Source organism: Cinclus cinclus, chromosome 16 (genome assembly GCF_963662255.1).
Source record: "Cinclus cinclus chromosome 16, bCinCin1.1, whole genome shotgun sequence".
NCBI lineage: Eukaryota > Metazoa > Chordata > Aves > Passeriformes > Cinclidae > Cinclus > Cinclus cinclus.
Genome location: NC_085061.1, coordinates 10,972,475 through 11,232,195, shown reverse-complemented (window position 1 = coordinate 11,232,195; position 259,721 = coordinate 10,972,475). Strand labels below are relative to the sequence as shown.

The 259,721-nt window shown below is 51.9% G+C and overlaps 9 protein-coding genes and 1 non-coding gene across 26 annotated transcripts in view; 5 read left to right on the top strand and 5 right to left on the bottom strand.

Annotated features, from left to right (window-relative positions):
- Nucleotides 1-55,996: 55,996 nt before the first annotated feature.
- On the top strand, nucleotides 55,997-90,001 carry PIGQ (phosphatidylinositol glycan anchor biosynthesis class Q). 4 transcript variants are annotated; one of them, XM_062503234.1, is made up of 12 exons: nucleotides 55,997-56,173; nucleotides 59,252-59,942; nucleotides 65,471-65,602; nucleotides 67,157-67,277; nucleotides 73,361-73,487; nucleotides 74,647-74,800; nucleotides 77,388-77,499; nucleotides 79,500-79,580; nucleotides 80,544-80,658; nucleotides 84,693-84,754; nucleotides 88,077-88,156; nucleotides 89,025-89,147. In XM_062503234.1, exons 2-11 carry the CDS (start codon nucleotides 59,278-59,280, stop codon nucleotides 88,143-88,145), a joined length of 1,638 nt encoding a protein of 545 aa, XP_062359218.1. In that variant the 5' UTR covers nucleotides 55,997-56,173; nucleotides 59,252-59,277; the 3' UTR covers nucleotides 88,146-88,156; nucleotides 89,025-89,147. The 4 variants fall into 4 exon arrangements, with proteins under 4 accessions (XP_062359218.1, XP_062359217.1, XP_062359219.1 ...); XM_062503233.1 differs by lacking the exon at nucleotides 88,077-88,156 and adding an exon at nucleotides 85,074-85,267 and having other exon boundaries at nucleotides 89,025-89,057; XM_062503235.1 differs by lacking the exons at nucleotides 55,997-56,173; nucleotides 88,077-88,156 and adding exons at nucleotides 59,000-59,089; nucleotides 85,074-85,267 and having other exon boundaries at nucleotides 89,025-89,057.
- Nucleotides 90,002-95,401: 5,400 nt separating this feature from the next.
- RAB40C (RAB40C, member RAS oncogene family) lies at nucleotides 95,402-132,358 on the top strand. Of its 3 annotated transcripts, XM_062503237.1 has the most exons (7): nucleotides 95,402-95,419; nucleotides 95,635-95,898; nucleotides 113,803-113,863; nucleotides 116,749-116,809; nucleotides 126,928-127,005; nucleotides 127,401-127,623; nucleotides 129,437-132,358. In XM_062503237.1, exons 2-7 carry the CDS (start codon nucleotides 95,745-95,747, stop codon nucleotides 129,715-129,717), a joined length of 858 nt encoding a protein of 285 aa, XP_062359221.1. In that variant the 5' UTR covers nucleotides 95,402-95,419; nucleotides 95,635-95,744; the 3' UTR covers nucleotides 129,718-132,358. The 3 variants fall into 3 exon arrangements, with proteins under 3 accessions (XP_062359221.1, XP_062359222.1, XP_062359220.1); XM_062503238.1 differs by lacking the exon at nucleotides 95,402-95,419 and having other exon boundaries at nucleotides 95,538-95,898; nucleotides 127,458-127,623; XM_062503236.1 differs by lacking the exon at nucleotides 95,402-95,419 and having other exon boundaries at nucleotides 95,538-95,898.
- Nucleotides 132,359-136,232: 3,874 nt separating this feature from the next.
- Nucleotides 136,233-138,773, top strand: WFIKKN1 (WAP, follistatin/kazal, immunoglobulin, kunitz and netrin domain containing 1). The gene is made up of 2 exons (XM_062503761.1): nucleotides 136,233-136,460; nucleotides 137,289-138,773. Exons 1-2 carry the CDS (start codon nucleotides 136,233-136,235, stop codon nucleotides 138,771-138,773), a joined length of 1,713 nt encoding a protein of 570 aa, XP_062359745.1.
- Nucleotides 138,774-139,209: 436 nt separating this feature from the next.
- Nucleotides 139,210-142,412, bottom strand: METTL26 (methyltransferase like 26). Of its 7 annotated transcripts, XM_062503458.1 has the most exons (6): nucleotides 141,954-142,412; nucleotides 140,602-140,764; nucleotides 140,446-140,505; nucleotides 139,981-140,048; nucleotides 139,697-139,775; nucleotides 139,210-139,627 (listed from the first exon to the last, which is right to left on the bottom strand). In XM_062503458.1, the coding sequence occupies exons 1-6, from the start codon at nucleotides 142,142-142,144 to the stop codon at nucleotides 139,580-139,582; spliced, it is 609 nt and encodes a 202-aa protein (XP_062359442.1). In that variant the 5' UTR covers nucleotides 142,145-142,412; the 3' UTR covers nucleotides 139,210-139,579. The 7 variants fall into 7 exon arrangements, with proteins under 7 accessions (XP_062359442.1, XP_062359439.1, XP_062359444.1 ...); XM_062503455.1 differs by having other exon boundaries at nucleotides 140,446-140,764; XM_062503460.1 differs by lacking the exon at nucleotides 140,446-140,505.
- Nucleotides 142,268-142,338, bottom strand: TRNAG-CCC (transfer RNA glycine (anticodon CCC)). Its single transcript has one exon. It is a non-coding gene; the product is annotated as a tRNA-Gly (tRNA).
- A 1,662-nt stretch (nucleotides 142,413-144,074) lies between the features above and the next one.
- On the top strand, nucleotides 144,075-147,648 carry MCRIP2 (MAPK regulated corepressor interacting protein 2). Of its 3 annotated transcripts, XM_062503777.1 has the most exons (5): nucleotides 144,075-144,207; nucleotides 144,298-144,379; nucleotides 145,951-146,078; nucleotides 146,297-146,398; nucleotides 147,200-147,648. In XM_062503777.1, the coding sequence occupies exons 1-5, from the start codon at nucleotides 144,156-144,158 to the stop codon at nucleotides 147,268-147,270; spliced, it is 435 nt and encodes a 144-aa protein (XP_062359761.1). In that variant the 5' UTR covers nucleotides 144,075-144,155; the 3' UTR covers nucleotides 147,271-147,648. The 3 variants fall into 3 exon arrangements, with proteins under 3 accessions (XP_062359761.1, XP_062359762.1, XP_062359763.1); XM_062503778.1 differs by lacking the exon at nucleotides 146,297-146,398; XM_062503779.1 differs by lacking the exons at nucleotides 144,298-144,379; nucleotides 145,951-146,078 and having other exon boundaries at nucleotides 144,156-144,207.
- A 2,708-nt stretch (nucleotides 147,649-150,356) lies between these two features.
- On the bottom strand, nucleotides 150,357-178,264 carry ABCA3 (ATP binding cassette subfamily A member 3). Of its 3 annotated transcripts, XM_062503309.1 has the most exons (31): nucleotides 178,218-178,264; nucleotides 173,218-173,319; nucleotides 170,197-170,461; nucleotides 169,466-169,593; nucleotides 169,198-169,363; nucleotides 167,785-168,044; nucleotides 166,987-167,103; nucleotides 166,358-166,478; nucleotides 165,358-165,531; nucleotides 164,572-164,753; nucleotides 163,304-163,450; nucleotides 162,854-162,983; nucleotides 161,945-162,099; nucleotides 161,037-161,192; nucleotides 160,537-160,747; nucleotides 160,112-160,262; nucleotides 159,766-159,864; nucleotides 159,411-159,603; nucleotides 158,282-158,585; nucleotides 157,518-157,791; nucleotides 156,409-156,613; nucleotides 155,728-155,947; nucleotides 155,337-155,495; nucleotides 154,693-154,865; nucleotides 154,282-154,416; nucleotides 153,965-154,159; nucleotides 152,887-153,074; nucleotides 152,560-152,730; nucleotides 151,968-152,155; nucleotides 151,788-151,861; nucleotides 150,357-150,557 (listed from the first exon to the last, which is right to left on the bottom strand). In XM_062503309.1, exons 2-31 carry the CDS (start codon nucleotides 173,269-173,271, stop codon nucleotides 150,426-150,428), a joined length of 5,127 nt encoding a protein of 1,708 aa, XP_062359293.1. In that variant the 5' UTR covers nucleotides 173,272-173,319; nucleotides 178,218-178,264; the 3' UTR covers nucleotides 150,357-150,425. The 3 variants fall into 3 exon arrangements, 2 of the variants coding, with proteins under 2 accessions (XP_062359293.1, XP_062359295.1); XR_009933688.1 differs by lacking the exons at nucleotides 150,357-150,557; nucleotides 151,788-151,861 and having other exon boundaries at nucleotides 152,023-152,155; nucleotides 152,560-152,770; XM_062503311.1 differs by lacking the exons at nucleotides 169,466-169,593; nucleotides 170,197-170,461; nucleotides 173,218-173,319; nucleotides 178,218-178,264 and having other exon boundaries at nucleotides 167,785-168,063; nucleotides 169,198-169,289.
- A 7,158-nt stretch (nucleotides 178,265-185,422) lies between these two features.
- VRK3 (VRK serine/threonine kinase 3) lies at nucleotides 185,423-193,968 on the top strand. Its single transcript, XM_062503292.1, has 12 exons — nucleotides 185,423-185,535; nucleotides 185,610-185,935; nucleotides 187,381-187,433; nucleotides 189,109-189,175; nucleotides 189,847-189,931; nucleotides 190,356-190,458; nucleotides 190,815-190,907; nucleotides 191,094-191,226; nucleotides 191,980-192,100; nucleotides 192,364-192,422; nucleotides 192,988-193,137; nucleotides 193,661-193,968. Exons 1-11 carry the CDS (start codon nucleotides 185,423-185,425, stop codon nucleotides 193,134-193,136), a joined length of 1,302 nt encoding a protein of 433 aa, XP_062359276.1. The 3' UTR covers nucleotide 193,137; nucleotides 193,661-193,968.
- A 231-nt stretch (nucleotides 193,969-194,199) lies between these two features.
- CCNF (cyclin F) lies at nucleotides 194,200-206,436 on the bottom strand. 2 transcript variants are annotated; one of them, XM_062503291.1, is made up of 17 exons: nucleotides 206,346-206,436; nucleotides 204,777-204,931; nucleotides 204,250-204,356; nucleotides 203,467-203,534; nucleotides 202,784-202,977; nucleotides 202,387-202,440; nucleotides 201,742-201,846; nucleotides 201,117-201,194; nucleotides 200,580-200,731; nucleotides 199,666-199,830; nucleotides 198,713-198,836; nucleotides 198,178-198,358; nucleotides 197,167-197,254; nucleotides 196,673-196,772; nucleotides 196,272-196,402; nucleotides 195,921-196,090; nucleotides 194,200-195,376 (listed from the first exon to the last, which is right to left on the bottom strand). In XM_062503291.1, exons 1-17 carry the CDS (start codon nucleotides 206,356-206,358, stop codon nucleotides 194,979-194,981), a joined length of 2,283 nt encoding a protein of 760 aa, XP_062359275.1. In that variant the 5' UTR covers nucleotides 206,359-206,436; the 3' UTR covers nucleotides 194,200-194,978. The 2 variants fall into 2 exon arrangements, with proteins under 2 accessions (XP_062359275.1, XP_062359274.1); XM_062503290.1 differs by lacking the exon at nucleotides 206,346-206,436 and adding an exon at nucleotides 205,401-205,441 and having other exon boundaries at nucleotides 204,777-204,933.
- Nucleotides 206,437-257,480: 51,044 nt separating this feature from the next.
- Nucleotides 257,481-259,721, bottom strand: part of TEDC2 (tubulin epsilon and delta complex 2) — a 4,095-nt gene continuing 1,854 nt past the window's right edge. Inside the window, exon 5 of the mRNA XM_062503570.1 lies at nucleotides 257,481-257,903. Within this exon, the coding sequence (XP_062359554.1) occupies nucleotides 257,760-257,903 (144 nt within the window). The 3' untranslated portion in view covers nucleotides 257,481-257,759. The remainder of the gene's footprint in view (nucleotides 257,904-259,721) is intronic.

Genomic DNA, 259,721 nt, shown 5'->3' with positions numbered 1-259,721 from the left:
AATCCATGCTCTGGCAGCTTCCCCGGGATCCCCTAGGAGGCTGCGATGGAGAGCAGAATGAATCTGGCCTCTGGCTGAGCAGTCCTTTCCCAAATTCCCTAGGGCTCAGCTTTGTCGGGAATGCACACAGTAAAGCAAAATTTAGGACATCTGAGGAGCCGCGGGCTTTTCTGGACAGGTTACATGGAAGATGAACTTTCCCACACACCGAGCACGGTTCTCACTCCCCTTCAGATGAGGATCTGGAAAGGAAAAATCCTCAAACCCCATCTCCCCGCCCTGCCCCATCGCTGGGAGGTTCCCGTGCCCGGCAGTGCCCGGCCACCCCTGGCACTGCCCAGCCGGTTGAGTGAATCTCTGACTCTTTAACCGGTTCTGCGGCAAAGGACCTTAACCGAGTCACCGCGCCGGGGCTGGGAGCTGATGCGATGTGACAGCCGCCCGCACACCTCCCGAACGCGGCGCTCGGGGCCACGGCCAGCGCGGCACCCGGTGCCGGGGCTCCCGGCGGTGCCGGGGCGGGGGGCACCCACCCGCGGAGGGCTGGGGGGCTCGGGGCCGAGGGGGGCTGGGGAATCCTTCGCCATCACCCGAGCGACCCCTGACGTCACTGGAAGGAGGTTTAATATCCGTCAATCGCACGGAAAATCGCATGTTTGGCCCCAGAGCCCTCCTCCCCACGCTCCCCCCAGCCGCCTGTCCTATTTTGAAGGGCTCATTTTCCCGGCGCTAATGAAAGCGACAGCCGTGCACGGCTGGTATTTGGGGTTATCAGTGAGAATATTAATGGTACTGCTCGGCGTTAACTCTTTGAGAGGTCAGAGCTGGGCAGCCGCTGCCACTGAGCCCGGCCACAGCACCACATCCCGCACTGGGGGATGGGATGGGATGGGATGGGATGGGATGGGATGGGATGGGATGGGATGGGATGGGATGGGATGGGATGGGATGGGATGGGATGGGATGGGATGGGATGCAGTGGGAACCCTACTTCCATGAACATTTAATTGATTTAATAATTTTTGAGCCTTGGGGAGGGGATTAACCCAGCTACCTCCTGCTTAAGAAGGTGAGGGAGCCAAGGTGAAGGCTGAAGGGATGGTGGTGGGTGCTGTTATCTGGAGCAGCAGCGAGGCTTGGGGCAGGAGGGGAGGGTGGGGACACCAAGGGACCTCCCTGGGGGAAAGGCAGGTGCCAGAGGTGTCCTGTCAGAGCCAGGATGTGGGCAGGGAGAAGGGATGAACTCACCTTGCACAGGAAGACTCTGGCAGTCTGAGCATGTTCGTGTTTGGCTGGAGATGTTCATGGTTGACTGGAATGCAGAGTTTCCCATGAGGGCTTTGCAAACAGCTGTGTGCAGCTGTTAAAGAACAAACATCTCAGAAAACATCTTATAACACTCATGGTGCAGAAATGGGCCTTTCAGCAGGCCTGTTGTGATAGGATGAAGGGTGATGGTTTTAAAATGAAAGAGGGGAGATTTAGGTAGGATATAAATAAGTTTTTTACAATGAGGGTTGGGAGGTCTGGCGCAGGTTGCCCAGAGAAACTCTGGCTGCTCCATTCCTGAAAGTGTTCAAGGCCATGTTGGAAGGCTTGAAGGAGCCTGGTCTAGTAGAAGGTGCAGGGAGGGTTGGAACTGGATGGGCTTTACAGACCCTTTCCAACCCAAACTTTTCTGTGGTTCTGTGATTCACATCCTTACTCCATTGGCCTGCCTTTGGTTTCAAGGTAACTCAGGTCACTGCCATGCCAGTGGAGGTTCCCTGTGAAGTCCCCAAGTCACTGCCTCTCAGTGGCACCTCAGGGTGGCTTCTCCTGGTGGATCCTGTTGGGCATGAGCTCGTTAGAGTGGTGAGGGTTTGCTTGTGGTGGCACCCCTCAGTCACAACCTGCACAGGAATTCCTGTGTCCATGAAGGGCATGAATGTCCCTCCTTAGACTCCCTAAGGAGCCTCCTCAGAATTCCTAAGCATGTCCTTAGGAATCAGGGATCTCCTTGGGCTGGATCTCAGCAACAGATTATCAAACAAAATATCCTGAGCTGGGAGGGATCAATTCAGTGCAAGGATCATTAAGTCCAGCTCCTTCATTGTGATCATGGTGAGAATTGGCACATCAGCCTGCCATACACAGCAGAACCTGACAGTGGGGAAGGGACAGGGGAGTTGTGCTGTGTCCAAAGACACCGGGCAGCAGTTCCCTTAGAGAGCTAGGGCTACTGAAAACTGAAGCAAACACTGACTGATTTTATCCCAGCATCTACCCAAGCTTTGAGTACGACAGGATTCACTGGCAGGTTTCTTGGAGAACAACCGGGCAGGATGCTGTGAATGCCACCAGGGCCACAGCAGTGACAGGTCCCACCGAGGAGAGGCTGGTGTTTGCCAGGAGGAGAAAACTCACCTCCAGCCTCCAGTGAGGACATGAGGTCTCACAGCAGCCCCTGCACTCAGGAGCTGCTGGCTCGTCTCTGAAGCCCCCTCTAATTGGATGCATTTAAAGATGCCTCCTGAGCTCTCCGTGTCTCCAGCAGGACACACATCCCTAAAATGACACCAGCTAATTAAGGTTGTGGAAGCCCAAGGACTCTTCTGTGCCTTGTTTGTTATCCAGGAGCCTGAGGCAATGCTGAGGCCAGTAGGACCCTGACAGGCAGCTGGAGAAACCTGGTAATGACAGGGCCACCAAACCAGTCAGGGAGAAAGAGGCAGGAGAGCACAGAAATCAGCAATGACAATTGCAACCGGCCACGCTGACGGTGCTGAGACGCCTCCTGGGCCTTGGAGAGGTGGGATCAATGAACCAGAGAGCTTCTCACCCTCTTCTAAGCACCTCCAGGCCAAATGGGGTGGAGGGTGAGGGTGGCAGTGGTGGGGCACTGGGGATGGAGTCTGCTGTTTGAAGGTCAAGAGACAAGTCTCTTATCAGACTGTTCTCATGATTTCTGGGAAAACAGAGCAGCACCCTCTAGTCTGTCTGCAGAACTGTCTGACTGCCCAGCTGCCCAGGATGATAACCTGGAAACCCCCTCCTGCTGGCCTTCAGGATCCAGAAAGCAGGGCAGAAGGTTTAACACGCACAAGTGCAAGGCTGGACCAGGGAGAGCCATTCATGGGAGAGCATCACGTGCCTCCCTTGCTTTCAGTATCTCCTCCTGCTGTTCTTCACCCTCTGCTTCTACACTCTGTTACAAAACCCCTCCTGCAGCATCCTGGAGCCCATTCCCACCTCCCTCACCCTGCACTGTCCACAAAATGTTGGACCTAGCTTCCCAGGGCAGCAGTGAGTCCCCATTGCTGGAGGGATTAAAGAGCCACATAGATGTGACACTTGGGGACAGTGCTGGGTTAATGGTGGTACTCAATGAGCTCAGAGGGCTTTTCCAGCCTAAATGATTCTATGAGATCTCCTTTACAGGGTGTGTGTCCACTCCACTGCTCCCTTTCCTCTGGCATCATCGGAGAGAAAAAGAGATGATTCACATGTCTGCCATGGCTGCAGCACCTGAGCAGACTCCAGGAGTGCAGCACCGTGCCATGGTTAATGCTGAAGGGTCTGTTTGTCCTTCTGCCCATGTTCTGGTGCCAGAGGAGCTGCTGAGAGGGTTCCAGATGTTGTTTTGAATTATTCTGCAACAAAACCAGGGAGAGGTGTCTGGAGAGGGATTTCAGCCTTTCGAACAAGGTTTCCCCAGCAGCATCTCATGGTCAGGAGAAGCCCATACAATTCCATTATTTTTATGATAGTCCTCCATCTTTTGAGCCTCTCAGGTCTCTGTTACACAGGTGATGGATGTAGTGGTGGGTGAGAACAGTGACCTACCTGCAGCAAAGGTACCTGGTAAGCACTTTGGGAGGACAAGACAAGATAGCTTCAGAGCAAGAGCAAAATTCATTTTAATGGATTTCAGATGCTTAGATGGTGCTCACAGTGCCATGGTTGAGTTCTGGGTGGTACTGCAAGGAGCAGGGAGTTGCACTTGATGATCTTTATGGCTCCCTTCCAGCTGGAGATACTGTACAGTTCTGTGTCTGAAGGTGGGAGGTGGTGCAGAGCTCCAGGTGAATCCAGCATTTCAGCATTTTCCCTGTGTGGTCAGGGCAAGGAGCAGCCTCATGCTTGGTATTGCTGTCAAGAGCTGTTTCCAGTGAGGTTTGTCTGTCCCAGTTTCTCTGGTGTGAATGATTATTTCTGTCCATTGATGGACCATCAAATTCAGCACTGACCAATTACAGAAATACCCACCTGAGTGGGGTGACCTTGAAATAAAGGAGACAAACAAGGACCAAAGAATACCAAGGGTCAGAGCCAGCAGACAACTCTTTTGCCGTGAAATCCACCAATTTGTTATAATTTTAAAAAAATAAATAATTCAATTTTTGTCTGTTAATGGTGACTTTTTTCCCCTGGCAATAAGCAAGTGGGAGGAAATGGGTGTGCTGAGCTGAAGGGGGGTCAGTGGTTGTCTCAGCTCTGCGTGTGAATGCCACGTTCCTGCAGAAGCTCTGGGGAGCCTGCAGCTCTCTGAGGGACCATGTTACATTTTGCCTTCCTTCTTCCAGTTACTTATGATTCTCTGAACATCCAAAGCCTGCAGTTTACATTATATGACAGAGCAAAAATGTCTTATGGGCAAGGGTCTAGGGAATCACACAAATAGCAATTTAATAATTTCATGCTGCCCATAGAAATCCTAAAGGCCTGGGGGCCTGGGGATGGGTTGTGAAGCTTTTCTCTTTTGGGGCAATTAGCTTCAGTCCAGCCTTTCTAATGACTGAAGGTTCTTGCTTGCCTGAAGGGACTTCAGAGGCCTGAAGGAAAAGGGTCAGGGTCTCTGTGTAGCTCAGGTCCCCAGATCATCAGACCCACCTCTACACAATTGTGATGTTTCACCCTTTAGGATGGTGAAAAGATTCATAATAAAGATGGACCAGGTAGACAAAGGTGTGGAGAAGTCTCATCTTCCCCCATGTCCATGGAAATTGTGGTCCCAACTGAGATTGTACAGAAAGCTCCTGGCTTGCCTGCAGGGTCTCTACGAGTAATTTTTGCCCAGTCTTGGCCAGACACAACCAGACTCCACATCCCATTCCACAACCACAGCAACAGTGATTCAATAAACACAGGAGCAGCTTCTGCTCTCAGTTGGTGCCCCAGGATGCTGAGCTCCCCTGGCCAGACCCTGGGAGCTCAAAGCTCATGGAGCAGGACCTTGTCACTCCCCAGGATTTTGCTGAGGAAGGTGAGCAGCAGGTCCCAGCCTGCTGGTTTTTTGTTCTTATGGAGGTGACATTCATGGGACATTATTTGGAGCCTTTATTTTATCCCGTGCCAGTGATGGATGAATGTTTGCCTGAGTAAAGACATGGTAAGGACTCCAGGATCCTCGGAGAAGGTTTGGAGTGTTTTGGGGGTTGTCTGACATGGGTGTGACCTGGGAATTTTGGCCAGGGAACCGTTCCCATGTGAAGCTGAGAGAAGACCCTTGGGAAAGGCAGTTGGAACCAGAAGACCTTTAAGGTCCCTTCCAACCCAAACTATTCTATGATTTTGTGAATCTCTTACACAGGAGATCTGAAATGGGACAGAAGGACCTTATTTCCCTTGTGTCAACATCTCCCAGAGCAGCAGCTCTTGCTCCTCACCACAAGTTCCAGCAGAAAAGACCATTTTCTGAGGATCACTCCAACCAACAGTGCCCCAGCACAGGACGTCTCCCTCAGGGCGCAGGAGTGAACACATTCCTGTGCCAGTTACAGGACAATCCCACAGGACAATCCCACAGCCCATCACTCCCAGCTCCATGGCTGCACTTCCACTGCGTTGGCTCCTGAAGGAATTTTTCCTGTGGCCTTTCCAAGGGCTGTGGATGCTACAGGGGTGCTCTGAGCAGTCCAGCTCAGCTCCTGCAGAGAGCTGCTCCCATGTGTTGCTGTCCCCAGATGCTGGCTGCCTTCCCCTGTGCTGGCACAGCGCTGACACTGAGCTGAGGGCAAGAGGGAGGATCTCACCCACTGAGACAGGATTTTAGCTTCTCTTCCTTGCTGGGGTTGCTGGGAGGCTGAACCTTGCCTTTTAGCGAATTTGCTGACCAGCGTGCTTGGCTCCTTACAGCTGGAAGCTTCTTTTCTTCTGGAGCCTTTGGCCCAGACAAAGCAGGTGGTTGGAATGAGAAGCAAAGAGGAATGATCTGACTGTGGGACACCGGGAGGGCTCTGAGCCTGACCTGCAAGGAGCCCAGCTGTCCAGGAGACACAGACTTAGGGGTCCTGTGGTTAGCACCAGGAGAGAAGCATCCATCCAAGCCAAGCTGCTGCCCATCCCACACTCCCAGGGACACAAACCCTGCTGGCTTTGCCTCACCTCCTTCTCCTCCAAGCCGCTCTTGGCTCGCCTCTTATCCAACCACAGAGGAGGCATCTCTGCGGGAAAACACAAACCCGGGGCATGTCCCCTGCCCTCAGGGGCCCTGTCTCAGACCCACGCGTGACGAGGAGCCACGACCCTCCCTTACAGCCCTGTCTCCTCACCCCGCCGCCGCTCCCCAGGCTCCCCCGTGCCCATCAGCGCTGATGGGCCCTGACAGAGCTGCTCTTTTTCTCACGCCCCGCCGGGTGCTGCGAGCGGGGGACTCGGCCCGGGGGAGGTCGCGTTGCACCGAGCAGATGTTCCCCATCACATCGCAGAGCGCTGCCCGCGCCGATGGGACACGGCTGCCGCAGCGCCCGCGCCTCGCCGGGAGCCGGGACCTGCGGCGGGCTGGGATCGCTCCTCCGTCCGGGGAGCAGGGACACGGGGGATGGATCTGACTGCCGGGATCTGCAGGGATCATACTGGGGAGCAGGGACACGGGGGATGGATCTGACTGCCAGGATCTGCAGGGATCGTTCTGGGGAGCAGGGACACGCAGGGATGGATCTGACTGCTGGGTACCTGCAGGGATCATACTGGGGAGCAGGGACACGGGGGATGGATCTGACTGCTGGGTACCTGCAGGGATCGTTCTGGGGAGCAGGGACACGGGGGATGGATCTGACTGCCGGGACCTGCAGGGATCGTTCTGGGGAGCAGGGACACGGGGGATGGATCTGACTGCTGGGTACCTGCAGGGATCGTTCTGGGGAGCAGGGACACGGGGGATGGATCTGACTGCCGGGACCTGCAGGGATCATTCTGGGGAGCAGGGACACGGGGGATGGATCTGACTGCCGGGATCTGCAGGGATCATTCTGGGAAGCAGGGACACGGGGGATGGATCTGACTGCTGGGTACCTGCAGGGATCGTTCTGGGAAGCAGGGACACGCAGGGATGGATCTGACTGCTGGGTACCTGCAGGGATCGTTCTGGGAAGCAGGGACACGCAGGGATGGATCTGACTGCTGGGTACCTGCAGGGATCATTCTGGGAAGCAGGGACACGCGGGATGGATCTGACTGCTGGGTACCTGCAGGGATCGTTCTGGGGAGCAGGGACACGGGGGATGGATCTGACTGCTGGGTACCTGCAGGGATCATTCTGGGAAGCAGGGACACGCAGGGATGGATCTGACTGCCGGGACCTGCAGGGATCGTTCTGGGGAGCAGGGACACGGGGGATGGATCTGACTGCCGGGACCTGCAGGGATCGTTCTGGGGAGCAGGGACACGGGGGATGGATCTGACTGCTGGGTACCTGCAGGGATCATTCTGGGAAGCAGGGACACGCAGGGATGGATCTGACTGCCAGGACCCGCGGTGTGCAGGTGCAGGAGTGGGCCGGTCTCCCCGCAGCACCGCAGGGTTCACCCTCGCTGAGCTCACCCAGCACACCGGTCCCACCTGCCTGCGACCCATATCCACGCCTTGCAAAACTCTCTTCCCTTCTCAGCTGCCGCCTCCAGAGCTGCATCCAAGCAGGCTGTACCTTTTCTTTGCTATTCCCGGCTCATCCAACCTATGGTCAGTTCTGGTCGGGAGCATTTTGCTACTGAAGATGGAGGGTGCTCTGTGCTCCTTCACTTTGCATCCAAGCCTACTCCTTTTCTCTGTGGAGAGCAACTAGCTTTGCAAAGCTGCTGGTGGGTTCAGCCTGGATGCAGTAGCCCCTAAAATGTGTGGGGCACAAGCCAGGTGAGAGGAGCTACTCCAGCTCCTGCAGAAAGGAGGTAGAAGATAAGGGGTAGAGATCCCTTTCAATCCAGACCCTGAACACAAATAAAGCAGAGCAGTGGGACATGTGCAGGTCCTGCAACCCAGTGTGGCTGCACAGCAGTGAGGTCCATGATGCTTCCCTGAGTTCAGGCTCGCTCCTCCTGGCCTTCCTTAGGCAGCAGAAGTTCCCGTTCCTGGTGCTTGTAGGAGTTCTGCAGCCTGACTGCACAGCTTATCCATTTTTAAAGAGCACACCTCATAAATACTTTGTAAAGCACCTTCTAGCCAAAGTGCTTTTTTCGATTATTTTTTCTTCCCTGGCTGCTTGAAAGAGCTGCTCACCGTCCCATTTCTCTCTGGTCTGTGGCTCCTGCTGTTGTCTTGCACACATTTGCTACTCTGAAGTTACAAGGTTCTGCCTCCAACACCTGTGGTGGGTCACAGTGAAGGATCGCAGTGCTCGCCTTTGCTCCCCACACCCTTCCAAGCACCCTGCAGACATCCTGGTGCCTCCATCAACCCTACTGAGCACTGGGAGCAGCCCAGGTGGGCTCCTTCGGACCATGACCCAGACCTTCCTCACAATTTCTGTCCTGCTGGGCCTCCTTCCCTGCTGTCCACCTTGGGCTCTGTGCAGGGCTACAGAGCAGGACCTGCTCTGTGGCTCTCACATCTTCCCAGTTGCTTCCCTCTCTGCTATTTTTCCATGAATTTCCATGTTAGGTTAAGAAGCAGGGGGGTGGTGGAGCAGGACAAATGACAACCCAAACACAACTTGCCAGAGCTGACTCTCTGCCTGGGAGATGTTCCCCCGCCAGGGCCTGGCTTGTTCAACGTGCAGCAGGTTATTTTTATCTTTCCTTCTTTTCTGAATCAATGTGCTGCATGGTGTCAGACCAGCACTTCCATGGCAGCTGGCCACAGAGCTGTCCTGTCACTGGCCAAGCTTCATCCTCTCCAAAAACACGTCAGAGCAGCTGAAGGAAGCCAGTTTGTGTCAAGTGACATGGACTTGTCTCCAATTCCTCATTATATGGTTCTTGCAACCCTTGACTTTGCCAGGTGCTGGTGTCCAGTGAGCAGTCCAGAAGCACCAGTTCATCCCTGCTCCCTGCTCCCAGCTCCTGCCTATCCTGGTCCCTCTTACAGTTTAAACATAGTGCTGTGAGTGCACCTTGCTAGATGAGGTTCACGTGGTCATGCTGGTTGTCACAGCCTTCACCCTAAGTATTTGGCCTCATTTCAGCTGAATTGGACAAAACAGTCAAAATCTAAAAAGTGGTAAGGATTTTTGTGAAGCTTGGTTCAGTGAAAGACCCAAATTTCCGAGGAAATGCCATGTGAATTCACCAGAACCTCCTAGGAGCACCACCAGGCCAACCAGTGTGTGTATGGTTACCCAACCAGCACCAGGGCTCCAGAAGACTGTGCCTCAGGATTTCACTGGACAGACAGTGCAAAAGTGAGGTAGGAAGAGATTGGGATGTAAACCCGGGAAAGCAATTGCTCTCACTGTGGCTTTTTTCATCCTTTAGAACCTCTTTGACTGGCCTCTGAACCTGATTTCCTTTTTCCCTGGGTGGTAAAAGCATCCCAGACAGGTTGCCGGAGTTTTTGCCATTTTTCTCCTGCTAATTTTTAATTTTGTTCTTATTTTTCAGCGGGGAGAGCCTCACTCTTGTCCAACACCTATCTTCCACAGGTTTTGTCACTCCCAGCCCGGTGAGGACTTTGCCAGGCAGGAAAGCGACAACTTCAGAGCCTTTTGTTGCTGTTCTCTCCCTGCCTCGGTGTTAATGGCTCTTGAAGGCAGCCGGAGCCCATCAGGCAGCGCAGAGTAACCCGAGCATGGAGCGGACACGGCCGCCCCCGGGCGGGACCCGCCTGAGCGGGGTCAGCTCTGCTCCTGTCACTACCAGGCATCGCAGGGACAGGAGCAGGGCAGAGGCAGGAGGGGCTGTGCTGCCTGCACTGGACTCGGATGTGTTTCTGCCTCGCTGCTGGCCAGGGACCCGTTTGTGGAGCCGCCGGTTGGGTGGCGGAGTTTTGGACGGAGATCCTGCAGCTGGCAGGTGCCAGACACCGCCAGGACACTGGTACTGGGGAAGAGGAGCAGGGGACACCGGCTGGAGTCTGCAGCTGGCAGGTGACACAGATCTTCTCGACTCGGTTAGATGCAAGGGGTGACAGAGGTGCAAGCCCTCATTTGGCTTCTCTTGTGGCTTTGAGATTGACGAGCCCCTGGACGGGGTGGAAATCAGCACATGGAATAATCCCCGCGTGTGACTTCGGGATCCAGCAAGGCCACTGTTTGCAAGGAAGGGAGATGACACCCCTGCTGGTACCTTGTTAGAAAACCAAGCTGTGAGGTCCGAACATGGAGGGAGACGGCAGGGTGAAGGAGATCAGTTTTCAAAGAAGTCTGGGTATTTACTAGGCTGGTGAAAAACACTTTTTTCCAAAAGAGCAAGTGTGGTGAGATCCATAAGGCAGGAGTGTGCCCATGGCAGCTGTTCTTCAGAGCAAAGAGTGAGAATATCCCAGCAGGAAAACAGCAGGGTCAGCTCTGTCTGCAGCCAGAGTCCTGCAGACTGGTGGCTCCACTGAATTGTTTGGGCTGGAAAGGACCTTACAGATCATCTCATTCCACCCCCTGCCATGGGCAGGGACACCCGCCACTATCCCAGGCTGCTCCAAGCCTTGTCCAGCCGGGCCTTGGACACTTCCAGGGATCCAGGGGCAGCCACAGCTTCTCTGGGCACCCTGTGCCAGGGCCTGCCCACCCTCAGAGGGAAAAATTTCTCCCTACTGACTAATCTAATCCTTCCCTCTGTCCATTTAAATCTCCTAGCTGCCAAGAAAATGGCCAGGCCACCAAGCACAGACCACAGCCCAGTCCTGGGAGAGTTTTGAGAGCAAAGGATCAGCAAGCAGTGGAAGGACCTGCCAAGGGGAGCATTATTGGTATGCAAGTCACGTGTCCCCATGAAATGCTGCCAGCCAAAGACCTGTGGCAACCAGGACATCTGTGAAAGCATCTTACAGTGATGAAACAGAAGATCACATGGGTAAAACAATTCCCAATCTCTCTGTCCAGCATAATCTTTTGGAAGACATGGCACAAGCGATGATGTACCAGGTGAGCTGGATAGGGAAGGTGCTGACTGGGTCCTGTGCAAAGCATCTCACAGCTCCTGTACTCCTGGAGGGGTTTAGAGATCGAACCCTGAAAATAAATGCAAAGCCAGTTCCTCTCTCTGAGTCACTGAGCATTTCTTTACCCATGCTGTTACTGCATTTTCTGGGCAAGTGCACATTCTCTGGTGGTCTCAGTTACCCAGATTTAATATGAAATACCTCTGGGCACATGTTTGATACAGGCAGAAGATAGAGGAGCTTCGCACTAACAGAATGGAGACTTAAGCTTTCCATTTTGTCTCACTCAGATCATTGTTTCAGCCATCTGCCCAATTTGGAATTGAGGACACCTTGATCAGAGCAGTTCTTGCTTTTTGGAATTACTGGAATTACTTTCCCCTTGAATGCTGCTATGCTCATTCTTCCCCGCCATTCTTCAGGGTTCCACACCCAAATTAAGATGCCACTTGCTGCTGTTTTGGAAGCCCCTCACAGATCTGCACATCTGTTCTTTGGACCACCTTTGGAAGCTGTCTGAAGGGCAGGAGCCTCCCACTGCTCTGAGCCAGCTTCCCTGTGCTTTGTCCCTCTTGTGATCATTTATACATGTTCAAAACAAACACGGGCTGGAGATGAGGGATTTGGCATCCCATTGCCAGCAAGGCAGTCAGAGAAGCTGAAAGTTTAATGATATGGAAGAAGTCACTCCTTTAGAGCCTGATTCATGAGGTTCTATTACCTGTGACAGCTGATGCTGTGACTAGATTTGCTTCTGCTCTCACCTTCCCACATTTCTGGGATAATTTTTATTCCACAGATGACTTTAACTCATCTGCCCTGATTCCCAATGGTCCTTAGTTGGTTAAGAAATACAGAATGAATCCTTCTATAAATTGTTTTACATTTTCAACACTTTCATCCCCTCTTTTCATAGCAGAGAACTCCCCTCTGCCAGACCAGTGTGGCTTTTGGCAACTCAGTCACTGAACTTTCTGATTTACATCTTTGTGCAACTCTCCCTCCCACCACCCTGGGTGTTGGAAACCAGCTGGGAACTACATGCATGTCTTTTCCATGTTTTCCCTGTGGACACACCTTTCACTGGCTTTGTTGGCTGACAGGTTCCTGTCTCCCAGACAGGTTTTAGCTGTGTTCTCTGCTCAGTGTGGTGCTAAGTGTTGTTATAAATAAGCACTACTAGAGGGATTATCATTCAAATCCAACGGGAGGAGGAATATGTTGCCTATTCTGGGATTTAAACTGTAATTAACTCTGATTGCATAGAGTTTTTGGCATGAAAAATGATTGAGATCACTGATGTTCTGCACGACGCTCCCTTTTCCCAGCTGGTGGACTCCTCTCCCAGCCCTCTCCTCCCTGCCCCACTGGCTCTACTCCTCTGCTCCCATGAGTATTCCCAGCCCCAGCATGGGGCTGCCAACATGGAAATGTCACTGCCTGTGCTTTGGGGACTTCTCAGCAGCACTGTGGCTGTGAGGGAGATGTCCAGCTTGCCCTAGCCAGTGCCAGGGATTTCATGCCTCCTTTGTTGGAAAGTTTTCCTTGCAACTCCAGTGAATTCAGAGGAAATGAGAGCTTTGTCTTGCTATACTTCTCATCTCCAGATGCTAAATGTTTGAAAGGACTGCAGTTGGACTAGATGGCCACTGTTGGTCTCTTCCTACTGAACTATCCCATCCCATCCCATCCCATCCCATCCCATCCCATCCCATCCCATCCCATCCCATCCCATCCCATCCCATCCCATCCCACCCTTTTCCTTCTTTACTGAAGAATGGACAAAGCTCTTCATAGTCATTGAAGCAGCACTCTGAGCCAGGAAGTGGCCCCAGGTTTGGGGAGATGTCTGGTCCAAGTTTGGGAACTGGGGCAGGAGACTGGTATTTTATCACTACAGAGCCCATACATGGGTGTTGGTTGAGTTTCCTCTCTGCAATAGGTGTGTCCTGCTGGAAAACTTCAGGCTGGAAGTTATATTGCTCCTGATGGCCCCACCTGTGACCAGAAAAACCCAGTTTAGCATTGTCAGCTGGAATCTGGAGTTTAGCTGAGACCATAGAGCAGAAATATCTACAGAGAAAGAACCAGATCTTGACCTCCTATGCACTTTCTTTTTATTCTGTCCTCTACAGGAACAAGGGAAGGCTCTCCCCCTCCAAAGAACCCTGAAGGTGCCTACACAGGGCTTTTGTCCAAGAATGAAGACTGGGCTTTCAGCTGCTGAAAGACTCAGGTTGTTGTTCACTTGTCAGGCTTGAGCTGGTGACGAGGTGTGTGTGTCACCGATGGCTGGTGGCCTGGAGCTTCCAGTTCCTTGGTCTCTGGGAATACATGGATAACACTCCAAGCAGCTTTCCATTGGAAAGACTCCAGTACATGCATCGTTTATTAGGTAGCTCCCCAGAGTTGGGACAACAATTCCAAGTTTTTTTGTGCCAATGGTAAATTTGTGGTAGAGGATTTCTAAAGGTACTGTTGGAAAAGCATCAAAAACACAGGCCAGGTGAGGAGACTGAACTTCTTGGGGATCACCTGAAGGAGTGAGTGGTTTGTAAGTACCAAGTGGTTTTCAGTCCAGTAAATCTCCTCTTCAAGCCCATTTGAACAGGATGAGTAAAGAAATTCAAGTAAAGAGAGTCTCCATCACCTTTTCTCTGTTAACCATACAGACCCACTTCAGAAGTATGGTAAAACAAATGCACTTCCTGTAGTTGTGATATCCCACAGCACCAAATTCATCCAGGATGAAGAATTCCGTGTGGTGGAAAGAACAGGAGGGAAGAAGAGGAAATGGGGAGGTGATACCCATCAGAGGAGGAGAGACAGGTTGTCCCACCATGGCCCCAGTGCCCAACCCATTCGCTGCTCCTGAGCAGCATCAGCAGCTGGGGTGGTGCTGGGACTGCTGCATCCTCTCCCAGGTCTGTCCAGCCATGGCCTTGGACAAGCCCAGCTGTCCTCCTTCCTCCACTGTAGCACCAGTGACACCACCCTGTGTGACAGCTTTATGACACCATTTATGTTTGTGGTTTGGAGGTTCTTGGGTTGGGAGAGTGAAGGGCTGTTGTTTAATGGGCATCTCCACCGAGCTCTGGAGGTGCCACCACACAACAGCCCTTTGTTCTCTCTTCCAAGGCTTTGCAGGACCCTTGGTTAACGTGTTGCTGGTCGTGGCCCCTGTTGCAGCTGCGTTTTCCCCCCTCTCCCTCGCACTCACTCCCCCTCTCTCTCTCCTCCTCCTCTCCCGGCTCCATAGCAGTTTCCTCGGGAGTGTTCAGCTAGCTGACACATTTGCCACAGATGGATGGTGCACACGGAGACAGCTGTCACTCCCGATTTGTGGTCCACTGCGTGACAGCAGGACTGATGCCTTCTGAAAGGCCGTCTCGTGGAGCACATGCACTCTGACATTCTTCGGGATGAGCCCTACAGACACCTCTCAGTGGACCTCAGGAGAAGCTGGCAAGCGAACCCTTCCCGCTCCCCCTCCCCGGAGCAGCCTGCAGGCTGGAAGAAAGCAGCACACACACACAGGCACGGCCAACCTCCTTGGGTAGTTCTGTGCCACTACTGGTCTGCCAGGTCCCAGCCCGGCTGTTTGCTCCTGATGCTGGTGTATGAAGTGAGGCAGGCTGAGATTTACAGGAGGGAAAGGTCACCAGCCAAGCTGCTCTTTTCCCCTTTTCCGCCTTTTTAATTGCAGGAGGGAGGGATATGTGCTCCAGATTCATTCTGTCACAGCAGCTGCCTCCAGCCTCTTGAGCTCCTCTGTCACAGCAGAAGCTGAAGGACTTTGCAGCCACAGCCCCTTCAGGCTTCTCTGTCTTCCATCACCTATGATGGTATCCATCACCTATGATGGTATCCATCACCTCTGAACCACACAGTAAAATGGAAATCCCCCCTCTTGGCAGGGGTTTCCTACCACCCTCCCACCTCAGCATTGCACAGGGCAATGGGGCAGCTGCCCCAACAGCTCCCAGGGAGTTCCTCTGACCAGCTCCAGAGCTGCAAAGGCAAGGCTGATTTAGGCAAGCCTGGGTCCTAAGAGGACAAGGCTCTCCCCCCTTAAACAGGTTCAGGCCCATAATTTCAGCCTCCAACCATAGATACTTGTCCTAGGCACTGACGTGTAACCACCTGAGTTTTCAATTCTGAGGCCTTCAGCAAACCCTTCTGGCAGAACCTTCAGCTGAATAGACAAAGCAAAACAGGAAAGTGTTCTGGGCAGAACAAAACCCTCCAGATCCACGACTCTATGGGAATGGGAACTGGTCCTTCCTTTGGTCCTCAGGGAAACAAATTCTTTCCAGAAAACTGCTGTTAATTGTCCATTTGATTTGCCAAAGATTATGATCAAGGGAGTAGGTCTTCCTAAAAGGGAAAACTTGAGCTAATTCTAGAGAATATAATCTGTGTCCCTCTGGAACTGGCCTGAGACTTCCCCATCTTCTTCAGTGTCTGAAACTACCACAGAGGACACAGGAAGCTGGTGGGTGCACAAGGTAATGAAAAAAGTCCTTCTGCAAGGTCTGGTGGTGCTCAACCACTGGTGCTGGTGGAAAGGGGAGTGGACAAGGCAGAGCAAACTCACAGGAGACTTCTCCTGGGCACTCTCCAAGTTTCCTACTGGTCAAAGCTGGGGGACTTTATGAAGCAGGTGTGATTTCTCCATATTCAGTGACTCCTGCTGGAGCTCCCACCTCTGCAGTGCCTGGCTAAGTCTGCCCATCCCTCCCATTCCAAAGTCCTTGTGAGCCATCCAGCTCCTGAACATTCCCAAGTACAGAACCACAAGGACATCAAGTTATCCTGGTTGCTTCCATCCCTTGGCTCCTGTTCCCATCCCCTGGGAGCAGGCTGAGTCTGTAGCAGGAGCCTGTTGAGCAAGAGAAAGTGTGATTCGCACCAGGACTCAAATTCCCTGGATCCTGCAGCAACAGGAACAGTGTCTCCCACCAAGGTCTGAACTGTGTTGCCTTTGAGCTGTCCAGATGGATGCAGCTCTGCTGTCTGAGCAAGGACACCTCCAGCCTGGTGGGAAGTCATGTCAAAGTGGCATCAGCATGAGAGGAAGGTGGTTCTGGCAGGGGGGATGGGGCCCTTACACAGCCCCAAAGCTGGGAAAGGGTGTTTGTGCATGTCAAAATACTAGGATAAGCATGGATCCAGTAAGAAATTCCACAATCAGAACCAAGAATTTAAGACTGCTGAAAGTCACTGAGAACCTCAGGAAGAGACTGAATTGGAACCCAAGTGAAGTTCAAACTGAAGAGAAAGGAGCAGTGCCATTTCCCTCCTGATGAGAGCCTCCATTCCTGTCTCCGGAATGATTTCCCTGGACTGTTCCATCAGGCCATCCCTAGAGAAGGTGGGACTGTCCTGCTCTGAAGATCACAGCTGTGGCTGAGAGGAAGAGTCCCAACAGGGAACAGTGCTTCTCAGCTGGAAAGAACTGTGAGCTCTCACAAAGCCTCAGCAGGTTCTGGTCTGACACACAGCAGCATATCCCTGGAGATGGAGGTCCACGGAAACATCCTTTGCTCTGGCACATCTATTTTAATGCAGGCTGGGAAGATCAGACCTCCTGGCATTGCCATAGACCCCTCTGCAGCAACATCACAAATCTCCGAAACACACAGAGACACCAGAAGCAGTTCTGCTGTGAGAATGTGGCACTCTGAGGAAATACTGATCTGTGTGGACAAGGTATGCTCAGACCAGGCATTTGCCTCTGATGTCCTCAGAATGATGAGAACTGGTGAGGCTGAGTTTTAGCAGGATGGAGGGTGAGCTCTAAGGGAGGAGAGCTCAGCTCAGACCAGCTCTGATGAACCAAAGGCAGGAGACACAACCCCAGCTGGAGTTCCAGGTGAAGTTTTGGGGACCACAACATTAAAAAGATCTAAACCTATTTAAAGCCCACCAGGACAGGGCCAGGAGGATGGTTTAGAGGGGAATAAAGCCAGGTGAGGAGTGGCTGAAGTCACTTGGCTTGAAAAGAGGAGACTGAGGGGAAACTCACTGGGGGCTGCAGCTTCTCCTGAGGGGCAGCTCTGATCTCTGCTCTGTGTGACAGAGACAGGGCCTGAGGGAATGGCTGGACCTGTGCCAGGGCAGGGTTGGGCTGCAAAGGTTCTACCCCAGAGGGTGCTGGGCACTGCCCAGGCTCTCCAGGGAATGGGCACGGCCCCGAGGCTGCCAGAGCTCCAGGAGTGTTTGGACAGCACTGCCAGGGATGCCCAGGGTGGGATTGTTGGGGTGTCTGTGCAGGGACAGGAGCTGGACTCATGATTCTTTTGGGTTCCTTCCAGTTCAGGATATTCCATGGTTCTATGATTCCAGATGTTTTCTGCCCAGAAAGACCCTTGAATGCACACACATCACCAGCCTGACCCTTGGCCCTTCAGCTCCTGAGGTGTTATAAGAAAATCTTTGCTCATGACCTCATGGGGCTCAGCTCCAGATGCCCTGAATTTAGATGGTCCTGCCAGATGCCACCTCAAATTCCCCATGTCTGTGCCACCTGAAGATGAGAATCTCTCACCCAGGTTCAGCTGTGAGTATACCCAAGGTTCCAGAATTGCTTCAATTAAGTGGTGTAACACAAAATTACATTTCCCCAATATTTCTGGAGAAGGTAGAAATGCAGTTCAGAAGAAGATGCAGGTTTGTGGGCAGGGTCTGGGACCTTGGGAGCACATTGTCAGCTCAGCCAAGGTTGGGATGTTTGGGAAGGGAACAAATGAAAATTTTGATGAAGAATTCTTAGGTTTTGAACCTTAAAAAAAAATACATAAAAAACCCCAAAAAACTGAAACCCCCACCATATTCATAATTAAACCAGCAACCCATCACTACAGACAGAGAAATGACCCATCTGTGCTGTGTGGGACCAAGAGCACCAGAAGGCATCAGGCTCCGAGGATGACTCTGGGCTTGGCAGGGGCATCATCACCTGGTGTCCCCTTTCTGAGGACAGGGAAGCTAAGGCTTTCCCAGAGAAGCTCCAGCCAGGAATGCCTTACCCAAAACAAGAGAGTGATGTGCCCTGCTTGGCTCCCAGCCAAGAGACACAGGAGGTGAGCTGCTGGGGTGGTGGCAGTGGTACCAAGCACTAAGAACCACCAGGTAAAATTTGGTACAGAAGGTGGTGAAACTGGGATTTCTGCAGCCTCTGCTCTTCACAACCTGTGCACCCCTGCTGGGGAGGAGAGATAGGGGAAAGGAAGGAAACTCCTGCTTCTTCTGGAGAAATGTACTCAAACCATTAGGACACCTGGCAGGACAGTAGGTGCAGCAGCCTCCTGCCTGTCCTTCCTGTCCCCACCACGGTAGTGGCCAGGACACCCATGCCTGACTGTGCTGGAAGCTCCCCATCAACCCCTTTCCCTTGGATGGACGTGGGGAGCGGTCCCCATGCCAAGCACCACGCGGAGCTTTCCTGGCCAGCACCCACTCCAGGAGGTGCCATCTCAGTAACTTTGAACCCGTGTGATGGCCCTGATACCCCAGGATATTGGCTGTGTTTGGGGCAGGATGGTAGGGAAGCCCTGGGAGTGCTCCATCCCTGCCCTGCCTGGCAGCACCGGGGGCATCGCTGGGGAGGGATAAATATTTAGTGCTGGAGAGCTGCAGGTGGACAGCAGCACTCCGCAGAAGCTGCAGCCCCTCACCTGCTCGGGGGCGAGGCAGGAGAGTGATCAGGGTGAGGACGCTTTCACATCTCCCCAGCCTTGAACAACAGATGAGAGAGGCACTGGGAGCCAGGTATAACAAAAAGAGAGTGGGGAAAGTTCGGGTCAGGCAGGGATTTCTGCCTGGTGGGTTTTCCACCGAGAAATTTTCCCTGCCTCTTTCATGGTGATGAAGATCCTTTTAATTTTTTTTTCTTCCCCCTTTCTCCTCTCCTTCTTTTCCTCTTTTGCCAGGCGGATAGCTGGGAGCCGCGGAGCATGTGATGCATCTTCCATATAGGGGCAGGAGCAAAGCAAGACCAACTGATGGACGCCCTAGGGCCAGACTTGCAGACAATATATAACCTACTGCATGATCTAAAACGCTTCCCACTTCCACAGAGCGAACATCAGGCAGAGCGGAGCCGCAGCGAGGGCAGAGGAGTCCTGCGTGCAGGTAAGTCCCCCTCATCTCCTTCTCCCGGAGGCTGTCCCAGGGAGGGGGAAGGTGCGAGGGACCTGTTCCGTGCCTGGCTGCCGTGCAGGCAGGTGGGATGGGGCAGCTATTGCTGTTATCAGTGGGGATTTTTAAAGCCTTATTGGTGCCAGCGGAGTTCAGGACAGCGGTGGAGAGAGTGGAGAGATCTGGCAGAGCCCAGCATCGGCCTCTGTCCCTGCAAACACGGGCACCATGAGTGGGAGAGCGTCCCGGGCCAGCCGACGTTCTTTTGCTCGCATTAATCGCTGTCGAGGTCCGCCTGGGCTCTTGGAAGCGCCTGGCTCCTGCCCGGCTGCCCTCCGTCATCTCCCGCCCGCCACCGTCCCATCCCACCCGGCCCTGATGTGGGTCCCTTTGCCTTTGACAAAACAGCAAAAGGAATCATCAAACAACTTTAAAAACCACTTTTGCTCAGCCCGCCGCCTCCAGCGCCTGCCAGCTTTCACCTTCCTGCACTGGAATTTCCTTTGCAAGGGAAACTGTTCCCAGCTGGGACCGAAGGGGGGACGTGGGCTGGAGGCAAACCGAAGTGTGCAGGCGAGGTTTGTGGGGGTGTGGGGGGGATCTGTGCAGCCCAGCAGCTGCGGCGTCCCTGTAGCACACACCCGGCCCCACGGAGGGGGACCAGGCTCCGTGCCGGGGATAGTTCGTGTCCTGCTGAATGGAAAATCATCCTAGCAACAGCTCCGCGCTCCGCGGGGCCTCGCCGAGCTCATTCATGGCAGGGAGGGGTTTCTTGGCTTTGGGGTATCGCCTGCGTCTGGCGGTGATGTGGGGGTTGAGGAGTCCTGGCTGTGTTTGGGGCTGGGGAATCTCCACGAATTGCCAGAGTCTTGGACAAGCCCTGGCAGTCCCAGGCAAAAGGGGCTCAGTAATTGTAATAGGGATAAAGATGGACAAAATCATTAAAATGACTGTTTTGGGGTATTTGGGCTTATACACCTGCAGAAAGTGCAGAGATGATAAAACTGCTCTGTTGGTGCAAGGCTGAGGATGTTCCCTTGCTCTGTGCCTCAGTTTCCCCATCTGTGCTCTTCACTTCCCTGGGTCAACCCCGTGCAGGGGCAGCGCTCGATGCAGAGCCCCAGTACACGGAGGATGGGTCAACCCAGGGGATCATCAGAACTCAGCCACAGAGTGTAATTAAGATTGTATTTAGATAAGGGGACTCAGAGAACCTGCAACAGTCAGAGGCACCTCTGTGAGCACAGCCAGCCCTGCTGCTGCCACCGGCGGGAGGGGACGGCCGTGTCCCCGCCACCCAGACTGGCACAGGGGTCACCCCGCAGCACCCTGCACCCTGCTGTGGGCACCGGGGCTGCGGGCACGGCTGGAGATGCCCATCCGGAGGCAATCAGGTGTGATCAGGTTGGGTTATGGACCCAGGGTCTGCCACGCAGGACCAGGGATGTGCTGGATTGGCAGGGAGTTCGAGGGGCTGTGCCGGGCATCCTGCGTCGGGTCGGTGATTCTGGCCAAGCTCTCTCTCTGCTGCCATGAGCTTTTCCTGCGTGAGGGGTGGAAATCTGAGGGCTCTCAGTAGCTCAGCATGGCCGGGATCAGGCAGCACAGGAAGAGGTGGCAGAGGCTTGGAGAGTCCCCTGCCCTTGGCTCGGACCACAGCGGATGAGAGGAGAGAACACATCATCCCCTTAGCTCCGGACCTTTGAAAAATCCTTCCTGGTGGCAAATGATCTCAGATTTCTGTACTAAAATGGGGACAGTTCAACCCCTCTCCAGCTTTTTTGAGCCCCCTTGGTTGTGTTCACACCCCAAAATCCCATCTCTGAACAGGGCACTGAGCCGGTCCCCCCCTGGGTGCACAGGAACCGAGCGTGGCAGGAACTGAGCAAAATCTCAGCTAAATCAGGCCGAGCTGAAAGTGATGGGTGCCGCATTCTGGTGCCACTGGTAAAGCAGGAGGTCCCCAATGCCATACACTAGTGCCCAGCCAGAGGGAGAAGCAAAGATATCAGGGATATTTTCCCCCTCATGGGATAAGATAATCCCTTTCTCCCACTGCTTTTCCCTTCACTGTTTTTCTTCTCTCCCAGATCTCAAATTTGGGACAAATTTCAGGACAATTTCAGCCAAGGTGATGCCTAAAATCAGCTCTTCTGGTTCTCCCAGGCTTCAGACTTGTTTTGGCTAGCAGTTCTGGGTTTGTTGGGGGAGCATGAAGCGTCCACTCCAGCGCCATTTATTGATGTTCCCATCTCGATGAACACCATCTAGAGAAGGTTTTATCCCTACAGTGACTTACCCTGATCCAGGGATTGTACCCTGGGCTTCTCAGTGACACAGCTGCCAGGGCACTGACTGTAGGAAGCACCAACCCTGCCAGGAGCACCAGCTCTGCCGGGACCAGATAAAGCACAACTCCTAAGCTGAGAGCAGGACTTGTGTTGCTGATCTCCTGCCAGCACCAGCTCTTGCTGGACCTGGAGATGCCTCAGCTTGCTGTTCTTGGTCTGGGAGGTGGGCTGGGTTACCCATCTTCATGCTTGGTTGCCTGTCTTGGAGCCCATCCTCGAACGTGGGCTGTTGTCTGTGTTAGCATCAGGCTCAGGATCATTATTATTTGCAATTACTATAATTATTTCTGATTGGAGTGGTACAGAGGTGTGGGGAGGGCAGGAGGATTGATAAGCACAGAGGGCAGAGCAGTTGCTTTTCCACAGATCCTCCTTATGGTCCTGTGGAGCTTGGGAGAATCCTTCGGATCTGGGGGAAAGGGACATGCCGTAAGCGGGGAGCGAGCTGCGAGCCTGGATGGAGGGAGCCGCACACAGGGCAGGGATTGTGGAGGATCCGATCTCTCTGCGGGATCCAGGGCTGTTTCCTGATACTGAGTCCCAAACCTGGGGTGGGCACCGAGCCTGGCACTGGCGCTGCTGGAAAGGGCTGGCAGAGGCATCTGTTCAGTGCAGCACGGGCTCCTCTCCGGGATCCGGGGGTGTTTCCTGGACACAGCATCCGGCACCCCATCCCAAACCCAGGGCAGGCACCGAGCCCTGCCCCGGGAGCGCCGGGAAGGGCTGGCAGAGGCAGCGGGGCTGGCACAGCTGTGTGGCTTTCAAAGATATTTGATCGATAGCTCCTTCCTCCCACTCCCCCCGCTCCCCCCAATCCCCACATGCATTTTTCATGCTAACCCCTCCTGGGCAAAGACTGTCTGCGTAGGAAAAGAAACAGAAAAAAACACAAAACACAACAAACCACAACCAAAATCTACGTTTGTTTCTTTGCTCCCCGGAGATTGCTGTAGTTTAAGGGCCAATCTATAGATTCAGGGCTGGGAATATCTTTACTCCATGAACAAAGAGGGATGAAGAAGCTCCCCGGGGCTTTTCTCAACCATGTTCAGGTTGGCCCAGAGCTGGAAAAGGCTGTGTACTGTGAGGGGTTCATCTCTGCCTGTGCAAACTGGGGAGGCTGGAAAGGGGAGCTGGGCTGCTCTGCAGCCCCTCCAGGGTTTCCAGCCCTCCCAGGATATGCTGTGATGCTGTGAGTGCTAACGGGGGTCCCTCGCTGAGGTACAAAGGGTCTCCAGGGCTCCTTGTGTGGCTGAAAGTCAACCTACGCATGCAGAGCTGAGTCCAGGGTGATCCCAGGCCACAGAGGCTGGCAAGGCTGGTGGATCGCTGGGCTGATCCTGCCTGCTCCTCAAGAAGAGCTCAGATGAAGGTTTGGGTATTTCTCAGAGTTAGGAAAAAACCTGCAGGGTTTGAACAGAGGGCAGTTTTCAGCGTGAATCCCCTTTTTCGTTCTCCTGTTGTCAGTGAGGGGTGTTCCCTTTTGCTCCCCGCTTTTGGGTGGCAGCAGTAAGAGCCGGGAGCATTGCACCGCCCATGTTTCCACCGTGCTGGGATGCTCCCGTGACTCTCCTTCCCTTCACCGGTGCCTGCCCAGACTGCTCAGGGAAGCGGAGAGCTGCCCGTGTGTCTGTGCTGCAGGACCGGCCCCGGGCGAGGTTCCCGGGATCTCTCCAGACCCACGCTCCCTGCTGCATCACTGGCACCCCGCTCCAGGCACAGAACAGCCCCGCTGCCTTGGGAGCGCATCAGTGCCTGTGACACCCGGGGCCAGACCCACCTCTGTGCACAATGTAGCACCCTGATTCCTGCAGCATCCCCAAATTTCCATTATTTCCCCTTGAAGCCAATGGCACAGGGCTCTACCCGCCCTCCAGCGGTTTATCTGGTCCGTGAAGAGCCCGGACGGCGTGGGCAGGCACTGAGCATCCTCCCCGTAGCGCTCCCACCGCCCCCGGGACCCGGCGCCGGGGACGTGGCCGCAGCTAGACGGCGTGTCCGGGGTCCAGAGCACGGGAGCGCTTCCCGTCTGACGGCGAAAGGGCACGGGCCAGAAATAGAAGGGGGAGGAGGACGCCGTGACCTTTCCAGCAGCCGGTGACGAAAAAAACTTTCCGGTTACCTGCAGGAAGGCGCAGGGCAGGCTCCGTTATCGGCTCATCAAAGGACGACGTCCCCAGTGAGCAGGACAGCCACTGCCACGGCGCCCGGGGCGATTCCTGGGATGAGCCTGCCGGTGCCAGGCTCCAGCCGGTGTAGGGCACCAGACACGCGGTGGGGTCCGGCCGGGAGCTCTCAGGATGCTCCTGGAGCTGGGCAGGGAGGGAGGAGAGGATGGTGGCTGTCACCAGAGCGAGCGGGAAGGCACAGACATCTCTCTGGGTCCTTTGGCTGCTCCCCTTGGGACACCCTTAGACAGGAGAGGATGGGATATCCCCATGCTCAGCCATGCGCTCAGTGCAAGGGAGTCCGGGTTCAAGACACCTCCAAAGACCCACCCGGGATCCACCTCCGCATCTCTGCACCAGGGGACATCCAGAGGCAGCAGGGGGTGGATGCTGAAGCTAACCGAGGCGGCCGGAGTGCACAGTGTCCCCACTAAAGGGCTCAGAAATGTCCCTGCAAGTCCCACGGCAGAAGATCCCAGGAGGAACCTGTAGGGGGGCTGCCCCCATCCCCACCCGGGCGGAGCCAGGCAGCCGCTCTGCCCCCATCACAGTTGTCCCCCTGCTCGCTGACCCGGGCGGGGGGATGGCAGCCGCCCCCCCGGCCCGCCCCTCGCAGATGGCGTGGGCAGCCAGCACAGGTGGCCCTGTGCCACGGCAGATTGGGGCCGGCTGCCTGCGGAGTGCCCGGGAAGGGCTGTGTCCCTGCCACGCTTTGGAGCCCAGAGCAGAGCCAGGGCTCCCTCATGGCACGGGGGGTGCAGAGCCGAGGAGGGCCCCACAGTGCTGTGCCCAGTGCTGGATCCAGCACTTCAGCACCAACAAGAGAGCCCTGTAAAATAATAAACCGAGGACATGGGTGGGTGACAGGGAGCCGGTGAGTCAAGTGTGAGGGCAGACTCAAGGTGCTCAGGCCCCCAGAGCATCAGGAGGTTTTGGAAGGGTCCGATTTTAAGGAATTGCATTAAACAACGCCGTGCAGGGACGACCCAATGCAGATGTCTGGACTGGATCCAACATCTTGTGAGGAGATTCTCAGGATACAGCTTCCCACAGTCCTTCCAACAAGAGTAAAGGCCCTGGTGGGTGCCAGACACAACAACTGGATGGTCTGGGACTCACTTCTAGGAGAAAAGGACCTGCAAGGGTCCAAGAAGAGAAGCACCTGAGTTCTGAATCATCCCAAATCTGTCCCTCTCCATGGGTGATGGTGCTCAGAGCACAAGCGCCAGGGTGGGCAAGACACGGCAGTGATGGTATCAGCTCCAGGGTGGGCACAGGGTGGGGATGATGGTGGGACTGTCCCAGATCGAGGGGACACATCTCGTGGCATAGAGGGGGATCTTTGAGCCGGAGATGTGGTGTAGGAGCTGTCAGGGCAAGGGTGGTGGCTGGAGCAGGTAAATCATTAATGCCGGAGAAAGCCAGGCTGGCGTCCTGCCCATCACTCGTCGATAGGAAAAGTTGATGTTGGAAGGGAAAATTTCACGTGTAACCTTCCCCTCCCTTCTCTGCCTTCCCTCCGGGGGCAGAGGGCTGGAGCAAGGAGTCAGCCCGAAGCCACGCACGCACCCAGCCCCAAACCAGCCTCTTGCCGAGCACGTTCTCTTCCAGCCCAGCTGGTTTTGCTCCCAGCCTGCTCCGTCTGTGCACATTAAAGCTTTTTCTAGGTCTGAACTGCTTTTGGCAAGCCAGGCTCCTGTTGGTCCCCACCACCCTCCCCATGGCTGCTCCCCCCGATCCGCTCCCCGTCTGGCTCCCGCTCCCCCTCCCCGGTCGAAGCCCTGCCAGGGACATGGCAAATCAGCGCGAAGCCTGCGGGGCAAATCGGTACAAATGAGACCAAGCAAGAGGGTGGGGAGGGACGGCGATGGGGGGGGCGATGACTCCTGGGTTGGCGCTTCTGTTCCCGAGTTTGATGTTTCCTGCAAACAACCCTGTAAATGCTCAGGGAGTAGCTTCGGACATCACCTGCCCCCCGCTTCGGCGGGGTTTGGGGACGCTGGGTCCCAGACTGGGGGGGACAGCTCCCCCCCCCCGCGTTCCCGCAGCCTCCCGCAGCCTCCCGGCCCTGAGCAGGGACCCAGCCGGGACGGGGGCCGAGCTGTAAGTCCTGACATTTCAATCTGTTTTGGGGAGGGATGATGTGGGCGGAGGGCGGAAGGTGCTGGAGGCAGCAGAGAGACTCACTGCGGGTCTGGGCAGGGAACAAAACCCACCAAGGACCTGGAGCGGAAAAAAACCAACCCTGTTAAAATCTGCCTGCTCCTGCCAGTTTTGCACTCTTCCAAATAGACTTCTAGGCGTCTGGCGGTGCCCAGGGAACCCTGTGCCACGCCACAGGCAGGGGCTCCGCCGGGAGCAGGAGCCGGTACCCGGAGCGGGGATGTGCAAACCCGCTGGGAGCCGGGAGCCGACTGTTCCCAAGTGATGCTCTTTGATCCCGCGCTCCGGTGTCTTTGCAAACCTTGTAACTCCTGATTATTAAAGGCGCTCGGCACCGGGGAGGTCATATGGGGCCTTTCTGCTTGGGTTGCTCTCCTAATGACACGTTCGACTGCCTTCACCGGGGATCTGCTCACGCGAGTCCCTGACAATAGAAAGTTTGGGGAGGATTTTGGATGCTTTCCCCGTGACCGTGTGGTGGTTTCAGATATCTGACTGGTTTCCCCACTGAAAAATGAAAGGATACATTGGGAAAGGGGGACCAGCCTGGGAGGACACAGGGCAGGTTCATTTTAACGTATTTACCTCTCCACGTTTGGGTAATAATCAAAAAGATCAATGGTTTTCTGCAGGTTTGGAGATGTGATGAGTATTTGCAATTGTGAAAAAACGCAAACCAGGGGAAGGGGGAAATTTAACAGTAAAACAGTATTATCCTTGTTATCCATATTTTTTTTCCTCTTAATCCTTCTTAAAGGAAGTGAAAACTAAACAGAGTTGTTGAATTGCCAGAGGAGGTGAGTTACTGAGATGCTTAATGGTATCAACTAGGAATATACTTCCTTACGCCAGGGAATGCGTGTTTGTAGGAATTTTGGCAATTAAATCAAAAGGTCACATAACAAGTAACAGTTCACAGCAGTCAGGGGCTTCTTAAAAAAAGATAAGGAAATCAGGTCACCGAGGGCCAGCTGTGCATCAAGGTGGTGGCAAATCCTGGGACTGGCACGGGGAGCAGTTTCTGGCACCCACTGGGTACAGCTTCCCTGCTCTCACTCCTCCTCCTCGGTAAGGATTTGGGTTCCCCTCTGCGAAAATCTGGGACAGGAGGCTGTGGATGTGTCACCCCTCATTCCCTTAGGTTTTCTCACTCTTTCCTGGAGATCCCAAGGGATTTCGGAGCGCTGCCGCACCCGGGGGTAGTGGGGGGACCCCGGTTTGGAAGGGGGATGCAGACAGACCCCCTTCCTGCACAGGCTTTCCGGGCACTGTCACAGCGGCTGCTCCCGGCACCGTGCGGACACCCGGGAGCCGCAGGGATGCGGCTGCACGGCCATTCCACCTCGTCCTGCGGCACAGCGCAGGTTAACGAGCTGCATTCCTCTTCCTGCGCCAGCTAATAACGTCCCTGCCTCCTCCCGGTGGCTTTGCCTCGGGCCCTTGTTACTCCTCCTGGTCATCCCTTGGCCAGTACAGACCTCGCTGGGCAATTTGGTGGCCAAGCGCTACCTGCCCACTCGGCGTCCCTGCCTCCAGTTACAGCAACATCCCTCGGTTCCCGTCCCTGTGCTGCAGCCCGGGCACTGCCCACGGTGCGGGGCCAGCGGCTCAGCAGCTCGGCCCATTTTTGGGGTGCAATGGAACTGGAGACAAAGGGAGGATCCCAGCAGGCAGCACGACTCTTGATCTTCATTAAAAGCCCAACCAAATACCATCACCGAGTACCAGGCTGAAGGTAGAGAGGTGCCTGGTGCCCACGGGTCAGCCCACAGCACTGCAGAGATTCCTGCCCAAGAATAAATTGCAAATAATAATAATAATAATAATAATAATAATAATAATAATAATAACAACAAATACTAATAAAAAACGTGTTTTGGAGAAATATCTGCCTGCAGAGAGGTGTGATGTGCTCAGCCTGTGATGTGCTGCCTGATGTGCTCTGTGTCCCTGTGGAACAGCCTCCTTTCTGCTGGGAGCAGGGTATCCCCCAGGAACAATCTGAGTTCCTCTACTGAAGGGTTTATTGGGTGTCCCATCCCTGTGAGAGGGCTTCTGCCTAGCAGACCTCCTCCACATTCCCTGGAGTCCATCCTAGCCAGTTTTTCTGCTCTGCAATTTCCCTGCTGTTCCCAAGCTCTCCCAAATAGTGTTTGAGCATTTCCCATTTAGATATTTATTTATCAGGTGGCATTATTAATGCCCCCCTAAGGATGGGGAGGGAGAAGCAGGGGATGTTCCTACCTAGGACCATTTAGAAATGGGTTTTACAGCTGGCTGGATTTCATGGATGCAGTCACGAAACTGCACCGTTGTTGCTGGTGGATCAGCATATCAAGGCCCTCCTCCCCAGTTTATTTTATTTGCTTTAACCTCAAACATACTGAGTCCTTCGCAGATGGCAGTTCCTTGGTGGCTGGATAGACCTTGTCATGGCTCCATCCCAAAACTGCTGTCTGGAGCCAGTGCTGGGAGCTGGCAGGCAGGAGCAGGGATAAGCCCATGTCCTCCTGGGTGGGGCCTCAGCATTGCAACAGCCCCCCTTTTCTAGAAGTGGTTGAAATCCTGGCCCCATCTGGGCCATGTTTTGGCTGAAAAGAGACCTGTCCTGTAACTTAGGGGAGGGTGAATCTTTGGTGATTACCTTGGAAGAACAACATCCCAGTCAAGAAAATGAAAGGGTGTACTGTGTGCAAAGCAAGGTTTGTTCCCTGTGATCTGTGGTCCCCTTTCCCACCCTCCCCTGACCACCTGAGCTGGCAGGAGAATCTCCATCAGGAGGCAGGCAGTGTGTGTGTCCCCTGGCAGATCTGTATCCTGAGGGTGTAGTGAGCAAAGTTCTTTGGCTGCGTGGGGTGATCCCAAATGAGGGCTGGATGGCTGCCACCAGCAATGCTCTGCTTTGCAAGCCCCTGGGGACACTGACCCAAGTGAGAAGGCCCCAAGAGGGCCAGATGTGGGCACTGCTAGCTCCATTCCAGTCTCTGCTGAGATGTGCAGAGGTTCCTGCAGGGAGGGACACAATGGCCCCTGGTCCTTCAGCACACATGGCTCAGAGCCATCAGGGAGCACCCAGAGTACCAGACATAATCTGGGTCTCTGGGACAGCTGTGAGCTCTCCTTGAAGTCCTTTCCATTCTAAAGGATGGCAAGAAGGGGCCAGGGTGAATTTACTGGGGGCAAATCTTGCCAGAGCAGCACAACTGCCCACTTTGAGGAGAGGACTGGCTGCCTGAACAGGGGAGGGAGGGAAAGGGATCCTGTTTAAGTGACCTTACCATGGCTCCTGACATGCTCTCCTGCAGTGTCCTCATGGTCAAACTGGAAATGTAAAGACAAGGTGGGTCAAAAACTGTCTGGGACTGCCAGGCTCAATTGGCTGTGCAAGGTGCAGTTCCCAGCTGGACAAAGGGAATGGCAAAGTCCTGCATTTGGGATGCAGTAAGCCCCTGCAGCAGGGCATGTCCTGGCAAATGGGCTAAAAAGCAGCTTTGCAGGAAAGAAGCCACATCCAAGACATGAGCAGAGCCAGAATCTTGATTTCCAGGAGCTGGACCAAGAGAGGAAAGGATGGGAAAGACTCTGAAAATAGCAGGAAGAATGGAAACACAGAAGGGTGAGGGAAATGTTTGGGATGTCCTTATGTGAGGCTCTTCCTGTAGCAAAGGGTAAGTGAGGACACAGCAATGGACAAACCCAGGTGCAAGAGAGGGTTGGGCTGCAAGGCAGGAGAGGGGCAGGCAGAGAAGGGATGAAGACTCCCTGTTCCTATCCCCAGAGGATATTGGGTGGATTTGAACTGCATGAAGGTACATCTTCTGGTGGGAAAATGGAGAGTGATTTGGTGGAGCAGGACATCCGAGCAGCAAATACAAGAATAGCAGGTGGCACAGAGCTTGGGATGCGAGCAAGGTTGTGTCAATATGGGAACCTTCGGCCATCTTCGGTGTGTCTTAGGACACGCCTGCCAAACCAGGAAAAGCAAAGAGGAGATCTCCTTCCTTTCTTATCATTCCCATCCCCAGGGCATGTATGAAATGTGAACTATCCAAGGATAAATGTAAGGTGGAGGAGAACATTTCTACCATGAGGAACTGGGCTGTAGAAGTTTGGGGAGCCTCAGGGAGCCTTTGAATTGCTCAAGGGGTGACTAAATGCACCTCAGTGTCTGACAGAGCTCATTGCTTTGCAGGGCAAGCCACAGAGGGGGTGGAATCTTGTCCATACCCAGACTGGGGATCCGTGCTTGTGTGGGCAGAGAGATGTTCTGACCTCTGTGTCCACACTGAGGGCACTCATGTGGCTTGTTCTGTGGGGGGATGGGAGAAGTGGATTTTGGTAATCAGAGCAGAGTTGAGCCCCACACTGCTCATCTAGGACTGCTGCTGGTGTACCACAGCATACAGAGGGGACAGGTGCCAGTGACCAGGAAGAGCTTCTGTAGATTGCCACCATCCCCAGAGGCCCTCCAGGAGGAAGGCTGAAAGGGAACCTCCCAATGCAGGTGGTCACAGGCAGTGGGATCAATCATCGGCTGTCACACCGGAGAAGGAGAAATTTGTAAGTAGGGAAAGGAATTTCAGAGGTCACAGAAACTGGAAGAAACTATGGAACTCTTTTCTGGGAACAGGAAAGCCCTGTACATTACAGGCATGACACAGACTTTAGCACAAAGGATGGCTATACCTACATCTCTCTTCCAGCTGCACATACTTTTTAAGCCCCCAAGTTCTCTCCAGCTGTTCATCATCTCCCCATGCTCACCATGCCAGCCTGGACACCACCTCCTCTGCACATCCCTGCGTGCCAACCACACTCTTGATCCTCCTGAGTTGCACACACACCTTCCCCTCTATCCAGCTGCACATTGTCATTTGGACACTGATGATGTCTTCACAAATTTGGAGATCATTTTGCCAACGAGCTGCTGACTCCATGGCTGGGAGCCTGTGGTCTCCTGAGGCTCCATTAGCAGGTAGAGTGGAAGTGGAGGAAGATGTAGGAAGCTCCCACAGTAGGGCTGAGGCAGAAGCTCTGTGGGTGGTTGATATAATGTGGAGAGACAGTCTTACATCTCTTCACCAGGACCTGCCTCTTCCCCTGAAGGGTTCTCAGTAAGAAAGGCTGTGGGAGGAAAGCCTTTTGCGGTGGAGGACCCTCATATCTCTGGAGAGTAGCCTGGAGGCTGTGACGGCCTGATCTCATCTCTCAAGGAGCCTGTGAGTTGTACTGTGAGTGTCACAGGCAGACGATGATGACTCCAGCCCATTGCTGCTTGGTTGAATGCTTTTCACGGGGTGTTGGGGTTGCCACAGGGAGCCTTCAGGCCAACTTTTTGTGGGTGGAGGCTAGACAAGAGGTCAGAGACATAGAAACACTTCTTGAGCAAGTGCACAAATGGGAGAAGATTTGACCCAAAATGAAGGAAAACTTTACATGTGGAGTTGCTGTAACTACAGGGAGTATGTTTGTCATCTGGCTGAGGGATGCTCCAAGGCCAGGCAGGAGATGACAGACAACCTGCACATCCAAAGGCAGCAATGCTCACAAAGATGGACTCACCCCATGTCTAGGCTGAGGTTTGGGTCTCACCAAAATCCATCTGTGAAGAGAGCTAAACTTCCCCAACCAGAAACTCCAGATCCCTCCAAACGCTGGAAACCCAAAGGCTGGGAATCCCAATTCTGTCAGATTTGTAGACCGTGACTCTGACTGTCTTGACCCTGGGATGTGAAGCACATGGTTTGGTGAACCCACATATGGAGACACAGAAGTGGTGATGAAGAGCCCTCCGAGCAGCAGAGCCATGCTGAGCTACAGGGTGTGGGCCACAGCCTCTGGCCTTGCACACGAAGATTTCGTGGGTAGGCAGACATGGAAAGATTGACTGTTTGGAGGAGACAGGAAACCCCAGCTCTTCTGAAGTTGCAGTTTTGGGAAGAGAAGAGATTTTAGTACAACAATTGAGATCAAGCTGGAGGAAGGCACAGCTCGAGGTGGGAATAGCTTCAAAACTGCTGATGTAGGGAGCCAGAGGCAGAGGCGGTGGGATGGCCTCAACAGTCACTCACACTGCGGCTGTACAGCGTGGGGCTGGAGAGGTGCAGAGCTCTCAGCCCCACCAGCCATGCTCCCCTCCGCTTGCCGAATGCTTGCTGCTTTGCCATGGCCAATTGCATTCATCCCAGCTCCGATAAACGCTTAAAAGCTCAAATCGCACAACTCCAGGCTATGAAAACGAAAAGGGACCCGATAGCCGCTAATAGCCGAGCAGCCCCTGCGGCAAAAGCTTGTAGTGTAGGGAAAGTGGTTTGCATCGATCAGTGGCTCCCGCCCCATCCGCTCCCCTCCCGCGGCGCTGCCCGCCTGCTCCAGCCACGGCGCCGCGGAAAACGGGATAAAACCCCACGGGAATTTCCAGAAAGGCAGAGTCCGGGTAATGGTAGCAGCAGGAAGTTTTGTGGGGTTGGTGTGAGATCCCACCAAAAGGCCATCCTTCTGCTCCACACTGTCCTGTCCTGGCATAGTCACCAAGGCAACGCATCCCTGGATGACAAACAGCAATGCCAGGGCCACACAGACTGGAGTGATGCTGAGCCCTGGGAAATGAGTGGCCTGGACAACCTGGAAGGAAGCAACTGGTGGATGTAGGAGCAGAAAAGAGTTGCCCTGTGGTTGGTGCTGGGTGTGCAAGGCACCACCAGTGAAATCCCACCTGTGGAGGGTAGGAGCAGCTTCTAGGAGACCACAGGAATCCTCAGCTGCAGGGCAAGGTGCAAGGCAGGAGATTCATCACAAGAACACTGAATGGAGAAGAACTTCAGTGCCTTTCTTGAGTCCATTCCTCTATGCCATGTCCTACAGCCATCTGGGAAAGGTTCAGGGCAGCCAATTTCCACGGGAGCGTTGCAGCTCCCTGGCAGCCTCCCAGTCAGCACTGGAGCACTTGGAGGTCAGCAGCAAAGAAAGGACATCAGTGTGAGAGATGGGGTCTTTGTTCCAGTCAGAAAAGCTCTTGGGAGTCTGCAAAAGCAATCAGGGCAAGTTCCCATGCCCACCTACTGGTGGAGAGGGTTTGTATTGGTACAGGAAATCCACTGGGCTGAGCTCCTTCCTGCAAGTGGCTGCCACACACTAGGAGCAGGGAAGGGGATGGCATCTGGAAGGGTTTGGCCCTGTGTCCAGCTTCAGCCTGGAAAGGAGATGGCGAAGTATGGGTGTGGTGGTGAGCCATGTGTTTGGAGAGTGGGCAGGGACTGTGGTTGTTGATTCTACCAGTCAAAGAATTGGGGGGCACCAAATGAGACTTGTGGGGACAAGCTGGAGGAGGAAGCTCTGGGTAATGTTCCAAGAACTCTCTGCTGCAGCATGCTTCATTGCTAAACATTTCCACAGCTTCCAGAGAAACTCCTGCAGCTTCAGAGTGGGGATGTGCATTCTTTGTGCTGCATCCAGTGGCACCCAGTCCACTGGGGTGGCTGATGGGTTAGGAACATTGGAGCAGTACCATAGATGCTTGTCCTGCACCCTGGAAATAGAATTTGGCCGTTATTTGAGACATGAGCCAGATGGACAACTGAGGTGCTGTGGCTCAGCTGCCCCAATGGCTGTGTGCCCTTCCCTGCATGCCTGTGCCTGGAGACCAGGCTGGGATTTTTTTTTTTTAAGTACTGAAGCATCAGGGACTGCAGATCTCTTTCGTGGGCAACTCTATCTTCTTCCTTCCCTTTGTCTCTCCTTCTCTTTCTTCTCCCCTTGCCGCTCGGCTCCCTCCATCGGAGCGTGCCCCTCTCCCCTCGGCAGTCCCGGGGAGGAGAGCGGGGATGCTGCAATTCCCAGGCACAGGTGCGCGGTGCCCGCTGCGCGCTGCCCCCAGGCACGGCCCCCACCGCCGCAGCTGACAGCCCACTGGAAATAATGTGTTGTGGCAGAGAGAGACTCAGCAGACCACGAAGATCTGCTGGTGCGGGAACTGATCAGCAACCAGGAGCCACAACGCCTGTCTCCCGGCTCCGCAGGGCCTGAGCCGACTCTGGGGATGCCTCCGCTCTGCCGGAGCCTGCCTGTCTCACACGCAGGGCACTGCTCCGCTCTCTCCCATTCTTTCTCTTTGCTCTTTCCCCTTTTCATCCCTTGCTGTTCCTCTCTGCAGCGTTAAGGATGTGGAAGCAGCCAAGCTGCCTGTCCCTACACGGGGCAGGTCTCTGCCATCCTCTGCACCACCGGGCACAGGAGGGGAGCAAACGGCTCTCGCAGCCGCCTTGGAGGAGGAGGATCAGGTGTGCAGGAATGGAACAACCAGTTCCAGTCTTCCAGCAAAGATTTAATCTGCCTCTGGCATATCAACAGCGAATGTTTGTTCAACTGACATGCAAACAGGCGACGTGCATTACAGCGGGGCCGAGGCGCCCAGCTCCCCGCTCTGCCACTCTTGGTTTCTTGCCCTCTAGCAGGGTGACACGGGGCAGGGAACCAGGGACTAGCAGGTCCGGGATGCTCAGGGCACCCCAGATTCAGCGGCTGGAGCCAGGGAGTGATGCTCGGAGGGGCCTCATCCTGCCCAGCTGCTGCTGCATCCCTTCTGCTCCCCTGGGCAGTGCAGCATGTGTGGAGCTCTCACAGCTCCCTGGCGTGACGCACACACAGCGTGGCTGAGGGCTGAAGGACAAGAGTGTCCCTGCGGGCAGATTGTGAGTGCTGAGATGAACCTGCAGGTAGCAGGCCCCAAGCTCTGCCCGCACATCCCACTGTGATGGGAGAAATCAGCCTGGGTTGCTGCAAGTAAGGGCTGCACCCCCGGGGCTCCCCTCCACATCCCAGTGGATGTGGGTTCATTACAAGGGGATTTTTTTGCCTATTTTATCTGTGAGCAGATCTCTGTGGCATGATCAACTACCAGCTCAGACCACAACATGGGCATGCAGGGGGTTGTCCCTCAGCCCTGCCTGCAGCTCAGCCTGCCCCTGGGAAAGCCATAGTATGGCTCATTCCCTGTCCCCATGGCAGGTGGGAGATACTCCGTTTGATGGCAAATATCAGAAAGAAATTTGAAAGTGTTCTATGCAGGTAATTCTATCACACAAATACTCTCACGATGCTCCCAGGGGAAGGGGATGACCCCTAGGTGCCTGTGAGGAGAGAGGGTACCAGAGCTTTGTGACCCCTAGGTGCCTGTGAGGAGAGAGGGTACCAGAGCTTTGGAGCATCCTTCAGCTCAGCACAGCAACTGCCTTGGCATGGGGCTGGTGGGACTGTCCCCAGGGCCATTGGTTTTGCAGGCTGCAGCCAGTGTATCCCTGTGTACCTGGAACAAGATAATCAGGGAAAAAAGCATGGGGCCATAGGGCTGCTGGGAGAGAGGCCAGCCCCAAGGTGTGGGCTCCCCAAGGGGAGCAGCAGGAATGTCATCCAGCCCTGGGAGGTGGGCACTGTCATGGGGTCATGTGGCAATCCATCCTCTGGTGTGCTGCTGCTGCATGAGCCCCTTCCGTGCCCATCCCACTCTGATCCCAGTCCCTTGGCACTGCTGTGCTGATCCCCCTGCCCTGGAAGCTCCAATGGTGTCCCCCAGCCCCACAGGGAAGCCCCCCAGACCATGTGCAGAACGATATAGGCACTCTCCAGGCTGCCTGGGAGCAGTGCCCATTGCAGGGGCTGTCAGGTTCTTGAGCCTGGCCCCAGGCAACTCTCTGTCCCAGCTGCCCAACGTTGCAGAGACACGTGCTGTTTCCCTTCTGATCCTCCAAATCTTGTCTCCTTCCCAGAAGCCAGGGAGCAGATTTTTTCCCCAAATGGCTCCAGCTGCCACATCATTGCCAATCTGGAGCTGCTTCTGGCCTTCTCGTTTCTGGGCTCTGCATTCCCACACCAGCCTGGCTGCAGGGTCTCTGGGGCAGAGCCCTGCCCTGGCACCTGATACGTGGGAGAAGGGTTTGACCTCTGAGAAATGAACCCCAGGCACACAGAATGAGTCCTCAAATTCACTGCTCTCCCCAGGAGAAGATGACAAGTCTCTCCAGAGCAAAGCAGCGTCTGGAGGGGTGGCACAGGAATTTGCATCAGTGTTGGGTTCCCCGTGACTGCTTGGCCATCTGTGAAGGAGCTCAATTTCATGACTGTGGTGCCTGTGTAGGTCTGGCTCCTCTGTGAGATGAGGAGTGGGGGGACTGTGCCCCCTGCTCATCTCAAAGCTGGTGGGGGCCAGGCTGTGGGACAAGCATGACACTGCTGTAGCCAGGGAGGTTGTGGTAGGAAGCTCTGAGGGGTCAGCCCAGTGTCAGTGCCCTGTGGGGGATATTGCCTGCACATTCCGGTCTTGGCACCACCTGGAAGTGAGGGAGGTGTAGCTTAGTCTGGATTGGTTTTCCAGGTCCGATTATCCCTGTTCTATCACAGGACAGTGTCAGTCCCACTGGGTCAGGGGGGTTGGACTGCTTTTCTAGCAGTAACACCAGGTTACAGGCAGTCAGTCCATCCATCCATCCATCCATCCATCCATCCATCCATCCATCCATCCATCCCACTGCCCTCTTTATACCTGGATCACACACTCATGTGCAGGGTTTCAGGTATCAGATTTAGCCCAGATCTCCAGTTCTGGTGCCAGAGCTTTGGAACACCGTGATACCCCAGGACATGGCAGAGCCAAATGAATCCGTGCCCAGCACAGTGTTGGGGCTGCTGACTCTTTTATCTTTTATTCCCTGCCCTCAGCAGGGAAATGGTCCCGGAGCTGGGTTGGGGCTGCCCCAGAGAGGCTCTGGCTGGCCAGGCAGGTCACCTGGGCATCTCAATGTCAGTTTGAGGTGGTTTAGCTCCAACGCCTTTAATAGTGTTTGTTTTCCTTTTCCTCTGGGGTGGTTTGAGAGAAGAGGGTTGGTAAGGGGATCAGTGTATATGGGCATACCTGCAGGCTTTGGGTAGAAATTCCATCACTGGCCTGGGTTTAAATCTCAAAGCTGGGAGCTCCATACTGAGGTCCCAGAAGCTTCAGTCTCTGGAGCTTCACTCTCTGGGGCCAGGAGGTGCCCACAGAGCAGAGCCATCTCCCTGGGAGCTTCAGGCACAGCTCACCACCTCCATGTTGTCCCTCTTCCAGGGCACACTGTGCTTCCCAGAGAGGTGTGGGAAGATTCACCTACTGTGCCCCTCCATTCCCACCAGGAGCCGTCTCCAGGCAGCCTCCACCATGTCCAAGGACGACGGGGGCTGCAAGCTGACCTCAGTCTACAAGCACAAGGAGAGGAAGCCAAAGAAGCCTCACTATATCCCGAGGCCATGGGGCAAACCCTACAATTACAAATGCTTCCAGTGCCCTTTCACCTGCATGGAGAAGTCACACCTCTACAACCACATGAAGTACAGCCTGTGCAAGAACTCCCTGTCCCTCCTCATTGAGTCTGACTGGCCCTACAAGAAGGGCAACCTGCTACACCCAGAACTGCGGCTGCTGCACACGGAGAGCTCCCGCCTGCGCGGGCGGCGTGATGAGCAGGACGCCTGCGACTCCTCGGCCACCCCAGGAGGCTCCATCCAGGCCAAGCAGGTTCCCACCAGGGATAGCCATGAGGAAAAGCCGATGAGAGGGGTGGAGATCCTGCCCGCTGAAGGGGCTGGTGAGGAAGGTGGCCAGTTCCAGGAGGAGGAGGAGGATGTTGCTGGTCTGCTGAGGGAGATGGATGCGGGGGAGAAGAAAGAAAGAATTGAAGAGCCATGTTGCCAAGGTGACCCAGCTGAACCAGAAGTGAACACTTTGGTCTTTGGCTTCAAGAACAAAAGGGACAATAAGGCTTGCAAGGAGGTGGAGCCCGACTTCATCATCACAGATGTCTTCTCCCTCAAGAACCATGTCATGAAGAGCAGGGAACTGGCCTCCCCTGACCTAGATGCAAAGCCAAAGCATTGCAAAGTTCCAAAGAAATGCCTGGCCAGCAGTGGGATCTTGATGGAGCAGTGGAAACTGGTGGCAAATGGGCAAAGGAGGAGCACACCTGAGGTCTCCCCACCTTGTACCGACAGCAACATCATCCCGTGCTACCCCCCTCCAGCCTACAGTGACTACCACGAACCTCAGAGTCTGAACCTCTCACTACTGGGTATTAACTATCCTTTGAACCCCAGTCTCTTCTCCTACCTGAGCCCCACCATGGCCAACAGCACGACAACACACCCTCACTTGGCTCAGCTGCCCTTCCTGGCCTCCACAGCGCAGCTGATGCACCCCCATGCCTCCCACTTCCAGCCTCTGCAAAGCCCTGAGCGCTCAGCCTTCCTTCCCCGCTTCTACTACCCCCTGCTCTTCGAGCACACCTTCGGCTCCATGGAGAGCAAGATGTCCTCCAGCAAGCCAGACCCCCAGCAGCTGGTGGGCTCAGTCATGCCCACACCACCCCAAACCAAACCTTCCAGTGAGCCAAACAAACCTGGGCTGCTGAAAGTTCCCATGCTGAAGACAGGTTTTCCTTGGTCCAAAGTTGTCCAGGAGGAGCCAGGCTCTGAGCTTGGCCACTCTGCTATGCTGGGGCAGGAAGAAGAGGAAAAATGGCTGTCCCAGGAGAAGGACAGCAGCCCAGCTTTGGGCCTCAACAACCTACACAAGAAGTCAGCCACTGACATCTACCAAACCACCGTGGGGATGAAGGATGGCACTTTCACTCACAGCAGTGTCAGGAAGACAGAGTTGCCACTGGTGACCTGTCTGGAGACCAACAGCCCTCCAGGAAACCCATTGAAGAGGAAGTTCCCTGCCAATGGGCTGGATTTGATAGGACCCGAAAGGATGATGCCTGGGAAGCTCAGCTACCAGAGCAGGTAAGGTGCCTGAGATCTCTCTGCCTCTTCCTCACTTCAGGTTGACATTGTTTATCCCCACATCCTGTTGTTTCTCTATTCCCCCCACTAATCCTGGGATGAGCCCCATGGAGTTGGGCACTCGTCAGACTGGTGGTCCACACCAGTGCCCACCCAAGCAGAGCTCCCTGCCCTCCAGGGCCTCAAAAACCCCCAACTGCATCCAAGCACCTGGGCTATGTCACACTTGCTGTCCTTTGATTTCCTCTCCTCTATATGGAGCCAGAGGTGATGAGGTGTCTGTGTGAGGTGGACCTGTGCTCCCCAGGCACCAGGAAAGCACCTCTTGTGTCCCCAGATATCCCAGGTTTGCTGAAACAATTACTGTCTATTTTTAAACATGCACATTTGCATTCCTTGGATTCAGCTTCTGGTTTAAAAGCCCAGAAGGAGGGTCATGTTCCCAAACATTTCCGTTTACCTGGGGCTAGAAATGTGCACAGCTCCTTTAAACAGAATTTCAGTTCCTCCCCTGGTTGTGCAAGTCCAGCTGTGGCTCCAAGAAAAATGTCACAGTAAACCCACTGCTTTGACACCCAGAGGAGATTTCTCTGGAGTAGATCTCTGGGGTTTTCTATCTTCACCTGCCCTTTCCATGCTCCCATGATGGCTGGACAGATTCCTTTCAGAACTGTGGGATGGCCATTTCCATCAATATTCTCCAGTGCTCCAGGAAGAGTGGGAATCCAGGCTGGGCTGGCTGAGGTGGGATCAGCACCACCTCCCTTTGTCAGTGCCATGAACATGTTGTGTCAGGATCCACCCTCCTCTCCTGAGCAAGGAGCAGGTCCAGCCAGGGCTCTGCCTGCTGTGACCAAAGCCTTTCCAGGAAGGGTCTCATGCTGGCATCAGCCAGTGGGGAAACCTGGTTAATGTGGTAATGCTGGCGCTGGACATAAGCACGAGGATTTTCCTGTATTTTTCCCTACTGATTGTATCCATCTCTCCTCTGCAGTAGTTCGAGGGCCAACCCTGGCCACATCCCCAAGGCCCTGGACCACTGGGACTTGGATGTCCTCACAGGCCAGCCTGAGGAACCAGAGAGGGGCAATGACACCGAAGTCCTTCCCTCTGTGGGTGGACCTGCCCTGGACCACAGCCTCTGCAAGCAGAGCAGACCCCAAGAGACTTCTGCCATGACAGGCTCTGAGGCCACAACCGTGCTTATTGGGGACCTGTCCAAAACCTTGGAGGAATACCAAGAGGTGGAGAAGAAGCTGTCAGATCTGGCAAAGGAGGACACCCCTGGGCAAAAAGAGCTGAGGGACCAGCTGGTCAAAATCCGAAGGGAGCTCTACCACATCCACCAGGCACTGGAGAAAGCCACAAAACCCCACGAGGGGCCGCTGGACCTGTCAGTGAAGAGATCCTCAGAAGGTCTAGAGAAGGTCCAGCAGGCCAAGAAGGAGCCCTGCAACATGAACCTGGTAAGTGAGAAGCTTCATGGCAAAGACCAAGGGCCACTCAGCAAATGTCCAGCGACTGGGGAGGCTGGAGATGGGGAGGGGCTGCCCACCTGCCTCCTGGAGGCTGAGAACAAAACCATCGACCTGCTGATCAAGATGAGCCGTTCCGAGAGCCTGCGGTCGGCCTCCTCCGAGGCCCCTCTGGGGGCCGTGATCAAGGCCGAGGTGCTGCCCCTCACCGTGCCCCTGGAGCTGCGCCACGTCATGGAGCCCTACTACAGCCGGACCACCAAGTGTGAGGCAGACTCCAGCGTCCTCCTCTGCTCCGACGGCAGGTCCAGCAGCTCGCAGGGCCCGCAGCTCCCGCTCAGCGCTGAGGACGGGCCCCTGGGCTGCAGGGCCATGCAGCGCTCCCTGTCCTGCAGCCTCCCCAGCGACACCGACACCGTGTGCGTCCACAGCCCTCTGCATGCTGACCCCTAAGTCCACCTTGCTCAAAAGCTCCTGGATCTCACTGACCACCTCATGCTTCATCTTCCCAGCATCCCGCCTCTCCGCTGCTCCTCTTCGCCATGGATGAAAACCGCACCATTGCCTGGCTGGGACGGTTACTGTTCCAGCAGCTCCCCCAGCTGAATCCACCAGGTGTAAAAATCCAGTCCCTGTTCTCCCCAGTGTGTCATGGACAGTGCTGCTGGGCTCTGCATGCTCCCAGCCTCAGCACCTCAGTCCTGGAAATCTCTTTGATAGGGGAGTCACCAGCAGGCACCAAGAGAAAACTGATAAAGCACTAAGAGAAAACTGCCTAAAGCACCAAGCTTTCATCAAAAGTCTCACCCAGCCCTCTCACCAGGGACACTAATGGACATTTGTAACCCAGTTCCTATAATCTGTGAACAGAGGAGGGACTACAGAGGTCCAGGTTGTGCTGAAACAGACTGTCACCTTATACAGAGCAAATACACAGTGGCTTTATCCCACGGAGGCTGGAGGGTCACAGTCAGGAACCAGATGCCCAGCTGGACTGACCCAGAGGCCAAGAGTTTTCTGCACTGTGGAGACAAGAATATCCTGCCAGTCACAATGACAAGTGCAACACAGGAGCCACCTTGCCAGCTCCACACCTGGGTCCTGAGCTCTCTTGCCCAGACCATTTGCCATGTATAGGGAATGCTGGGCTGTGGGGACTTGTTCCTATCCCATGAGCATCCAGTCTCCTAGTCCTCCTTTTACCTTCACACAGAAAGGACCTTCCCTACCTCTCTCCCCATGCAGACATGATGCATGTTCTTCACCAAGGCCCTGATCCTGCAGACTTCAGCTCCCAGGAGCTCCTGACCACTAATCCTAATCCCCCAAATGCTGGCACATGGGACAGCAAAATGGGTGAGAGGATGCTGCTGTGAACCACAGAGCTCAAGGGACACAAACCCCCAAAACAACAGTGAAGGGACAAACTCAGCCTGTCCTAAGGTGGAACAATGCCGAGCAACCACCGCTGAGCCAGAGCACTGGAGATCAAACCACCCAGGCAGGTGCCTGATGCTTGTGGGATCAGCACTGGCCTTCCCAAAAGGCCACATTCTCCCTGTGTTCACTGGGGGCTCCTGAATATTGGGCAGACTGAGACCCACTGCAGGGCAGTCACACGGTCCTGTCCCCACAACCCTTCTGACAAACATCTGTTCTGGCTCAGGATGTCCTCATGCTAGACTCAGGAGCTTTTGGAGATCCTCCCTTTAGTGCTCTCCTGGAAAAGCATTTCCTCTCCCATCCACACTCTGTATTCAGGACATGGTAGGGTGTGGGACCTGGGACTACAAGGTGCTTTGATGGACCCAGACAATATGAAGAGTTGGCTTTTCTCACCTGATTGCTCTCTGGACAAAGCTTCCATGTCATCAAAGGGGTTTATTTCTCACTACAAGAATTTGCTTGGGGCACAGGGCCCTGTGGGGTTATTGGCCTCTTCTCTCTGGAGGAAAGTGTAGGGTGGGGAGGAGGGGGACATCCAGAAGGAGAGATGCTCAGCTCAGCAGTACAGCCCTTTTGAGCCAGCTCCAGACCTTCCTGATGAGCCATGACCTGCTGCTTCCCAGCATGGCCTTGGTCCCACAAGGGAAGATGGGAAGACCCCAGCAGAACAGAGACCAGAGCCTTGGTGGAAGTTCCTCGGCCCCAGGAGGGGGTGAGGAAGGCATTGGGAGGTGGCATTGCCCAGTCTTTCTAGGTGTGAATTCTGCTGTCATCTCTGGATGCCAGAACACCATAAGCACAGCAGACCCTCCACATTAAGCACCTTGCTCACATCACCCTCCCCCAACAGCCACCCAGTCTCCCTCCAGACTCTTCTGCCATCCTGTGCCCCTCTGTCACCCCATGCCCTGCTGTCACCTCCTCTTCCCCAGCTCCCTCACTGCCTTGGCAGCCCATACTCCCCCTGCCAGCACCTCCTTGTTCCCATATCTCAGGGCTCCCTATTCTCTCCCCTCACCATCTCTTCTTCTATGCCTGGACCTTCACACCAGTCATAGCAGGAAACCCAGGTACAGCCAGGAAGTCGGAGTCCCATTTTCCCATTACATCCTACCCTGCCCACCCAGCCTTTACCTCCTCTGAGGAACAACAAGGTTGTTGTAGGTCATGTAAGTCTCTGCCCACCTGGAAACCACATCTCCTCCCAGTTCCAAGCACCATCCCATATTTTTTAGCATATCCCCATCTGAATGTGGGCACCTTAGACATCTAGGACACCAGAGGGGTAGCTGAGCTCTGGGACCATCAGCCTTGAGCTTCAGCAGGAGATCCATGCCCAGACCAGCAGGCAGTGCTGCCCTTCACCCCTTTTTAGCTGCAATGTTACCTGCACACTGTCATCTCTCTGGCCCCAGACCCTGACTCCATCCTGCTGCCAGAGCTGGGATGCTGCCTTGCTCTGTAGTGCCCATGCTGTGAGCTGGGCACCTCCCATGAATTGAGCAGCCCTCACTGTGTCACTAACTGTCCCTCACCTCTGCAGAAAGCTGGGGGGGCAAGTGGAAGCTGGGGGCTGATCACACAGCATTTATTGTTCACAGTTTTACGAATGTACAAAACAAAAACCAAACCATTAAAGGGAAAACCTTCAAGTGGGAGCTGCTGCTGGCTGCTTTCTTCTTTCCTGAGAGTTCTGCCTGCTCTGGCTGCATCCTGCAGCAGTCTCCCAGCTCCTATCACAGAGCCTCTGTTTCTGAGGTGCCAGGTGAGACACCAGCAGGATATGGCACAGGCTGAGTGCAGTCTGTACAAACCCCTTTTACATGGGTGGGCTTTGACTCTTTCATTCTGCTGGATCAACACCAGGACCCCACTGGCTTGTCCTGTGCCGGGGAGAGGGGCTATCCACTATGTCTGACAGCAGAAGTCAGGATGAGGTATGTCCTCACAGAAGCCATGAGTGTCCTAATTCATAGAATCTCAGAATTCCAGAACGGTTTGAGTTGGAAGAAACCTTAAACTGCATCTCCTTCCACACCCTGCCAGGAAGAGGGATATCTTCCACTACCCCAGGCTGCACCAAGCCCCATCCAACCTGGCCTTGGATGGTTCCAGGGATGGGGCAACCTGTGCCCAGCTTCTCTGTGCAACCTGTGCCAGGGCTTCACCACCCTCACAGGGAAGAATTTCTTTCTAACCAGTAATCTAAACCTGCTGTCTTTCAGTTCGAAGTCATTCCTCTTGCCCTGCCATCACACAACGTGCTCCTGCAGAAGTCCCTGCACAAACACATGGCCTTTTCCTTCCATCTCTTTTACAATCTGCCATGGATGGACTTTGGGACCACCACAACAGCCCCTGAGTTACGGTAGAGGGAAGAGCAGAGAGAGGGTGCAGGGCCATATCCCGTGTCCCCAGTTCCATCCTGTCCATCAGCCTTTGCACCTTGTCCCCAGGGGTGCAGGTAGCACCCCCACAGAGGGGATGGCTCCACTCTCTGCCCTGCCATGGCTGTCCAAGGCATCCCCTCGCCAGGGACTCCTGCCTGCAGGCCACCAGGGAAGTGGCTGAGCTGCTGGCACCATTCCAGTTGAAAAGAGGAAAGCATTTACCCTTACATTTAAATAATGGATGGGAGTTGAACTACCCGGGTGGCTTATCCAGGCTGCAATCTGCACCCCTAGGGCCCTCAGCCCTCTCCAGCCCAGGACCCATTACATGGCTATTTGGTCACCCTAAAGGCATCTGGTATCGGGCCATTACCCACCTTTTACACAAAGGCCAGCCAGATAGCCATCATAGCCATCGTTCTTGGCCATGGTTGACCACACTCCCCCTACTTGCATGTCCCCCCCTATTTTCCTGCCATCCAAGCCCACTCCCAATCAACAGATGGAGAATCCAGACAAATCCCTCCCCTGCCCTAATGAGGCAGTAGCCCCCCTGCTCTTTGGGCTGGGGAGATATGAGGTCACAGCAGGTCCTTGGCACAGCTCAGAGCCCAACAGCTCCTGGTCAACGGAGCTGCACAACTTTTATGGGTTTCTAACCTCAGGTGGGTACAGCTGCTCCTGCTCAAGCATTCCTTCTCCTCCAGCTTCAAGAGCAATGGAGAGCTCAGGGATTGGGAGGGAGGGAAGTTTCCTAATAAACAAACCCTGAGGGAAGACTTATCTCAGGTGAAGCAGTGGAAGGAACCAGATTCCAAGGTTCCTTGTAAAAGAGGAGGTTGTTGCACTTCCTGTCCCATTGGCACAAGGACATGGCCCCAGGGAAGCTGGTAGTGGAGGACACGGAGAGTGGGTTTGCTGCATCCCCAACCAGTTTTCCAGCCACTGGTGTGAATGTGAGCTCTGTCTGGATGCCCTGCCAGGGTCAACAACAAGGGGAGAGAGTGTGGGGACAAACCAGACACCCTGGACACAGGGATGGGACCAGAGCTCCTGGGGAAGGGTGGCAGGATGTCAGTCTGCTCATTATGAGCAGGATAGCCCCGAGCATAAGATGGGAACATCCCAGAGACCCCTGAAAATGCTGCATCCCCAGATTTCCCCGGCTTGGTGGCAAAGGGCCGGTGACAAAATTTGTGTGTGGATCCTATGCTGGAAGAGGACATTTGCTGCAGATGTACAGTCAGCAGGAGTCCCAGGAGTCATCCACCTGCATGGAGGATGGCTGGGGCTGTGGTGGGCATCACCTCTTCCCACTCCACTCCAGCCTGGCAGGGAAACCATGGTCCAAGGGATGGAGCTGCAAATCCCTTTGGGTTTGCTGATGTGGTAGAGCCAATGCCACGTCCAGAGTTGGATGCTGCCAAGCATCAGCAGGGTGCTGGGTGTGACACCAAGAAATGGGGACACATTTGTTGCCAGTCATATGTAGCTGGGTGGGGGAGATACAAGTGATTTGGGACCACACAAATCCAGAGGCTGTGGCTGAGATGACCAGGAGGGTGAGTGCTGAGGTGCCCCACCCCACTGTGCCAGGGCACCCCAGGCCCCACCTGCGGCAGGCTGGGGAGCTGGGCACTCACTCGGAACTGTGGGTTACCAGGTGGAACCAGCTGGGGACAAGAAGTGGTTCCTGCCCAGCACAACCAGTTTTCTCTTACCCCAACGTGGGCTGGCCAGAGCTTGGAGCAGTGGAAAGTTACCAAACATGGGCTCAAGAAGGGCCAAGGTCGGCCAGGAGATTTCTGAGCAGACATGTGAAGCTGCAAAGACAACCTGGAGCAGAATTGCTCCATCTCGTGCAGGAGGGAGGAAATGACCCAGCCTTGCAGCGATGACAGGACAACTTTAACTGTGAGCCAAGGGCAGGGAAAGATACCAGGCTGAGAGGACTCTGGAGCTGGGAAGACAAAACAGGAATTGACCCTAAAGGGGGTCTCATCACTCCAGAGGGCCTGTCCCAACCCAACTTGCACTTCCCACCTGGGGAAAGGATGGGAAGGTTTTCTTTCTGCCAAATGACTGCACACTGGGGGGTAGTTTCCCCATGAACTTCAGTAAGGACTGGTGTTGTTCTTGGCAGCTCCAAGTAAAGTGTCCTGGAAGGCACTAACAGTGCCAGGAGAACACCATTCCCAGGAGAACACCATTCTGTTTGCTGCTTCCTCAAGCCTCTTCTCAGCATTGTTCCTCCCTTTGCTTGGAAGCTTTAGCACAGTAGGAGCAAGCAGGGGAGGCTGTGACTCCCCTCGAGGCACAAATGTTGCCCCCAGGGCTGGTAGTACACCAGGGAAGCAGCACAGATGTGCTGAGACCTGGCAGGAGCTGATCTGCCAGGGCAATGCTGATCAGAGGGACAGCCCAGCCCAGGTCTCCACCTGCTCTCACCCAGACTTCAGCTCCTGGGGAGGAGCAGCAAGTCCTCCTGATCTTCCTGGGAGCTTCTCTGTGGGAGGAAGAGGAGCAAAGGCAGTCAGAAGCATCACTCCACACATTGCCTGTGGCTTATCTTGGATCCTCTGCTCCCAGCTGTTTGTGGAAGCAGCACTACTGCTCCTCACCTCTCTCCCCACCATAACCACTGTGGTGACACCTCTGCCCCGAGCCATCTCGCTGTGCCCTGGTGACTGTCCCCTGGCTCTGATGGGAACGCTGCTGCACTGCTGGTGTATTTCAAGTCCGACATGAACTCTTCAACCCCCATCAGCCACAAACACTGAATTGCAGAGCAGTCCCTGAGACTGCAGCTCCAGACCTGCTCTGGCAGCAGCCGTGTTCGCCATCCCCCCACAGTGTGTAACCAGTGTGGAGGAGTAGCTATCCCATCTCCTCAGCTTTAAATGAGGAAAAACAGTACAAAAGGCTACAAAATTTCCCTGCTGTGTTTTCCCATCTGTTATTGCAATTGGAGGTTTCCTTTCCCTGATCCTAGATAGCTCTGGATAGATCGTTTCCCTGGGTATTCGCCCAGGGCAGAACCTTTCTAGATTTGGAGCTGGATCAAAGGCCCATGGAGGGAAGCAGTGAGGGTTTGAGTACTTAAAGGAGCTGGGGCTGGTGAGAGCAGTGCTCTGGCTCTCACCAGGGCTGATGATTTCAGAGGCAGCCAAGGTGAGCAGAGAGAAGGTTTCCCCTGGGCTTTGCAGGCTAAGGCAGGGTGAGATCCTGGCTGCTGCTGCTGTTTGATCAGCTCCTGCTTTCCTGCCCACTTCCCTGCTTGGAAGGGGCCCATGCCTGCTGGGACTGGGGCAACACAGGAGATGCCAAGTGATACCAAGGCACCATGGCTGCATGTTCCCCACTGCTGCCCTGGGGTGCAGGAGAAGATGCTGAGAGTCAAATGGTTGAGAGAGAAAGAGCAAACATTCCTGCCAAGCAGAAGCTTCCTGAAGACCCAGGAGCACCTGCACAGATGTGTGCAGTGCCTGGGCACCTCTGGCTCTCCCACCCCAGGCAGCAACTACTGCAAAACCAAAACACCCACATCATTTTCCCAGATTCAGGGCTCAGGATGTCAAAGGACCCAGCCACTGTTACTTCCTCCCTGATTTTAGGTGCAGGGTACCCAAGGATGTTGACAGTTTGTGGTTTGGGTGGGAAATGGGAACAGAAAGTGCAGGTGCAGGTTCTTCCTTGCCCACCTGTAGCCAATGCCTACAAGCCTGAGGCACACCAGTACTGCCAGCCTCCACCCTTTCTCTCCAGAGGAAGAGCCGGAGCAATCCCTCGTGGAAGACCAATTGGCTCAGTACTATCCATAAGGGAATGTATCCAGCAGATCACTTTGCTCCAGTAATAGCCATGCCCCTGGGATTCTACAGAGCTTCTGGACCTCCAGAGCCTCCTCAGTGGGCTGAGCATGGAGCTGTGTTTGCAGAAAGCTTCTGCTTGTTTCCCACTTCCTGCACAGCCTTGGAATGCTGTTCCCTGCCAGGACAGGAGGATGCTTCTCTTTCATCCCACCACCCTTCCAGACCAGAGGGAGAGGCCAAGATGGGGTGGGGAGACAGCCTGGTGGGACCATTACCCAACTCCCATGGCCCTGGGGACAGGCTTGTGCCCTGGCTGGGTGGAGAAGGGGGTAGAATGGGGATGCTGCCACCAGGACAGGGATTCATCCACAGAGCTGTTCCTGGCATGAAAGGGGCTTTGTGGCAGTGCCCCACTGTGATTCACAGCTTCTGGTCCTTCCCAGCAGGCTCAACAGGGAGCTTGATGTCCCAAAGAGGATTACCTCCCTAATCCTCTTGTGAGCCCTGTGAGCAAGGGGGGCTGCGGAAGAGGAGAGAGAAAGGGAGAAGCTGAGGCGTCAGCTGAGCCCTTATCAGACCCTGGAGAATCTTTACTATTGGTTAGCTAACCAGCAGCAGGGATTCCGGGGTGTCCATGCCGGCCAGGTCAGTTTTAGGGACCAGAGTAGTTACAGCTTTCCTTTCTGGAGGGATTTCTGTGATGCCTCAAGAGGAGCTGAGTTCTTGCTCTTACCTCCATGGAACCAAGCTTAGGAAGTCCCAGCCCAGTCTCAGTCTGCATGGGGGATCAGCCTCCAAGACGTGTGTCCCCCAGTGTCCCCAAGTCCCTGCATGTCCCCAGCCGACACTGCAAGCATTCCATGGACAGTGGGGGAGCGCAGCCAGGACAGAGGCTCTGCTCAGGCTGGGGATCGTGTTTTCTGTGCGTAGATGTGCAGGGGATGCAACTTTCCTTTGCACACACACATAGACACAGACACGGTGCATTCCAGCGGTTTGATGATCACTTCCAATCATTGCCGGTTGTTCGGACAGACGAGGCCGCCTGGTGTACGCGCAAAGCAATGACCAGCCCGCGTCCAGCCTGACATCCACTGCCATCTCGCCCCGTTCCCTCATTTCCTTGGTCCTAGCAAACCACCACAGCCCTTGGCCGCAACCTTCTTGCACTGACAGTGGTATGGAGCAGGCTGGGCACTGCTGGGATCCTCGGGGCTGGAGAGCTCTGTTGTCCAGCAGGGACCAGACCCACTGGAGGGTTTTGCAGCCCCAACTGACACTGGATTGACACTGTGGATTTTTGTGGTCCCCTCACACTCTCCCCAGGCACAGAGCTGTGCTCTAGGTGGGGAAATATTCTCAGTGGATGGGTTTGGGCTGTTTTCCCACAAGTCTGTGACCTGGTAGCAATGACCTTTACTCCTCCTGTGAGCTCTCCCACTGGCTTCCTGCACACTTGTAGTGTGCCAGGCAGGCACTGTGCCTGTATCCCTGGGCACAGGGACTGACAGAGACCCAGGGCTTGTGTGTTCCTTGTGGACACACAACCAAGAGCTGTTGACCCTGTGCCAAGGGAGGAAAAGCCACAGGGCTGAAGTTTGCTGCTTGTACCTACAAGGAATGTGCTCCAGGAAAGCCTGAACTGAGCCCAACCTCTCTTTCCCTTGGTTCATCTCTGGCAGCAGCAGCAGGCTGACCATGCCCACGTCCTAGAACCCTGCAGCTCCCAGTGCTGACGTGGGCATGGGCCGTGCCAGGGCTTTGCCATGACACAGGCCTCTCCTGGGGTCCAGGATGGCTTCTGAACAGGTTGTGACAGAGCTACAGTCCTGGAAAGGTGAACGGGAGCCCCAGGGCCAGGCTGTGTTTGTTTATCCTGGTGATGGAGCACACAACAGCAAAACAAAAGGTCAGACCCTGTTGCCCTGGGAGATGGTTTTTGAAGCTGCCTCCCGTCCTGCTGGGGCTCAGATGGAGTGGCCCCAGCACTTGTCATGTCAAGATATTTTTGTGATTTTGGCTAGTAATAGGTCTGAGGCAGGCAGCGTGAGGTTCAGGGATACATTGATCCAGGACCAGAACACCTAAACACCTGGTGAGAAGAGTACCCAGCCCTGGGGCTTTGGAGGCAGATCCCCATCCCACAGCTCCTGCAGCCAGATGGGCCCCAACCTGCTTCCTTAGTCCTAAGGGAGGCACATGCAGTCCCTCCAAGCATCCCAAAAGGTGGCCGAGTCTGACCAAAACTTCACTCATATTTGGCCCATCTGAATAATGAAAAGACACAAACTTCTTCATGACTTGGCCAGGTTTAAGGTGGGTGGTTTGAGCTCACTGAAGGCAAAGGTGGAGAGGGCACTCTCAGGAAGCATTGTCAGGAATCACAGCCAGGCAGGGAAGGCTGGCTGTGAGCAGTCCCTTGCAGGCTGCTCTTGCTCATTCTGCTTTTACTCCTGACCCTCTTTGTTGAGGCAGAATTAATAAATGCCACCATCAACTCCAAGCACGGTTTTGTTCCGTTGTGGGGAGCCTGGGTTGAACAGTATGGAGATGAAAAGGGGGGCTGTTCCAGCAGTCCTGACTGATCTGCCACTTCTAGAGATGCTTCTCCATCCCTGCACCTCAAAGCCTGACGTGACAAAATTCACTAGTCTCCTTTTTGTAAATGGGGAGACTGAGGCACACACCTGCACCATGCCCAGGCTAGGGCACATGGGGAAGCAGAGGTGAAGCTGTGAGGAGCCCTGATTCACCGTGTGAGCATCCCTGCCCCACCTCAGCAGCTGCCAAGGGTTAGGAGCAGCAAATCAGCCCTTTTGCCTCTGTATACAATCCTCAAATCTCCCGTGCAGCTGGGTACCTCCTTCTGGCAAGAGCTGACAGGTGGGACACAGATTGATCCTGGGGGAAAGGCACCTTGTCTCTGGGCAGGAGACCAGCAGGGAGTAAAAACTGTGTGGATCAGCCCTTGTCTTGCTGCTTCTGGTTGTCAGCACAAGGAGTTCTTGTGTTTACCCAGACTTCAGGGCAATTGCCCGTCACTAACAACACAACATCCCTTGGTCCCGCTGCCCTGAGCCCGGCGAGGGAGCAGGACAGAGCTGGTGGGAGGCCAGAGCTGCCAGGGAAGGACAGGCAGCCCCCAGGACAGCAGGACTAAGGTACAGGAGATGTGCTGTAAAGCACAAAGCTTGGCTTGTATCCCACAAGTGGTTGGCCTGAGCTGCGTGGGGGACAGTGTCAGAGCTCTCTTCTTGGGTTTGGACCCCAAGCAGCTCAAGCTAGGCTCAGATCAAACTATCAAGGGTTTGATGGCAACTTTGAGTATCCAGTGCCCAGGAAGTGAGGTGGATGCTCCTGATGAGGGGTTTGGGGCAGATGGCACATTTTATCCCTGCCAGTGACTCAGTTTCTCCATCTGCAAAATTGAGTTTATTGGATTGAGGACTCCGTCCATCTCTGAAGGAGGACCTTGACAAGCAGTCCTGGGATATGAAGGGTTTATTTCCACCAAGCAGATCTCTGCTGCTGGATACACAAGGCATAACCACCATGTCAAAGAAAAAGCTGTTCCCAAAACAGCAGAAATCGGATTTCCACCTGTATTCTCTCATTCCCACCATTGCATATTTGCATTTGGTAACTCTGCAGTTATTCAGGGATGGCTTTTAGATAGCTGTAGTATTTGCACAAGAGAAGGACCATCTGGCACTGTATTCTTTAGCTTTCTTCAGCTGTGGTCTGGGGAAATGTCACTTTTGTGAGCAGCATAGGGCATATGATCCAGGTAATCATGGCACATGGGGCAATAAAAGTGGAGTGATGGCTTGCAAACAACTCAAAACAGCCAAGTGTAGCCATTATAATATTAATTACAATCACATTTAAAGCAAAGTAAAGCTGTGCCTCTCCAGGAGCTTTAATGAGGTCATATTTCTCTTAACATTTCCTTTGCCAGCTCCTGGCTGTGTTTTATAAGCTCCAGCCAGGCCTCAGGAGAACATAGCAAATCTGGGCTTCCATTGCTGCCTGGTTTTAAAACAGAAGAAGAGTGTACAAAAGAGAAATTTGGATTCCCTTGGTGGCTCTCTTGCTTGAAAAAAATGGTGAAGATTGAATGTATCTTTCAGAGCAGAACCTCCCTTTTCTTCCTGAAAAGTTGCTGGCTACTTCAGAAATAACTTGATCAGCACATGCTGATCTCTGCTCCCTTTGACAGGACCCCAGGGAGTGGCTGGACCTATGCCAGGGGAGGTTTAGGCTGGATATCAGGGAAAGGTTTTTCCCCCAGAGGGTGCTGGCACTGCCCAGGCTCCCCCGGGAATGGGCACGGCCCCGAGGCTGCCAGAGCTCCAGGAGTGTTTGGACAGCGCTGCCAAGGATGCACAGGGTGGGATTGTTGGGGTGTCTGTGCAGGGACAGGAGTTGGACTCAGAGATTCTTGTGGGCCCCTTCCAACTCAGGATATTCTATGATTCTATGAAACTATTTGGATGGGAAAGGGCCTGCCCTGAGCAAAGACATGCACTGGTCACATTGGACATCTGACATGTGGGAGCTGAGGAATGGTCACCCTGAGTGACTCAAGTGTTCTTATGGATTGAGCTTGGTTTGGAGACATGACGCTCACAGAAAATAGAGGTAACAAGTGTTAAAGACCTGAAAGAAGCCACTCTCTCAAGAACTGGAGAGTCTGAGGTCCCATTCAATATGTTCACACACAGGATTCACCTTTACATCTAAATCTAACACCAGTTGAGCTGTTGGAGCTGTTGGACCTTTTTGGCTTGTTCATCCAGATGCAGATCCAGCTTGCTGACCCTTTTATTTCTGTGCCATGGTCCTTGCTTGTCTTTATTTCATAATTAGCTGGCAATAAAGTGACGTGGTGTTACTGGCATGAAGTGAATCCAGACTAGAAACAACACCTTTACCCTGGGTAGATAGCAAGTACCATAGCATGGCCCTAGAGGTGGCAGCAGGCAGGGACAGTCACAGTCCTAACTGCTTCCCCCAAACAGGGACAAGAGATTTGTCATGGACTACACACTGGAGACCAGCCAGCTAAAGCAGAAGCTTCTGAAAACCATCTACAGCCTCCAGCTGAAGTCATTTAGCACACTGCAGTTAGCCAGCCCACTGCTGCACAACCAGCGTGGCATGGGCATGGTGACCCAGCACCAGGTCCACCAGCTGGCAGATAAAGCCAAAAGCCTTTGTGGAGATCTGGACAACATCAAGAACCTCCTCCACTATTGCCAGGATGACTTGGTCCAGCAGATTCCCAACCCCACTGGCAGCCGCTATGGGGGTGTCAGTGGAATCCATTGCTCCCTGGATGGCTCCATCTATGTGACAGCTGAGAGTGCTCCCTGGGTCCACATCCTCAGCAGCTCAGGCCACATACTGCAGTCCCTGCCCTGTCAGCAAACGGGCAAGGGAGGCAGCATTTTCTTGCCAGAAGATGTGACTGTGACTAGGATGGGAATGGTGGCTGTAGCTGACATGGTGAACGAAGCCATCTGGGTCTTCAACCCTCACACCAGCTTCTCCAAGGGGGAATGGATAAAGATCAGGAAGGTTGGTTCCCCCAGGGGTATTGGAGTAGACTCCATGGGCAAGATCCTGGTAGCAGACTATGCACAAGGCCAAGTGCACAGCTTTGCTCTGGACCATGCCTTCAGGACATTCAATGTCCACTCTGTCCCCAGTCTGCAGGGACCTCGTTATGTCAGTCCGGTGCCCAGTGGAGGCTTTGTGGTGAGCGAGGAGTGTGGAGATGTCAAGGTCTTCATGAGCAGCAGTAAGTTCCTCTGCTCCCTCAGCAGCAAATATGGACACCAGTTTGGCAACCCTGCTGGGGTCTGCGTGGACAGGGATGGCAGCATCCTGGTGGCAGACGAGCAGCACCGTACAGTCCACTTGTTCCCAGAGCATGGAGCTCCCATCTGCCTGGTGTCCACAGGGCTGCGGAGGCCTGCTGGCATGGCTTGCTCCTCCTCTGGGCACCTCTTTGTGGCAGACACGGTGGAGAACTGTGTCAAAGTCTTTAAGTACTGTGTGAGGACCCCATACAGACTCACCAATGCTGGGGCATCATGTGCTGACCCCAACAAAACACGCAGGTGGAGAGGGGGGGTGGTTCCCCTGCAGCCACACTGAGCTGTGCATCTGTTGGCAGGCTGAGAGCTCCACTGCTCTCACAGATTCATGGAATAGAACCATGGAATGGGTTGGGTTGGGAGAGAACATAAAGACCATCTTGTGGCAGGGACACCTTCCACTATCCCAGGTTGTTTCAAGCCCTGTCCAACCTCGCCTTGGACATTTCAAAGGGGATGGGACATTGCTCCAGACCTGACTGTCTGATTGCCCCCAGCTTCTCCAGGACTAGACCAGCTGTGAACCTACCAGAGTATGTAAAGGATGACTGGCCTTGCATTGGTGCCTTGGCAAACTTGTTATCACCGCACCCTCGATTCATTGTGTGTTTTCCAAAGCTAATATAAATATTTCTCTTCTATCCATGTGATTTTGATGTCCCATAGTCCCATCTTTCTGATGCCAGAGCATGACCAGAGGGGTAAGGTCATGCCAGAAGTCCATACTCTATCACAGAATCATGGAATCACACAATGGTTTGGATTGGATCCTTAAAGATCACGTCGATCTACACCCTGCCATGAGCAGGGACACCTTCCACTAGATCAGGTTGCTCCAAGCCCTGTCCAGCCTGGCATGATTGAACCAACTGGTCTGTCCTAATTAATTCCCAGGGTATTAGGGAGGGTTTTGCAATCAGAGAGCAGCGCACTGGGTAACTCCTTCTGTGCTGCATTCCTGACCTCTACAGGGAAGCAACAACTACTGCACGGAGTAAATTCCATATGGAAACGTGGAACTCTGCTCAGACTGCCGGGGCTGCCCTGTTGTCCTCTGGAGAGGAGGGCTCAGAGATCTTGCTGCCTTTATCGGCAGGGGCCGGGGAAGGCGGGCAGGGTGTGCCGGCTCAGGGACGGGCGTTTTCGTCTCCCCGCTCCAGCCCTCGGTGTGGGCGCAGAGCTCAACGACTCCTCTGTCTCTGCTGATGTCCCAGACCCAAGTCACTGCCTCTCATCCCAAATGATCTTTAGAGAGGGACTTGCTCCCTCCTGGCCCTGGAACAGGCACTGAACACAACAGACACGCCGTGGTGCCGCCCAGGACCCCTCTCCCTGCAGAGTGAGGCAGCAGCAGGGAGCACGGCTGCACGGTCTGCAGGAACAGGGGGATCAGCCTGTCCCATCCCAGGAAGCTGAGCTCCCTCCCAGAAGACCAAATCTTCCCTATCTTATTTCCAATTCACTGGCATCCAACAACAAAAATAAAACCCCAGACTTTTTTCTCTTCTGCACCTGCTCTCCCTTTCCACGTGGGACCTTCTCATGCTGCCCAGCATCTTCCCCAGCTCACTGGCCCAAGCCTACTGCCAGATCACAGGACAAAGCTCTTGGGCACCTGTTGGCCCCGGTGGGCCTCTGCTGGGCCAGGCATCCTCTGAGGCGGTCAGGATGGGGGTCAAGAGGGTCCCACCAGCACAGCCGAGCCCTTCGCAGTGGGACTGGGGACAACAGGGTTCCCCGAGGAAAGGCGAGTCCTTGGAATATGGGGATAAAGGACAATGGGGTCCCACATGGAAAAGAGAGTGCCTGGCCTGTGGGATGGGCGACAGCAGGGTCCCACGAGAACAGCGGAGCCCCTCGATTTTGGGAACAGAGTACAGCGGGGTCCCGTGAGGACGGGCGAACCCCTGGCTGTGGAGACGGAGCCAAGAGCGCCCCGTGAGCACGGCCGAGCCCCTGGCCCCCCTCCAGCCCGGGCGGTGGCACGGCAGGCGGGCGGCACTGCCGCTCTTTATCGCGCGGCTCAGGCGGCTCCGCCGCTCCCAGGGTCCGCTCGAAGGTGCCGGAACGAGCCTGGGAAGCAGCGCTGCCGGGAGCGGGGCCCGACAGGCCGGGAGCGGGGAGCCGGGGCACCGCGGAACGCGGGCGGCGGGTGTCGGCGCCGGCCGGGCCCGTCCCGCTGCACGGCCCGGCGGCAGCGGCGTCTCCGAGCAACCGCGGGCGGAAGCGGCGGAGCGAGCGGGCGGTAGGAGCGGGGCGGGCCGGGCCGGGCCGGGGTCTGCGCGGGCACCGGAGAGGCCCCGCCGGGCTGGAGACAGCGCCGGGCCCCTCGCGATACTGAGAGGCTGGAGCGTGTCCAGGGAAGGGAACAGAGCTGGGGAAGGGGCTGGAGCACCAGGAGAGGCTGAGGGAGCTGGGAAAGGGGCTCAGCCTGGAGAAAAGGAGGCTCGGGGGGAACCTTCTGGCTCTGCACAACTCCCTGACAGGAGGGGACAGCCAGGGGGGTCGGGCTCTGCTCCCAGGGAACAGGGACAGGATGAGAGGAAATAGCTTTAAGTTGCACCAGGAGAGGTTTAATTTGTATCTAGATAGGACAGATGAGTAAATTTCTTCACGCGGGGCATGGTCAGGCATTGTCACAGGCTGTCCGGGGCAGTGGTGGAATGCCAGCCCTGGAAGTGGTAAAAAAGCCGTGTGCATGTGGCACTTGAGGGCATGGTTGGTGGTGCTGCTGCTGCTGGGGGAATGACTGGACTTGATGCTCTTAGGGGGCTTTCCCAACCTTTTCAATTCCACAGTTCTATGATTCTTTATTTCCTGGCCCTAATGCCCCTGCAAGGAACATGCGATGCTGAGGTGTGGGTCCGCTGTGGGGTCAGATCTGTCCGTTTTGGCACCCTGTGGCCACAGGACAGCCTCTGGGGTGAGACCATGGTCACATCCCACCATTCACCTTTGCTTTTCTAACAAAAATTCTGTAGCTAATCAGTCCTGGGGTCCTGTATTCACTTGTTGGTTGCATTAACACATTTTAGGTGTTGTTTGTTTTGTTTGTTTTTGGTGACCTGAGATCATTGCATTGGTGCTGTCAGGGAAGGGTGGATGTATTCAGCAGAAATAGGCAGATCTCAAAGATTTTAGGCACTTGATGAACAGGATCTGCATGAGCATTAGTAAGATTTTTCTGTTAAAATTAGCAGCAGTGAAGTAGTTGACTGTGATGACATTTGATATTTCAGTCTATTGAAATGCATGAGGTGGATGCATGACAAGTCATGGATTTGGGAATATGAGACACATTAACAGAACAATAGTTGATCAGCCAGGTTTTCAACTATCAAGATATTTTGTACAGCCTGAAAATCATGTCAGAATCTTTGCCATGTCTCCAGCAGCCAAAGGGCAGATCATTTGACCTGAGCTATAGCCAGAGTAGTTGGGTGCATAAAGCTATGTTAACTTTAAAAGTTGGGGAAGGTGTAGGAGGAAAAACTCACAAACTAGAGAAGATAAGGATGAGAAGTGTTTCTGCCCCATGAGAATTCCCAGAGGGTTGTGGCTATCTTTAAAAACAATCTCGGTGAAAAATAAATGTGTGTATGAAGAGTCAGTTGACAATTCTCTGAAATGTCCAGTGGATGGACAGACTTTTAAGGACAGCTATACACAGACACTGAGAGTCTCCTGTAGCAATACTCACAACAACTTTCCCTCCTTCGATAGGAAAAACATTATGGGGCTGTCTTTGATGTTTTTCCTTGGACTGAATTTTCCTTTTTACTGCAGAACTATAAAGTACATCCTGAGGCTTCCTTCTCCTGAGAGATTTTGTTGGCAGTGTGGCACTGGAAGCACAGTGTTTGCAGGTGCTGAAAGCACCCAGCACTGCCCCTTGCTGCTCCAGAGGTCCTCCAACCCCCAGCAAGATCTGGAGGCCACAGAGAGACTTTATTTCTCCCTCTTTGACCAGAGGGATAACCTCAGAGACCTGGAGGCTGTGGGGAAACAGGATCTCAGAAGAATCATCACAGATCATGGGATGGTTTGGCATGGAAAGGACCTTACAGATCATCCTGTTCCACCCCCCGTCATTGGCAGGGACACCTTTGACTATCCCAGGTTCCTCCAAACCCCATCCAACCTGGTCTTGGACTCTTCCAGGGATGGGGAGTCCGCTGCTCCCCAGATTACCCCACTGTGAGTAATTAACCCCAGAGGTTAATCACTCCGCATAGCTACTCCTCAATGCTGTAGGAAATTCCCAGGTGCTGAGCTTTACTGGCTCAGCTCTCCTCTACTAAGGGAGAGGAAAACAAAGCCACCAGGCCCTTCCCGCTGTGCATCCTCTCTCCGTGTTGTAAATACCCTCTGTGTTCCCTTTCCAACTGACTGGGTCCCTCGCAGAGGAGCAGCCTCAGGGGCCTGCGGAGTTTTCACATCCCTAACAAAGCACTGAAGGACAGGAAAGGACAACGGGGCACGGATGCCGCCTGTTCTGCGCCAGCGCCCTCCTTACTGCAATTACATTCCTGTTAGGAACCTCCACCTTATTTAAAGAGACACTGTCAACTGCCTCAAAGCTCCTTTCTGGAAAAGTCTCCCAGGGCCATCGAGATGTGTTCTTAATGATGGGGAGAAAGGCACAAAGATAAAGAGCACTGATAAAGCAGAGATGATTCTCCTTTTTTAGGCTGTTGAATCTAATGAATTAAAACTACTTCAGTTAATCACTATAGTTCTTTCTGACAAAATGATCGTCTCAGTTTCCAGATGAGAGGAGTGGGGCAGGAGGAGCTGAGTGATGGGATCAAGGTTGCTCTGTGAGTTTGCTGCAGAGCTGAGCTCTGGGTTGTAAGGTGATAAAGGAGACAGAATGGCATGAATCAGTGTTTGATAGTTGGTAGCAGCAGGAAATACTCCCCAGAGGCACACGGTGCGCTGTGATGTAGTCCCTTCTCTAGGAAGTGCTCCAGTACATCCAGTGTGGGATCCAAGAGCTAAGGCTGGGTGAATTCCAGATCTTGACTGGTCTGATGGGCTGTGCTTATCTGTGTACCACCATGAAAGACCTTTCCAGGACTGGGTGAGGGGCTTTACTGGGAAACTTCATGCTCACCTTTCCTCACTTCAAAGACTGCAGATCATCAGGAACTTCCTGAATGTGTGTATGGCTGTTGGCTGTCACTAATATCAACACTCAAGTGGTTGGGCTTAGTGTTTTTGAAAATGCTTAGTTCTCTCTGGTGGTTTTGGCCAGCTCAGATTTTCCTCAGATTTCCTTCTACTCACCATCCTCAGGTTTAATTTTTGTGTTTATTGGCAGGTGTACGTCCCTCCAGGGTCGCTGCCATGGTACTGAAGGTTTTCTTTCCATCGTGCTGCTCCTCAGCAGACAGTGGCATTTTGATAGGCCGCTGGATCTCCGAGCAGAGCTCTGCTGTCATCCTTGCTGTGGTGCACTTCCCCTTTATTCCTGTCCAGGTGAAGCAGTACCTTGGGGAAGTTCAGCGCGTGACTAAAGTCAGTGTTTCTGTGCTTGGCTCATGGAGCAACAGCAAACAAGAGAAAGAAGAGAGTCTCAGTGAGTTCTTGGAAGACCTTGGGACCATATTTTGCCATGAGCCATGGATCCAGATAAGCAAAGAGGGAGACAGCAAATTCTGGAGCTGTTCTACCCTTCAGAAACACTCTAAGAACCCTCAGGAGGAAGAAATCATCTTGGTGTACTATGACCAGCGCAAGGTCATGCTTTCCCATCTGCACCCCCCTTTGGACACAGCTGGCCAGGGGGCAGAAGATGCCTCAAAGCTCTCGGCCATCTTTGACACAGTGGCCAGGAGCCAGGTGCTGTTCATGACAGACAGGTACGATGAGGGGCCCATCAAGCTGACCCACTGGCAGTCAGATGGGGTGGAGGCCAGTATCATCGTGGAGCTGCTGAAGCAGGCCTCCGTGCCTGCCTGCATGCTGCTGACATTCCTGCTCTCACTGCTCTCTGGGATCTGCAGGAGCAGGTAGGTGACGTGACATCACCCAGCTTGTTTTGTCTGGAAATGTAATTCGTGTTTAGGCATTGCAGGACTACTGCTCAACCCCCAGTGAGAAATGTGGTACAAAATTGTTCTGTTGGAAGCAGACTGCTGCAAGAGGTCCTGTTGGAGCTCCACTGAAAACACAAGGCCAAAGACTCCCTCAGAGCTCTTTGTGGAGCTGGGAGGTTTTTTGGGGAGGTATTCATGTCCTCGCCATTTGCAGCAGGGATAGTTCAGCCCTGCTTCAGTTTCATCACAGCTGAAACAGTGGATTTCCAGCTATTCTGTGGCTGACAGTATGACATCAGGCTCTCCTTAATGGCTCAATAGCTGGGGACTCCCTCCTCTCTGTTTGCTGTGAATCCCTCTGCAGCTGTGAAACATCAGCAAATACCATTTCTAAATCCATCCTCTGTCTGAAAGACTGTGGTGCTGCAGCCTTGGCACTTTATATAAGTTCAGAGGGGTTGCTGCTCATCCTGAATCCTTGGTGAAATCCTGTTCTCTCAACCATGAGCCTGAATAGAATGCTCCAAATGTAACTTGTGGCAAGTGCTTGGACTGAAAACTAATTCTGAGCAGTTTTGAAGGGAAGAATCTTAGAATCGTGGAATCATTTACTTTGGAAAGCCACTCTTAAGATCATTGAGTCCAACCATTCACCCAGCATTTCCAAGGCTACCACTAACCCATGTTTCCAAGTGCCACATGTTTTTTGAATACTTGCAGGGATGGTGAGTCCACCACTGCAGCTGTCTGGAGGGGTTATGACAGAGAGGGTTCTAAGCTGTGAGGGGACACTATAATTGATTAAATTTTGATAACAGCTTCTACTGTATTAATGGGTAAATCTTTTTAAGTACAGCCTAAGGAAATGGAGGTTTTTAACAGGTTCCCAGTTGTGTGATATGGTTGTAAAAGAATTACAGTGAAACTCATCCCATGCAAAGATTTTCTGAGCAGCTGGGTCACACAATTCGGTGCACAAAGGGAAAACTGTCCAGTTTTGGATTATTGGAAGAGATGGTGGTTCAAACCTGGTATCATTGAGGACCCCCGTGTCCTGGGGCTGCTCTGTAGATACTGTGTGTTATGGGTTCTTAATGGTGATTAAGTCACAGCTTTGTGGTTGGGCAGAAGATTTGGAGTCTGCTCCAAAGGTCCTTTTTCTGTCTGTGTGCCACCACCAACAGACAGGATGATTCTTTTCTGCACAGGCACTTGGTCTCACTTGGTCCCACCTCGACTGGTGCCAGGACTAAGGCCAGGCTTGGAGTCAGCCCAAGCCCAAGCCCAAGCCTTGCTGGCTTCCAGGAGGCTGCAGTCTAAACAAAAGTTGGGAGCTCAAGCTCAGCTGGCAGGTTGGGCCCAGGTATCTGCTACCCAGCTTCTCAGGAATTCTGACTTCAGCTTTACCTAGGGCCAGGATGGATGTTTTGAGGTAGAGCAGCAGCCAGCTGTACCTTGCAGCATGCAGAATGCAAGGCTTGCTGTGCATCAGCCTTCACTGAACCTGTCCTTAGCCTGGGGAGGCAGAGCTTTCTTTCTCCTTTGTTTTATTCACCCACAGTATCAGCTTTATATTTACTTATCTCATATTGTGTTTTAAACCATCAATCCTGGAGAACAGAGATTAGTACCTGGCTTTTTAACAAGTCTCCTGCTTGTCCTTTTCTAAGTCATTTAAAGGAATTTGGTTCCATTTTGCACATGGTGTGTGGTACAGTGTTCTTCATGCCAACATACTTGAGGCAGGGAGAGTTTAAGATGTCATGTGCAAGTGTCCTTCCAGTCCCCTCCTCCCCATGCTTGGACACGACATCCCATAAAATAAGATCTACAGGATTTTTTCTCCTTCAGGTCTCAAGACTTCTTTCTTTCAGTTTTTTTTTCTGACGTTAAGGGATAGTCAGCTTTGAAAAGCTAAAGAAAGAGACCAGCAACATCCTCTCAGGCTGGGGAGACTTGGGGATTTTTGGATATGCCCCTGTGGTGTATTTGCACAGGAGAAGCAGTGCAACAGTGTTGGAAATCTCAGGGAATGAGTCACTGCCATCCCTCCAAGCTCACCCAGCACTCCCAAGTCCTTCACATCCCGAATTAAGGCATTTCTTCAGCACCACCGTGTGCTAAGGGGTTGCCATTGCGATTCTGCTTCAGAGGAACTTGGGGGCAGCATTCTCATTATCCCTGAAGGTCTCTTGGGGACATTAGGAAGTTTTAGTTTTGAGACAATAAATTCCACGGGCTTCTTTTAAAAAAGTATGTTTATAAGCACCTCCAATTCCTCATCCAAAGGGAGCCACCGCTCCTGCGGTTTCAAGCAAGGAGCAAGAAAACATTCAGGAGCTCTGGTTGATGGAGCTTAATATTTGCATGTGATCCAGATTCAGAAAGATTGCTTTTCAACTGATATCTTAAAATTCCCCTCTCACTCTTGGGAAAAAACTGAATTGGAAAATCAAGACTTACTCATGGAGGCTATGTTAATTTTGTGCTAAAATTCCATGTATTCGGAAATACCCCAAAGATCTCCTGCTGGTTAAATAATGCAATGACACAACGTCACTGGATTTTTCTTGGGTTTTTTTTATCTGGCTGGTTTTCCATTTAAGCTCTGAAAATTGTTCTGTATACTGTGTGGTAAACAAGTGGGAGTATTTCTGGCAATGCACAGTCGATGTGCAAAGGGGTAGGAGACCACACAAGGAATATTTTTTTGCTTCTTTCCTCAGTCCTCACAGAGAGTTCCCATAGCACATCTTGCAGCTGCTCTATTGAGCTTTTTGCACTATGTTTGTATTTTTATTTCTATATGTGTATGTATTTCCTTTCCAAAGAGAGTATGTGAGTGGAATAGAGGTTTTGCTTGTGGTAGTGAGTGAAAATGGAGTCAGTTGTGGCAAGATAAGGACATCCCTCTGATGTGTTTTTGGCCCACAGTGTCCAGATGAGGAGCTGAACCACTGCAGGCTGCAAAATGTTGTGGTGCTCTGGGAATGAGACTGCTTTGGGAATCATTCCCACTTGTGCAAGACATTCCCCAACAGCAGCCTGTCCTTCCCCTTGTTTAGGGGTGTCAGACTGGGGGTGACCCAGGGGATGGCTGCCTCCAGCTTGAGGAGCAGCCACGGATGGTCAGAGGCACCCACTGCTGAGAGAAGATGGGACTATCCTATCACCCTGTGAGTGTGTAGTGTAGCACAGGGCCCCAGAGCTGCTGCTTTCTGCCTGAGCTGACAGGGTCTGGCAGCTGGTGTTTGACCCATAATTCTTCACCTTCAGCCATCTGTACATAATCCCACAGGTAGAGCATTCTCCTTCCCCTTCTTTACATATCATGTGTTCTAGTCAAGTTTTGCCACACTACAGTTTGCAACCACTGAGCTGAAGCATAATTGGAAGGGAAAACTCCTCTTCTCTTGTGTCTTGGTGAATCTGTGATCCCAGGTGTGTGTGATCAGTGGCCAGAGCAGTTACCCCCCTGTCCCTCCCCTGCATGGTGCTCTTTTCTCCACCGCCTCAGCTCCCTCCTGCCAAGTCAGCTGAGGAACAGTGCATTCATTTGTCTCCAAGGTGGGAGGCTGTAGCGCAGAGCTGAGTAACTTGGAGACCTCAAATTAAGAATGATTCACAGTACACTGCGTGTGTTTCAAACCCAATGTGTCTGAAATTTGAATGGGGAGGGAAGGGGAAGGGGGGCGGACTTCAACACTCGGGTCCTTAAGCTGACAAATTGTGCACGAAGTGGGGTTCAAAGGGCTCAGGAGGATGCAGGCAGGAAGGGGACAGCAGCCCCAGGGAACTGAGCAGGGTTTGGAGGAACCATGCCCTTGTGATTGGTGTGAATTGTATAAATAGCAGTGGGCACCCTAGTGTGCCCATCCTGGCCAGTCCTGAAGGCATCTGCTGCTGGGCACGGGCTGGCATGCTCTGGGTGAAATCTGTGGAAGGCACGCAGTTTGCAGGGACATCCATCTGCAGGCCATGCTCAGTAATGATCCAAGCAGCTGTGCAATTTCCAAGGTGAAGCAGGGTATAAGGAATAATGGGAGTGTGTGAAATGAATGTAACCTGAAAGACCGTACCAAAGCAGCGCAGGAGGGTAGGTGAAGTGACTAAAAGTGACCGTGGGTTCCTTGACCTGTAGTAAAAACCAGTGAAACACTGTGAAAACAGTGCAACAACTGCACTGGCTGTGTACAGGAGAGAAGTGATCCAAATTATGTCCACATCAGAATTTATCTCCCAAACCAAACCTGATGCCATGTATTGCTGTGGTTTCTGTGACCAGCCTGCACCCAGTACTGTGTCACTTCAGCCTGCACAAATCACCAACTATTCTTGCTTTATAGGTTGTGTGGTAATAAAAGTAACTCCCCAAAATAATTAAGCATCATTTAGTGCTTTTCTTCTGAGTCATAAGAACATTGTGACCATTTCCTCCCCTACAAGCCTAATGTGGATGTTAACTTTGAAACCTAATTAAATGCTAAATGTTGTGTTGTCTACATAATGCTGGTCACTGCAAGGCGGTGGAGAGGAGGTAGAAGTGAAGACCCTGAAAAAGGAATTTGGAAGTAATAAAGGAAAAAAAAAAAGAAGAGGATCAAATGAAAGGAAAAAGAAAAGGGGAGTGGGGGAAGGGACTGCATGGAGGGCACAGCTGTTTGTTATACCAGGCTCACATCACACAAAGGCTTGTGATGACCTTGGCTCTGGAGCCAGGCTGGGAGAGCTGAGTGTGTTTACCTGGAGAGGCGAAGGCTCTGGGGGAACTTCAAAGCCCCTTCCAGGGCCTAAAGGGGCTCCAGGAGAGCTGGAGAGAGAGCTGGGACAAGACATGGAGGGAAAGGACAAGGGGGAATGGCTTCCCACTGGCAGAGGGCAGGGATGGATGGGATACTGGGAAGGAATTGTTCCCTGGGAGGATGGGGAGGCCCTGGCACAGGATGCCCAGAGAAGCTGTGGCTGCCCCTGGATCGCTGGCAATGTCCAAGGCCAGGTTGGACAGGACTTGGAGCAGCCTGGGACAGTGGAAGGTGTCCCTGGACATGGCAGAGGATGGAATGAGATGAGCTTGAGGGTCCCTTCCAACCCAAACCATTGCATGATCTTTGATGAGTAACACTGGGGTTTGTGTAGCAGTTACACTGTGTTGTATTGTTGCACTGAACACAACTTGAGTCTTCTCTCCTGGAGATGGGAGCATTTTGCAAGCCCAGTGATGTATCCAAAAGCAGAAGTTGGAATAAGGATTGCCTTGTGGCTTCCTTGGACGAGTGAGATGTGGTTTGACAGTGTGCAAATGAGAGCTTGGGTTGACTACATGTCTGGGTCTGGCAAGGCTGCCTTAATTCTGTTAACCTTTCGGAGAGTCATTACCATCTAATCACCAGCTCTGGTTGCACAACATTAACTTAACACTGACTGTTTTGAATGGATGTTGGATGTTGGCCTGCCTGCTGCATGGCAAAGGCAAGAGGAGACATTCCCATGTGTTTCTGCAGGATGCTGAAGTTTTGGCCTTTGTCTTTCTTGTGGAGCAAACTCTCAACTTGTGAGCAGCTGAGACATCGCCTGCAGCACCTCCAGGTCATCAGCAGCAGTAAGAAGGCTCAAAACCAAAATCAGCTGATGAGGTATGGAGTACATGTAAAGTTAGGTGTGTCTTGGCTCTATTCCTGTCTCCTCTGGGGGAACCCAAACCATGGATCCCATGCCTGGACAGCACTGGGTCCTCACTGCACCCTATCATATTCCACTACTCCCTGCTACTTTGCACATCTTTACTCTGCATTGTATTCATATGCATATATATTTGTGTCTTTATATGTTAATTATACCTTTTTGCCAGATACCTGACTTTTTCCCTGGCTCAGGAAAGGCAGCTGGGATATTGCACCCCAAAAACTTGTACTGCACCCATGTGTGAGGGCTCTGTTTTCACTGCTTCTGCAGGCTCATTGCTTTCACGTGCTGCTGTCTACCATGACCCTCCATCAGTGTTGAGTGGCACTTTCCATAAGAGCAGAAAGGTTTAAATGCTCCTCTCTTTCACTCTTTTGGGGAAGCTTTTTGTGGGAAACTGCAGACTAGAGACTCCACTTGCACTGTTAGAACAATAACAAAGTGTAAGAGAAAAAGCAAATATGCAGCACAGTGAGAGGAACAGAGCAGAGATCTGAGACAGATATTGGATGCCCTACGGCTCTTCCACAGCCAGTCTTGTTCTGTGGTTCTCTGATCCTGCAGTAATAGACTCCCAGGGAGCACTTAAAATAGATTAGCAGATTTGAAGACCAAAAGTAACTGATTGTTGAGTCTGATTTCCTGAAGAACTCACATCATGGAATTCCGTTCAGAAACTGTAGCAGGAAAGGGCAGCTCAGTAGCCCTTCTGTGTTTGTGTATGAACCCAAAACTATTATTTATTGCCTTGTCTGGGAAAGCCACCTGATCTCAGTGTGCATGCACCAAGTGCTCGTGCCCTTGGTACTGGTAAGTGGTAAATCCCCCCCTGAGCATGTATAAACCTTCCTGTCTAACATTCCTCTTTGGAGCTTCAATCCCCTCTTTGCTCCTCACTGAGAAAGGTTTTGTGGTGTGGCAGGCTCTGAGTGGCTCTGAGTTTAGAATCATGGAATCACAGAATATCCTGAGTGGGAAGGGACCCACAAGAATCATGAGTCCAGCTCCTGGCCCTGCACAGGCCCCCTGCACCCCAACAATCCCATCCCTGGCAGTGCTGTCCAAACATTCCTGGAGTTCTGGCAGCCTTGGGGCCATGTCCTTTCCCTGGGGAGCCTGGGCAGTGCCCAGCACCCTCTGGGGGCAGAGCCTTTCCCTGATATCCCACCTAAACCTCCCCTGGCACGGCTCCAGTCGTTCCTTTGGGTCCTGTCCCTGGTTGCAGATCAGAGCTACTGCTCAGGAGGAAGCTGTAAACAGCTGTGGGGTGTCCCCTCAGTCTTCCCTTCACCAGGCTGAACAAACCTGTCCTGTGCTTGTCTACAGAAGGAGCAGCACACCAGTGGAAGTGAAAAGATTGCAAAATTGTTCCTCTTCAGTGTGTTGTCCTGGTGTCCCTGGGACATTAAAGGTGCTACATAAGCAAAGCCAACAACTGTCATTGAAACATTAAACGCTGTCCTTTCTTTTTTTTCTAACTCTGTTTCTCTCTACCCTGTCTGCAGGAAAGCCAACATCTTTGTGTCTCTGCTGATTGATGTGGCCCTGGGGATACTTCTGATGTCGTGGCTGTACAGGAAGAACCGCATTGGTCACCTTGCTGACACTCTCATCCCTGTGGCTGACGTAAGTCTGGCCAGATCTGATCCCCTTTTACCTGCTCTGGGCACTGCCCAGCTCCTGCCTGCGTTGGTTATAAGGAGGCAATGCCTCACACTCAAGGGTTTCAGAGAGATCTGTCTGAAGTCATGCAAATTAAGTCTCCTCAAGGACACTGAAATCTTCAAATCAAGCCTGTTGGGGCTGCTCAAAAGAAACTCTGCTCTGCTTTGCATGTGCTGTGAATAGTAATTAGGTGTTTATGGGAGGGCTCCTCCAGCTTCTAAAGGAACAATTATGGCTTGGACAGAGCTCTGCAGCTGCAGGTTGGGTGGTTATGGAGCCACAGTGCTTTTATTTTTTTCTGGAGTTAACAGCAAGTGTTCTCAAGTTTTGCTATATGGGTTGTTTGTGGTGAAAAAAAAAGCTGTAACCTGGGTTGAATCTGATAAATTGCTGGAAAGTCAAACATGATAAACAGTGCATCTGTGCTTGTAAAGGAGTTTTGTGGGGAAGTCCAAAGGCTTTGCTGGTCAGGGTACAAACACCTGAAATCCTGCCGAAGAGCTCTGGGGTATGGATGCTAAACTAGGAGAACTTGCTGTGTCTTGTGATTTTCTTAAATATAGCTCCTCTTGCCCACTGAGATCCCTCAACATCAGCAGAAATTCACGGATAGCGAGTATGACTCACACTGTCCTGCTCTTCTGGTGGTTCATTTTAGGTGCAGAGCTCCAGTATATCTGTTTAGTGGCAGTAAGGAACATATAATGTACTTCAGAGGCTGAAGACCAGACCACTAATCTGAGGTCAGCTCTGTTTTAAAAGCTTCTGTGTCTTGGGAATACATGTGCAGCCAATTTTGGGCCCTGCCATGCAGCTGCAGAGCCTAATCCTTTCTCTGCCCACTTTTCTTTAATTTCTTTCCATTGGTTTCTTTCTAGCAGCTGGAGAATGTAGTCTCTCCTCTCTTTCTCCAGCTTCTTGGTTGGGAAGAATTTGATTTTGATCAGAGAATTCCAGCAGTGGTTTATTTTTCCTACTTAGGCTGCATTTCCTGGGAAGAGCTCACATTTCCCTTGACGATGATCTTCTTGGTCCATCTCTAACTCCTTAATTATTGCAAGGTCTCTGATCATTCTTGTACATGCTGGACTTTTCAGAAAGCATGTATGGAGTGTCCAGCATAGCTGTGGATCAGGATTATTGCTGGTTTTCTTATCTTTCATAGTCAAACTTTTAAGGACAGCATGTTTGTTGTAGACACTGCTCAGCAGCGGTGGTGGGTAGGAAGAACCACATTTGTTGCAGGACACTTGCTCCTGTGTTTGAGCTATACACTGCAAGTATTCTTCTAAGTCTTATTCCTGCATCTTTTCCCTTACAGCTATTTCAGCTGGAGAAGTTTAAGTTCTCTACAGCTTTCCCTTGGGATTAGCAGAAGTGCCCAGCTCTCAGAAATCTGCTTTTCTAACAAGTGTGCAGGGAAGTAGCTTTGGCTGCATTCCTGGTTGCACAGGTGGCTTTGGGAGGGATTCCATCTGCCCAGTGTCTTTGGCAGATGGACGCTCTCTATGCTCAAGGTGTGTCCACCCCCAGCACCTGTCCTGGACAGGCTTTCTTGTGAGGGTTGCTTGTTTGTTCCCCTTTCAGTAGTTTAGCTCATCTGTCACTCAGCTTTTGCACCACAGTGACAGCTATCTTCTTCACCATATCTCCTCCATGTGTGGACTCTGTTCCCTGGCTATTACCAGGAGCTGTTTGCTTTCCTTCCTGGAAGTGCTGACTCCTCCATGTCTGGAGGGGCTGATAGCCAGTCAGTGCCTTTCTTCCCTGTTTTTCCAGGCTTATCAGTTCAGGACACTCAAAACTCTTCTTTTTTTCCACCCTTACTTTATTCTTTCAGGCATATGAGATTGTGGACATAAAATTATTTGGAGTCTTTTTTTACTCCCTTTGCTGGGCATTGATTTATATGCATTATGTGCAGGCCTTAAAAAATGCAGATCTGAGTGATCCCAAAATATACCAATGACTTCAGCATGTGGTGTGCAAGCCAGCACCACTTCTTTTCCAGTATGACAGCAAAATCTCCCCTCAGCCATTCAGCAGTAGGTTTCCTCTCTGTTGCTGAGTGTCCATCTGGTCTGCATTATTCCCATCACTGGGCTTTCTCAAGTGCTTGTGTGTTGCCAAGTTGAGTAACTCAGCATTCCCTGTGTGCAGAGAGTTCCTGTTCCTTCCCTAACACTCTTCTGCTTTGAGCTGTGCCCAGATATGCTGATAGCATTGACCCTACACCTCTGTGTCTGTTGGTAAACAGAGTATTGGATATCTCATTTGCCCCAGAGGGTGCTGGCACTGTCCAGGCTCCCCAGGGAATGGGCACGGCCCCGAGGCTGCCAGAGCTCCAGGAGTGTTTGGACAGCGCTGCCAGGGATGCACAGGGTGGGATTGTTGGGGTGTCTGTGCAGGGACAGGGGCTGGACTGGATGATCCTGATGGGTCCCTTCCAGCTCTACATTGCTATTATAATAAGATTATTATGTATAATAAGGCTATATACATAACCTCACTTTAACCTTATTGATTTTCATATTGACAGGCTACCCTTATATAACACATAACCTTATTGGTTTGATTGATTGATTTTAACATTGACAAAATCCCAGCTGTGTGCCTAGATACAGTGCTCGGGTTTTTTCCAACCAAATCTCTCTGGAAGGAAGGTGGGTTATTTTGTCTCTCAGCATTACCAGAGTCACAAGCTCAGCCTGCTGCCAGGAGTGCAGGCTGTGTCCCCTGGCCATCCCTTGTCATCCTCTGATAAAATGGATCTCAAATCAGCACTTGGGTGGCAATTGTTGATGCTGCACAAGACATCACTGAGTGCAGCTCCCACTTTACCAGCGTGGTGAACTGTGCTGTGCTGGCTGTAATAACAAGTTGCCTTTGTCACTCAGTGAAGCAGATGTGATTCACAGACACCCAGGGAGTAACTGGCAAGGAGCTGTTAGGAAGAACTGATTTTTTGAAGCAGGCTTTCAAATCCAAAAATGGAAAACTTGAATAATCTTCTCTCTGTAGGTGCCCTCACAACTCCTACCTTCCTCCTCCTCTTGATCCCACCAGGCTTCCCAATTGTTGTCCTTGCTTTTGCCTTCCACAAATCAGCCTTCTTTCAGAAATACCTGACTCAAAGCTCTGCACTAGCTTTAAACAGAACTGCTTATAAACCATCTCCTTTTTTTCCTTCATCTCTTTTATCCTTGCCCTGTCTCTTTTTCCTGAGTTGCAATGTATTTGAAACAGTTACATATTTATCATAGATTGTGCCTGCGAAAAGCTTTACTGGGACTTGGAGATAATTGGACGTATGTTCCTACTCAGTCTTGTTCCACTGATCCATAAACAAAGCAAGCAGAGAGAACACTTCCTGAAAAATATTTTTAGTTGTTAATTTATTAAAAAGTGTATCTTAGAGCCCCAGACACCTGCAATAAGACACCTGCAACAGGGCAGGTGTGTCTGACAGGGAGAGCTTTGGCTCTGCATGCTCTGACATGCTCCAGATAGAACCCTTAAAGCTGGAAAAGACCTTTAGGGTCACCAAGTCCAACCATGAGCCCAGCACTGCTGTGTTCACCACTAAGCCCTGTCCCCAAGTTCCCCCAAGGACAGTGACTCCACCTCTGCCTCAGGCACTGTGCACAGTGCACTGTGCCAGTGCCTGACCACCCTTTCAGTGAGGGAATCTTCCCAGCATCCAACCTAAACCTCTGCTGGTGCAGCTTGAGGCTGTTTCTCCTTGTCGTGTCCCTGTTCCCTGGGAGCAGAGCCCGACCCCACCCGGCTGTCCCCTCCTGTCAGGGAGTTGTGCAGAGCCAGAAGGTTCCCCCTGAGCCTCCTTTTCTCCAGGCTGAGCCCTTTTCCCAGCTCCCTCAGCCTCTCCTGGTGCTCCAAAATCCTTCCCCAGCTCTGTTCCCTTCCCTGGAGCATCACGGTGCCCTGTGTGTTCTCCATCCATTTCACATCAGCATTAGTCCTCTGCACATGGAAACTGGGAAGAAGAGCATGACAGTGAAGAGAATATTTCCATAGTGAGCTCATCTAATCCTTGTTAGCTCCAGTCTCTCTTCAGTTTGGTCATGTCCCAGCACCCTGTTATGAAACACTTCCAAGCCACTGTATCTGATTTATTAATATGCCCACATTCAGTATTCATGACTGCAGGAGGAGAATCAGACTCACAGTCACCTTTCCTGATTCTACTTGCTATTGATCAGTCCTAAAATATCTGCCTGGAAAACAACCTGCAAGGTTATGCTTCAGTACTCTGTTTTGAGATGCCTTGCCCAGCTAAATAACAGCAAGGTAGGGCCCCTTCCCAGGGCTACGTGCCCCTGCCAGGGTTTAGCAGCACCTCTGGGACTGGCAGCCTCCAGAAATACTGCTAAAACCCAGCCTTGCTGAAGGACTGCTTTCAAACATTTAAATATTTCATTGAAATCCCCAAATGCTTTTTCTAAGTTACTAATCCAATGCTTTAAATATTAAAACCAGTCTATTTATAAAACAGCAAACACTTCTCAGCCAAAGAGGTGAGCTCCATGGGATCCAATCAGTCCTGACTTACAGTGAGACAGAGGAAAAAGGCAGGAGATAGAAAGGCAAGCCTTTTGGAGAAGTTGGAAATGGAACCATTATTTTTTGCCATGGCACTAAAAGTAAATGTTTACAAACTCATTTTGCCAGGATCTGTTGGTTAATAAAGAAAATTGAATCATTCTTTGGAAATATTTTTTCCTTAGGGAAATTATACATGTGAATGATAAAGCAAGTAGGCTACAGTGCATTAGCTGTATGGGAATGGGGCTTGGTGGTTCTACATGTGGGCAGTTTTCAGTGCCCTTTCACTTCCATGGGCTGTAAGTGGAATTTTTTTGAAAATGAGAGCTTTTTCTCACAGTCTCTGTCCATGTGGGACAGTGTAAGAGGTCTCTTCTTCCAGGTATTTTCCCCACCTGTTTGCTGAAGGTTATCAGCTCCCTCAGTTCAGAGCTTGGTAACTGGAGCTCAGTAATGGTTTCAGTTCAGAGGAGCAGGGCAGGTGGATGTTCTGAGGAGAAAAATCACCCAGCTGCAAGAGGAGTGTGGAGTAGTGGATTGTAGAGAGGACAAGACAAGAGAAAGCAGCTTCAAGTTGCAGCAGGGGAGGTTTAAATTGGCTGTTGGGAAAATTCCTTTGTAAAGAACGTGGTCAGGCATTGGAACAGGGTGCCCAGGGCACTGGTGGAGTCACAGGAAGTGTTCAAAAGCCATGTGGATGAGGCACTTGGGGATGTAAGTTAGGGTGCACCTGGCAGTATAAGGTTCGTAAGACTTGATGATGTTAGAGGGCTTTTCTAACCATAATGATTTTCTGATTCAGTGATGGGGGAGGGGCTCCATTAGTGTTTTCCCTTAGTTCCAAGGCTGCTTTGTTGCTGGGATGCCATGAGTACCTGTCCATGGAGCCTGCAGAGAGTGATAGACAGCATCAGGGCTATTGCCTAGCACACCATGAAATATCAAGAGAGATTTGCTCGAAATACATTTATATAACTGTGTTTTGTACCTTGCTCTAAACAAATACAGATTGTTTATAAAAATTCGCTCTTTTTTTGCCATTAGTGCACTGCCGTCTTCCCCCCTTTTAAAATCCTGACAGCCTTCCCCAAACTCAGCTCTGACTTTTTACCTGACTGTCCCCAGAAGTGAATTTGTGCACCAGCATTTGCCATCTATTTCCATAACCCACATTACCCCACGAAATCCCACTGTGCAAGCCTTCCAGAGGTGGTCAGAAGTGGCACAGTTCCATATTCCCAGCACAGAGACCACCGAAGCAGTTCAGGTTCCTCTCAGCTGTTGTTTTTGAATCAGTAAGGAGTTAATAAAAGTTCATTTCTGATTTAGGTAGTTGTCTGTAAAGCAATTGTTTGGATTTTTTCCCATTGGTTTGAAGGCTGTGGTAGAATACTTGAGGGGGCAGGAGTTACAGTGTACTGGCCCTGTTCAATGTGATTGCAGTCTTTTCTCTCCATGGTCTGGCTTCCTTGTGTTTGCAGCATGTGGCTGAAGAGCTGCAGGACCTGCTCCAGTGGCTGATGGGAGCACCAGCTGGACTGAAAATGAACAGAGCCTTGGATCAAGTTTTGGGCCGCTTCTTCCTTTATCACATCCATCTTTGGATCAGTAAGTGAAATTGTTTAACTTTCCAGCCTCCCTTTTTTCATCTCTTCCCTCTGAGTGTTTAATGTTTGCCTAGAGGTGAGTAATGAATCAAAATGCACTTCTGCAAGTAGAGACTTGTCTGGGAGTCTTCCTGCTGTGGGAACTGAAGCCAAAGTTGGATTCCCACATAAGGAATTCATGCATATTAAATGAAGTGCTGGTATTGATGCTCTGCAAGGAGTGCAGATCCTGCTGAGGCTTAGTTCCTTGGTATCACTGGTGGTGAGTGTCCAAGGGAAGGCACTGCTGTAAGATCTTTTGTAGGGTTTCATTGTCTTTGCCATGTGAGAGGCAGCTCTTGGGATAAGGATGAGAAATGTGCAGGGATACAAATGCCAGCTCTGTCCTATCACCAACTTCAGCTTAGTGCAGTTTTGTTATTTCAGGTTCTGCATTGAAATAACACACTCCTGTTATCCTTGATGGAGGAGTAGTCATGATGAACATGAACTCCACAGTTACTTTACTGATTTACTTTGCTCACCAGTCAAGTATGGTCTTGTTTCTGTGACTTTGCCCCACTTTGGTGATGGAAGAGACTGTTTGTCCACACTGCTTTATTTTACAAAAGCTATATGAGGTGGCTTTTGTGGTAAGAGCAGAAAAACAGGAATGGTTGCAGTAAAGGTTGATGTGTGCAGTTAAAAATGTACTTAAGAACCTGGACATAAATGAAGAAAATCAAATGTTACATCCCTGGAAGTGTTCAAGGCCAGATTGGATAGGGATTGGAACAACCTGATCTGGTAGAAGGTGTCCTGCCTGTGGCAGGGGGTTGGCACTAAATGATCTTTAAGGTTCCTTGCAACCCGAACCATGCCAAGCTAATTCCATGAAATCCCATGTGGAGAAAGGTGACTGCTGTGTTCAAGCTATGCACACTCCTCCCCATCCTCCCAGTGCTGCTCCACCTTGGGGCAGAAACTTGGGCAGAAAGAGAGTTTTTGTCAGCCCTCCTAAAGAGAGAAGATGGCATCTAAAGGAGTTTTCCAGCTTCACTTCCATGTTTTCATGGCTCTGATTTCTGGAGCAGTATTGTAGGGTGAGGGGAATCAGCCTTTTGAGAGGGTCAAGAGGGAGATGACCCAGACGAGCACTCACCCTCTGCCATGTCCACCAGGCTACATCCACCTGCTGTCCCCCTTCATTGAGATGATCCTGTGGTACGTGGGGCTCTCAGCCTGTCTGGGCCTGACCGTGGCTCTCTGCATCCTTTCCGACATCATCGCGCTCCTGACCTTCCACATCTACTGCTTCTATGTCTACGGGGCCAGGTGAGTCCCCCTCCCTCTCTGGGCTTTGTTTGGAAACCCCTCAGGCTGCGATGAAGCATTTAGTCCTGGTGTAGCTCTCCTAAATTCACAGTTTAACCTTCAATTAATTTCTTGCAGTCGTTTAAGCCTGTAGAAATGATGGCCACAGTAGTACAAACAACCCATCTTTCATTTCTCCTGCATTTACATATTTATCTGTCATGGTAGTGACCTGGAAAAATGAAACTACATGACAGGCAGAGGACAAGAAAGCAGCTTACCCCATCCCTTTGATTCAACCCCACAGTACTCTCCTCCATCGCACCCTGCTAGAGATTTGGAGGGGAACTTGGAGAAGAGTAGGAGGAGAGGGGAGCCCCTGTAGTTTTTAAGAAGCCCCCAAACCCCTGTGTCCGCCCTGCTTCAGAGGTACTTGCCTGCACTGTGGAGCACAGGTTTGGGGTTTTTTGCACAGGGGGTCTGTGACACTATCCTGGTGTCATTGTCTGGAGGGTCCCATGGCCTGAGAGCTGGGCAGAGGCTCAGAATGAGTAGAGGGAGTGCAGGGGGCTTTGGGGCACAACTGGGGCATGCTGGGGCTCCTGCACAACAGGTGCCCATCACTGTGCTCTGTTCCTGCTCTCCTCTAACTTGTGCTGCACCAAGGAGTCCCACAGGCCACAGGATGTGCTTGTCAGGGAGATGGGATACAAGAGATAAAGAACCTTTTGCCTTATAAAGTACAGAATGGCCATCATCTCTCCTCAGACTTTACATAGCAAACAACACAAGAAACAGTAAATCTTTAGATATGGGTAGTTTAGGGAATGGTTTGAAATACTGAGACCTGATTTATGAGCTGGGTCTGTAGTGAGCATAGGTCTTACACCCAGGATCAGTAATGTCAGGAGTGGAAGGTCTCTTCCCAACATCTCTAATCACTGGAATTTCTGTGTTGGTCTGTGAGGAATGGCCTTGCTCATCCCAGTTGTGCAGAGTGGTAGTAGGAGGCAGGAAAAGTATTTTGTCAGCTGATAGCTCTTCCCCAGAGCTGCAAGGAACCAGCCTACCTGTCTCGTATTTGTCAGAAGTACAAAGAGCTGTGTGCTGTTCCCATGGAGAGCCAGGAAGAGTCAGCAGTCACCCACAGCTACCACAGCCCCTTGAATTCCTGCAGCTGGCAGGAGAAACAATTTGCTGTTTCAGGTGCTGGTGAAGCCTGAGATCTCCTTCTGGAGCAAACCACAGAGTGAAATGAGGGCAGGCATGTGTGTGCAGGCAGAAGGGCAGGTGGGGCAGGTGCCACTCCAGCAACACCCACTGGGTGTCATGTCAGGAGGTGCAGGGAGAGCGTGACCTTAGTCAGAGCTATGGGCGTGTGTGTGTCAGAACCTGGAGGAGTTGTCCTGGGCTGCCTCCTGCCTAGGAATTAGTGCACCAAGCTGTGCCTGCCAGTCTGGAGGCACACTGCCAATTCCTTGAAGCAGCTGGTGTTCCTCAAACCAGATTCTTCTCTTGGATGAGACTCCTTGCCTCTGCTTTCACATTGCTGCTGTGAAATCTGAGCAGCCTCAACACCTTAGCTAGCCTGGTTTGCCAGACTGAGTTTTTTATCTCAGGCTTTCTCAGACTCTGTTGTGCCCCACTCATTGACCATGTATCCTTCCTTTATATCCCTGTATGTTGGCACTGCTGCCCAGGGCACTTTATGCCTCCTCTCTGTCCCAAGAGCTCTTTCTTCCTTGATGTTATTCCATGAAGAGGTGTCTGTTTTCTACCCCTTGTCACCCCAAATTTCCCTCACTGTTGTCATAAGCTCCAAGTCTCATAGCACCAGGTTCTGAAAGCCTAAGGAAGGGGTGCAGTAGGGGCCACCAGGCATTTTGCTGGTCTCTTCCCATTCTTAAGGATTTTTGGAGCTGTGGGTTACTAGAGAAACTGCAAGGGCTCCACTCCTCTCCTTTGTGTCTCTGCTGCAGAGGCTCAATTGCAGTTCATTGGCTCAGATGTGGGGTAAGACCTTGGCCAGCCCTGTCTGGAAGGGTGTGAAGGAAGGGGAAGGGACAGATCTGAACTGAGGAGACACAGGTGAGCTTGAGGAAATAGGATTGCTGGTTCTTTCTGTAGAATCATGGAAGAGTTTGGGTTGGAAGGGGCCTTCAAGCTCATCTCATTCCAGCCCCTGCCAGGGGCAGGGACACCTCCCACTATCCCAGGTTGCTCCAAGCCCTGTCCAGCCTGGCCTTGGACACTTCCAGGGATCCAGGGGCAGCCACAGCTTCTCTGGGCACCCTGTGCCAGGGCCTCCCCACCCTTTTGCTTCAGGGAAGGTGTTGCCATGAGGCTGGTGAGTGCTGCATCTCCAGGGCACGGCCTGGCCATTGCCCTCCAGTGGCCCAGAGCTGGCTGCAGTAGCCCCCATGCCAGGGGCCAGCCCAGATAGGGTTGACTGAGCTATGAGTCTTTATCTGCATCATTCCCAGTGGATTTCTTTTGGCAGCCCTAGTTCTGCAGGTGGTCGAGTGGGTGTGTGGCTGTGCTGGTGACAGCTGGGTGGTGCTGGAGCTGGGAGCTGCCAGCTGTGCTGCAGAGTCTTCTTTTTGCTCAGGCTCTACTGCCTGAAGATCTACGGCCTGTCCTCTCTGTGGCGCCTGTTCCGGGGGAAGAAGTGGAATGTGCTGCGGCAGCGGGTGGATTCCTGCTCCTATGACCTGGACCAGGTAGAGCCACAGCCCTGGGGACACCCCAGGGCACTGTCCTTGGCGATGCCCTCCTGTCCTGCTCTGATACTGGGAACACACACACAGGAGCCTTTGTGGTTCCCAGAACAAGGACATACCTTGACACTGAGCCCATGGCTCTTCTGCTGCCTCACAACACTGCTTGACTGTTCTGCAGCACCCCTTCATTGCCCTGCACTCCTTCCCTGCCCTCCAACACCCCTTCCTTACCTGCAGCAGCCCTTCTCTTCCCTATACCACTTCCATTCCCTGCACCCTATCCCTGCTCTCCAGCATCCCTTCTCTTCCCCTTCCTTTTGCCCTTGCCCTTGTCCTGCCCTCCAGCACCCCTTCCCTTGCTCAGAGGGCCAAATTCTGGCCAGTGCAGAGTTGCCCTGAGCACCTGCCAGGCACCCAGTGGGCTGTGGTGGGTGCTGCAGATGCTGGCAGCTCTCGGAATGGGGGAGGGATGGAGGCAGTTGGAAATGTGGTGCCCAGCAGTGTTGCCACAGTAACAGCCGTGGCAGCGTTTCTATTAAAAGGCCCCATTTCATTCACGTTGTGCTGGAGCTTGGCCCACACACTCTCACTCAGGCAGAGTTTTTTGTGAAGTGCTATAAGCTCTTCTTTTAATTTCTGAAATGCCACGCAAAAATCCAGCAGAGCCTGAACTGCTCCAGGCCAGCAGCTGCAAACATCACTGAAGTAATACAATAATATTTGGAAACTTGAAGGGTCGGCACCTCTCTCTATTACAACAGATAACCTTATGCTTCTTGCACCACAGCTGAGAGCTGTTTTTCTCTTTCTTTGGTGATTAAAAGCCTCTGTGCCAGGTTTGCATCAGGGCTCACTCCCTGTGTACTTTGATGAGAATTGGTTTGGCACTTCAGGCTTCATCCTGCTGGTCTGGAGACCAGTGGGAATTGTGTCACTGGCTGGGTAGGAAGGGCCATTCAAAGCAGACCTTAAAAGACTTTTGGAGGTTTAAACAACGGCAGTGGAGTGACAGGAGAAGGGAGAAACAACTGCTGTGAGGAGAGTGTTGGGTTGTGATCTACTCCTGGTTACGTCCCAAAAGCTATGATGCTGATCCACCTCGGTGCCATGGCTGCTGGGTTGTTTTCTTTCTTGATATCCCTCAGCCATGGTCCCTTTTTGCAGAGGTTGCAGTGCCCTACATGCCTGTGGCTTCTCTGTTCTGGAAGTGGTGACTGGAAATAGAAGAGTCAGGTCCCTGTTCGGTATAAATCTGAATTTCTTCCACTTGGAATTATTTAGACCTATGCCAACTGGGCTGGCCCAGAATAAAAATAACTTTTTCTGTGGGCACTGGAGCTAATGACACCTGCTTCCTTAGGGATTTTTCTCCTGCATCCTTTAAATATTGCTCCCTGACTCCAGTTTCTTTGTCTCTCCCACCTTCCCAATAAGCAAGAGGCAGAAATCCTGTGGCTGGACAGCTCAACCACTTGCTGCCTTGGGGAATGTTTATCACCCAAATTCTGTCAAGTTTGCACCAAGTGCCTGTATTGCTAAAACAAGGATGAACAAAAGTACTTCTCAATTCTTTCCAGAATTCCCATTCAAATTACCACTTCTTTGTTCTTTTCCACATTTTTCTGGTAAAATCTGATCAATGGCTCTAAAACTTTTGGGGACAGAGTGAAAAAAATGCCAGATCACGTAAGTTTGTTTCCTAAGGACGCAGGCCTGAAATGAGAAATACTGAATGTTGTCTGTAAAGGAAAATTGCTGTCAGGATCCAGCTTTTATTTATCTTTCCAAATGTATTCCCATAATAAGGAGTTTTGAAGAAGGCCCAGGGAGAGAAGAAATACTGAAAATATCCAAGGTAACAGCATTATTCACATAGGCAAGATAAAAACACATTAAGGAGTCCTGCAAACTTCCATTTCCTCAGAGCCTCCTACTTTTTATTTGTAATGTATTTTATTTTGCCATTGCTCTGTTCATGACTGTGTTTCCTTTTTTCCTAGTTGTTTATTGGCACTTTGCTGTTCACAATCCTGCTGTTCCTCCTGCCTACAACTGCACTGTATTATTTGGTGTTCACCCTGGTAAGATTTAACCCTTGAAACAAGTCAAACACTCTTTTCTGAGGTAGCAAAAAATGGCTTCCTAGACATTTATGGTCATCCATAAAGAAAATAAAAATGTGGGTGTCTTAGGAAGGATTCTCTCACAACTCATGTTTGTGTTTTTCCTAAGGGAATTCCCAGCAAATCCTCACCAGCAGGACAAACTGTTCCCCTCTTTTCCCTCAGAAGATGTTTTTTTATGTTTCCATCCACATCTGCAGTGATGGCTTCTCTAGTCTGATCCAGAACTTTTTTTTTTTTTCAGGGAATTAACTTGTTGTATTAAATGTTTTCAGTCAAGCTTTCCTCAGAGGCTGGAACTTCATTATTTTTCTTTTCTTCCCCCAATATGACAAGTCCTCTCCGTGATCTGCCCGGAGCCAAATTTTCCAGACAGTGGCCATCACATACTTTCAGCATCTTTTTTGAGCCCTCTCTTTTCAGATGAGATTGGCAGCAAAAAATAACTGCAGTGTGACAAAAGGAAGTCCTTTAGTCAGGGACAGAAAACACAGAGCAGGAAGCTCATTTCTGCCTGCTCTGCTCTTGCTTAAACTCTATGTGGGGTTTTTTCAGGCTGAAATGAGCTGTTGCAGCTCACTGTTGGAGAGGAAAATTTATATTCACTGGTACACAGTGATGGAGTTGACTCAAAGTGGGAGAGTTTGGGCTTCCTTTTCAACTGTGGCTGTTGAAATAGTTCTTGTGTCCTTGCTAGTCACAGCATCTCCAGCTGTAGGGGATTCGTTCCAGTTACCCCTTAAAAACAGACTGCTGAGGAGCCTCACACAGGGTCTGGATGTTCAGCACTTCCAGACATCACACCCACTTTGGGAGGCTTTAGCTTAGCACACAGCAGTGTTAGATCCCAGCTCAGCTCAGGAATTTGCAAGTGTTTCATCTCCTGTTTCCTGAGATGTTCTGTTAAACTGGTTTTTGTAGCTCCGGTTGCTGGTGGTGATTGTGCAGGGCCTCATACACTTGCTGGTGGACCTGATTGACTCCCTGCCTCTTTATTCCCTCATCCTTCGCCTCTGCAGATCCTACAGGCTTGCAGGTGAGTCCCTCAGCTCTGCCCCTGCAGCGCTTCAAGCATTTTGCATTATGTGCTTGATTTTGGTGCACTGGGTCACTCCTGAGTTGAGGATACAGTGGGGGTAGAAGAACCCAAAGCTCGAGTTGTGCAGGTGTCCCTACTGTGAACCTGTTCCTGCAAGGAGCAGGATGAAGATGTCAATGGAAAGAAATCTGAACCTGAAGCAGAATCAGGAGTACCTTTAGAAAGCCTTTGGCCACTAAAAATGGCATCTAAACAAGCACCATATAAATTAGGTCATCTTTTATTCCAGTTTTAGACTACCAGGTCAGGTAAAACTTCTGTGAGTCAAACAGGATATAGAGCTGTATCAAGGAGGGGTCAGGCTGGATATCAGGAAAGGTTCTTCCCTCAGAGGGTGCTGGCACTGTCCAGGCTCCCCAGGGAATGGGCACAGCCCTGAGGCTGCCAGAGCTCCAGGAATGTTTGGACAGCACTGCCAGGGATGCCCAGGGTGGGACTGTTGGGGTGTCTCTGCAGGGACAGGGGCTGGACTGGATGATCCTTGCCCCTTCCAAATCAAGATATTCAATGATTCTGTGAAACAAGCTCATAACCATGGGTCTTTGGGCTCTGAAACAAGCCAAATCACAAAAATATTTGCATTATCAGCTGTTCCAAAGGGCTGGATCTACAGTGCTTGCAAATCAATGGAGGTCTTTCAGTTCTATGCTGACTTTGACTGACTGAAGCCCTGACCTGAGGTGTTTGGATGAATTTCAAAGCTCTGGACAGAGTTCAGATAATCATTCCATTTTTGAGACTAATCTGTCCCCATTTTGAAGCCAGTCATTGTTTTTCCACTTTGGGTAACCATAAACCGTGGCTGGCACTAGAGTAAGGACTCATTTTGGAATGCTTTTGACTGATCACAACTATGGTTGATCTAGTTACAGTCAAGCACATCTAAATTATTATCTCCCATCCTTTTAAAGAGTGTGCAGCAGGAATTTAGCATAGAAGAAGGAGCTTGATCATCAGTAAATCAAGGCCAGTCATCAAAGGCAGAGGAAGCTCGAGGCAACCTCAGCAGCTTTGTCTGCTGGAGCGCTGCCAGGCTCAGTTTTGGGAAGGTAGAGCTGAACTGTGTTACCAACTCTGTTGCTTTTCCATAGGAGCCTTCAGCAGGTTCCTAAGAATTTCCTGGCAGAAGTGTCTTAAATCCTTCAGGGCTGTCTTTGGAGAACAGGAGATGCTGCTGAAGAAAACTGACCTAGTAATGAGCAGGATGTAGGGCAGGAGGAAACCTTGGTGAGACTGAGAAGTTTAAGACCATGAATTCCTTTAGGTTATGTAAGACCACAGGTTACTTCTCCTCATTCCTGTTCAGTCAGATCTCTGCTTCAGCAAACAATCCCCCACCCAAGCAGGGCATTGACTTCTCAGCTGAGTTCCTTAACTGGCACTGCAGTGCCCTGGTGTCTGTGAGAGGAAGAGGCATCTCTGAGTATTTCTGCAGCCTGTGTTCCTACCCCAGCACAAAACAATGGCATGGCAACAGGAACAGATGGAGCAGTTTAATCCAATCCAAAGGACTTCAGAGAGTACGCATCACATGATGTCCTCACTGCTGAGGTGCTGTCTCCTTTGTCAGACTCAGAACTTGGAGAAGACATCCTCTGGCAGGTGTTAGGGCAGCTGATTTTACAGGCATCACCAAGATGGTTCTACCAACATGAATGGATAGTTTTTGCTGGTAGGAAGGAGGATGAGTTCAACTCAGTTCAGTTGTGGCATGTGGCCTCCAAGTTCTTTGACTCAATGTCTGAATTGACAAAATACTCCACTGATGGAGCCCAGACCAGGGGTAGGTGAATGATCCATGCACACACCAAAAACTAAAGGCATTTTTAATTTCCACACATCCAAAGTGAAATATTTATGACTTCAAAAAGCCTTTTTTTAATCTAGATCACAGCTGATGTCCTCTGTGCAAGAGTTGTGTGCACCCAGTGACAGCTCAAGGGGTGCCACCTTGGTTGGAATGTAGATTCACGGCATGAGAAAAGGAATAGCAGGGGTTTCAGGGCTCTCAGCCTGCCCACACACTGGTTACCAGCATTGTTTGATTGTGAAGAGGCCAGGTCTTTACAGGTTTTTCCTGTACTTCCCTTTCCCAATATTCACAGTGGAAACGCTGGGACAGGTTTTGTCATAGTTCTGTAGGACCTGCCACAATTGCTGGAGTACAAACCAGCAGTGCCCTCGCTTGAGTGTGCTGTCATGTGAAACAAAACAGATGAGCTCATGCCCTGACCTCTCCTGTGCCATTGCTGATGCCTTTGTGCAGGAAAAGCAGACCCCTGAACTCTGGAGTTGGCTGGAAGTCACAGAATAGTTCTGTGCTGGAGTGATCTGCTGGAGCCTGAGCCTTCCTGGTCTTCCTGTGAGAAGGGAACTGCTCAGAGTCCTGAGCACTGCAGTCATCTGCAGGTCATTCTAAAATGAATTTATAGCCTTTTTGTGCTCCTGTTTTCTTAGAAATTTAAGACTCTTGAACAATTAAATAATCTAGTTGAGAAAGTGTTGGCTTGCAGCTTCAGAAGGGAGGTGTGTGGCCAGAACCTACAGAACCAGCATTTGCTGGGGTAATGGACTGTTCCTGTTCCAGAGTGCTCGAGCACATATCTGAACCTTCAGTGCCTGCTTGTTTCTGCCTCTCTCTGACAAAGTCTGCCAGAAAAGTAGTTCCTGGAATGTCTTAGACACTTCCTCATAGCCAAAGCTCTGTGAATCATGTTGAGCACTTTGGTCATCCAGCACATTTGCTTGTTGAGGCCCAGGGTACTGAAACATCTATTTCAAGCCACTGGGGAAGCCCCTCTGTCAATATAATCCAGCAAAATGCAAATAAATCCCTCCTGTCCAGGACAGAAAAAGGTTTATTATTTGGGGAGAGAGTTTATACCAGAGCTGTGTGCTAGAGAGAAGTGTTGTATCCCAGGAGTGAACTGTATGATTTTAATTAATTCAAAGCTTGAGGAAAAAGAGAAAACATTTTAGTTTTTCAGTGTGCAAGAGTCATAGAGATACTGCAGCAATAGCACTTACACTTGCAATGGTGAAGAGTTTTATTTCTGCTTGTGCTCCTGTCAGTGTTTGATCTGTGCCTTAGTCTTCCTTTTCTCATCTTCTTTCCTGCAGGAAAGATTAACAGGGCACGCTTGGCTGGAACAGGTTTCAAGAGATGGATTGATGATTTTATTTCTCTGAATTAATTTGACATCTGTGTAAGAAAAATGCCTGTCTGGTCCAAGCTGTTACCTTTGAAACATTGTATTAAATCTGTGTGTGCACTGTGTCACCCTCGGAATCCAAAATCTTTCCTATTTATCATTACAGTATTGGCAATGAGGCAAATCCAAGAGGAAATAGGAACGTGGCAGGTTTGATGGGGTCAGCCTGTTAAAAACGTGTGGATGCTGGGATTAATGGACAGGGATTGCTTTGAAATGTTTTAATGCCTCCAGGTCAGCCACTTCCCTCCCTCAGCCTAAAAGTGGGACAGATTTGCACATGTGTCCACATGAGCACAAATTAAAGCACAAATTAGCCTGCTGCTAAGATGGAGTTCCCATTGTGATAGAAGTTTGGGAAAAGTGGAAGGTTTTTCCAGTCCCTCTGTCATCCTCAGGTCTGGATGGCTGATTTCTAGGGTTTGTGTTTGCTCTAGGACTGAGTGTTTAAGTTGTATGTGAGGGGTTACTTTTAATGGAGCTGTGTCATTAGTCTTAAAGCACTGTATAGACAATCCGTGCTTCCTGTTGAAAATGAGAAATATTCCCAAATCCAGAAAGGTTGAAGACAATTTCTAGGGAATCAGGTCTCAGCCCACAAACAGCACTGGGCAGCAAATATCTGTTCCAGGCATCGAACCATGGAATATCCTGAGTGGGAAAGGACCACAGGGATCATCAAGTCCACCTCCTGGCCCTGCACAGGACACCCCAACAATCCCATCATGGGTTTGCTTTCCTTGTTTTGTGTCTTTGCAGCTGGAGTGAAGTTCAGAGTCCTTGAGCAGCAGGATGGAAAACCTCTGCGGCTCCTTATGCAGGTAAGGCCCCTGTGCCTTCCATGACAGTTCCTTCCCGTGGAGTGACCCCAGTCCATCTGTGCTGCTCCCACTGAAGGGCTCCACTTCAAAATTATCAGCTGTAAAATGCTGAAACAAGGGAAATAATCTCATGTTGCTATGGCTGGCTGCTGCTTTCTGTGCTTTTTGATGCTCTGCTTGTGTCCTGTGTTTGGAGAAAATGCAGTGCCCTGGATGGTGTGAAGTGAAACGTGGAAGAAGGGGAGGTAGGAGAAATGCAGAGCTGTGTTTCTTCTGGGATTAAGACCTCATGCCATTATCACCTCCTGGCTCTATGCAGCTTCATGTGATAATTGCTGAACACTGGGAGAAGCAAAAGAAGGCAGTTAAACCATCCAAAATGAAACAGCAGGAAGAGCTCTTCCCCTCAAGAGGTGTTGGAAAACCTTGGCTGCTCCATGAGGCCAGCAGGACGAGAGCCTGGGGCAAGATGAGAGAGGAAAGGGCTTCCTGCTTTTTTCCTGAGTTGCCCTGGTGAGGGGTATGGGCAAAGCTTACCTGTGCTTTTGTAACCCCCCATTCCCACACTCTGGCATCAAAGATACTAAAGGAAATTATCTTCTGAAAAGAAATGAGGTGTTGGGAGCAGGGAAGTTCTGCTTACACTTTCAGGAATGAAATTTCCATCTCCTGGCCCAGCAGGAACACAGCCATGTCCCAGGGCAGCTTTTCTTGCTCTCTGCATCGTAAAGAGGAGAGGCTGCCAGTAGTGTATAGCACTTACAAAAGCACTTGGACACTGGGGGAGTATGTGGGAAGGATTTAACTGCAGCTTCCCAGCCCTTTTGCTTTTTCCATCACCAGTCCCACCCTATTTCAGCAAAAGTCAGACTAACAGGGAACCAGCAAAACAGCTAGTAGCAATTCCAGAGGGAATCCCTTCTACAGATGTCTTCTAGGGCAAAACTAGCATTCTCTAAGCAAGCTGTCTTCCCAGCTCCTGCCCTTCAGTAGGATAGTGGTGTAAGAACCAAAATCTTTCATCCTCCGTGGCCAGGAGATTCCAGAAAAAGGAAACCAGACACCAGAGATGAGGCACAGGAGCTGCTGAGCAGAGGCTTTGGCATCAGTGTGTGTGAGAGATGAGGTGGATGGAGGGAAAAGACCACGACTTACAGAGCAGAGGCAGTGAATCATATGACTGTGATGAATTTTCCTTGGACCACTGCAGGAAGATCCATTTCTATCTGGAGTACAGCACAAGTCATCACCTCAAGAGGTGGAAGTGTTGCAGTAGATGTCTGTCCCAGCCTTCTGTTCCAATAATAATGAGCAGTCAGAAAAGGGACTTTTTTGTTCCCTTTGTGCTGGTGGAAATGAAAAATGGGCTTGTGTCAGAAATCCTGCTGAATATCATACTTTCTGATAGGACTTTGGAGAGGGTAATCTAAAAAATCTTTTTTAAAAATGAAGTTCTTATTTATTGTACATGTTGATGTGTCTTGAGAATCTGCAGTGGCTTTGCCCCTCTCTCTGTGGAAGCCCTCTTGGAGCACTGCCTGGTGGAAGTCAGGCTGGATGTGTGCACCTATGCCCAAATTAATTGCAGCTGTCCTGTGGGGCACTGGTAATGGATTAGAAATCAATAATGCTGGCTTTGAGCATTCCCAACCAGCTCCTGGTTCAGCCAAGGGATTATTTTTGATTTTTAAGATAGTGTCTCTGGAATGCAAAGTCCAGACCCTAGAGGGGGGCAGAGGATGAGGGATGATATTTCCATTCCAAATGTTACTTAATGTTCTTCAGGAAGTCTTACATAGGTCAGTGTTTTCATTAGTGTTTAAAGTGATTTCTTTAGCTGCACAAGAAGAAATATTTTTGGCAGTGTGGCTCAACTGAACCAATAACCTAGGGAGAAAAGTGGCTTTAAGATGAAGGAGGGCAGGTCTGGAGTAGATATTAGGAAAAAATTCTTCCCTTTGAAGGTGGGGAGGCCCTGGCACAGGGTGCCTAGAGAAGCTGTGGCTGCCCCTGATCCCTGGCAGTGTCCAAGGCCAGGCTGGATGTGGCTTGGAGCAGCCTGGGATGGTGGAAGGAGTTCCTGCCCATGGCAGGGGTGGAACAAGATGGGCTTTAAGGTTCCTTCCAAACCAAACAGTCTGAGATTCTGAGATTCTAGGACATGATGAGTTTGATCCATTCATGTACCTTCTGCTGAAAGTCTTGTCTTCTCCAGCAATTGCTTTGGAAAGGGTTAAGTAACAGAGGAAGGGAAAAGGGAGCAGCTCCATTAGGATGGATATTCTAGCAGGGTGTATTACAGCTTTGACCTACAGAACTTTCATAAGGGTAACAAATACTGCCTCTTCACTAATAATGAGTTTTGCCTGTTTGCTTCCATTTGTAACAGGAGAGGCAGGGATGTGAATTGCTCTGGGTATAAAAAGCCCAGGTATTGCAGTGGGCAGTGTTACCCCTGGCTATCAGCACTCTGGCCAGGGATGGTCCTCCACAAGAAATGTGTGCAGACCTTCCAGCCCACACAGCTGATAGTGAAAGGGGCACATGCTGTCTCTCCCTGGTAGAGCAGCAGTTCCTGTCCTCCTCCTCCAACATGTTTGCACTTAAGACACTTTGCTTTGCCTACAGCTGAGGAAATGGGCAGAAATAGTTTCTTGGGCTTTATGACTGTTAGTTCTGGAGACAGGTTTCTTTGGCCTTTTCTTTTTTTCCCTGTTCATTCTTTTCTTATAATTTTCCCTGCAAGCAGCTGCCGTGCATTTTTCTGAAACTTCCTATGGATGCTTCTGTATTCAGGCATTTCCCTCTTCTGCTTGAACAATCTTGTACTTTGAAATTAATTTGACAAAGATCTCCAGGATTAATTCTAATGAACTCTTAGCTCAACCCCGCTTTCTAAGAGCTCCATCTCTGTAGGCACTGGGGGTTCATCCCTCACCACTCCATGAGCTCCAGGCGGCTAAAGCAAGCTGGTAGCACAGGCAAACACCCAGAAACTCAGATGCTTTTTAGTGGACAAAAAAATATTCAGTTTTGACCAAGTAGTGATTCTTTGCATGGGTTTTGCTGTCTCTCTTTCCTTTTGTGGCTGGATTCTATGCTGTGAATTACAGTCTCCTTTCCCAGAGCTGCTTGTTGGGTTCCAGCAGAGCTGAACCCTTCTACTAGAGAGGGATGTCCTTCCATTTCTCTCCACTGGCCAAGCTTTCCCTGCCTCTGTAAGTCCCCACCCTTGTGCATCTCTAATGGTGTGTGCTCTGAGCCCCATCATTTCTGTGCCATCTTCTTGGAGATTGTGCTGTGCATCCTTTTCATGCATCAGGTCTTGGCCACACTGGATCCATCCTGTGGACTTCACCTGTCTCCCTGTCCTGAATGTTTCAGTGGGTGAGCATTTCCAAGGTCTGACATGCTTCTGTCACCCATTGTACAGTTAATGTGTCTGTTCACATCCCTGTCTTCAAAAGGTCAATGCAGCAACTGGGGACCATGGTCAGAACTTTTGTAGGCACAGACTTGGGGTGGTGGTTGAAGTCAAATTTAAAAAGATTAACTCAGCCCAAGGAGACTTCATTGAAAATGGTAATGAGGAGCTCTGTGGTGTGATCCTGTCATGCTGGGACTTGGTTCCACTGGGTGGTTTCAGGTGACACCAGGTTTAACTTAACACACAGCTGTGGGCTGAGGGATTGTGACAGGTACAGCTAAACTGGCCTATTCCAGAGGAGTTCCTGGAGTCCCAGTGCATCCTTAGTGCAGTACTAGATGTAGGTTTAAATTAGGTATTAGGAAACATTTCTTCACTGGAAAGGTGGTGAGATGCTGGCACAGCTGCTTAGGGCAGTGGTGGAGTCACCATTCCTGGAGATGTTCAAAAGCTGTGCGGATGTGGCACTTGGGGACACGGGTTAGTGGTGGCTTTGACAGTGCTGGGTTAAGGGTTGGACTCAGTGATCTTAAAGGTCTTTTCCAAATGAAAAAATTCCATGCCTCTGTGATTTTGTTGCTGTCTGCTGTCTCTCCAGCCACCGTCCCCTCCACTCCAGTGTGTAATATACGCCCCTCTCATTCCCCCAGCTCTCATGCTGGTGCTTGTCGGCTGCTCTGCTTGGGAATGATTCTGGTAACACCCCTTGACAAGCTCAATTTGTTAATGTTGGGGGATACTGGAGAAGGATAAACAGCCTTAGCAAGCCAGGGAGAGATTCTGTTGCTGTGTGAGGAGCAGTTCTGATACTTCCCTTGCTGCTGTCCCTCTTTCTCCACACAGATCAACCCCCTCTCCTACAGAGGTGTGGTCCAGACATACAGACTGCCCACCTACAGCTGCTATCCCAGGGACTCCTGGGCATCTCTCTGCAAGAAACTGTTCCTTGGGGAGCTCATCTATCCTTGGAAACACAAAGGAGACAAGCAGAACTAAAGACAGTGAAAGAACTTAGGAATCTGGCCTGAAAAACATACCAACTCCTATGCTTTGGGACCAAAGGCTGCTCAGAGCCAGTAACTGCTCCATCCCTTTAAATGGATTTTGGCAACATAGGAAGCACTGAATTTTTAAAGGCAAGTATTTTTAAACATTATCTTTCAACTTTCTCTTCCCTTACACTGTGTTTGTATATTATGCTAATGATTATTTTGGAAGCAAAAGGTTAAAACTCATCAGTGCCTCATGAAACCAGCTCTCAATGTCGTGGAGGAAGCAGCTTCCAACTGTTTTGGTGATAAATTTCTCCTTCCACGTCAGCTCACAGGGCCATAGCAAAGCAGCCCCTCAGGTGCTTCATAGCCACAATGCTGTGGTGCCTTCAGCCAGAGTGTGTTTTGGACTTTTTATGCTTCAGCCTTCAAGCCAGCTGATCAAAACCATGTGGAGAATCAGTTCATGGAGTCCTGCACTGAAAACTGAACAGCTGGGTGTCTGAGTTCATGGGATATTTATTAATTTTTTTTTGAGGAGGGCTTGAACTCACCCTCACTGCAGCACCAGAGGTGTTGAAAGAGTGAGGCTGGGAGCCCAGAAGCACAGACTGTTGTATCATGATTCTGTGATTTCTCTTAGGGGAGTTTTTTGCTTTGGATACATTTCCAAAGTGCATCAGTGCTTTGGCTTTCCATGTCCTGGTCTCATTTTGATGTGCCTCCTATCCTCTCTCTTGGAAAGGGTGCCTGTGCACTGGAGGGTGATGTCTCACTGACCATGCTGTAGTTGTATCAAATTTAAATACAGTCCTTACCCAAAATACATTTCCTCCAGCTCTGCTCGTTCCTCTGCCCCAGCTCAAACAAGGAGTCATTGTCACTGTACCCTACTTTTTGCACTGGCAGGTGAGGGCTGTGCTGGATCCTGCCCCTTTTGCTCTGGCTGGCCAAGGAACCAAACAGGGAGGAGGAAGAGGAGATGCTGTGGCTGCAGTGCCCAGCCCTTCTCTGCATGGCTGCCTCTGTATTTATTCCAGTGGGCTTTAGCAGCCAAGGTGCCCTGGGGCTTTAGGAGCCTTCAGTCAGCATACCCACGGACAGGGTCAGAGTTTCCTACCCCAGCCCTGTGTCTCATCCATGTGCTGGCAGCTGTCACAGAAAAGAAGGATCGTGCCCTCCCTGCTTTAAGATGTCCCTGGCCAGATGTATTTGGGTTGTCTGGAGCTGCTAGAAGCCCTTCGTGGTGCAGTCACTGCCTCTATGCCTCAGGCATAGCCTGAGAAGGAGAGAAGGAAGCTCTGCAGGCAGGTGCATGGTCCAGCAGGCAAAGCTCCAAGGCCTTCAAGGTTTCTTAGGGACATGTGAGGGAGGCAGGACTCCATGGGCACTACATGATGCCCTGTCACCTTGAGCCAGGGCACATCACTGGGGAAAGCCAGTGTGGCAAACCCCCCCCACCATCTGCAGGTTCTGGCTGGGACATCCCTGCCTGCAGAAACTGGAGAGAGCTTGTTCTTTGATGATCCGTGCTTAAAACTCCTGTGCAGCATCTTCTTGTCTTGGAATTATCACTGCCTGAGAAATTCTCTGCACTCCAGGTGGGAATAACTGCAGGCTGTGATCCATTTAGTGGATGAATGGTCTAAATAACATTTTCACTTCAGCTGAAGTCAGAGTTATGAGCCCCATTCTCACCTGGCACTGAGCAGAGCAGGTTTACACCTTACCTCCCTCTCATCTTTCCCCTGGAGCTCCTAAATGATATCCCCTGGTTCCTCCCACGCCTTCACAGTTCAGTTTGCTGACTGCTGTGAGAAACTTTGTTATTTTTGGTCTTGTGAAAGTAATGTTTCTAATATCCTGGGGTTTAAAATCTTTCTGTGGTACCAGACAGTTGATAGTGGTCCTAATCCTGGTCCTTTGGGATCAAATGCCATGAAAGCCCCAGAGACAGCACAGAGCCATAAAAACCAACTGTGACCTTCCTATTGGGAGCCTGCCAGATGTATCAGATGTTCCAGTGTTGGGTTTGTTTACTAAAGGCTGATACTGACTCTGGGGTGGGGAACTACCAAAGGGAAAAAAAAGCTCTGCCTCAAACCTGAGATCCTGAGTCTTCTGCAACAGAGAACCTTGAGCAGCCCAACTGGGCAGTGGCAGCTCCTTGTGGGTGCAGTTCTCCTGTGTCACCTGAGCTGGTGCTTGACCTGCCTCTCTGCTCCTCACGCTGAGTGTTCTCCTTGCCCACGATCCCGCAATGGTTTTTGAGCATCTGAGTTGTTTCTGCTGGATGTTTGCCACATCTCTCCTCTTCCTTTCCAGTTCCTGATGTGAAAGAGTCTTCCTCCACCCTTTTCCGACTCTGTGCAGAGACATCATAACAACACAGCAGACATCCTGCTCAAGAGCACTTGACCTTATGTCATGTCTCTAATTAGAAGTTAGGATCAGCCTCATCTTCCAGGGCAGCACAGACTGGCCCAGCGGTGGCATTTCCTCAGGGAAGAGGCTGCTGGTAAGGCTCTGATTTATCCTCAGATCCATATTATCCAGAGCAGCCCTTGGATGAGAAGTAGTTAAAAATTCCAGATCTCCCATTTCTACCACGCACCCCTTATAGCAGGCAGCAAGCAGGCTTTGCCAGCCATCAGTCAAAGACTCTAATCTTACAGACTTCTTTTAATACTGCATTTCCTTATTATTATTTCTCCCACCTTTTGGTTCCCAGTGCTGTCACAAACCCCCTCTTTACTTAGGCAGGGGGTTTTTGAAGGAAAATGTGATTCACTGCATGAAAATTCTATCCTCGAGAGAAATTCTGCCTTGGAGAAATACTTTCTTCCTCTAACCAGGACAGCATGTGATGATGCTGAAAGGAGACCTCAGTGATTACACTGCACTGAAGGCTCTGGTTACAGGTTTGGGAGTTTCCCCTGGTGCTGCAGCTGGACTGTGTCCTGTTCAGGCCCACACAGAGACTCTTGCACAAATGTGCAGCCCATATGCTGACTTTGAGTACTGTAAGGCAGGAAGATCTTCATTTCACCCTGCAGAGAACGAGCTGCTTTCCTTCTGCCCCATGCTGCTTCTTTCTGCTGCTCCAGCACTATATTCTTGCTTAATTCTAGCCCTCAGTGATTTACCCAGTATGCTTAGACCTGCTGGTTACATCACAGGAAACCGGTGGAGGTTGTGTTGGTCTGTCTGGTCCAGCCCCTGCTCACACAGGGTCACCCAAGGCTGGTTGCCCAGGACTATGTCCACATGGCTTTGGGATATCTCCAAGGATGACAACTCCAACACCTCCCTGGACAACCCATGCCAGTGCTTGGTTACCCCCACGGTGAAAAGGTGTTCCCTGCTCTCAGGCAGGGTTTGATGTGTTTCACGTCCCTTGTCCTTGTGTTGTGCAGAGCTTGGCAACGCCAGAACTCAGATTGCCTCAGTGAATGTGAACATTAGCAGTCCTATGTTATCTCTGCTCCTGTTCACCCTCTTCAAGGACTGCTCAGCAGCCCCTTTGCCTTTTGGAGGCTAAAGTCTTGGCTGTGGGGGTGCCTGTGCATTGACTCAGATCTCTGACCTGTTGCTTGGTCCTTTTCTGGACTTGGTAGCAGAGAGCACTTTCTCTCCAGCCACACTCCTGCCTGTGCTGAGCTCACACTGGGAGCTCTGGGGGCTTGGACAGCAGAACCCCAAACTCGGCAGTGTCCAGGCCTGCAGGGTGAGAGAACAGCCTAAGTGTGGAGCCCTGTGGAACAGGTTGAATGTGCTGTGCACACATAGGGAATGGGTCTGGATCTCAGCTGATCCTTCACATGACAGGAGGCCACAGGGCTTTCCAGCTGGATCGGGAGTTTTGGGTGCAGGAAAAACATGTTCAGAACAATCCACGCAGGCAGCTGATCTGCCTTCCTGGATGAGAACCGAGTGCCCACCACCTTTGCCTCTGGCTCACCATTTTGAATTAGGAGTTCCTGCAAGTGTCTGTCACCTTTGGCTCCAGTCCTTATCCATGCCTGGGCCTCAAACCAGGAATGATCAGACTCCCCATTTACCATCTCAGCAAGCTAAATATGAGGAGTGCTCTTGCACTGAGGAGTGCTGCAGGTGACAGAACACCCCCCTGCATTCCAGGCAGATGCTGGGGCGTGGAGAGGTGGAGGTGTTTGGGGGAAACTGCAGAACCCAGACCCAGCTCAGGGCAGGGATCGGCTGCAGCTCCTCTCCCAACCACTGTTATTTAACATCTGGCACTGGGGAAGTTTGGGAGACCTTCTCAGTTCTTGTAATCAATCCTCCTCACAGTGTTTTCTGGTTTTAAGTAAAGTATTATAAAAGAGCACTGACTTATTGAGAGTTCCATTAAAAGTGTGTGTTTGTGAGTGAGGTTTGGCAAGGAAGTTAAAACCCACTGTGCATTTCTCCTTCCCTCACGTGAAACACCAGGCATTCAGCGGGAGCAAAGTGCTCCTGCAGCAGTGACACTGTTTTAAATGTCACCACAAACCCCAGCTGAAGGTGACTTCCTTCCCACTGCAGCCCTGATGTGAAACACAGCCTGGTGATGTGAAACACAGACAAGTCCCATGCACCAGTCCAGGAACAAGCTCTGGCTCAGGAACCAGACTGGCTTCACACTGGCTCATCTTCACACTGGCTCATCACAGCTCCAGTTCTGCTGGCAGAGCAATGGCAGCCAGCAGGACAGTGACAATGCCAGCAGTGCCAGTTGCAGCAGGGATGAGGGATGCTGCACACACCAGTACTTGTGTGTGAGTTTAAGGATGGAGAGCTTTGTTCTACTGATAGGTTTTAATGGTTAATTCAACCTTTTAATCAGAACTTAGGTGGATTTTGATGACACCAGAATAAAGATATTGGGGGAAAATCCAGCCCTTCCCTCTAGTCTGACTTGCTGCTGAGCACGGTGTGACTGTCTGATGACAGCACAGCGACAGGGCAGGGTGACTGCTGGAGGCTCAGCTTGTAGTGGCCTAGGACCTGGGGTGAGAGCCCCTGGCTGCCACCAATGTACCTGGATAGGGAGTTCTCAAGGAACAGCCTCTCCTGGAGTCTAGGCAGTCTCAGCCACAAGGTACCAAGATGCAAGCAGTGCCTGGAGTTCAGGTGATCAGCTCTTACAGTGAGTTCAGCTCCAAGTGATTTCAGCTTGGTTTGCAGAAACTCCCCGAGGAGCCAGGGAGCTGCAGGATCCTTGCAGGCTGATGGGCACCTGTGGTGCTCACCGGGCTGGGGAACATGGTCATTGAAACAGGATTCATTGGAAGCAGCCAGGCTGGGAACATCGATGGTGAAATGCCCAGCTCTGGAAAGATTAGCAGGATGCTTTGTTCAGCACAGGGATTTGTCAGCAATGACGGCAGGGAGAGGATCCTCCACGCCTTCTGCTGGGAATCCCCTGAGATTGGGTTTGGGAGTGGTTCCTCAGGGATGTCAGGCAAATGCCAAAGGATTCCAGTGGAGACCATCCAGGAGTCCTGGGTACAGGCTCAGCCTGGCACCTGCAGGCCCACTGCCGTCCTCATTCCCTGGGGACATACAGGATGTCACTATAGCTGCCCCCTACCCCACACGTCCCATCCCAAGAACCTGCTGCCAGCTATAAATGGATGCTCACCCACCTGGATGCCCCCAAACTGTGGGTGCCTGTCTTTCTGGATACCCACGCCATATCTGGAGGAGGACACCTGTATTCCCGCCCTCCCACGTACCCACCCAACTGCACACCTCTCATACTTGGATGCTCCCAAATCCTGGGTGTCGCCTCTTCTTGGATATCCCATACATCTGGATGCCCCCTCATCTACGTGCCCCTCACATCTGGATGCCTCCCCTTCCTGGATGACACCTGAGTGCTGCGCGCACACGGATGTTCCCCAATCCCGGGTACCTCTCCCCCCGTCGGGTGCTCCTCCCCGCCTGACTCGCTATCCAATCATGCCCCGCTTCCCGCAAGGCACGCCGGGAGCTGTAGTCCGCAGCCGCCCGGCCATTCGCTGGCCCTGCCCCCTGAGCTCTGAGGGGCGCGTCGGGGCGGGGCGACTCTGATTGACGTGTGACCGAGCCTATGGAAACGGTGGGTTTGTGGAGGAGGCCAGGCCATTTTTGATTGACGCACGGCTCAGCCTATGGGAGCGGCGAGAGCGGGGCCGAGGCTCCGCCGGGGAGTCGGGCGGACGCGGCGGGTCCGCGAGGTGGGGGCGGCCCGGCTCGCCTGAGGTGGGTGGCGGGACCGGAGCTGGGACTGACTCGGTGCGGTGTTGCGGCCCGGCGGGGCGGGGCGGGATCGGGTCCCGGTGGGGCGGTGGCGCTTTGTGCGAGTGGGAGGGCGGAGCGGAGCCGTGTCAGCGGTGGGGGCGCTGCGGGGCCGGGCCGGGTCGGGCCCTTCCTCCGCCCCTCCACCTCCTCCTCCTCCTTCTCCTCCTCCGCCGCAGGTCCCAGCGCGGCCCCGGCGGAAGATGCGCGGCCGGCGGTGAGCGGCGGCGGGGCAGAGGCCGCAGCCCGAGGCTGGCGGGCGGAGGATGCGGGCCGGGCCGCCCCGCCGATGAGAGGCAGGATGGGCACCCAGGGCAGCCCGGTGAAGAGCTACGATTACCTGCTCAAGTTCTTGCTGGTGGGCGACAGCGACGTGGGGAAGGGGGAGATCCTGGAGAGCCTGCAGGACGGCGCCTCCGAGTCCCCCTACGCCTACAGCAACGGTAAGGGGGGCTGGGGGAAACCGGGCCGCAGGACCCCCATCGCTGTCACACCCCAATCGCTGTCACCTCCCCCCACCATTGCTGTCACCTGCATCCCGCGGGGACCCCTGAGGGCCGTACCCCAGCGCCAAGCTGGCGGGCAGGGAGGGGTTGTTTTTCTTTTTCCTTTGTTTTTTTTGTTTTTTTTTTTTTTTTTCATTAACTGGGAGCGAAGCGCGTGGCAGGCAGTTCAGAGGCCTCCTCAGCTCCTCGAAATGCCCTAAATCTGGAGGAGAATGTGGGCAGAGGGGTTGCTATCTGATGTAATCCCTGGATGTGCAGCCGGACCCTTCCCAAGCGGGCCCGCTCTCAGGGCAGGGCTGCCTTCCCTCTCCCCGGCTGCCACAAGGACCGAGCCGTTCCCATAGGAAGCAGGGACTGTAACAAAAGAACTGGAGCCTGATTCCCAGCCCGGAGCCGCTCTGGCTCGGTGGCTGTACCGGGGGCGACCGGATTGCCTGATCCTCCTGATCCTTCCAGCATCGAGGTTCCCGATGGAGCCCATGACAGACCATTAACTCTGATATCCCAAGCCCGTAATTAAGAGCCAAGGAGTAGCGCTGTGCATTTCCTGCAGTTACAGTGTAGCACGGCCTGGCGGGGTGCAGGTCCTGCTGTGGTTTTCAATCTGTCATCCTTCCCCCTCCCCCGTACACAATAACATCCCCAAGGGCTCAGACCCTGCATCATCACTGCGACCCAAGGCAGGAGCAGGTGGTGCCGAGTTTTGCCTGTATCAGGAGCCTGAGGGAATCGGGAGCTCCTTGGTGCTGTGCACTGGCCAAATTCGGAGCTTGCAGAGCTGTGTGGCTCCGACCACACTCGGTCCTTGAAGCCACCACCAGCTCCCCAGAAGCTGCTGCCAGAGCACACCTGCTCCACAGAGATATATGGGGAGGTGGTGACTCAGAAGTGGAGCTGCCTGTGAACTGGAAGCAGTGCTTCAGGAAGGAGAAGGCGTTGGTTGTGTTCATCTCCTCGGGTATCTGGCTGGGCTGGTGTGGTTTGCCTTCGAGGAGGTGCTGGGCACTTTAGAGCTTCCCTGAAGAGAGTTTGTGTTTCTGGAGAACCTGCCTCACCTGGGAGCTGTGGAACTGCTCCGTGGGGTTGGTGTTTACTATGCAGAGTGTAACGGGGTGGCTGTTTTAAGTGAAGTGTTATGTTGGAATTGTCTCCTGATTGAAGTGGGTTTGAAGCAGACAGAATAGGAATAAGGAGTGAGTTACATGGGGTCTTTGGTAGAGGCATGAAACCCAAAGAACAGGGATTTTGGCTATGACTATAGACCTTTTGTCTCAGTACCCATTGTTTTGTAGCAACTAAATAACAGCATCTTTTTGCTGGAAAAATAAATAAGGAAATCTCAGTGAATTATTTCAGAACCGTCCCTTGTCCTCCGTGGGCAACTGAGCCCATTCCTAATTAGAGAATTAGGTCACATTCTGTTGTTTCACAGTAATATATGCTCTGTAGTCTCTGCTTCTGTTGATTCTGGGAAGCAATGCACCTTTAGGATAATCATCTGGAGTGGCTTTGATATCCAAGAGAATTTGATCCTGCTGATTCTGCTGACAGCCTTGGCAGTGGAACTCCCTGTGTCTCTGGCACAGCTGGGATGTGCTGACAGGGCATGCTGCTCCCCTGCCCTGACATAGACCATCCCCTGAGTGAAGGCTCTTGGATTTTGGGAACAGCTCAAGCCTGGCATCTTCTTTGACACGTACCTAATGCCATCCCAAAACAGCAATGCCAGAATGTTATGTGGAGGTTCTGTTTGTAAATATACTTGTAGGCACATTGTCCTTGTCCTCATCCCCTCCCAGTTCCCAATTTTAAATTTTTTTAAAATAATTTATATAATCTACCGCTGTTTTGGTCAGTGCAGAAAGTGCAATTTACCTGTGCTGGTGTGTGCTTTGGGCTGCTCCTGTGGTGGGGACATCTTGTGTGGAGCTCAGGTCCCTGACCTTGGCAGGAAGGGGAGAGAGCATTTGCCTTCTCTGTCTGGTTGGGGTCTGTTGCTTTTACTCTGTTGTGTGAAAAACAGTTGTAAGCAGCCAGGTTTTGTGATGCAGCGTGGGATGGATTGTCTTTCCAGCTCGGGAAAGGCACACCCTTAGAAGTGAAGCTCTGTAAATGTAGCTCTGTATTTTAGCTGCTGTTACTCAGCCTATTAGAAAAGGGATTGAGAAAATTCCTTTCTACTCCGTGGGGATCTGAGTGTTTGATCAGCACACACCTGAGAGATGACAAGCCCCTTTTCTGTTGGCTTTTAGGTGCTGTAAGCGACCTCTGCCTGCCTATGTCCATATCTGAGATCCTTGGATGCAGTGGGAGCTGTGTCTGTCACACAGCACTATAGGTGCTTCTGTCCATCCTTTTTAAGGGTCCCTGAACAGAATTGTCACTTCTCAACACAGCCTTGCAGCTTGACACCTCGTTCTAAATCAGGCACATCTTAAATTAGCCCCTGCAATTCCTATGGTGCATGGCAAGGCCTCAGCAATGTCCTTTCTTTAAATTGCTGACAAAATAAGCCTGCTCTGTGGGAGCAGAGGTGGTTGTTACTCCGGGTGCAGGAGGAGATGTGAGCGATGCCCTGACCATTGCTGCACCAAGCTGTGAGGGCGCTGAGTATGAAACTTTTAGTGACATAAGGGTGGCATGTCGAGGAGGAATTGGAGGTCCAGTTGTCACTTGTGTGTTCCTTACTGGGTTGATGCTGGAGCTATGGAGTGTATCAGTCTCCAGGAGCATCAGCCAAGCACATGCCCTCTGAAGAGCAAGGAGTGTTGTTTTTGTCCTGTGGCTGGATATTGTAACTGATTTGGACTTAGCTTTTGCTTTTTCTTGGCCATCCACAGAAGACCCTGAATTAAGCCTTCCTACTCTTGTTGTGACAGGGAGAACATTAATGCTCTTCTGGGCTTCCAGTGTTGTCCTTCTTCCCAGCTCTCACCCTCCCTTTCCCAAATCTGTAGTTACAGAGGCAGGATGCTGTTCTTAGAGCCTCACTGCTGCTCTGGACAGCTGGAGGATCTCACCTGGGAACCAAAAATGCTGCATTTTTCCTGAATGCCCTCTGCTGTCAGCGCTGACTCCCTCTCCCCAGGTGCAGCGAGGGGCTGCTCTGGCCCCTGTGCCATGAGCCACGGGGTTACACCAGACGTGGAGTGAAACTGGATATGAGTCCCCTGCACAGATCACTTTGGTCTTTAAACGGCTCACTTGGAGTGTGTCCTCATCCGTCCCCAAGTATGGAATCAGGACAGAAGTGTCTGTGTTCACAGGGTGGTTTGGGACATGAGATGTGGTAGAGCTTCGTGTGAAAGTAGAGGGGTGGTGTGCGTGCCATGCGTTAGGGGCATGAGGCTGCTCCTCACCTGAGGGACCTGTGCCTTTGTCACCACTGTGTCACACATCCACTCTCGAAGAGCTGGTTATTCATGTGCTGAAATGATCTCACCCAGCAGGTTTGTTGGCTTGCTGGAGCAGGCAGCCCTGAGCCCTGGCTGAGTCAGGGCAGCGCTCTGTGCTTAGCAGGCACGAGGCCCCCTGCTGCTGTATGGGACAGTGCTGGTGCCCCAGAGCAGGGCCAGGGCTGGGCTCACCACACAGACCTGAGGGTCATGTGCTCCCTCCTTGCATGTTGGAGGGCTTTTTCTGCGGCTGCCTTCCCCCTCACCTACTGCTGTTCCCACAGGAAAGCAGGAATGTGTGTTAGGGAGAGAGTAGAGCGTGTTTTGGAGCAGATGGCTTTGACTGGAAAGGGGGTGGATTTTTATTTTTATTTTTCCTGTCCTCAGCTTGTATTAAGAAAGTGATGAGGATGCAGCCAATGTCCTCGCTCTGATCTTGCAGTGAGCACAGAAAAGCTGAAATGAGTGCCCTGCCCTGCACAGAGTTGGTGCTGACACCAGCCCTAATGCACTGAGGTCCTTTCAGCCCTGTCCCTTGGCTGCATTTTAGTAGTTTTATTCAAGCACCATCCTTAGGTGCTCTGTATCCCACTGCTGTGCAGACCCAAGGCAGTGTCAGGGAAAAGGCACCTGAAGTGCTCAATGCAATAGCTGCTTGACATGTTTTTTGGCTCAGATGAAAACTGCATCTTTCCCAAGAGCTCTTCCCCCATAGCAGAAGTGCAGGAATTCAGCTCCTGGGCAGCAGCAGCAAGCCCACCAGGGCTGGGGTTCCATGCCAGGAGCAAGGGCTGGGGCAGTGCAGCTTCCTGCCCTTTCCTGAGCAGGAGGAACAGGAGAGGCAGCTGAAGACACTGCCCAGCCCTCGGAAGTGGTCGATTCCCTCCAGCTGCCACTGTTTGCCTGGGGACTGCAACCTGTTAATTACCAGGTTATTTAAGTGATCCACAACTTTGGATGTCTTTTCCCTGTGGTTATTTCTGTGCAGCTGTCTGAATCTGGAGATCCCCAAGATGTCTCTTTCAAGTCTTCCTTTACAGCAGCTCCTCTCCCAGTGTGTCCTCTGACCCCCTCAGGCACCACTGAGCAGCCAGACACTCCCCTGGTAGTTCCATGCCAGCCAGGAGATAACCTGTCCCGAAGCAGCAGACAGGGGCAGGGAGTGAAGAGACACTTTGTGTCATGCTCCTTGCTGCTATGGAGGGCATGTGAAGGGATGTTTCCCAGTGCTGCTACTCCTTGCCTGCTGAGTTTCCAAGACTGACCATGAAGATGGTCTCTGGCTTCTGATCCTCAGCCTCTGTGGTGCTGCCGTATTTGGCTGGAGGTCCTGCTGCACTGGTTCACTTTTCACAGCCTTAAAAAGTGTGTAGCTGAGCAGCTCTGCTCTAAACTTGAACTCGTGTAAGCACAGGACTTCTCTTGATACTGGCTCACCCTCCTGAGCAGACAAGAATTGCTAGGTGACCCCGGGTTCAGTAAAACCTCAGACAGGGCCAGCACTGGTGTAGTGGCACCCTCAGGACATAGACATGAGAGCTGCAGATGTTGAGCACAGGTTTCAGATGGCAGTTGAGTGCTCATTCTGGTGCTGCTGCGCTGTCCGGGCTCTCTTTGGTATCAGCAGGGAGGGAAGCCTTGGTTCTGGTGCTGCTTTGCTGCCTCCTCCTCCTCACCTGGCCCAGTCCCACCTGCTCTGCCAGAGCAGCACTGTCCCTGTCAATGGTGACACGAGCCGGTCAGGCTGCCCAACTGCTTAAGCTGCTGCACACCAGTGGAAACTGCTCTTTGTTTTCTGGCAGGACTGTATTCTTTGGAATAATGTTTTAGTTTGAGGCTTTAGCACTCTGATGCAAGGAGGATTGAGGCAAAGTGTTCCAAGTGCAGTCCAGCCATCACGTTCCTGTAGTGCCTGCCCAAGTGATGTGCAGGAAATGTTTGAGCTGGACTGTGCTGGCCGTGCTTCTGGAAACCTCTTTGGATGCCTTGCAGAGTGCAGAGTGGTTGTTGCAATAATTCCTGCTGTCTGCCAGCACTTGCATCAGTGTCCTTCAGGGATGTTCACTTCCCTGTCATCAGAGATGCAAAGCTGATCTCATCAGAGCAGGCAACTCAGGAACAGCTCCAGCATCTCTTATTTCTCCAATGTTTACTACATAACCTTTGAGTGAAAAACAGTTCCAAAGATACAGTGCTGAACCTGCAGCTCTGCTTGTTTTGGGACTAACCAGCTGTGGTTTAAACTTAAATTCCAGAACAAAACCAACAAACAAAAAGAATCTCCATCAAGCCAAAACCCAACCCCCAAACGGAGTGCCTGTCAAGTTTGGTGTCTCTCTCTAGTCAGGAGTAGAGATGTACAACAGTATAAGTTGTTATGTGTGCAGAACTTTTGAGGAGGGTTGTGTTTTTGTTGGGGTTTTATAAAGCTGGGGAGCTACTCTGTGAAGTTCTGGATTGCACTGCAGAGTTCTCAGCACCTCTAATCCCTCTATAAAAGCTGTACTTTTATGGCTGTTAATGTGTTCCAGAGCCCTGAGTGCACAAAGGTGATGTGAGCTGAGCAGTACAAAGCTGAAATGGGTGGAACATTCTAATAACTGGGATTAAAAGTTTCTGGGTTTTTTTGTTTGTAAAAAGCAGGCAGGTTTTGCTCTCTCCAGATTCCACAACAACATTGTCCACACGTCTCCTGGTGTGGGGGTTTTTGGTTGGTTCAGTATTTAAGCTGCATAGGAAAGACCATGGAAATTAGTCTCTTCCTCAAGCTTTTGTTTCCAGGCATGTTTTCCTCTGCAGCCTGGCTCTCTCAGAACAGCAGAGCATCTTTCCATTGCACTTGAGAACGGCTATGCTCTGACCTGAGGCTTTGAGCTGTGGTTTTATAACATTGCTGGTTAAATCTGACTTTCTTTCCCTTTGCCCTCGCTGTCCCCTGGCAATCAGCTGAAGCTCTACAGGAGCATTTTGTCATATCAATTCCTGTGTGATTGCAGGCACTGGAGGAGGAGGGAAGCTCCAATGTGAAAACCTTCAGCTTTGTTTTGCTAAAGGCTTTGCTGTAAGGTGAGACTCACCTGAAAGAAAATTACCCTGGGGCGCAGAGGGTGGTGGCTCAAGGCAAGAAACCTCTGTGAAAGAGCCTGTTTCCTTCTGCAAAAGTTGTAGTACATAGTAAGGTTGCAACACAGCTCAGAGATCATTTGTTCCTCAGAGATTGTTTGTTCCTATAGAGCTTCTATTTGCTGAAAGTATTTTTACGTAGCCACAGCTTTTTAGATTTTCTTCCTCTTTTCTACTTCATCTTCATTTCCATTGGCCCATTCTAGACATTGTTAGATCACTTTAAAACTTTGACACCTGTTCTCCTATAAATATAATACCTGAAATTCTTAATGTCCTCTATGTTCTGTGCAGTATCAGACATTGAACTGGGACAAAAGTCCTCGTGCAATTCAAACATCCGTGGTTAAGGAGGAGACAGGCAGAAAGGGGACACTGAAAGGCTGGACTTAAATGGCAGTTTAACAGAAGGTTCTGAGCGTCTTTGGGGTAACCTTTTAAGTAAAATGAAGAGTTTTTTGTTTTGTTGGGGTTTTTTTTACATTTTTAAGGGATTTTAACTTGTTTCCAGCCCAGCTGCTGAGTTCCTGGACCCATTTGGGGGTTTTACTGTACCATTTGCCTCTCTGTGCTGGTGACTGCCCCTGCTCCCTGCTCAGTTCTGGACACAGAAATTATCCTGCCTTGTTTCCTTTGGAACCAGCTGTAACAGCACCTGTAACAGGCCTTTTAGCCATGGTTCTGGAGTGGAGGCTGAGTGGACTGGAGACACACCTAGATGGAAAAACCCCCAACCAAACAATGAACAAAGAAAACGCCCCTCACCCTATTTTGCCCATCGTTTATTTAATCTTAAATCCTCTCTGTCCCAAGAGTTGTTATTTTTCTTATGTTATCAAACTGCCTGAGTAACTTGGTGGTAAAATCCATCCAGAAAACTGCAGACCTGTGCTGTGACACAAGGAGATGAAACTCTGCAGGATAGGTCTTATCTGAGGGCCTTACCTGTGCTGCTCACCCTGCAAGCAAATGGGTTTGCTGTGGAATGCCTCTGTGGGTTGAGACACACTTGTATTCTTGTAGGGCTCATCTGTATTAAAAGGCTGAAATTCAAGACCTTCTATTTTAAAAATGTCAAATGCTGGCTTTTCCCTGGTGGCAGCAAAAGTGCTCCAGAGAGGCTGCCAGAGTAGCTGGAGTGAGATCTTTGTCCTGTAGGTCAGGAGGGGAGGCTCCAGTTTGGGCTTTGAAAACCTGGTTTCAGGCCGGTGAGAGCTGCTGTGAGGCAGCAGAGTTCGTACAGGTGTGTAGTGAGATACTTGCTGTGCCAACAGAGCCAGCCCATCCTTCAAGGACAAGGAGGGAGAACTGCTACGAACTGTAAGTCAGGTCCCTGGAGATTTGTTGTTGTTGGAAACAGCGCATGGAAAGGTGAAACCACTGTTAGCAGCCATCCTGGTGCTTCCGGGGTGGAGCAGCCCTTTCCTGTGGTTGGTGCAGCGAGACCAAATTCAGGAGCCAGAGAAATTCCTTGGGAGTGGAATTTCTGTAGCTGTTTCCAGAACTCTGCAAGTGTCTGCTTAACCTGTCTCTACACCCAGCTGGAGAGCTGCAGCTCTCTCTGAGTGTTTGGGTGTGGAACATCAGTCTAGAGATGCTGTTTTATTGCTGGCAAAACCTGGAGATGCCAGGTGGGGTGTGGATGGGGATCCCAAGGATCAAAGCCAGCCTCTGCAGGATCCCCGAGCAGGTGTGCACCTGAGCCTGGCGTGTACCATGCAGGCTGCCCAGGTGTGGTGTGGGGATGCCCTCAGGGTCTGATGCTGCAGAGCAGTATTTCCCTGCACAATGTCCACAGAAATGTAGCTGTAGAAGAGTAGAATATTCAAAGTATTTTGGACAAATGCTTGGATTTTTTTTTTTTTTGGGTGTTGGGGATTTTTTTGTCTTCAAGCATATCTTGATGTTTGTATGGTCATCCAGCAACAGTGTAGACTGTTATGGTGCCCTCTGATTTCCCTCACAGGCTGCCTTTGTTTATGCGTGCAGCTGTGTAGTTTTTATGGAGATCTGAACTGCAAGGCATGAAGAAACTCTTTTGTGTGTTGTCGCTTCTGTGCATAAAATCATTCTTGATTTTCTTCTAAAGCACAAATCCACTTCACATCCCTGATTCTGGACTGACTTTGGACTGTTTCTGGGATTTCCCGGGTGTCTGATGAAATTGTTGGAGCTTTAGGAACAGATTTGCTCTTGGCTTCAAACGCCGTTTTCTGATGCAATTGTCCCCCTTAAGTGTGCCCAGAACAGAGTTCCTCTGTGTGAGGATCATATAGGTGCTGAAACACTGCTGAGCTTGGAGCAGGCAGTGGACAAGTGAAATCTGCAAATCTGGTCTAGGAGATCTCCAAAACAGTGTTTTCCTTTTGACTGGTTACAAAACCAAACAAGAAATTATTTGCCAGATCTCCACCTACAAGCCCTCTAAACTGGAGATGAAGATGCCTGGGAACTGATGTGAGCAGACTTCCTGTGAAAGGCTTCCAGGCTAAATGGAAATTCCTTTCAGTTGAAATGAGGCGTCTATGAATGGAAGATGGAGTATGTTTTTCAGGAGAAAAATCTACAAATCTGGGTAACTACAGATAATTGAAAGGCGTTTGTTCTCCCTCTCTCTGTTTCGGTGTGTGTCAGTACGAGGTGCTTAGCAGCTCGTTGGATTTCTCACAGAGCTGCCGAGCGCCGAAGCAGTTCCCCGGGGCTGGCAGAGCACGCAGAGCCGGGGCTCCCCTCCAGCCCAAAGCAGCTCCCGCTCATCTGCTGCACACCGAAACGATGGGAAGCCCTTGTTTCCTCCCAGCAGCGAGGGTGGATTGTGTGTGAGCTGCCGTGAGCAGGAGGGGGATGAGGGCACGAGCAGTGCTGGTCTCCTCCATGCCCGGTGGCAACGAGACCTCTTGATCCTGTTCCCAAAGCTCAGCTATAGTGCAGGACAGGATTGCAGGGGTAAAATCACGTGCCTGCTGACCTTCAGTCCCAGCTCTGCAGGCAGGAACTGGGATGTTTTGCAGTGATGCTGTTGGGGAGCTTCTATTGTCCTGCTCAAAACAGAAGAGTGGTACTGTGAGGTAAACTGTGATAATGAAAGGCACAGACCTGGGATGAATCCACCTGCGTTTGGTTGACCCCTGTGGTTGGTGATGATAATTTGTTTCTCTCTCTAAAGAGTAGGTAATTGAATGCATGACTCAAACGGATGAGCTCATGTGTTGTTTGGAACGGATTTTTCCAGTGGCCCACAGCTCTGAGCTGACTAGTTAAATTGCTGCTGTTAATGTGCTGCTGTACACACTTTTTAAGGTTGAGTGACTTCATCAGTTGTTATTTGAATAGCTTGAATTCTCTTTTTTTCATCTGTTATGTTGATGCCCTCATACCACGTTTTTTCTGAACAATTTAGTATCACTTACAGATGGCAGAGACAGTAACTACTCCTCTAAGTGCATAGTAGGAGCTAGGGTGGAAGATAATGCACCTGTAGTATCTTCTTACAGATGTGTCCTGTTTTTAAATGAGAATAATGAAATTGGAGAATCTCAACACTGCATCTGTGGGTGCATACATAACCTGGGTGCTGGCCTCAGCAGCTGCCTTCTGCCTGGGAGTGGGTTTTGGTGTTGGATTAATACATTTGGTTAAACCTGTTTGCTCTGAATATGCTTTCAGCAGCTCCTGGCCACCTGTGATTTCCATGCCCATCTGTCTCGTTTGACTAGAAGCAAAGCAACAATTCTTCCTCTCTCAGCTTTTGCCCACAACCAGCCAATTCTGAGAGGTGAATTCTGTCCTTTTACTCGCTGGTGTGGGCTTGTAAAAAAACCCAAAACAACAAAACCCCAAAATAAGACATTTTAAACCACATTTACAAGGTGTATTGGCTTTGTGTTTTGCTCTTGGAGCAACTTGGTCATTGGCCTTAGTCACTGTAGGTGACGCTTCATGACCATCCCCACCACAAGCAGTTTTTAAACAAAAATGTGCAGGATGTGGGGTGTGATGAGAGGGAGCAGTGAATGTGAATGTGGTGTTGGGGGTGTAGTCACTGTTGTCTTGTGGAATATGGTTCAGCCAGAAAATGAGTCCTAGTAGGTCAGTGCCCACTTGGGCGTGAGGGAGAGCCTGTGGAGAAGCTGGTGACTTTGTGTGGCCCTGGTTGTGTGGCAGCAACACAGCTTTACAGTGCTGTAAAGCTGCCCTGGAGTAGCTCTGTGGCTCTGAGCCTCACATTGTGTAGTACTCCCAGTACACCCCCAAAGCTGGGCACTGGAGAGGCTCTGCTGGAAGCTCTGCCTGTGGGTAACACCCTGTGGCTGGGGGGCTGTTTCACCCTGAAATAACCTCACCAGGAGGGTGTCGTTTCAGGGCTGCTCTGAGCTCCTCTGCCAATGTCCATGCTGTCCAGATTCCTGCTGTGAGCCCCATGTGTGAATGTGGTTTGCTTGTGGAGGTGATCTGGGGGCATTGTCTTTGTTTTGGGGTGAAGTTTCTGCATGCTGAAAACTTGGAAGTGGGAGTGATGTTCTTATTGTGTAGATGATCTGCAAGCAGACCTGGAGCTATTATGCTCACCTTTTGGCCTCAATTTTGTGACTCCCAGCTGTTCTCCCTCCTTTGTTCTCTTGGGCTCGTTGAGGATGGGACTTAGCTGCATGCTGCTGCTTCTGCCTTTTCTTCATATTCGGTAGGGATGTGGGTGTCTGCCCACTGGCTGCTCCCCTCCCACAGTGGTTGCAGCTTTCAGGAGGATCTGGGCAGCCCCTCCAGATTCCCTGAAGCCTTGCATGAAACCCAGCTTTGTGGAGGAGAGTCAGGTGTCCAACATCAAGTGTGCAGGTGGTGCCTGCACACACAGGGGCAAGGCTTTCTATGCCCGAGCCACATCAGTCATGACTTGGAAAGGCATGGATCATCTTGGGAAAGGACTAGTAACATCTTGGAAAGGTCTGGTGATGTCTGTGACACCCAGGGACTTGGTAGAATAAACAAGTCACCTTTGGACACTTCTCAGGTATTGCTGGCATTTGGGATAAATTAACTTCTGCACTAATGACCTTACGCTGGGACTTAGCAGAGCACAGAAGGGCTCCAGTTCCTACACAGGCAGAGGGGCAGTTACTGCACAGTGTGCAACACAGATTGTTTTTTCCTCTTTTAGTCAAGCAGGAAGGGTGGCACAGGCCCTTTGGAAGGAGAGGGAGGGATCTTTCAGCAGCTTGTGTCTTGCATACGCACCAGTAAGATGACAGCTAGTTTTTTGACAGAAAACATGCTGCTATGTCCCCAAAGGTGTGCCAGGGGACCATGGTAGGGAGAGCCTGAGTGACCCCCAGCCAGGCTCTGCCAGCCCTGCAAGAGGGCTCAGAGGAGGGGACACCTCCTGGAGAACATGGCCAGAAGGTACAGGCCTCTCATGCATAGTTTATGTTCTCACAAAAATTCGCATTTTCTATGGTGTTCTTGGCATCCACAGTGTTGTCTGAACTGTTGATAAGGTTTAAAACCAAATTTACCCATTTCTGCTTAGTCACAGCTCCTGGAGTCCTTGCTGCTGAGAAGCTTCACCACAGATTCATACTTAATGTTTTCCTTTTGCAAACACACAATAAAGGATTTGCTGTCTACTGAGCCACTCTAAAGTGTTCCTAGGTGCTTATCTACCTTTGTGGCAGTGAGAACATGCTAAGCCCAGCTGCACACTGGTGATTGTGGCTTTGATTCTTCCCTGCCTAGTCAGGAAGGATTGTCACAACGTGGGTTACAAATTCCTGGCTGGATACTCTTGGTGGCCTGTTTTATAATCATGGCATGTCTTTGAATATGTCAGCCCCTTGCTCTCAGAGCTCTGCATCCCTTTCTCCCAAGGCTCCTGTCCGGTGCCACGCAGCACAACCAGCCCTTCGCAGCTGGTTACTCAAGTTCACTGTGAAATCTCAGAAAGTTAAATATTTGATGTGTATTCTCTGTTTTCGTTCCAGTCCTCTTCCCAGCAGCCGGTGGTCAGTGTGGCACTAAACCTACAAACCTGTAGGGAGACCTTTTAAGAGCCCTAGACCTTCTGTACTTGACAGAGCTGATGACCTGTGGGCAAATAGAGGAGGCTGTGGGAATTTGGGGGAAAATCCAACATTTTCAGTTAGACATTTGTGATGTGGTGGCTTCAGCTGCACTAATGACAATCACAAATCAAAGTCTATCACTAGGCTGGCTGGGTGAGGCACTGTGGTGAGTCTTTCTGGTGGCTTCTGAGCCAGTTGTAAAATTTCCCAGTTGAGCAGAGCATTTCTGTAGGGCTGCAACAGACCAGGCACAGCTCACCCCCAGCCCTCTTCTGAGTGCTCAAATGCCATCAGAGTGGCAGAATGCAGCTGACGTAATTATGCTGTAGATAAAAGAACAATCCACTGAATTGCAGCATTAGTCAGGTAACAAAAGTCCACTCCTTTATCTTATTTCTTATTTATATGATGCATTGAGTAAAGGCTTGGTTCATCATCACTGTACACCTCCAATTTTGCCTGTTGACCTTATGTATCATTTTGCAAGCAGGTTGATTATCTTCTTTTGAATTATAAATAAATAAAACCAAATTTAATTTTTAAAAGGAGGAAAAAAGCTGAAGTTGTATTGTGTCTAAGCTGGGGGAACTGAGTTTTAATGAAGTTAAAATAACATGCACTGTTTTCTTTCTGTGGGTAGGCTAACAGCAAGGTAGATTCCAAGCTCCCATAAGCAGAAACATTCATGTAAGAAACGAGGTGGCTATCATGGGCCAGTCTGACTCGTGGAAATTGGAAATGACAGCAAGTGACAAGGAGTCTCTCTCAAGAAAGGAAAGTGAGCTTGTCTTAAAACTGTATCAGTGTTTCAGTGGAGTACATTGATTTATTTTTACTACTTCTATTTTTATTTTTTTTTCCTTTGGAAAGAGATTTTTGAGCATTACCTGGAATGTCTTCTGCCCCGTATTTATAATAAATTATATATAAAAAATAATTTATTCAATTTATTATTTATGTTGTTCTTAGAGACACTGTAAATGCAAACTGGAGATAGTGCTGTTAGCTTTTGGGGAAGGTCTCGGGAAAACCTGCTGATGGCTTGGTTAATGTGGGATGAGCCCTTTATCCCCGTCATGGGGTGAGTCCTGGTGATACCTTTGTGATGTCTGTGTAGGTGCAGAAATTTTTAGTTGGGCCTTGGATCATTAGAGCATTCCTGGAGGAGGACACTTGATTTGGAGCACTACCCCGGGAGCTGGAATCACCTTGGAAAGCTAAAGGAGGAAAGAGGTGTGTGCTGCTTTTAGGTTTTGCTCAAACCTGCCTTTTTAAGGGGAGGTGCCCTTCTGGCCCCCACCCAGGTGTTAGGGCAGAGTCACCTGGTGAATCTGCAACTGCAAACTTGTCTTCTTCTCTGAAACAAAGACTCGCACAAAACCCAGAGGCCACCGTGTTTCTGTAGTAAATTTTTATAGAGCTTTGTTCACTTGAGCTATTTAAAGCAATTTTCTTGAGAGATCAAACTCTTTAAAGGGAGAGCATGAAATGCACAATCTCCCTTGTGTTTCTCCCTTTTCCAGTGTGAGTTCCACATCTATGGACCTACTTGGCTGCTGCCTCCTCCTTTGTGTTTTTGCTGCTTGTGCAGATGCAGGGCAGAGGCTTGGCAAAGTGGACATACACACCTGTGTCCAAGCCATGAATTCCCAGGGGGAAAGGGAGCAGCCTGATGCAAAGCAGTATCAAGTGCTGGGAAAAAGTTGCTGTTTCTCTTGGAGGGGTTTTACTTTTGCTATTCACATCAAGCATCATCTTTTGAGTGAAAGCTTTAAGTAAGCTCAGGTTGGGTGCGGAGTTTTCAGGCGATACTGATTCAAAGTGTGTTTTGCTGGGCATGAGTAATTTGGAAGTGATCAGTTTCCTGCAACACATCCCGTGCATTCCCGTGGGAAAACGGCTTGCTTTCTTAGGTTTTACTTATAGCAACTGGTGAAAGAAAGAAAGAAAGATTTGGGATTCCCTGGAGCCTTGCATGAAACTCAGCTCTGTGGAGGAGAATCGGGTGTCCAAGATCAGGCTTGGTACAGCAGATCCCTCTGCACAGTGCCCTGTGCCAGGTCGGCTCTCTGCTCTAGGAAAGGGGCTGGGATGGCATCAGCGTAAGCAGGAGTCTAAAGCAGGGCTGGAAAAATAACACAGGAGTCGGCCTGAATGCTAAATCCGAGAGAACAGCCCAGACTTGTTCTCTGAGTCTCATTGGCTTTGTTGCATCATGGTAATATCGGTCCAGAAAGAGATCAGTTGATATAAAATAGGCTTTAAACAAGTGTGTTCTCTTTTCCCCCAGCGCCGATGCCTCGGGGCTGGGCAGGGCCGCTTCTCTGGGCAGTGTGTGCTGCAGGAACATCCCGGTGCTGGGGCTGCCCCCTCCCTGTCAGGGCGGTGGGATCGGAGCCACTGCGGCAGAGCAGTGTCCCTCCCGAAATACGCCGCGCTTGGCTGTAAGCAGAGGTGATGCTCAGGAAGGGGAACCTCTGTCACCTGCAGAAAGGAAGTCCTAAAAACTTCCCTTAACTTGTGTCTGAGCTGCCTGAAATGTAAAGACAGAGGGGCAGCCCTGGTATGGCAGTGGCCATGCACTGCCATGCTGCCAGCAGCCTCAGTGCAGAGGTGGCATCTAATGGCTGCTGTGACCCTTTGTCCCCAGATACCTGGGACAAGGGGGGAGCCAAGGCTGAGCTTGAGCTGTAGGCTGGGCCTGGGGAAGAGAGCCCGGCTACTCGGCTTCCCTGTGAGCTGTAAATGGGGGCGTGCCTTGGGCTGCAGCTCGGGACACGTTTGTGTGTTACTGGGACTGAAATGTAAAGACCACTACTGGTGTTCACCACCGTGGTAGGTCCCATGATTTTGAGGGCATCTGTAATTGATGCAGATTTTGTGGCACCAGTGAGCCGTGGGAGAGCCGTGCTTGTGAACGGCAGTCCCTGAGTACTAACCAGCTAAAGCAACAGACCAAAACCAAGGGAGTGCCTTTGAGCTGTCCTGATGCATTGGGTATTTATGGAAAACAAAAGTTAAAATTTTCTCCAAAATATTGCAGTTGTAGAGGTTTTTCATTAATGAGCTTGTAGGCAGAGTTTTTCCCAAAATCTTTTATAAATTCAGTCCTAATCTCAGTCTGAGTGTTTGCAAGTTAAAGAATGCAGCCCATTACCAGATACCAGCTTGCTTTTAACTGGAATGTGTGTGACCTCCTTGGGCCAATGTATGTAACACCCAAAGACTGGTATCACTCTGGATTAAAGTATATGGTGTACTTTTAGATGAACATTGACTATTTAAAGCATTTCACTGGTGACCAAGCCATGAGTTTTGAGGACAGGGAACCTGTGTTCCTCTGGGGATGTAGGCCGGGCAGTTAGTGGGCGAGGAGCACAATGGAGTCATCTGCGTATTTGACATTTCCATTAACAAGTTTCCTTCTCTCCCCAGTTAAGCTGAATCTCTCTCACTTTTAAAAGCTGCAGTCAAGCGATTTGTTTCTGCTCCCCAGTGGTATTTTTGGAACTGTGTGGCCTCCATGCCGTGAAAACTGTCCCTGTCACCCCCTCTGTGGTGCTTTCATGCAACTGCTCCACCCATGCACTGCTGGCACTGAGGGTGATTTGGAGCTCTTGTGCCTAGGGAGGGAGCAGAGTCTCTGGGGATTTTGCATCTGAAACAGAGCAATGAGCTTAATTAGCCCCTTCCCTAACAGCCCATCAGATCCTAGTTCAGCAACTGGCAGGAGATGTCTGGATGCTTCCTTCTGATAGCAGAGCAGCTGTACTCCCACTACGCCTGCCATCCTGGGGATGAGGGAGATTTATATCTGCCTGCAAATAAATACAGATCATTCACTTGTCTCTGGAGGAAGATGAAATGTAAACTGCCTGTTTTCTGTGATACAACACTGGAAATAGTTAAAATTTAAGATAATTATCTTTATTGCTTTTTATAGCATCCTATGAAGGCTGAAATCTAATTCGTTTTTCACTAACAGGGAACTCCTGCGGGTGACTCAGAAAAATCCATTTGCTTTATTGACAAACTTGTCTGTTTGGTTGTCAGGGCAGTGTTCTCCTTGCAGGAAAAGGGAAATGCAGGTCATAACACAACAGCATGGGGTTTTAATAGAGATTCAAAGTTTGATATCTGTTGGCAAGAAGAAAAACTGAAGTTGATGTAATTAGAGTGAAGCGACTCTGCTTTATTAAAAGGCTGTAAATTAGTTGATGCTTCCGTGGGTGTGCAGTAATGGTGCTCTATGCTTTGTTTATGCAACTTCACTACACTGGAAGCTTATTAGCAAGAGCCAAGAAGCTGCTTTTCCTGGGCTTCTAGTGCCCCTTGGCTTTGGGAAGGAGGTGGAAGGTGCAGTTGTGCCTCTTGCCCTGTGCCTGGGGCTGCAGGGAATGCTGTGTTCAGTGTGGTTTGGGACTGGTGCTTACAAAGGGAGTTGTTTTGGTTTTTTTTAACTTCTTGGCCTGATTGTGAGACAGGCTCCCAGATTTAACAAATTTATTGTGTATCTGAAGGTAGTGGACCCTCCTTGTGTGAGTGAGTTGTGAGCTCTATGAAAAGCAAAAGCATACGTCTGTGCTGCTTCTCAGCCCTTCACAAGGGGGGTGTGTGTCCTGCCTTATCTGTGATCCATACCCCAGAGCTGCTTAGAAGAAGAGACAGCAATCTTTGGACAGCCTTCCTGTAACAGCTCCCAAAATGTCCTGTTGGCTGCAGGCAGTGGAGTTTGAGAGATGCTGGGACTACAGGCTGATGTAGCAGAGGTGTATCTAAATTGTCTCTGTCTGTGGCTCATCCCCCAAAAGTCTCATTTATCACTGCCATATGGGATAATGTTACAAATCACTGAATCTCAGAGAATCTTGGAGTGACTTGGGTTAGAAGGAACCCTAAAGCTCACTTTATTCCATCTCCTGTGCCATGGTCAGGGACCTATGTTGCTCCAAGCCCTATCCAACCTCTCCTACAGCTCAAGATCTAAGTAGTTTAAAACCACAAGGAAGAAGTCAGAATCAATGTAGGGGTTAGTGGTGTTTTCAGGGAAGAGGGATAGAGCTCCATGAGAGCAGTCTTCGCCATGGAGCAGAAATGTCTTCCTGTCACATCTCTGTAGCCTTCCTCAAAGAGGCAGCAGAGCAAGGAGGAGAAAACATCCCTTTAGGAAACATGAAGTGAGTATTCCATGTGGGCAGAACAAGGTTCTTGTGCATCTCTAAAGATGGTCTCAGGGCTTGATCAGCTTCTCATTGTTTTTCTTTCAGGAATTGACTACAAGACCACTACTATCTTGTTGGATGGCAGAAGGGTCAAGCTAGAACTCTGGTGAGTGTTTCTGAGCCTTTATAACCCAAACCCTGGGAGCTCAGGCCAGGTGAGCAGGGACATGGGGATAGGGGGACACTGTACTGGGCTGTGGAGAGCATGCGCCATCCCTGGATGTGTGGTGGGACTTTCTGGCTGTTCTTACTAGAAAGTTACTCTGGCAAATAAGATTCTTTTCTGTCAGTCAAGTAATGCAAGCACCATTCTGCTCTTTGCTGGAATAGTCTGAATTCAGTCATTGTCATAACTGACCATTTTCACTATTACTCTGTACTTGAGACCCCACCTGCAGTTCTGTTGTCCAGAGCTCCTGGCACAAGAAAGACATGATATGTTAGAACAGGTTCAGAGGAGGCCATGAAGGTGCTCCAAGGACTGGAGCCCCTCTGCTCTGGAGCCAGGCTGGGAGAGCTGGGGGTGCTCACCTGGAGAAGAGAAGGCTCCAGGGACACCTCAGAGCCCCTGCCAGGGCCTAAAGGGGCTCCAGGAGCCCTGGAGAGGGACTGGGGACAAGGAGGGACAGGACATAGGGAATGGCTTCCCACTGGCAGAGGGCAGGGATGAATGGGATATTGGGAAGGAATTGTTCCCTGGGAGGGTGGTGAAGCCCTGGCACAGGGTGCCCAGAGAAGCTGTGGCTGTCCCTGGATCCCTGGAAGTGTCCAAGGCCAGGCAAGATGTGGCTTGCAGCAGCCTGGGACAGTGGAAAGTGTCCCTGCCCATGGCAGGGGATGGGAACTGGTTGGTGTATAACATCCCTTCCAACCAAACTGTAACATCATTTTATGTTCCCACATCTCTTGATTGCTGAGGGACTAGTATTGTTTTGGAAGCAATACTGGATTTTCCTGAAATCCAAGGATGAGAAATAGAAACAAGAGAAGGAAAGTAGAAAAATAAAACAGGTGAAGCCCTTAGTCCTACAGCAGCTGGATATTTCTCAATGCCTTAAGTAGGAAATTAAAACAAGCTGTGAACAGATGTCACAGCGTCAGGATAGGGTGAACCCCTGCAGAGCAGGACTGACTGGAGTGACCAGACACTGGGACAGAGATGGGAGAACACTGCATGGGAGGAGTAACCCCTACCTTATCTGTCAGCACCAGAGTCCTGGCTGAGCTTTGTCTGAGGTCTGACTTGCTGAGGAGCTGACACAGCAGTCTGTGGAGATGAAAGAGGAAGGGAAGGGCAGGGCAGAATAGGTAAGGATAGGTAGTCTGTCCCCACCTGATTTTCACACAGGTCTGATAGGGAATGACACAGGTCCTGAACCATGGAGTTAAATATCCCCTTACAGATGCTTGGGTCAAGTACCAGGAATATTGGTAGCATGTCTGAATTGTTAAATACGAATGAACTCCATTTTCTCAGCCTCACTGACTGACTGTAGCAGTGTGCAGTTTGGTGGTTTAATTACACCCCTGCTCTCTGAAGCTGAATGTCCTAATTTTTCTTACAAAAAAGAACAGAAGCAGCTAATTTATCTCTTCTAGCCTCCGTGTTTTTATGTGCCACTTGCATTCTTGTCTCTCTTGTAAGATGCCTATTTTAACATTTCAGCCCCAAGTGTGTAGTAACTTAGTGCTTCCCTCTTGAAACCATCTTGTTATACTGTAATTCTTGAGCTGGAGAAAAGCATAGAAACTGAAATGCTGATAACACTAATTGATGATGCCTTAGTGTAATCTTTTACCATACTTACCCAGTATTTGATTGTCTAGGGAGAAGGACATGTAAGCACAGGCTGTTAGATTGCTGTCCAGGATCCTACAAAGCTTTAGATCTGAAAAAGTGTCCTGCATGTGAGGTCAGTATGTTTTTCCTAGAGCTGCAAATCTGGGGCTGAGGGATTCCTCAGCCTTCTCAATGATCATTAAAGCATCTTTCATCCTGGCCCAGGGAATAGATTTGAGAAACACCATAACGTGTCTCTGATTAGCCTGACCCATTTCAGTATATCCTGGTTAAATCAGAGTGCTGGCCTCTGGTGTCTTGTTCCAGAAGGGCACTGAGAGGTGCTGGTAATGTTGTCAAACTGAATTACAAGATTTTAATTACAAGAACAAATGATAGTGACTGAAAAGCCCCTTATTGTCACAGTGGTCTAGGATCACTGTACCCCACTCCTGTTCCTCAGCTTTCTGTAGGGTATATAGACCAGATCTGTCAGGGATCAGGAGATGAGGAGATCAGGTATAAGGAGAATTCCCTTTATTTTTGGTTAATATGTTTGAAAAATAAGTGAAGCCTAGTGCAAGGCAATTTCTCCTCCTGTGAGTGGTCACATGGCTGTTCTCCATGGCTGGGAGACCTCTGCAGACTTGCTCTGACTTTGAACTTCTGTGGACTGAAAGGAGCTAGTCAGAAAATCCTTTGCCCAGGGAAGTAAAATGACTTATACCCTCACACATCATCAGGTAGTGCTGCAGCCTAAGGGTTTGGGCTTGTACCTTCTCCATGGGAAGCACCATGATGGTGACAACCAGTACCCAAAGGTAAGAGATGTACCCACCAGTTCTTCCCCAGAAGAACCCACCATGCAGAGTACTTTGGGTACCATGCACGTCCTGAAGATCTGACAAGATCAACACTGATTATTTTATTTTATTTTTAATTTATTTCTAATTTTTAATTTTTTTATTTTTAAAAATTTTTTATTTTTTATTTTTTTCTATTTTATAATTTATTTTTAATTTTTATTTATTAATTTATTATTTTTATTTTATTTTTATTTTTTAATTTATTTTATTTTTAAATTATTTTTTATTTTTAATTTTTTTCATTTTTAATTTTTTTTTTTTATTTTATTTTATTTTATTTATGGCCAGTAGGAGATGTGTGGAGTATTCTTCATATCTCATAGCTGTAACTTTTCTATGTTTTAGGGACACCTCAGGGCAAGGAAGATTTTGCACCATTTTCAGATCCTACTCCAGGGGAGCCCAGGTAAGTGCTGCTCTCAGGGCTTTGATGGGACACATTGCTTTTCCTTTAGGCTGTGTCTTTCCTGACATAGTAAAGAGCTCTGAAGAGGACTGCACTGATCACCAAAAGGATCTCTGTAGATGACAAGAGACACTGAATGTTGTCTTGTTGCCTGGGATTCTGTTCTTATGAAGTGGTGGGAGAGAAGGGAGTGAATGGCAGACTTTGCTAAACTCCTACAGAATAGGTCTGTGCAGACAATATTCATTCTTAACTTCTAGAGGAGGGCTGAAAGGTTTGGGTTAGAGAGGATGAGGCAATTCTCACCCTAGATCTGCCTTAGCTTTAGTGTGGGAGCTCCTACTTTCTGAGGTTTTAAAATTTGTTTATATATGGCACTGGCTTTCCCAATTGAGTTCTTCCAGTCTGTGTTGCTTTCCAGTCACTTCCAGAAATAGGGGTGGCTCCTACTTGCATGTTTGAGGCAGACTTGAAACTAGAGCAGCTCATCTGGAATGTAAAGTATGCGAGTTCCTCAAAACATGAGCCAGAATGTTACATTTTGAGTTTCTCCTTTGGACCCTGCTCCAGAATAGCATCAAGATCCTCAACAGCACAAAAATCTTGTGGTTCTCTGGAAAATTGCTGTGTAAAAATGCTTTCTCACAGTTATGCTATTGTCCTTTTAGTAACGTGGCAGGGTCCCTCCAGGATAAAATTTACCTAAGTTACTTTATTTTCCTTATTGTTTTCAAGTTGGAAAACTTTGGAGAAAATTCCTCCTCTGTTAGCCACTAGGAGTCTGAGGCTGTGTATCATCCTCTTGAGTGTGCCATTATGCTGGGAGATTCCCAGCCTTTGGGAAATGTACTTTTACTCAAGGTCTTCCCACTCTTGGCTTTTTGCTCCTTGAATCTGTAGACCTTTGCTTTGCTAACTGGCAAAATCCATTTTGTTTTCCTTCTCTGACTTCCTGCAAATTCATTTGTGCTGTAGACACAGGAGCACCTCACCTGGGGTGTGCTGTTGAGATCTCCCTGTGTCCTGTTTATTCATATTAGTGCACATCTCTGGTGGTCTGGATGTTTTGAGGCAGCTCCTTTGAATCAGAGGAAAATTTCCTGGTACTTGCAGAAAAGTGCAAGGGAAGAAGAGTTCTGCAGTGAGAGAGTGCAGGATTTCCCATTCACATGCTCAGACCTGAGTCTGAGTTTCTTTCAGCTTCTACATTTCATTTTCTTTCAGCCTTTACTACATTTTAGAAAAATCTGGAACCCAAATCGCATATTCACAGTTTGCATTGGAAGGGACCTTAAGGCTCATCTCATTCCACCCCTCCTCCCATGTGCAGGGACACTCTCCACTAAACCAGTGTGCTCCAAGCCCCATTCAGCCTGGCCTTGAATACTTCCAGGGATCAGGAATCCACAACCTCCTCGTGGAATCTGTGGGCTTGAGGCCACATTGCTTCCCTCACCAGTTAGAAGTGACCAGAGCTGATCAGTGTGGTTTTCTAGTGACCACAGAACTCATCTTTGGTCAACTCTTTCTAAGATCTTGCTGTGTCAAGTGCTCAGATGGATCAAACTGGCAATAGAAAGCAGCAGCTGCTGTGTCCAGGAGTGCCACCTGGGAGCTTTTAGCCCTGTGTGCAGCCACTGTGCACAGTGGTTACTCCCCTTGATGTGACCTAGAAGCTCCTCTGAGCAAGTGCTGTGTCTTGGCAGGGCTGCACCCTCAGAGCCTGGGCCCACATGCCAGAACTTGTACCTGCTGCTGCCACAGGGCAAACTGGGGCACAGGGCAAAGCTGAAATGAGCAGTGATGGGAACACTCAAATTGGATGGGGAGAGAGACACACGTCTGTCTGGAACCTGCATGGACCTGTGAGGCACTGGCACAGCACCTCCATGGGATTCCTGCAGCCTGTATCTCCCTGGACACTACATTTGGGTGCCACAAGGTGTCATGTAGCTTGCTGCCCATAGATTTGAAAGGGATTGATTTTCTCTTCCTTTCTCAAAGTGAAGCTCTTGACCTTCTTCAGCTGTATTTATCAGTGTTGCTAGAGGAGCTCTCCCGTGAACATCAGCAAGGTTTGCCTCATCCATCTCACTGCTTACCCCTCCCATGGACTGAGTCTGAGAGACAGTGAACCTCATCAGCCAGGCAGGGGGGACCTCTAATGGGAATGTTTTATAGAATCATGGAATCACTAAGGTCGAAAAATCACTCTAAGATCATGAAGTCAATCCAGTAACCCAGCACTGTCAAGGCCCCAGCTAAGCCATGTCTCTCAGCACCGCATTCTAAGTGGATTTTTTTAACATCTCCAGGGATGGTGACTCCACCAGTGCACTGGACAGCCTGTGCCAATGCCTGGCCACCCTTTCAGTGAAGAAATTAACCCCAAAACACAATCTAAACCTACCCTAGCACAATTTGAGGTTGTTTCTTCTCACCCTGTCACTTGATACCTGGGAGATGAGACCAATTCTCACGTGACTCCCACCTCCTTTCAGGAAGTTGTGGAGAGCAATTCACTGCTGAATGCTGGGGAATGGAGCTCACCTGCACAGCAAGGTGCAGCTCACACTTTTGACTCAAACCTGCCTTCTGCTCTTGCAACAAATGCCTTTTCCAAAGTGCTGTTGTGATGCCTTAATCTGGGTCTTCCCAAACAGTCACTGCTTAAAAGCAGCAAACCAGCCCTAAGGAGCAAGCCTGCCTAGGAGAAAGAGAGGTAATTCCCAAGGGAAGTCTCTCCATGCTCTCTGAAAGTGCCCAGAAGATGAGCACAGGGAAGGTGCCTCTTGAAATTACTGGAGTCCTTGTACAATCTTCTCCAGGCAGCAACAAATGGTTGGCTCCCCTGTGCTGTTCTACTGTTATTCCTGTATTAACAGGAATACAGATACTGTGTCTCCTAAACAACTCACCACAAATTTCAGTGGAAGAAGAAAGTATCTAAATTTATACTCTGGTAAACCGAAGCAAGAGGACTGTTTTGAATAACAAACGCCTGCGTGTGTGACTGCGAGTATGGACTTCCAACACCTCCACTTATTTTCAGTATGCAGAAGCTGACTTCTTCTGGCATGGCCTTAGCATAAATACATCATAACCTATGTGGTCTTGGTGGAGAAATACAGAAATGCTTCTGAGTTCTCTGATTTAGAATTATGGGATGGTTTGGGATGGAAGGGATCTTAAAGCCCATCCCATCCCACCCCTCGCCATGGGCAGGGACGCCTTCCCACTGTCCCAGGTTGCTCCAAGCCCTGTCCATCCTGGCCCTGGACACTTCCAGGGATCCAGGGACAGCCACAGCTTCTCTGGGCACCCTGTGCCAGCACCTCCCCACCCTCCCAGAGAGCAATTCCTTCCCAATATCCCATCTAACCCTGCCCTCTGGCAGTGGGAAGCCATTCCCTGTTTCCTGTCCCTCCATCCCTTCTTCCAGGTCCCTCTCCAGCTCTCCTGGAGCCCCTTTAGGCACTGGCAGGGGCTCTGAGGTGTCCCTGGAGCCTTCTCTTCTCCAGGTGAGCACCCCCAGCTCTGCCAGCCTGGCTCCAGAGCAGAGGGGCTCCAGCCCTTGGAGCATCTCTATGGGCTCCCCTGGACTGTTAGAAGACATCCACATTCCTGTCATGCTGGAGGCCCCAGAGCTGGGTGCAGTACTCCAAGACTGGTCTCCAGGACATATTCAAGGCTTGTGTTGTACTGACTTCCTAGCTGCATCTGTTCACTTTCCTTTCTACTGTCTTGGTCCAATCAGATTTCAAGACTTCTGCTGTACGAAGGCTGATGAAAATCCTCTTGGAGCCAAGAGAAACAGCTTATTTAAACTAAAAGCTAAAAGCTCAGGAAGAGCAAATCCAGCAGAGAAGAGAGGTGCCAGCATGGGAAAAGCTCTGTTTGAAGTTCATTGTGATATTTGTACAAGAACAGGTTGGTGTAAACTGGCCTTCAGCACCTTCATGCTGAGAATTAGTGGAAGGTTCTCACTTAGTAGAGGACCAAAGAGCTCAAGGGGAGCTTGAAGAATGAGGTTCCAGAGAGAACTTGTAGAGTTTGGCTGTGAGAGCAGCCTGGCAATTGAGCAATTGGCTCAGCAACCTGGCAGCCCTTACCCAGGTCTGAATAGCCAGTGCTTAAGAGAATACTTGGTATGAGAAGTGCCTCCAAGCCAGGGAAGCATGCCTGACTTTCCCACACACTCTTTATTGTTTCTCAAGCGTAGTGTTAAGAATTGAGTTTTCTGAAGTTGACCCTGGAGAGGTTGCAACATTCAAAAAAAAAAAAAAAAAAGTCTCCAGACAGTGAGCAGACCCAAGAGGGGAGGTTTGTTGTTTTTTTTTTTTCCCATGGTGCAGCCTGGTGCAGTGCTCAGGCTGAACTTCTGGCTGGTCCCTCCCCAGTGAAGGGACTCAAGTACCTTGATGCCTTCCCCAGTTTCAACTCCACACCACTGGGCTGGGTCCCAAGCCATGTGACTTCGATGTTCAGCAGGAACCTTTTCCTCTTGAAATTATCCGCAGTGAAACGTCCTTGCTGCCTCTGATGAGCTGTCTCTAAGCAAGAACCAGCCCCTTCTTCCAGCATGATTGCCTCAGGGTTTGCTGTGAGGATCACAAGTCTCTTGCCTTCCTCCCTGCCCTGTCTTGGCAGATCTGATCTCATCAGGGACACAGTGAGCTCTTGGGCTCCAGGTGGAGGTTTGTGGTGCTGGTGTGCCTGGGACCCCTCTCCTTTTTCTCTTAACTTCCCTAGGTGTTGAGTTTCCACTTCATCCCCTCCTCTTTTGGGGTCTGCTGGGCCTGCAGGTCATAAGAACATCACTTCAGGGTCTCCTTTTGAGGCAAAAAAGGAGCATTTATGTCTGGGATAGCAGAGCTCTGGCCTCCAGGCACTGGTGGGACAGGGGAGTGTGCAGCCAGTCATGGTGACTGCAGGGCCATGGAGGAAGGAGAGATGGAAACTAAGTAGTGTTGTGCCCTGCAGAGCCAACTTTGGAGCTTGCTGTGTTGCAGAAGGACTTTTATGTTAATTGTCACAGCATATGGGGTGCAGTGAAAAGTATTTAGTGTGCTTAAAGGTGCTGCAGAAGTCTTTTTTGCTCTTGGTCTTCTGTTCATTTTCTGCTTGGCTTCAAGGTCTCAGTCGTTTCAGCAGAGCTGACTCACTGATCTCGGCTGTTGTGAGCAGCTGTGACTGCTCTGGCTTCTGTGAGCAAATGCAAACTATTCCAAGAGTGATCACAGAGGGAAGAAAGAGTTGTGCTGGTGCCTCCTGATCTAGCCAGGAAGAATCAGTGTTAGGATCATTCCTGATGTCCTCACATGCCAGTGATTTAAACTGTTTCTGAAAATGTGGCTTGCCAAACTCTTCCCAGACAGTGTGATAAAATGCTTCCCATCTTGCAGCAAAGCTGCAGCCCTAAAGAAATTAAGAATATTGTTGAGTTCTTCTTAGGCAGGTGGTTTGAGGAGCTGCTGTTTATCCTGTTCAGGACTTCTTAGTATGCAGGAAGGTGGTGGATTTTTGGCAGCTCAGCAGACTCAGGTGTAGATTCAGCCGTCCCTTATGGATTTTTTGTTGCTGCAAACACCTCACATGCCTTGGGTCATTTGGACAGGATTGTCCAGCTGCTGGAGGAGCCTGCCCTGCCTGCCAAAATACTTATCAAAAGCTCAGTGATAAATAACTCCCCTCGATGTACTGTGCTGTTGGGAAGAGGTTTGGCAGCAGGATTTCACTGCCCATGAGCCAAGGTCCAAGGTGCCAGCTGGAAAGTCACAATCAAATGCAGATGTGAAAGAGCAGGCAGGAGACAGAGTGTTCTGGTTCCTGTCAGCACTGGATCGTCTGTTTAAGGTTTATTTCATCTTATGGGAGAGAAAATTCACTCTATGGGGCTCTTCAGCCTTCTCAGCAGCAGCTTTTTTCCATCAGTAGAGAGTATCATCAAGTGACACTTTCCTGGCCACCCTGTCACCTGCCTGCATTGGGCTGTGGTCCTTGGCAATTATGCAAATGTTCTTAGCAGCGTCTTGTGTGCTGGAAGCCCCTAAAGCATCTGGGAAGCCTTTTTAAACAAGCCTGCTTTGCACTGACAGTGTGCAAGCTGATGTTATCTTACCTTTAAGGGCTTTTTGCTTGTAAACGTGGTCCAAACCTGCTGCAAGCAGGCAGAGATGATATTTCCTCACCACTGCTACCTCAGCCATGTGGACAGATCTTTGTGTGAGCTCCTGCTGGAAGCAAATTTGGGTTTTGGCAGAGTAAGTGTCCACATGTGCTTGCTGCTGGATACAATAACTGGTGGTCTGTCTATGCTCCTTGTTCACTATGCAGGGCACTCATGTGAAAATTTCTGTCACTGGTTGCTGAGGGTTGTGCCAATCCCAGTAGTGGGAATGAACTCTGAAAATCCAAGTGTGAAAAGACCCCAGATGGATCTGGGGATGAGTCCAATCATCTTCTACCTGCACAGCAGCTGGCAGACTGAGAAGGAAGGCTGTTGGAGGGTTGTTGGAGGGTTGGGCTCAAAGTCTTCTTGGTCTGAGAAGCTGAGCGTGGAGCTTTTCACTCCATACTGTGGGAATCTGAGGTACATAATGGTACAAAAGGGTTTTGTGAAACTAAAAATTGAAAGCTGTGGAGATTAAATAGGGTGTCAACAACCATCTAAGCACTTGGAGAAAAAAGTAAGGCTGCAAATGAGAAGCTGTTCATTTGTCGAGTTGAGGAAATTAAAATTCTGTGCATGTTATTCCAAAGGAGACTTAAAAAAAGCCTGACAGATCTTACTTGGAACTGACTGCAGAGATGGAGCCAGCTCCCTCCCTGTGCATGGCCAAGTGCTGTTCTCTCTGGGGCAGAAATGGCAATGACAGAGTGGGTTTGGGATGTGTGCTCTGGAAACGTGGTGTCTGCAGCATGCCAGTGCTACTCAGAAGTGAGATTGTCTGGCAGCACCAGGAGCTGACCAGGGGTTGAGCAGCCTTCTTCTTCCCCTGGATGAGCTGTGGCACAGCTGGGCTCCATACCCACCTGGGCAGAAGGGGGATTGAGAAAGTCACAGGCAACTTGACCTCTGTGTCTTCTGACCTTTGAGAAGCTTTCCTGGACAATCTTCACTCCAAACATGTGTGCTGAAGCTGTGGTGGGGCTTGGAGGCTCTGCTGGCAGGCAAGGTGTCATGTTTTGCATTTAGAAATCGTGGTCTTGACCTTCCACCTTGAATGTAGGGGTGTGTTTTTGCTGAAGTTTTATCCTTATTCCTATTCAAATAAGATCCAGGCAGAAGCTCCCAGCAAGCTTAAAAACTCTCTCCTCCTCAAGCATTATTATTTCCGGCAGAAATAATCATCACAAACTAGGTTTTGGGCCTGTTTCTCTTGGCTGAAGGAGCTTGTCAATCCAGAAATGAAGCAAGTAGACTTTATTTATCTTGCTGGCCATTTGTCTTGGAAGGTGCTCATCAAACCATTTGCTTCATTATTTCCTGACTCTTGTTAATTCTCACACGCAGCCTTGGAAGCTGGAAATCAAAACAAATAGAGGGAAAATTTAAAAAAAAAAGCTCAAAGTATTTTTTTTCGATGTGCAATTAAAATGTGATGTATCCTGCTAGTAGGTATTTCCAGATTGGGTCCTCGAGAAGCAGTATCTTTGGTTTTGTGGGATTTTTTAATTATGGAAAATCATTATTTCCTTCTTATTTTTCTTTGCTAAATCTAGGAGAAACTGATCCTTTTCTCCTCCAAAACAAAAACAACTTCAATCTCTTTTGATTATGAAGTTTTTGGACTGTCCTAGAAATTAGATTACAAAAAAACTATGGACTTTAGGTAGGAGCTCCAGGCTTTCCTTGAAGGAATCTGAAGATGCTTTCCCCACCCCACAGATGCTTCTGCCATTATGCAAACTCACCTTCAGGTCAAAAAAACAGCCTCAAAGTCAGATTTTGTAGGGCTTGCTCTTTATGTTGGGCTGTCAAACATGAAGCCAGCCCACCTGACTTGCCTTTTGTGCCCTCTGCCCTTCTATTTTTGTGCATTTGAGCCTTTCTCTGGGGGTAAAATGCAGATGTGGAGATGTTGGAGGGCCAGGGAGGACAGAAAAAACAAACTTCACCTGGAGAGTGACTGCCTGGGGTGGAAGCAGTGGGCAGTGGGGCTGAGGGTACAGCTCAAGAGTCAGAATTGTTTTACAAGGAAGAATCTGAATTGTCATAAAATTATAAAATTGGTCAGGCTTCGAGAGCTGCTTATTCCAAAAGAGCTGAGAGAGAGGCAGACAAGGTCGAGGCACACTCGGTGCATTCCAGGAACGGTTGCTGTTCCAGGAGGGGGGGAGCAGTGCTAGTGCCAGCTCCAGATGTGATTTTATTATGAGATTTCAGGTTCCTTTGTGGCCCAGATGCCAGTTTATCATTCCTGTGTGCTCTGCATTTAATTATTTTTATTTTTTTGTAAATTTGAGGCATATCATACACAAGCTTTCTGCACAGGCTCCTCTCAATTCACCACAGGAGTTGGCAGCAGCAAGGATTGTAAAACTGGGATTTAGGAGGACTGAGTAGCTTGTGTTTCCCATCTGTGTAGCACATCTTTCATTTCAGAGAGTAAAGGAGCAACTCCACAGATACACAAGGGTGCTCCAGGGTCCCTGACCCTGCTGGGGGTGTCTCAGCTCTCTCCTTACCTGTGCTCAATCCAGGCCTCTCACAGGGAGGACTGGGCTGAAAGCTGAGACCTTCCTTTGGTAATTTAAGGTCTCTGCTTATGCTGGGGCTTTGCTATAAGGGATGGCTGTTCCTGGAGGATACCCCTGTTTTAGGGAAGGCTGATTCTGTGGAATTTGGTGCTCAGTGATCTGGTTTGGTTTGCCCTTAGTCTTGCTTCTGCTAGGTTCCCTTTCATTCAGTGCTGCCTTCCCAGCTGGATTCCTCCCCTCTCAGTACAGGATCGTCTCCTCCTCCCTAGTTCCCATTCCAGGCATCTTGTACTATGATTCTGCCAAGTCAGCTTGAAGTGCCTGTTGTCACTTGGAATGTCCTTGATTGCAAAGAAGAGTGACAAGAAGTCAGAAAAATAATGGGAGGGTTGCAGAAAGTCTCTGCTGAGGACAATTCCATAAATGTTGTCTGTGCCCAGCTGGTACCGAGCAGCAGCTCCTGACTCGTGTGCCTGCAGGGCCAGGCAGAGCCTACTTTCCTTGTGTCTGTCCTCAGAAGTACTCAGATTCAAGAAAAGCTCACTTGCTGGGAGATGCTGTGGAGATGCCTGAGTGGTGGCCAACAGTCTGGCCATGCTCCTGGGTCCTGCCAGCCCGGCTTGGGGTGAGGTAGAGATTCCTCAGAGCTGCTCTGTGTCTTTCATGCCTTGAGTGATGCCTGTGCTGCTGCCAGCACCTTGTGCTGCACCTCAGGAGGTGACTGGGAAGCGATTCATGGATGCAGGTGGAGTTCAGGGACAATGGATGTGAACCTGAGGATGCTCTAGATACCTCTGACCTGAAGAAAGCATTCTCTGCCAATGTGGCAGTGGGAAACACCTTCAGCAAAGTCTGGATGGATCCTGGTCCTGAGAGCTGTCTGTGGAGATCCTGTGGTGCTTATTGGTATTATTCATCTTCTTCCCTGTCAGCAAAGGGCTCACAGTAACACAGGTTCTGGATAAGAGGTGTGTGCTTGAAAGTTCCTTCCTGTCCTGCTGCCACCTCACCACTGACTGCAGCTGTTCTGTGTTAAGGGGATAGGAAAAAAAAGGTGTGTTTCTGCCTCAGCAAGTTTGTATCAGATTTGTGACAGAAGGGTGTGTCTTGCTCTTCCAGATACAGCCGCTGAGACAGTTCCTTGTCTTGTGTAGTGACTGCAGCTTTGGAAACTATTTGGGGGATACCAGAACCATAACAGGAGTAAAGCCTTCCCTAATGACCTGGGACTGCATTAGCACAGCTCTGTTGTCTCAATCTTTGCCCTTTCAGCACATAAATGGTGCAGCTGGAGCAGTGTTCTGTCCTTTGCTTCTTGTTTTTTTTTTTAATGTGGGGGTCTTTCAGGGTTGTCCTGTCCCTTTTACATTGCCTACTATGAAACTTCCTGATTGCTTCTGACTGTTTTCCATCAGGGAATTCTCTTGGTGTATGACATCACTAATCGCTGGTCCTTTGATGGGATAGACCGATGGATAAAGGAAATAGATGAGGTAAGTGAATGGAAGAACACATGCAGCGATCTATAGCAGAGACATGGGGAGGTATCACCCAAGGTGTTACCTGACGTGGGGACAGGAGCAGCTCTGCTGTGGAGGGGACATGATGACAGTGCAGTCGTAAGTGGAGCAAAGCAATAAGTGTCTGCCCTCCACCTCTGTGTAAATCTGGAGTAGTAGGAAAGGGCTCAGTAATGGTCAAGAAAGACAGGAAAGTTCCCTCAAATGAATGGACTGGGAGTTGACAGATTAGTTGTCCCCACACAGAGGTGCTGCTGGACAGTCCCTTGGCCACAGAGCACCTTCTGCTTCTTTTCCCTTGGCTGCTATTGCAGCTAAGCAGAATGCTGGGTGTAGCCATGGTTTCTCCACTTCCTTCCGTGTTGCAGCACGCCCCAGGTGTCCCACGGATCCTGGTGGGGAACAGGCTGCACCTGGCCTTCAAGCGGCAGGTGCCGACGGAGCAGGCGCGCGCCTACGCCGAGAAGAACTGCATGACCTTCTTCGAGGTGAGCCCCCTGTGCAACTTCAACGTCATCGAGTCCTTCACGGAGCTGTCCCGCATCGTCCTCATGCGACATGGCATGGAGAAGATCTGGAGACCCAACCGAGGTCAGTGGGCAGGATGCTGCTCCGTGTGGGGAGTTTGGGCTCACGTGGAGCCGTGGGGCTGTGGCTGCCCAGGTGGGAGGTGTGGAATGGTGGGAGCTATATCCATGTGATGTGGAGAAATGCCTCAGGCTACACAAGCTGAAGCTGAGCCAGATGCTGCCTGTGTTGGCATAGGGATGGGCAGCTCCAGAGGGCAGCTCAGCATGTCCAGGACCTGAAGTGCTCTGGGGCATCATCTGCCTTTCCACTTACTTTGGATGAGGCTAAAGGCAATTAAGCTTCCAGCTTGAAAGTACTTCAGTCGAACAGCTGTGTGGGATAAATCCAAGTGTAAGCACCTCACTCCTTGCCCTTGCCTGAGCCTGTCTTCCTCGTTTTGGAGGGAAGCATAGTATGCCCAAGGAGCTGAAAGGGACTAAATCTCATCCCTGCTGTCAGCAGTGGGCTGGGTTATTCCATATATCCAAGCATGTGTGCCACAGGGAGGGAAACCACAAGCAGATTACATGCTACATCTCAACCTGTTGAGCTTGAAGCAGAACAGCCTCAGTTCCCACATTATTCCTGGCTGGAGGTAGCAGTGTGTCCCACTGCAGTCTGAGCAGCAGCAGATCTGTGATCCTGGGGTGACCTGTTCTCATGTGGACCTTCAGCTCCTGCTCACCAGGGTGAGAAAATCCTGTTTTGCCAGCCCCATTCACCAGAATTTCTGCCTTGTGCTCCTGTTCCCAACCTTGCTGCTGTGCCATGGTCTGCAGGTCACAGAGGGATGGTGGGCAGAGATTGGGCTGAATGCACAAACCTTTCCTGAATCTTTTCCAGAGGATTTGTAACTGCAGGCTGCCTGATTGGGAATGGAAAGCTCAAAAGGGAACAGCCTCAAATTGTGCCAGAGGAGGTTTAGATTAGACATTAGGGGAAATTTCCTCACAAAAAGGGTGGTCAGGCACTTAAGCAGGCTGCCCAGGGCAGCAAGTGAGTCACCATCCCTGGATGGGTTAAAAAAGATGCAGATGTGGCACTTGGGGACGTGGTTTAGTGGAGGCATTGGCAGTGCTGGGGGAATGGTTGGACTCGATAGTCTTAGAAAACCTTTCTAACCTAAATGATTTTGTGATACCATGAACGGAGGGCTCCCTAGGGAATGAGGATCTGCCTGCTCGGGAATGGCAGCATGGCTTTGGCTGCAGGCAAGCAGGCGGATAACGAGTGCCCTCCTGTGGCCCCTGGCTGCGAATTCCCCGGCAAGGAGATGGGACTTCACAAGGCAGGCTCACATGGGACTTCACAGGGCAGTGCACACTGAGATGGGAGCATGCTGGGCAGCTGGAAAGAGCAGAGTGGTGTTCTGGGTGTTCTGGCTTGTTGGGCTCTCTGTGGCTTGGGGGTTCTGCAGAAAGCTGCCCCCTGAGCAGGCCCCAGGTGACACTGTTTCAGGGCTTGCTGACCCTGGTGCCTCTTTCCCAGGCACATCCTGGTTGCCAGAGGATGGGTTGGGAAGCCAAGTGTCTGTCAGGAATGTGAGCTGGGCCCTGGCAGCCCTGGGTGCTGAGCAGAGCGGGACTGGCAGTGCCTTAACCCTGTGTTCACACTAGAGCTGGTGTCTTGCAAAGCACAAACCTCCAATGGCACAGCTCACCTTGATTTCCCAAGCTTTTGTCCTAAATATCCTGCTCCGTTGTCCCGGCTCCTGTGCAATCATTATTGACACATCTCCCTGAGGAGCTGGAGCTGTGCAGCATAAGGAATAGTTGTGGGGGAAGGGCAGCGCAGGAGATCTGGCCCTTGACTGTGTGGTCCTTTGTCCCCACAGTGTTCAGCTTACAGGACCTGTGCTGCCGAGCCATTGTGTCCTGCACCCCAGTGCACCTCATTGACAAGCTGCCCTTGCCCGTCACCATCAAGAGCCACCTGAAGTCCTTCTCCATGGCCAACGGGATGAACGCAGTGATGATGCACGGCCGCTCCTATTCCCTGGCCAGCAGCGGGGGCGGGAGCAGCAGCAAAGGGAACAGCTTGAAGAGATCCAAATCCATCCGGCCGCCCCAGAGCCCCCCACAGAACTGCTCACGCAACAACTGCAAGATCTCTTAGCAGGATGGGCACCCTGAGCTTCTGTCGGATCCACACCCACCCACCGATGTACAGCTGTTTGCACACCGAACCCTTTCCCACTGGATCCTTTCGGATGGGCCACGGTTGCTTTTCCAATGGCACGCACAAGCGTTAGGAATGTGCTCACGTTTTGGCTTGGCATAGGAAGAAGCATGGTGCAGGCTGGATCCCGCAGTGCTGGCGGGGAGAGGATCTGCCAAGTGACCCTCCAAGAATGCTTTGGGCTTTGCCTCTTGGCCTGGGGTGGAAAATTCAGCAGCTGCCGGGTTGGGGAGGGGGGAAGGGGATAAAAGCTCATCCAGTCTCAATGGAGCAATGGATTTAATGGAAGATTGAGAGGCTTAAGGGAGTAGGCAAGGAGAGTCTGTGCTGCAACTTTAACTCTTGGCCTCCTGAACAGATTGCTGGTGCAATAGTGATCATTGGATGCAGACAAAAAAAGGAAACAGGGAGTAATGACAGTTTTCACCAGGATGTTAACCTGCTGTTGCCAAAAAAAACAGAAATCAAGGCAAGAGTTGGCCATTTGGAAAGGGGAAGGCAGCACTCTGTTCGCCGCCTTCGCTTATTTATGTAAATATTATACATATATATAAATATCACTTGTTTTTTAAGGGTTTTTTTAAGAAGCAGTCAGGGAAAATTTTATGCAGCCGTGTAAATACAAGCACTGGATTGACTTTCCCAGTGTCAGCCAAGGGGACAAGTGGAGGATTTTCCAATGAAAACACATAAATGCTTTAAGAGACTTTCCCTCACCTCTGGGCTCGTGCTGGTGTTTTTAAATACTGCATGTGCAGAAGGAAAGGACAATTGGTGTGGAACATGCCCCAAGCTGCTCTATTCCTATCATTCCCTAGAAGTTTTGAGTGCCGAAGGCAGGGTGGGATGGCAGTGCATGAAGAAGCACAGTGGCGAGGCCAGGGTCCTGGGGGATTGGAGTGTTTTGGCAGGCAGCAAGAAGAGGCAGCTCTGGGGTTAGACTGCTACCTTGCTCACTTTGTGCTTTCTCATCGGGGATTTGGGAACGGGGTGGAAGCATTGTGCCTAAAGCAGAGGAGAAATGCTGAATTTTGTCCCTTACTGCTGCAAAGCCTCAGCCATCACTTCTAGTGCCCTCCATCCATGACAGCACCCCATGTGACAGTCCCTGGATCCTGGCTGCTCCCAGCTTTGCTTTCCCAAAGATGCTGCCTGAGCTCGTGCTGCTGTGGCTTCTCCTGGATGAAAGTGAGAAAGGGCAAAAGCAGCTTTCCCCACTGGAACGTGAAGGAGCAGGGACTGGAAAGGCAGAAGGTTGGGGTGGGGAAACAGCCATCTCCAGGTCCCTCAGTGGCAAAAATCACTTGGCTCTTGGGACAATCCCAGGAGATGAGGAGAGCCAACTGCTTTGCTCTGTGGGATGGCTCCTGGATCTTGGAGGGGCAAGAGCTTGGGATGGATCTTCTGTCAGGCAAGTGCACCTGCTTCCCTGGCTTTGTTCCACAGCTGACCTGTGCTGGAAATCTACCTGGAAACTGAGAAATAGCACCCAGCCCTTATCCCAGAAGCTGAGGCAGCTTGGCAGTAGGGCTGGGCTGTGGTGGCAGGTTGTCACAGGTGGCCAAAGTGTGTAGAATGTGAGTAGCACGGTAGCAAGTGTACAGTGCTGCCGTCTCCTCCTGGGATCAGCTTGCTCCGCTCCCCTTCCCAGGCAGCCTTGGGGCACTGCATGGGCAGAATGAAGCCGCTGCAGCTCCCGCACGGCCGACAGACCCGCTGTGTCCAGGCAGCAGGGACAAGAGGGACACATCACCCTGCGGGGACATTGCTTCCCTTGCTCCAGAGCCGACCTGGGAGGTGCTGGAGAATTTCCCCTCCCCTCTCTGCAGAGCACAGCACGGGCAGGTCTCTTGGCTCGGCTCTCTCGTGCTTTATCACCCAGCTCAAGTGAGCGAGGACAGAATTAAACCCCAGGCAGGTGGAGGGGGAGAGGAATCCTTTGAAGGGGTGCTTTGGCTCAAGAGCAAAGCTGCAGCCGGGCCGTGCCGGTGGCACGAAGGCCAGGGGATTTGGAGAACCTGTCTGGGATGGCTGGCACCTGTTTCCCATCACTTAACACACAGCCGAAGACAATCGCTGGCTCAGCAGCACAGGGATATACGGCCAACAGGTGACCGGCATCCCGGGAATCGCCCCCGGGCACCACGGGGCCCCGGCGCCGGTGGGATCCTTCCTGAAATCACCAAGCTGCTGCATGTCTCAAAACTCACCGTACCGCTGCTTTGGTTTGGCTGTGCCATGTGTGCCACCTCCCCATGCTGTTTCCCTGTGGTTGGTTTAGGTTTTGTTACCCTGTAAAGTCTCACAGATCCTGTCTGGAGTGGCAATGGAAGATTTCCCTGGAGTGATTGCCCAGCAACAAACATTTTTATTTTTTAATTTAAAAGGAAAAGAGTCTTGCATCTGATGTCAACACTAGTCTGTAGCTGCTCTCCAACACTTGTACCATTCCTGAGTTGGGTTTTTTGGACTATCCTTTTATTTTTTTATTCCTTTGTACAGTCAGTGGTGTTTAACTGATTCTACATGGTTTTGTTTTGTATAAATTAAAGTCTTTTTGTTTGTTTTGAACTACCAATTGAAAAGAGGAGAAGTTCTATCCTTTTTTGTGTGGGCTGGGAAGAGGTTGAAGACACAAAGGTGGTTGTTTTGCCTATGCCTGGGGATTTGGGACTGTTTGTGACACAGGTGTGTATTCCCTTTTCCAGGTAATCCACAAAATAGCTTGAATTACATTTTCTGAGGAGCCATGATTCCTTTTCTGTAGATGCAGAAGATAAATCTGTTCTTGGTTCTCACAGAACCACTGATTTGGGGTAGTGGAGCCCTAAGAAGCACAAACTCATCTCTAGCAGTGTTGGTCCTGTAGGTGGCTGGAGGAAGCCAGGCTCTCTCCAGTTTGCCAGGAATTGTGCCCAGTCCCTGCTCCACGGGGACAGGACAAGTACAGTCAAATTCTAAATCCCTTCTTTGGGTCTCGGTGATCCTGGGGAAGCAGCAAGTGCTGTGGCAGCAGTCACCCATCCTGCCCAGACTGGAGCGAGCTTCGCTTTCCTGGGACAAATGGGCCTGTAAGGGAGAAGATGCTGCAGGGAGGTTGGAGCAGCAGTGTCCCATCAGGGTGGCCTTTGGAGGCACCAGGAACCCCAGGGAAGGGGGATTTGATCCTGAGGTGGAGGGAGACTTCTTGTCTGATCCTATTCTCCCACCTCCCCTTGACCTCCCTTTTCCCCTGCCTTCTCACTTCCCTAGGATCAGATTTTCCACTTCGTACCAGACTGGCCACACTTGTTTTAACAGCTTAAGTAGTAATTGCTGGGGCTGGGAGGGGGCAGGGGAAATGAGATCGTGTCTGCAGCCTGGAAAACCCTGGAGCTAAGGTGAAAGCCTGGTCAGGGAAGAGTCACACAGCCGGGTTTTTTTTTCCCTCTTTTTCTTCAGGGGGTTCTGGAAGTGTCTGTTCCCTCTCCCAGGGCCGAAACAAAGGCTGTGTGTGGTTTCAGGTGGGGTTGGGACAGCCGGAGCCCATTACGGCGGAGCAGCGGGGGCTGCGGGGCTGCAGCTGTCTGCCTGGGAAGAGCAGGGCAGGAAAACACTGCACAGCCTGAGCAGGGTGGGAAGCCTGGGAGAGCTTTAAGGCTCCCTGCTCCTTGGAGGAAGGAGGAGGGAGCAGGTTGCTCCGAGATGATTCAGATCTTTGATCACTGAGTGTGTTTCTCCACATCCACCTTTCTGATGTGATGTTTCTTGGGTTGGTGCCACTGTCCCATGCAGCCTGGGAAGAGGTGGTGACCTTCACATGACTGCAAGAAGCTTGAAAATGAGGGTGCAGCTGCCCACGGGTGCATTGGAGGGGCAGGAGCCCACTGGGTGCAGCAGGTTCTGGGAGCAGGGACACGTGGCACAGCACCATTCCCTCCAGGACACGGTGCTGAGCCAAATCCTTGTCTTGGAGGAGAAGAGTCATAAAATCCTGATCTATGTCTGGGATCTTTGAAAGTGACCCTAAAAATCCCTGTTCTAGGGTGCCTGGACGCATGGAGGTAAACAGTTTGAAAGTGTTGAGATGGTGGAATTACTGTGGGCTTGGTCAGGGTGGGAAGAGTTGCTTTGCTGTTCACCTTCAGCTGAAGAAGCACTAGAAGAGGCTGGGTAGGGGTCCCAAGGTGTGGGTGAGGATTTCCAGTTGTTGGGAGCTGCTTTTGTAGCCATACAGCAGCTGCCATTCCTCCATCCAGCCTTGCACTACTCAGGTGAAGGTGCCTGGCTTGTCCTTGCAGCTTCTGATCTTGAGAACACAGGCATGAGGCTCTGGTGTGAGACACATGCCACCTCTGGGGCTGCTCCTCTGGCTCTGGAAAGGGGCAGTGGGGCAAGAACCAACCCAGACCCTGGCACTGGCATCGTACTGTGACTACACGGAGCCCAGCCATGGGCATGGGCAGAAGTTGGGCTCCAGGTCTTGTTTCCCCTTCGTTCCTGCACCGGCCCCTCTGGAAGGACCCTGGGACACCCCAAAGTGTCCCAATGCCTCTGGCTTGCATCCCTGGGGACCAAGGTGCCATGCATCTACCATTTGCTTCCCAGCTAGAGTTTGTAGGTTTGTGGATCAGGGAACTCCAGCAGCAGGTGGAGCTGGCTGGATGGGTCTGGGGGTTTCAGGCTGCCAGGGCATGCAGGCTACAGGCCCTGGCAGCTCCTGGCTGAGGTATCCTGATGCAATTCCCTGTCTGCAAAATGTCAGCTTCCCCACGAATGTACCAGGGCAGCATAACCTTTCCTCAGCAGCTGCAGCTGGATGGACCCTTGGGTGGCTGCTTGCCTGTGAAATGGGATTCAGGGCACAGCCATGGGACATGCTCCAGCCCTCCATGCATGGTCATGGCCAGCTGGTGCCAGACCTGACTGTGCTTTGGGATTTTGGACCTCGGGGAGCCCCAGAATCACCGTGGGCAGCCCAGAGCCAGCAGCAGTGCAGCCGTGTGCTGACCTGGGCAGGGAAGTGGCAAGAGTGGCTTGTGGCAGCACTGTGGCACTGGTACACGGAGGTCACCATGACAGAGCATTGTGGCTGCACCCTGCTCACACCAGCGTGGGGGTGTTGAGGGTCCCCCAGATCACCTGATCTGGGGTAAAAGGGCTTCCCCAAGGAGCCACAGACTGGGGGAGCACCAAACCATTACACAAAAGCAGCTCTGGGGTGGGGTTGGGCTGGATTACCCCCCCCCCGCAAAAAATAAAAAAATCAAAATAAGGAAAGGGCTCCCACCGGGCTTTTTTTTTGTCCCCTCCACCACCTGCTCCCCAGGAGGAGAGACTGGAGGTGCTGAGCTGCTCCCCAGGGCAAAACGCCCTCGGGTTTGTTGTTTCAGAGAGGCTGCAGACCCCTCAGGGCTGAGGCTCTCACCAGAGCCGGAAGAGTTAATGCTCCCAAAATGCCATTAAATGTTCCTGCTGCAGGTCAGTCTCCATCGAGGATTAGGGGGATCTGGCCGGGGAGCCGGGGCCGGCTCCTGCCAGCTCGGGGCTGGTGCGGGACGTGCTGGTTGAGCCCAAGCACAATGTGCCGGGGTCTGGTGTGACTCAGGAGACATCCTGGCTGTAAATCACCGGGGAGGGAGGGCTGAGAGCCCCAAGGGGTTGGGGGAGCCCCTCCAGGGGGCTGGGTGGGCACCCACCTCGGCAGGCGGGACACGGTCCAGTGCCAGCAGCACGGCACTGGTGGGATGCAGGCTGGAAAGCGGAGATGGATCCGTGAGGTGTCCCACTCCCGGGCACCTTCGGCTGCCGTGCCGGTGGGTGCCCAGAGATGCCGTGCGGGGTGAGGGACTCCCGAGCCAGCCGGGTCCGCAGCGTGGGCTCCGCGTACCTCCCGCCGGCCGCCCCGTCCGAGGGGACCGCAGGCTCCGGCTGTTTTCTCATCCTGCAGGAATTCGGCTCCGTGGGCCGGGCGGGTTTTTGTGTGCGCCCCCCCCCCTTTCACTCTCCCTCTTTGGAGACTTTCTGAATTCTCCCTTTGATCTCCCCCCATGTTTGCCCAGGGATCGCCGGGCTCGCCGGGGTTAGAGGCTGAGGTCAGCGCCTTTCCCATTCCAAACACCCAGAAACATCAGTAGGAAGGGAGGGGATTCAGATTACAACCTTCCCGTCCTCCTCTTCCACCCCACTCGCCCCTCTGGCCGTGGATGGACTGAGCCCCGAGAGACACCCGCCACTGCCGCCGCGTCCCCGGCCCCCCGAGAGCCGAGCGGCGGCGATGGATGGAGGCGGCGGGCGGCATCGCCGGTGGTCCGGCGGGCGCCGAGTGTGCTGAAGGACAGAGGTTTGGTCCTCTCCTCCTCCTCTTTGTCCCCCCGCCCGCCCGCCCGCCTTCTCCCTCATCCCGTCCGTCCTGAATGTGATTTATCCCGAGCCCTCGCCAGCGAGCCAGGCTGGCGGCGCGGGGTGGCCCGATGGCTCCTCGTGGGAGAGGCGGGCGCGGGGCCCGGGGCCACCGTGCGGGTGGGGGGCAGCGGGTCCCCGTGGGCATCGCGCTGCTCCTGCCCGTGCTGGCGGCGGCGGCCGGGCTGAGCCTGCAGCCGGGCAGGATGCGGCACCTGGGCGTCTGCCCCAACCAGCTGAACCCCAACCTGTGGGTGGATGCCCAGAGCACCTGCGAACGGGAGTGCCAGGCCGACCAGGTGAGCGAGGGGGCTGCCGAGGCAGCGGGCGGTAACAGGGTTTGGGGGCATCGCCAGGTCCCCAAAGGAGATACTTTGGGGTGCGGGACCTGTGCTGGGCGGCACAGCCGGTTCTGTTGTTTCCGTGCAACGGGCTCAGCTCTGCTACAGCTTTTCCCCCTAAGCCCCTCCTGGTCTGCTGGTCTCCCCAGTCCCCCACAGGCAGAGAAACTGCTTGTTGTGCCCTCACGTCACCCCCTCAGATCGTGTCCCGTGGTCAAACCACCCTCCTCGTGCACCCCCAGGACGCTTCCACCCTGTTAAAGGGCTGGCTGGGACGAAGGGAATGGGTGTGCTGGAATACAGACCCCATCAAGCTGAGAACAGAATCCTCTCCCAACTTTTCCCTGAGCTCACCCATGGGACACCACTGGGGTGTCCATCCTTTAGAGTCTTGGCTTTGAGCTCCACCAGGCTGAGCAGGGGCAACCCCAGCCCGGTTAGGGCTATCTGAACCCAGAGGGGAGACACCTTCACAATTGGTCCGTGTGAGTTCTGCCTCCCCTCGGCCAGCAAAAGCTGAGAAGGGCAAGTTTGCTCTCTGCTGTGGTGAAGAGGTCGTCGTCACTGTGGTGCGCCCCGAACATCTTGGGGGTGCTGAGGGTGGGCTGGGGCTGGTGCAGCTGCGCCGGGGAGGTCTGGCTCTCGGTCGGAGCCCAGCGATGCTGAAGGTGCACGGGAGGACACCTGCCCTCCCTGAAGTCCCACAGGGGTGGGAACAGCGCCCACAGCCCCAGCACAGCGGTGACCTCCACGTCCCCCCGCAATCTCTTCTCCCTCCCCGAGCAGGACTGCGAAGACTTTGAGAAATGCTGCACCAACGTGTGTGGGCTGCGGAGCTGCGTGGCCGCGCGCTTTGCCGACGGCAGCGTTCCGGCGCTGGCGCCCGCCGCCTCCTGCGAGAGCTTCGTGTGCGCGCAGCAGGGCTCCGACTGCGACATCTGGGACGGGCAGCCCGTCTGCAAGTGCAAGGACCGCTGCGAGAAGGAGCCCAACTTCACTTGCGCCTCCGACGGCCTCACCTACTACAACAAATGCTACATGGACGCTGAGGCGTGTCTGCGCGGCACCCGCCTCACCACCGTGCCCTGCAAGCACATCTTCACCTGGCCCGACACTAGCCCCGTGCCGCAGGAGACCACGGCGCGACCCACGCCGGGTGCCGGCCCCGAGGTGCCGGTGCCCCCCGCCCTCTACACCAACCCCTTCCACCAGTCCGTGCGCGCCGGTGGCACCGTCAGCTTCCGCTGCGACGTGAGCGGGCGCCCGCAGCCCGACATCACCTGGGAGAAGCAGAGCGAGCGGGAGGAGAACTTCATTATGCGGCCGGACCAGATGTACGGCAACGTGGTGGTCACCAACATCGGCCAGCTGGTCATCTACAACGCCCGCCACGAGGACGCCGGTATCTACACCTGCACGGCCCGCAACGCCGCCGGGCTGCTCCGCGCCGACTTCCCGCTGTCGGTGGTAAGGCGGGAGCCGGGGGGGACCCCGCGGACCGGCAGCCCCCAGCCCTTCCCCAGCGCCGAGTGCCTGAAGGAGCCGGACCGGCGGCGCTGCGAGGCCACGGAGGTGCGCTGGCATTTCGATGCCAAGCAGGGCTCCTGCGTCACTTTCCGCTACGGCGGCTGCGGGGCCAACAGGAACCACTTCGAGACGTACGAGGAGTGCCGAGCCGCCTGCCTGGGCAGCGCCCGCCCCACCTGCCTCCTGCCCATGGTGCAGGGACCCTGCCAGAACTGGGAGCCACGCTGGGCGTACAACCACCTGCTGAAGCAGTGCCACTCCTTCGTCTACGGCGGCTGCGAGGGCAACACCAACAACTTTGAAAGCAAGGAGACGTGCGAGGACGTGTGCCCCTTCCCCAAGAGCCTGCAGTGCAAGGCCTGCCGCCTGAAGAGCAAGATGGTGCTGAGCCTCTGCCGCAGCGACTTCGCCATCGTGGGGCGGCTCATGGAGATCGTGGAGGACCAGGACTCCGGCATAGCCCGCTTTGCCCTCGAGGACGTCCTCAAGGATGAGAAGATGGGCCTCAAGTTCTTCAACATCAAGTACCTGGAGGTGACCTTGACCGACATGGACTGGAGCTGCCCATGCCCCAACATGACGGCAGAGGACGGGCCCCTGATCATCATGGGCGAGGTGCACGACGGAATGGCCACGCTGGACCCCAGCAGCTACGTTCGGGCGGCCAACGACAAACGGGTGAAGAAGATCTACGAGCTGATGGAGAAGAAAACCTGCGACCTCCTGAACCGCTTCCAGGACTAGGGGACAGCCAGGATGTGCCGACGGGGGGAGATGCAGACACACCACGGAGGGAGCAGCCTGAGGGAGCACCAGTGCCTGTGTCTAGAGGTTACCACTGTGATGTAGTTCCCCCTAACTGCATGCTGAGCCCCAGAGCAGCTCCCACCTCCACTGTAATTTGGCTGCAGCATGCTCACCCCACCGTGTGACACCCCCCCCCCCCCCCCCCCCCAAGGAGCAATAGAGAACTGGGTTGGGTTGCAGAGGGGTGGGAGATCTGCCAGGACCACCCCATTCATAAAATCTTCCCACCTCACCAAAGCCTCTGGGCCTAGTGTAACACCTGGGGGTTACACCTGGACCTGACCCTTCCCCTGGTTCTGGAGGTGAGCCTGGAGATGCCCCCACCCGCAGTGTTTGTGCTAAAACCATCAGGGAACTGCTGAGATGTGGAGGGCAAAGCCAGAGTTTACTGGGGGGCAGCAGCACAGTCCTGGGGAGGGGGGGGGGGAGGGGGACACCATCAGCACAGCATCCTTCAAGGAAATGGAGCAAGGAGTCTCCTTGATGCTCAGGGGTGTTGTGTCCCCCCATGGCAGCTGTGCTGGCTCCTGTGGTCCAGGCTGGTCCAGGCTCCCCACTGCAAAGGGGGCTCCAAAGGCAGAGATGGAACCCCCCCAGCCAAGTCAGCCCCATCTGGGGTGAGTCTGTCCCATCACTGCTGTCCCCAGCCCCAGCGGAAGCCATGGTGGGACAGTGACATCCCTGCAGGAGGCATCAGCGGGGACAGCAGTGCCGGGAGGCGCTGGCAGCGCTGGCAGGGCAGGTTACAGCTTGCGGAAGATCAGGCTCTTGTTGTTGGCCGGCATGTCCACCTGGAAGCACAGAGCTGGGGCTCAGGGGTGCGCAGGGGCACGGGGAGCACCCCAGGGCCCATCACCTACCATCCTCTCCAGGCACAGCCCGTTGGCCTGGGCCAGCTCCCGCAGCAGCGCCGTGTCCCGCAGCCCCCAGGCGGGATTGCTGCGGGGAGGGAGGCGCGGGTCACACACGGGGACACCCCGCCCCAAAGCAGCCCCAGCTCCCCCCGGCTGGGGGGCTGCCCTCAGGCGTGCCTTATCTTGAAGGACCACACTGGGAGGGAGCTTCCTGCAGCTCTAGGAGCAGGGGTGGGACAGAAAGGACAGGATGAGCTCCCAGGAGCCTGAGCCCCCCAGCCCCCTCCTACCTCTGCCTCAGGCTGCGGTCAAAGTCCACGTTGCTCTGGGGGCTGATCTGGCCGTCCACGGCGTAGGGCTGGGGGGACACAGCTGGAGCTGCAGGCATGAGCCACCCTGTGTCCCCCCAGCCCCCCTCCCATAGGCTGCTGTCCCCACCAAGCATGGAAGAGACAAGGCCCCAAGGAGTCACATCACCCACTGTGAGTCCTGTCACCCACTCCGAGTCCTGTCACCCTCTAGAGGCCCCCCAGACCCTGCCCTGGGTAAGGCGAGGGAGGACAGGACCTCTCTCATCCAAAACTGCCCCTTTCAAGGCTCAGCATGTGCCCCAAAAGTCAGAGGCCCCCAAAACCCAAGCCCCTGCATTTCCCAGTTCCCTCCCTAAGCCATGACTGGAGCTGCTCTCCCACCTGGCCCCCCAGTATCTGCTCTGACACGCTGCCCCCCCATGATGCTCCTGCACCAGGACCCACCCCATAGGTGAAGAGCACACCTCCGGGCTTCAGCAGCACCCCGGCACCCTTGAACAGGCCCTGGGGATAGAGAGAGGTGAGGACCGGGTCAGGGGGCCAGGAACACCCCCCGGGAGCACCCCCTCGGCCCTGGCAGGGGCTGTGAGTGCTGCTCACCTCGGTGCACTGCAGCTCTGCGATGTGCATCATGTTGATGCTGACGAGGAGGTCGAGGGTGGCGGGCTGGGTGCCCCCCCAGGTCTCCCAGCCCTGTGACACGTCCAGCAGGATGGGGGGCAGCAGGTTGGGCACTCCCGTGGCCTTCACGTAGGCAGCGATGCTGTGGGCACCACACCCCACCTCAAGCCCAGCAGGGTCCCCCCCGTGCACCCCCAGCACTGCTGCAGGCAGGGACAATCCCCTGGACGGGCTCTCAGCCGTGGAATTGTCATTCCACGTGGATGTGGGTGCAGCACAGCCTGGGGGCTCTTTGCCCAGCCCTCTGCTTCCAGCTGGCAGATTGAGAATTGGAAGTACCTGGATGACCAGCAGCATGAGGATGGAGGCCTCAGGACCTAAACTCCCCAGTTTTGGAGCACCCTCCCCTCGTGGGGCACCCCACTGGCACCACTGCACCAACACCTCCTGATTCTGGTGTTATTTACACCCTTTCTGGCACATTCACCACCCAGGTCTCAGCTCCTGCAGCCTCCCAGTCTGGGGATTATTTTTATCCAGGGTGGTGAGTGCTGCTGGGTGGGCAGCACAAAACTCCCCCTAGACAGATGCTGGTTCCAACACCTCCAGACCTCCAGGCTTTTTTTTTTTTTTTTTTTTTTCCTACAGTGGAAAGCTGGATTTTGGGAGTTTTCTGGGAAAAATAAAGTCTGGAGCATGGGTTGTTTGGGAGTTGGAAATTGGGGATTTATTGGAAAAAAAAAATATAGTGAGTATTGACCTGGGGAGCCTGCACTGGGCAAGGGTTGAATATTGTGGTTTTGCCTGGAAAAAATAAAGCGTCAAGCCAGAGAGCCTGGGCTGTCCAAGGGGGTCTTTGCTGGGAAAAATTACACATTAAGCTCATCTGAGAGCAGGATATTGTGGTTTTCCTGGAAAGAATACAGCACTTGGTGGGGGAGCCTGGGCTGCTGGAGAGGCAAGAGATATCAAGAGAGCTTTGGCTATTGGGTTTTTCCTGAAAAAAAGAAAATGTGGAGCCTGGGCCCACTGTTGAGCGGGTCTTTTCTAGGGAAAAATATGCATCCAGCTCAACCAAGAGCTGGATATCGGGGTTTTCCTGGAGGAAACAGAGGCCTAAGCAGGAGAGCCTGGGCTGCAGGAGAGTCAGATACTGGGGTTTCCCCAAAATCCCCAAATTAAATAAAATAAATGAAGGGGAAAAAAAAAAAAAAAAAAAAAAAAAAAGAGGGGATCCGGGACCGCAGGTCCATGGGGCCGTGGGAGGGGGCTGCAGGCGCTGCCCCCGGGGTTCCCCCGTCCGTCCCCCTGGCACCTTCGGTCCCGCTCACCTGCGCAGCGCCCGGGGGTCGATGTCCGAGGGCTGCCAGCGCGTCTGCGGCAGCGCCCGCGCGAAATGCGCTGCGTGGAGCCCCGCGCCCGAGCCCACCTCCAGCACCCGCACCGCGCCCGGCCCCGCGTACTCCCTCAGCACCGCCAGGATCGGGCCCTTGTTGCGCTCCGCGGCCGCCGGGACTTGCATGGCCGGGCCGCGTCCGGCCGGGGAACTACAGCTCCCGGTACCGCCGAGCCCGCCCCGCGCCGCGGGTGGAGCTTCCCACGGCGGGGAGGGGAAAAAAACAGAAGGAAGGAAGAAAAAGATGAGTGCGCCGCCCGGGAATCGAACCCGGGTCGCAAGAATGGGAATCTTGCATGATACCACTACACCAGCGGCGCTGCCGAAAGGGGTCCTGCCCCGCCGCCACTCGGACCCGCTGGGACCCGGCCCGGGCGCTGCCTCCGCTCCGCCGCGCATCGGCACTTCGTGAAGGACACAAACAGAGGCTTTGCGCGGACACCCCCGGAAAATGGGGGTGAGAGGGCACCTCACCCGCCCTTTCCGCGACAGCTGTCACTGGTGATGGAGGTCTGGAGGGATCCATCTGCAGCACAAGGATTAGGGGTTCAGCCCTTCCAAGCATGGAAAAGTTCAGCGATGCGCCAGAAGGCATTTAGAAACCCCGGGCAGATCCGGGGGAAACTGAGGCACAGCCCCCAGTACGTGACAGGGCGGGTGGCAGCCAGTGGTGACATCCTGTGGGTCAGGGTTTTATTTAGGCACAGTAACAAGGTTGGGGGTGACAGCAGTAGATGCACACCCGTGAAGGGTCAATGCCTGCCTGGCACCGACCAGGGTCAGGCTCCGCTGGGCTTTTATGGGAGGTACCCTCCTGCACCACTCCCTCCCCGGCCAGTACCGTGGCAACGTGGCGGAAAGGCAAAGGTCACCCTCGTGGGGTGGCTTTGCACCCCATGGAGCCAGGCTGGAGCCTCCCAGAGACCCCAGTGTTTGTCACACCATCTCTTCCCCAAAGCTCTGGGCGCGGTCGCCAGCCCCAGGGGTGGCCGGTGGACGCTGCGGGATGGCCGGGGACCTGCTAGGGGTCATGTCCTGGGTCTGCACCTCCTGCCACGTGGGGACACCTTGGCGGGACCTCCCCGCTTCAAAGGTCACCGTGCTGGCCGAGACGCGGCTGCCCACTCCAGCTTCCTGCGCTGGTCATGGGACATGCAGCTACAGCGCTGCTGATCCCGTGGGTGGGGGGCGGGGGGGGACGACGACGACGGACACCTCATCCCCTGCCTCTGCGCCCCTTACTTTTCTTTCCCTTTGTGTCCCAAGAATGTCCTCTATATCTCCCTTGTGTATGCAGTGGTTCCAGTGTCCTGCCTCCTGAATGTTCCCGTGCAGGTCCCCTCCCGTGACTCCCGGAGTTTCCTGTGACTCCCATCCTGTGTCCCACGTGCCAGCTGCGCGCTCTCCCCTCCCTGAGCCCCGCATGTTCCAATACCCCTTCTGTGCATTCTGTGTCCCGCGCGTGTCTTGCGTCTCCCATGTCCCACATGTCCCCTCTCTGTCCCACGCAATTCCCCACATACGCTCCCAGCATGTGCCCTGCTTGTCTCCAGTGCGTGTCCCTGCATCCCGTGTGTCCCCATGAACCCCCCACGTGCACCCCTGACACGTCCTGCGTGTCTTCAGCGCGTGTTCCCACATCGCACACATGCTCCCAGTGTATCCCATGAACGTCCGCCGTGTGTCCCCACACCCCCCGTGCGTGCGATGTCGCACGCGTGTCCCCTTCCGTGCCCCATGCACCCCACGCACCCCCCACACGTACACCTGATGTGTCCCGCGCGTCCCCCGCGCGTCCCACATCCCAGGCGTGCCCGCGATGTGTCCCGTGCGCGTCCCCTACGCGTCCCCCCACAAGGCAGACATGTCCCTTACACAGCACGAATGTGTCGCATATGTCCCCGCACGCCTCCCACGCGTCACCCCGACCTGTCCCTGTACGGGCACGCGTCCCCCGAGCGGCTCTGCGTTGTCGCCGCGTCCCACGCGCGCCCCGCGCGGTCCCTTTAAGCGCGGGGGCGTGTCGGTGCTGGCGGGGCCGCCCGGCCCGGCCCGGCCCGGCCCGTTAAAGGCCCCGACGAGGGGCGCGCTCGGCACTCGGGCGGGGGCGGCGGGGCCGTGGGCCGGGGCCCGCACCATGTACACGCTGACGCGCGGCCCCAGCAAGCTCGCCACGCAGCGCCGCACAGGTACCGGGGGGCGCGGGGCCGGGGGACGCGGGGGGCTCCGTCCGGCCCTCGTTGCCCCCACCCCCCTCTGACGCCCCGCACCCCCCGCAGGTCCCACGCAGCAGGCGGTGGAGAGCAGCAAACTGGGCGAGCTGCGGGGGCGGCCGCAGCCCGGCCCGTGGCCCCCCGCCAGGTGAGCCCCGCTCGCCGCCGTGACCTTGGGAAGGGGACCGGCATTGGGGCTGCCGGGCCGTGACCTTGGGAAGGGGAGCGGGGACGGCCGGGCTGCCCGGCGGGACGCCGGAGGTGGGACCCGGGGTCTCCGCTCGGTGCCGCTCGCCCCGGGGGGGGGGGGGTTCTCTCGGCCGTGCCCGCACGCGTCCCGCGGAGCTCTGTACACGCGTGGCGTGGGCCGCCCCGCGCCGGGGACGCACCGGAGTCGCCGCCCCTCCTCCTTCCCACGGGCCGTCTCCAAAAATCGCGGGGAGTGGGACCGGTGGGGTCACGCCAAGGAGGCGGCGCGGGGGGGTCCCGGTGCGGGGCAGAACCGGGGCCGGGTTTGTCCAACCCCCCCCCGGCGCCCGCCCCGGGGACGGCCCCGATTGCACAAAGCGGCGGCGGGGCCAGCGCCGGTCCCTCCGTGTGGCCGCGGAGCCCACGCGGAGCTGGCGATCCCCTCTGGCCCGACACTTTCTGGGTGAATTTCAGTGTCCAGCAGCAATACCTGGTGCTGTGGGGTATTCCAGTGGCTGCGAGGTGGTGGTGGGACCCCTAAGGACAGCCCTTTCCCGGCTAAGAGGGCTGGGCTCAAAGCACACCCAGACAGGGCGGTAGAACCCCACTAGTTCTGCAAGTGCTCTCCAGCTCTAAGACATGGACGAGCCCTCTTTCCACCCCTTCCAGCTTCTCCCCAGGATTCGTGAAATTTACTGGAGTGGCTTCAGCCACGCTTGCCCTCCTCCTGCCTGCCCAGTGCCGCTGGCTGTGGGGGTTTGAGGGTCACTGCCCTCCCCAGTCCCTGCCTGCAAATCTGCAGGAGCTGCCTGCTCACAGTCACTCTCCAAACCCATTCCTAGGGCCTCTTAGACTTTGTCCCGTGAGGAACATGGCTGTTGCAGACATGTCCTGCCCTGGAGCTGGGCAGAAAAGCCAAAATACTGGAGTTTTACATTGAAGATGCTGCCAGGTCCTGTCCCAAGTTTTTCCTTTAGCTCTGGTGCGTGTTGCTGCATCCAGGGCAGGGGTGGGTGGTTGAAGTGCCCCTCACCAAAGGGATCCCAGCTCTGAGCAAGCCTGACCTGCTCCCACTTCACAAAGGGTTACATCCTAGTCCTGGGGCACCTTGGGGATATGCTGGGGCCTGAGATATTCCAGTGAACCTGGGTGCTTGATCTGCAGAGGATGGCACATCTGTCCAGTGCCTAACTGGATTTCACTTCGATTTCCTGATATTCCTGCAATTTTGGTGGCGGATTCTCTATCTTAGGGACTGCACTTGGTGGAGGTTTGAGGATGGGTGAGACATGGGCAGCTGGTGCTTTTCCCCAGGGAGCTTCCCTTGCACCCCTCCTGCATCAGAATCCCTGTCCCTGGGGGCTGGGTCCCTTTCCATCCCAGTCCTTAGGGACAGGGCTGGGTGACTCCAGCTGTGGGCAAGTGTGTGCACCGTGGAGAAACCCAGGACACCTGAACCACCCCAGTTCTTGCTGGGGTGGGCAGAGCTGCCTGTGCCCTCACCCCCCTATTGCCTCCCTCCCTCCACAGCCCAGCGCCGAAACTCGTCTTCAACAGAGTGAATGGCAAGAGGCCCCCACTGCTGCTGCAGCAGATCTCAGCTCCTGAAGAATGTTACACCCTGGCCCACGAGGAGAACGTCCGCTTTGTCTATGAAGGTGAGGGCAGAGGGTCCCTGGGGCAGTACCCAGGAGAGCTGGAGCAGATGGAGTCCCTTCCCAGTACCTATACCGTGCTGGGGACGTCGGTGGCAAGGGTGGAGTCCCCAGCTTGGGGACTTGCCCTCCTTTGCTCCTCTTCTTGCTCCTGTCCTACAGCCCCTCACACTGCGGGGGGGGACTCCCAAACCCACCCAGTGCTTGTTCCCCCTCCCCAGCCTGGCAGCAGGTAGAGCAGCAGCTGGACGGGAGCCGGAGTGGGGAAAGCGCCTGTGGCCCCGTGCAGTACGTGGAGAAAACCCCTGACCCTGGACTCAAAGGTAAGTGGGCAGTGGTTGTGGCACTTTGAGGTGCAGTGAGCGGCTGTGGGCTCAGCCTGTACCTGAACAGGGCTGTGGTGGAAGGAGGAGGATTCCAGTGCTGGATGTGTCAGAGGGGCTGGTTGGGTCTGTCCTGCTGGTGCTGAGGTCACTCTGGAGGGGAGACAGCTGGCCTCAGGGACTGTGGTGGGTACATCCCACTGTGTTCCTTGGATGTTCCACTGTGTTGCTGACTCCTCTGGGATTCAGGCCTTCTCCTGCCACCAAGGGGTTCAGCACTATGCTGGAGAGAGAGGAGGCCCCTGTGGGGACCCACTTTTCCTGTGGCCAGCAGGACCAGTTGGGCATGGGGACAACACCTGTCTGGTGGCACCTGGAGTCAGGGCAATGATAGCAGTGGCTGAGAGCTTCTCATGGAAGAGAATGCCCCTGTAAACCCAGTCTGGCCTTCTGGGGACATGGCACAAGAGTGGAGGAGACCTGGGGGTGTCATTAGATTAGAAATAGAGGAAAGGTTCTTCCCCCAGAGGGTTCTGGGCACTGCCCAGGCTCCCCAGGGAATGGACAAGGCCCTGAGGCTGCCAGAGCTCCAGGAGTGTTTGGACAGCACTGCCAGGGATGCACAGGGTGGGATTGTTGGGGTGTCTGTGCAGGAGCAGGGGCTGGACTGGAGGATCCCTGTGGATCTTCCCGCTCAGGATATTTTGTGATTCCAAGATTTATGTTTTTCTGGGATTTGAAAGGGAGTACCCAGAGCTCAGCTCCTGCTCCAGCTGTTCCCTTTCTTCCTCCCTTTTTCAGACTTTGTTCCCATCGATCTGGAGGACTGGTGGGCACAGCAATTTCTGGCCAAAATCGAGAACTGCTCATAAAAGGGAAGAAAAGGTTGCATTTGGTTTCTTTATAAGAGAAAAGAAGCTGTGAGCGCCTGGTCACAACCCAGAATCAGTGGCATTTTTGAACCACATTTTTAAAAGATGCCCGAAGTGGAGTGACCCAGCGCAGCGGGACCGGACCACAGCCATGCCTGGCCATGTGCCCTCCCCATGCCCGGCAGAGGAGCAGCGTGCGGCCCCAGCCAGGATTCCTTAAGTGCCAGTTCTCGGACTGCTGCAGCTCCTGCAGCCTCCAGCTCCAGGGACGCTGTGGTGCCATGCTTGGGACAGGGGAGAGCCTCCCCCCCTGCAGCCGTAGCCACAGGGAGGACAGTGGGGTGCTGTAGCAGGACCGCTAGACAATAAAGCGCTGAAACTGCCCGTGGAGATACGCTTGTGGGATGGGGAAGAGGGGGAAGCAGGGGGTGGAGCATCCTGAGGTAGAAAGGATGGGGACCCCAACTTCTGCTTCTCTAAATAAAACCTCAGCTGCTGGGCTTTTCCAAGCCAGGCTGAGCCATTCTGGTTTTGTAGGACACCCCTCTATCCCCGTCCTTCTCCCCAGGCAGACAGCAGGAGGCTAGCACAGGCTCAAGAGAGTTTTATTCCAAAGGAGGCCAGGAAACACTCACTGGAAAAAAAAAAAAATCTTTATTATTCCTTTGATGGGAACAACAACCACACTCCAGCCAGGAGGGAGGAGAGGCTGCCCAGGAGCTGTGTTGCTTCTCCCACCTGGGAGGCCAGAGCAGTACTAGCAGCAGCTGTGGCCCTGGCAGCACCAGTCCATGGAGCACTCCTGGTGCTGCTCCTGGCCTTGGGCTGGTATGCCTGGCACTGTGGCTGTGACTAAAATCAGGAGCAGCACCATGCACAGCCCCCAGTGCCTGCCTGGCTGATGGGCAGGGTGTTAACAGCCACCCCCGGGACAAGGAAATGCTGCTTCCATAACCTTTCCTTTATTTAGGCCAGGATGGGCCTAGAGTGATGGAGGGCTGGGCCCAGGGGATGTCATCCTTGCCCTGGACTCCAGCTCTGCCATGGCATCATGGGCAGTGTGGGGGTTACAGAGCCTCCTGTGTCCCCACCCAGCCCTGCAGTGGGCACCAGAGTCAGCAGGATGTGGACTGCTGCTGCTGTGCTCAGGGCACTGGCAGCCCCTGGCAATTTTCTATCTCACCCCCTGAAACCTCCACATTCCCACTGCTCCCCATCCCAGACAAAGCCTGGGAGGCTCTACTCCATCCTACTCTACTTTCTTTTCCAGAAAACAGTTACTCAGAGTTCCAGCACTTCAGCCACACTCCCAGCAAAAAGCACCCCCCTTTTTCTTCCCTCCCTGGGGAAGTCACTGGTGCTGGGATTCCTTCCTGCATGGTGCCCTGGCAGTGGCTGGCTCTGCTGCCCACCAGGATGCTCCCAGGGTGCAATCCCTCCCTACCAGCAGCTCCAAACGGCTCCAAGGTGTCCAGGGAGGCTGTTCACCTGCTGCCTGCTGACTAATAGAAACACACGTCTTTAAGATCCAGGGAAATTCTTAGTAACATGATGCACCATTGTTCTGAACAACATTAGGCGAAGGGAAGAAATGGAACAGGAAAGAATGAATCAGTCACAAGGAAAAAAATGAAAACCCAACCCAAAAATATAACCCAACCTCTGACAATGCAATCACTGGGAGGGAATCAGCCCCCCCTTGCCATAAATATTAATTAGTTATGTGCAATTGTGTGTTGTACTATAGTGCAAATAGCTCTGCATTGATCATGGGGCAGCACCCAAGGGACTGCCCCAGGTGACACAGGGACTAGTTAAGGACAGACAAGAATCAACACAGATTTCCAACAAACAAACAAAAAAAACCCAAGCCAGCCACTGGGAAACTCCAAAAAGAAGTTGCCTCCTCCAACTGGGCACAGGCAGTACTGGGCAATGCTGGTGCCCAGCAGCATCCTGGAGCCAGGCAGGGGCAGGACAGGGCCTTTGCTCCTTGCCTGCTGCTGGCACAGCCTGGTGAGGGGCAGAGAGGATGGGGATGAGGAGGGGGATGCAGGACAGATATGGTCTGGTTGGAGCTGTGTGGAGTGTAAGGGGTGAGCTCAGCAGGACATGGGCACAGCGAGGGCAGCACTGGCTTCAAAACGGTCCTGTGGCTGCACTGCACAGTGGGGCAGTGCTGCTGGCACAACCCCTGTATGGGCACAACACTGAGGCCAGCAGCCTCCCTGGGCACCTTGTGACACTTCACACCCGTCCTACAGAGCACAGCTAAGACCCTGCAGCACCTCTCACTCAACCCAGCAGCGTCCCCAGGGACCTTGTGGCACCTCTTACCCGTCCAGCAGCGTCCCTGGGCAGCCCTGGCTGCCTCCAGCTCTGGCTCCCCCACCGTGCCCATCACGTGCTGTTCCCCGGGCTGAGCTCTGGGCATCGCTCCAGCACCATGTCCTACCTCTCACCCAGTGCCAGCTCCTGGCACCACACAGCTCCCCTTGCATGGCTGGGGCCAGTGCCAGCTCCTCGGGCCAGGATTGGCAAGCAGGCAGGAGGAGACAGTTTTCCCAAGCACTTAAAGGAGACAGAGCCTCCTCTTTCCCATGCCCCACAGGTGCCAGGCAGGAGCTGAGCCGTCCCCCCTGGCTGGACACAAAGTGCACCCACAGGCAATGCCAGCAGATCCTGCTGACCCCAGGGACGGTTTGGATCAGGTTTTGAGCTATGTGACAGCCTCCTGCTAAACCACGAGCAACCACCAAGAAACACATGGACATGCGGGTGAGGACCACGGGGCAGCATCCCGCTGGGTGTGAGCGACGGGCAGAGAAGAGGGGAGCAGAGGGCCTCCCGCTCCTCCTCTGCCAGCCCAAATCCAACACCCCTCTCCACCCATCCAAGGCTCCTCCCAGCTTTTCGGGCGGATTATTTATGCTGGACGGATGGATGGACGGATGGATGAAGGAAGGAGAGTGGCAGTGTTACACATGCACACCCAGAGCCGGTGACAGCAGCAGGAGCACTGCCATCCTCTCACCCCTCCCCGGTGAAAAGTGTTACATTTATACAGTATTTAAGACACGCTGATATATAAATTACTGTCTCTATATATACTATGTATAGGCTGAGGGCCAGTCCGTGAGGAAGGGCACCGGAGATCATTTCCCTCTGTCCTCTGTGTAGTGCTGGAAGCGAGTGAAGCTCATGAAGACCTGCTCCAGAGAGATCTGGCTCACTGAGTAGTCTTCCAAGCGATACTTCTCTTTGGCTTTCTCCAGGGCCCCAAAGACCTGCAAGGGAGGGCAGGGACAGGAGGGCAGCGTGACTTGGTGTGGAGGGACTGCCAGGACGCCAGGGGGAAGCCCAGGCTGTGACAGAAGAACCCCCAGGCTGTGACAGGGAACACCAGGTTATGAGAGGGAGCCTCCAGGCTGTGCAGGGAAAGCAGAGAAAGCTTTTCTCTCCAGGGAGACCCAGGAAAATGACACCATCCCTGGCAGGAGAGTGCAGGGAAGCCAGGAGTATCTGGCACAATTTAAAAATATATGCTGTGGGTATGATTGCTTTACATGTTTCAATGTATAAACACATACATATAAACATATATACAAAAACATACATACATATATATATATATATGTATTTACATATATATATACACACACACATATCTGAGTTTGAATCCCTGCCCAAGGTTTCTGCTAACATATGTATAAAGTATTTATATAATATAGAAATAACTACATAGGATATATACATTATATGTAACTGTCTGTATCTAGCATACACATAATTTTTATATACTGAGCTACATATAATATAGTTATTTATAAACTCTCTAGTTTTTATATACTCCTGTACATAGTTTTTATATAATCTCTACCTTTGTACTCACTCTGTATATACTCTATAGACTATACTACACACTTGATATAGAGTATATACTCCAGAGTATATAATCTGTATAGAGTATTACCATATACGTTATAGAGTATATATAATATATATTGTATATATACAATATACAGTACATTATATACACTACATACAGTGCACATAATATACAGACATATAAATATATATATATAAATACTGCATATGAAAGCTATCTGTATAGTATGCATGTATTTACATATAGTTAATGTTCATATAGACAGAGAGATGTACTAGGTACACTCTGTACATGACTGTATGCAGTATACAGAGGGTTACAAACTGTACCTGTACTGTGGGTTTTTCTCAGTGTCCCTGGGCTGGGACACCTCAGGATCAGAGGCTGGGGAAAGCCACTGCCCACAGCCCTGCTGGGACCACATAGTGCCTACGTGGCATTATCTGAAGCCACTGCTGGGGGTTCCTGGGGCCGAGGGGCAGGAGCAGGGAGGTGCCAGCATGGGGAAGCCATGCCCACCTGTGTCACGTTCCCAGAGCGGAACACAGCATGGGGAGGATGCACCACTGAAAGCAAAGCACCAAGAACAGGGAAAGGGGCAGGAGAAGGGCTCCCAGTGCCCCCTTACCTGTGCCCAGCTGAGGTTCTTGTTGGTCAAGTGGTAATGCACCATGCCCTGGTGCTCGTGCTTCAGGACACTGCCTGGGGAATCGAGCAGGGAGAAGCTCTGTGTTAGGGAATGTGCTGATGGTCACACCCAGCACCCTGCCCCTGCTCCGGGAGCAACTTCTCCAGCAGCTCACGGTACCTGGGAAGGTCTTCTCCACGAAGGCCTTGAAGGCCTGCAGCTCGCCCTCCTCCTCACCCCGGGTTTTGGCCAGCAAGGTGTATCCACTACCAAATTTGCTTTTGAGGTGCTGGGGGCTGCCCAGGCACTTGAACTGCCCATTCACCATGATGGCCAATCGTGTGCACAGCGCTTCGCACTCCTCCATGCTGCAGGAAGGAGAGGACTCGTTCAGAGAATCCCAGGATGGTTTGGGTTGGAAGGAATCTTAAAGCTCATCTCATGCCACCCCCTGCCATGGGCAGGGACACCTTCCACTAGAACAGGCTGCCCCAAGACCAGTCCAGCATGCCCTTGAACGCCTCCAGGGATGAGGCAGACACAGCTTCTCTGGGCATGTAAGCACCAGGACACAAGCAGAAGCTTCTGGGAAGCGGCTGGAGGTGTATTCCCTTCTCTCTGGACTCTTGGAGGAGGGAGATTTGGGTAAAGCCAGCCACTGGCTGCAGGCAGTGTATGCCCACCCACCAGGCCCCAGAGGTGTGTCCCCAACCCGTGGATCCCACCACTCTCCCTGATGTCTCATGCCAAGCCCTGCCCAGCCAAGTGTCACCTGTGGGATGTGAAGATGATGGACTTGCCACACTCCCGTGTCCGTGTCACTGCATCCCAGAGCAAGCGCCGGGCCACGGGGTCCATGCCAGTGGAGGGCTCATCCAAGAAGATCACAGGGGGGCCACCAATGAGGGCAATGCCAGCACTCAACTTCCGCTTGTTCCCACCGCTGCGGAGGAATCACACAATCTTTAAGGTTGGAAACGAACCTGCGAGATCATCAAGTCCAACCTTCAGCTGGAAAGGGGAGTGAGAAACGGGGACGCAGAGCAGAGGGCGTATCACGCAAGGGAAGGGACAACAGTTTGTCCACGCCTGCTCTCACCTGTAGGTCCTGACGAGCTTGTCAGCGTGGGGCTCCAGGAGCAGCCCCCTCAGCATGTTCTCCACGCAGCTGCCGATGTAGCGCTCGGGAATGCCGCGCAGCCGCGCGTACATGCTCAGCGTCTCGCGCCCCGTCATGTGCTCCAGGAGGGCATCAAACTGCGGGCAGTACCCGATCCGCTGCTGCACCTTGGGCCGAGAGGAGACCACTGCAGTCAGCTCACGGGCGCATCTCTGAGCCCAAGGTGTCTGGGCACCCACAGGCTTTGCTCCTCCTCTGGGAGGTTTTGCTCAGACTGATGGGAGATGAGCCACAGCTCTGTAACCGTGGGTGGAATGAGAGGGAAATGCCCCCTGGAGCAGCTGGGCTGACAGGGATGGACAGATGTGTCTCTGGACAGCAGCCGGGTGGGCTCATAACACTTCTACCAAGCTGGTTCCTCACTGTGAGGGACCATTTTAGGTTATCCAGGCTCTCAGGAAAGTGCTGGAGGGCTGGTACCTCCCCCATGTCCTGGTCACTTCCAGGGACAAAAGCATGAGAGAAAGCAGTTTCAGGGAAGGAAGCAATTTGGGGCATGCTCCCAAAGAATGTTCTTTATACCTAACCTTGTCTGGGATCCCCATTCACTTAAGAGTTGGACTTGATGGTCCTTGTGGGTCCCTCCCAAATCAGAATATTCTGTGAAATCTGGAACAGTGGTAGAGGAAGGACTGGACTGAAAGCCTAACCCCTGCTCATCTTTTCCAAAGGATCTCCCAGCAAGAAGATCCCTAGCAGAGATCTGGAAAGGCTTGATACAGTCATTTTAGAGACCATCCTCCAATATTTTCCACATTTCCAACTATGGAGGTAAACCTTTTGATGAAAGGTTTGCTACCCTCACCAGGTTTGGCCTCCATTTGTATCACATCTGTAATCCCAGTGAAGAGGAGACTGTTTCTACATGGCCACATAAAGGAGAGCTGAGCCAGCCAAGGACACAATGTCCCCAGGATTGCACAATGTCCTCTCTGGGGCACCTCAGGTGGCTCAGCCCAGCCAAGCACAGGACAGGCGCCCCCGCAGCCTTGGGTACCTTCTTGATGTTGGCCAGAATGCTGTGGCCATCCACAAAAGCGTCCCCTGATGTGATGCTCTCGTCACCTGTCAGCATTTTGAAGGTGGTGGTTTTGCCTGCTCCGTTGAAGCCAAGGAGACCAAAGCATTCCCCTTTGCTGACGGCCAAGGAGATCCTGTCTACTGCCAGCAGGGACTCCCGGCTGTCATAGACCTGGAGGTGACCACACATGAGCCACATGTCACTGACCCGATGGCATGGCGAGGCAGGCGGTGGCTTTGCCAGCCCCAAGAGGATACAGCTCAGATGACAGCAGGATGCTCAGGTCACCTCACCTTGGTGAGCTCCTTGATGACCAGAGGGCTGCTGAGAGATGACAGCAGTTCTGGTGGTGACTCCAAAACTTTCTTCCTCTCATCTGCCACATCCCTGTCCTCTGGCAGCACAGACACCCTGTTCAGTAGGGCCACCTGAACACGGGGAAGACACACTGTGTCACCTGGCTGCTGGGGGATGAACAGGTTCCTCCAATGTCCCCAACCCTGGTAGGATCCATCCCTTCCATCAGCCACCCCTGGGGATGCCTCACTCCCTTTGCCAATGCATACACTTAACAGGACTGGCTCCTCCAGGCTCCAGGGATGCTCCCTGGGATGTTTTAGGTGATGAGGGCCCATCTCCAGCTCACAGGGACTCCTGGGCTGGGCTTGGAGGACACAGCTCCCTCCCCCTGGTGCTTCACTCACCCATTTCCGCCGCCTGCAGATGCCACAGACCAGAGTTCTCAGTCTCCAGAGGAGGTTTGTCTCAATGAGGAAGAGGAGGAAGAGGAAGGAGAAACCCTGGACAGCCAAAGAGGTCAGATATCGTCCAATCCCAGGGGTCTCCCAGGAAAAGTAGTTCATCTGGTAACTGATATCTGAGGAAAGATGAAACAAAATCAACTCCTGGAACAATCCATACTTTGGGGAAGGGCAGATGAACTTCAGAGGAAGCTGTGAGACCAAAGCTCTGCCAGGCTCATCTCCATCCCACACTGGCTCCCTGCCCACAGCTCTTTCCAATGCTTCCCACAAGAAGATTTGGGCCTGAAGGGAATCTGGTAGAAGATGCCCAGTGGAGGCAGGCAGAGGACACCAAAATCTTGGGATTGGGATTTCTGTGAAGTCTCCCCTAGCCCACATTTTCCTCCAAATCATGAGTACGGTGATCCTGTTAAGGAACTTTTTCCTATGTATGTCCTAATATGCTGCCAAGTTTTTGCTCTAAAGTGGTACTTGCAGCTACTGCCCAGGCAGAGGCCCCATGATACTGCCCAGTTCCACCACCCATCCCATCCAAGCCCCAGTGATGCTGTGGGGGTTGGCCAGGTGAGGACACAGAGACTCACTGAAGGCCTTGCAGATAAAGATGGCTTCAACGGAGGAGGTGCAGAACTGAATGAACTCGTAGTTCTGGTAGAAGTCACTGATGCACTGGCCCAAGCAGTAATTGGGTAAGACAAGAAAAACTTTATCCAGAGTTTTGGAGAGGTCCACCAATCCCAGCTCTGAAAGAGAACAGGTGGATGAATGGAATAGAGACTGCTGGTTTGGGAGAAAAAACCCTGATACTGCCAAGTTTAGAGGGAAACCAAGCATATTTTGTCACTTTTAATGGGTGGGAATGGAATGTTGGAGGGTTTTATGGCTTTTGTGGAAACAGCCCTGGGGTGAGAGAGTCCTCTTGGGGGCTGGACCTTATTGGTGATGGCTAGGCAGGTACAGAGGGCAGTGACCCACCTGGGATGCTCATGATGGTGACAGCGAGGAAGGTGGCGGTGCCGGAGAGGATGTTGAAGATGGTGAGACGGGTGTAGGCTGTGGCTGCCACTGAGAAGAAGAAGCTGAGAAGGTACATGAGGGGGATGATGGCCCAGCCATAAAGGAGGAAGATCAGCATCACATCAACGAGGTGGCTGTCTTGGGTGAAGGCTTGCACGTCGAAGGCTTGGAATATCACCTGGGGCACAGCAATGCGGAGAAAGGCACATTTGGCTTGACCTCATGTGAAGTCTCCTTGTCCCAGTGGCCCAGGGTAATATCAGCACTGCACTGACCCTCACGGGATCAACCCCTCATGGATGGGTCCTACCAGCAGCCCACGGCTGTCCCCAGGGGAGGCCCTTTCTGCAGACCGAGATGCAGAAGGTCAGATCTGAGGAAGTCCTCTCCAAGATCCCAAGGATTTTAATATTTTCTAGTACCAACAGCAAAGTGTTCAGCTGCCAGAGGCAACTGCCCCAGCTGGTTGGCTGTGGTCCAGCTCCCAGCAGGACCAAGGGACAGCTTTCTTGCTGGTCCTTTCTACAGAGACAATGCCAGTGGCCTTGTCCTTCTCCCTGCACCCACACACACCCCAGAGGAGCAGCACCTAGCACTCCCACCAACGGGGAGGGCATTGGGGTACCAGGGGTGACTCACCAACATCAGAGCACAAGGGATGAGGAAGTTGATGATGTCCCAGAGCAGGGCAGAAAGCCAGAAATTGACCACGTAAACACCACTGACAAACTGGACGTGCTTGGCCTTGATGGAACGTTCGCTGACCAGCAGCAGCGCAAAGGTGCTGGCCAGTGAGGCCATCCCATACAGCAGGTTGATGGCAATGGCAAACCCAGTCTGGCCTCTGTGGGGACAGGGGGATACGTTAGGCCAGGGACACCTCAGCAAACCAATGCTGAGGCTACACGGGGACAGCACAGAATCACAGAATAGTCTCAGTTAACTGATGAGACACACAGGGATCATCCAGTCCAACCCCTGGCCCTGCATAGACACCTCAACAATCCCACCCTGTGCATCCCTGAGAGTGTTGTCCAAATGCTCCTGGAGCTCTGGCAGCCTTGAGACCATGACCATTCCCTGGGGAGCCTGTTCAGTGCTCCACCACCCTCTGGGGAAAAACCTTTTCTTGATTTCCAGCCTAACCCTCCCCAGCACAGCTTCAGCCGTTCCTTTGGGTCCTGTCTCTGGTCACAGAGAGCAGAGATCAACACCTGCCCCCCTGCTACCCCTTTTGAGGAAGCTGTGGCCAGCACACCCACACTGGGCTTCTTGAAGAGCCTACACTCTGCCAACATGCTGAAGAAATATTCAAGGGAGACAATCATCCCCCAGGCACAGCCCACCCTGCACAACACAAACCTCCACCCTGCCTTGGTGAGGTCCCAGACATAGCCTCTCTGGTCTAGGTGACGTTCAGAGGCCCTGGATGTGGAGTTTTGTGAAGAGCATGGCCACATGGCTTCCCCTACTAGGAACACCTGAGAAAAACTAACCCCAGCCAGTATCTTGAGGGGAACAGCCAACCTCTGAGATGTGCATGGGGTGAAGCGGCTGCCAGACTCAGCAGGGAAGTCATCTCCACAGCTTCGCTCCCCTGGTCTCCTGAGTGCAATCACAGCTACATTTGGGTTCAAGAAGCTCCAGCCTGGCTTCTCCACTGACCCCAGTACAACCAAGCCAACCTGCACCCACGGGAGCCCCGAGCCCTAGCAGGAAAGCGAGCCCTGTGCCACCATCACACGCACTCCATGAGCTGGTCCTTGGCCTTCTCAGTGATGTTGCGGGGCTGGGGGTAGTTGGTGACAGTGATGGAGGCATTGGGGCCTGCCAGCACCCTGAGGACAGCGTTGTCAGCCAGCATGAGGGCGGTGGCAGGGGAGTGGTAGGCCTGGTTGTTGAAGAGCGCGGTGACCAGTGTGCGGTTCCCTGTGCCCTCGAAGGAGGCGGCTGCAATGTAGTGCTCATTGAAGGCTCCTCCTTCCTCGGAGGCTCGGGAGATGAGGTACTCCTCCAGCCCACCTGCCAAACACCACTGCTGTTACAGGTGGGCTCCATCACACCACAGCTAACTGAGGCCAACTGGAAAACACCCCAAGCAGACTCAGCCCTGGTGGCCCACCCTAATCCTGATCACAGAAACACAGATCCATAGAATCTCCTGAGTTGGAAAGGACCCACAAGGATCAGTGAGTCCAACTCCTAGCCCTGCATAGGATACCCCAACAATCCCACCCTGTGCCTGAGAGCATTGTCCAAAGTTCCTTGAGCTCTGGGAGAATCGGGGCTGTGACCATCCCCCGGGGAGCCTGTTCCAGTGGTGACAAACATGGGCTTGTGGAGAAAACAGCTCTGCCCAAGTGAGGAGAGGTCCTGCCAGTGATGCAACACTCCCACGCAGGAAAGAAAAGCATCGGATATGCCGCAGCTGGGACCTAAGCCACCCACACCCGTGCCCCCTGGACACCCCGCTGAGCACCGCCTGCTCCAGGGGTGCTCCCTGAGCCCTCACCCAACACCTCCAGTGGTGACTGATGCTGGCTATCCAGCAGCTCCGCGTACTGCTCCGCCAGCCTCTGCGGCAGCCCCGCGGTGCCCGACACCGAGAAAGGCACGATGGTTTGGCCATAGGGATCCAGAGTCAGCCGCAGCAGGGATGAGTCCTGCGGGCCCGGGAAGGTCTTGGCCACGATGAGGGCAAAGGCAGTGAAGATCAGAGGCACGAGGAACTGCGCTGCCACCATCTTCCAGTTGCGCCAGCTGTACATGGCCCGCTTCATGAACATGGCATAGAACTGCTGGCAGCACAGGTAGAACTGCAAGGGGAGAGGCCAGGTCATGGTGAGCCCTGACAGCTGTGGACACATCACCTCATGCAGCTGGAGTGAAAGATGACCCCAAACCACCCCCACCCTGTATGCACCTGCCAGCCTGCAACAGAGCCTGCTCTCCAGATAAGCCTACAAAGGGATTAGCAGGGCAGCTGCCCAGCTCCAGCACATCCAACTCCATGGCTTCTGAACGATGACTTTGAGATCTCAGGTGGGAAAAGCAGCTTTAGCCATGACCTTTACCTTCCTCCACCTCCCAGCAGCTGAGGCTCCCAAACAGGATTACTGCAGGGCAGCTGTCAGCCAGAGCGACCAGGTGAGACACCTGAAAGCACCCAGCCCAGCCCCTACAAACACCTTCTGTGCTTTTCAAACCCAGCAACATCCTCCTCCCCCCCTCTCTCTTTGAGATGTGCCCTTGAGAAGACAAGCGATATTGATCACAGGCACTGAGGCAGCGGGGCATGAAGGGCTGCCAGGGAACTGGAACACAAGCCTAGCAAGGGAAGGAAGATGGATTTTCTCATCTTCCTTCTGGAGAACCCCAGTGATGGAACAACATCAGCTGGAAAACCACATTAGATCACCTTGAAGAGCAACTCAGACCCCAAGATTAATACGAAGATGGTGGAAGTGACCAACCCTAAAAATCGTTTGTGCAGACTCCAACCTGATCTTTCAATTTGATGTTCCAAACCACGTGCAACAAAAGCAACCATAGGGGAGGCTCCACCTGGTAACCCTACTTCAAACTCCCCCCTTCACATGTCCCCTCCCTGTTCCTGCTGCACCAACCCCCCCAGCACTGACCCCAGTGTTGAGCTTGATGCTGGAGCAGTCCTCGGTGATGAGTGCCCCACTGTCATCCGTCATGTCTGTCATGCCACTCAGGCTGCTGGAGTCATCCATGGCCCAGTCGTTGGAGCGTCTCTCATGCTGGTACTGCAGAGCAGGCAGCTGAATGGCCTGGATATCCATGCTGGAGTCCACGAGCTTCCCAACCCTGTGCCAGGAGGGAAAGAGGGTGATGAAACAGAAATCCAGGCAGGACACAGCTGTTCTGAGGTGGGGAAACCAAAGCCAAGAGACCAAAGACAACAAGTGCCCCAGAGAGCTGTGCTGGACATCACCAAAGTATACGGGCACTGGTTACCCCTTGACCTACCTGAGGAACACCTCCTCCATGGTGGTGACTGAGGCACCATAGCTGGCAATGCCCAGCTCCTCCCGCCTCTGCTCCAGCTCTGTGAACAGGGCCTCAAACCTGAGTGGAGAAGGCAGATGTCAGACACCCACAGTCATGGGAGGGGGCACTCGGGGGTGAAGACCCTCTGGGCACCAGTCAAGCAGTTGGCTGGAGTGCCGCCCTCAGCACTGCAGGAGGAACTGAATTCCATTTTCCACAACCAGTACTGATGCAGGGAGCAGCTCCCCTTTTCAGCAAGTCTGTGAGACAGTGTGAAGACAAGGGGACCCCCCTAGGGAGGGCCAGCAGAGGACAGTGCCATTACCTGTGTGTGCTCTCCTTGGGCAGGATGAAGGACAGCTCTGCCCCAGCATTGCTCTCCATGGTGGCATTGGGCACATACTGGCAGATGAGGCGGGAGATCTCCCCCAGGTTGCAGTAGGGCTCCTTCACCATCACCATATGATATCCCGCCCCTGGGGGGAGCCACGAGAGAAGGGAGAGGAGAGTCAATCCCAGCCCAGCCAGGCCTGGAGAGGGGGCTGGGACAGAGAGGGATGCACAGACACCACTTTGCACCAGATACAGACACGGTGCAAAAGCAAATGTGGAGATGGGGCTCAGGAGAGGCCGAACAGCAGGATGGGGAGCAACCAGCCATCAGACCAGGAGCAATGGATTCCCTCCCTGCTCTCTATCCCCCTCTTGTTCCTCCCTGACACGGAGCACAGCCTGCTGCTGCTCCTGTACCGTATTTGCGCTTGAGGAAGAGGGAGGAACCACAGCACTGCAGCTCTCCCTTGGCCATGATGGCTATACGGTCCCCCAGCAGGTCTGCCTCATCCATGAAGTGAGTGGTCAGCAGGATGGTTCTATTGCTCCTCTGCTGCTGCAGGAGATCCCATGTGGCTCTGCGAGAGGCTGGGTCCATCCCCGATGTCGGCTCATCCAGCATCACCACCTGCACACAGAAGATGGGTGCAGGTCAGAAAAGGCTGGGAGAGGCTCAGCAGCACAGGAGGGGACAACCTCAGGACCCAGGAGGAGTCTTGGCCTCAGAGCAATGATCCTGGGGAGCAGCTACCAAACAGCAGAGCCTCAGGGCATGGCCTTCAGAGTCGGGGTGATCCTGCCCATTCTCTGCGGTCCTTGCTTCTCCCACTGGCTCACCACAGATGAGGAACAGCCTGAGTCACCCCAAAGACCTGCTCTGGTCCCAGGTGCCAGATGAGCCCACCAAAGCCACCTGCCTTGGAGTCCCCGATGAGGGCGATGCCGATGGACAGCTTGCGCTTCATGCCCCCAGAGAGAGCCTTGGTCAGGGAGCGGCGCTTGTCCTCCAGGCTGAGAATCCTCAGGATGTGGTTGATCTCCTCAGGACACTTGGAGGGTGGGTATCCCTTCAGCTGCCAGACAGGGGAAGGGAGGGATGAGCACACCTGCAGGGCTGACAAACTCCACCACATTCCCTCCTCCACACACAGACAGGAAAGTGGGGAAGCAGAGATGGGCTCTTGCCCACCCCTGCAGGAGCTGGCACAGCTGGTGGGGCTGGTTCAATGGAGTTCGGCTGTCTGAGACCCTCCACTCCTCCACCAGCCTGCAGATGAGGTGGGAAGAAGATGCAAGGACTGTTCTCCTTATCATGGAATCACAGAATGGTTTGGGTTGGAAGGGTCCTGTAAGATCATCTAGGCCAACTGCCTTGCCATAGGAAGGTCGCTTTCCACTATCCCAGGCTGCTCCAAGTCCTGTCCAACCTGGCCTTGGGCACTTCCAGGGATCCAAGGGCAGCCACAGCTTCTCTGGGCACCCTGTGCCAGGGCCTCCCCAACCCACCAGGGAACAATTTATTGTGTATATCCCATCTAACCCTCTCCTCTCTCAGTGTGAAACCATTCCCCATTGTCTAGTCATTCCAGGTGCGTGTCCAAAATCCCTCTCCTGGAACCCCTGTAGTCACTGCAAGGGGCTCCAAGGTCACCCTGGAGCCTTCTCTTCTCTAGGTGAACACCCCCAGCTCTCCCAGCCTGGCTCCAGAGCAGAGGGGCTCCACCATCATTTCTGGACCCACTTCATAGTTCTCACCATACTTCCTGACCTCCAGGAGCCAAGGTACCTCCCCCAGGGCTTCCCCTCTGCTCGGTGCCATGCTCACCCCTGCATAGAAGTGAAGGTGCTCTTCCACTGTCATGTTGTCGAAGAGGACATCATGCTGGGGACACAGCCCCAGGCTGCGGCGGATCAGGACCATATCCTGGGAGATCTCATAGCCATTGATGTAGGCCTGCCCGCCCGTCGGGGAGTGCAGACCTGTGGGGAGCATGACACAGCAGCTCAGGGTGACCCCAGTAGCAAAGAGTCAGGGAAAATGTGGAGGGATCTGATGAGCATCCCCCCACACTGCCAGCTTTCTGCCAAAAAACAGAGCAAGTCTGTCTCGTGTTCAGTCTGGGGGTGCAACAGCTTCCCCCTGCCTGCAGGATGGGCTGCAGGGCACCCACAGGTGGGAACTGGACCTGCCAGTGCGGAAAGGAGAGGAACAGGCAGGTCAAACACAGCTCTGAGCTCTGCAGGCTGCCAGGTAGGGCCAGGACAGAGCTCCCAGGAAGGTCCAGTGAGCCCCGAGTTGCCAGGAGCTGCTTAGAGCAATAGAGAACACAAAAGGACCATCAAAGGTCACTGTGTCCATTGTGCCAAAATAAGTATCCTGGAGCCCAGTAGCTCAAGAATGACAAACACTAGTTCTACCTTATTTGCCTTATCATGGGAAAGCCCACAGAGAGCAACACTACAACAGGTCTAGTCTCTTCTCATGGCTCTCCAGCACAAAACCTGGCTGTCATTTCACCCACTGGCTGATCCCACTCTTGTGGAGGGCTGAGCAGGGACCCCCTCCATGCTTCTTCCTTCCATCTCCCTCTCACTATCCTGACACTCCTGGCCAATAGCTCAACAAACTGAAGGTGCTCCAAGGAAGATCAAAAACCCTTCCCCACCTGCAGAGACAGGGTCTGGCTCTCCTTTGAGGGTGAAGCCATCAGTTTCCACTGCAGGTTGCTCCTACCTGTGAGCATGGACAGAGTGGTGGTCTTCCCAGCACCGTTGTGTCCCAACAGGACAGTGATCTGCCCTTCATACATGTTCACTGTCAGGTCCTTCACTGCCTCTTTTGTCTTGTTTCCCACTCTGAAGACCTGTGGAGATCACTTCCGTGAGTTGGTGCTGCACTTCAGGCAAGTGTCTCAGCTCCACCCAGCAGGCAAAGCCTGGCATGCTAATGGGGTGTCAGCAATAGACAACAGGTCTAATTTAGGTTAAATTCAGATGTCAACAAGTTAAATACAGATGTCACTGCATCTCTAAGTACACAGCACTTCATTCCACCACAAAATGCAGCCAGCTCTGGGGAAGACCCATACCCAGCCCTAGGGCAGCACAAGGATGCAGAAGCTGCCTGCGGGCAGCAGATTTTACAAAACCAACATTATGGTATATTTGTGTGGGTAGTCAGTACCTTGGATAGGTGCTTTATTTTGATGCCTGACACGAGGTCAGCTGGTTCCTCCTCAATGTACTGACTCTTCAGGGCTTTCTCGGGGTCCTCCTCCTCCTCCTTCTCTTTCCCCACAACAGTCCTGGGCCGCCCGCACCAGTACGAGGGCTGACGGAGGAAGGGAGAGACAGAAATCAGGCACAGGCAGAGCCCATCTCTTTTGCCCAGCCTTGGCCACCCTCCTTCTCCCAACAGACAGCACCCAAGGATCTCCCAAACCACTCTCCTTGGCCTGGGAATTCCCAACCAGAACATCTTCAGCAGGCAGGGCTGATGCGATGGAACATCTCCTCCAGCCCTCCTGCCTTCCTCCATCTCTCCCTTATGGAAGGACTGCCTGCAATTACACAGCAGCATCTTCATCTCCATGGAAGACATTCCACTGAGAAGTAAAATCACCCAGGCAGAATCATCCTGCCTAGGAGAGCCCCTCTCCAAAACCCCTGAGTGACACTAAAAAACAGCTTGGGGTCCAGTTGCTGCAGTTACAGCTCTTTTTTTTTTTGACCTGGCCCTCTAGGAATGAAACTAAGTGTTTAGGACCATAAATCCTGGTGGGAATAGCAATTCAGTAACTCCTGGACGCCTGATTAGCTTCTGTCAATGGCTGCATCTCTGTTTCTGACTGCAAGAAGAAGTGAGATACTGGAGTGAAACCACTCTGGGATGGGGAATTTGGAAGGGAGAAGGAAAAACCGCTCTATCAAATAACAAAGGATACATCCCCAGTATCCAAATCTAACAGATCCTCTCTGCAGCCATGGAGCTGCAGTGCCCACTGCAGCTGCAGCTGCAGCTGCTGAGGGTGATGCCAAGTGTTTGGCTTGGCAGAGCAAGGGCAGCTCAGCTGATGGGGTGACAGTTGTCACCCACCCCCTGGCATGTAGCGGCTGGCAGTGGGACACAGGTCACCCATGCAGCCTGCATGACAGTGCTCAGGGGTGTCAAATAGCTGGATCTGATTGCTCCAACCTGCGGTTTCTCTCCAATGCTTTTGCTTGGACCTGGAGACATTTAAGAGCACCCTTCATGACAAGAAGTGCTGGGAGAGAGATTTAAAGCCAAGATGACCTTCATCCTTTAGTGAGGACATGCTGCAGACCCTGTGGCTTTGGAGGCTGGATGGTGCCACCCTTGCCCATCAGACTGGCCAGCTGCAGGACACAGAAGTGGTGACTGTCCCAAGTGATGTCCCTCAAGCCCAGGGAAGGGGTGCAAGCAGTGCTCACCATGAGGAAGAAGTACCAGGGCTGTGGCACACCATACTCCCCAGGGAACACGGCCTCCACATACCAGGCCACCATGCCATAGAGCACCGAGTCCAGGAGCAGCATCCCCAGCACCTGGGCCAAGGTGAAGTTGTCATCCACACTGATGGGCTTCATGAGGTTTCTCCACTGGATGCCAGTCCCTGCAAGGCACATGGGACACTGCTACCTCTGCATGCCCTGGAGGATCATCTTCTCCAGAACTGTCAGAGAGCAGCCCCTCTGCCAGCTCACTGCTCTGTAGAACACCTGCACAGCTCTAAGATCCTCGGCAGATGGAGTGAAAGAAGGCACTGACACCTTGAGGTTCCCCACTCCACCATGCTCCTTCCATGCCATTCTCTGCCACTGCCTTTGAAGAAATGATCCCTTCTCCAGCATCACCCCTCCATCACTACAGCCACCAAGCTACTGCCACATGTAGTAAATACATGGCTCTGCTGGAACCAACTGCAGACTCTTTTAACTTAAAGAAATTAAAGATATCTATTGTGGAGGAGGAAATGCAAGGGTTTCCATCCGTTAGAACAGAATTTCTTTGGTAATTAAAGAGAGGATGACATATTGCACAGCCCAGGGGCACAGGCACAAGTTTGGAGAGCCCTGGTATGGGAGCAGTCAGCTCTACTAAGAAGGAAAGTGCTTCTTCTCCCCAATGTCTTTCCACCAAGCCAGTCCCACCCACCACAAAATCAGGCTGGGAGGAAGGGGATGCTCCTCTCCCCAGGAACAGACAGCCCTGCTCACCTTTCCCTTCAAACATGCCGATGAGCTGCGCCCCCATGGCCATAGCCACGTTGGAGATGAGGCAGGATGCCAGTTTCTGGCTGTGAGACATCAGGTCATAGCGGGGCGAGATGAAGAAGTAGGGGATGTAGGAGAAGAAGTAGAGGAAGCCACCAGCGGCAGCCGCGACGTTTGCTGCCAGCACAGGGAAAAGCAGGAGTGAAAACATCAGGGTGATGGCACCCAGCACTCCTCACCCGCTTCCCATCCAGGGACATTGCACATTTGTGCACAAAGCATGGTTATGTGGGGGCAGGACAAGGCCACGTCCACATCCCACAGCAAGGCAGAAGCTTGACACCAACCTCAACCCCATGGTGGGCAGCTGCAGAAGCCCTCACTGCCCATCCCAGAACAGAGTCTGGGGCCAAGTCAGCCAGATGAGGCCCTAAAACAGGAGCTGGTCATAGCACCAGGGAATGGTCTGGGTTGGAAGGGACATTAAAGATCACCTTGTCCCACCTCCTGCCATGGGAAGGACACCTTCCACTATCCCAGGCTGCTCCAAATCCCATCCAGCCTGGTCTTGAACACTGCCAGGGATGAAGCAGCCACAGCTTCTCTGGGTACCCTGTGCCAGGGCCTCCCCACCCTCACAGGGAACAATTCCTTCCCAATACTCCATCTAACATCTAACCCTGCCCTCTGGCAGTGGGAAGCCATTCCCTGTGTCCTGTCCCTCCATCCCTTGTCCCCAGTCCCTCTCCTTCCCTTTAGGCTCTGGAAGGGGCTCTGAGCTTTCCCTGGAGCCTTCTCTTCTCCAGGTGAGCACCCTCAGCTATCTCAGCCTGGCTCCAGAGTTGAGGGGCTCCAGTCCTTGGACCTGCTCTGGTTCAGTGAGCAGGAGTACTCATGCCCCTTTCCACACAGTGCGCGGAAAGCACAGCTAAAAATGGGAAGAAACGCCCCCTCCAAAAGTTGAAGTGTCAGTAACAAAAAGAGGCAGTGCGGGGGGACTCACCTCGTGAGAAGAAAGTGCTCACCATGAAGTTGAAGGAGATGGAGGAGATGGAGAAGATGGCAAGGAAGGTGAACACCAGGGTGGGGTCACTGTTGGTGAGCACCGCTCCCTGTTCGCTCACCTGCCAAAAAAATCTTGTGAAGGCCAGAGCTGCTAGAGCCAGCCATGGCTTTAGCAGCACACACCTTATGTTCTCCAAGTGTTGGAGACAAACTGAGATGGGTGAGAACATCCAGAAACTCCCAGACCACTTCAGAGGGAGGAAATACAGATTTCCATCATGTGATGCAGGGTCTAAGGGACAGGGGACACCGTGGCCAGCACCAAGACAGCCCCCTCCTGCTTCCCCTGGTGTGGGCACATGCAGAGGGGAGAGCTTGAGGCCCTCCAGAGGCTGTGGGAGCAGGGTGGTCCTGTTTTGCATGCAGTGTCCCTGGGGCTCCAATCCCCACCTCCCTCTAGTTGCCATGAATGCAACTGTGGTGCAGCACTGCCCCTCTCAGTCTGGGAAACCCAAACTCCAGTCTTTGGAGGAGCCCTGGGACACCAGGACAGTCCCATGGCAGAGTGGCCCTGTCACCCCTGTGCCTTGCCAGCACAGAGCTCGTGGCCTGGGGACAGATACTCACCTTGACACAGAAGAGCACAGTGACGAAGAACACGGACACCAGGAGGAAGAGGAAGAACATGAGGAACCAGGCGCTCCAGTGCAACCAGTTGCTGAGACCCATCATGTGCATGTACTCCTGTGGGATGTCATGGTGTCAACCAGGGCTGCAACCACACTCCCCAGGCCAGACTGGGGCAAGGCGGAGGTGGCTTTGTCCCATGGCACAAGCAAAGAGGTGGCAGCCCCAGGTACCACCAGAGTGGTCCTGCACAGCCACCAGCATGGCATGGTGTCACCCTGCCCCCCCCAAACAAGAACTGCCACCACTGCAGGAGTCCCCAGAGTTAAGCTGAGCCCAAACCCAGAGCAGGGTGCCAGTGGTGCCACCGGGGCCACCCAGCACAGGGCAGGACACCCAGTGCCTGGGGGAAGCCAGGCCCTGCTGCTGCAACCACGTGGCTGAGCTCCAGCCGCCCCCACACCACACATACAACATGCAAAAGACAAACATCTACTTTCCAACAGGCTGAACTCTTGAATCTACAAACTCTGAAACCCACACATGTTGCCCTCTCTCCCAGCCCAGGAGAAACACCATCCCTGTGGTCCAGCATGCTGGGCTGCACAGCAAGGAGAGCTCAGCCTTCTCATGGCAGCAGGATTAGCAACATTCTTCCCTAGGACTCACTAATATGCTGCCATCCCCACCTCCTGCTCACTGGCTCTACAATCAGCAGGGATTTATGGTCCTACTCTAAAGTAAGCATCCATTGGGAAAGGCTGCAGAGGGAGGGGGGCACATCCGAGCAGCACTCACCTTCAGCTTCTTCTCCTTCTCGTGCACGACGGCACGGACAATGTTGAGCGAAGTGTAGGTGAAGCTGAGCATGAGCAGCAGGGGCAGCTGGTTCTGGATGGCCAGGAGGAAGAGGTCATTGACATAGGCTGGGAAGGGGAAGCGCTGCACCACCACGGTGATGTTGTCCAACAGGCTGGCAGAGCTGGCACTGGCATGGTACTGCATGATGGCCCTGTCCACGGCGTGCTGCACCGCCAGGAATCCCTCCCGGAGATAACCTGCCCAGCAAGAACCACACTAGGACTAAATTGGATCTGGTTTGGATGGGTTTGGGGGGGGGACACGCAGCCTTTGTGGGAAGGATTGCATGGGAAGAGAGACAGAGATTAACGCTGGAGTGCAGAGGAACAGCAAGAGAAGCATTACTGTGACACAGGGGGCAGGGGGAGGACTGATACCATGGCAAATTCACAGAATTGCTGGGTTGGGTTGGAAGGGACCTTAAATCTTATCTTGTTCCACATCCTGCTATGGGCCTTCCACTAGACCAAACCAGTATCTCGAATAACCATCATTTAAAAGGAGCTGCCAGGAAAACTCTGTTCATGGTCGCTGTCCTGCAGCACTGCTGTGACTTGATAATGTGGAGATTCACTGTCACCATCAACCACCACAAGTCACTGGGCTTGTGTTACACCCCTTTTTCTTTGTAAACCAAAAGAATAAACAATACAACACAGACTGCAGTGAGAAAAAGTGTATCCCGTGACTCATACATGCGGCTTAAATTTTTGTGCATCAGAAAACACTGAAAACACTTTAATATCCCAACTCCCAAGTGGGAAGGGACCCACAAGGATCATGAGTCCAGCTCCTGGCCCTGCACAGACACTCCAACAATCCCACCCTGTGCATCCCTGGCAGCACTGTCCAAACACTCCTGGAGCTCTGGCAGCCTCAGGGCTGTGCCCATTCCCTGGGGAACCTGGGCAGTGCCAGCACCCTCTGGGGGAAAGAACCTTTTCCTAATATCCAATCTAAACCTTTCTTGACACTGCTTTAGGTAACAAAATAAACTTAAAATAGTTTATTTAAGTGGAATTGCTGCCAAGTGTTACCTGAACAGGAACTTAAATCCTCTTACAAATCCCCAAATGAACATTTTGAAAGTCAGTCGGCTAAAATGACCCACACAGAGAGAAGATAAAAGCGGAATTATGAGATTGGGAACTTTGTTTGATATTAACTCATGTACTGAGCAAACACTCTGGGCTCTGTTTTATTTACACACTGTGAGCAAAACCCGTTTGCCCACTTCCTCACCCTCGCTCTCCCTGAATGTTGCAGTCAAATACAGAGGGAGAAATCCCACTGAGAAAAATATTCCCTTTACCACCACAGGAGAAGTGACCCTGACCTCAGGGTGCTCACCTGGTGTCCCCCCATCAGCAAACTTGGCCTCACGGGGCCCGGGCAGCTGGAAGAGCGGGAACAGGTAACTGGTGTGCCAGTCCCGGTCCAGGTTGGGGTTCAGCCCCGTCTGCTCACTCCGCGGAGCATTCCTCGGGCTGTACTTGAAGCGCAGCTCATACTCCACCTGCAAGGAGCACGCCACGGGTCGGGGGTGAATGGGACAGATGGCAGTGACACCTGGGTGACACCTGGGTGGGGGATCTGTGCCCACCTTCCCCTCGCTCACCTGGAGGGGCAGCGGGGCCGAGCTGTGCGGGAAGCGGTGCTGGAACACGACGGCGGCCAGCACGCTGCCTGAGCGGTTGTCCAGCCTGACGTACTCCTCAAAGTCCCGCTCCGAGGGGAAACCCTGGGCTGTGGAGGAAAAACGGGGAGATGCAATGCACCATGCACTGGTGCTCAGCCATCACCAGAAGCACTGCTGGGCCCAGGACAGCAGGGATGTGCCATGCCTGCTGTCAGACATGGGGCAGTTACACAGGATGCTGCTGTGTATCCTGGGCATGCAGACATTCTTCCTCCTTGAGAGCAGGAGTCAGCTTTCCCACAGAAAATCCCAGCAGTTTGGAACACGAAGTGGTAAAATTTTCTGTGCCAAAAGATTTCCAAAAATACTCTTTCACAGGAAGTGCTGCTACCTTCTTTAACTGTTTTAGGGTGGTATTTTTCTAGATAGAAACTGTAATAAAATGAGACTCAAAAAGGCAACCCAAAATCCTGTCATTTTAGTGGGGGGAAAAAAAAAATCTAACTATATCCTTGAAGTTCAGAAAGAAATGGTGTTCTGGGAGCATGAGGATTTAGAAACAGTCACAGAATGTTCTGGGCTAGAAAGGACATGAAACGCCATCCAGCTCCTAGACCATGGGCAGGGACACCTTTCACTGGACCAGGCTGCCCAGAGTAAAGAATCACACCAATTTCTGAGGTGGAGGGGGCAGCCCCAGCCCCTCTCACCTCTGATGTTGATGGGCAGAGCTCTCTCCACCGCCTCGGCGATGCTCCGGACCGCGCTGCTGTTGGAGGGGACATAGGCCAGCTCCCAGGGGTTGCTGGCATGCTGGGAGGAGAAGAAGCTGGGCAGGTCATGCACAGACTCAGTGGGGTAGAGGGTGGCGTTGGGGTGGCTGACGGAGTGCACGCGGTGCCGCAGAGCGATCAGGATGGCGGCGAAGAGCAGCGGCAGGCACACCTCAATCACCGTCACCAGGATCTGCCGCCTCTGTGGGCCAGGGAAAAGATACAAAAATGGGAGCAAGGATATAAAATACATTATGTGTCTATATATACACGCAGACATCTACCTATCTACCATAGGTAGGTAGCTATACATAGATACCTAGTACACGCACTATCTCTCAAGAGATAAAAAAGAAGATGCAAACACAGAAGGTAGATGAGCACATTGTCACAAGGTTCAGGGCATGAGAACACCAAGGAGCAACAGCATTCTTGCATTCCACAAGGTTTCACAACCTGGGTTTTTCCAGAGGCCGGGCATGACGCTGTGCTGGTTCCCACATCCTTCAGGACTCTCCAGCCAAGGCGTCCCCTACCCTAACCATTGCTCCAGCTCAAACCAGCCTCCATCAGAGCCTTCCTCACAACACTGCTCGGCAGAATGACCCAGGCTGGTCCTCTGCTCCTTCCCTATGCCCTGGGGCTCTGCCATGTACAGCAACACTGCTGGAACCAGCGCAACTTTTCCTGCTGGAGCCGAGTTACTCCAGGCAGCTGAACATGGGATCTGCATGCCAGGATGTGATCCAGCATAGTCTCTGGCTAGAAGAGAGCTACAACACAGCAAGCACACCCACGGGCATACCCAAGCTACTACTGCACTACATGCAATGGCTCATTTTTTTAAAACTGAGGTTCAAGCAACTGGAGAATGAACTCAAGCCCTGCACTCTGGAGCTTCATCCATCAATTCCCCCAGGGCTACCTCCCCTAGCTAGTAACACTCCCCACCTGCTCATTAGCATTTCATACTGGTGTCCCAGGGGAACTGTGGTCATCTGAGCAACCTGGTCTAGTGGGAAGCATCCCTGCCCATGGCAGGGCAGTAAAATGGACAGTTCTTTCCAATCCAAACCACTCTGCCTTCATCCCAGGCCAGGCTCAAGAGCAGGACAGCAGACTCAGCCTCAGCCACAGCAGCGACAACTCAGAGATGTCCCTGGCCACAGGGGTTCATGGCTGCTCACTCAGAGCACATGCCTGGAGCAGCAGCAGCATCATTAGCCTTTTCTGAAGCCTCTGGCTGATTTGGCCTTCAAAAGACATGGGGATTTTCCACCCTCCCCTTTGCCAGGCTGGAAAGAGGAGCACCAAGAGCTTTAATTTCACAACTTTGCTGTCTCAGCAACTGAATTTTATCCAGCAGCCAATGGGCAGGCTCAGGTGGGCAGAGTCTCCAGTGGGGCAGGTAAGGAGCCCTGAGCACAGCCTGGACATCCTGGGAAGGGAGGCAGCCCTGCAGGAGCCAGGGTGAACAGGATCTTGGACAGTTTGTCAGGAGATGATATGGGAACTACCATTACCCTTGCTCTCAGCACCCACTGCCAAAGCCCAAAACACCTCTTGGGGCTTCCCTTGGCAGGAACAGTCTGCTCCAGGCACAGCCAGCCCTGGCAGCATAGGCAGGAGGCAGCAACTTTGAAAAGGCAGGGAAAAAGGAGCTTTCCCAAAGCCACGCTCACTGAAACAAATGCTGCAGATGTGTGATGGGTTTATAATGCAGCCCTGGCAGCCCAGCTGCCTCCCACTGATTTACTATCATACCCAACCTCTCCCTATCTCCTGGGCTGCCTCCACAACAGCTCTCTGCCTCCCTGAACTTGCAGGCTCATACACATGCACCAGCCCTGCGGCAGAAGTCATTAAAGAGCTGTATTCCAGAGATGATGGGGATACTCATCCATAATCCCCACCTCTGCCTGGCCAGAGCAGCTCTGCAGAGCCACGTGTGCCAGCATCCATCCTCACAGCGGGGTGGGGTCACTTGCAAGCTCTGTGTCTTTATCAGGAACAGGACTTTTAGGTGTATCCTGGCACAGTAGACCTGAGTCAGTTTGCAGCCTTGGAAAACATGCTCACCACCCTGGAGCACACCAGAAAACATGCAGAGGGGATAGGGGATACTCCTGGCTGCAAATCAGCCCTGCTGCCAGCCCCTTTCATCCCCTCCAAGCCCTGCCCCCTGTTCTGTGCCTGCCAGAAGGCTGGCTGCAGCCAGAACTTCCTTCTTCCTTTGGTTTATTTTTACAACACTGTGCTGTGCTGGAGACGGTAATTGAAAGCGTAAAGCCAGGCTGTAGCCACCCTTGCTTCCTCCTCTTCTCCCACATTCTGCCAGGGCTGGCTCTGGGTCCCAGCAGAGCCACAGCACCCGCCCAGGAACACCCACATGCTGCTTAAAGGTGCTGCGGCCTTGGCCAGCACCAGCCGAGACCTTCCAGCCCTGAGGTCCCCAAATCCCTCAGCATCATCCAGCTACCATGGTGGGAGGTGGGCTGGCAGCGGGTGCCAGTGATTTGATATTTTTAAGACCTCTAAAAGCTGCTCCTGAGAGGGGTAGAAAGCAATGGACAAAAAAAACAAAAAACACAGGGCTCCAGTGGGTTTTGGAGGCACTGGCACTCCCAGAGGATGCTGTTCAATGAGACAGCTCAAAAAACCCCACTATCACACGGGTGGGGTGTGGGTTACCCTGTCCCAGGAGAACAGGAGCTGACCTCATTGCCAGCGGGCAGGTGGGGGATGCCAGGGACAAGGAAACTGAGTACATAGCACAGCCCATATTGTCACACAGCCCAGCACAAAAGACACCACGGGCACAAATAACCCAGTTTTCCTCTGAGAGATGCCCTGTGTCCAGGAAGGAAATTTCTTGGAGGAGACAGAGTCTGGGCAAGCTCTGATGTGGCCCCATTTAGTGGTGTCAGAAGCAGCCCCCCAGGCGCAGTGCCAGCCTACCTGCAGGATGTAGTTCTTCCAGAGCAGCAGCCTAAACTGCCTGAGCACAACCATCCTCCCATCAGAAGGGGCCCAGTGCCAGTACCACTGCTCCACAGGACCCTGGAGGAGAGGAGAGAGCTGTGAGTGCCAGGTGCTGGTGGAGCTGGGCAGTAGGAGGGCAACATCCCACACCCTGTCCAGCCCAGGGCAGCTCTCTGCTTCCAGCCTGGTGCCATAGCAGCTGGCTTGGCCCCAAACAGGGAAAAATAACCATTGTGTTCCCTCTCCTAAGAGTAAGAGCCCCTGGTTTCTGGCACAGCTGTTCCCAGAGATGGAAGCTGCTGTTTCAATACCCAACCCGGGTCCTTCCCAGCAGCTTTCCTCGACCTGCAGGAGCACAGGGTCACAGAAACACAACCACCACCCCCAGGAAGGCCATCAAAGCCCTGGCAGCCGATTATTTTGGGATGGGTGGAGATTCCAAGTTGTGCCTCCACCTCCTGCCGCGTGAAGGGTTGGTTCTGCAACACTGCCGGTGCTTTCCCAGCAGAAACTCTGCTGGAAGAGGCGAGGATGAGAAAGGGCAGGAAAGCACAAGGGAAGGTCGGTGCTCGAGGACGATCCCCCGCCACCTCCTCCCCATCTCGGGAAGCATCCGCCATCCGTTCAAGTTGTTTGTGTCTCCATTTGCAGAGGCATTTCCTCACGGAACAGTGCTGTCCCACTGGCTGGAATTTTGGGCTTGCAGAGCGGCATGGAGGAGGAAGGGGCAGCCCTGGCACAAGCAGAGCCTCCTGCCCATGCTGCAGGACTCTCGGCAGTCCCCGGCGAGCAGTGCCAGCCTCTGAGCACAGCAAATCCCGACAGGATCACAACGGGCACCTGCCAGGGCCAGCTCCAAGGCTGGCAGCACTGAAAACTGCCACAGGGGCACGGACGGGCACATAACCCACGAGCAATGCCATGGCAGATGCTCCACAGAACGTTCTTCAGCCCTGGTTGGGATGGTATCAGCTCCTCAGATACACCTGGCACCCAGCAACCTCAGCAGGGGTTTCAGGGTGGCACAGTAAGAGGAGGGGAGGTTGCTGGCCTGGCCTGCCGACCTTGGCTCTCAGGCCGGTGCCACTGAACACTCAGAGCACAGCTCCGGTGGCAGCAGAGCTGCAGCAGGAGCAACCTGAGACTCACACAGGGCAACAGCAACAACACCCACCTGCCTCACATGATCTCTGCCACCAGCTCCTTGAGCTCTCCAGGAGCCTTCTCCAGTCTTGGCACACACCTTCCAGTCCCAACCCAAAACCCAGGGGCCTTCTCCTGCCCTGGAACACACCTTCCCAGGTTAAACCCTAAACCCAGAAGCCTCCTCTTGGCTTTGCAAGCACCTTCCCAGCCCCAACGCTAAACCCAGATGTGTTCTCAGAGCACAAAAAACCCACCGTCTCTTTGCCACTCCATGCACAGAAGACAGATTCCCACAACAGCAGGGACATCTGTGTTCAAGGATCTTTCTCCAGGCAGGAAAAAGCAGAAGAGATCTTATGCTTCAGCCCCAAAAAGTCGATCAGAACCCCCACCCAGAGCAAGCAGGAAAGGAATAGCAATGGGGACTTGGCAAAGGCACCTTCAAGCTCTTCACAAAGTGCCATGCCTCCAGCTGACCTCTGGCTCACATGTGGCCAAGCAGAACAGTCCATGGTGTGCCAAAGGATCCCTTAGCAGGTCCCCCAGGCCCAGACACACACCCCACACAGCAGCATCTGAAATGCCCCAAAATAAGCTCCCCCACTCCCAAGCAGAAACCTTTGCCATGCAGCCCCTTGAAGGAATCAAGAGCAAACCAAGGGAATCAAAGTTGTGGCTCACTTTGAAGAGGACAAATGCTGCAGGTCAGGCAGGAGCAGGCTGCTGCCCTCACACACATCCCAAATCCCGCTCACCCTGCCGCACCCTCAAACTCAAGCTGCCCCCCCGCCCGCCCACATGGGTTTTACGGTTGCTGCTGGGAAAACGTCAAGCAGCTCTTGGGTAACACAAACACTATGCAAAGACTGAAAACTCCAGTATTGCCAATAAATACTTTCCAAGTTTTTAAGTGTTCCAAGAAAACTTGTTCTGGATCTTTCGTTTGTTGGATTATGAGAGGAGGAAGAAGCTAAATTTAAAAAGTTCTTACTGGATTTGAGAGTAAAAATGGTTTTCCAGGCTCTATCCAAAATATGATTTTTTTTTTTTTCCAAACCCAAAGAGAGAATTTGTTTTGGGAGGTGCTGCCTGGATCAGCCCTGAGATGTCCATGACCAGAGGTCCATGTCTGAGCCCGTCTTCGGCAGGAAGGGAACGCCGAGTCCCACAGGGTGATGATGACCTCGGAGGCACCAAGGTGCCTTGCAGGAGGACATGGGCAGCACATTGCGTCGTCCCTGCCAGAGATGCTCCCGCGTGACCTCAAGCACTACAAGATAGGACTGAATTTCCCACCAAGAGGCAAGGTCAAATATCCAGGAGAAGAGAGGTGTGACCACCACCAGCTTCTGGGAGAACAATGCAGTTTCCCTCCCTGCTCCGTGCATCTGACCACAGCAGGAGGAAGGGTCTCCTGAATACATTAGTGTGGACATACTGGCCATCCCCAGGGAGGTCAGCAAGGAAGGAGACACTCCTTCCTGCCCACAGCCTGCATGAGTGGATACGAGACTGGTGTTCACCAGCCCCTGCTGCAGTACCAAGCTGTGCCGGATATAACGTGGCAGCTAGCACCAGCTGCCAGCCTGGACCAGAGCTGTTCTGCCGGTGGATTTAGATGAGGACAGGCTGAAGACTGGCAGGGATCAAGGCCACAGTATCCCACCTCCTGACCCACTTCCACACCGCTTTGTCGCTGGGAGGTGGCTGTGCCTGGCCACCGCCTCAGTGGAAAGGGCCGAGCAAAGGCCACATGCTCCTGGGAGCTGGCAGTTATTTTAGAGCACACACCGCATTTCTGCTCTTCTGATGTCCTGTTCCCATAGAAACCAGCCCTGGAAATGGCAGACGTTGCCTTTTTAAATATAAACCCGGCATTTCTTCCTGCTGGTTGACAGAGACACCGTGTCACCCCTACAGGATGAGCTGCCAGGTGCCTGCACCTCCTCAGCCGTGCTGAGGAGCATGCGGTGCCTAGGGTGGTAGCATCACACACCTGGCAAGGGCTGTCAGTCCCTGGGTACTTTCAATACTGTCACTGGAGCAGGAAATTCCTCTCTGCTCCCCACAGTGTCTGTGTTGGAAATTAAGCAGCCATAGGAAGGCATTTTTAGGGACTTTTTAGAGCTACTGTTTTCAGGAAGAGCAAGTGATTTCCAAGGCAGGTGCATCCAGCTAGTCCCAATGACCCTGCAAAGAGCAACCAGGGTCATCAGCCACCAGACCAGCCATGAGTGTTCAGTGACACACAGCTCTTGCTGCTGGGGTGTTTTCATCTTCTCAGTGTTCACAGAGATCTGGGAGTCACAACACAGCCAGACCATAAAAAACCCCTCACCTTGGTTGTGCAAACAGTAATAAAACTTTCTAAGAGGATGTGAGGCTGGTGGGGTGATGGGTGCTGCAGGGACCAGCGACCTTGCAGCCCTCTGCAAACCCAGCACCCACTGCCCGACAGATACGTGAGTCTGGGTTTGACCCAGACAGGAACTTCAGACCTTGAAATAAAGACGAGAGCTGGGGCTGGATCTTGTTTGCATAAAGAGGGGTTGGCTTGTGTCCAGCTGCTGCCCTGCAGTGGGAGTGGATCAGTGGGCATAGGGAGCCTGATGGGCTCCATGGTTATGTCTGCAACTGCCTTTGTGCTGGGGCAGCAGCAGGGGGGGGGGCAGAGCTGCTGCAAGAGCTGGTCAACCCCTTTGCCTTAAAAACAACACCGCTGGCTCGCCCAGCAAGTCTGCAGTTGCCCATAAAACAACAAACCCTGCAAAACTCATTTGCCTCATGGGTTTAGCAAGAACAAGGTCTGGAGCCCAACACACAGCTTTCTCATGGACCCTTGTACAACCCTGCTCATGCCCTGCAGTTGCTCAGTGTCTGGGCAGGACAGGTCACCCGGCCAGCTGTGAGCAGAGGACAGGGAGATCCCTTCTGCTTCTACTTGGTTTTGAACACTTCCAGTGATGGGGACTCCACCAGACCTGGGCAATCTGTTCCAGTGCTGACCACCCTTTCTATGAAGAAATTTTCCCAATATCCAACCTAAATCTGCCCTGGCACAACCTGAAGCTGTTTTCTTTTATTCCATCACTTGTTCCCATGGAGCAGAGTCTGACCCCCACCCGGCTGCACCCTCCTGTCACGGAGTTGTGAACTGAGTCCCTCCTGAGCCCTGTTTCCTCCAGGCTGAGCCCTCCTAGCTCCCGGAGCTGCTCCTCGTTAGACTTGTGCTCCAGACCCTTTCCTAGCTCCGTTCCCTTCCCTGGACACGCTCCAGCCCGTCAAGGTCTGTCCTGGCATAAGGGACTTTCTCATATGGAGCCAGAGCCCCGGGGCGCGGAGGGGCCAGCAGATGCCCCCTAGGTTTCCGCAGGCCCGTGTCCGTTCCCCGGCAGGGAGGGGTGGCCCGAGCTCCCCCCGGGATGCCGGCGGGTCCCAGCCGGGCGCAGCGCCCGCGGCTGCCGGAGCGCGGCCGAGCATCCCCGGCGGATCCCGCGCGGCGCCGCCTCCATCCCGCGCCTCCATCCGCCACAGCCGACGGGAGACGCGACCCGTTCGGGCCCGCGCAGGAGCCACCGCCGGCATCGAGCCCGAGCCGCGCCAGAGCGCGGAGGCGGCAGCGGGAGGAGCCGAACAAGGGATCCGGTGCTGCCGCAGCTCCGGGCGGGGCCGCTCCGCCGACCGGCCGAGAGGGCGCAGCCCCACGCATCCCCTGCCCCGCCCGACCCCCCGCTTCTGCTGTCATCACCCCCCGGTGCTCATCACCCCCCGTGCTGGTGCCGGTGCCGGCGCCCATCTCCCACCCCCTTCCCCCACCATGGCTCACTCACCGGGCCGGGCGGCTCCGGCTGCGGCTGCGGCTCCGGCTCCGTCCGGCCCCGCCCGCGCCCGCCGCGGGATCGCGGCACCGCGCACGCGCCCGGAGGGGGCGGGACCGGAGCGGGGCGGGATCGTGAGAGGGTGAGGAAGTGCGTGTGTATCTATCTATCTACACATCTACACGCATACGCACATACATATACACATACACATACACACGTGTGTCTGTGTGTACATGTGTGTGCCTCTGCGTGCGTTCATACAGATGTGTGCCTGTGTGTGCCATCCTGTGTGTGCATGACATGTATATTCCTGTGAACCTGTCTGTGAGGTGTGCGTGTGTACGCGTCCCTCTGGGTGTGAATTATCAGTGTGTGCACACGCCCCGCAGGCATTGCACGTGTGCCAGGTGTGCGACACACATTCACACCTGCCCACCTGGACACCCGAGTGTGTGCAAGCAGCCATGCGTTTGTTGGGCTCTGTGTGTGCAAGGGGGCCACATATGTCCGTGACAGGAGCTCACATGCACTGTGGGGGCATGAGCGGCCATGGTGGTTCCTGGTGCAGGGTCAGTGCTGCCATGTCTGTCTGTCCGTCTACCCTGCTCCCGAGCAGCAGCACTCCACACCGGGCCCTGCCCCGGTGCCCTGGTTTTTGGAAGCAGGTGCCAGTTCCCCGTGCGTGGGAATGCAGCACTCCCGGATCACTCCAGGGGTCAGGTGGAATGTTCCAGATCAAGATGAAAGTGCCGGTGGTGGAGTGGGGTCGCACTTGCTGGTGTCTGGCTGCCCTGCCCGCCCTGCCTGATGGCTACCAAGTTGGCAGGAGAAGGTGTTGCTGGTGCTGAGAACACCAAAGAGGGAAAGTTTGCACAGTGTGGGGAAAAGGAGGAGGAAGAGAAGGGTGGGGAAAGGGGACTGCAACAGGAACAAGGACAGCCGTGGCTCGAGGCAGCTCTACTGAAAAACGGACATGGGGTACCCCTTGGGCATGGGGGTACCCCTGGTGCTGTGTGTGCTGGGGGGATTTGGGATGCCTCAGTGAACCCAGCCTGCCCCAGGCCGTGACAGGAAGGAAGCAGGGTCAGTCCCCAGCCACTGTCATTTTCCACATGATAAAGAGAAGGAATTCAGGCATTAGAACAGGCTGCTGAGAGAAGTGTGGAGTCCCTGGAAATGTTCAGAAATCATGTACATGTGGCACTTGGCCGCATGTTTTAGTGGTGGCTTTAACAATGCTGGAGGAACAGATGGACTTGTTCTTAGAGAACTTTTTCAACCTAAATGATTCTATAATTCTATAGGGGTATTTTTTGGGTCTCCATGTAACTGAATGCCACAGTGATGGCTTTGGGTATGACTGCTTTGGAAACTGTGTTCCTCTCTGATCTTGGGGATTTGTAGCCGCTTGCTGGACCCTGGCTGGCCCTGGGAGAGGAGAAGATGAGAACCAGGGCAAGGGTGAAGGTGTCTGGATATGGGAGCAGGAATCAGCAGCACTGGTGTTACAAACAGAGAATGGCACTCATGACTGCACTGCTGGGACCCCTGAGCTGGGAGACCCCACTCTCCACCTTGGTGCCTTTGATCCTGGCAGTGCCCAAAGCTGAATTTTGCCAAAATTACTTGGAGCAAGTCGCACCTGTGGGTCTGGCCCCAGATGGTGTGCTTGCAGTTGAAGCTCTGACTGTCTGGTCTGTACCCAGACCCCGTCCCCCACTGGACTGCACTGGGAGAGACCTGGATCCAGTGCCCATCTTCAGAGCTGCAGCTGGAAGCCCCGTTCCTGCCCTCCCCCGGCTGGAGGAAGCACCAGAGGAACTGAAGCTGTCTCTTATGGGTGACTGAGCAGCCACCAGACCACAGCAAAGCTTCCCTACTCATACTCATGTCCCTAGCAGCACACAGCAAAGCTCATTACAGTGCTCACAGGCAGGAAGGAGCTGCCTAGCTCAGAGCTGTCCCTCAGCAGAGCCACACGAGTGTTTTGAGACACAGATGATGCAGGTTGGCCGGGTGTGGGGATGGCATGTGCCTTTCCTCCAAGCATGGCCTGGCTCAGGGCTCGTCCTCTCCCTGTTTGCCTTCCCCCATTGTGTGTCGCCCTTCTGCATGGCATGCTGCTGTGGCCACCTCGGGAATAGTGTGGTCTTGCCCAGCATCGGTGTCATCACAGGGCCCCGGCTGTGTCTCAGGTGATGCCAGCAGCCAGCTGAGTAGTCACAGGTAACTGTGGGCCTGGGGAGGATCTGGAACAGTCACTGCCTGCGGTGACACGCTGGAGCCTCATGCCAGTCTGGGCTGAGCCACCTGTCCACACCCCTGCTCAAGCCTGGGTTTGATCCTCCCCAATTACAGCTGCCTCAGTTCACCCCGTGACCTTCCCTGTTGCCTCACACAGTGCCTCTCCGAGCCTGCCTTTGAAGGAAGCTAAGCCATTCGATCAAAACAAAAATCTTGCCAAAGAAAGTATTTACTCATGGTGCCTAGAACAGAAGACAGGAGATATTGCAATGAGGTACAGTGACATTCCAGTGACTCAGCTCACACCCAAGGGAGTGTGCAGGAGACTCAGGAGAAACTCAGAAAAAGGCAGGATCAGGCAGTGAGGAATCAAGCAGTGTGGATCAGGCAGAGAGCAGGCAGCAGGGACAGCAGGGATTAGGCAGTGGGAAAGTACTTGCCTGGGGGATGTCCCTCTCTGACCTCTCACATCAGCCCCTGGAAGGAAGAACCAGCCCCTGTGCCAACCATGTCAACCCTGCTCCTGCTGCTGGCATCTGTGTCCCTGAGGTCATGGCTCAAGCTCTTCTCCACCACCTTTCCTTGTTGGCTGTTGTCTCTCCCATCTCCCATGGGGTTATTCCCAAGGGCCAGCCACAGGGGCCATCCTGTTAGCAACAGTGGGGGACATCTATCCTGCTGCTTCACATCATCTGGGTTCAGAAACCCCAGCCCTGCTCACCCCATACATGGTTTCAGGGTTTAACCTGTGTTAAAGGTGCTGGCTGGCTCACAAAACCATCTTATCTCTGTCCATCAAGGACTTCCCCTTCCCCATCCAAAATTCAGGACAGGTTGGTAGGAGTGCTGGGGGGAGAAGGGATTGTGCCAGTGAGTCCCTAGGGCAGCCATGCCAGCATGGGCCTGGCACAGGGTGCTCTGGCCCCTCATCTCTCAGCCAGCAGCTAAATGCAGATATCAGGAAGAGGAACTTGGTTAAGTAATTCCTCCTTCACTTCCTCTGCTGTCCCCATGGCCCTGCTACCCTGGGCAGCATCCAGGCAAGGATTTTGGCTGGGATTCACTACCGCTGTCCTTGTATGACCACATCTACATTCCTCCTTGCCCTCCATCCCAGCCTTCTGCTGCTCCCTGCAAGGGAAGAAGGAATGTGAGCAGGCCACACACCCCATGATGCCCAGTGGCACCTTCCTCCAGAGCACTTGGTGGCTCAGGGACATGCAGTGAGGGCTTCCCTGGACACATCCCAGGAGCTGTGGTGCAGGGACAGACACACCAACTTCTGCTGAGACCATTTTTCCATCTTGTCCTCATTTCTTCCCATCCTTAACTTTGCTGCAGTGCTGCATGGTGCAGCTCTGGGACTGGCATTTTCTACCCTGGAGTGCCATTGCCCAGGAGTAAAATGCCAGGATGGTGGTTCTGGTTAAAGTGGGTGAGTGAATCCAACACCTTCTCTTGCTCCCCCCAGACCTGCCAAGGACCAGATCTCTTGGGCTTCTTTTCCCCTTCCCTATTCCCTTTCACCCCAAGGCATGCAACCCCAAGCCTGCAGACCCCCAGTCTTGGCTGCCAGGTTAGAGTCTCCTGGTGTATCACTTTGCCATTTAAGTTTGAGGAAGATGCATAGTGAAACAGACTCCCCTTGGAGTGCTCAGACACAGGAAAATCACCATGGGCTGAGAAGGATGACATGGGAAGAAGCTTTCCAGAATACCTGCTCTTCCCAGTCCCTGCTCTCCTCAAGTGTGATTTCCCTGGCAGTGCTCTGCAGGGAGCTGTCACAGTGTCTGTCCACACCAGCCTCCAGCAAAGTGTCCCCAGGGTGTCCCTGCTCTGCCCCCATGTCCCTGGTGGGGGTTACAGAGCTCTAGGCCCTTGACAGATCCTGGTGCACCACCAGCATGGAGGAAACGTGGCTGGGAATTTCAGCTACCATTGCTCCTCTGTGCCTGGGTGATCCTCCCGCTGTGGTGGGAGCTGGGGAGGCAGCATGGGCTGGGACATATATCCCCAGAGCCTGGGACACAGCCTCTGCCTGTACTGCCCAAAGGCAGCCTAGTTGGCCCTTCAGCCCAGAGAGACAGCTGATGTCCCCACTTCCCACGGGTGTGCCAACAGCCAAGACCTCTTAAAGCTGCTGGATGGGACCTCGCAGTTTGGAGCTGAAAGGGTTCAAAGGCCTCTCCCAGGACTCTAGCATGGCTTCTCAAGAGGTGTGTAAATGAAAAGGAACAGCTTCACTTCATTAAGAGGTTGAAGAACTGGCAGCTTTGGGCATTCTGTCAAGCTCAAAGATCTCTGCCAGCACCAGAATCCGCTAAGTCATGTGTCTGGGCAATGTGCTGGGAAGCCAGGGGTGAGATAAGGGAGCTGGCATAACTGAGCTGGCACCAAGGAAACTCCTCTAGGGGGGAGACAGGGGTCTTTCTGTTGCTACCCTAGTTGTCTGCACTATCCCAGAGGGCACAGCAGCACAGACTTGGAGTTGGACAGTGATCCTTGTGGGTCCCTTCCAACTCAGGATATTCTGTGACTCAGTCAGATCATCCTCAACACACAAAGGCCACAGGAAGACGGGTCTTCTCCTAAATACATATACTTTTCCTTCTTCCAAGAGCAAGGGAGTGTTAAAATCACCTAACCCACTGCTTTAGAGGAAGCTGGAACAGGGCAGATTGCTCCAGAGGCTCTCCAGGAGCCAGAGCCCTCTAGCTCAAAATCCAGACTGATTTTCAATGCCCAAGATAGGAAAGAGGGAGTAAATTCCTGCTGAGACCAGGCAAAAGGTGCAATGGTGCAGAGACAATCCCCTGTGGAGTGACTGCAGGCACCCAGATTGCCCTGCTGATGCAAATTGCCATTTATGAAATGGAGAAATTTGTTAGTTATTTCCCTTTTCATCTATTTATTACAAATTTCTTTTTTATTGCTAATTATTACTTTCAATACAGCACTAGGTAGGATGGAGGTTTTTCCTCTCTGATGCTGGCTTGGTGGCTCTTGAAATAAATCTTGAAGTTTTCTCACTGTTTTCTGTCTGCCTTTCTCTATCACTCCGTTTTCTCAGTTTTTCTTGTATTTATGGGGTCTAACTTTTTAAAGCACCCTGTATTTCTGTTTACTGCATGGATTCTTCTCTCCCCAAATTGAATGCAATCAGGTCGTGATCACTGTTCCCTAGGCAACCACCAACGAAATTATAGAGCTATGATCAAGGATTAACAGCTTAAGAAAGTTAAAAAAATTAAAATGGTAATTGCAAGGCCTCATAAATCTGCTGAACCAAGGCATTCCCAGATGAGCAACTGGGGACAATGACCTTGATTCAGGAATTAGGGGAAACAAAACACCACCCACTAGCCTGTTCAGGTAAATTCAAACAAATCTCATAAAGGGCTGCTTCTTTTCTGTCAAAATTCTGAGGGGGTGTTTTTGGTTAACAAAGGAATTGAGGCTGTACCTGTATGGGATGTGGGAAGAGCTGGAACTGAAGTAGTTGTGCAGGGGTCTGGCAGTGGAAGTGAAGCAATTCAGTGTTCTGCTGCTGCCTGCAATGCCAGGGGAAATAACAGAGTGATTGTGGAATGCAGTGTCCAGATGGCCACGGTGGGCAGGAATGGAAGAATCCCTCCAGCCTGCACTGTTTCTCCTGACAGTGTCCAGGTGCTTTAAAAAAATCCCAGCAACAGGCTGCAGAAACAAATTCAAACACATGCCAAGCTTCCCAGAGTAATTTGGCAGAGTTCTGATTTTGCTGGGACTTCTTGTGTGCTTAGTGAATGTTAGGAACATGCCCTGGCATTTGGAGTATTTGAGAAGGGGTGACCAGCCTGTGGCAGGATGTCTGCAGGACACACCCTATCTGGAGATGCTTCTTCCAAGCCCTGCAGCCCCATGGTACGCTCAGTTCATATCCCAGGTGTTATTTCATTCTGCCTTCCACCACTGCTCCACCTTCCACCATCAGCACACGGAGCTCACTCCTGCTTCACGCTAAGCTTTGGTGGGAGCAGCTGCTCTACTCAGCTCTTCATGCAATGAGCAGTTGCCTTCCAGATCCGCTTGGCTCCTGCTTGCACCCAGTGGCTGGTGTTCCAAGGCTCACTGGGACGGGCTTTGAAAAACATCTTTACACGTGATACTCTGTGGGACAAGAACCAGGTCCCTACTGCCCCCACCTCGCCTGCCTCTGCTACCACTTGCTGTGGGGACTCAGGGGCCAGGCACCTTCCCCAATAAAACCTGGGCCTCAGCCTACCCGATGGGAAAGGTTTGAGTCCACATACACCTCTTTATGCAAATGGTGCCTGTCTGAGGTGTCGAATGTACGCAGGGGATGGGATACACAGGTGAATACGCTGAATACACGCCCCTGTGCCTCACATTAACTCCGGCACTCATTAATCTGTGAGCGCCTGTTCCACTGTCACAGGGTCCTTTCTGAGTAGTTTTCTGATGTCTTTTATGAAGCAATGTGAAAACATTCAGCCCCAGAAGGCAACGCTGGGAGCACAGCCTGAGGGGATCCCGAGGCTCCGCCGGCCCCCATCGGGGCGGGCTGAACACCCGTGTCCCTGCTCGGCCGGGCACGGGGAGCTCACGGCCCGCGGGACCGTCGTGAGCCCCGGTGCCCCCTTGGCGACCCCAGTGTCCCCTCACAGTCCCGGTATTCCCTCACAGCCCCGGTGCCCCCTTGGCGACTACAGTGTCCCCTCACAGCCCCGGTGCCCCCTTGGAGACCCCCGGTATTCCCTCAGACCCCCGGTATTCCCTCACAGCCCGGTGCCCCCTTGGAGACCCCCGGTATTCCCTCACAGCCCCGGTGTCCCCTCAGATCCCCGATGCTCCATGGACACCCCGCCTCCCCTCAGACCGCCGATCCTCCATGGCAGCCCCCCTGTCCCGCCAGGCCGAGGCGCGGCGCATGCGCGGTGGCGGCGGGCCCGAGGTGCTGCTGCGGCAGGGCCATGTCGGGCCGGAGGGTTCGCGGGCGGCGCGGGACGGGAGCAGGGACAGGGACGCGGACAGGGACACAGACCCCCGAGCGGCCGCGGGCGGAGGTGTCCGGCGGTTCCCCAAGGTGCTGGGGGCAAAGGGAGCGGAGCGGTGGAAGCGAGGCGACGGACGGGCTCTGACGCTTTCCGTGTCCCGCAGACGCAATCGGTTCTGCCCGCAGTGCGGGCTCTCCGTGGAGCACGAGTTCCGCTTCTGCCCGGCCTGCGGCGGGAGGCAGCCCGCGCCGCCCGAGGATCACACCGAGCCCGCAGCGCCGACACCGAGCCCGTCGCCGGTCCCCAGCCCCGCAGCCTCCCCCTCCCCGCGGGCGGCCGCGGCCCGGCTGGGGCCCCGCTCGCCCCGCAAGCCCCGGCCCGGCCCGGCCGCGCCGCTCCCGGCGGACACGGTGCTGACGGACCAGGGAGGGCGGCGGTGGAGGCTGGTGCGGCTGCTGGAACAGGGCGGCTACGGGCTGGTGTACGAAGGTACTGCGGGGCCCGGGGCGGGCGGAGTGGAGCCGGGGGGCGGGGGTCCCCGGGTCTGGGTTCGGCGGCGGCGAACGGGACATCCCAAAACCCCAGAGCCCTCGGGGTGGGGGACACTGCGGTGCGGTGTCCGCCGGGCTGGCAGTGACCCGCAGGCTTGCAGGATCTGTCATTCATACCATATTCTGAGCAGAAAGGGATCCACAAGTACCCGGGGTCCCTGCACAGACACCCCAACAATCCCACCCTGTGCATCCCTGGCAGCGCTGTCCAAACACTCCTGGAGCTCTGGCAGCCTCGGGGCCGTGCCCATTCCCTGGAGAGCCTGGGCAGTGTCAGCACCCTCTGGGGGAAGAACCTTTCCTGATATCCAACCTAAAACCTCCCCTGACACACAGCTCCAGCCGTTCCTCACTGGGCATTTGCCTGTCAACTACTCTGCCACCAAATAATAACACGCTGAGGCCAGGATGCTCTGTTATTATGAAATGCTCTTTGCTGGGGCCACACTTCCTCTTTCTGTTCTTTTAGGTCCAGTTACAATTTGCTAGCAATGTACAGGAGTTCCTGTGTTGTAAGTGGTGTCAGTACCCACTAAATATCAATTCTCAGCCTGTTTTGGGGCAAAGAAAGCAACTACACCACACAGGCTGCTTCCCAGCCATTTAGTAAGTGCTGTTCTTTTCAGTCTAGCTGTAAACATCCAAAGGGGAGTTTTTGATCTTCTCTTTTGTTAATTTGGAAACTGCCCAAGAGGAATCTTCTCCATTACCAGGTTTTGCCTAATATTTGGCTTTGCTTTCTTCTTCATTATTCAAGCTGTTGCATAACGAAGTCTAAGTGTCCATCTATGTTTTTTTTTTTAAATGTGATGAAAAGGAAAATCAATAGTGGAGGGTGCTTTTATAGAAGTAGGTTTTAGGTGATAAGCAGCAGGTAACCTGTGACTAGCACTTGGTCGAAGAGCAAGAGAAGAGCAACTGACTTGAAGCCAAGTCATGGGTGCAAATCCTTTTGGAGAAGAGAAGTCACATACAACTCTAACATCCATACAGAGCAGAGCGACTTGGCATCCCTTACAGACTTGTCAAACCATGGAGTGAGCTGAGGGGAGTGCTCAGCAAATGAATTTGGGGATACCTTTGAGATTCTACTAATGATCTATTCTTTACATACCCCTCAAAGCCCCCCCATACTGTAGCCATGCCCAAATGTTTCTGTGATTTAAGCAGAACTGCACTTGGAGCATGTCAGGGTGTGGTGCTCCTGGAGCAAGGTAAGAATTATTTTGTAGTGGTCTGGGCAGGTGCTGTCACAGAGGCTGCTTTGCGAAGCTCAAGGGAAAGAAGCAAAGGATGAGTTAATCCAGCTGCACAGGCTGCATTTAATGATGCACAACCTCTTTTCCATGCTGCTGTAACCACATCTGTTCCATCCTTCCACAGCGCAGTCAGCATCTGGAACCTGTCCTCAAAAGCAAAGCTACTCCCTCAAACTTGTGAGTTTTGATCTGTTTGGGTAAGGAATAGTGCATAGAGTACTGTGTCCTGACCTGTTTGGCTGAGAGTATGTGAGGAATTTGGAGAGAGTGGTCAGAGAGGCCCCTGCTAGCTTAGGAGATGGATCTAACCTCCTTGAGGGTATTGTGCTGGGATTTCAGTTGGCTTTTCTGTTAAAGGTATGAAGAAAATGGATATGAGGATTAAAAAACTGCCAAAGCCTTAATCACAAAAGGCTGCTGCTCTGATTGACCAGGCTCAGGAACCTGCAGAACTGAACTTGGTGCTGTGAGGTGGAAATCTTGATTCAGGAATGTCAGACCAACTTTTCTCGTCTCTGGCAGGTGTGCACACACCCTGCTGAAGTCTGGGAAAACTGGAGAGGTTGGGATTTGGTGCTGTGCTGAGGCTGTGTGGGAGCCAGCATGGAGACCCTGTGTAAACCCAGAATGCACTTTGAAATCAAATAGGAATTATAGTTGGAGTTCCAAGCCAGCTTTCCAGCTTTTTTTGTCAATATCTTGGGTTCTCCAGAAATGTGTTATTTCTAGTAACAGCTGTTCTGTGGTGGAAGTTCAGTCAATTGATTTTCAGTAGCTCACAAATCAGAGCTAAAAGACTTTTCTTGTCTGCTGTGGCTCTTGAGGGTTGCTGGTCTGTAGGAGGACCAGTGCTGACTGATGGCTCTATGGGACTCTTGAAGGCACTTGGTTAATCCCTCTGCCTTTTGTCAGGGGAGACATGTGAGAGGATGGAGAAAGAATGCAGTGTGGATGAGAAAAATGTAAGTGCCAAAAAATTAGAATCAGTAGGTGGGAAACTGTAATAAGTTCTGTAGGCAACAGCTTCTCTGTTTGGGACCTTCTGGCTGCTTGATGGTCTGCTGAGCACTGTGGAGTGTGATAGGAGACATGAGAGCATTTTGCCTCTGGGGTTTGATTGCCCATGAGGCCTCACAGGCAAAATGCAGAGTGAAATACCCTCTGGGACATGGTCTGTGTTGTCTTCAGCCTGCTGTTCTCCAGCTATCTTTGATACCAGTTTTATATCAAACCAGGTAGAATATAATGCTGCTGCTTTCTCCCATGCAGGACAGCAGCTGTCCCGAGTTAGTGTTGAATAGATACAGTGTGTAGGCAAACACAGACATACTGAGTGTGAACTATGTGCAGCTGAGGTCACTTGATGACAGCAGTACCTCAAATGTTACTGATACAGACTTCATTGTCTCATTTTTCTGACAGCAAGAATAAATATTACAGCTCTCTGTTGAGACTTGTGTGTTTGAAGAAATGCCCTCATCCCTGCTGTGGCTAAGAAGGTCACCTCTGACTCCCTTTGACTAACAGCTGTGGGACTAGAGCTCTCTCCATGCTGCCCCTGGGCTGCACTGCCTGGCTGTTGTTAACCCTTAGACAGTTCTAAATGGACTGCTGGAAAGGCCCAACCTGAGATGTCCCCTCTCCTGCTCTGTGCTGATGCTCAGAGTTTATGTGGTTGGTAGGGGCAGCATTAAATAGGGAAACAAGAAATCTTAGTTCTGCTCTCAGCTCTGTTAGTTGATCTTTGCTGTCTTTAAAATGAGTAGTGAAGGTCTTACAGCAATCTTACCCAAATTTCCCTTTCCAGCAGGATGTGTGTGGCTGAAGTAATGCTCCTCCCTATTCCCTCTAGGATGCCAAAGATGGGAGGATCTACAATGAACAGAATTTCTTCCAGCGAGCTGCTAAGTCAGGCACAGGTTGGTGCTTCCTAGGAGGACAAGGACTAAGGATAACTGGCATTCCTCTCTCATCAGTTACGTGAATTTCTTGGAAGGCCAGGCTAGGATAAATTAATCCCTTGCTCGGTTAATGCCAGAGTGCTGAGGAGTTTGGTCAGTGCCGTTCGCCAGCAGTCTGTGTGCTGTAGGACAGTGCATTATGAGCACAGCTGTCTTGTGCTCCTCACTTGGTTTTGATGTGTCTGTGAGCTGTCCAGCCCTGCAGCCTGACCCCTTGGCTCACCTCTTCACCTTGTTCCTCTTCCATGGGTGGTTCTGTCAGCTGCTCTCTGGTATTGACTCCAGTGCTGACCTGAGAATGTATGCAGGAGGGATGGAAGAATTTATGTCAAATCTACACTTCTGGGAGAAGTGTAAAAATCTGCTTGTTACCCCCACCCCTTGCTTTCCCCAGCCCTGTAGCAATTGCATGCCATAGGCTGCTCTGGTATCCCCAGAATCTTCCCTGTTCCATTCTTGCTCTATTGACATGCCAGTGCACACAGACTGGAGTTCTGGGGACAGAGTCAGAATGAGAGGCCACTGTCAGCTGTCCAGGACAGAGCAGACCTTCAGAGGAGGAGCATCCCTACCTCCTTCCTCCTGGAGCATCTCAGCAGCATTTGCTGCACTGTCCTCTTCTCTTGTAGTGGAGAAGTGGAAGAAGTGGCATTCTGTGCCACTGCTGGGCATCCCCAACTGCGTTGGCTTTGGACTGCATGCAGACAGCTACAGGTGAGTGGCTGAGCTCTTGGGCTCAGGCTGAGCATCTCTGGCTTTCCCCCTTCTCTGTTTGCTGTCTGCTAGTCCTTCTGTCATTGTCCCCTGGGCTCCTGACATTATGTACTGCTCCTATCATTTATTAAATGCTTTGCCTCTTATTATTAAACTTTGCCTCTTAGTACTTTGTTTCCTTCTGTCTTTGTGTTGCTCATGAAATTACTGCTTTTGCTGCTGCTGCCCCTCAGGCCCTTATTCTGGTTCTTGACACTTAACACAAAGGAGACTCAGGCTGTGTGTCTGCAACATATGATGAGCACACCTGTCTCCTTTATTAGTTTCCTTTTATCAAAAGTCACGGAAGTGGTTGCCCAGGTCAGCTTGAAGTGGGGTCCAATGGATGTGACAAGTGTCTGTTGCAGGGTCTTTTCTCCTGCAGGTTTTTGGTGTTCTTTGACTTGGGGCGATCTCTTCAGTCAGTCCTGAGTGATGGCCTGCACCTGCTGAGGGAGAAGGTGGCTTTTCAGATTGCAGTTCGTGTGGTATGTGGAGAACCAATCCTTCCCAAGAGATTTTTTTCAGAAAAGACTTCTAACTTCCTTCTGGATCTCCCTGGGGTGTTTTAAAGCTGCTCTAGGAGCTGGGGTGGGGTCTCTAAATAGCATCTTTCAAGCCTACTAAATTTTAGTAGCATCTTTTGAGCACTGTGTCACTTTGAAGGAATTTGGTATAAGAAGAATGAGAAAAACCTGACCTTTGAATTTGAAGGCTGCGAGACATGGTGCTTTTAGTGCTCCTCCACATGGCTGCAGGGGGCTGGGGAAGGTCCAGCTCAGTGATAGCCGGGGTGCTGCAGGAGCCTGCATGGATCTGATATGCTCCCCCTGTTTATTCCCAGCTAGACTGCTTGGAGTACATTCATGAGAATGAGTATGTGCATGGGGACATCACTGCTGAGAACATCTATTTGAACCCAGCAGACCTCACACAGGTAGGAGCAGGAGCAGTGCTGACAGGAAAGGACACTGGAGGTGGGATTGGGACATGGGATAAGGCAGCCTCCAGGTCCGTGCCTTGGGCAGGGCAGCAGAGCAGGCTGGGTAGTGCTCAGGCAGGGGCTGTGGGGCAGCACTGGGGGCTGCTGTGCACTCAGGTGGGTGCTTGTGCTGCCCTGCAGGTGACTCTCGCTGGCTATGGCTTCGCATTCCGGTACTGCCCCGGGGGGAAGCACGTGGCTCGGCGTGAGGGCAGCAGGACCCCTCACGAGGGCACGGTGGAGTTCATCAGCCTGGACAGCCACAAGGGCACAGGTGGGTCTGGGTTTGTGACACATGCTAGAGCTGCTGCTGTGGTGGTGCTCCCTGGAGCTGGGGCTCCCTGCTGGCATGGCTGGCACTGCTGCTTCCTAGGCATTCGCATGCACCAGGAACCAGGTTCCTATTTGGGCTGTTCACTCCTGCCTCCTGATGGCTGCTGTGTTGGGACTTGCAAGGTCACTCAGTGATTGCAGCAGGGATGTTCCTGCTCCATCTGGAGCCTTGGCTGCTGCAAGTGTGTGAGGAATAGAAAATGGGGCCCTTCGTGCTGGCTGAGCAGGGATCTGTTTCAAGCCAGACTGGATCCCTGCCCAAAACAGATTTGCAGCAGGCTCTGCTCTGACCTTGAAGCAATGAGAGCCGGAAAAGCATTTCAATCATAAAATCACTTTGGTTGGAAAAGACCTTTAAGATCATTGAGTTCAGCTGTAAAGCCAACACTGCCAAGGTCACCACTAATCCAAATTTCCAAGTGCCACGTTTACATGACTTCCAGATCTCTCCAGGGATGGGTATTCCATGCTATCCTGGGCAGCCTGTGCCAAATTCCATCCTTCTGGTTGGGATATGACTGCTCGTTTACAGTGTTCAGGAAGTCTTCCTCCAGAGGTTGGGAGGTGATTCCTAAATTGAGATAGCAGCCTCCCAGGAGTATTGCTAGCCCAGAGCACATCCTCTTGTGCTCTTGGATTTCTTTACTTTTTCCCCTTCATGAGTGACATGTGAATGCCTCATGCTTCCCATCAGGACCATCTCGACGGAGTGACTTGGAATCTCTGGGCTACTGTCTTGTGAAATGGCTCTGTGGCATTTTGCCTTGGTCTGATGAGCTGGACAAAGTAAAAGCTGTGATGGAACAGAAAGAAAGGTAGGAGAAATAATCTATTCTGGGAAATGCTCAGCAGAAAGCAGTGAGGGGGCTTTGTAACTGAAATCCCCAGGTCACCATACACTGCTGGGATATGGTAAATCCCACAGCCAAGGCTGAACCTGAAGTTCTGCTTCATCCAGAACATGGCCAGCTGAATTCAGCCTTTTGTGGATTTTTTTTGGGTCTCTATTATCAAAACCAGGTGCTCAGGTGCCTGCTCCATTGCTTCTCACCTGACAGGACTCTGCTGACTATTCCAGGTACAGAAAGGATGTGAGATGCCTTCTCCAACTGTGCTTCAGGCAGAGATCCATTCCAGGTATGGGCTTGCTGTCAGTGGCAATGGGACTCGGGGATGGAGGACTGACTGTACCTAAAGCCAGAACTTTCTGTGCTGGGCTGCTGATCCAGAATGGCTTCCAGTGGTGATGGTGACCAAGTATCACATGAACTGTTTGGCAGGCTGGGAACAAATCCCTTGTTTTCTGTACAGAATGAGGGCTGCTTTCCATGAGCTGCTTTCATGAACTTGCTGAAGGGACAGCTGGGTTGGTGGGTTTAGAAATGAAGTATCTGAGGCTAGAAGTCACTTCCCCATCCCATTTTGTTGCCCAGAGAAGCTGTGGCTGTCCCATGCCTGAACTGTTCAAGGGGTGGAAGGAGATGGGCTTCAAGGTCCCTTCCAACCCAGCCCAGTTGGTGAATCTATTTTATTGTACAATTCCTTGATTCTTTGAGCTTTGTGTTAGCCTTGGCTTGGTTTTCCTCTCTGCAGCTGCCTGGTGGGGAGTGGGGGTGAACTGGCTGCAGGACAAGCAGCCTGAAACGGCCATGTGGCAGCTGGAGTTTCTGTGCTGCTCCAGTGTGAGTCCCTTCCTTTGCAGATGCCCTGGAGAGCTACCTGGAGCAGGTGATGGCACTGGAGTACGAGGAGAAGCCTGACTATGCAGCCCTGCAGCAGCTCTTTAGGAAGCCACTGGAAAAGATGAAAGCTTCAGCTTACGACTCTGTGGATGTCCGAGTGGTGCCCTGAGGTGAGTGCTGGGACCTGCTGCCACAGGCAGGTGAGGACAGAGCAGGCTGGGCTGTTACATCTCACCATGTGAGAACAGTCCAGTGCTCCACAAAGCCAGGCTTAGCCTGTGTTTCCTCAAGTTTTTCTGGAAATACTTTCCCACAAAGGGGGAAGTTAACAAGGGTTAATAAAGCCAAGGCCGAAGGGGCTGCAGGGCTGTGGAAGTGATAACAAAATGCAGACTCAGGCCAGCTGCTAATTTTTTCTTTTTTTTTTAAATCTGAAGCTCTGGGCTGTACTTTTTTGCTTTTCTCTCTTAGAAAGCAGCCTCTAGTTCTGGTTTTAGTGCCCCAGCCCTATTTTAGCCATGAGGCACCTCCAAGAGTGAGGCTTGATGCAGAGCCAGATCTGGTTTTAGTTCAGGGCTGAATCAGCCAAGGCTCTGTATCCAGCAGCAGGAACACAGAGCCAGCTCTTCACCTAATTTCCTCTTGCTGGGAAGGAATTCAACTGATTAATCTTCTCTGCTTTTATTTTTTCAGATCAAGGATGAATTCAGAGCTTTCTGCAGTGAGGCCTTTGCCAGATATATTTTCACTTTTATCAATTTTAGAATAAGAGAGGTTTTTATAAATTTTCTTCCCATGTTAATGTGACCCACTGCTGAAGTCTGAGCTGCTGCTGTACTAAGTTAATGTGAAGACATTCCTGCATGGGACATCAGGGGAAGCAGTAGCTGGAGAATTGTAGGGGAGCCACCGTGAGCCAGGAAACTAAATCAGGGATTTTATTTTCTGTTTTGAACAAGAGTGGCAGTACATGCTTTTGTAATAAACTTTGTGGACAAGTACCTAAGGCTGCTGTTGGTTATTTGACAGATTCAAGGCCTTTCTGGAGCTGCTGTAGGGTGGTGAAGGTGAGCCGTGTGCTCCTTGTGAGATCTGTGTAAATAGCCTTCAGGCAGTGCCACTTCAAGTTTAACAATCAAAATTCAGCTCAGAGCTAAACCCTGAGCTCAGCCCAGCAGTTCTACAAGCCTCAGGCCAGGGGATGAGGGGAAGAAGAAGAGTAGACCCATCTCTACTAACAAAACAATTTTATAAAAAAAAAAACCCAGTCAATAAACACTCACTACACTGTGTGTATCTGAACTGCTGCCAATGTCACAGTAACTTATGAACAGCCCTGGAGTCCAGTTCCAGTGTTAACTTCAATGACATCTTTTTGAAGTCTTGTACCTTGGTATTCCAATTCCTATGTGTTAAGGCACAGAAGGATTTTTCAGGTGAGGAAAACATGGCAACAAAAGAGGCAAATGGACTTTAAACCATGTGAGAGGTAGGTGAGAGAGCAGCTCAGACCTGCAGTGAGCCTTCATTTACCTCTGGGGTTTTTCAGTAAAAACCTTATATCAGTGCAGCAAATGCCATAGACAAGAAGAGGGGAGCTGAGGGAGACCTGGACAGAGGAAAAAGGCAGCACAGTCTCAAAACAGGTCTTTCAAGTGGAAGAATTCAAGCATAGTGTTACGTTCAGAAATTTGAGAACCAATGTCAATTCATTTCATTCATAGTGCCAGGCCTCAGAGGAAGTAAGGGACAGGACAGTTCTCTCACTAAGAGGGATGATAAAACTGGGCTATGAATTTCACAGAGAGAGCACAAGCTTAGTAGGGGATCAGAAATAGGAGATACATAAAAAGGCAGCTGTGAAGGGAGGAAATAGCCCAGATATACAAGAGAGAGAAGGCTGAAGGGAAGGTATTTTGGAGGTATTTACAATTATTCACTATCATCCCTGTATGACTGCAAGAGAAATACAGTTTCCAGTAATCCTGGTAAAGCTAAAAGCATGAAGAAATCACAGGCTTAAGAAGCCCAAGTTCAGCCTTTCTTCAGTGTGTTCTGCTATGTTTTTTCTCTTGACTTGCCTCCTGTGCAGGTAACGGGGCTGGCACAGCTCCCTGTTCATGGAATTACCGTGGGGCAGTGCTGAGGTAGGTTTGGAAAGAGCTCCAGGGCTGCCTTCAACAGAAGATGCAGGACTGGCAGTGTTGACAGAAGAGTAGCCTGAACTCCCCTCTGGGTTGGGATTCCTTGGGGTGAGATATGCCCCTGGCAGCTCCCCCTCCCTGTGGGGTGCCCCAGAGCCATCGCACTCCCCGGGCAGACTGTCCTCATCACTGGAATCCTGGCCACAGTGCTCTGCAGGGTCCAGGTACAGCACTGTCACATCCAAGATCCCACTGGGGCTGGTCACTGGAGGATGGAAAAAGAGAAACCTTAGTTTGTCCCAGTCCAGAACCAAGCAGGCACTCAGCACAGAGTCAAGCAGAAAAAAGCCAAGCAAGAGTCAACCTTCTGTCCGTTCACACCGGAGGGCAGAGCACTAAGTTCACCCTCTACTCACACAGCATCTTTTCTTCCCTCAGACTGTCTGAACAGGTACAAAGAGCTATTACAAAATGAGCAGCCAGGGCCAGAGTCAGTAAAACCCAACAGCTAATTAGTGTTTCTAAGACAGTGGCTCATACATCACATTTGGTGCACTGCAAACAACCTGACTTTGAAATGCTGAGCAAATACAAAACCCTCATCGTGTTCTGAAGCTGTGCAGGGAAAGAACTGATAAGATACCTCTGAGAGAGTTCAACAATTATAACCACAGGGGAAGGGGAAGAGTTTTTCCAACTGGTCTTCAGCTGAAAGTTCAGGCATCTGGTGCCTGAGAAACAGTTTTAAACAAAAATGAAAAGACAGATTTAACACTCTTGGCTGCTTTTTATAAGAATAAACTGCTTACCATCTCCTTCTCGCTCGCCTTCGCTTTCCTGATCACCTTCATAACCAGAGCAGGAATCTAAACTCCAGTCAAGGAAGTTGTCTAGCAGACTTTCTTCCTGGGAGGATAGCTCTGCTGTGGGTGTAGTCACAAAGCTGCCTCTGTCATCCTGAATACTGTCTTCCCTCCTTCTGTAGCAAAACACCCCAGAAATCACATTAATAGCCAAGTCTTTTCCTGCTCTTTTAATAGGTATGTCAAGATGGTAACAGGAAAATTGACTGTATTTAGGAACGAAAACTCAGGGTCCCAGAGAGGAGGAAAGGCTCTGGCTAATCTTTGGAGATGCTGACAGCCATGAATTATATTCACCTTTTAGCTCTCTTTCCAGAGGGAGAGCTGAGGAAAGTCTGTATTTCCACTACGTTCCTGTGCAAGGGACTGGGCTCTGGGTCCTCCTGTTTCACACCCAACAATGAACAGAGCTGGCTGTAACTCATAACCTAAAATATTAAATTAATTAATTATAAAAGTCAAAGCACCTGTAAGAATTAAACCATGATATTCTTATAAGAACTAAATAGCCAGAAGGACACTATGTATTTTCTAGGAGCAATCTATCCCAGCAAGTTCTTCCCACAGGCACTCAAACATCAGTTAAGAGTCCCTGCAAGTCAGTTTTTAAATTCCCACTTCATTCACACAGCCTGCCATGAGGCAGCAGCTCTGCTCTGAGTGTCAGCCAGCAGCAGATGCAGCCTCAGCTCACCCACCTGTTCTCTGCCTATTTCTTCATAGCGCTCATCTTCAAATCTCTGTTTCACTGCCATTAGGGAAACCTGCCTATAATCCTTTGGGACATCATCATGGAAGCTGGAAAGAAAGAAAAAAACCCCTGTTTTAGAATGTATTCTGTGAAACAATATTAAGAAAACCTGCCAAGTTAGGTAATTTCCCTCTGTCCCTCAGTGCTGTGCTAAGGGAGTTGGAGTTTCAGCAGCTTCATCAGAACACCTAGTGACTTCTGAGCATGTGAGCATCTAATTCTTTTTCTGTCCCTGTTTTCTGTGACCCAGGGCCAGACCAGCTAGCAGAAATAGAACAGCTGTCCCTGAACTGGACCTTGGTGCCTTGTGGCAGGGGAGCAAGGCAGTTAAGCAAAGGCCCCTTCTTCACTGGGAAAGACTGACTGTACAGGTGCAGCACATTTGCAAGAGCTGCAATCCAAGTACTCATGTGCTTCCCCAAAGAGTCCCAAAACCATTACCACTTTTGGTGGAGGCTCAGCACACAGGGCAACAGGTCTTCTTGAGAGAAACCAGTGCACTCAGACAGCTGGCTGGTCCAGGGGTGTGCTGGAAAACAGAGTACGTATACATGTATTGAATTACATATTCATGAAGTGTAGTTCTGTAGTGAGTCAGCTTTTTTTTTTTTAATAGGTAAGGATCATAATATTTGCAAGCTTGTATCTGTCCATAGTTTGTTCAAGTTCACAAATGGCCTCAAGGATAGGTTTATCTGCCAAACTGGTGTTATACCTAAAGACAGAAATCTTCAGTCTCATTTAAACACAAAGCTTGCATAGTCTGAGCTGATGCTCTACTTCATCACTACTATTAAGAGGTAAAATAGAATCAGAGAATCATGGAATGGTTTGGGTTGGAAGCGACTGCAAAGCTCATCTCATCCCAACCCCTGCCGCAGGCAGGGACACCTTCCACTGTCCCAGGTTGCCCCAAGCCTCATCCAACCTGGCCTTGGACACTGCCAGGGATTCAGGGGCAGCCACAGCTTCTCTGGGCACCCTGTGCCAGGGCCTCCCCACCCTCCCAGGGAACAGTTCTTTCCCAGTATCCCATCTAACCCTGTCCTGTGGCAGTGGGAAGCCATTTACCTGTCTCTCCAGGCCCTTGGCGATAGACTGCCCACATGTCCTGTCATCTCCTTTCAGGTACTGGAAGGCCACAACTAGGTCTCACCCTGAAGCTTTTCTTCTCCAGGCTGAACAATCCCAATTCTCCCAGCTTTTCCTTATAGCAGAGCTGTTCCATCCCTCTAATCATCCAGTTTGCCCAATACAGCCAAAGAGGCTGAGCTCAGCTCTTCATTCTGAATTCTTATATCTGTCCCCCTCTTCTCCACCTCCACCAGCAAGTGATTAGGACATCTTGCCTAAAGACAAACTAACACGCCAGAACCCCCAAAAAATCTCCCTAAAAAGAAAAGGCAGATTGACACTCTGTACTGCAGCTCCACCTGAGGTAAGATTGGTTACCTTGTCCATGCAACATCTGGGCCAGCAGCAGTGCAGCAGCAGCCAGCTGGGCTGGGGAATACACACTGAGGCTTGTGTTCAGAAGGGACAGCTCACAGATGAAGCTGTAAAGGTGAAGAGTTCTTCTCTCCAGCGAGACAATACTTGACAGAACTTCTTTGTAGTCCAAAATGGTAGGTACCTAGTGCAGAAAGGAGAACAGAGGTTGGAAATACAAGACCAGAACAAAGTGTTTAAAACACCTGTTTCCAGGTGCTGGGTTTTGTTTATTTGGGGCTTTTTTGTTTAATGACTACATTGACATTGACACATTCTCCAATGAGAGAATAAATGACCTACTGAAACTGATATTTTAATCTCTACAGAAGGCAAAGCATTCTGTATCTGCATGCTCTGAGACATGCACAGGCTCCACAGTTCATTGAGAACACTGACATAAGTCCCCAACTTGTTAGATAAAAACTGCTACAGCCTGACTTGAACAGCAGCCCAAGGTGGAGGGGGGGGTAATAGCCCATCCACTTTCCAAACTCACCCTTATCTTCCCTTCTAAGGCAGAAATTATCTCGCCCATCATTCTGACCAACTCTTCATATTTGTAGGAGTTGTCTGTAAGCCACACAGCTTCCCGTATTGTCAGCATCTCTTTGCTGATGAAACTGTAATGTTAAATAAGTTAGCCCCAGCAGAAAGGAAATTTGTGCAATTATGACAGATAACTGCACCCACAATGACCAGAGTTAAACAACTTCACAAGGTACTTTCCCAGGTACTTTCTTTTCTTTCCCAGCAAAGAAAGAATTGCAGCTCTTTATTTCACCTGTAAGATGGAACCACCTACTAGTGGTTCCTAATACAGAAGAAATTCTTGGCTGTGAGAGTGGTGAGGCCCTGGCACAGGTTGCCCAGAGAAGCTGTGGCTGCCCCTGGATCCGTGGAAGTGTCCAAGGTTAGGCTGGACAGGGCTTGGAGCAACCTGGGACAGTGGAAGGTGTCCTTGCCCATGGCAGGACATGGGCACGATCTTTAAGGTCTCTTCTAACTCAATCCAGTCTCTGATCCTAATTCTTCATCTATGAAGCCTCTCCTAGGTTAAGATCCAAGATATTAAGGAATTAACACAAAAGGATAATCTTCCACCACACCATGCAGTTCATCTGACTGTAAACAGGCTCAACTATGGAACACTGCTGCTGATATTCCTTTCCAGCTTTCTCATGCCAATATGGTGTGAAAGACTCCAGTTGCTGATAGAATGCACTTAGAGCAATCCACAACTATGTGTTTAAATAAGAAAAAAAACCCTACCATTTTTGCCTCATTTACAGAGTCTGTGTTTGTATGTAAACAGTTAAAAAGCAGCCAAAGTAGAGTGAAGTCAAAGAGCCTTTCCAGTTTTACAGGCAAGGGATGGGGAGAAGTTTGAGCTGCAGGAAGGAGTTTGGATGATCACAACGACCATCTCTGCTCACCAGCCAGAACCCTCACCGTGTGCAAATGACCATGCAGGCTATTCCCAAAAGCTGGAGCCGAGCACGAGGTACAGGTCTCAGCTTCAAGTAACGGTCCACACATCCCACTGTCATGTGAAGGCACAGGCTAGAAAAGTCCTTCATGGTAGCCACTTCCACCAGCCAATCCACCAGGATATACCTAGAACAGGAAGACAGACTTAAGGAAGAACTTGGGAGGTGATGTCCCACACAATGACATCCAACTGGGGAATGAGCCAGGCCAAGCAGAGCACTGACAAGTGTTCCTGAGATGCCTCCCAAGAGAAGAGCCAACTTCCTCAAGTGGGGCTATGGCTGCGGTGGATCCTCTTGCAGCCCTTCTGGAAAACCTGCCTGCTCCATCCCCTCTGCACACCAACACACACAGTGTGGGGAATAAATGGGAGGAGTTGGAGATGTGTGTGGTCACAGGGCCATGATCCCATTGCTATTACAGAGTCATAGTGGGACACCCATGTGGCTGCAATGCTGCCATGGATGGTAATGTACCTTTTTAGGAAAGCAACGCCAGCAAGGGGAAGTGGTGGAGCTGCCCTACATGTGAGAGCAACTGGAATGTATTGAAGTCTTCCTAGGGAAGGACAAGGAACCTATCCATAAGGATTAAGGGGCAGGCTAACACAGATGACACTGTTGTGGATGTTTATTCAGGAAAAGGGAGTCAATAGGGACTTTGGACAAGGCCTGAAGTGAGAGACAAGGGAGAATGGCTTTCACACTGACAGACAGGAGAGCTGGATGGAATACGGGGAAGAAATTCTTCCCTGTGAGGGCCGTGAGGCCCTGACACAGGTTGCCCAGAGAAATTGTAGGGGAACTGTAGAGATGTAGAGGGAAATAGGGAATGGTTTCTGCTGTGGGGCCTCACTCCTGGATCCAAGTTCCTACCTCATTATTTCATTCATTCCTTTCTGCACAGAGAAGATGCTTTGCTTGCTGATAGGAAGGGAAGCTTGAAAGATTTGAGAAACCATTTCCCTGGAAGATTTTGCTTCTAATCCTAGTTGGTTTCCATTCCCACAAGCTTTGGCTAAAGCTATCTGTAGTAGAGAGAACACAAAAGAAAGTATGCTTATTTTACCAAATGCAAACTAAGGTAGCAGAGGATGGTCTTCTATTTTTCCTGCTGAAAACTGTGAAACATGGCAAACTACTTGAACCAGTAGTTCTTAGTTTGGTTTAAATACTGAGCACACAGATTATTTGGGGCCAGCCTTTTAAGTCCATCAAAAGACGCATCTTTACTCCATTCTGCCACAGGTATGCAGAAGTTTCCCAAAGAAGAGAATCTGTAGATACAGATGGGCACATATAAACATTACTCAGCAATGTTGGTCCTACTTCTAAAAAGAGAAATCTAAACCTACAATGGCAGCACTGAGAGGACCAAATAAAGACTGTTTTTCTGGGAAAACTCAGTCTTACCTGTGCTTCCCAGCAGCCCTTGGTTGCATAGTCTCGTAGTTTCCTGAGACTTTGGAGGTATCTGCCAGGATCCGACATCTACAGAGAGGAACACAAACATTTGTAAAAACTCTTCACACAACAAACAAAATAATTGTAGCACCAATATCCAGAGAAAAAACACTGCCTGGAGGTGAATCTATTACTTCAGCAACAAATATGTTTCTCATCATGACACCAGTGTTTTTAAGAATCTTTTTTCAGTTCTTGCCCAAGGTCTCACAGGAAATGAGAGCAGTCACTCATGATTCCTAGGGGACATCTTTGGCAGATTATTAATGACAAGGCAGGAGCTTCCCCCTCCTATTCCCCGAAGCCCTGGGATCACTGGCCAGCAGTGCCCAGGCCTTCAGCAGAGCTGGGGTAAAGCAACTTCTGTGGCACCTTGGCTACAACTGCTTATAGCCTCACTTCAAATGCCCAGACAGACACCAGAGCTCATTGCAGAGAGTTCTTGGCACCCTCCTTGTTTATGAAGAGGGTAAGCTCTGAGGAACAGCAATTCCTTTGTGAGGACATTCCTTGCACGTAACAGAGATCCAGAAGTTAGTGTAAAAGTTGTTTGGAGTCAAAAATTACTACTTACAGCAACTTTTCTGTTGTTTTCCCAAAGGAGGTAGGAGCTGATTAAACAACCTTGTTTTGATGATTCTTCAAGCATTTCAAGGGATTCTTTCTTTTTTCCTTCATCCTGAAAACAAAAGGCATATATTGGTATTCTTTCTGTCCAGACAAGTGCATGCCTCAACACTTCAGAAGCTACAGAACACCGTGCTAAAGCTACAGAGTAGAATCCATCCCTTGGGAATGCCCTTCAGCCTCTGCGGAATGCTCCCACATCCACTCAGTGCTGCCATTTGCAGATGCAGGCTGAGAGCAGTTAGTACTCTTCCTCAGCCAGACAAATACTTTTTGGATTGCTTGCCACTGAAGGCTTTTTATTTTATTTTGCTAGGCATTACAACTGAAAGGCTTCCTTTGAGACCTGAACATACTGCAAGCCCATGATTAAGCCAAAATTAATTTCACTGTTTGTACAATTCAATAAAGTAAGTTAATAATGTTCTTTTAAACAACTAGTAAATTAAACTCATGAGAACAGAAACTCCTGGGCCATTTGAGGAGTAAAAGAGCATCTGGCTGATTTATGTTTTTAATCAAGGTAAACAGCACTAGCATCACCAGAAAAAAAACCCAAATCCAAACCCATCAAATCAGAAATACTGCTCACCTCAAAGAAATTCAAAACCTTAGCCAAGCTATGGAGAATAGATCCTTTCTGAGCCTGAAGAAAGCATCAGAATAAAGCATTGTTAAACCAAAGCAATTTTTGCTAGTAATTTCAGACTGCAGTTTTGGTTTATCTTTCAATCATTCCTCCCCCTTGCTTTTCTGTTTTGTTAATCCCTGAGACAGCACTGAACCTGTCTGATGAGACAGTACAGGCCTCCAGCATTCATGATCTACCATGTGCAGGTTTGGCAATAAATTCAATAAAATGACTGAGCCACAGTCATTGAAGCAACAAGAGCACAGGAGGCTACTTGGGGAAACAAAAGTATTTTTTCCAAAATAACGAGATGTAGTTACTGACATAGGGTAAAGCCAAGAGCAGAAAGAAACCTGACCTTGTCAAGCTGACACTCTGCCTTGAGACTCTCATAGACCACAGCTTTACAGCAGCTTCCAGAGAAGGACCAGGGAGGACGAATGAACAGCCAGATAAAAGGGACTGCACACACATTCAGGTGCTCTGCCAAGCTGAAGTAGTGAGATGCCTTTATTCCATTCACTTCTGCACGCCCGTGGCCCGTGATGGACACTGAACCAGAGAGAAAGCCAGGAATCGAGTAGAGTTTGTTCACAATGCCTGCTTGGCATTTGGTCAGGCCAAGACAGACAAGAGGAAACAAATCAGGAAAAAGTTGAACTGTCTCTGTCATTTAGAGCCCAATCTCCAATCATGGAGATTGTTAAACAAGAAAAATCTTACCGCAGTCAGACTTTAGAAACATATAATCTAAGTTGTGGGGGTCATTCTATAAATACCAACTGCCTTGCCAGGACCCTGTGTCAGAGGGCTCATCCTGTCACTTGCCAGGCCCTTTTGATACATTTATCTCAGTACCAAAGTAGCTGAGTTTGATCAAAGTTTGCAGAGGATAACTCCTTACCCTGAATTCGCAGGCTCTATCTTGCTCTATCACTGAACACCTGGCAACTTTATGGCCAGTGCCTAAGCAGAGCAATTTAAAACTTCCTTGTGCTATGCCATGTTCCTCAAAGCCCCAGGACAAGCCCCCACACTTACAGCCTTCGTTGTACAGGTACGCCAAGCTCAGCTTCACAGCAGCTTCAAAGTTACCACTTTCAGCAGCCCTGAAGGGCAAACAGAGAAAGCACTTGAGGCTGAAATCCTTCCTAGCACCAAAATCCACAGTTTGGTCTTTGTGCCCTCAAGGACATGCATCAAAATATCAAACCCTTGTGTTCCTCCCTCCCAAACTGATGTGCACATAGTGATCTGCCTCAGAAAGAAATGACAGTCAGAAGTAAAACCATTATCACGGCATTTAAACCTGTTAAAGAAATCTCTGACACCAATAGATCCCGTTCAAATCAGATGGATAAAAAGATGTCCCCCATCTGTTTAAAGCAGATTTATTATAACCCTTTCAAACTTTGTTACTGAAATTCACCTGTTTTTCAATACAGTGGTTTGCACAAGAAGTGACCAAGCCAACTCAGAATTAGAAACAGGATTATTCTCTGGAGCCCCTGACCTCATTTGCTCATTCACGGGAGCACCAGAAAGAGGTTTTAGGGAATGTGCTACGTTCCAATCTGGAATATTAATGCCTGTGAAGAGAAATAACTTTGGTATATGCAATAGGCCCTGCTCTGGTTAAAAAGACAGCAGTGACCAGATGCAGCTTAGACCTGGCATCAACCATTTTTTCACTCCCAAAGCAAATACTTCCCCTCTTTCTACAACTCAGATGTCTCAGTTACACTGAGGATTTATTAGAAAAGATAATCTTCCTTTAAATATCCTCTTCTAAAAGGCCAGACAAATTCAGTGTTTCAAACTTGCCTTTCAAACATCTTCAGATGGTTTGGAGATGGCCACAGGTCTTGGAAACTTGCGTGTGCCCAAACACTGGAATGATTATCCACAAGGTATTTAAGATGTGAGTGCACCTGCACAGAGGGAACACAAAATAATGATTACCAAAATAAAAGGAACAACAGAAAAACAGGGCTTTGCAATCTTATTTTAGAAAAGCAACTAATTAATCACAAGTTATGTTTAACTCGTTGCCTGCCTGATAACCAGTAAGGCAAAAGATGCCAAACCAAACCAATTTCTTCAGCCACAGTAATCTGACAGGACAATTGCTACAGAAAAGGTACAAAAAGCAGTGAAACACTGCTACTGCAGTTAACCTGAGCAGTGAAAAACTAAACTGTCCCTGGGATAGAAAAAAATCTCAGCCCTGCAGGCACTCTTTGCGTTTCTTCAGGCTCTGTGACATGAGAAGCCTGCTCCATGTGCAGTCCAGGCTCCTGAAGGCAGAGCTGAGCCCTGGTGCCTGGCAGAGGGGAAGCTGCAGCACTTACAGCTCTGACTGAGAGGATATCTGCAGCAGGGAGGCCCTTCAGGATGTGAAACAGAACATCCTCGGGGAGGTTCAAGAATGTCAGGACTCGAGGCCGTTTTATTATCCTTCGCTTTGAAGGGAAAGAAAAACATCTGGAACATCTACAGTGAACCACTGGAAAAGAAAAACACAAGACACCTCAGTTAGTGACAGAATAGCAGAAGGAAAAAAGGTACTATGCAGTATTGCACACGTACACAGGTGTTCACTTGAGCACCTCTTCACTGCAGCCCAGGACACTGCAGACACATTAACCAGGGAAATATAGCTCATGCCTCATAATGCCACAAGACTAAGCCACAGAGCAGAAAGAGCTTGTTAATGAAGCCAAGAGACTCAGAAGGAGTGGCTCAAGCTCAAGTGCTCTTCATCAAGAGCCCCTCTGAGCCCTGAGTCCTGTGACCAAGTTTAGTAGTGGCAAACAGTTCAGCTGTCCCTGTTCAGTAGTAACAAATCGTTTAATTGTCACTACTATCACTTAATTTACCTCCCCCATGCCCCAACTTTTCCTTCTCAACTGACAGCAGCCCTGGAACACAACCAGAGATATAAGGAAGACCACCAAACCTACTCAAGCCTATCTTTCCAAGCAGTTGCTGCCAGGGGTGCTAATGGAAGATCCATTGCCTGCATCTTCTGGAGTATTCTTTCAATACAATATTTATATACACACACACATACATATATACATATATGTGTGTGTGTATACAAAATGTATTATCCTTAGCAGTATTATTGCCATGAAAATGGACACCTAAACTGGGATGCCAGTTCAGCCTATATGAGCATCCAAATAGGGACCAGGGGGTACATGAGCAACTCAGTGAAAACTCCATTTCTACAGACAGGAAGTGGCACAGGTTCATTTCCAATGTGTTGCTTCACGAAACCAGAGTGGTTTAGGCTGGAAGAGAACTCTGGGGGTCACCCACATCAACTGTCCTGCCAAGCGAGGCAGGACCACATCCAGGTGGGCTTGAACAACGCCAAGGATGTGGATCCCACAACAGCTCTGGGCAATCGAGTACCATCATTCAGGCAGCCTTGCAGTAAGAAACACTTTCTCTTGCTTTTGAATGAGGTTTCCTGCACATTCCTGCGCACCCTGCAAACTCCCAGACGCCCGAGATGCTATCCCACAAGCAATACACATCTTAAACCTTTGGCTTTAAGGCGAGGAAAGCTCAGCCACAGCCACGGACTCCACGGTGACAGAAGGGCTTAGGCACAGGCACGGCCCCGGCGGGGAGCAGTGCGGGGGCAGAGCCGTGCCCGAGCCCCCGCCGGGCCGGGCCGGGCCGGGCCGCACCGGCCCCGCCGCGTTTGAATTTGGGCGCGCAGCCATCGGCCCGGCCCCCCACCCGCCGCCGGTCCCGGCGGTCCCTCAGCCCGGGCTCGGCGTATCCCGTTAGCCCTCGCCCTCAGACCGCCTCAGGAGGCGCCCGGCAGGCAGAGCCCGCTCCGGAGCCGCCCCTCAGCGCGGGAGGACTCGGGAAACAACAGCACCCACGGGCAGATCCGCACTCACCGCCCGCCTTCATCGCGGCGCGTCCGCAGGGACTGAGCGCACGGCCACAGAGCCCTGCCCGGCTCCCAGAGCGCGGCCCGGGCGGAGAAGGGAGCGGAGCGCCGGGGCCGGGCGGGGACTGGGGGCTGACACGCCCCGCTCGCAGCGCGGGCGCGCCCAGTGGGCGCCAGGAGTGGCGGGAGCCCCACCCTCTAGGCCCGCCCCCCGCTCGCGCGCACTTGTTTTAAACACAGCAGGCCCTGTCATTGGCCAGGATGCTATGGGGGCGGGGCCTACCTGCCGCGCGCGTTGTGATTGGTCGGCGAGGATGCGAATTCGAATTGGGGCAGTTGGCGGTTCGAACCTCTGGTGCAGCGGCGCATGCGCGGGCCGTAGGGCGCCCCCTGCCGCGCGGGGCGGTGCGGGCGCAGCGGTTCCCTCCGCGGTCTGTCCGCCATGTTCCCCTCACCCCGCGCCGGCGGTGGGTTTGGGGCGGAGCGGCGGCCTCGGCTCCCCGGGGCCCAGGAGTCCTTTGTCCTCTCTGGACCCCGGTGAGCAGCAGCTGTCCCTGCCGGTGCTCTGTCGCTCACAGACAGTATGCTCAGCCAAGGGAGCTGTTGAGGGGATTAGCGGGGGTTTACTGCTGCCCAGAGTGGGGGTGGACTCTCCCTCAGTGGAAGTATTCAAAACCCACCTGGACACAATCCTGTGTCATGGGCCCCTGCTTGAGTAGGGAGGTGGGACTATTTGATGCGTTGTGGTCTTTTCCAGCCTGAACCATTCCATGATTCCTGCTGGGGGAAGGAGCCAGGGCTGCCTGGACAGTCTGTTTGTGATGTGCTGAGCTGCAGCCTTGCCCCATCCCTACCCGCTTACACCCCTGTTCCTGCCCCTTCCTGGCCTTGTGTGGGGGTGAGGGGGAATTAGGCAGACAACTGCGTGTCAAAGTTCAAACCTGAGTACAGGATTCAGAGGAAACCCCTGATCCTCACAAGGCAAAGGGCAGAGTGGGATAAGGAGGTGTATTGAAAAGGCTGGCAGGCAAAGCAATGTAGGCAAAAGCAGACAGTGAGTTTGCTTGGCTGAAGACTTTTGTGAGTCTTAAGACTCGCAAGACTTAAAAGCAGTGAGGAGCTCTTGTTTTCTAGGAAATGAAATGACTGCACCCCAATTAATGGTGGCTGGAAACTTACCCAGCGTTGTACCTTGAATAAACATCATCAATCCCAGCAGAGCTGAAGTTTCTTCCTGGTAGCATGTATAAGATTTCTCTGAGGATTTTACAAGCACTTTTCATTGTTAGAACATGAACTTCTGGATGCTTCTCTGTACCCACTTCCTTCCACCCTGCAAGGGGTTGGAATAACTTTGAAATATAAACAGAGATCTCATTTTATAGTTGGGGAGGCTGAGCTCAGGTAGCCTGATGGCTTCTGATCTGATAGCTTCTCTGAGCCCACCCCACACCGCTGGCCATGTTGGGCCTGGCACCTCGTATGCTGTCCCCCAGTCCCATGAAGTGACCCCAGAAGGAGGAGCAGCCATGGACAGTTTTTCTCCCATGCAGCTCCACCTCCATCTGCAAAACTGTGTCATGTTCCTGGGGACACAGCAGCTGCCAACATGGAAAAGTGTCACCAGGAGCACAGGGAATATTTAGCTTCTTTTAATTGAGAAGCAATTTGAGTTAAAAAGCTAATCATGCTGTCAGCTTTTGTTCCTCATTTCTTCTCCCCCTCACAGCTGTTTCTGTCAACTAAAAATAAATTGAACCAGCAAACAAAACATGAATAATCAGCTGCCTACGGAGAGCTCAGATCCCAGCAAGAGATGCTCCTTGGGTGATCTGCAGTGCAGAGTCCCCTCAGGTAGATTCCATTCATCCCAAACATGGCAGCAGAAGAGGAAGGCAGGGGATAGAGAGAGTTATGTTTGAAGGACAGCTATAACCAAAACCTGGGTGAGCACTGGGAGGTGGGAGGTGAGATTATCAGGAGCAGTACACCTTGGCCTGGTTTGTTCTCTCCAGAGCAGGATGGCAGGACATCCAGGTGGTTGTATCACTGACAGACAAACCAGAGCAGAGGCTGACTGGTGTGAAGTGGGACTTGTGTTTCCTGAACACGGCCATCTGACTTTGCTAAGCCTGGTTTGTAACCCCTACCAGAGGTGGAAGGCAGGACAGGAGTGGGATCTACATTTTCACCAACAGGGAACTGGATGCTGGGTGGGATATGCCATCCTAAACACAAATGCACCAACTGGGAAGCCATTACACAGCAAAGAGTCAGTCACTACAGAGGAGAAGATGGATTTGTGCATGTTTTAATCTGTATTGCCAGGTCTTGAGCTGGATTTCAGATCAGTTTAGAGAGGGACATTTCACAACAGGGAATGGCCTTAAGCCATTCTTAAGCCTTGTCCTATCACATTGTTCTGGGTGAGTGTGCTAAGGCCCTGGCACAGGGTGCCCAGAAAAGCTGTGGCTGCCCAGTCCTTGGAAGTGTCCGCAGTCAGGTTGGAGAGAGCTTGGAGCCACCTGGGATAGTGGAAAATGTCCCTGCCCACGGCATGGGTTGAGCTTTAAGGTCCCTTCAACTCAAACCATTCTGGGATTCTGTGATTTGTTTTATATGTGTTTTCCTCCACTGTAAGAGCCTGCAGAGGGTTGTGTTTCTCCTCAATCCGAATGGCTCCTCATTTCTTTCTCTTCTGCTGGCTCTGGAAATGAAGGTAAATACAAGAAAGGCATTTTGTTTGTCTTGATTGCTGTGATTTAAGTAAAACTCAACAGAGGTGTAACACGTGGTTCTGCCAAACTTGTAATTCTCTGGGGGCAAGAGTTTTTAGCAGCTCTGGTTTCACTCAAGGTGTTGATCCCTCTTCTGAAGAGATCCAAAGGCCTGAGACCATGGTGTCTAAGCACAACAACATTCTCCTAGGAAAAACTGAAGTTTTGCTGAAAATATCTCTTAGGCAGGAAATATCAGTTCCCACTTTCACAAGTCCATGTGTGAGAGAAAGAGGTTCATTGCTATACAGATCATTACTCACTTGCTGCCTCCGCCACTTCAGACTTTCAAACCTCTTCAGATGGGCATGTGTGAAAATCTCTCCTATTTTTCCACTCAATTTGTATATTGCAATCAGATTCAAATGTGCAGATTTTAAGGAAAGAGCAAAGATGAAGAATTTCAGTCAAATAGGTTTTTGAGAGTGATATAAACAAAGATTCATGTATCATCCCCTCTAAACTCTTCAGATAGTGAACAGCTTAACAAACAGCTGTATTTAGACATTTGAAGTGTTTAGTCTGGTGAAAACATTGCAGACAAGCATCCAAACACTGGACATTGCATTACACACCATTGCAAAAGTGATTTCATTTATATAGACAGTGAAATGACATCTGTCTCATTGCACAGCAGAGCTGTGTGATTTGCAGAGGTTTTTTCCCCCAGCTTAACACTGTCCAAGATAGTTCCAGGATTGAAAACAAAATGCCTGTGATATTAGAGGGCTACATAAAAGTAAATAAGCCAAGCTGAAAACTAAGAGTAATTAGCTGCAGCAATGTCCCAGCTATGCCAACTTCAGGATCCAGCACTTCTGCAGGGCCTAACATGATGCTGTCATGGATATGAGGATGCCTGACGCTTGGGGAAAAGTGAAATACAGGGAGTCATTTCACTACAATTTGTTCGTGGTCTGTGATTATTCAATCAATGAGCATGAGAATTTTATATTAGAATGGCCCAAGAATGCATTCTGGCAGTTGTAAAGTGGTGTCTTTCCTGCAGTTCAGAGGGCAAAGAAAAGCAATCTGGGCCATTTGCTGCATGAAAGGCTCAAAAGGTCCATGAATGCACCTGGCAAATCACTCTCTGCTAGAGTGGTGAGAGGGGAAGAGGAACAATTTTCTTTTGAAAGAGCCAATTCTGCCTTGAAATATTTGTTCCAGTCCTAGTAATTTCTGTTCCCTTTTTAAAAGGGTGAGATAATTAAGCTCTTTATTACACCCTTAGCACAGTATAATGACAACTGGGTTGGAGAGGAAAGTTGCTCTTCAAGGGAGGAAAGAGCTCCTCCAAATTTGAAAATCTAACTGTGAATTCAGTAGAAGTGTTTGCCTTGAGGTCCCAGGATGCTGAGGCAACTATGGCTAAAGTTTCATGTCAGGACATCTCAGCATATTCTCTGAGGGCCACATCCATATCCTGAAGGTATTTCCGCAATACCTTACAGAATAATGTGCAATCCCTCTGTTTTACAATCCTAGTAACATGTATTAGCAGTGCTGTGGAGCTTCAAATTGTCAGTGAAGATATGGACATCTGTTTATCTTCATCCTTTCTCCAAACTATTTCTCTCTCAGAAGGAACCTGCTTGGGAAACATCCCAAGAGTGAAACCTTTTCCCTTGCAAATCAGGACATAGAACTACCACGAGGTGGCATCAAACCCATGTGATGGGACGTCAAACTTTCAGTTTCGAGCCATTTTTCCAGTTTTAGGACATCTCAGGGCAGGAGTCCTAATCCTAAAGGGCTCCACTGATATTTTAGAAGCAGCTCTAGTTTCACGAATCTTCTTCATACTTAGTACTGCTCTGTGTAATTTGACTGCCTTCCACGGTGGTACATGAACAGGGATCAGGCAATCTGCATGAAGTAGGTTGATGCAGTGCTTTCCAAAATCCAGGGCTGGCCCCACCAAGGAAGAGGCATGGTGCACATGGCTTTTAGGAACAAATGATTTAGCAGAAGTGTCATGCGGCAAGTTTCTTTTTCCCAAAAAGAGGGGTGTGGGTTCTGCTGGTTCTGCTCTCTGCCGTCTGCCTCTGATGGCTCAGCCCAGAAGCTGAAATCAGCCCATGGCACCCTGAGCCAGCTCACAGATGTGTGCCTGACCCGTGTGAAGTGCTCGTCCTGGCAGGGTGTGTGACAGGGTAGAGCCCCAGCACCGTGTGGGAGGTGGTGGATCACCCAGGAGGACTCCTGGGTGTACTGCAGGGTCAGTGTACCCAGGGTCACAGTTCCCAGGGTCACAGTTCCCAGGGTCACACTGCACAATGCGCACTCAGCCGTGAGCAGCAAGGGGGGACTGGGGGTGGGAAAAGTGCAGTGCTGCTGCAGAAGATCCATGCAAAAGAGAGCATGAGGAGTAATGCTAATGGACCCTGGGACCTGACAGCTTTGTGGCTGTGGTGGCGTGGGTGAAACCAGTGCCTTGGCTCAGCTGAGGTCCAGTGCCAACCCACCAGCTGTGATGGCCAGGCACAGCTTAGGCAGCCCCAGAAAAGGCTGCGGAGCAGTGACTGATCTCCAGAGGTTCTGAAGTGAATTCCAAAGGCTCTGAAAGAGGTTCTGGAGGTTCAGTGACTTCACTGTCAGCCCAGGCCTTTCCCATCCCCTAGCTGTTCCATGTCTTCACTTTGGGGGTCTCATGTAGTGGGGCAGCTTTTACTTTCACTCCATTCAAGTGGAAGCTTATCCCCTCCCCAGCCAGAGAACACGGAATTTAGCCGACTTCTAAAAAAATATCTGATTCTCTTTAAACCCTTGCACTTTAAACACTTGAGAAGTACTACTTCTTAAGTACCCCACACTTCAGTGGGAGCAGAGCCAGGAAGCTGTAATTGGGAGACAGGATTTCAGGAGGCAGGGAGAGGAAGCAGGGATGTATCTGCCAGCCAAGCACTGGCTGTCATAGCACAGAGCCAAAGGCTCTCACTATCACCAGACTTTTTCCTTTCAAGCTCTTGCTGATATGAGACATTCAGTTTATAACTTTTTATTTATTATTTATTTTTATTTATTTACCTTTTTGTGCCATATTTACTTGAGGCAGATCCTCATCACCCTAGAGGCTGAGGTGCCAGGAAGGAGCTGTTGGGCCCATGATGGCCAAAGCCACTGACACTGCTGGGTAAGGTGAGCAATAAGTTGCCTTTTGTCTGTGTGAGCACTTCTTTCCTACAGGTATTTAAATGCCACTAAAGAGGACTGGCCTCACGACTCCAGGACAAGTCTTCAGAATTAAAAGTCCCTGGATACCTCTATAGCCTTTTTACATGTTATCCTCCTACCAAAACAAAGTGATTGTGAGCTGGGTCTTCCTTATCTTGCAAGGCTGAAAGCACAGCTACCCTTCTTGCTTAAACCCATCCCTTGAGGACTTCTCACCTCCTCCTTTCTTTGGGAACCCCTCGCTTTGTCCCTCCACCACAGAAGTTAGAGGCACCCCATCTTTCTATTTCCCCCTCATCCTCCAAAGGACTTGATTCCCCACTCATCCTCCAAGGGACTTCTTTTCTTTTTCCTTCTTTCCCCAGATTTGGGGAAGCACAACCCTGTTCCTACTGGGATGGTGAGGTAACATGGGATAAGGGAGATACCTGGATCACTGAGCACAGCTCCCAATGGACACAGCACCCATATACTAGGTTTGCTTCAGGAGAGATCCTAGAACTTCTTCACTGCACATTCTGTGGCACTATGGGCAATGAAAAGGTCTTCAGGACATTACTGTGTTTTATAGGTACAGGTAGAAAATGCAAACTTAGAAAGTCAAAACCAGGTACTTAATTCCAGTGTGCACAGGAGGTTTACAAGAAAGCTGGAGAGGGACTTGGGACAAGGGATGGAGGGACAGGTCCCACGGAATGGCTTCCCACTGCCAGAGGGCAGGGATGGATGGGATATTGGGAAAGAATTCCTGGCTGTGAGGGTGATGAGGCCCTGGCACAGGGTGTCCACAGAAGCTGTGACTGCCCCTGGATCCCTGGATATGTTTCAGACTAGCCTGGGATGGTGGAAGTTACCCCTGCCCATGGTAGGTGAGGGATAGGATAAATTTTAAGGTCCCTTCCAACCCAAACCATTCCATGATTCTGAACCTGGTGCTTGCAGGCCACACCACAGCTCAGTGGTTCCCAGCAGCTCCGGGTCCTTGAGAAGCCCATGGGAAATCTTAGAATCAAATAATAAATAACATCATTACAGCTGAAGCAGTTTGCCATGATGAGCTCCACACAAGTGACTGAGGGAACCGCTGGGCTCCAGCTCTTGGTGTGCACCACTCCTCAAGCTCAGTCCCCCTGTGCTGCTGACCCCTTACAGCCAAGCGCTAATTCCTGGCAGACACTGGCATCTGTGTCACCCCAAGTTTTGGGACACATCAAGGAATACTGTCCCAATTCCATGGTTCCATGCTAATTACATTGCCTCAGCTACTTAATACTGGGTGTGGGGTTGTTTTTATTTCCTGTAAAGAGCAGAATGTTTGGCAAAAGAAGAGAGTGAGAATGACAACTGTGTACACATTTCACATGTTTCTAGTATTATTTCTCCTCCAGAGAAGAACAGAGATGTTATTAATAATTACTTTGCCAAGTTTCTGAATTGATATTTTGAAATGAGCTGTGTATATAATTTAGGAACCAAAGGCAAGGGAAAAAATGTGCTTTCAATTCAATTTGAAATGGGTGGAGAGTTGATGATGCAGTGAAATAAATGTTGGCGATTCTGGAGGGTTAAAGCTGAATGAAGAAAGCCGTTAAACAGACAACATTTTGCAGATTTTGTGAAGTCAGAGGCATCTCAAGGACTTGGGAAGTGAAAGGAGCTGCAAGTGGGGGAGACACAGGCAGAATCTGTGAAGGTAAAGTCCTTAATCTGGAATGGAAAAGGCATTTATGTGGGGCTGAACATCATGAGGTTGTGTCTCTGCACAAGCCAGACACAAGAGCTGGGGCCTGGGAGGTTTCAGGTGGGAAGAAGGGAAGGAGGCTTCAATGATGAAGGCACTTGGCAAGTGTGTTGTTGCTTAGGTAGAAGCAGAGCTTGCAAGGCACTGCAAGGAGTAAGCCTTTGGAAACATGCATTCAGCATGTGAAAGATGCCAGGTGACCTCTGGGGTAGTACAAGTACTGGGCAACATGGTCAGTGTTCCCTCTCTTGTCATTTCTGACCTCAAACAGAACTAAGCTCCTGTTTGGAATCAGGAAAAGAATAAGCTGTTGAGGCATTACATTCCAACGTCTCCAGCCATGACTCAGTGTTCAGTGTTGCAATGTCTGTGTGAGCCTCCCTCCACTTAACCCAAAACGAGGTCTCTGAAGGAAAAATTGTGTGGGGTTACTGCTTGCTCTCTGTAACTCCAGCAATATTAAATGTCTTTCCTGCAACAAACAAAATCCCTTTAAAGCCCTGCCTGTGGCTACCCTTACAACCAGAGGTTTCTCTTCTTGCCTGTGTCCCAGTACAGACTGCTCAGTAGCAGGACTGGTATTCATTTATCACAGCAAACCCGTCTCTGCCAGCCTTAGACCCAGTGCTGCAAATGTTCTTGAGTGTTTCCTGCCTCCTGGCTACCAACAGGCCCCTTGTCAAAGGACAGGCAACAAATGGATGCCAGAAACTCCCAGGCGGGCGTGCACTACAACCACTGGCCAGCTGTGGTCACAGAAAAGTTTCATTGTCACAGAGCAACAATTTAATAAAGAACCAAATGCCACACATTAGGAAATGTGTCATTATCAGCCAGCCAACTCCCAGCCCTGGGGACCCCATGATCCCTCAGAGACCCCCATGGCCCCCCAAGCCTGAGTGGCCTACGCTGAAGGGAACAGATCTCTGGAGCTGCCCATGCTGCATTCCCTCCTGGCCTGCACCCATGGCTTTCAGAACATATGGATTGTTTTCCAGGATGTGGGCCTCCAAACAGAGCTGCCTCCCTTTCTCAGGGCTTACCTGTCCGGATCCAAGGCCAGCTCTGGTGTGGGTGTGCATATTCCAAATCTGGGATTGGCATGCTGTGAGGTCAGGACAGTGAGAAACCTTGTGGGGTCTCCAGAGCTGCCTTTAAGCTCAGGCTCCTGTCCTTGGAGCCACTGCATGAGCCACATCCCAGCCATGGCCACACTTCAGTGTGTCTCTCTGGCTTGGTCTCTGGCCTCTGACGGACTTCTTGGCTTGACCTCGGGCCAAGTCCTACTGCATGAAGAGATGCTGTGCTCTCCCTTCTCCAGCAGGCAGGGTTTTCTCTGCAGTAGCATAGAGTAGACTCACCATGTCTGGACTGGGATGAGAAGCTTGGAGCACAATCTCCGGTGACCTGACTTGGATTAAACACAGTCCTGCCAGGCTGAGTCCTGTAAACAAGGCAGCTTCCAAGGAGCTCTCAGTGGTGCATCTGCACTTCTTGTGAAATCTAAGCCTCAAAGCCCTGCACACACACGGCATGAAAACATCAGTCACTTCCCAGGCTCAGCTTCAGCAAAGAAAAAATTTATGCAGAGCCATGATGGAAATTCATTTCCCTGGGTTTTGCAGTGCTGGAATTTCATGGTGTCTCCTGTTACAGTTCAGTGGCAATTTTACAAGGTAGATCTTTAGAGACTTGGATTCTTAATACGAAAGAGAAGTGGAATATGAAAGATTGAAGAATATTTTCTCAGCTCTCTGCAGACTGAAAGAAGCTGCTTTCCCTCATGTCATTTGTCTCTTGCAAACAGCTAATGACATGCATTAAATACAGTTCCAGATCCTCAAATGTATTTTCCCAAATGCCATCGATTTTCTTTATGGATCCATAACTGGTTTCTTTGTACTGTGCTCCTCTTCACAGCAAACTTTCCAGAAGCGTAGTAAAGACTCTGGCTGCTGAATCTAATTGCATGAGAATGAATCATTAGCACATTTCTAAACAGTTTAACTAGAACAGAAAACAGAATCAAGCTGGAAGACCACCATCTGATTAATTAGAAGGGCAAGGTTCAGGAATTAGGCTGGAAAAAGTTTCCCATATGAATTCTTTTGCAATGGGAAGTTAACGATTGCAAAGCAAAATCAAATTAGGCAAGCTCTGACAAAATTATTTTATATTGCTTGGGTTTTGTTTTGTAAGTCTTTTTTCAATTTGGGACAAATTATCTGGTTTGTTCTTTTGGATATAATAGTTTTCAGACACAGCTGTAAGCAGGGGGAGAAACTGCAGCTCCCCCTGTATTCCATGAGGCCGGAAAAAGTCTGTGCCACTGTGGGACACTGTCAGTTTCTTTGCTGTCCATTAAGTGCAACATAAAAAGTTGGAATTAATACAAAACCTTTCTCTCTCCATCCTAATTGCCTTTGTTTCAGTTTGCTTTCTCCAAATTCTCTCTGAGTAGGTGCAAGGGAAAAAGTCTGTCCTGCATTGAGAGGCACCACTGAGCACTGTGGCTGGAATCTAGGCTAGAACAGAGGAATTGATTCTGTATTCAGTGGATATTTCTTAGTTTTCTCTAATAGATCAGAGTGGAGCTTCCCACATGTGGATTTAAAACACAAGGTGTGTATACCTGGGCAGCCTTTGGTGAGGATGGGGGATCCCACGAGGTGAGGGGATGGGTGCAGGGTAATATTCTTCTGCCTTTGAAGCTTTTTAGCTTTTGAATAGCTAACCTGCATGCTGGAATGACATCTCCTACATTCCACCGTCTTGGAGCTTCCATGTTCGCAGAAGCTCTGGATTTGCCCTTCCTGAACTGATGCAGCAGAGCAACCCTCAGCCAGGAGCAGAGAGCATGTGGGAGCTCTTGCCTGGCACAGCCTCTCTGAAACATGAGTAGCCCCAGTGTGGTGGGGATGTGCTGGGGACTTGCATGAGCTCTGGCTTCCAGTAACACTTCTCAGAGAGCTGGCCTTTTTCACTTCCCGGCACAGACAGCTGGGAAGGCAGAGCTCCAAGGAGGAAAAACTTCCTAGCAATTCTTTCTTCAACAACTATGATCTTTAGGAGTGGATGAACACCCATATGCGAAGGAAAACACAGCTAGCAGAGCTGGTTGATGTTTGTCAGTCACCCAAGTCAGCTTTGGGTTTTCCAGTCTGTTCTTGGTCATGGGATTAGCTCATGGTTCTGGTGGTGCAGTGCCTGAGCCACAGCTGTGCAGCTGAGGCATCACTCCCAAACCTGGCAAAATCCCATGAGGTGGTAAAGATGCTCAAGTTAAATGGAAGGAGCCATTTCATGTCCTTTCTGCCACAAACAAAGCAGTGGAGGCCACCACAGTAGACACAGAGTATACAGAGGGCAGAGCAGAAGTCTCAAAACTCCCAAAACTTGTTTGAAAACCAACCTTGTAAAAGTGCATTTTCCCTGCACAGCCTCACAAAGCCGGGCAAGGGACACAGCAAGGGGAAAGGTGGGCACTGACTGCATGGATTGCATGAGCCTGAGCCCTGCAGAAGACTGCCTGTGGGTCAGGTACTTCCACTGCAAGATGTGGATTTCTAAGCAAGAAATCTGTCATCCTGCTTGTTTGTACTGAGGAAAGTAGGCTTTGGGTATATTTTCTGTGCATATGTCCCATCACACTGAGGAACTTACCTGACTGATCCTCACTCTCCCTCCAGTAGATCTGAGTCCCACCTGTTCAGATGCCACAAAGGCTCAGCAGGAGCCCAATTTCCACCTCCCAAATCCCTACTGAGGTGAGTGAAATTTTCACTTTATTCCATGATGACTGTGATGAGAATGGAGAACTAACACTCATCCAGCATACATTCAGACCTTAATGAAATCACCTACCCTGAGTCTTGGTGCCCACTGTTCCTGATGGAGCCAGAAGTGAAGGGCCAGAGCCAGGGGTTCTCTGGCATGTGGACCACACTGTGTGGATGTATCACCAAGACAGACCCCATTTTTTAGGCTCCAAATGCATAAAGTGGGGCGAATACAGGCAAAAGGGGAGTTATTTATGTTGGAAATAAGATCTGCAGCAGGCAGCCACAGGCTGGTAACTCAGCTGTGGAACTGCCTTTCCTCTTGCTCTGGTGGAAGTTAAATTTAAAGACTGCAAAATCACACCCCTGCTGTATTTCTGTTGTTGGCATTACAGTAGCCCTGAGTGATCGTTGCTGTGTGTGAGGCCTCTCATGTTTCAGGGTCTGCACAAGTGCTGTGAATTGGTTCCTGCCAGAAGCATGTGCTCGCTTGGCACTGCATGGCAATGTGACAAATCCAAAAAAATTGTGTCCAGGTAGTCATAGACACCAAGTTTGAAGATAACATTTTCCAGTTTCTGCTGTAAATCAAGATGTTTTTTTAACATCCTGTAAAATAAAACATTTGCAAAGGAGCCTTGGTGTGAGAAAAGGAAGTTACTGATACGCTTGTAATTGCACTTCTGGCTTTATGAGCTACAAAATTACCAGCGATTTCTGTAAGTGGGCTGAGGATGTAACAGAGGAAGCTTGAACAAGGAGATCAGAAGAGACCAGCATGGGAATGTGTTCCAAGAGCTGCTGTGGGCTCAGCCTGTGTAATGTGTCACTGACAGCTGGCCAGGAATACACCAAGCACAGGCTCTGTCCCAGGAATCTGCAACCCAACACCAGCAAACTCAGAGCCAGGACATCAGCAAGGAGGAAGGGGAGTGTGTCTGCAACAGGAAGGAAGGGCAGAGCAATAAACACAGTTACAGAAGCAAAAAGGTTGATGGAAGACATTGGAAAACAGGGAGTGACTGGACAAGAGGGAACAGGATGGAGAAGAGGCAGCCTGCAGGACAGCAAGAGGAGACAGGAACAGACAGTGGGAAGGAAAATAAACTCAATTTTTAATTCTATTCATTATAGATTGGGGCACGTACTCACCGTGCTGAAGCCTACAAGCATCAGCCCATGCTGGGTGTGGCACACCAGGAGAGCTCTGTGCTGCTCCCAGCTGGCACAACACCACCTCTCTGTGATCCTGAACCCTTCCTGGTGGCACCAGGAGGGTAAAGAGTCAGGCCAAGACCTCTGAATGTGCCTGCTTGGCATTTCCCCAATGCTCCAGCAGGACCACAGTTAAGCTATTACCATCTGCTGTTATCTGTCTTCAATAATTATAAAATTTAATTTTCTTTGTGGTGATGCTGTAACTGAGTGAGCTGGAAACATTCCCAGAGAGAGAAGAAAACTGTATTCTGAAGACATTTTTTAAAAATTGTTTTATGAGGCGCCCATAGAAAACGACACTAAGTTCTCTCTGAAGAGGCAGCGTTAAAGTGTGGGAGTTTCTCCTGCCAAGAGACACCTCATGCTGAGGCTCTGACAGGTCCACTTTGCCTCTAATGGGCTTCTTCATGCTGCTGTATGCTCTTTGTGAATGATTGATAGCTTGATTTCTTGCACTTCATCTCTGATGATGGTTAGTCAGCTTGACCTGGACTTCTCCAAACTGAGATAAGCGCAAAGTTGCCAGGAATCCAGGTGATCTCAGAGAAGGTCTCCAAGGGATAAAGCTTTCCTGATGGGGTTTCAAGATGTCAGCGCTCTCCAATCTTTCTTCTGTTTTGGCATCCAAAACTGCACACACGTCACTGAGGTATGGGGCCACCACCATCCTTTGGGTGCACCTGTGCACACACCACCACAAAGCTGATGGTTAGCAATTTCTTTTTGCTCAAAGTCACCTGGAGACATTTTGCTGACATCCAGCTTGAAGGAATTGTGTCTTCATCAAGGGCTCCAAGGCTATGGAGAGTCGGATACCCAAAATCTGTGAGACTAAAAATTCTGTAATTGAAGGAAAAGCCAGGGCATTGCCAGGGATGGACACTGGGAAGAAAGCACATAGGACTGCCAAGGCAGAAGGCGTCTGTGACACTGCATTTACAAAACACATATAAAATATCAGAAGAGATGGGAACCCCTGCTGCAGCTAAATAACAGTATCAGTACAACCTGCGTAGACGTAGCATTCCTGTCTTGATTGAAATCAAGCCAGGTCAATGAGATTAACAGGCTCCTCCTGGGAATGTACCAAAGGATCTCTAGATGACTGCAGGCAGGCTGAGCCTCCTCTCTGTTCAGTTCCATCAGGAACATGCCAGCAGAGGCATGGTGCAGTTCTCTGATCCCCCAGAGAATCTCTCATCTAATCTTGGCCAAAATTTATGCTGTTTCATTTTAAAATCTGGCATAGGTAGCCCCCAATTCAGGCAAGTGTTAGAACTCCAGTAAAGGCCTTCACCTGAGCCATCCAGCAGGAAACTCCAGATCCGGCACCAACACCTGTGACCTGGGCAGGGGCAGGGCCTTGAGCACCCCCTGGAGAACTCGATATATTCTGTGTTTCAGGAGGGATTGCTTATGGGTGCTATGCTGCCTGGCCAGCCTGAGTTTGCTACCACCACAGAGCAGTTTGTGGTGAGAAACGTTTGGCACTAAGCTGCAGTTTGTGCCTCTGCTGCTGGGGTTTGCTCTCGTCCCTGGATGATAGCACTCCTCTGCAGGCCCAGCACTTCCTGAACATTAAAGTGATGGCACAATACACAATAAACATTCTCAAGGCTGCATTAAATGCCAACTTGACATCTTCTTGTCAAGCAAAAGTGATGAACAGAAAATTAATACTGACAATGTGGGCATCAAGATGAAGATGAATAACATACAATAGCTCCTATGATTTGCAGTGGGCTTATACGATCATGTTTTTTTGACACAACTGAAGTTTCCTCAGGTGCCATTTGAGAGGGTAACACAACCACTCCTGGCTCACCCACCTCACCTTCCTTCTATGCTTTGATCAGCAGAGGCTTAGATAAACAGATGGGCACTCGTTCATTCACTCACCCCAGCACCTGCATTCACTCCACCTAGCCAGGCACCTGAGGCACATCAACTGTGCAGCCTGGAGACAAGCACTGATGGATCTATTTACACTCTCTTCCACATTTGGAGTTTTTTGTCTCTAGAGCCTGAAGAACTGGAGATTAAATAGTTTAATTTGGATGTAAGGCTGCAGGTTCACAAAGGAAGGCAGCCTCCAGAACAGCAGGACGGGCTGAACTGCTACACAAGCCTACCCTGAAGAGAAGCGTGTGCAGCCCCATCCCTCCCCTCTCCCAGATGGAGCTGTCTCCAACTCTGCCAGACTTCAGGCAAAGTTAGCACCCACAGATTAAAAGTCTCCTGATACTGAATTTCTCCAAAGTTTGGAACAGAATTTTTAACTGAACTTCACCTGTCCTTACACAACATGGAAAGGTGAGACAGGAGCCATGGAAGCTTTTAGAGAGCTATTTTTAGCCTTTCCTGGCCAATTGAAAAGCTTTACAAATTGCAAGTGAGGGTTGTGCCACAAAAACTTCCTCGATATCAGTCCTGTCTCCCAGGAGAGCACCGGGTGGAGAGGTGCATTTCAGAGGGCAGCAGCTGTGCCAGCTGCTAAGCAGGGATGGCTTCCATTTAGGATGAATCATCATCAGACCTTATCACAGCATCCAAGGACTGCCTTTTAAATCATCATCATCTTCTGACACAAGGCACTGCAGTCCCTGGCCTAGCGTTCAGAGCTTCAGCAGGAGATGTGAAGGTGAAAAGCAAAGGCTTTGTCACATGTGGGGTGCACAGTAAAAATGGGAACCAGTTCCAGATGTCCAGTTCTAAAGGCAAAGCATCTGCCTTAAAGCCATCTTTTGTCTCCAGCAGGAAAGTTCCTTACATTTACTGCCTTCTCATCATGGAGAAATTGAACCCAACACCAGCTGCTAGCAACCAGCTGCAGAGTTTCTTAGAGAGCAAAACTTCCACCTCAGATCTTCAGATCTCTCTGTCATAGCCCAGGGCTGTTTTCCATCTGGTTATTGCACAATGCTTAAACAAGAGGATAGGAAGATTCCTGTTCTCAGCAAGAAACCAAGTGAAATGCCAAGAGGAATACGCCTGCATATTTAGCATTGAATGTAAATATGCATGGAAGCCCAAGGCTGAGTCCTTTCCTCTGAGAAGATGTTAATAAAACTTTACCCTTCAGCTCACAAGCCTGAAAACAGATGAATAACAGCCACGTCCTGGTAAGTGCCAAAAAATTTTATAACAGAAACAGAAGAACCTTCTGGGCACTCTTTCGTTAAAACATGAAGAAAAAAAATGGTGTTTTTTAATAAGACTAGGAATGTCCTCCTTCCACATGCTCATGCTCTGTGCAGCCTAGGAGAGCTGCTCCCTCCTCCTACACCCGGGCCAGATCAGCTCTGGGGCAAAAAGGAATTCTTCCAGTTGCAGCACACAAGTCCGAGGGCAGTGGCTGCTTCCCAGAAGGGTGGTGTTATCCCCTGGGGGAACACGTGTGTCTGACAGTCCAGGGCTGCTCCCAGCTGAGATTTGCACCTGAGGAAGGCAGGAACTTTTCTCTCTTTACTGGGGCTACCTGTGTGTGCCCAGTGGATAACAAGTGTTGGTGCTCCCTGCTACTGAGGGACTGCTCCATTTTTGGAGCCAAATCTTAATTCACTTGTGCTTGGTTTCAATATATTGCAACATATCTAGAAGACCCTGAATTCTTAAGCACAGGGACACGTCTCATCTGAAATTGAATTTCACCTTAAGTGCTATTTTAATAAAGAATAAGACCAATTATTTCTATGAATCTGCAGTGAAATTACTGAAAACTCTTCAATGTGTGAAGCCACAGACCAGCACCCCTACTGAGTTTCCATTCCTCATGGCAGAATTCACTGAATTCACACAGCCCTTTGTTTTTACTAAATTAATCTGGGGTCCTTTGAGGGATTTCGCTGTTAACACATTCTCCCTCCTGCAGAAATTACACATTAGCATTTCTCCGTCCCAGTGAATTCCAAAGAAACAAAGGCCTAAAATACAGACACCTCCACCTTCGTTAAGCTGGTGTTGAAGAGAAATGAAATGCATTTATGAGTAGAAGGAGAGGACATGAGTAGTTCCTGGAGACAAAAATCCTGTTAAATCCTATTTTCCCAGCAAATCCTCTGAAGCAACACATCTGACCCAGAGCCTGACTGTGCTGGAAACAAGGGCAGCTGTCAAGGATACAGAGGGAAGCAGCAGTTCTGCAGGGATGAGGGCTGAGGAACAGCTCAGAAATGGAAATGGTCCCTGTGTAAGGGGCAAATTCCAGCATCTTGATGTGAGATTAGAGGAACAAACTCTTTCCAATCATCACAGCTGAGGCATCTGATAGCACTGCAGGCTGGGGCTACTGCACTGCTGCACAGATGTTTGGGGATTTCCTTTTAAAAGAGGAGGAAAACTGTTCCCTTTAGGGATGGGAAGCAGTTCTTAGGGAACTGCACAAGTTGTGGCAAGTGATGTTCCCCCCGCGGCTCACATCTCACATGGGTCTGTGCTGGCTCAGCCCTTTGTGGGGACTATGAACCCCAGCACCTGCTGGCAGGGCCAGAGGAGCAGAGCTCAGGTCAGGGATCAGGACAGAGCTCAGGACAGGGCTCAGGTCAGAGCTCAGGTCAGGGCTCAGGACAGAGCTCAGGTCAGGGCTCAGGTCAGAGCTCAGGACAGGGCTCAGGACAGGGCTCAGGTCAGAGCTCAGGTCAGGGCTCAGGACAGGGCTCAGGACACAGCTCAGGACAGGGCTCAGGTCAGAGCTCAGGACAGAGCTCAGGTCAGGGCTCAGGTCAGAACTCAGGTCAGAGCTCAGGACAGGGCTCAGGACAGGGCTCAGGTCAGGGCTCAGGACAGGGCTCAGGTCAGGGCTCAGGACAGGGCTCAGGACAGGGCTCAGGACAGGGTTCAGGTCAGGGTTCAGGTCAGGGCTCAGGACACAGCTCAGGACAGGGCTCAGGTCAGAGCTCAGGTCAGAGCTCAGGTCAGGGCTCAGGTCAGAACTCAGGTCAGGGCTCAGGTCACAGCTCAGGTCAGGATTCAGGTCAGAACTCAGGTCAGGGCTCAGGTCACAGCTCAGGTCAGGGTTCAGGTCAGGGCTCAGGTCAGAGCTCAGGACAGGGCTCAGGACAAGGCTCAGGTCAGGGTTCAGGTCAGGGCTCAGGTCAGAGCTCAGGACAGGGCTCAGGACAAGGCTCAGGTCAGGGCTCAGTTCCAGGCTCATGTCAGGGTCAGGTCAGGGCTCAGTTCAGGGTTCAGGACAGGGTTCAGGACAGGGCTCAGGTCACAGCTCAGGTCAGGGTTCAGGACAGGGCTCAGGTCAGGGTGTTTTGCTGGCTGAGGGAGGTTCTGGCTGCACATCCCCTCAGACTCTGCTCCCAGGTCTGGTGCTGCACTGGGATCCTGTGATGTACCAGCTGTCTCCCTACAGCCCCTCTCTGACTCCCCACAGGGAAATGAGTCAGGCGAATCAGTGGGGGGAGAAAAAAGAAGCTATAAGTGAGTAAAGGTACTTCCCTGAAACTCTCTGTGAGCCTGAAGGGAGAAATTTAACAAACTTATCTGGGACTGAGTCCCTTCCTTCCCCTGAGCCTTCCCTGCACCCAGGGCTGGCATGGCTGGGATGATGGTGGTGGTGGATGCACGGCTGGCACAGTTGATAGGCACGAGGCAGCCCTGGCCAGCCTGCACCAGGAGAGAGTGGAAAACTACAGAACAATCTGAAGAGCTTTCTATAGCCCCAAGGAGGCCAACGAGGCAATCTTCAAAGCCGTGTTACTATAGCAGCCCTGATGGTAATTTACCAGTGCATCTCCTTTTCTCTTCTTCACACCCTTTTCACAACAAAAAAAAATGAGATTAGGCTCATCTTCCCCAATTACCTCACCATGTTCCATCTCAGCCCTCAGCTAACAGCTTTCCAGAAAAAGCCCCACAACATCTCTGTGCAGCCCAGGGCCCCTGTTGTTCTCCCCTAAAGCCGTGAGGAAAACAGCTTGTACCAGGAATATCCTGTAGGGACAGGGAGGATGGCACAGGAGAAGGCACGTGGCACTTGCACCACGGGCTCCCACATGGTGCCTCTGCTGTGCCAGACACAGCTCAGGCAGGAGCTTATGCATGAGCAGGAGAAAAGTTTTGCTGGAGGTGTGGGCAGGAAACATTCCTCTGTCTCAAACCCCATGAACTTTTGGGATTAGGAGTAAAGACACAGACCAGGGTGAGATTGCCACTCTCTGGTTTTGCCTGTGATAATCAGTTAAACTTCCCTGTTCCAGGCCAGGTTGGAGAGGGCTTGGAGCAACCTGGTCTAGTGGAAGGTTCCCTGCCCATGGCAGGGAGTTGGACTAGGTGATCTTAAAGGTCCCTGCCAACCTAAACCATTTTCTGTTACTCTGTAATTATATGATACGTTCTTCCCTGGGGAGAAGAATGAGGCTTGAGGTCTGGTCCCACCTTGGAGGCTTGAGAACTGCAGAGGAAGGGTTTTGAGGTGTGGTCCCACTTGAGGAAGCTCAGAGAATATTTAATGCCTATTAGAAAGCAGGTGCTGGGTGCCCCATTCTCTGTTGCTGCCTCCTCTGAAGGACACCCTATGCCAGCTCACGCCTGCCTGATGCCATGTGGGGCAGGGCTGGAGGGGCAGAATGAGGATTAAGGTCTTTTGGGACCTTCAGCCAAGGCAGTGATGCTGCAGCCCCCTTGTCTGCCCACTTTTCCAGTGGGGTTCTCTTGTGGCACACTGTTGGATTTTTCTATGCTGATGGTGCTGTAAGTGAGGAGCAGAAGCCCTGAGTAAAACCCCACACAGGACAGTCAGTGCAGATCTGGGGCAGGTGAGCCTGACCCAGGCTGGTTCAACCACTGCACCATCCTCCTTCCACACCTGCACTCCCAGCAAGGACCTGGGGACCACCCAGAGCCAGCCCCTTACTCTCTCCTGCTCTCCCATCCCTTTCCACGTGGCAGTGGCTCTGGAGCCTGCTGAAGATCTCTGTGGCAGAGGTGGAATTTCACATGCTCTTTCTTCCTCAGTACTCCTCTTTTATTCTACACCAGAGGGGCCATGGGAGCTCTCCCTTCTCTGTTGGTGGTGCCTGAGGAAGAAGGACTGCTCCCACTGTGTTTCCTGCACAAATCAACCTGATTACTGTTCCACTGGCAGCTAATGAGCTTAAACCTTTCATGGCCAGCACCTCCTTCCCTCCTTGCAGGAGAGCAGCTCCAGTCAGGCCTGTCCTTAGCTGAAGAGCTTTGATGGTGGTGGAGGAACAAGAGGAATAATCCTTGGGGAACAGCAGAGCATCGTTGGTGCTGCTGAGGCTGCTGAGCACAGAGCTTTAGTCCTGGGCAGGGCTCTTGGTGTGCCCCAAACCCTTGCTGTGGCAGGGAGGAGCAGTGCTGATGGAAGGGGCACTGGGGGCTCACTGCTGCAGGTACCTCCTTGTTCTCAATGGCCTGCAGCTCCACATGGACATGGACACACATTCTCAGGCTTGATATCACAAACCCCTTCCCCACACCGCTGACGTGGTTGGCAGCACATCTGTGGGGCTGTACAGGCTGCTGGGACACGAAACCCCTGTGATGGAGGGAGACACCAGCAAGTGCTGGTCATGGTGATACCTCTGGGTGTGTGGGGGTCTGGCTGCTTGCCCATGCTGGCTGTCCCCATACCAGCTCTTCTGGGGAAGGCCAGCCCACTCCCATCACCAAATGCAGTCACAGAATCATAAAACCACAGAAAGGTTTGGGTTGGAAAGTACCTTAAAGATCACCTCTTTCTATCCCCTGAAACCTTTCACTATCTCAGGTTGCTCCCAGCCCCATCCTATCCCATCCTTGAACACTTTTAGGGATGGGGCAGCCACAGCTTCTCTGGGAAACCTGTGCCAGGGCCTCACCAGCCTCAGTATAATAAGCTTCTCCTGGTCCTTGTCTTCCCAGTGTCACCTGTGCCCCTGTGTCACCCCAGGATGAGCCAGGTGGAGCTGAGGTCCCCTGGAGCTGAGGTTGTGTGCAGTGGAATCACAGATCAGCAGCACAATCTGGTGCCAGGCTCTGGGGTCCCCTTTCAGTGCAGCCCCTCACCCCCAGCCATGGGGCTGTTCCAGCCCTGCAGCACTGGCCTGTCTGGGTTCTGGGCTGCCAGCAGTGACTCACATGTGTGCACGGAATGTGCTGCACAGAGGCAATAATGCCATTTTTAAAAACTATGATTGGTTTCCCAATTTCAAAAAAGCCCTCTGTCAGGCTGGGCCCCCTTCCAGTGTTTCCTGGAAATATGAAGATGTCAAGAAGGTGCTTCTGGCAGAAGTGCCAAGCCAAGATCAAGCCCATTGCTCAGCCCAGCGTTGGCTGGTGCTGCCAGTCCAGGACTGTGCCTTCCTAAACTGCAGCCAAACCCACAAGGGCCAGCTTGCTCACAGACCCAGAGCTGAGCAGTTTATGTCTGAATTCCAGCTTGGCTGGCTCATCCCACACGGCTCAGCTTATTTTCAAACCAAGCCCAAGTTTATCCTTCCCTTCCAGGCCTGAGTTGTTGTGCAATGTTAGGTAGCATGTGCTGCCATGCTCCTCCCACTCTCACAGATGTATTTTGGGGCTGAGTGAGGTGATTGCTGTACACGGAAGAATGGGAAGTGCTTGGGCACCTTGGATGTGAAAGGATGAGGGCAGAAGAGGGAGGAAATGCTCACAGAAGGTGGTGAGGAAAGAAGGATGTGAAAATTTCAAGTGAAAGCTCCAACCATCTGTCCAGTCTGTCCTCCAGCTACTCAGCAGATTATTTATTACCTTTATTAACTCTGTGTTAAATTACCCTTTTCCTTTAACTTTTTCAAGAGGTTTATTTTTTAATTTGTCTGGCTTATTTTTACATTTACTTTTGGTAAAAGTAAAATTTTCAGGAGAGACTGGCATGAAAGAGCATCTATATATTCCCAGCATGGGCACAGAGCAGTGCCAGAGGACGAGGTGCCCTCTGTCCTTATGCAGTCTGGGCAGTGGCAGAGCTCTCTCAGTCAGGCACCTGATGCAGGTGAGAGCACATTTCTTCCCTGAGCCTGATTTCATCAATTAAAATCAACACATTAAAACAAGAATCAGAAACATGAAGTGCCACCCCAGCTGAACCTTTCCTTGCAGACATGCTGCCCTCAGTGGCTGACAGGGGAAATAGATCTTTTATCAAGTTCTCAAGTAAAAAAAATAAATCCATTTCTTCTGTGATGAGGCGCTGGCTCTGAGGCTGAGGGACCCTAAAGGCCCCTAAAGGGCCACAGAGATCACAGAGATTCCTCACAGCCTCTTCTGTTCAGCTGGGGAGAAGGGGTGAATTGCAGCTGGGGAGATGAACCAGGACAGAGAAAGGGTCCCTCATGCAGGTGAGAGCTCAGGCCTTTGGTGTTTGAGAGGGGAACAGATGCCAGTTTTCATTTCTGTGTGGTTTTAGAAACATAGAATCACAGAATGGTTTGGGTTGGAAGGGACCTTAAATCCCATCCCATTCCACCCCCTGCATGGACAGGGACACTTTCCACTACTCCAGGCTGCTCCAAGCCCTGTCCAGGCTGGCCTTGGACACTTCCAGGGATCCAGGGGCAGCCACGGCCTCTCTGGGCATCCTGTGCCAGGGCCTGCCCACCTTCACAGAGCAGAATTCCCCCCCACTACTTAACATAAACCTACTCTCTGAATTTCAGCTTAAAGCTGTCAGTGCATGTTGTGGGTGTGGGTAGCCACCTCTGCCTGGGAGATGTGCCTGGTGTCCCCCCAGAACAGGGCAGAGGAGCTGCAAGGATGGTGCCAGAGCCTGGCAAGGGGAACAGGGGCAGCAAAGGCACCTGCAAGAGTGGGTGCAGACACTGCTGGGAGCACTGGCACTGCGGGAGCACGGGGACTGCGGGAGCACGGGGACTGCGGGAGCACTGGGACTGCAGGAACAATGGCACTGCAGGACCCCTGGCACTGAAGGAATGGTGGCACTGCAGGAATGGTGGCACTGCAGGATCCCTGGCAGTGCAGGAATGGTGGCACTGCAGGAATGGTGGCACTGCAGGACCCCTGGCACTGCAGGAATGGTGGCACTGCAGGATCCCTGGCAGTGCAGGAATGGTGGCACCGCAGGAATGGTGGCACTGCAGGAATGGTGGCACTGCAGGAGCCCTGGCACTGCAGGAATGGTGGCACCGCAGGAATGGTGGCACTGCAGGATCCCTGGCACGGCAGGAATGGTGGCACTGCAGGAATGGTGGCACTGCAGGAGCCCTGGCACCGCAGGACCCCTGGCACTGAAGGAATGGTGGCACTGCAGGAATGGTGGCACCGCAGGAATGGTGGCACCGCAGGAATGTTGGCACTGCAGGAGCCCTGGCACTGCAGGAATGGTGGCACCGCAGGACCCCTGGCACCGCAGGAATGGTGGCACTGCAGGAATGGTGGCACCGCAGGAATGGTGGCACTGCAGGAGCCCTGGCACCGCAGGAGCCCTGGCACCGCAGGAATGGTGGCACTGCAGGAGCCCTGGCACTGCAGGAATGGTGGCACCGCAGGAATGGTGGCACCGCAGGACCCCTGGCACTGAAGGAATGGTGGCACTGCAGGAATGGTGGCACCGCAGGAATGGTGGCACCGCAGGACCCCTGGCACCGCAGGAATGGTGGCACTGCAGGAATGGTGGCACCGCAGGAATGGTGGCACTGCAGGAGCCCTGGCACTGCAGGAATGGTGGCACCGCAGGAATGGTGGCACCGCAGGAATGGTGGCACTGCAGGAGCCCTGGCACCGCAGGAGCCCTGGCACCGCAGGAATGGTGGCACTGCAGGAGCCCTGGCACCGCAGGACCCCTGGCACCGCAGGAATGGTGGCACTGCAGGAGCCCTGGCACTGCAGGAGCCCTGGCACCGCAGGAATGGTGGAACCGCAGGAATGGTGGCACTGCAGGAGCCCTGGCACTGCAGGAATGGTGGCACCGCAGGAATGGTGGCACCGCAGGAATGGTGGCACCGCAGGACCCCTGGCACTGAAGGAATGGTGGCACTGCAGGAATGGTGGCACCGCAGGAATGGTGGCACCGCAGGACCCCTGGCACCGCAGGAATGGTGGCACTGCAGGAGCCCTGGCACTGCAGGAGCCCTGGCACCGCAGGACCCCTGGCACCGCAGGAATGGTGGCACCGCAGGAATGGTGGCACTGCAGGAGCCCTGGCACTGCAGGAATGGTGGCACCGCAGGAATGGTGGCACCGCAGGACCCCTGGCACCGCAGGAATGGTGGCACTGCAGGAGCCCTGGCACCGCAGGACCCCTGGCACTGAAGGAATGGTGGCACTGCAGGAATGGTGGCACTGCAGGAATGGTGGCACCGCAGGAATGGTGGCACCGCAGGAATGGTGGCACCGCAGGACCCCTGGCACCGCAGGAATGGTGGCACTGCAGGAGCCCTGGCACCGCAGGACCCCTGGCACTGAAGGAATGGTGGCACTGCAGGAATGGTGGCACCGCAGGAATGGTGGCACCGCAGGAATGGTGGCACTGCAGGAGCGCTGGCACCGCAGGAGCCCTGGCCGGGCCCGTGGGTTACTGCGCGGGGCTGTGCCGGTGACTCACAGTCTCTGTCTGTACCTGCCGGTGACTCAGCTCTCACTTCCCCCTCTCTCAGAGCTGCAATGAGATCCCGGGATCCGGGGAGCTCCTCTGTGCCACCCCCAGCGCTGGGTCAGGGCCATCGGCCACCCGTGTCACAGCAGCGCTGGGGACACAGCCCCGGGCTGATGGGGAGCCTGCTATCCGCTGGCCAAGGCTGAACGGCCATAGATATCCAGGCACGGTTAAAATGCCACTAAATTAAAACAGATCCGGACTCCACTGAGCCTGAGTTTGTGCCTCAGGATGGATGGATGCTTTCCTGCTTTCTCTCCTGGACACTGCTCTGACCCCTTCGGGGAGGAAATACCTTTTTTTCCCACCACTTCCTCCTTCACAGCTCTCCTCTTCCTCATGTCACAGTATTTTTGTGCCCTTCCTACTCATGCCTCAGTTTCCCTGGCCTTGGATGCTGTGTTTTCTGATGGGATCTCACTGGCATCTCAGTCAGGCTCCCTGCAGAGCAGAAAATGTGGCCTTGGAGAGAGCCACCTTGGGTGCAAAACAAGCCAGGGATTTTTACTTTGTACCCCGAAAATGCTGCAGTGCTGCTTTCCCGCAGTGCCTGTTGCTGCAAGTTTGGATGTAGAGCATTAATGCCCCAGAGACTCCTTCAGGGAGCTTCTGTCCCAAAAGAACTCTGTCCCAACTCTGTGAGAATCCCACTGAGGAGTACTGAGTAAGAACAGGATTTTTGACACTGCACAGCCTCTTCCTGCTAATATTCCAACAGGAGATGGTCTAGATCACTGTACTTAAAAGAAGAAATGCTGCTGATGTATCTCCCAGGAGTGGATCTGAGATGTTTAGGATGCAGCCACAGAGCAGGGTGATGGTCCCATGCCAAGAGCTTCCTATCCAAATCCACCAGCAGGTGCAGCCTGTGGAGAGAGGGAGCAGGAAACAGCCAGAATTTGGTTCTGATCAGCACATACAACCTGAGAGCCACTGTCCCCATCTCCATGACTCGTAGGTGACACAAGAAAGGCAAGCACTGGGAAGAGGTCTGATGAACAATGGGGTCGGTTTGTGGCTCTGTACAGAGGTGTTCTCCAGAAGAAAAAGGGAACACAAAGTCCAGAAAGTATTTCTATCAGAGCCTCACCAGGAGGCTTGAATGGGTGGCTCTGTCCAGAAGCAGTCTGGACACAAAAAATGAGAGTCCCCACCACCATGTGCAATGAGCAAAAGTTCTGAAGTCCCCAAGCCAAGGTGCCCCAGGTCCTCCAGGGACCCACTCAGCAGTCAGCCCTCACCCCAGGGGAGTGCCCTTGGAGGGGACCTCTTCAAATTGCCAGGTCTCTCCAAAATATCAGTCTGAGGCCTTTTGGGATGCGATGTTTTGGAAACAGCCTTCAGATTGATGCCGTCTCTTTGACCTATTTTTATCTCCTGTTTACAGGCCAGAGGCTGTTCATTGCTTCATGCTCTTCTGTCCCTCATTTCCACTTTTCATGATTTATTACTCCATTTTTTATTTAATTTAGCCAGTATTTTCTGCTGGAAAGCTGGTCATAGAATTCAGTGCCTTCTTAACCTTTTCAGCACCGCTTTCTCTGTCATTAACTGTCCCTTAATATTAAGGTTAATGCATCCTTAGAGGAAGAGCTGGTGACTGTGTCACAGCTACACATGTCAAGGTTCTGTCCCTCAGCTCAAGCAAGGTGTTTTCCAGGTGTCTTCCATGAACTTTCCAGACACTGGAGTTACTCTTGCAACATCCTCTGGCTGTCCAGAAACCCCAGACAAATGCCCCAACATACCCAGTCCCAAAAAATCCAACTGATTCTGGTTATCAGCAATAGAACCTGAGTTGGGGGAGGAGGGTTAGGATGGAGATCAGGGAAAATTTCTTCCCCCAGAGGGTGCTGGCACTGTCCAGGCTCCCCAGGGAATGGGCACGGCCCCGAGGCTGCCAGAGCTCCAGGAGTGTTTGGACAGCGCTGCCAGGGATGCACAGGATGGGATTGTTGGGGTGTCTGTGCAGGGATAGGGGCTGGACTGGATGATCCCTGCAGGTCTCTTTCCACTCAGGCTGTGTCTCACGCTGTGGATGCCACTTCAGACCCAGGTTAGTTAGTGTCTGCACAGGGGTTTAGCCTTCAGTTAGGAGTCCTCTTAAATCCAGTCTGTGCATGAGTTTATTAACTTTATCCTGTTCTTCTTGCAGTAAATATGAAGATTCCCATTTCCTGTAATAGCACTATGATATTTGGCCTAAACAGATTGGATTTAAGTCTGTGCAATACCCCAGCACTTGGAGCTCTTCACTGGTTAGTTCTAAAGACCATTTAGGAAAAACATTCACCTTCTGTATATTCTGCCACTGAAGCTCTGTCCTGTTCCTGTGAGGGTGTGCAAAAAAAGGAGCCAACCAAGCTACAGGCAACAGAGTGTTGTAAGAGGATTATTTTGCTAATAAGAGAGCCGAAGGAACATCAGCCAAGGCTGGAAGGCATGAAATGGAGAAGTGATGAAAACAGTCTGCTAACACTTGGCCACCACTCACTCCATTTCCTGCCTCGGGTTATTGTAGGAGGGGGATATTCAGCAGAACCCCCCAAAAATAACTCCCCACCTTGGCACAGGAAGGTGCAGGGGTGTTGTGGGACTTCTACTGCCAACAGCAAATTGTACAACTTTCTAATTTCTTTCTCAGTGCAAAATGCCTCGGGCTGAGGAAAGGCACAGGAGAGCAATTAGCGGGGGAGTGAACCTGTGTGCCTCCAGAGCTGAGCTTTCCTCAGTGGATTAAACCTTCAAATGCTTCTTAAAGCATCAGAATCCCCTTGCAGATACTCTCAGAAGTTGGGGGTTAGCTCCTGTGCTTGGTTCCTGCGTTTATCTTGTGGTTGGTTTAACTTGAGAACTTTTCCATGCTGGCTCAGAAGTGCTTGCTGGGAGAGCCAGGGACAGGATAAACATGCATGCAAACAGACTGAGCAGCCTGACCACTGCACCTTGAGCAGGCTCTGCACCTAAGAGAGAGCAAAGCTGGCACCTGGGGACATCTGGAGACACCTGGGGACATCTGGAGACACCTGGGGACACCCGCGGACGCCTGGACAGAGCCCAAGGCAGAAAGCAGAGACACACATGGTGCTTTAGGGAGCTGCTGAAGTGGGACCCTTGGATCCCATCCCTGATAGTTTCCATGAGCACTGCACATGTCCTGGGCAGCAGGACCCCACAGGCCCGTGCTCAGCACCACCCAGGCAGGCAGAGGGCCAACCACTCCTCAACACATCCAGGTTTCCCCTCACCCCGTCAGACTTTGGGGACAGTATAAACAAGCCCAGCTCAGGGCAGCCCTGCACTGATGTGCTGCAGGATTTCATCACAATCATCCTCATTACCCTGTTCTACCCTGATATGGTCTCATCCAAAAATTAAATGCTTATATTTAACTGCTTTAATATATCTTAAATTACAGGAAAGCCATGGGTAGATTCAACAGATCCTTCCTAGAAAAATGCCACCCATCATAGATCAGAATCACAGAATGGTTTGAGTTGAAAGGACCTAAAAGATCATCTGGTAACAATCTACCTGCCATGAGGTTGGGCACAGCTTGGAGCAACCTGGGATAGTGGAAGGTGTCCCTGCAGGGGGTGGAATGAGATGATCTTTAAGGTCCCTTCCAACACAAACCACTCTATGATTCTATGAACTGTCAAAACCCAAAAGATATAAAAGTGCAGTAATGTTGATTCAGGATTTAGAAGTGCCAGTCAGGTCCTCTTAGCTCTACCCCCTTGGTGCCCCATTCCTCTGCTCTCCTCTGTGGTCCCTGTGGGACCACACGAGCCATGACCAGTGTCACCAGACAGCCCAGCTCTCTGGGAGGGGTTGGGCACATGGGCAGCAGGGATGGGATGTGCTGTTGCTGTGGAATTTCTAATTATTTGTGTTTATTCACCTAATATAGCCCAGAATTTTTAGTCAAACTGAAAATCTAGATGTAAAGGTTTAGTAATGTTGAACATTTTTTAAAGCTGAAAGCCAACACTTGTGAGGAAGAACAGATTTAGCATGGTTGCTTGTCCCTTTTACCCCAGCAGGATCTAGGTCTGGTGTAGCAGGCTGTGAACTAACCCACTTCAGACTCAACTCAGGAATTCACTTAAGAATGTGTAAAACTCACCAGTTCAGATCCTTCTGAGTTCTGGAAAAACATCCCAGCTTATGGTCTTGAACACAGATAAATAAATAAATGCCACGGGAATGCTCCACCAGACAGGAACAGTGCCATGGGCCATTGATTCTGACCTGGGAATTTTGCAAATCCAGCCTTTATTGGGCAGTTTTAAGCCCAGCAGAGACAGATACTGCAAATAAAACCAGGCAACAAAAACTGACCCACAGGGCCTGAGCTGGAGCCATGGGACTTTCAGTCTGGTGAAATTCAAAATTCATCATGGTGAGATGAATTTTGCTGGTGTGTGTTGTGCTTTTCTTCCTCCAAAGTGCCTGCTGGGTGCCCTGGGAAGAGTCATTGTAACAGCTCAGTGTAATGAAAAACCAGGGAAAACAACTCAATTGGTGAGTGCCCTGTGGGAAATCAAGTCCCTGAGCCAGCCCTGCGGGATTCTGCCTGGCAGCTCTTCAGGAAAACATTCTCAGGACAAAGAACTCGGAATAAACCCATGATTTTGCTGTAACCAGAACACAGAAACCATAAAGTCCTAAAAATGTCACAGAATCATGGAATCATTAAATTTGGAAAGGACCTCCAAGATCATTGAGTCCAACCATTCCTCCAGCACTGCCAAAACCACCACCAAACCATGTTCCCAAGTCCACAGGTGCCTTTTGAGCACTTCCAGGGATGGTGACTCCACCACTGCCCTGGGCAGCCTGAGCCAGTGTCTGACCACCCTTTTAGTGAAAAGATTTTCCCAATATTCAACCTAAACCTCCCCCAGTGCAACTTGAGGCCGTTCCCTCTCATCCTGTCCCTGTTCCCTGGGAGCAGAGCCCGACCCCCCTGGCTGTCCCCTCCTGTCAGGGAGTTGTGCAGAGCCAGAAGGTTCCCCCTGAGCCTCCTTTTCTCCAAGCTGAGCCCCTTTCCCAGCTCCCTCAGCCTCTCCTGGTGCTCCAGCCCCTTTCCCAGCTCTGTTCCCTTCACTGCAGGAAAAGCTGCAGTGGTTTTGCTCGCAGGGAGCTGGGTTTTGGAAGCAGTGAGGATCCAGGGATGCTCAGGGCTGGTGCAGGGGGGTGGAGCACTGCTTGTGTGTGGCTGGGCCAGCACACACTGGAAGATGCCTCCAAAACCTCCATGGAATCTCAGCAGAGTAGGACAAACTCACAGGCGTAATGTTTTTGAGTATCTAAGCAGAATATTGGAAAATGGAGACTTAGAAAATTCATAACTATAATCCAATAAGTGCTTTTAAAGAAGGGTTTTAAATGAAATGTTGCTGCCTTGATCTCAGTCAGAGAGAGTTCACCCGTGAGATCTGCTGGAGAGCTCTCCAGCCCTGCCACGGAGAGAAAAAACCACTTCAGTTTCAACAGAACTTCATTATTGTCTCTCTTTATTCCAGGTATTATTATTTTTCCTGACTCCCTGGTTACTATCGCCTCTCCAGAGCCTGAAAACAGCCTGTGCTCTCCACCCTCTGCTGTGCTGCCTCCTGTTAGAACAGCTCTCACTGTTCTTTTTCCTCCTGCTCTCCTGGAGGATCTTGCTGCTTCCTTTGCAGTCCTACTGCGTGACACCTTTTACAGAGAGATGTAAACCTATTCCTGGCTAACAGGTACTACAGAGTTCCCCAAAACATCCTCATTACCCATCTAACCTTCTGTTTTCATGATTTCCAAGTTAGGTGCCATTAAATAGCTGGGGTTTGCCTGGATTTTAATGTATTTCAGAGTGTACTTGATCCCATGTGGTCACAGTGGAGAGTGATCACATTTTTGATTTCATGTGCCACAGAATCACAGAACAACCTGATTTGGAAGGCAGCTGCAAGAATCGTCCAGTCCAGCCCCTGTCCCTGCACAGACACCCCAACAATCCCACCCTGTGCATCCCTGGCAGCGCTGTCCAAACACTCCTGGAGCTCTGGCAGCCTCGGGGCTGTGCCCATTCCCTGGGGAGCCTGGGCAGTGCCAGCACCCTCTGGGAAGAACCTTTTCCTAAAATCCAACATAAACCTCCCCTGGCATGGCTCTAGGCAATCCCTGGTCCTGTCCCTGTCACAGAGCAGAGATTGGAGCTGCTCCTTGGGAGAAATTGCAATCCCTGGTGTGCTCTGCCCTCAGCCTCCTCCTCTTCAGACTTCTGTAGGCTGAACTTTTCCTTTAAAATATGAAAGTGAGATTTCACTTCCTATTCAGAGCTGTGAGTGCAAGAACAGCCTCTGTGAGGGTGGTGGGATGAGGGGGCCTTGCCACTGCCCGTGCCTCTAATGGGACCTGATTTTAGCCTGGCAGGAAGCCCTGATGCTGGAACTGTCCCTGGCATTTTACCTTGCTGGTGCCATGGGATTTACAGCCTTTTTCCTACACTTTGTGACATCCTGCTGCTTTGTACCTGCTGTTCAGTGAGCGGGAATGATGCCTTCTGTCATTTTCTTCCATCTCCACAAATTCCATGTGCACGGATTTAGAAAAATTGGGGTTTGCATCTTGCCAGATGGGAAACACAGACCAAGGGGTGTGCAGAGAGTCATTTGGGTTGGAAAAGCCTTCTGAGACCACAAAGTCCAACTGCTACCCAAGGGCTGCCAAAGCCACCTCTAAAACGTGTCTCCAAGTGCCACATTCATGAGTCTTTTAAATCCCTCCAGGGATGGGGACTCCACCACTGCCTGGGCAGCTGTGCCAGTGCCTGACCATCCATTTGAGGAAGATAGAGCAAAATCCAATCCAAACCCTTCCTGGTGCAACCTGAGGCTGTTTGCTCTGGTCCTGCCCCTTGATCCCTGATCCCAAGGAGGGTAGTGGGGGACATGCAGATTTCTTGTCCTGTTCCATCTCAGTCCCATATTAAAACAGCTCCTTCCTCCTGCTGGGTAGGAGTGAGCTGGGGAAGGCTATCTCCTCAGCACTGCCCACTGGGCACCAACATATTTTCATTTTGAATTAAAAAAACAGCACAATTTTGTCTTAAGATTGGTAGTTAGCATTCCATGGATGGTTTAGCTGCATCCTGAATATCTGAAGTGCTGTGCTTTCCTATTTCCTTTGGCACAGCACAGCCTGTATTTGTCAGATGGGATTTAAATGGAATTGCTGCTTGCTGGAATGAACACCCGTGGGCAGCTTCTCCCTGGTCTCAGAGGCTGTCAGGACAGGGTGGGTGACTGACACACACACCTAAAATGGAGAAAAAAAAAATGGGGCCATGGACAGAAAGGTCATGGGAGAGATTTTTAAGGATGATGGAGCCCATGGGTGTCATTCTTGAATGAAAACAGTGTTTCATAATGGGCAGGGAGGCCTTGGAGGAGGGTCATGATTTAACCCCTGCCAGCAAGGAAACAACACAGAGCTGGCTTAGACACTTCCCCTTCCTCCTGCGGGAGAGAAGAACCAGAAAGAAAAGAGAAACTTGGTAGATTAAGAGCAGTTCAATAATTAAAATACAAGAAAACAGAAGTACTAATAGTGAGGATAATGCAATGAACACGAGGGAGAGAGCAATAAAGCCCAAGACAGACAAGTGATGCAGTTGCTCCCCACCCATGACTGATGCTCAGCTTGTCCCCAGAGCTGGCTCCCGGCCAACCCTCCCAGTTTCCATACTGTGCATGATGTTCAGTGGTCTGGAATATCCCTCTGGCCAGTTGGGATCAGCTGCCCTGGCCATGATCCCTCGCAGTCCTTGTCACCTCCTGGCTGGCAGAGCATGGGAAATGGAAAAGTCCTTGAGCTAGGGAGAGCATTTCCCAGCAACAGCCAAACCATCAGTGTGTTATCAACATTGTTCTCATCCTGAATCCAAAACACAGCCCTGGAGCAGCTAGGGGAAGAAAATTAACCCTATCCCAGCCAAAGCCAGGACAGGGAGCCCGTGCTTTGGCTGCGAACCCCGCACCCCACTGCTCCTTCCCAGGGGGAATTGAGGAGGGTTTCCCAGCCATCTCCCCACCCTCCCCTGGCAGCAGGGTAGCAGCCTGGCAGAAGGAGCCACCTGTCCCTGCCATGGATGTGACACCGGCGCTCCAGCCCATCTGCTCCTCACCCCAGGGCTGTGCAGCGCTGAAGGACAGAGAGGTTTGTCCCTGTGGGCTCTGAGCTGTGGCACAGGGCCACTGTGTCGCTGGCAGGTGCCAAGTGTGGCAAGTCCTCTGTGCTCCTCCCTGCCTGATGCCAGCCCCGGCTCGGGCACAGGCTGGCTCCCAGCTCAACACAGCTCTGGGGACAGTGACATCCAGCCCTGCCTGGACAAGGCTGAGCCTGGCCCTCTGAGCCTGCACAGGCACCAGCTGCTCTGCTCACACAGAGCTGAGCTCACACTTCAGCTTTGGAAAATTCCGTGTGGGAAATGGGATCAAATCACAAGGTTTCTGTGCCTTAGTTCCATTCTGGCTGGGGAATAAAATATCTCCCAGTTTTCTTCACAGCATGAGCATCTCAAGTGAAAGGTGTCCCATGGCAGGGGTTGGGATGAGATGAGTTTTAAAGTCCCTTCCAACCCAAGCCATTCTGGGATTCCATGATCTTCAGGCAGCTGCTTGCACCAAGGATGACTGCCCATGGATGAGGCTCCAGATACTGCTCCAAAACTTTGCAGACAGCAAAAACATATATAAAGGCTATCTTTTCAGCCTTGTGGTAAAATCCACATTGTTTCTAGTCCCCATTTGGGTCACCTGCCATGCAGTATCACTGGAGCTTTACTCCTAGGCACTGAAGATGTCACATGGTGCCATGTTTTGAAAGAATGATCAGCTGTTCATTTAAGATGTGCTCTGATGTCATGGTGCCAAACAAGGTTAATAAATTTTGGGCTGATGCAGGAGATACCCTGAGCTGGGAGCACAGCTGGCCTGTTCCAGGGCTCTGGAGCAGTCTCAGAACTGAGCCTGCACATGATGACACAGGAGAGAGCTACCAGCCCCCAGCAGAGCTCTGGGGAGGGATCACCAGGGCTTGTGAAACTTCATGGAAGCATATGAACTTAGTTCATGAACATACGAACTAAGCCTGGGCTTAGTTTTGGGTCACAACATTTGGAACCCGGACCAGAGGAGCAGAGATGCAGGTGCATAGATACTTGGAATGGTTTGGCTTGGAAGGGACCTCAAACTCATCTCATTCCAGTCCCTGCCATGGACAGGGACACCTTCCCCTAGCCCAGGTTCCTCCAGTCCCAGTCCAACCTGGCCTTGGACACTTCCAGGGATCCAGGGGCAGCCACAGCTTCTCTGGGCACCCTGGTGCCAGGGCCTGCCCACCCTCCCAGGGAACAATTCCTTCCCAATATCCCATCCATCCCTGCCCTCTGGCAGTGGGAAGCCATTCCCTGTGTCCTGTCAAGCTTTGGCCTCTGACCACCACCAGTACCTCTGCTGCACTGAGCCCCAATCTCTCTGGGATACATTTTATGCTACATGATTTGCAAAATCCTTCCGAACCTTATTGGATTTACAATCCATGTAAAACCCCAGGGGAAGATTGTATAAACCCAAACCAGGGCTCAAGCAGGCAGCAGTGAGAGGAGCTGAACCTCTGATGAAGGTGTGGACCTGCTGATCTCATCTTGGAGATGAGCAGTAGCCTCACCCTTTGCTCCATCCACAGTCCCCACTCACCCCCAGGTATCCTCTCCACTTCTGCAGCAGTGATGGGGACCTTACCTGGTGCTGGAGCACCACCAAATGCTGCAGCTCTGTCTGCTGGGGGGGATTCCAAATGTAAGACATGGCCACATTTGAGAGACAGCTCTGAGTTGTTCAGAGCTCCCACGAGGAGCTGGAGCTGGCTGGGACAGCCCTGCAGCAGGGACACAGGGCGGCTGCAAGGATGTTTCTGTGACAAATCCTGCATGCACACAGACCATCAGAAACGGCATTTATTTGGAAAAATATTCCATAATTGTCCATTGGGAGCTTCCTAAACCAAGATTAGAGTAACCCCTCTGGGAGGGAGTGCTGGATAAGATAGTCTGTTGGTCATTCCCAAAGGTCTGCTCCCAGTGCCCACCCTGTGCCTGGCATCCTGTCCCTTGTCCCTGCCCTGGGAAGACAGAGTTGTCCATGCACAAATAGGGAAAAATACTGCTAAAATTTCCATTTGTGTCCCTGCACAACAAATAACTATCAGAGGAGTAAATAAATTAGTTGATTAGCCAGGAATTCAACCCAGCTGTCTCAGAGTTACTCATTATTTTGCTGGCAGCTTTGGAGTGGAGCCAAGTAGCTGGGCTTGGCTGTTCCTACACCTCTCTGGGCACATGAACGTGTTTTTGAAGTGCGGGGAATGGTGATTTTTTGGTAGGGATGAATGTCCCAGGCTGTGCCAGCTTCCCTGCTCCTGGCTGGGTAAGGAGACCTGCGCTAGTGTTGTGAGCTGTTCTAGACCTGGACTCTACTTGTGGCTTTGCTCCTGTTTACTGGGAATTTCCAGACACCTGGAAAAGGAGCAAAACTAAACGTGGTTTTAAGCCTGTACAGGCTTGTGTAAGAAGGAGAAATGTGTGTGTTTTTTGGGGTGCAGCACAGGTGTGCAGAGCCTGGGTCACTTCTTCCACTGGCCACAGCTGGTCCCTGGCACCTCCATCACCGGGAGAGGGAACACAGCATAAGCTGCAGCTGATGGAACGTGCGTGACCTCAGGTGCATGGCCCAGCCCAAACTCCTGTCCCCTGGGACAGGTCCTTCCCTGCCACAACAGCCATGGCAATGGGAGAGCAGAGTGGGTAGAGCAGGGAATGTCCCCTGTCACAGGGAGAGCTCCAGGCACCTGCTCTACCACTATGTGTGATATGGGGGCTTCATTCCTCCATCAGCCCTGCTGGCATCCTGAAGTTGCCAGGAAAAACAGTCCCTCTCCAGCTGTCCCTCTGTCACTGCTCCTCTGAAGGGCTCAAGGCTTCAGTTTCCACAAAAGGAGTGGGAATAAGGGTGCCCGTGGTCCTGGTGAGGACTGGAGCTATGTGGGGAGACCTGGGCTCCAGTGAGAGCTCCACCCTCTGCAGCCAAACCCAGGCAGTGGGAGCACCCCCACGTGTCAGCCAGAAATTAATGTCAGGTTTATTTTAGGGATGCATGTTTTTATTTTTATGTTTCCCTGTTGCAACGGTTCCCAACATGGCAGCAACAATTCTTAACCCTTCCCCCCTTTGGTGCCACAAAACTTGCGTTTTTCCCCTGAATCCTGTTTAGAGTTGAAAGGGGATTGGGGTGGATCTGTCAGAAACAGGACCCAGGGCTGTCACAGCAGCTGAACATGTTGCTGGGATGGGTAACTGTGGGATGGGACAGCCTTGGAGAGTTTGTCACTGGAGGCGGGTGTCCCTAGGCTAGGGAATGTTCTCCCTACACAGGAAGAGCAGAACCTGATGGGGGCTGCTGGTGCAATGCAGGGGGCAGGTTATATCGAGGCGTGACTTTGGGTGCCTTGCACAGCCTTTGAGCCATCTTTCCTCCCTCAAGAACTCCTGCCAGGGGCACGGAGACCTCTGGAGGGTGCAGGTCTCTGGGCAGTCAGGCAGCACAGCTCCTGGCGAAGCAGATGAAAACTGGTGTTTGAGTGAGCTTGACAGGTTTATTAATTTTTGCTTTAGTTCCCCTGGAGAGGGTGAAGTGTGTCTTTCAGCCCCAGACTATGGTAAGGCAGCCACAGCACTGCCCACCCGGGGCACTTCCCTGCTCCTGGAGGCAAAGGGATCTCTGTGTGCACCAACAGCTCCTGTGCTGTCCAACACCTCAGCTGCTGGATTTGGACAACACTTACAAGCATCCAGGTGAGCCACTTTCCCCCAGAACAGTTCTGGGGTGGGACAGATGGCCTTTGGCTCTGCCAGGATGCAAGGCTGAGGCACCTGGAGCAGAGGGTGACTGCCGGGCACTGGGCCCCAGGAGCAGTGCCAGTGTACAGGCTGGCTGGGATGCCCAGGTGGGATGTGCAGATGGGATGCTGCAGTGGGGTGCCTGGGTGGGATGTCCTCTGGAGCCTCTCCATCTTGCACAAGGAAGGGAAGAGCTATGGCCAGGCAGCTCCCACACATCTATGATGCCACCAGTGGCACCAGATGCCACTTGAGGAGGAGTAGAAGGAGGAGGGTGTGATGGTGACAGTGTTTGCCAGCAAACACACAGCCACTGGCTCCAGTCCTTCACTGCACAAGGAAGAGTGACATGGGGTGGTTCCAACTTGTGACAAATCCTGGATCCCCAGATGCTCTACGAGGGCAGACTGACCATGTGGCTCCTTTCATCTTCTTCCTTCCAAGTTCTTTGCTGACCTTGATGTAACTTTTCCAGCCACCTCTTCTTGCAGCCACAACCTTCACTCAGTGCTGTTTAAGGGGCTGCATTTCCCCAGAACTTGCTTTCAGTTAGCAGTCCTGTGGGTGAACTGCGACAGTCCCTCCATGTAAATAAACCCTCAGAGGCAGCAGGAGGGGTGGTTGTGACTGTGTCTCTCAAGGCAGAACTCAAATCCCTTCAAGTTTTTAACAGAAACAAAACAAAATGTTGGCCTGTGCAGGACTGGCATTCCAGCTCTTCCAGGTTTTCTCTGGGAGGGGCTCCACTCCTTCAGGTCTGGCTGAGAGCCACCTTGAGGGAGCTCACTGGGAGCAGGAGGGAGGTGATTTGGTTCTGGAGAACTGGATTTCAAGACCAAAGAAAGGTGAGATGTAACAGGGCTTGGCGCCAGACATTTTGGGATGGCTCCAAGGTTTCCCTCGGGTGCACCTGGACAACCATCCCATCATCCCGTTTAGATGGGCTTGCTTCCGAATGGGAGGGAAAGGCTGAACACTTGAAAAGTGAGATCAGCTTGGGCAGGATTAGGAGCATCACTCCTGGTCCTGGTGGTGGTGATGGCCAAGGGGAGAGCAGAGAGATTTGCAGGTAGCCACAAACATACTTTGCTGAAGTATTATAGCAAGGAGAATGAAATAATAATAATAAAATCGAGCTGGCACCTCAAACCCTCAATACATGAAGTTATCACTGAGCATCCCTCACACTGCACACCCACCACTGAGCCCCCATGGCTGGAAACCCCTGGTTTGCTGACTTTGAAAATCTGAAACCACAAACTATTTAAACACCTCAAAACAATGACCAGGCTTACAAAGAACAGCCTGAGCTCGATGTCTGCTAAACTCATCATCTGCCAGAGTGGGGCTCACTGACACTGTCCCCAAAAAAAGTGAAGCTTTGATCAGATCTCAGACTGAAAGTGTTTCCAAGCCTTCCAAACTCTGTGAGTATTTGAGCCTGGATTTGTAGGACTGTGCCTCAAAGCCCTGGTACCCCGGTATCCCACTATGCTGACGATGGTGGCTCAGGCCACTCAAGCTGTGACCAGCAGCAGCTCCCGGGGCGGTGGAACACGATAGAATTATGAAGACAAGCCGGTGGGGATCAGAGCTGTGGCAGGGAGGGCTGTGTGTGACACGGAGGGCTGTGTGTGACACGGCACACGCAGGAGTGCCCCGGGCACTCGGCACAAGCTCGGCTTTGCCCCGCTCCTGACTCCCGGCTCCATTCACGGGCTGTGCTGTGCCTGGAAGGGCACGGCCGCCCTGCAGGAGCGCGGGGGCTGCTTTCGGGAGGCTCCTGTGTGTGCGGGGCCAGCCGGGGCAGGGCAGCAGCCCGGTTCTGCCGCAGCCTCCGGGAGCAGCCACAGAGGGATCCCCGTGCCCAGGTCTCACTCCTACTTTTAGAGTAATGAGTTCAAAGCTGAATTCAAAGAATGGGAGCAGGGATTTTTAAAAAACAAACAAACAAACAAACAAACCAAAACAAAAACATCCTGTAAAAGTGTATTTGCTCCTTTTGGATGAACCTCCAGCTCCTTCTCCACAACAGCATTGCTGTCAGACTCCCACAGCCGGGGGATGCTGCTGCGAGCTCACAGCACGAGCACCCCACCCCTGGGCATTTCAGAAGCCGGGGACACCACCGGGCTGGGTCACCCGCAAGGGCACGGAGAGAGCCCGAGTTCCTCCCCCACGAACAACACAGCCCTAAGAGCCGCCGCCCCTCCAGGCTGAGCCCCCTTTCCCATTGTCCTTTCCCCCCTGTCGCTGCCAAGATCCGCTGCCCCGGGCAGGCTCGGCTCCCGACCTGCCCTTGTCGCTGTCCCCAGGGGCTCCCTGTCAGGCCGGCCCTGCTCACGCATCTCTGCTGCGTCCCGCACCCGCGCACCCATCCTGCCACGCAGCTCTTCGGCTGCTTCCCGCACCGGGACAATTTCCTTCTAAACTCCTTCTGTCCTGCGCCACACGGGTCCTCGCCACCGGGAAAAACCGCAAGAGGACAGAATTGACGCTGGACTCTTCCACCACCCAGCAGGGTTTGCGGGGCTGCCTCAGTTTCCCCGGCACAGAGCAGCGCCCTGGGCTCGCTGCTGCTCCCCGGCGGCGCGCGGCAGGGACAGGCAGCGGGTCCCTGGCTGCTGACTTGGCTCCTTTTGGCCACTCTCCGGGTTCTTTCCACGCTGATCGCAGGCAGGCGGTCAGGAGGAGCCTCTGGCGTGGCTGGGCTGCCTCTACCCCATGCCGGGAGTGGGGATGGCCGGACACTGGCGCGGGCGGTGTGGAGAATGACAAGCTGTCCTCGGGCAGGGTCCGGACCTCCTCGGATGCGACAAAGCCGGCGCTGTCACCCCTCTGCTCGCGGAGGAGGGTGTGTGAGCAGGGGGCTCCGGGCGGAGCTGAGCCTGTGCCCCCCAGCCCGGGTCATAGGGCTCCCTGCTCCAGGGCCACGGGCTCCTGGCGCTGCCGCTTGCGCTGCCGCTCCCGCTTGGCCCGCCAGCACACATAGGCAGCCACAAGCAGGCCCACCCCGAAGATCAAGGTGGCCACCGAGACCACCTTAGCGATGTCCATTTGGGGGCCATTGATGGTGAAGGTGATGCACGTCGCTGCGACGCCGATGACCACGGAGACGATGCCGAAGGGGAAGATGCAGCGGTACCAGGATTTCTCGGTCCCACCAGTGGCCAGGGCCAGTTTGTTGAGTGTAGCCGTGGAATCGGTGGCTGTGGCCAGCGGCAGCCCTGGTTTTCCTCCCTGCAGGCAAGTGAGCGAGTTGGACTTGCAGCCCATCATGTTGTCAAGAAAACCCAGGAAGAAGCAGCGCAAGGCGCGTCTTGGATGGACGAGAGTGGCTGTGCCGGTGATGGAGGGAAGATTCCGGATCCTACATGGTCACTTAGTCCAGCGGCTCAAGGTGCGGACGGCCCGGGCTGTTCTCTGCCGCTGCTCTCACTCGCAGCTTTGGCTCCCGGCTCCTTTGCTGCCCGACTGAGCGAGGGCTGGAGGCGGATTGGAGCGAGCATTGGCGGTGGCAGCGGTGATGTCATGGAGGTGGGAGGACCTGCTGGGCCTCGCTGCCTCTTAACTCTTTCGGGCTGCGAGCAGGCAGCTGCCTGCAGCCCAGCTGGGATCGCTCTTGGGATGTGTTTTTCCAACTTGCATCTGTTTTCGGCGGCCCGGACCCTGGGCAGGCAGCGCTGGGGCAGGGACGCTGTCCCGATTTCCCCGTGTCCCCAGAGCCACGCTGCTGCAGCCCCACGGGCAGTGGGACTTGAGCCACTCCCCTGAGCCCCTTTGCCTCCTCCGTGGGCAGTACCAACACCATCGCCTCCTTCCAAGCTGCTTTTTCTCCCAGCGTCACCCTCTCCAGCTTTGCCCCCTGACACAGGGCTTGGGGCGGCCTCGCTGAGAACCCTTGGACTGGTGATGCTGGTGGGACATTCCTGTGGGTCACACTGGGGGCACAGAGAGTGACCACTCATGGGAGCTGGAAGGAAAGGGGCTGGAGCTGAGGTCAGGAGGATTTGGGATTTCAGATGATTGCTAAGAAGGCAGGGCTGCAGCAGGGTAAAAGCCGGGGGGGGGCCCAGGATGCTGAAGTGAACAGGAGGGAAGCAGCAGGGCTATAGGAAACTCTTCCAGGAAGGAGGGGTGGGCTGTGGGAACTGGCACCGTACCCACCAGGGTCCCCAGGCACTGCTTCCTTTCCCTGCAGTGCCCACATCCTGACTGTCAAGATTAACCATTTTAAAGCAGCAATGTTGAGCACAGGTAGGTGATGTTGGCTCTGCACTGCTCCAGCACAGAACCACACGTATACAGCATGTGGCAGAGCCCAGTGATGCCACCCTAAGGCTCCTGGGCAGGGAGGAGGGAGACACAAACAGCCCGGAAGAGGTTAAGTACAAAATCCTCCTGCCCAGCTCTGAACATCAGGGGAGATTTAATTTTGAGGGCAAAAGCTTTTTGTGCCACCTTTACCATGAGCAAATCAGAGACTGGAGAGGGCACAAACAGTTCCCATCTCCTATGGCTTCTCCTGCACTGTTTTATTTTTTAAATTGGTTTTCCTGAAGGAGAGAGGAAAGGAATGAGCTATTGCAGTAAACCTGAAGACCTGGAGCCTTTCCCAGGTCAGAGCTTCTCCCAAGCCATGGGAGTGTTTCTGCATCAGCCAAGAGGGAGCCAGAAACAAGGAAGAAAATCCACACTGCAGGAGAAACAGAGCTGGGCAGTGCAAGAGAGGCTTTGTGGAAGCTGAGATGGAGAATCAGAGGAGCTGATGGGACTGACTCAGGAAAGGGGAGATTTGGAGGTCTGCATGGGGGATGTATTATCCTCCCTTTTTTACGGGCACTGCTCTTGCCTACAGCAGCCCCAGGAAAGTCGTGCCACTGTGTGACAGAATAAAACCTGTTTGGATCAGATTTTGTCCCTCTTCATGTTTGGCCTGGAAAGCTGTGTGCAACCTGTGAACACCAAAATAGAGGGGGCTGGGTCTGCAAGACTCCTGGTATTTCTTCTTGCTCCCAGTTTCTTAAATAACATTCAGAAATAACAAAAGTGGAAGTTGATCAGGTACCAGCTGAATTCCCAAAACTCTTATGGTATGGGCAGAGGCAGGCAGCTGCAGACACCAGGGACCTGGGTATAGGGGCTCTGGCTCTGCATGGAGATAGCAGTGGAAAAATAACTCCAGCTAAGGCAGACATGCAGCACACGGTGCTCTGCAAACCGAGTTTTGTTATTTACTCTCCTGATTGCTCATTAGAGGGGAAGAAGAGCAGCAGAACTCCATGAGTCAACACCCTTTCAGTGAGGGCAGAAGGTTGATACCACCCAGCACAAGCTCTAGTTTCAGCTATGTGAAGCTTTGTCAAACTTGAAAATGTTCAGGTTTAAATTTACATCCAAGCTGAACCCTCAAAGAGAATATCAGCTAAAATAGTTCAGTTGCTGCTGACAGTGGGGTCTGGAATAAAATTCTCCAAGAATGAGTCTGGAAATGGGCCACTTCCCAAACTTCTCAGGAAATTGGCAATGTGCCACCTCTAAACACAGCTCCAGGCTCCAGCCCCCCATGTTGGTTGTACCCCCCTGCAGCATCCCCACACCTCCAGCCTCCACTCAGAGGGTTGAAAAGGACTCTTGGCTTCCATCAAAACCCAGCAGCATTTGTGGATTGACAGCTGTACCCGTTCTTAAGTGGTGCTGAAGAGCAGTGACCAGTCTTGAAAGAGCAGCAGGTGAGAAAAACAAGTCCCAGCAGGTTCGAAAAGCACCCATTTTCATGTCTCAGGTCTGATGCAAGAGGGCTTTAAGTATTTGACTCAACAACACCAATGTGATGCTGCTGTAGCAGCCCTGCGTCTCCTGGAACCAACCCTCACACCTGCCACTGCTTGAAGTTACACAGGAGTAAAGCACAGGTGCACACCCATCGCAGGAGATGTGAGTGTATCAAACTGCTCCCCACTTCCAACCACACACAGCTCACCAGAGTGTTCCTAAAGCAGCAGAGGCAGCAATGTTCAACCAAGGACCTCTACAATTCCACAGATGCTTTCAAACAAATTATCTGCAGAGAGCCCAGTGCATGTCAGAGCCACACTGGCTCTGCTCCTGGTTTGAAAGAAAAAGCAGGACCAGGACAACCCTGCACAGTGCTTGGGCTGGGACAGGGTCACCACCAGGAAATTTCTCACAGTCATGTGTGGAAGGCAGCTGGATGAATTTTCCATCCTTCATTCAGAGGCCAAATTCAGGCAGCTTTCTCTGATTTCATGATTGTTTTCTATAAACTCACAAATGTGCAATGGGCTGCATGGTGTGAGTCCATATTTTTGGGCACTGAATCTTCCACCTTTGGTGGGGCTGACAGGCTCCTCTGGGTGCTCCACTCCTTCCCTCCACACTCCTTCTGTAACCAACCTAAAGGTGTAATTTTCACAGCAGAAGTAGAGACTTGTGAATCCTCCTCCCTCTTCCCACAAGAGATGAAAGTGCAGCTGGGACTGGATGAGTCACTTTGCAGGAGCAGAGAGGGATGACACCTCCTCCACACACAGACACCCCCAGGGACCCTTGGGGTATGGATGGGGCACAGGAGCTCTGCCTGCTGTCAGAACCCTGTCCTGAGCCTGGCTTGGTGCCCCGGGCTGGGGAGAGGCTCCCAAGCCTGGCAAGGAGCTGCAGGAAGGAAGGAAAAACCTGGGGAAGGAGAGGAGAGGAGAGGAGAGGAGAGGAGAGGAGAGGAGAGGAGAGGAGAGGAGAGGAGAGGAGAGGAGAGGAGAGGAGAGGAGAGGAGAGGAGAGGAGAGGAGAGGAGAGGAGAGGAGAGGAGAGGAGAGGAGAGGAGAGGAGAGGAGAGGAGAGGAGAGGAGAGGAGAGGAGAGGAGAGGAGAGGAGAGGAGAGGAGAGGAGAGGAGAGGAGAGGAGAGGAGAGGAGAATGGCTTGGGTCAGTGATAGAATGGTGGTGGTTGAACAAGAAACCCAGACTCCTAGAAGTGAATGAGGAGGAAAGGAAGGATGAGGAAACCAGGATCCCCCTAAAACAGATTAATTTCTTCAGTTTTGAAGTAAGCAAGGCCAGAATCAAATATGATGCTGAGCACCACTAGGGAATCCCAGAAGAAGCAAGGTGCAGGAGGAGATCCATGTTCTCTAGCACTGCCCAGCACTGTGGCAGGAGGAAGGAGTCCCATGGTCCATAATTATGTGAGTGACCAGAGACACTGACACCACCTTCTCAAAGCAGACATTACAGCCAAAATAATTTGGGGACCATGTGGAAGTTCTGCAGCAAAGAAGGCAGGGCCAGGATGCAGAGACACCCTCGTGCCACTTGTTCTGCTTATGGCTTCAGGTCCTGCTGTGCTTAGGGTGAACGTGCTCCACCCTGCAGCTAAACCACTGCACAGGGGAATTTTGTATATGAAGGAATTATGCCTTATTTTCTCCAGAACTAGAGAGTAATGGGGCTGGAAACAAGAGAAAACTACATATCTGGCAGGAATACCTGTGGTTAAAGATAACCAAAGATAATCTGTATTACACAATTAACATGTGTCCCTGTATGAGTCAAAGAAGTAATACTCGTGCACATCTCATTGCTCATTTTTGGGACACACAGCTCAAAACTGGGGTCTAGGTTGTAAAAATACAGCAACTTCCAGACCTGAAGCCTTCTCACACAGAGAACTGTGCTGTCAACAAGTGACCTTCACTTGGTTAAAAATTATATGCCAACAGACCACAGGCATTGACTTTTTGCACAGAAGAACTGGAAAAAGCAACAAACCCCACCAGTTTGTAATAATTTAGAAATCACTACAAGAGTTTTTTCCTTTGGCTCTATGAGGAAATTAATAATTCTGCCTTTATTTAGCTAATACAGAATCACAAAATTGTTAAGGCTGGCAAATCATCAGTTCCAACCACTAACCCAGCACGACCATGGTCACCACTAAACCATGTCCCCAGGTGCCATAATCACACATTTTTAAAATTCCTCTAGGGATGGTGCCCTGGGCAGCTGTGCCAATGACTGATTCCCTTTTCATGATGAAAATCTGGTACAGTTCATGCCAAAGCCACGTGATAGATTAAGAGTGGGGTAGGAAATACTGAATAACAATTTATTGCACAACTGTCTCCCACTATAATCTTTGACTGCAATGAAGAGCTGCAGAGAAATGAGAGCAGGTGGATATGGCACCAACAACCACAGCTGACTGTGGAAAAAAAACCCTGGCAAAGCCGGGGTTAATCTTTGAGCAGCTCCATCAATTTTAAGATAAAGAGCAGGACAGAAACTCACACAGCAGGCAAGTGTCATTAAAGAAGTACAGGTACCATCTCATAGTCCATTTTAAGCAGCCTTGTGCCAAGTACAGCTGGAAAACAGGCAGCAAAATAAATCAGGAGGCACATTCTTGGATCCTCAGTGACCTAAGAAGTATTTTCCAGGTCTGTGATTCAGCAAAAGGGAAATAAATAAATAATCAAAGCGGGGGAATAAAGCACCAACAGCCATCAGGAAGTGTGGGGCTGAAAATAGCAGCCAAGTGTCATCTTGATCCATGCCAACAAAAACTTTGGCAACCGTGACAAGTTGCTGGGTGACATCGCTGAGCTATTTTGAGCCCAGGGCTTTGCACTGCATGGGGAGCCCCTCTGGGCCACTGGCATGGGGAGAGCACCAGTGCCAGCCACAGCATTTCAGAGGAACTTCCAAACCAGGGACGGGGCTTGAAATGAAGGATTCATGTGTCTCACAAGAAGGATGCTTTCCTGTGGATGCAAAGACGAATGGGAGCAGATGGAAAAGGATCATTACATCATGCTCCAGCCACAGCCATGGTCCTTCCCAGCGTTAGGGCTGAGCTCATACAGACCTTCCCACCTTCTGCTGCTCAGTGCCCAGCTCGGGCCACAGCGGGCACTCGGCACACACAGAACTGAGAACCAGCTGTAATCCAGCGACAGGAAAAGCTGCAAACTGGGAGAAGAGATCCCCAGTAGCTTTGCTGATATCCTCTGCCCTTGGAGAAGGAGCTGTGGGTACTCCTGGCACTGCCTGGGGAGCTGGGCAAGGCACCAGTGGAGTTGAGTGACTCATACAACAGGCACACTGATTTTAAGGTTCACAGATAAGAAATGCACCTAAATACACAGAAAGAAGCTATTTTACTGTAATTAGTTCTTAGAAACAACAACAAAACCCCCCCAAAAAACAAACAAAAAATCCCACAACCTAATCAAAAGACCAAACCTCAAATGCTGTTTGCATTGTCATTGTCATAAGCAAGGCCCTGAACTCCCTGCAAATGGAGACCACAGTGTTCCCACTGGTAGGAGGAAGGAAGATGGAATCACACATGACTCAAATTACTAATGCTTTGTTCAGTCAAACTTCTCCATTAAATCTGGTGAGTTTGCTCTTGCAAGGACAGCAGGATCTCTGCTGAGAGCTCTGTCACCCTCAAGAAGACTCCAGAAGAGCACAACACAACAAACACCATTTAAAACTGAGACATCAGGTAGTTAAGACTGAAAATAGTTGAAATTTTATTGGCAAACACACTGAATTTCCTAATGGCCCTAAAAGTGAGCCTGGAATGGTCACAGAAACATGTGGCTATGTTTAAATTTATATGCCCAAACTTGCTTAAATATAAAAAATACTATCTGATTCATCCCTCCATTCAATATCCAACCATATGATTTCTATCCCATTAAATGGTCAGCACAGTATTATAATTAAAACACTATTTATGGTTTCACCAAGTTTTTAAAGGTTTGTTGTTGTTGTTGTTGTTGTTGTTGTTGTTGTTGAGTCACCACCCCTGAATGGATTTAAAAGATGTGTAGAGATGGTTTAGTGGTGGTCTTGGCAGTGGGCGAATATTTGGACTTTAAGTTCTTGAAGGTCTTTTCAACCTAAATAATTCTGATTCTTGTGCTCTCTCCTTCATGTTCCTGTGCCTGGTTGGTACCCAAACTCCCATCCAGATGCCCTCACTTTGCATGACCACACTCAGCTGCCCAACAATTCCAAAGCAAGATCTACTGCTAACATGTCCTCTAGGAGACTTCACCTCCAGAGAAAACTGCTGTATGTTCTGAAATTCAGAGCCTGAAGCAGGAAAACAAAATCCCAAAGGGTGAGGTCCTCAGAGAATACACTTGCAAACTGCAAAGCTCCGAGGCTGTGCCAGCTGAATCAGCAGCTGTGGCACAATGGTTTTGAGAGAGGGAAAAGGATGCTGAGGTCCCACAGAGCTGCAGTGAAAGGGAATGTACAACCCAACATCATCTGCAGGGCAGGAAGGAGCCCCACTGGAGTTCAGCTGACCTGGACATGTACATTAAGCCTTCCTTAAGTCTTTCTTTTAAGCTGGAGCTCAGATGAGACAAATAAATGGTTTCCCTCCACAACATGTAAGTGCTGAGGACAAACCTAACAGCAGCATGAGTGCATCTAGGAGCTTGTGTTCCCAGAAACCAGGAAGGAAGACTCCAGACAAGCTTTTTTTTTCCAAGACCAGGCTCCTCCACTGACACACATCTTGCTTCTAGTTACTTCTTCTTTTCCAAACTCATGATCCACTGGTTATCTTTCTTGTTCTGGCTGAAAAGAAGCCAAACATCTTCATTTGTGTGCCTAAATAACCCATTACTGTAAACTTCTGCCTTCTGAAATTACAGTTCAAAACTTCCTTTTAACTTTTCCCACTCCCAGCTCTTTGCTTCCTGGCACATCTGGCACACTGCTTCCTGCCCTCTTCTTTTTAACTGAGCTCAGACTAATTAACCAGCCATAGATTTTTCTTGATTACAACGCTAAACCCCTTCTTCCTCCACAAATTAAAACCAAGATGATAAATCTTTTATTCTGGGTGGTGGTTATAAAAACAGTACTCAATGTGAATGGTGGATGGTAGGAACATTAATACTTATTTAATTTTTTTTTTCATGTCAGACTGAGCAATGGTTAGGGTTTTTCTTTTGTGAGGTTGCTATTTGTGAAGAAGGACTAGGAAGCTGCAAGTGGAACCAGATGTTAACTGCACCAATCCCAGTGTACGTGTTTACAAAAATCAACCAAAATCCACCAGAACAAAAGGCCTTGCTGCAGAGAGCACAAACGTACAAAACCAAGCTCATGAGCAAGTGAAATGACATTAATCTCTCTTTTATAGATAACAAGTGACAAGCCCTGGTGTCAGATCCATCATCTGCTGCAGCCTCTTAGTGACTCCACAATGGTGACAGGAGTCAGGACTGGAAATGCACAGCCATGAACTGGCTGCCTGCCCACAAAAAAATCCCTGTTGGCTCCTTCTCCTGGCATCCATAAGGCTATTAAAGCATTTCCCACTCACTGCTTACAGTATACTGATAATTAGACACCCTGGGACAGTCTGGAGGAGCTCTCTGCATCCTGCAGTTCCCACATCCAGCATTCTCAATGTGCTCTGCACAAACCCAAAAACACCCCTTTCAGATTTAGCAGAAATGGACAAAATTTCTCAGGAAAGCTTCAGCTGGAAATCACAAGCTCATATTGGATTCTCTTACTCAGGGAGAGATTGATTTGGGTAAAAGAATATAAAAACTAAAAAACTGTGTGTGGAGAACATACAACTCCCCCCAGGTAGCTCCCCTACAATCCAAGAGCTCTGTCCCAGCATTTTGCAGCACCAGTGCTCTTTCTAGAACTCTAGGCTGGCACAGCAACTTGCTGAGTAAGGTGTTAATACTTCAGGCTTGACTCACACACAGTTTTAATCAAGTAACCTGCTCTCTGGAGCTCACAGAAAGCTTATTTTGAGATGAACATCAACAGCAATTTTGTCATCTTCAGAGAGGGCTGGGAGTTTTCCTCCCACTTCAACATTTACCATCTTAAACTGCTCTTTGATGAAATTCCCTTGTCCCTCACACAGCTCATCAGGGCTTGCCTCTCCAAACCTTAATGTGTGCTCCTGGCCCAGGAGGCTCCTCCTGCCCTTTTCCCAGGGCTGCGAGTGTGCCGTGGACAGTCACAGCAGCAGGGCACAGGCTGGCATGCTCTGCCACCACCCACATGCTGCCAGACCCCTCAGAAGGACTGGAAGAGGCAGGACATTCCTCCACACCACTGCTGGTGTCACCCCTCTTACCAAGACTCAAGTTATTTCTGTTTTAGATGGGGAGCACCCCTAAAGCCCCACTGTTGACTCTCTACATGCCAAGGTGTCTCCTTGGGCACCACCCAAGGACAGGCTTCAGCAGCACTTGGTGGCAGATCTGGTAACACATGCAGGATAAACCCCTTGGAGAGATCAACAGAGTTTCAGAACTAAGCACAGCTGAGGCTAGGGCTGCCCCTGGATCCCTGGAAGTGCCCAAGGCCAGGTTGGACAGGGCTTGGAGCAACCTGGGATAGTGGGAGGTGTCCCTGCCCATGGCAGGGGGTAGAACTAAATGATCTTTAAGATCCCTTCCAAGCCAAATCAATCTGTGATTCTATTATTCTCTAATGCTAACCAAAGACGACTGGTGTATGTGAAACCCTGCAAGAGGCTTTGCTGTTTGCAGTGTGCACCAACAGCAGCACTGCTGCTGTCCCTCCACTGGCCAAACACATTTGCAAAACAAGCACGGTCTGTGGAGAAGTTGTAGAGGGGAATGAGAGAAGAGAGCCAGGGTAAAAGACAAACTGTAGCAGTTGGAAATACTGAAAGTCACAGATTTTGGAAAGAAAAGAAACAACATGCCTTCTCCTCAAGATCCAATCCTTCAGAAGGGAGAACCCAAAACCTTTTAAATACTACTGCAGGGGACAAAGAAGGAATAAGAGCTACTAATCCTCCCTGACTCGCACTGTGCTTTCTCAGCTCATGTTTACACAACACTGAGATCATCTATCAAGTTCCAAAAATATTGCTCATTTCCTGTATTTCTGTAATTCTATCCCCTGGCATCAAACACTACCTTACATCTTTGTTTCCTCATCTCGAGTGAACTTTCTTCCCATAACAATGGCACATTCTGTAACAAAACCCCCCAGCCCCTGAGTTCAACTGCTGTTGAATCTCTCCAGCTCTGCTGTAGCACAAGACTGGTTTGAAAGAGTGAGTCATTCAAATGATTAAAAGTCTTACACATTTCTGAAAATTTTAAAATGTGATGCAGAAAGAGAAACAAAACCCCCTGCACCCAGAGGCAGAGAACAGCCCAGCTACCTGACATTCTGCACCCCTTCTGCACAATTCCTACAGTGTCAGCTTGTCTTCTCAGTTTGTAACAACCCCTGTGAACCCTCTTGTGGGCTGTCTCCTCTTGCCAACCCTTTCCCACCTCTGCGGTCCTTGCTGTGGTGCTGAAGTTGCTGCCAATTTACACTGGCCTGCTCTGCGCCGAGCAGCAGATGCTCCATGACTCATACAGTGCTTGCAGACAGAAGTTATCCATAACAGCACCCAAATTAACAATACCAAATGTCAGCTCTCCCATTCAAACATGGACATGCTCATGTGTATGACCATGCTGATTTATGATGCAGTCTCTGCTCCCTTGGAGTGTCCAAAGCCAGGTTGGATGGGACTTGGAGCAACCTGGGACCATGGAAGGTGTCCCTGCCCATGGCAGGGATGGGATGAGATGAGGCCCCTTCCAACCCAACCCAACCCAACCCAACCCAACCCAACCCAACCCATTCTATGATTCTATGACAAAAAAACAAAGTGAGAGACGTTGATTTTCACCTATCATATAAATGATTTTTATTGAATTCTGTGTGTCAGAAAGAGCCAGACATTCAGAAGAGCCAGGCAGCAACCCAGCCTAGAAAGAAAGAGAAGGAAAAAAATAATGAGTGTATTTGAACTGCTAAGAGCTAAACGACACACACACACACACACACACACACACACACACACAAAAGCTGAGTCCAGCTAAGAGATGTGGTTGGGGTCAAACTGTACTGCTAGGCTGTGGTACACATCCTGAATAGAATTTTAAGTATACTCACAAGCAGAGGTTTTCCATTTCACTCCAAAACTTTACCTGCGCCTGAAACGCCAGGGAATTTGGGGATTACACACAAAAAACCAGCGTGAAGGAGAAACGGCAGGTGGCCTTTTCCCGCGGTGACACGGTGGGAGCTGCTGCGAGATCTGCGTTTTCCAGGGCCGGGCTGGACAGCGGCGGGGTCCCTCCGGCTCCAGCAGGGACCGCGGGACCCGCCCGCCACCTGCAGGGCACAGCCAGACACGCAGCGCAAGCCTTGCGAGCTTCCTTGCTTCCCTCCTTCATCAAAAACAATTAGTCAGTCAATACTACATGGCCTCTCCATGCCAGCAGGTGAACAGAGTACTAGGGAAGCAGCAGCTCAGGTTCCCAGGATTTCTGGATGCTGGAAGGCCGTGATCCATAATGCTGTGGCTATCTCACCAGTATAAACCACGTTTTATTCCCTGCTACGCTGTCCGCATCCAGGAGCCTGGTACACTGAGGTAGTCACGAATCTAGAGCTTGGTAGAGACAGCCTTGGAAGAAAAGCCAAAATAAGAGTCTCCAAAGCCCTGAAGGGGCTTCACAGAACCTCAGCCAAAAAGGTCAGGAAAGTGATACAGAACAATAGAATCATAGACTGGTTTGGGGTGGAAGGGATCTTAAACTCATCGCACGCCACCTCTGCCCTGGGCAGGGACACCTTCCACTGTCCCAGGGTGCTCCAAGCACCAACCTGGCTTCAGACACTGCCAGGGATCCAGGGGCAGCCACAGCTTCTCTGGGCATCCTGTGCCAGGGCCTGCCCACCCTCCCAGGGAACAATTCCTCCCCACTATCCCATCCATTCCTGCCTTCTGGCACTGGCAAACCATTCCCCCTTGTCCTGTTCCTCCAGGCCCCTGTGCCAAGTCCCTCTCCAGCTCTCCTGGAGCCCCTTTAGGGCTCTGAGCCTCCTTTAGGAAGGGGCTTTAAGGTAGTTTTCTCTTCTTGGGGCTGAACAGCCCTAGATCTCCCAGCCTGGCTCCAGAGCAGAGAGGCTCCAGGCCTCCTGATACAAAAGGAAATGAAAAAAACAAAACAAAACAAGACAAAACAACCCCCTGGAATTCAGCTGAATGAACAGGCAGAGTAACAAAGTTCATAGAAAAGATTTATTTCTTAGAGCTGTCTTTGGCTCCGTGCAGGACTAGCAGGAGGCTCCCCAGCTCAGTCCAGCAGCTCGTCTCTCACCAGCACAGGGAAGTGCCGGCCCCCCTCACAGAGCTGGGTGTGGATGGCCCGGAACAGCCCTGCAGAGCCCTCCAGGAATGGTCTGCCCTCCAGGACAGGCAGCAGCTCTGTCATCATCACCTGGGCAGGAACAAAGGACACACTGTGACCAGAGTCAGCAGCACTCCAGTATTCCTTGAAGTGGCTGCATAACAAATGAAATCTAATCAGAGCAGTATGACTAATAACAGGCTAACCGATTGATGGATACTTTCTTTTGTCATATTTAATAAAGACAGAGTGGATAATTTTCTGCTCATGAGCTACCTGAGCAGCCACCCAGCATTTCCAGAGCAGTGAGACAAGTGGCAGTGCTTCTGCTCTGCTGCACGGAAGGCCCAGTACTCGGGTGAGATCAGCTTCCTTCAAGAAACTGAGCTGGTGTTGGTTCAGGAGCCACACAGTGAAGTGCTCACTCACCCAAGGGTAAGTTCAACCTTTCACTCAGGACTGTTCCCATCACCTCCCAGTTATGCCAGAGGTGCAAGTGGCCAACTCCAGCCTGAACACGCTACAGGGACTGCTCAATATCCAACATTCCTTGGCCTGGCTGCTGCTCTGTTAAGCCTGTGCTGGCATCTCAGCCCATGCTGTCAAACAATCCAGTGCAGCATCAGTATCAGCTCTGGGATTAGTACTGACTGACAACTCAAGCACAAGCCCACTTCAATCACTGGACAAAAGCTGGTCTTTGGTGCCCCACTCTTGAATTAATGCTCAGACATTTCACCTGATATTTTAATTTTTTTTTTCTTTTTTTTTAATCTGGCATGAGGTTATGAAATCTGAGCAGCCTGCACATCAAAACCCACCCAGCCTGCTGCACAATCTGCCTGCCCAGGAGAGAAGACAACTTCAAGTGTCAGCCACATCCATGCCAGAGCTCCAGGAGTGTTTGGACAATGCTCTCAGGCATAGGGTGGGATTCTTGGGCTGTTTGTGCAGGGCCAGGAGTTGGACTTCTGATCCTTGTGGGTCTCTGCCAACTCAAGTTAGTCTGTGATTCCATTATTGTTCCCTGGTGGATACAGAGGAAGACCCAAATAGAATAGATCACAGGGTATCTGCAGGAGGTTCCCTCTCCTGTTCTACACAAGACTGTGCAGGGACAGGGGAGCAGCACACAGCTGCTCATCTCTGGGAAGTCTCTTTCTATACACATGAAAGCTACCTAGGGGGAAAGTTGGCACATGAAGGAGTGCTGCACTGCTCCACTTCCATCCACCTGCTCTGCTCCTGATACCTAAGAATAAACAGATCTTCACCATCAAAGACAGACTAAGTATTACCAGGAATTTCTATGATACTTGGCATTCCTCCATGGAAAGGCAGTGGACAGGCTTGGCCCAGAAATAAGTACATCCTTTTCTGGGGTATTTATTTTGTTCCATGTCTACTCACTTCACCTATCCCAAGAATCTTACTTATCCTGCACACTCTCCTCAGAGCTGCTTCAGACCCTCAGGGCTCACCTGGGTTCACCAGGGCTCACCTCAGGGTACATGTGCAGAAGAAACTGAGTCAGCCAACAGAGCAGCAGAAATCAGGCTTTGATCACCACTTCATTTTGGGTGGATAAAAGAAAAAAACAACCCTTCATAATCCATAATTTAGGATTATAATGCTGAAATCCCATTTGAAGTCAGGTAGCAATCTGTCTTCAGCCACAGGGTTGCAGACAGTTATTATTAATGCCTCCCTGGCTTACAAAAAATTACTTTTCCAAAGCCTCCATCATTCAGGCCAATGGCAAAGAATAGGTCAAAGAAGTAGATTTAATTTCACAGATCTTCTCTGCCCTTTGCTGCTGTCTGAGAAGAACAAGTAATCCCTGTGTGGCAAACTCTCTGCTCAGGCTACTGAAGAAGCTGACACCTCCTACCCTGTTCTTACAGTCTC

Bases quoted from the DNA above. Each gene is read 5' to 3' on its own strand.
- PIGQ (XM_062503233.1), top strand. From the start codon at position 59,278: ATGGTACTGAAGGTTTTCTTTCCATCGTGCTGCTCCTCAGCAGACAGT. The intron at 77,500-79,499 runs GTAGAGCCACAG...CTTTTTTCCTAG, and splicing joins GCTCCTATGACCTGGACCAG to TTGTTTATTGGCACTTTGCT. The intron at 79,581-80,543 runs GTAAGATTTAAC...TGGTTTTTGTAG, and splicing joins ATTATTTGGTGTTCACCCTG to CTCCGGTTGCTGGTGGTGAT.
- RAB40C (XM_062503237.1), top strand. From the start codon at position 95,745: ATGAGAGGCAGGATGGGCACCCAGGGCAGCCCGGTGAAGAGCTACGAT. The intron at 113,864-116,748 runs GTGAGTGTTTCT...TCTATGTTTTAG, and splicing joins AGGGTCAAGCTAGAACTCTG to GGACACCTCAGGGCAAGGAA. The intron at 116,810-126,927 runs GTAAGTGCTGCT...GTTTTCCATCAG, and splicing joins CCTACTCCAGGGGAGCCCAG to GGAATTCTCTTGGTGTATGA.
- WFIKKN1 (XM_062503761.1), top strand. From the start codon at position 136,233: ATGGCTCCTCGTGGGAGAGGCGGGCGCGGGGCCCGGGGCCACCGTGCG. The intron at 136,461-137,288 runs GTGAGCGAGGGG...CTCCCCGAGCAG, and splicing joins GGGAGTGCCAGGCCGACCAG to GACTGCGAAGACTTTGAGAA.
- METTL26 (XM_062503455.1), bottom strand. From the start codon at position 142,144: ATGCAAGTCCCGGCGGCCGCGGAGCGCAACAAGGGCCCGATCCTGGCG. The intron at 140,765-141,953 runs GTGAGCGGGACC...TGGTGCCCACAG, and splicing joins GACCCCCGGGCGCTGCGCAG to CATCGCTGCCTACGTGAAGG. The intron at 139,776-139,980 runs GTAGGAGGGGGC...CCCTCCCCGCAG, and splicing joins GACCGCAGCCTGAGGCAGAG to CAATCCCGCCTGGGGGCTGC.
- MCRIP2 (XM_062503777.1), top strand. From the start codon at position 144,156: ATGTACACGCTGACGCGCGGCCCCAGCAAGCTCGCCACGCAGCGCCGC. The intron at 144,380-145,950 runs GTGAGCCCCGCT...CTCCCTCCACAG, and splicing joins GGCCCGTGGCCCCCCGCCAG to CCCAGCGCCGAAACTCGTCT. The intron at 146,399-147,199 runs GTAAGTGGGCAG...TCCCTTTTTCAG, and splicing joins CCCTGACCCTGGACTCAAAG to ACTTTGTTCCCATCGATCTG.
- ABCA3 (XM_062503309.1), bottom strand. From the start codon at position 173,271: ATGGTTGTGCTCAGGCAGTTTAGGCTGCTGCTCTGGAAGAACTACATC. The intron at 155,496-155,727 runs GTGGGTCACTGC...GTTCTCTTTCAG, and splicing joins CACCATCATGAGCATCCCAG to AGCTGGGATTGGTGGACCTC. The intron at 153,075-153,964 runs GTACCCAAGGCT...TCTCGGCCCAAG, and splicing joins TTCTGGCCAACATCAAGAAG to GTGCAGCAGCGGATCGGGTA.
- VRK3 (XM_062503292.1), top strand. From the start codon at position 185,423: ATGTCGGGCCGGAGGGTTCGCGGGCGGCGCGGGACGGGAGCAGGGACA. The intron at 185,536-185,609 runs GTGCTGGGGGCA...CGTGTCCCGCAG, and splicing joins GTGTCCGGCGGTTCCCCAAG to ACGCAATCGGTTCTGCCCGC. The intron at 191,227-191,979 runs GTGGGTCTGGGT...GCTTCCCATCAG, and splicing joins GGACAGCCACAAGGGCACAG to GACCATCTCGACGGAGTGAC.
- CCNF (XM_062503290.1), bottom strand. From the start codon at position 205,441: ATGGATCTTCCATTAGCACCCCTGGCAGCAACTGCTTGGAA. The intron at 204,357-204,776 runs GTAAGTGCTGCA...CCCTCTGTGCAG, and splicing joins ATATCCTCTCAGTCAGAGCT to GTGCACTCACATCTTAAATA. The intron at 196,773-197,166 runs GTAATGGTTTTG...CTTTCTTTCCAG, and splicing joins CTGAGCCTCCACCAAAAGTG to CTTCCATGATGATGTCCCAA.